Source organism: Vulpes vulpes, chromosome 1 (genome assembly GCF_048418805.1).
Source record: "Vulpes vulpes isolate BD-2025 chromosome 1, VulVul3, whole genome shotgun sequence".
NCBI lineage: Eukaryota > Metazoa > Chordata > Mammalia > Carnivora > Canidae > Vulpes > Vulpes vulpes.
The window spans coordinates 200,842,602-201,124,429 of record NC_132780.1 but is presented as its reverse complement, the minus strand read 5'-3'; the positions used below and the strand labels follow the sequence as shown (position 1 = coordinate 201,124,429).

Below are 281,828 nucleotides of genomic sequence, written 5' to 3'. Positions count from 1 at the left end.
CCATTTATCCAACAGGAACCTTTTGCTTATAAAACCAACATGACATGTTACCGCAGACACTAGTTTTGTGAAAAGAAAAATGGGCTTTGGTATTGGGAAGAATCCTGGATCCTGGAATTAAACAATGAGCTTTGATGTCATTGTATCTGCAGTGTGAAAAAAATCAGAGGGTAGTTGTGAGCGTGAAGGGAGAATGTAGGCACATAGTAAGTGCTCAGCAAATGTTTCCTGTATTCATCTGTTTTTTTTTTTTTTTTTTTTTTTCTTTTCATCTCTGTTCTTCCATTAACATCATTCCCCTTAAAGACACTAAATCAGGGCAGCCCGGGGGCTCAGCAGTTTAGCACCACCTTCAGCCCAGGGCGTGATCCTGGAGACCCGGGATCGAGTCCTACGTCGGGCTCCCTGCATGGAACCTGCTTCTCCCTCTGCCTGTGTCTCTGCCCCCCCCCCCTCTCTGTGTCTCATGAATAAATAAATAAAGACCCTAAATCACTGCAGAAAGCTCAGCTAAACTTCTATAAAGCAGTCACTGGATCAAATAAATATCCCGAGCAAGAACGTTATAAGGATAGACATAAGCACTAAGCACTGAGAAGGTAGTTTTTAGCAATGTGTATGCTTTTAACAAAACACAGGAAAGCCATTCTGTCGATTAAGATCTTAACAATGACATTTATCTCTGTATTATTTATCTAAACTACTTGGCATTTGTATCTTTAAAATGTTTTTCAAAAAATTTGTGAGCGAGACTGTGCACAAGCAGGGGTGGGGGGGCAAAGGGAGAGAGAATCTTTCAATTTTTTAAAGGTTTTATTTGAGAGTATGCAAGAGAGCAAGCGAGCAGCACACCTGTGTGTGTGTGTGTGGGGGGGGGCGGCGGTGCGGGGAGAGAGGGACAAGCAGACCCTGTGCTGAGCGCGGCTCTGGCTCCATCTCACAGGCCTGAGATCATGACCTGAGCTGAAACCATTCAGGTGCCTAACCAGTGGAGCCATCCAGACGCCCCGTCCCTTTTAAAATCTTTTAACTGAGGTTCCTTTTATCTGATAGCACAGACTCTGGGCTGCATTCTGGATTCAGAAACTGGTAATGGAGAAACAGGATTATGTGGGACCCTACTCAGGATTCAGATTCTAACCATATTATCATCTATGAAATATGATTTTGGTATCCAGAGTCAGATAAGCTAAAATAACTGACTTGATGACATTTTATTAACAGTGCCAGGTCTGAGGTGGGGAATAGTAAAACTGTTTCAGATGAGTGCTCCATCAAGGTTCTCCAGATGATTATGCAATCACAGGCTACCACTGGCAATTTAGGTGACATGTTGGCGATCTGCACATGATCCTGGTTGATTTTAGGTTCTCAGATACGGCAGAGGGATTGCACCCATCTGGATCTCTGGTGAAAATATCCCTCAAGAAAAGGATATCCCACATTGTCCCTGTGGTGCCAAGAGGATATTTGAATTCCAGGTATGACTTCAAGAGTATTTTAACATATGATCACCCTAAGTTATCTTACTAAATGCTATAAAACTTTTCCAAAGTAACACATAACACACGGATCCTGTTGTTGCTACAGAAAGTGCCTTGTCTCACCTAAGAGCTTATTCCTTGGAGGGGATTAGGTTTGATGGTCTTATCTGATAGTTATTTCTCTCTCTAAATAACATGCTTTTTCTGGTAATTTGTCAGTTTACTAGTTTTTAGACATTATCCATTCACTGACATGTGCAGTAATGAGGATTTAAATGTAGTTTCTTTTTTTTTTTTTTTTTTTAAATTTTTTTTTTTAAATTTTTTATTTATTTATGATAGTCACAGAGAGAGAGAGAGAGGCAGAGACACAGGCAGAGGGAGAAGCAGGCTCCATGCACTGGGAGCCTGATGTGGGATTCGATCCCGGGTCTCCAGGATCGCGCCCTGGGCCAAAGGCAGGCGCCAAACCGCTGCGCCACCCAGGGATCCCTAAATGTAGTTTCTTATACCATCTGGACCATCCTCTCCCCTCCCAGTGCGGTTACAGCATCATTTTTGGTGTCTCCATTTTGTTACTTTTGTAATTTTAAATATTCCTTCTTGTTACAGCAATTAAGGTCTTTGTACTTTGTGACAGGAGTGTTTTATTAGAGGTGCTAAACTGTTTGGTGTTAGCTTGTGGATTTGTTAGGAAAACAAATGGACATAATCATTAAGACATATGGTTTTTCAAAAGGATCACAATCCATTTGGGTTGGGTAGAAGTGCTCTTCCACAGCCGATCTGCTAACCTTACACAGTGGTAGTAGGTACTATTTGTGGCTTAGGGGAAAAGAGGAATTGTGAAGACTGTATCCAACAGTAATTGGTTCTTGGTGTCAAAGCTAGAGAGACCAGCATCCCTGTAATCACCTTGGCACAGGCCTGTTGAAAGCAGTGTTCCCGGCCTCAACGCAAGGCTCTGATTGAGTCGTCCTCTTTGCAGGTCATGCCTCAGCTGCTCAACTACCTGAAGGCCGACAGACTGGGCAAGAGTGTCGATTGGGGTGTCCTGGCTATCTTTACCTGTGCTGAAAGCTGTAGACTGGGGACTGGCTACACAGAGGAATTTGTCTGGAAGCAAGATATAACAGATACACCCTAAAGACACTGTAAAGCCTCACAGATGCTCTTAATCTCTTAGACCTTGCAAGACCATTTCTACACTTTATCCTAAGAGACAAAAGTACAAAGATGTTGTTTTAGGCGAGTTTACAATGTGTAAATATTAATGAAACAATAATACCCAGTGACAGGTAATTAAATAAATGTTGGTGAATCCCTACAGAGGGTAATGCAGTCTTAATGACGTAGACTTGTATGTACAAGATACAGGTTTAAACTGACACAAGATCTTCATGGCATGTTCATATCTTTGTTAAAGTATTTATACATGTGTATGTCCACAGAAACCTGGAAAGATACACACTTGGTGGGAACTAGTTAACTAAGGATGGTGGGACTAAGTGAAATAATTGTTTTACCTACGTGTTTCTTTCTACAAAAATGGGTTAATTGCCTAATTAAGACAATCCATTACTCAGAACATTTTTCCTCCTGAAATAGGCAATGTTAAAACCAAGAGAAAACTATTTGGGTAAAACCCAAAGAGACTTGACTGGTAATCAGGTCACTGTCACCGGCTCTAGGATACACAGAAGCCCAGAACAATGGAAAAATACAGAACTCACAGGCTGGTGAGTGTTATGAATAACTGACTTTGGAGAGAAGCTCTACCTCAAAACTGACCTTGATCAGAGACTGCTGCAAGGCAAGAATGAGGTCCTCCCACCCCCATCTCCTAACCAGCGTACATGTGGGGAGTAAACCCAAGTAAGGAGGCAGGAATCAGCCACTGGGAAATGTGGCCCTGAGGTCCGCTAAACCTATTAACCGTGCTAAGGCTCCTTCTGGCCCATGGTGTTTCTCAGTTACGTTGTGACGGTTCCCGGTTCTATCAACACCCAGTAACGCCTGCCAAGCGCTACAGCAAGCCTAAAGGGACACTGCTGTTGACGGAGTGCTTGAAAACCAACAGCTAATCTAGGTTGGCCCATATTCTCCCATAAGTGTGTCTTTTTATTTTTTTTTTTTACTTTTTTTTTAATTTTTATTTATTTATTTATTTTTTTTAAGTGTGTCTTTTTAGATGTTACACCATACGTTAACGTCACTGACTACTTGGCTATCTCCCTACACTTTTATATGAGAAACTCGTGCCCATTAGCCCACATTCTATGTGTACCTATGTGTATGTAATTCATAGAAGGGTGTGTATAAAATACAGTGAAGCAAAGCGCCACATGGGAAACCACTAGGGTACTTTTAAATACCTGTCAGGAAGGAGGAAGGTATCACAGCTTTCAAGCTGAGAGAGCAAAGTCAGAATCACGCATGGCTTCTGGAAAACTGGACTAGTGGTGGGGGTGGGGGGGTCTTCACATTGCAAATTATAAATGATTCCTGAAGTCGGGAGATGTTAACAGTTTTCCAATGCAGATCAGCACCCTCACTGCCAAGGATTTTAAGCAAATCCATTAGGGTTTGGAAACCTCACCAAATGATTGTAGACATTCTCGCAGGTGTGCTGGGAATAACCAGCCGGGCTGTCCTTTACGTGTGCATCCCTGCCAATTTCTGGAAATCACAGTGAAGAGTTCACAGGGTCTTTGCACTTATAGACTAGTCCAAATTACCAGAAAGTGTCCATGTCAACTGGCATCCATCTTAAAAAGATAACCGTACAGAAAATGCCAAATAAAAATAACCTAAAACCAAAAATTTAAATAAAAACATGAAGCAACTCAGTTGTCTCTAGAAATAGCAAGATGCATTTAAAAACACCATACAATATTCACATCTCACCCAGTAACTTCCTGTGGAGGATGTCACTCACTACTGCTAATCCAAGTACTCCACTGTCCACCAAAACACGTTTGGCTCAGACGCTGCCTGACCCAACCGCTCATCCTACTACGACAGCAGTACATTCGTCCTGTTATTTCAGATACTGAATGTCGTTCTCATGATCCCTTGACAATCTGGATATCACAGCAAAATAAGTATGTTTAAGTGCTTTTGATAATCACGCTAGTGGTAATATTGTAAACTAAGATTGTTTGCAGGTATAATGTAAGGTAAAGTAGATTTATCTACTAAAAACTGGGATTTTCTAACTAATTTCATGTATTTTTAAAAATTAAGGATTCTCAGTGTAAAAAATATGTAAATGATCAAATGAAACCCCCATAGTCCCGAATTTGAATTCGATCTATCGATATGAACTCATGAGGTATTTTATCTCAAAAGCTTTCGAAGGGAAAGAAGCAAGCATTTATCCTGCTATATGACATGTATTGCTTTACAAAAGTATTCTAATGAATGACTGGAAAAGAAGTAACTGGAATTCATCATTTGCACCCCATAAACGCAATCATAGATCAATGAGAAGAGAGACAACTAGGCATTTGGTTCCTAACAACGAACATGCCACTTCCATAGTCTTTACAAAGGGACCAAGACTCTGGATGTAGGTGCTCGTTTGCATACAGGAAACAACACAGGAACATGCTGAGCAATACCATGTGTTTGAAAACAGCAAAACAAACTAGGAAACTACCAGCTGTAAATGTGGCCTGTAATGTTTTAAGGAAAAGAGAGGGAGGAGAATATAAGGCATAAGGAGACATAAAAACATTTTTTTTTTTTAATGGAAGACTAACCTATATTAGTAATTTAGGTAATGACTATACAAGACCATGGCTGTTGTGGGGGAGGGGGAGCGGGTGTTGTACAGGCTGGACTGGAACAGAAAGAGGGGCCCCCGGGACACGGACAAAGTTGTGAGTGCTGGTTACAGGGATGTCTACTGACTACCTCATGAGTTCATAGCGACTCATCCAATTCAAATTCAGAATTCAAAATTCAAAAACTACGGTTTTCTGTGTGTGCTGTATTCCACAGGGAAAAGCTTTTGAATTCAATAGTCATTGGGACTAAAAGACTTATGTCACCGAGAACTGAAATGTAATGAAATATTACATGAACAAAAGGGACCAGAGAATACTTAAGAATTAACTTTTATGAAACGCAGAAGCCCTATACGAAAACATTATAAACTACTAAAGAATCTAAGAGAAGATCTACACGTGGAAAAACACTTCTTGGATAGAGGAGAGAATATTAGACTGATGGACGGCAGGGCCTCCTCCGCTAGGCACGTCCCCTACACAAATACCGCCCTGAACCACAAGCAGGCGAGCAAGGGCCTCCTACGGCACAGTTTACGACGCTGCCAATGATCACGGAATGTGGGAGAGGAAGCCGTACGTCTGTGATGCTATCAGATTCCAGGACATACTGACTGAAAAAAAGCAAAGCTATAAAAATAATATAGGCTTTAGTATTTTCTAAATATGGGCTCAAACGCTGCCCCAAAGGGCAGAATCTGCACAGAAGGGGCCTGGGAGCCCCGGGGGAAGTCGGCAGAAGAGAGAGAGTTAGGATCCTGATAATGATTCTATGTGCCTCTGAACTGCCTGAAAATACACTTTGACACAGTAGCCCAAACAATAAACCCAAGAACTTACATATTTCCAGGTAACAGTCATAAGAAAAACCCCTCCCCCGGCTGTACACGAAGCCCAGCGAGGACACTGGAGGACACAAGCGCGCTGGCTCTGCGCCCTGGGGCAAATCCCACAGCTCAGGCCTGAGTCTCCGCACCAAACAGGGGAACAAACCTGATCACGGGTTTTGTGAGAATTGCAGGCAGCGTATCTGGGAACAGGAGGTACTCCAGATACGGAAGGTAGCAAGTTTGTGCTTCAGGAGCAACCTTCCATTTGCAGGTGGTTCATCTGCTGTCACCGTGACACACAATGAAACATTGATTGAAACAAACAGCAAGCAAGCACACACTGAAATGGTTTCAGGCAATTATATCTAAAATACAACTTTAACAGTTATGATCACATGAATCTTACAAGGTGTCATTTATAACATCAAGCTAACACTTTTATAAACAGCATTTATTGTACAGAGTACTCTGAGGAAGAAAAATATGTACAGCATTCGTTCCCATTAATACGGCCACTCTGTCCTGCAATACTGAAAAGGCGGAATGTGTCTGGCACAAAAATAACCCCTATGAGTCACGAATTAGAAAAACAACACTTTTAAAAAAGATTTTTACTTTTCTGGTAGAAATATAAAAACTGTGGTTTATGGGGAAGAAATTAAAAGAAAAAGTCCAATCAACTGTAGAGGTGGCTTTAACACTTGAAGTTTTGTACCTCAAACCAACTTGTTGACAGCAGTGTGTCTTTAAAACCTAAATATAAATAACTGGGCAGCGCTGCCCGAAGAGCAGCACAGTACAGGCGACTTACATAACACTGCGGTGTTCTCTACGCAGAAGGAAGACCACTTCCCGGCATCCCCATGGGGAACACATGCTGGAGAGCTTCACCAGGTGCTACAACCCACAGAACATTCATTTTCTCACCAAATTGGGGCCATCCACACCACCATCATTTAAATGTACCAAAACTGATTTGTTTTAAAAACAAGTGGGTGCAGAGGCAGGAGGATGCACAGCCATTACGTTGTCTTCCTGAAGCCCTTTAGAATAGGGTAGATGTTTTCAAATGCTTCATAAATTTCTGCTCTGACTTTAGCACCTATGAAGACAAGTCGGAGGAGAGAGTCAGAAATAGCTTTTCTTAATGTGTTAAAGAGGTAAAATTACTTTAAAACAAAACCATAGGGCAGCCCGGTGGCTCAATGGTTTAGTGCCGCCTTCAGCCCAGGGCGTGATCCTGGAGACCCGGGATTGAGTCCTGTGTCGGGCTCCCTGCACAGAGCCTGCTTCTCCCTCTGCCTGTGTCTCTGCCCGCCCCCATGTCTCTTATGAATAAATAAGTTAAAAATCTAAAAAAAAAAACCATAAGCACAGTTCTCTCCATTACCAGTTAGACTAATAGCTACAGGCATTGAAACATAATGAGGGAATCCCTTGTCACAAACCTGTTTTTGTTTTTATAGTATGTTCTCTTTTTTAAAAATTAAATTATTCATTCATTCATTCATTCATTCATTCATGAGAGGTAGAGACATAGGCAGAGGGAGAAGCAGGCTCCCTGCAGGGAGCCCAATGCAGGACTTGATCCCAGGACCCCGGGATCACAACCTGAGCTGAAAGCAGACGCTCAATCACTGAGCTACCCAGGTGCCCCCAGGAAAAAGTTCTTTAAATAGTTTTTTTTAACCACAAAAACAGTGCCCTTGGTGACTCCAGCTCCCTCTGCAGTTTGCCACAAGTGACCCATCTTGGTCCCTGCATCAGCTTCTGACCTGAGCAGTTTGTGACCTAAGCAGCGCAGAAGGAACAGCCACATCATATTCCCCCACTTGCCTTCAAGCAAGCTCTTCTGAACCTTCCCCACTTGTTTCCAAGTGGCACTGCTGACAAATCCCAAAGCTTTACAGGAGCATTTCCAACTCAAAATGCCACCTCTCAGCCAATGTCAAGGCCACCTTCCCTGCTCTCCCCACTGGGGGTCTTGCTGTGGTCTCATTTCCCTGCTCTCAACCCCCACCCCCGGATGGTATGTTTCTCACTAGTGCTACACAGTGGAGGAGAAAGGGGCAATGGCATCTACACCGCATACTATCCAACTGTCCCCACTCTGGGAAAATACTTCTCAGCACTGAGAAGAATCTGTTCGTGAAACTCTTTCAAACCTTTGAACACTACTTCCTGTTACAACTTACCTGTTAGTACAACTTTTCCAGAAACGAAAATAAGAAGAACAATTCTGGGTTTGATCATCCTGTAGATTAAACCAGGAAATAACTCTGGCTCGTAACTAGAAGGGAATGGCACAAACAGTTTAGAAATCAAAAGCTGCCCGTGCTTTAGGTAAAATACTACTAACCGAACCGCAGACTCACTGGGAGGTCAACCCAAAGGAGAGAAAACTAAAGGCCAGTGAGGGCGATCTATTGTCAGTACCTGAAGACCAACAAACTGTGTTTCTAATGAGACTGGATTTTCTCACATGAGAACAAGACCTTTAGATTTATGCTCTGCAGTGTCTGACCCTTATCAAGGGTCATGAGTGGCATGTCCGATTGGAATCCCAGCAGCCTCATTTTCCCAGTTCAGACAGACGGAAACCAGTTACAACATGTGTAATTACCCTAGTGGGAAATGCATGACAGGCTTCTCTGACAAAGGGACACTTGGGTGGATATCGGAAATGTGAGTGGAAGTTTCCTAGGTGAGAAGTGAACAAGAGGGATGTACAAAACCTGGTCCAAGAGGGGCAGGAGCAGAGAGGCTGGAGCGGTGGACAGTGGCCTTGTAAGTGGCAGGGAAAATAAGAAGAAAGAAGATTCATTTCACTCAAGTTTATACTTTGCTGGCAGAGCTCATATAATGTTCACTAGAAAAAAACAATTCAAACAACTAGGAACAAAAATTGATATAAGAGGTTGTGGATTTAATTCATGCATTTAAAATGCACTTATTGAGCAATAAAATAGGGCATCAATTTCATCCCAGTCAAGGGGAGTTATAGATGTCAATAAATGAAATGGGAAGTAGGAAAATGGTGAGAATACATTTTCCAAGACATTAGGAAGAAACTTCAACATTAAATACATCTGTTGCTACATCATTTGTGCTTACATACTGTTTTGCATATGTTATGAACTAGGTTTACACAGATTGTAAATGAACTGTTGCCACAGGTAATACATTTCAGACTCACCTGCTAAACTGTTGGTGGGTCAGCACAAGGCCTTCTAACCTTATAGGGAACTTCACATCACAGCTCCCCACCATGTTCTGAATCTTGAAATCCAAGAACTTAGCTGGAAAACCTAACTTCTGTACAACTCTGGCGTATTTCCTCGCTGCCAGTCTAGACTGTTCTTCACTAGGAAAAGGAAAAAGTGAGATAGTTACAGTCAAAGCCACCTAAAATAATTATTTAAATGAGTAACTTATAAGAAGTCCAAACTAGAAAAGTTATTTTTTTAAAAAAGGCAAAAATGTCACCCCCACTTCCAGTAAGAGAACAACAGACATTAACAATTTTATCATAAAGTACTCCTGTGTCCTTGAGAGAAAACTGCAGGCCTACACCAAATTACTAATACACCCAGGTTTTACAGATGTGGAGTATCTCATCAGCACTATCATTACTATTACTGTATTTTATAACCTATATATTCCTAAAATGAAAATTAACAACTTCATTTTGATAGGAAAATATTGATAGGATTTAGACTTGACTAATACATGCACTAATTCTACTCATTATCCATTCTTATAACTCATCTGCTGGCTAAACCTATGGCTTACTAATGTAGAACTTAGGAAAAGCAAAATAAAACCAATAATACCATCCTGAGCAAAAGACTCAAGTGTAGGGGTCAGGAATGACAAAAATTAAGCATACATACATGAGATGCTTTCTTTTCCTTGAGGAAAATAAATTTATTTCTAGTTCCCTATCTTAGTAAAATAATGATGCAACTAGATACAGACTACTCAGTGTGTAGCAAACAGATAAAGAAAGCTAAACAGTACACATGAAAAACATGTCTAGGAAAGATAAAACCAACCAGCATTTATCGATAAACCCCAAGTTTTTGATACTTATCCAGGAAAAACAAGCAAGTCCCCTACATGAAGACTTCTGCGAAAGCTGGGGATAAACCCATGTCTTGCCTTCTGAAAAAACTCAGAGACCACGAATCCCAATGTCCACACCAATAGCCTTCCCTTCATTAAATAAGCAAAAGCATCCACAGCCCCTTCTGTGAGTGAACAACTCCAAGTCTTATATTAAGTATCTTTTATTTTAAAGTTTAATTTACTTAATTTGTTCAAACTTTATGAAGCTGATGTAACTAATCCCCCCCCACACACACTTTTTTTTTAATTCATGAGAGACAGAGAGTCAGAGACACAGTCAGAGGGAGAAGCAGGCTCCCTTCAGGCGATGTGGGACTCGATCCCAGGACCCTGGGTTCACACCCTGAGCCAAAGGGAGGCCCTCAACCGCTGAGCCACCCAGGTGCCCCTGATGTAACTAATCTTTCCCAGACCTTTGCCTTCTACCAATTACACAGAGTCTATTAGACAAAGTTTACAGTCAAGGCCCCAAAACGTTAACCTTCATAAATAGGATCGCTCCAAACAGACACAGAATATAGACAAGAGCATTTTATGAAAAGGGTACACTCCTTAAGACCTGCATAACCCCAACCTTCATGAGGCAGACTATTTACAAGAGGCAGCAGTGATCTGTGACAACACACATGGTGCTGCCCCGCTGCAGATCTATATATACACTCTCACACCATTAGCTCTAAAATTTTGTGATTCCTGACCAATTCTTTGTTCACTCGGGGAGGAATCTGTGTTATATATAAAACTTTTTACATAAAGGGATCCTTAGTAATAGCTTGGATGTTACATTTTGTCAAATATATATAAAATGCAACTGAATATCATGGTACTGTATGACCTAGAGAATAAACTCTTTAAACCTACCTCTTGGCTCCCGTACACACCATCTTCCCAGAACTGAAAATCAGTGCAGTGGTTCGGGGCTCTCTTATTCTCATGATTACAGCAGCAAATCGCTAAAATGGTCAGAGACAATCATTAATAAGGTCATGCCAGACTGATTTCCTTTAGGAGAACAAGAAAATGACAAAGAACATCACAACTGATAAGAAGGACCTGCTACATACAGAGGTCTCATATCTGACAGACGCTCCTAGACAGGATTCACTTACATCACCATGCAGCACGCGTGCTTCTGCACAGGGAGCAAAATCAACAGTGACTACTGAGTAAGCTGAACCTAGATCTATGTATTCTTTCACAGACATTGCAACAAAAAATAATATTTACGGGGTGCCTGGGTGACTCAGTTAAGTGTCCAACTCTTGGTTTCAGCTCAGGTCACGATCTCGGGGTTGTGGGATAGAGCCCCACATCAAGCTTCGTGATGGGTGTGGAGCCTGCCTGGGGTTCTCTCTCTCCCTCTCCCTCTGCCTCTTCCTCTGCCCCTCCCTCTTAAAAAATAATAATAATATTTGCAAACTTTTTTACTTCAATTACATCCTTAATAAATACCAGTGTCTGTTTCTACTTATATTTGCTAGCTTCTAAAACTGTAACTGTTCTATTAATGATTTTTTTAGCAAATAGATTGATAAACCTTTTCTACCCCCAGCGGTAGTAAATCATATTACAACCATACCAACATGTAGTGAAACGGCCTTAGAACCAGTGTTAAAGTACATAAAATTGCAAATTAAGAAAAAAAATGAAAGTTTTTATCTTTAATTTCTACTTTTTAAGTTTTTTTTTTTTTTTTTTTTTTTAAGATTTTATATTTATTTGAGAGAGAGAGAGCAAGCAAGAGCAAGAGCCCAGGGCAGGAGGCAGGGGGAGAGGGAAAAGCAGACTCCCAACTGAGCAGGGAGCCAAACACAGGGCTCAATCCCAGGACCTGAGATCATGACCAGAGCTGAAGGCAGACATTTAACCCCCAACTGAACCCCCCAGGTGCCCCTCTACTTTTTAAGTTTTAAGAATGTTTTTATGGCTAACATTGTAACTGAAGGGGAACATATTTCAGCCATGGATTGAATTAATGGCCTCCGTTACTAGCTTACATGATAAGAGCAAAAATTTGCTTTCAAATAACTCTAAAAATTTTAGTATCTGTAATGACATAAGAAAAAAATTCATGTAGGGATCCCTGGGTGGCGCAGCGGTTTGGCGCCTGCCTTTGGCCCAGGGCGCGATCCTGGAGACCCGAGATCGAATCCCATGTCGGGCTCCCGGTGCATGGAGCCTGCTTCTCCCTCTGCCTGTGTCTCTGCCTCTCTCTCTCTCTGTGACTATCATAAATAAATAAAAAAATAAAAAAATATATAAAAATATTATATATATAAATATATATATAAAAATAAATAAATAAATATATAAAAAATATATATATAAAAATATATATATAAAAATATTATATATATAAATATATATATAAAAATATATAAATAAATAAATAAAAAAAATTTATTTATTTATCATAAATAAATAAAAAAAAAAAGAAAAAATTCATGTATTTCTAATCAAGATGACTCTAACAAATTAGACTGCTTTAACAATTTTAGTTTTAAAACTGCTCTATGGGGCAGCCCAGGTGGCTCAGCGGTTTAGCTCCACCTTCAGCCTGGGGCATGATCCTGGGGACCTAGGATCGAGTCCCACGTCGGGCTTCCCTGCATGGAGCCTGCTTCTCCCTCTGCCTGTCTCTCTGCTTCCCTCTCTTTCTCTGTCTCTCATGAATAAATAAACAAAATCTTAAAAGAAAATAAAATAAAACTGCTCTATGTCTTCCCTCAGATTTCACCATCGTGCAAAAATGCTAGCCCTATATTCCAGTTTACACAAGTACCAAGAAAAGCATTCCCTAAATTCCCTCTACTGGTTTTATTGATCAAATGGTATCATTTCACTGAGGATTATAAAATTGTAAAAGCATGTATTCAAAGCAAATAAAATGATAGATGAAAGATTAATTATTTCTAATGCTACACATTATACAGGCTTGCCAACGGATAAATGGTCACTTCCAGACCTTAGTTACCTTGGGATCTTAGACAAATACTTAAAAAAATTTTAATATATAGATAATTTCTTTTTTTTTTTTATATAGATAATTTCTTAAGAAAAAATAAAAACACTGGTCAAGAACAGTTTTTATTTGGCATTTACTTTCTTTTTAATATGCTGTGTAATAACTTTAATTTCTTGATGGAAGAATATTAACATATATGTTTTTTTACCACTTTAGACAATTATGGAGGGATATGTGTATCTGCACTGATGGAGAGACATATTTCTCAGTTATCTGCCTTCTAGTTTTCCTTGTGTCTGTACACAACCACATTGGATTGCTTTGGCTAAAGACAGTAACAAATATAAATGGTTGAGACTATACCAGGCACAACAGGTAATATATACAGTATCTTCTTATTAACAAAATTGTTATTTTATTATTACCACAAATTCAACATTATATATGTATCATTTTATTCAATATGCTGATATTACATTTCAAAGTCAAAGGTAAAATGCTTTGTATGATGAAAACAGTTAAACAGTTCTGACTTCTTTCTCTCTCTCTCTCTCTCTTTTTTAAAGATATTATTTAGTCATGAGAGAGAGAGAGAGAGAGAGAGAGGCAGAGACACACAGGCAGAGGGAGAAGCAGGCTCCATGCAGGGAGCCCGACACGGGCTCGATCCCAGGTCTCCAGGATCATGTCCTGGGCCAAAGGCAGGCGGTAAACCACTGAGCCACCCAGGCTGCCCCCTTTTTCTCTTTCTTAAACTCCAAAAAAGTAAGAACTGTTTTTACATAGAAGTGTCTTGGTAATTTCCCAAAAGGCCACTGGGTAACCATAAAGATTTATTCTCTTACCATAAAAAGGAGGGGTTCTAAAATAATTAGCCATATTTGATGTTCTCTATATTTTAATTAGCTCAAGCAAGCTGACCAAAAAGTCTTAGTAGCTAAATAAGCCATTTTTGTTCTTAGCCAGTTATTACAGCAATATTTTATTTTGGACAGTTCTGTATAGGCTACAGCTTCCTCGCCTGTATATAAAAGACAGGTTACGCTTTAGAGAGCTAGAAACTTGCTCCAAGACCATTACTTAACAATTTTCTCAATGCACAGCTAACATTTATTTATCCAACTTAGCTATCAGTTATAACTGCTAAACATACCCCTACACATCTATCATAGTACTTTGCTTCCTGTGTGACTGTTAAATACTGCTCCAATCTAAGCCCAACTACTTTACTGCTCCCCCTTAAAAAAAAACAATTTTAATAAACTATCAAAATACATCTGAACCTGCCTCATTCTGTATTGCTGATATATCCTAGAATGAGTCATTCAATAATGATTCATAAATTTAACATAATCAAGGTATACTTTATGTTGATATAACATCTAAATATTGTTTTAAGGTTTTATTTATATACTTAAAAGAGAGAAAGCAAGTGAGAGAGAGAGCACAAGTGGGGAGAAGGGGCAGATGGAGAGGGAGGAGCAGACTCCCTGCTGAACAGGGAACCCCAATGTGGGGCTTGATCCCAGGATCCCGGCCAGGATCACTACCCAAGCTGAAGGCAGATGATTAACTGACTGAACCACCTAGGTGCCCCACTTCTAAATATTGTTATAAAATATTATTACAACAGCTCATTATCTACTAAAATTGCTATCTTACTAGTAGAGGTTCATGAGTAAATATTAATAGTCAATAAGATTTGGGTTTATGTTACGAGGAAAATAAAAGAATTTTCTATCTTCTTTGGATATCTCCAAAACATTAAACATAGTGACTTATTAGAGAAATCATACTTGTGAAGAAAATATCAATTGTAAGACTACAGCCTACTCTAGGGAAAATGGCTTCACTAAATCACGTAAACAGCAGCTCTTACTAGGTTTAGGTGCCACTAACAATACAATGATATAGTTTTCAGGCTGAGGAGGAAGGAAGAAACTTAGTCATTGTCTTTCTCTTGGTTTTATTTAATATCTCAAAATGGCTTGGTGTCACTCAAAATCATCTTCAAATTTTAATACTCAGGCATGTGCATATACACGTTGAGTATAAACAAAAGGCCAGCAAAAAAAAAAAAAAAAAGAGAGAGAGAGAGACACACACACAAATATGTACATAGATTCAAACTTCACAAGAATATTGGTGAGGACAGAGGAAGACACAGACATGGCAAACAAGCACATGAGGAAATGCTCCACATCACTGGCCATCAGGGAAATACAAATCCAAACCACAATGAGATACCACCTCACCCCAGTGAGAATGGGGAACATTAACAAGGCAGGAAACCACAAATGTTGGAGAGGATGTGGAGGAAGGGGGACCCTCCTGCACTGTTGGTGGGAATGTGACCTGGTGCAGCCACTCTGGAAAACTGTGTGGAGGTTCCTTAAAGAGTTAAAAATAGAGCTACCCTATGACCCAGCAATTGCACTGCTAGGGATTTACCCCAAAGATACAGATGCAGTGAAACGCCGGGACACCTGCACCCCGATGTTTCTAGCAGGAATGTCCACAATAGCCAAATTGTGGAAGGAGCCTCAGTGTCCATCGAAAGATGATGGATCAAGAAGATGTGGTTTATGTGTACAATGGAATATTCCTCAGCTATTAGAAACGACAAATACCCACGATTTGCTTCGACGTGGATGGAACTGGAGGATATTATGCTGAGTGAAATAAGTCAATTGGAGAAGGACAAACATTATATGGTCTCATTCACTTGGGGAATATAAATAATAGTGAAAAGGAATAGAAGGGAAGGGAGAAGAAATGGGTAGGAAATATCAGAAAGGGGAACAGAACATAAAGACTCCTAACTCTGGGAAACGAACTAAGGGTGGTGGAAGGGGAGGAGGGCGGGGGGTGGGGGTGAATGGGTGACGGGCACTGAGGGGGGCACTTGACGGGGTGAGCACTGGGTGTTATTTTGTATGTTGGCAAACTGAACACCAATAAAAAATAAATTTTTTTTTTTTTTTTTTTTTTAAAAATAAATTATTAAAAAAAAAAGAAGCTGTGGTCTATGTATACAGTAGAATATTCCTCAGCCATTAGAAACAACAAATACCCACCATTTGCTTCAATGTGGATGGAACTGGAGGGTATGATGCTGAGTGAAATAAGTCAATCAGAGAAGGACAAACATTATATGGTCTCATTCATTTGGGGAATATAAAAATTAGTGAAAGGGAATAAAGGGGAAAGGGGAAAAAATGAGTGGGAAATATCAGAAAGGGAGACAGAACATGAGAGACTCCTAACTCTGGGAAACGAACTAGGGGTGGTGGAAGGGGAGGTGGGCGGGGGGTGGGGGTGACTGGATGACAGGCACTGAGGGGGGCACTTGATGGGATGAGCACTGGGTGTTATTCTATATGTCGGCAAATTGAACACCAATAAAAAAAAATTTATAAAAAAACAAAAGAAAAAAGAAAAAAAGAATATTGGTGAGAATATTTAACTTGAGAAGTTCAAAAGGCTACTTCATAAGCCAAGAAAAACTACAATAGAAGGCAGGACGCTGAATTCTTACTTAGATGTGATCTAGTAGTAGCCAAACCAAAATCTAGATGTGCTTAATAACAGCATATACGTAGTTCTGTTGATTAAGCTTTTCTTTGTTAAAAGGGCCAATGCTAAAACAGCCCAAGTTTCCAAAAAGAGATTCATTATTTATTATTAATTTATTATTAACTTCTGGCCAATCCTGTTTCACCCAAGTACCCTTCCCCAAATCTCCAACTGGGTTATTCTGAAGTAAAATCCAGATAGTATATCATTCCATTCTACATAGATTTAAAAACATAAACGGAATCATACCACATATTCTGTTCTTTAATGTCACAGGATCCCATCACAACAGGCAAATAAATTTTAGTTTATGGCATGCAGACCGCCCTGACTCTAGGGTCTCTCATATGGTAGCTACTCAATAAAAAAAAAATACAAATTTTGCTGGCATCAACAAACCTAAGCATGACGCAAACATTTTGTTCTAAGGACCTTTACCAGTAAATTCCTGTATTATTATAGTTTGAAATACATTATAATTGCTCTGACCTTGGGATTATATTCAGCATTTCGGGCACGAAGTGCAATGGTCTTTAGGTCAAGCTTACAGCCAAGATTCACTGTAGATACAATATTTCTGCAAAAAATTTGAAAAGAAAACATGATTATTTATTTAACTTTTACAGGTTGAGATGTTTGAAATTATCTAGAAATCTGATTCTTTTACTAGAAGAAATTTATTTACATTGGTTTAATTTAAACTAATTTAAATTTTAAATTTTTAAAAATTGTTGACATTTATTACATGTTTAGTACACACCCTTGTGAGCATTTCACATAGGTTATCCTACTTAATACTTACAATGCACTAGGAAGTAATAACTATTAATATTCACACTTTCAGATGAAGAGGCTGAGGCTTAAATGGGGCAGTTACCTTGCTCCAGGTAATCATGGTTCCAAAGTGGTAGTCAGTGTTTGCATCCATCTATCCCCATCTATCCCCAGAGCCATGCCTTAGCCCTTTGAATGAAACTGCCCATAAATCGTCATGCATGAGAATGGAACATCCCTGTCCTGTGAATACTGATTCCAAATTGCAAATACATCTCCAATTGTTTCTAGCTCACTGCTGCTTTTGGTTCTTTCCCATCCTGTCAAAATGCAATACTTTGAAAACTTGATGGCTCACAATTTGGTTGAATAAGAAAGAAGATAGCTGTATACTTTAATAATATACAATTGTAAGGCCAATTAGAATGATCAACCCAATGACTGTTTTCATTTCTACATCAACTGTTTCCTTCCAGGGATCCCTGGGTGGCTCAGCGGTTTAGCACCTGCCTTCCACCCAGGGCATGATCCTAGAGTCCCAGGATTGAGTCCCATGTCGGGCTCCCGGCATGGAGCCTGCTTCTCCCTCTGCCTGTGTCTCTGCCTCTCTCTCTCTCTCATGAATAAATAAAATCTTAAAACAAAACAAAACAAAAATACTGTTTCTTTTCAATCAATTTTATATACACACTTGCATTTAGCATTTCTTTACTTACAAACTGAATCAAGTTGTGGTGCATCTACCACAAATTTAGTCATAAAATTGCTATGCATACTCATTTTTCCTTTTTTTTTTTTAACAAACAGTACATAGAAAAAAAAAAAGTACATAGGGTTCAAACTTCTCTGTATCCCCAAAACTTGTTATATTCTGCTTTTGGCAGCTGTCCTAATGAGTATGAGGTGGTATCTCATTGTAGTTTTGATCTGCATTTACATGTGTAGTGATGTCGAGCATCCTTTCATGTGGTTATTGGCCATTCGCATATTTTCCCTGGAGAAATGTCTATTCAAGTCCTTTGTCCATTTTGGAATCAGCCTCTCTTTGTTTTTTGTTGTTGGGTTTTAGTAGTTCTCTAAATATCTAGATAATAATCCTTTATTGGATACATGACTTGCAACCATTTTCTTCCATCTTGTGGGTTGCATTTTTACTCTGTGAACAGTGTCTTGATAAAATTTTTCACATAGTTCAGGTTATCTGCATTTTCTGTTGTCACCTGTGTCTTTGGTCACATCCAAGAAAACATTGCCAAGTTCAATGTCGTGAAACTTTTGTCCTATATTTTCTTCACTGACTTTTCCTTTGGATCTTACACTTAAGTCTTTTATCTATCTTGAGTTAGGGTTTGTTTTCGTTTGTTGTTGTTGTTGTTGTTTTTTTTTATATCCAAAATCTGGTTTATTGGGATATTTTCCCACTCGCCTTGATTCATGGTGCTTTTAGTGCTGCTTCTGCCTAAAAGACCATCCTTCTGTTAGCCTTGCTTTTTCCTCCTGTGGGCTGGCTTCTCATTGACACATATGTGAGAATATTTGTATTTTTTCAAGAATTTTTCTCCTACCCCTATCCACTCTGCACCCATTTCATTATGTAGAAAAATCCATTTAGGACAAGAACAGACATCCTCAGCTTGTGGAAAGGACAGAGCTCTTCAAAGTTATATATAGCCCTCATAATAACCAATGAAGACAAACAAGAACCACCACGAACTAAAACTAAGTAACTAATCTTCCCTTCCCAAAGACTGAAAACATCACAAGGGAGGGAGACTACAAAATGCTTGGTTCAGCAAATCAGCTAGAGGGAAATGTCTATAAAAACAATTTGGTAGCTTGTGTTTATATATTTGGCCCAGGATTATAAACATGAGCTACCAGGTCTGAAGATGTTATGCGAGCCTTTTACTGAAGGGACCGACTCACTAAGGCAGCTTAGCATCCCTTTCTCATGAAAAAGTGAGAGAGAGAACATATATACTTGATATATGATGACTACTATCCTTAATAGTATCAAATCCTTAAATAAATCAATCCAGTTGAAAACAAAGAACAGCAGCACCCAGTCCAAAGGACACTTCCAGGGTGAGGGAGAAGACACAACACAAAGTACTCACTGTAGCTGCGGCACGATCCCAGAGCTCTCAGAGGCTGGTGTGGCAGGGGTAATAGGGGTCATGGGGGTCATGGGGGAGGGATAGAGGGGAGTGGTGCCCGGCAAGGGTGCAGTGGTAAGAGTCTGTGAGTGGAAGAGCTGTGGTGTCTGGCCCGAGGCCCCCTGGGTCGCCTGCTGGGATGTCGACTGCTGCACTGCTGTCACAGCCTGCTGCTGGGCCTGCTGCTGCTGCTGCTGCTGCTGGGCCTGCTGCTGCTGGGCCTGCTGCTGCTGCTGCTGTTGTCTCTGCTGCTCCTCCAGGAGAGAAAGGCTGTTGGTGTTCTGGATAGGCTGTGGAGTCAGTCCTGTGCCATAAGGCATCATTGGACTGAAGATAGGGATTCCAGGAGTCATGGCACCCTGCGGAAAGTCAGGAGAACAGTAAGTCAGGCCAGCTGGTATGGGGTGGTTCCTGCACCTGTGTGATAGAAGAGGCAGTGAGATGTATAAGGACAGATGCCTTCTGAATATAAATGGGGTTATGATGCCTTAACAGAAACGCATTTGCTGTTCTTTTTTTTTTTTTTTTTTGCATTTGCTGTTCTTATACATACCACTTTCTTCTTCACCATAGCATGGTAGGTAAGAGCTTAGTATTTGGGATTATACCTGGGTGTGCAATCCAACCCTGCTACTTACTACATGTGAAAACTCGAGGAAGTTGCTTAGCCCTAATAATAGTGTTAGTAATAATGTTCTAATACTGTTAGAAAGAATAAAGGAAATAACTGGAGTGACTGCCCATCGATGTTTAAACTACTACCCTAGCATACAGCCCATTCACTCTCAGTGACTATTATCTGTCCAAGGTTGGGTGATAAATCACATGCTTACCCTAGAGATGCCACTTAACTTATTCAACGCAATGACAAGCACATGGAAAACACTCCGTGTTAACAACAATGACAATTGTGATAATACTATTCACAAAGGTGGATCATTTGCTCTCCAAAAAGTTTAAATCAAGAAAATCCAATGCATCTATTAACTTTTCCAGACACTGTTACATTTACTAACTTACGAGTCTCAAAAACAGCCCTTTGGAAGAAGGAAAAATAGATGCTGTTCTTCGCACATTAAGGACAAGAAAACTGACACCAGGAGAAGCTAAATGACTTCCCTAAGACCACAGATCTCACTAGTAGAGAAGCCATGATCAACGGCTAAGTTTTCTGGACACCCAGTCCACTGCCCTCACTCAACAACAAAATCCATGGAGCTCGTGGAGTCTGCAGAGCTTGCAGTGGTTTTGTGAACCTCTTAAAATTATACCCAATATTTCTGCCTGAAGGAATTCACAGTGTCCAGTAGATCCTCAAATGGGTGCAAGATCCAAAAGAGAGCCACAATCCCTTCCCACTTCTACCACTTTATTTGACAGAAAGCATAAACCAAAACTGTCTAAGGAATTTCTGTTAAATTGTTTCACCAACATGATGGCAGGAAGAATGTGAGAGGACGAGGAGCAAATGTATACCGCAGCCCTAACTGTATAGGAGTTAGTCTACGGCATCTAACACTCTATAGACATTCAGGTCACATTACTTTGAAAAAGTAAGGTTTTGAAAGGTCTTACTTTCTTTATGTCACATAAACAGATGAACTCAAAATGGATCACAGACATACGTGTAAAAGATAAAACTATGTTGAGAAAATCCTTAAGACTTTGGGTAAGACAAGATTTCTTAAGATACCAAAGCACTAATCATGAAGTAAACTGATAAATGGACTTCAGAAAAAAGTAAGAGCTTCTACTCTTTGAAAGACACCATTAAGGAAATTATAAAGGAAGCCACACCACAGACTGAGAGAAAACATATATAATACCTACACCTGAGAAAGCACCTGTATCCACAATATATGAAAGCAACTATATAATAAAATAAAAGACAAATGAGCCAACAATCAAATGGGCAAACGATGCCAAGGACATTCTACAAATGAAGACAAGCAATTGGCCAAAAAGCACTTAACAAGATGCTCAAAATCATTAGTCATCAGGAAAATGCCAATTCAAATCACAAATACTATTAAGCAACAACTAGAATAGCTAAAAGTTAAAACCTCAAGTATCAGTGAGGATGTGGAACAACCAAAACTCTCACATGCTGCTGGCAGAACTAGAACATGGTTCAACAATTTCTCAGAGTGAAACGTATACTTAACCATATGGCCTAGCAATCCCTCTCCTAGGTATTCACCCAAGAGAGACAGAAACAGTAGACACACAGCCTGTTCACAAATGTTTACAGCAACTTTATTCATAACAGCCCTGACCTAGAAACTCCCCCTAATGTATGGATACACAAAACGTGATACAGCCACACAAAGGAGCATTACCTGACAATAAAAAGGCATCTGTGGACATACAAGTGTTAAATTGGGCAAAAAACACAGACACACACAAAAAAACACACACTGATATAATTCCATTTGTATGAAACTCTAGGCTAGGCAAAACTATCTTTAGCTAAGGATCAGCGGATCAATTGTATACCCAGGTATATACAATTGTCAACACACTTAAAAGGGGTGTTTTTATTTTATGGAAATTTTATCTAAAGGTTAAATATTTTCTTTTTTTTTTACATTTTTTAATTTAAATTCAATTAATTAACATACAGTGTATTATGTTTCAGAGATAGAGGCCAGTGATTCATCAGTTGCATTTATCACCCAGTGCTATTACATCAAGTGCCCTCCCCAATGCCCGTCCCCCAGTTATCCCATCCCTCACCCACCTCCCCTCCAGTGACCCTCAGTTTCCTAGAGTTAAGAGTCTCTTTTATTTGTCTTCCTGATTTTATGTTTCCCTCCCTTCCCCTATAACCTCCTGCTTTGTTTCTTAAATTTCATGAGTGAAATTATATAATTGTCTTTCTCTGATTGACTTATAGATTAAGAATTTTTAAAATTTATTCATTAAAGAGACAGAGAGTGCACGTGCACATACAAGTGGGAGAGGTGGAGGCAGAGGGAGAGGGAGAGAGAATCCCAAGCAGACTTCTAGCTGAGGGCAAAGGCTGACACAGGGCTTGATCCCACAACCAGTGAGATCATGACCTGAGCCGAAACCAAGAGTCAGACACCCAACCGACTAAGCCACCTAGGTGCCCTGCAAATAATATATCTACTTTTAAAAAAAAATTAACCTTTTGGGGAGCCTGGGGGAGTGAGTCAGTTGAGCATCCAATTCTTGGTTTGTAGGATCCAGCCCCATGTCGGCCTCTGCACTCAGTGCAAACTCTGTGGAAGATTCTCTTTCTCTTCCTCCTCTCAGTCTCTCCTCTATCTCTCTCTCTCAAAAAAATAAATTAAATCTTAAAAAATATAAGTAGAGGGAACCCTGGGTGGCGCAGCGGTTTGGCGCCTGCCTTTGGCCCAGGGCGCGATCCTGGAGACCCGGGATCGAATCCCACGTCGGGCTCCCGGTGCATGGAGCCTGCTTTTCCCTCTATGTCTCTGCCTCTCTCTCTCTCTGTGTGTGTGTGTGACTATCGTAAAAAAAAAGAAAGGATAAAACCAGAAAATAAGTGATGCCTGGGTGGCTCAGTGGTTGAGTACCTGCCTTCGGCCCAGGGCATGATCCTGGAGACCTGAGATCGAGTCCTGCATCGGGCTCCCTACATGGAGCCTGCTTCTCCCTCTGCCTCTCTCTGTGTGTCTCTCATGAATAAATAAATAAATAAAATATTAAAAAAATAATAATAATTTGGAGAGATTTACTCTCAGAATCAACGATCCGATAATCACCTGGAGCACTTTCATAAATGTTTATGGAAAGAGTAAGATTATAAACAAATACATATTTTAACTTCCAAATAAACTCCCTAAATTTAACACTATCATGCCTACCAAAGTGTAACAGAACTTCTCAACAAAATAGAAACTTAAAAACATATACATCCATTTTCAACAATACGTGGTTAAATCACCTTCCTTCCTTTTTACAACCTCTAGCAATGCAGATTCCCATCTATGCCCTCCCTCCAGCTGTATTACCTGAGGGGAGGCCAGGCCCTGAGCATAAGGCGGCAAGCTGTTGTTCTGATCCATGATGTTCACTCTCTTCTTGGTAAATCAAATACCTTTGGACGGGAACTTGCCTCGGCATTCAGTCTTTTCCTAGAGCATCCCCAGTACACGCTTCTTAGCGATTTCCTCAACTGCTTGTGTTATCCTCATGCACACCAAGAAACAGTAATCTGCTTTGAAAAAAATTTGAAGTTTAATGTAAAAATACAGGCAAGCTGTAGAGTTTTATAAACCAGTTTCATGATAACACACAAATTAGAAAAAAAAAACAATGAAACTATTTTGGAATATATTTCTTTTAACCTTATAATGCTGAAATGCTATTCTTTCCGTGTGTACTGTGACTGCATGTAAAACTGTCAATAGAACAAAAACTACTTTATTACATGTTTAACTTAAAAACTCTTAAGAATGTTCAAAATTAAGGTGTCATAATCAACATTAAAAACTTTTGGGGAGGGGCACCTGGGTGGCTCAGCGGTTGAGCATCTGCCTTCGGCTCAGGGCGTGACCCCGGGGTCCGGAAATCAAGCCCCAAATCAGGCTCCCTGCAGGGAGCCTGCTTCTCCCTCTGCCTGTGTCTCTGCCTTGCTCTCTCTGTGTCTCTCATGAATAAATAAAATCTTAAAAAAAAAAACTTTTGGGGAAAAACACTCAGAGAAAACAAATTCCTAAGCAAACTTATATCTGAGCAGAAATATTGATTGAGCACAGTATACACAGTGCTATTTGATATTTTGTATCCTCCACAACATCTTGGGTATAAGTTCAATAAATACTGAATTGAATCCAATACACTTTAGTGTGATCATTTACTGATCTTCTGATTTATTTTTTTAAAGATTTTATTTGGTTTGTATCCCAGTGGGGCCTACATAAATAAATAAATAATAAATAAATAAATAAATAAATATTTAGTTATGAGAGACAGAGAGAGAGAGAGAGAGGAGACACAGGCAGAGGGATAAGCAGGCTCCTTGCAAGGAGCCTGATGTGGAGGTCGATCCTGGATCCTGGGATCATGCCCTGAGCCTAATGCAGACACTCAACGGCTGAGCCACCCAGGTGTCCCTGATATTCTGATTTAATAGGACACAGAAGCTGTACAGACCCAAAAATAAATAGCACGTTTTTATACATGTAATAACTTGATTTCTTTAGAACACACAAACACGAACTGTACTCTATCCTGCTTTCCTTATTAGCTCATCGTCTCTTTACTGGCTACATATTTTTTTATTTCTTTTAGACAAAAGAACCAAGTGACTACTGAAAGACCGTTTGTTGAGTTTAGTTCCGATGGATCCTTAACTTGCTGCGGGTTCTGTGAGAACTGGATCAAACGGGACTGGCTGATTAACACATCAAGAACAAAATCTAGCTATCACCTAGTAAACACAGGACAAATGTTAGCTCCCGCTGGATTTCAGTTTAAACATTATCTACTAAGGTATGGCCACATGTAGAGCCTGCTGGTCCAGTGACCAGCTGTACGCAAAAGGCACGAGGACCTTCCAGCTTGTACAAAGCAGGCACTCAGACAGACGTTTGTGGACGAAGGAGAGAACCGGACAGTCGCTTTGGGGGGACAAGGGACCCAAAGACTACGCACCCTACATACTCGTCACGGAAAAAGGCCAAAAAAAGGAAGAAAGAACACTCTGCTTCAGAAAACGTCAGATATAAGAAAAGTGTATTTTTAAGTGTTTTCCTGTAATAATGGAAGTGCTGACACTATGAAATCGGTGAGAGCAAGGCCATTCGCACCCGAGTTCGCTGTGCCGGGGGCGCGGGATCCCGCAGCGCGGCGGCCCCGGGGAGCGGCGGCCCTGCCCGGCGGCCGGGGGAGGAGGACGGCGCAGCCCCCGCCGCGGCTGGCAGGGCAGCGGGGACTCACGGGGGCTCCGGTCCCGGAGGCGGGGAGCCGCGGAGCACGCCCTGCGGCCCGGGAGCGGCGACCGCGAGCGAGTAGGCAGGGGCCACCCCCGCCGCGGCGACAAGGAAGGGGGCGGGGTTGGGAGCGCTCAGCACCGGAGACTCCCCGGAAGCTGGGGGCTGCGCGGCCCGCCCCTCCCTCCCGCCCGGCCGGCCCGCCCCTCCCCGCCCCTCCCCGCGGGCCCCCTTAAGACCGCGGAGCCCACAGGCAGGCCGCGCCCACACGAGCCCCGCAGAGGGGGCTGCTCCACGTCGGGCGCCCAGGCAGGGACGGAGCCGTGAGCCCCGCGCGGCCCCCGCCCCCCCCCCCCGGCGCCCGCGGTAAACCGAGAGCGGAGGCTCCCGCGCCGCAGTCCCGCTCGGGGAACCCCAGGAGGACGCGGTGCGGCGGGCAGGGCAGCCGGAGGGGCCGGAGGGGCGGCCCCGCGCCCGGGCAGGGCAGCTCCCCAGCTCGGCCGACGCGGGCGGCGGGTACCGGCCCGAGCGGCGCTGCACGAGCGCAGGAGCCGCGTCCCCCCGCGGCCTGCGCGCCCCTCGGCGCCCCGCCGTCGCCCCACGGCCGCGCCACAGGCCTCGCCTCCGCGCCGGCGCTCGGACGACGGGAAGGCGACCGCGGCTGTTACCTGCGGTCCCCGCACGGTCCCCCGCGGGCTCGCGAAACCGAAGTTCGGCCGCAGGCGGCCCAGGCGCCCGCCACGGCGACCCTTTCCGACCCTACTGAACTCCGGGCGCGAGCTGATCATGTCACTTCCGCCAGGACCGCCCTCGGCTTCAGCAGGCTACGGACGCCGGAGCGGCGGCCATGGGAAGTGTTGGCGCCCGGGCACTTCCGCCTTTCGCCCGAGCGCCGGGCGGAAGGGCGAGGAGGCGCCGGCGGAGGCCCCCGGCCGGGGCTCTTCCTAATTGGTCCCTGCTGCGGGGAGGCAAGATCGGGGTGTTCAAACGTTAACTTTTTGAGCCGTCCAGCCGTGTGACCTTCGGCGAGCTCCCCGAGCTCCCCGCCTCCGCTAGGAGGATGGAACGCGAATGGCAGGAGCCCTCGGAGAAGCTGCGAGGTTGATGAGGAGCCCGGCACGTGGGACGCCCTCGGGGCCTGAGAGCCCCAGACACGGAGACAGGAGGAAAGCAGCCTGGCTTGGGACTGCGGTCCGCTGGGCTTGGGCCACGACCGTCTCACCCGTGCCGCAGACTAGGACGGAGCCCCAGGCTCGGCCGCCCCTCCCTGGGAAAGCCGATACTGCAGAGACAGTGGAAAGGAACGGGAGCTTCAGCAGGAGGCCGACTCCGGTCCGAAGGCCACCTCCAGGGTTGCCGCCTGGCCCCGGGCTCCCAAGGGAGTTTAGGGTAGCCAAAGAGTGGGAGTGCGGCGGTCCCTAACTCCTTGCTGCCTTGCGGACTCCTGGTGCCGCCTCCAGCGTCATCACAGTGCTCGGGATTGGACGGGTCTGGTTCCTTAGGGGCCAGACTTGTGCAAGAGAGTCCGGTTTCTGTTTCCTGCCGTCGGAGGTGCTCGGCTCCTCCCAGGAAAGCATGCACGGGGCACAGATACACGCAGAAAGGCTACTCATGTGGGCCAAGGCCGCTTGCCGAAGCGTAAGGGATACCAGGTGGGCCGGGGGAGCCAAGGTGGCTTCAAGGGTATCCGTAGTTTTTTCTTAGTCTGTTCACGTCCTCATGCGTGGGACCCCAGGGTATCTCCGTCTCCCCTACGGTCCATATAAGCACATTCATATATTGTGCAGTAATCCACTTCCTTTGTAGTGTTGGCCCTTGAACGATGCAGGGGTTAGAAACTCGAACCGCCCCAGAGATGAAAATCCACGTAGAACCTTTGATTCCTTCAGCCTTTTGTTGACTGGAAGCTTTGCTGATATATCAACAGTCGATTGACACATATTGTGTATGTTATTTGTATTATATGCTGTATTATCATTGAGGTGGAAAAAATTATAAGAGAAAATACATTTACAGTGCTGTATTTATTGGGGAAAAAATCTGCATGTAAGTGGACCTGTGCAGTTCAAACCTGTGTTCAAGGGTCAACTCTATTTTACATATCAGTAAGGTTGTGAACTCCTTAGGGATAAAGAATGTTTTATACCCATTTGTATTCAGGACAGAATCTGAATAATTATAATAATTTTCTGTCCATAGCCAATAAAGAAAATCCTGTTTTATCCTTTGTTTCCAGTAAAACATGGGGAAACTGTTAAAACAAGTACTTTTCAAAAATCTTTTCTGGTCCCCAAATCACACACACGTTAGCAGGTGGTCCATCCTATAGGAGCCAATTGCTTGTTTGCCTGTTATTTGAGATGATATTTTTAAGCTTCTAAAATTATAATATTTCTATAAGGAAGTGCATAAACACATATGGAGATTAAAAGATGGTGAAACATGAAGAAATCTCCCTCCCACAGTCCATCCAGGGTCCATCAGAGACCTTCAGGGTCCATCCACGGTCCACTTACGGCCCAGCCATGGTCCACTCAGGGTCGGGCGGCAGTCCATCCATGGTACGGCCAAGGTCCGCTCACGATCCATCATAGTCCATCCACGGTTGGTCACGGTCCATCCACGGCCCATCAGGGTCTATCTACAGTCCATTCACGGTCCGTTCGGATACATCATGGTCTATCCACGGTCCATCCAGGGTTTATCCACAATCCACTCATGGACCATCACGGTCCATCTCAGTCCATCCTGGCCCATCCCGGTGCATCCACGGTGCATCCAGGGTCCATCCAGAGTTTATCCACAATCCACTCATGGACCACACGGTCCATCTCGGTCCATCCTGGTCCATCCCGGTCCATGCAGGGTCCATCCAGGGTTTATCCACAGTTCATTCACGGTCCATCCACGGTCCATCCTGGTCCATCCTGGTCCATCCACGGTCAATTGTTTTGTGTGTGGTCAGACTTTAAATTCCTTGTCCATCCGGCGTGAGTGAATTCGAACGTTTCTTCAGGAAAGAAAACCCGTCCTTAGGAAAAACAATGAGTCGGCCTCCTCGGAATAGGGGGCGCCCGGCTACCCAGAGGAGCAACGACAGGCGCGAGATAGAGCGGCCGGAAGCCGGAAGCGCGAGGACTTCCGGCCGGCGCCATCTCGCCGTGAGACAGCAGCCGCCGACGCCGCGATGCTGTCGACCGCCGCGCGGGGCTGGGGACCCGGCCGAGACCTGGCGATGGAGCCCGACGGCGCCGCGGGCCCCCTGCAGCTGCGCTTCTCGCCCTACGCCTTCAACGGAGGGTGAGCCCCGGAGCGCCTGGGCCGCTCGGCGCGGGGGTCGGCGTGGGAGCCGGGGCTCTGCCGGGAGGGCGGCGGCGGGGGCGGCGGGGGCGGCGCCGGGGTTCGGGGAGGCCCAGCGGTCGGTGCCCCCGGCTCTCACGGTGTAGACGGGGAACCCGTAGGGACGCGTTCCCTACCTCATAAGCAGTTCTCTCTCTTTTTATTTTTACTTTTTTTATTTTCAGAACGACTGCTAGATGGCGTTCGCTCCGTTTTCACGGACGGGCCGGGGCTCTTAGAGGTTGGGCCGCTCCGGGCACGGCAGCTGGAGGCTGAGCCGGGGCGCGGGTTCTGACCCCGCTTCCCGGGCGGGCTGCTGGCCCATCGTGAGGCGGTTACAAAGCAGGAGGCTGCGGGGTGCTGGGGACTCCGTACCTGCCGCTCCAGCTCCTTGCGATCCAGCTTACGATCCTGTGATCGTCAAGTCACTTTTCTCCAGTCTTTTCTCCCTTTTCTCTAGCGCTTATTGCTGCCGGCCCTCGGGCAGCCTTTGTCTCCGCAAAACAAGGCTCGGTGCCCCATCTTCTACTCTGTCTCTTTTAAATGTAGCTAAACCCCATTAACATTCTCACGTCTATTCGGGGTAGGATGACTCCCGAATGTGTTTCTCCAGGTTTACCTCTCCCCAGTTCCTCTTTTCCAGCTTCTTAAATGAAACATTTCTACCTGGATTTTCTGCTGTCCCCGTAACTCGAGGTACTAGAACAAAAATCAAGCTGATCCTCAGTCATCTTTCCTTCTTGGCGCTCAGAATTATCCATCACACTACCCAACCGGGTGTGAAATCCTGGACATCACAGTTGGCTCTTCCTGCTTCTACCGCTTTTGGTAGTGACGAAGACTTGCACGATTCGTGCGTTCATGTTCCCCCAGTATCCCGGTTTCTTCCAGTTCACCCTGCTACCTCACTGCTGCATTAATCTTTTTGGAACAGTGCTTTGATGCCATTTCCCATATTGTGTGTTATTGTCACGGCAGTCTTCTTAAAACTACTGCGTGTGTATATGGAGCTGATCTCATTTCAGAGTCTTTAGTGTGGGATTTTCTGAGGTCAGACCCCTGCCCACTGCAAAAGCTTTATGTTCCTCCACTAGCTTACACACAAAGAAACACCCTAATAAGTTGTTTGTATTATTTTGATCATTACCTGATTCCCTTTACCCATTGTCCATATTTGGAATGCCATCCTTTTGTAGTTCACATCTTTAGTGCACGTCCCACCTTAGTAAAAATAATGGATAGAGTTTTCTTAGTGCTTATATTCTATTTCTTAGTACTTCTTTCTTAGTGCTGTACTAGGTACTTTTGTGGTTAGTGTCATTCCAACAGTCAGTCATCCTCTTAACACAGGAACTGGTATTACCAGCAATGAGAAGGCGGATTATTTGTGGTCACAGAGCTAGGAAGTGGCAAGGACAGGTCCAGTAACCCCCGAGCCCAGGTTCTCACATGTGAGCCACGTGATCATAGCTTACATTGCAGGATCAGTTATGTCCTTCGGCACAAGTAAAAGGGCTTTACAGTTATTAGTGCATTTAATTCTTGCAAAATCCTAGTGTGGGTAGTTACTGTTAGGATCTCTGATCTATATATGAAGACATTGAGGCCTGGAGAAATTAAACAGCTTACCCAGGGTCTCCTGTCTGGTGAGTGAGAGATCCAGAATTAGAACTGGATAAACTACTCTGGGAATTCATGCTTTAGAACTTTTCAGAACGCAGCATAAATTATACAGTCACAAAAGAAAAGGTTTGTTCTTTGTTCATTTCCAAGATACTTGGGTGTTTACTGAGTGGTAGATAAGGGCTTGGATATGAAGACATGAAAAACATTAAACCCTTCTTTGAGTACAGAAAACTTGATTTGTGGTGTCTATACCTGATCCCCTTGGCAGGGGTTATATCCCTGTTTTATGATATCAGTATCTTGCTCAAGGTTGGTATTTAATTTTGATAATGATATGATAATTCAGTGGTTTTTCTGGTTACCTTCTGCCTAGGGACCTTTGCTCTGATTTAGGCTTGTGTTTTTTAGGAAGTACTTACATTTTTCCCCCCAGACAACTTGTAGCCAGGAATCATTTCCCTTTGATTGTTCATCTGAGCCCTACTCTTGGTCAAAGCTATTGGGTTTTGTCTCAACATATGCTATGGACTGTTCTCTAGAGAGAGATGCTGTTGCCATCCACAAATATTCATTAATTTTTGTGTCTCCTTTATTTTCCCCTCAGTACTGTATTGGCAATCGCTGGAGAAGATTTTTCAATTGTTGCTTCTGACACTCGATTGAGTGAAGGGTTTTCAATTCACACCCGGGATAGCCCCAAGTGTTATAAATTGTAAGTAAATATTTCTAGGGTCACATTTCCTAGTGCCTTGTGATGATTTCGTGCTGTAAGAGATTCCACTTCTAAACAATTTGTTTAATGAGTTTTTAGATTGCATATTTGGAGCTTAGTTTGCATTTTTCTTAGAAAACTGTTTTCTGAATTAATATTTCCTAATAATTCAATATGCAGTCTTAATATTTGCTGTACTGGCAGGAAATATTTTTACCTTAATGTTTTATCATGAACATTTTCAAATACATAACAAAGGTAAAAGAATTTTGTAGTGAATACCTCTATGCAGTCACATGGCTCTTGTTGTTAGCGTTTACTGTAATTATTTTATCATACAGCTTTGTATTTTTTCTGTTAATCCATTGCATGTTTAATGTTAGGGTTAAAGCTCATAGGTATAGCTGCTTAGGTTATGGTTAAGTTAAATGTTTTGGGTAAAAAAAAAAAAGCCACAGTCATAATGGGCTAGCTATATTTTTTCTAAGACGTGAAAATGAAATCTGCACTGATGAGCAGTGGTTTGTAACTTAAGATTTTTGGAAACAGTTACAAAGGGTGGTTAATTCCTCAGTCCACAAAGAGCCTATTTAAGCCTGAATTGTAATAGGAATGAATTGACGAGGTTCAAGGGCCTTGTGTTGTAAGGAGAAGGGCTCCACCTTTCCTTGTCGAGCTGGCCCACACCCTACTCTAGAGAACAGCTGATGTTTGTCGTCGTCTTCCCAGTTCTCTTCATGTATTTTTTTAAAAAAAATCTAAGATCTTATTTATTTATTAGAGTACGTGTGCACACACACAGGAAGGGGAGAGGGAGAAGACTCCCCGCTGAGCAGGACGCCAGGTATGGGACTCAGTCCAGGGTCCTGGGATCATGACTTGAGCTGAAGGCAGACACTTCACTGACTGAGCCACCAGGCACTCCTCTTCATGTGCTTCTCCATCTTTCAGTATTCCTTTCTCCTCTCTAATTCTTAGTGCGTTGATACTACCTTTTTTCTTCTTCTAAGATGTTTTATAACTTGAAAGTAGTAAATGTCACAGATAAAATTGAGGACTATAACTACAAATAACCATTCTCCTACAAGGTTCTGCTCATCTTCATAATGTTCTACTTTAATGTATGTGTTGCTGAAGGGAATACCCATTCTTCTTTCTTCTTTTTTTCTTTTTTTTTTTTCTTTAAGATTTTTTTAATTTATTCATGAGAGACGCAGAGAGGGAGGGAGGCAGGCAGGCAGTCAGGCTCCAGGTCTCCAGGATCAGGCCTGGACTGAAGGCGGCGCTAAACCGCTGAGCCACCGGGCTGCCCCCCATTCTTCTTTCTTCTTATGAAATAACTGTAGGCATATAGATGGATAGATAGGACATTAACAACTTCCTATGTCCTTCTTATCCATCTTCAGCACTAAACCACACATAGGGTTGAAGCCGCCTATGTACACCAAGCCCTTTGGGGCTGACTTAGACCCAAACCTGCTTCTTCCCCACCTGTTTGAGACTCTACATTTAGTCTTTATTCTTTGCATGCATACTCCGTTTCCATTGATATATCTGAGTATTTGGTATAAAGCATCCTAAAGCTCCAACATTTTGTCTTATCCTATTGGTATTATTCACCCATCTTGGTAGTAAAGGCACTGCAGCCTTATGGGAGATTGGAGCTCTTTAACTCAGTGCAGTGAGATTGGTTATAGGGATAGTCGGGGAAATGCTGGGGATGCCCCCAGAGCTGTCTTAGTGGTCTCCCTACCTGGACAGGTATGGTTTGTGTAAATTTCTGAAAGGAAGGGTTTATCGTGTGACCTCTGCTACATTTCTTGATGAGATTGGTGTAGGTTTCCTTATAGATTGATATTGAAGTTTAGGAATCTTTGAGACCTGGTTAAATTTGTTTAACTCTACCGAAATTTAATCAGTTCCCTAATGGTGGGCATTTAAGTTACCTTTTTTTTTGCTTTGTTTTGAAGAGTCATTAACATAACATGTATACTTTCACAAGTAAGCCTGTAGTATATATCTTTGCAAACTTACTTGAATATATTTACAGGTAGAACTTCTAGCAGTGGAATTATTGAGTAAAAGTGATGTTCACTTAAACTTTTACTGGATACTGCCAAATGACCCTTCTAAAAAGTTAAACTGATGTATATTCTTGCCCAGTTATTTATTAAGAGTACCATTTTCCACAACCTCAGCAGCATTAGGTATTATTAACCAGTCTAATAGGTTGAAATAATCACCTGTGTAGATTTGGATTTGTGAACAACATGAAGGCACTTTTCATATGTTTATGGTGACTTATGTCTCTTTTTTATGTGACTCCTGTAACTATACCAATCTTTCTGTTTGAGGTTTTTGTTTTTTTTTATTTTATTTTTTTATTTTTTAGTTGAGATATAATTGACATGACTGGTTTCTGGTATACATAATGATTCTGTATGTATATTGCAAATGATCACAGTAAGGCCAGTTAACATCTGTCACCATACATAATTACACATTTTTGTTGTTGAGGACTTTTAAGATCTCTGGCAACTGAAATACTCAATACAGTGTTATTAACTGTCGTCCCCATGCTATACATTACATCCAGTGAGACGCTGTGTCGATGCCTTTGATATGTATAGGAGCCCTTTCAGACTAAGGAAATTAACATTAGACTTTGATCAAATCTATGATTTTTTTCTTTATCATATTTTTCTCCATATGTTTTAATTTGGGGGTTGCTTAGGGGCTCATTCAGTTGAGTGTCCAACTCTTGGTCTTGGCTCAGGTCATGATCTCGGGGTCATGAGAGCTAGCCCTGTGGAGGGCTCCATATAGTGGAGAGTCTGCTGGAGATTCTCTTTCCCACTCTTGCTCCTCCTGCTTGGGCACACGGACGCTCACTCGTGCATGTGTGTGTGTGTGTCTTTCTCTCTTTCTCTCAAGTAAATCTTTTTTAAAAAGTTTTAATTTGGTACATAGTCAAGTTTATGAAGCTATTCTGTGTAGATACTGAGTTGTATCATATTTAAATAGGTGGCTCTCAACCCAAGATTGTACCACCTGTGTTTTCTTTAGGCCATTCATTCTTTCATTTGTCTATAAGTCCTTGATCCACCCACAATTTATTTATTGTAGGGAATAAAATGATTACCCCACCCCTCCAACGGGTCTAACTGGTCGCATTACCATTTGGTGAATAATGGAAATAGGAATTTTAAATTTAAAATTGCCCAAAGTGTGTTTTATTTTACTGTCTAACCAGCTCAGTTTCCTGAAATATGCTTTTTACAGAACAGACAAAACAGTTATTGGATGCAGCGGTTTTCATGGAGACTGTCTCACCCTGACAAAGATTATTGAAGCAAGACTAAAGGTAGACACTTTTGTGTAAAGTTAATAACAATTTCTTTGATTGATTGAAGCATACGACAGGACTGTTGTTCAGAATAGTTGGAGAAGCTCTAGGTTAGCAGGTGAAACTACAGTCTATTCTAGAAATGAAAAGAAACTTAATATAGCCACGTGAAAGTAGCATAATGTGAAACTGCAGGATATTCCCTTTCTTAAAATCTCTGTACGATATAAAGATTCTCTACCCTTTCCAAGGTAGCCTGGGAAGGGTTTCTCCTGAAGATAATCTTCCTTCAAAAACAAAAATTCTGTGGTGGAGGCAAGCTTGTAGACGGGTGCTTGGTTTTGGATACCATCAGCTGACACGCTTTCCCTCCTTACAACGTTGAATTCTTAGTTGACAGGATGCATAAGCAGAAACAGGAGTAGATGTGGCAGGAGTTTGGATGAAAGATACCACCTAAGCTGTCATCACCTGATTCCTTGATTGGTTTTAGTTGACTGCCAGCTGAAGAAGTTGTGACACGTGATAGGTGGGGGTGAAACAGTAGGAAAGGGTGGTCCTAGGGGGAAGTGAGAGAATGAGCCATTCTAACCTGTTCTGCAGGTTTTAGAGAGGCTGACAGTGTCCCTGCCTGCATGTATTTTGTGTGTGATGGGTAGGAATGAAGAACAAAGGAATACTGACTTAATGAAAGCAAATGCATGTCTGGATTTTTATTAGGACCTGTGTATATTAAGCAGTATGTAACTTCAAATAATTTCAAGGAGAGTAGACCAGGAATAATTTAGACTGTACTAAAATGGGTTTTAGGGGCACCTGAGTAGGTCAGTTGGTTAAGTGTCTGACTCTTGGTTTCAGCTCAGGTCGTCATCTCAGGGTTGCGAAGTGGAGCCCCATGTCAGGCTCTGTGCTCAGCATGGCGTCTGCTGGAGTTTTTTCTCCCCGTACCTTCCCCCCCCAAGTGTGTGTCCATGCTCTCTCTTTTTCTCTAAAGTAAATCTTTAAATTAAAATGGATTTTATCTGTAATAGTAAATACTCTTCTTAGCTGGCAAACAAGATTTGGGCTGGAGTGGGATTTAATTTTGTAGGATATGTGTTGCAATTTTTATATAGTTGGTAAGGCCACCTGATGTGTGAAGAATTTAGCTATAATCACATCCTGTCTTTGTCTATTTGTGAATAACATTTGAGATCATATGCACTTATGAATGATGTCATAGGTACTGGAGTATGTAATAAGTTTAATATCTGGTTTTGAAAAATTTTGAAATAGCTCATTAGAATATAGAAATTATTTCATTCAATGTTTTATTGTTATTTGAAATTTTTACACTGAAAGCTTCATTGGCATACATTTATTGACATATTTATATGATTCCTGGTATACATGACTAGCAGAGTAGCATTGTGTTAATGAAATATAACAAGGAACAGTGAATTCAATTTAATCATACCATCCTTGAAATTTTTCTTTCATACATTATTACATAAATGGTGTGGTGATTAAAATGTTGATGCTTGGTTTTGAAATGAAATGAAGATTTTTTCCTAATCTGTTTTCAGTATTTTGACTTGTTGTTTTGCCCTATATTCTTAGGTAAATCTTTAGAGATGCTTGCTTTGTGGGTGATAAATTGGTGAACTTAAATTTATGTTTGTAATTTTTTTAGAATTTCTCAGATAATTTAGAATTCCCTAAGAGTGCAGTAAATCTAGGATTCAAAATCACAATGAGATTTGCTTTGGATACTTCAGTTCTCCACTATAGATGCTTTAAGGAGTAAGACCATTTCCCAGAGTAAGGGTTCTGCTCTCATACCCCTGTTCTCACACGTATCTACTTTGCAAAGAGAAGGGCTTATATGTGGGTCTGATCAAGGGTCAGCAAACTGACCAGAGAGTAATTATTTTCAGCTCTATGGGCCATTTACTCTGCTGTTGTAGTGCACCAGCAAATGTAGGTAGATAATATATAATGAACAAATAGGACTCCGATCTGATTCAGCTTTCTTTGCAGAAGTAGTTGGTGGGCTGGACTTGGTCCATGGGCTCTAGTTTGCTGCGGCCCTGGTCTAGAGGCAGAATAAAGGAGAGCTGGACTTAAATCATCCTCCCATGCACCACTCATGCCTGATGTGTGGCATTTGCTCTTGAATGAGCCGTTCCTGAGATAAGGGTGGCATGGAAAATAGAGTTGAGGACAAATTTAACTTCCTTTCCCTTAAAAATTTGTATAGCCCCCCGAATGGTGTGGTAGTATTGTGTGTGATGATGAAAGAACAGTAAGCACCCTTTCACCAAGATAAGTGTTCACCCTTTAACTTTACTTTGCTGGTTCTGGTCTGTATTATATTTTGCCTCTCCGTGCCTGTTTTGTTAATACTTGCAGATGTATAAGCATTCTAACAACAAAACCATGACTACAGGGGCGATTGCTGCGATGTTGTCTACAATCCTCTACTCAAGGCGCTTCTTTCCCTACTACGTTTACAACATCATTGGGGGACTGGATGAAGAAGGTAGAATTCTTTTTTCTGGAAAATGAAGGGAGGGGGTGGCATTTTTTAGATGTGTGTTTCCATCTAGATTTCAACCATAAACACCGTCTTGCCCAACAGTTTTATTTTCTGTTAGTTAAAGCAATACGAAACTGAAGCTAAAAGGGAAAGAGATGATCCGAAGGCACATCACAGGTTATATACTAAAGCTCTAATAAGGACTTTTGGGCAGGCTGTTATTTTACTATTTTCTGCAGATCTCGTATGAGTTCAGTAGTTAGATAATTAGCATTTCGGTCTTTCAGAAAGAGATCTGATTTGGAGAAGCTTGACTTAATTATGATTCTACATAACAAACATATTTGCTTAAGTTTTTAAAAAGTGATGCCTTCAAAGAAGTGTATGCATCCCCTGCAGTGTTTTCTGAAGCACCACTTTGATTTCCTGTCAGAGTCCGATGAGAAGGGCCTGAGAAAATGTCGTGTTACTAGATATGTCCTCTTGTTGTGTTTCTTTTTTAAAGATTTTGTTTATTTATTCATGAGAGACACAGAGAGAGGCAGAGACACAGGCAGAGGGAGAAGCAGGCTCCATGCAGGGAGCCTGAGGTGGGACTCGATCCCAGGACCCCGTGTCACCCCCTGGGCCGAAGGCGGTGCTCAACTGCTGAGCCACCCAGGGATCCCCTGTCCTCTTGTTTTTGTTTTTGTTTTTAATTATTTTTTAAGTTTATTTATTTATTTATTTATTTATTTATTATTGATTTGTGATAGTCACAGAGAGAGAGGCAGAGACATAGGCAGAGGGAGAAGCAGGCTCCATGCAGGGAGCCCGACGTGGGACTCGATCCCCGGTCTCCAGGATCGCGCCCTGGGCCAAAGGCAGGCGCCAAACCGCTGCGCCACCCAGGGATCCCTGTCCTCTTGTTTTGATCCAGAGCAGGGACACTGATGGTTTTCACTGGGTTTCATTTGGACTGACCTTTGGTTGCTTCCAAAAACCAGGTACTTTCTCTCAGGGCAGATCTGTGCCACCATTTACAGTAGTCCATTGAGTAAAGAAGTTACAGGAATGTCTGGCTGATAACAGTATGTTGAAATACATCTATCTCCTGAGAGGGAACATTTCTGGATAATGAGTTCGGCTCCTCTCATCCCCTCACTCTACTTTGTGTTCCTGTCTCTTCTAGTCCACTGGCTTTTCCTTTGTTTTCCTTCTATCTTACTAGCTTCCCCATATGTGGCCTCTGGGAGCCTTCTAGTCATAGTATCGACTGTGGTTTACATGTAGACAGGGTGTGTTAACACAGTGTATTTCGAGGCTTTCAACCTACTTGAAAACTAAGAAAGTAAGTGTAAAGCATAGAAATGGTCAGTAGAAACAAATGACCCTTAATAAGGTGGTTAAATCCTAGCCACAGATTAGCTTGCATACCCAGCATGCTCATGGGCACTTTTTCACTTAAATTACGTCTGACTTGAATGTCTGATAAATAAAGTCATGTTTTAGTCACATTGGTAATAGCTACCATTGAATTTAGCAGAACAAACGGTGTCCTTTGAGTTTTGCTAAGAGATAGGGAGACTGCTTTGGGGTGTGTTTTGAGTTCAGAGCCCTGTTCTTTAATGTTTTGGTGGTATTCTCAGGCATTTCTTTTCTCCTTTTTTTTTTTTTTTTTTTTTAAGATTTTTTTAAATTTGTATTTATTCATGAGAGACAGAGAGAGGCAGAGACAGAGGCAGGAGGAGAAGCAGGCTCCCTGTGGGGAAGCCCGATGTGGGACTTGATTCCGGAACTCCAGGATCATGCCCTGAGCCAAAGGCAGACGCTCAACCACTGAGCCACCCAGGCGTCCCTCTCAGGCATTTCCAACTGTCTTTTTTAATCTTCTCTGGTCTGCTTTGGTTATCCTTTAAATTTGTTTTTAATTCTTAGAGGAATTTATGTGTGTCATAAAGCAGTCCTGTCTGTTCCCAAGGTACTCCAGCTTTTACCTGTGCTTTCTTTCCTCTTCTTGGTTTATTTCCTTGCTTTCATGGTATAAGAAGCCAAGAGACCTTTTATGTGACTTAGGATCTAATCCTGGTGTTCTGAGATTATATAATGAGGCCCCTTCTACAGAGTGTCTTCTAGATTTCCCCCTGTTCCCTCCTCACTGTCTCCACAGCCACCTGCATTGTGATCTTACTTTTATAATGTTTCCCTTGCCATATTGCCCACTAGTCCTTTTCTTCCTCTCTGAAGATTTCCTCAGGTTTAGATTCTTACCTTTGGTACATTTTTTTTTTTTTTTTAAGATTTTATTTATTGATTCATGAGAGACAGAGAGAGGCAGAGACCCAGGCAGAGGGAGAAGCAGGCTCCATGCAGGGAGCCCGATGTAGGACCCGATCCCGGGACTCCAGGATTATGTCGTGGGCCAAAGGCATGCTAAACCGCTGAGCTGCTTGCCCCTTTGGCCACATTCTTATTTTTGCTGTCATTCACTTCCCAAGAACCTTTTCTTATTCTCTGGCTTCCTAAATTTTTTTTCTTAAAGTATTTTCTTGTTATATTTTTTGTACTTTCTTTGACATTTTCTTGTGTTCCTTGCAATTTTATCAGACTTTTTTTTTTCCCCGTTTGGTTTGTTTATTCTTGACTTCTATGTCAGAGGCTTCAAATTTCTGTTGATTTTTGACAGTTCATACTGAAGGTTGATATGCCAAAATCTGAGTAAAGGTGGCACGGTATGTCAGTTTTCCATTTGCTGCTTCTGTTTCATTCCCTTACACAGCCTGCATGTAAGCCTGGTGCCCCCAAGTCCAGAGTCTCCACTAAGGTCTCAAGAGACCTTGTTTCCTGTTTTGCTCTCTTGAGGAGAGGGAGACCTGGAGGGCAGTGCTCCTTCCTGAGACCTTCAGGGTAGTTGGGTCCCTGACTGTCCTTCAGGACACTGGGGTCAACAGCTGAACTTCGGACAGTGGGATCAGTGATTGTCTTTAGGATGCTTGGTCCACAGCTGCCCTTGAGGCTCACAGGTTCAGTAGCCGTCTGCTTTAACCTCTGCCTTTGACTCTACTTACAGTCATGCTTTAAAAAATCTCCACGAAATTAATAATGAATTTAGTTTTTCCTTAACAAAAACAATGGTACTGTAGAGGTTTCGAAGAGTACAAGAAGATACAGAGATAAAGTAGTCATCGCTCCCCAATCCTTACCTCAGAGATAATTAGTATTAAACTTCTGGTCAGCATGCTTCCAGGCACCTTGGTGGTCACATGTGCTGGTGCGATGAATAAGTGGAGTATATAATGTGAGTGTCTGTGGTGGGATGTACTGTCAAGGAGTTGTTCTGTGCTCCTGAGTAGAATCCTCAGGATTCAGGACTGACTTACATGGGGTGTAGCTACGCCATAGTTTGCCTGCCTGTCCTTTGAAGGTCATTACGCAGTTTCCTTAATATAAACAATATGCTGAACAGTCTTGTACAGTTTTGTATACTTCAACCATGTGTACCTCCCTGGAAAACATTCCCAGAAATTGAGTTGGCTGGGTCAGAGAATATATATTTTTGGCATTTCGATGCCACCACTGGCTTGCCCTTCAGAAAGGGTCACCAGTGCCCCTCCTACCTGGAGCACTGGGGTAGTTTTTTGCATCCTTACCACTATCAGAATTAACACATTTTGGAGATCTTTACCTAATAAATACTTTATGGTTTTGATTTATATAAGTGTACTCAAATTGGGCGTTTTTTGTGTTTATTTACCTTTTCATTTCTTTGAGACTGACCTATGTGCTGACCTTTGCTCATTTCCATGTCTGCACTGGTATGTCAGTTTTCCATTTTTCCATGAGTCTTTTTAAAAAATTATAAGAATGCCATCCAACTGTGTCAACTCTGTAATGTCAGCAGTGGATGCCTCCCAAGAATGTTTCTGTCTCACATCTTGAGGAGTGTCTGGGTATCCAGAGTTTTCAGAATTTCGTAGAGTCCAATCTGTTGGTGTTTCTTAACTGCTCTGAGTGTCCTCTTCTATTAGAAAGGAGGGTTTACCTTTATTTCTTTCTAGGACTTGTTTTTTTTTTTTTTTTTTTTTCTAGGACTTGTTTTGACTTTATTTTTACATCGAAGCCAGTTTGCTTTTTTTAAGGGTAAGAATTATTTTTGATGAGGAAAAGCAGTCTGTAGTCAAGATTCATGCCCTTCTCTGATGTTTTGCCTTTGCTAAGGGGCGGGGGGGGGGAAGGTCATTGAATCTCTGGTCTTCAATTTATCCCACTCTTCTCTTCCTCACATCTGTTAGTTTTCCTGAGATTAGTTCTGCCTTCGGTAAAAAATTTTGGGCCTCCTTGTACTTGTGTCCTGTTGGCCTCCTGAGAGATACATTGTTCTTTTCACTTTGTATTTCCTGTCCCTTTTTCCTGTGCTGTATATATAGTTCGTGAACTGCCCACTGGGATCTCGATCTTGTCCCACTCTTCCCACAAAAACACTTCCCTGGGCAGCCTCAGCACCTTAGATGCTGCCTTCTCAGAGAATTGTAAGTAATTCTGCATCAGGTAAAGCACACACAGCTGGGGGTAGCGGAGGTCCATGGATAGGGAGACAATTGTCCTTAATCTCCTATCTCCCAGGTTAATTACTGAGGTGTTTCAGTTCTGGGATGATGTGCTAGAAGGTCAGTTATATCACTTCTAAGTCCTAGCTCATAAATGACCCATGATTTCTCACACCCAAAACACAGTTGTTTTTAAAAAAATTACAGTGGCAGGTGTGCTTTGTAACAGATCCAGTATGGAAGCACACAAAGTGATTCCCTTCTTCTCTTCCCTCCAGTCCCACAAACATGACTAACTGCAGTTTGCAGTTTATCTTACATACTTTTTTGTGTGCCTTATACAAATACATGTTTTTCTTATGCTTTTAAACAAAATAGGACTGTGTTGTACATATTACAGAGCTCTTCATTTTACGTTGTCTTGTGGTTGTGGGCCTGGGGGCAGTTCCGTTTTTCTCTTCCATACCAGTTTGGGCTAACAGATTTTAGGGTGTTTGTATATTTTTGCTCTTTTAAGAGATGCAGAATAAGCCTTCTCGTAGGTAGATCTGATTTATAAGTGAGATTATTACTAGGTCATAGGGTGTGTACTTTTACACTTTGATAGATTCTACTACCAGATTGTTCTTTAACAAGGCCTAGCAGTTTGTGCCTGCTTCAGGTGAGCCTCAGAGCCCCATTTATCCTTCTGCTCTTAGTGCTCTGTGACTTGTTAAGAATTCAGGGGCTCCTGGAGGGCTCAGTTGGTGAAGTGTCTGCCTTCAGCTCAGGTTGTGGTGAGTCTGCTGCTCCCTCTGCCCGTCCTCCTGCTTATGTGTGGGCGCATTCGCACGTGCGTGCTCGCTCACTCTTTCTCTCTCAAATAAGTAAATATAAACTTTTTTTTTTTAATTTTTATTTATTTACGATAGTCACAGAGAGAGAGAGAGAGGAGAAGCAGGCTCCACGCGCCGGGAGCCCGACGTGGGATTTGATCCCGGGTCTCCAGGATTGCGCCCTGGGTCAAAGGCAGGCGCTAAACCGCTGCGCCACCCAGGGATCCAATAAATATAATCTTAAAAAAGAATAGGTACATTCAGATTCTGGTTTAGTGTTGCTGTTTTTTATGTTTTGTTTTTGCAAAAGTGATTCTTAAATCTGGTAGCACAAAACAAGTGATTACATCTTAGGCACAACTAACCTTTTGCATGTGACATTTGTGTTTTTCCAAAATTTCCTCTTTATTAAAACAGTTTTTTATGGTGTTGACGCTTACTATTAAGTTTAAAAGCACAGTAAATCTTCCTTGCGACTATTCACATTCTGCAGTAGGAGAATTTTAAACTCAAGTCTATGCTAGAACTACACTCGTTTTTGAGGAACATTGTGAAGAGCTTAGTGCAGAACTCAGCCCAGGACATGTGACTGCTGACCAGCAGTATATGTGACTGCTTCCTGTCCACATATGTATCGGAGCCACTGGGCGGTGATGGCTGATGTCAGCTTGATGAGAGCGTGGAGCTGAGTTCCGGGTGGCAAAAACACCATGAGATGGGAGTGGGCAGGTGTGCCTCTGATCATGTTCTGAGGGTAGGTGAGCAGACTGCTGAGGATAACGGAACATGCTTCTTACTGAAATTTGGCTAAAATTTTAGCTAAGTTCATAGTTCACTTTCTGTCACATTTGGACTAGATTTAGTTTTACTGTGGCTTGGGGTTATGGTCAGGATGCACCCTTATGGCGACTGTATTATTCTTTCAGGGAAGGGAGCTGTGTACAGCTTCGACCCAGTAGGGTCCTACCAGAGAGACTCCTTCAAGGCTGGAGGCTCAGCAAGTGCCATGCTCCAGCCGCTGCTTGACAACCAGGTAATGACACTGCATCCAGGCTGGTCATGATGTTAACACAGAGTGCTTCCCTCTGAGTTCCGTTCACCAGCTGAGGAGAGTGGAGAAATCGAGGCTTGCTTGTATGTCCCTGCTGAGTTTGTGTGGCTGATTTTCCCTACCCCAGTCTACAGTCTCTGTGTTCTGCTGGCTCTCTTGTGGCCTCTCACCTTCTCCCAGGGCTTTAGTGTCTTCTGTGCTCTCGTGACTTCCAGGCCTCTTGTATCTATAATATTCAGTCTGTGTTTTCAATTCTCTTGCCACCTTTACCTGAACATCTTGAAAATGCTTTTCTCCACATATTCACCATTTTTGTGTCCCCTTATTTTGTATTCTAACTTCCAAGTACATTTTTGATTTACCTCCTTTTCTGTTACTGTTGCCTAAATTCAGGTCTGCATTTCCCAGCATCCTTTCTGCCTCCAAACTTACTTCCTTGTGTTTCTGAAATACATCATAAACGTGTAGTCACTTGTGTGTATTGCTTACCTGCCTCCTCTCCCATCCATGTGGTGTGCTTCTCCTGCACAGCACACCCTCGGTCTGCGGTGTCACTGCCGTCTGACTCCGCTATATCCTTCGTGCCCCCATAACTCAAGTGTGTCTTCTGCCAAAGGAGATTTAGTTATAGCGGCTGGGGCTCTCCTGGCTCTTTTCTCTTAATGGTAGCATATTGTATAATGGTATGTGTGCTTCTCAGGAGCAGGAGCTTTGTCTCAGTGAATATTTGTCAGGCTTTAGGAATGTTGTGAAGAGCTTGGTGCAGAACTCAGCAGGACCTGGGACTGCTAACCAGTCTGCCTGTGAGACCTTCAGTCAGCTCTGGAAGCTTCTCAGTTGAGAGACATTTTAAATTTGTGTGTGATCTATTCATTATGAGTCCCCAGACTTGTGAAGCCATTGGGGAGGCTGGAGCCACCTTTGTACTGTCACATGATGCCTCAACCATGTTTCCTGTCCCACCAGGTTGGTTTTAAGAACATGCAGAATGTGGAGCATGTCCCGCTGTCCTTGGACAGAGCCATGCGGCTTGTGAAAGACGTCTTCATTTCTGCAGCGGAGAGGGATGTGTACACTGGGGATGCACTCAGAATCTGCATTGTGACTAAGGAGGGCATCAGGGAGGAGACTGTTCCCCTGAGGAAGGATTGATTGGTGTGCTGTTGTTATTAATCACTTCAGAACTGGTTAATTTTGTATCTTGGAACTATTGGTCTGTTATGTTTCATTAAAAAATAAAAGCTGAAGTAATCATTTTGTTGTAATTTGTGTTCTTTAAGCAGGATGAACCTAGAAAGTAGAATTTCATTTTCCTTTCATTTTCTATTTTTCTGTCTTTCAGAGCTATTTTTGCATTTTAATTTTTTTTTAGCTCTACGTCCAACATGCAGCTCAAACTCAAGACCTCAAGATCAGGAGTCACATGCTCCACTGGCTGATCCAGCCAGGTGCCTGTTTTTGTATTTTAAAAATGAAAAAAAAAAAAAAAAAAAAAACAGGTTGTGTCATTTTTTGCTTGTATTTATGAGCAAGAAATTTATCTGGAAAAGATGACCTTTGGTCAGCTCATTCCATGATGACCAACCCATCTTACGAAGAGGGTTTTTAGAATTTATTTAGTCCACCCAGCTTGCCTTACAGGGTGGGTTACCTTTAAATCACCACTTTTAACTTTAAACCATCTCAGTCTTGTTAACAAATGTGAATGGAATATCTTATAATTTCTCATCTTTGCTAAGCAGTTGGTAATGGCTGTTTTGGAAAAATGTTTAAAATAAAATTACAAAAGCAAATAACCCTTTAAATGGGCTTTGTCCAGAAGTCAGCGGGAAGAATCTTTATAAACTCTTTGAGTATTAAATCTGAGGGGCGGGGGATCCCTGGGTGGCGCAGCGGTTTGGCGCCTGCCTTTGGCCCAGGACGCGATCCTGGAGACCCGGGATGGAATCCCACGTCGGGCTCCCGGTGCATGGAGCCTGCTTCTCCCTCTGCCTGTGTCTCTGGCTCTGTCTCTCCTATCTCTCAAGAATAAATAAATAAAATCTTTAAAAAAAATAAATAAATAAATCTGAGGGGCCCCTGGGTGGCTCAGCGGTTGAGTGTCTGCCTTCATCCCAGGGCCTGATCCTGGAGTCCAGGGATTGAGTCCCACGTCGGGTTCCCCGCATGGAGCCTGCTTCTCCCTCTGCCTGTGTCTCTGCCTCTCTCCCTCCCTCTCTCTCATGAATGAATAAAGTCCTAAAAAAAGTCCCAACTCTTGATCTCAGCTCAGGTATTGACCTCAGAGTTGTGAGATGAGCCCTGTGTTGGGCTCCCTAGTGGGCATGGATCCTACTTTAAAAAGAAACTCAAGACCTAAATTTTGATAGAGCTAAAGTAGTTTCTGTTTTAGAACTATTGAATACATTTTATCTCCCTGTAATGTTGGAGGGGTTTTCTTGGTAGGGAACAAGTCAGATACAGCGTAGCCTAGGGGGTGTTACTGGTTTTGTGGCCTATTAACAACAGTGGGGTTTTCCTCTTGGCCTGTTAATTTAAATAAAATTATCAACACCCTAAGAGATACATACTTTAAAATTTGCTGAGGAGTCCATTGATCTGTCACCTGCGAGCCTGCGAGCCGGAGGCCCAGGAGAGGTGATGTGTGAGGCCCTATCTCCAGGGACAGGAGATTTCTGTCCCAGCTCAGCATGCTCCCAGCAAATTAGACATGCCCACACTTGGGGGGGGGGGGGGCGACAAGGGGGTGGGCGCAACCTGCTTTACTCAGTGCACCAATTCAAATGCTAATCTCACCCAGAAGTCCCCTCAAAGCCCAAAAATAATATTTAGCTGGGCATCCTTTGGTCAGGTTGACATAAAATTGATCATCACAATTTTATAAACTTTTTTAATTAAAGATTTTATTTATTCATGAGAGAGAGGCAGAGATACAGGCAGAGGGAGAAGCAGGCTCCATGCAGGGAGCCCGACTTGGGACTCAATCCCTGGTCTCCAGGGTCAGGCCCTGGGCTGAAGGTGGCGCTAAACTGCTGAGCTACCTGGCTGCCCAGTATTTTTTTTTTTTTTTAAGATTTTATTTATTTATTCATTAGAGACAGGCAGAAGGAGAAACAGGCTCCATGCAGGGAGGCCGATGTGAGACTTGATCCCAGGACTCCAGGATCACGCCCTGGGCCCAAGGCAGGCATTAAACCGCTGAGACACCTGGGGAATCCCTAAATTTGGTATTTTTAAATTTTTGTTTCAAAGGATGTTCCATTGATTTGGGGATTCAACTTTTCCACAATTTTAAATTATCTAAATTTGTCTCGAATTTTCTATTGGGTCCCCACCTCCAAAGATATCTAGGGAAGTTTCACAAATTCATGATGTCTTCTTTTCAGCCTCAGGTATGGATTATAGTAACCTAGTATTTCTCCAGACCTTGAGTGTGGTCTCATTTGAAGGCCTGTGTTTGCAGGAGGCTGGAGTCAGTTCGGCCTTGTCCAGGACACACTAGCTGTGGGTCCTTTCAGTGCTAACTCTGACTCTACTTGGGGTGGCTTTTATAGATTATTTAACCACAATTCCTCTCCTGAAAAAGGGAGCCTTTTAGCACTTTGGTAGATTAGAGGTTTAATTTCTAGTTAGCCTTTAAGTTTCTGGTGGAGAAGCCGCTATTACATCAAGACTTCCTTTCCTATGAATGTCAGATCTACATTTCTGCCTGCTGCACAGAGTGAAAGGGATTGAGAATCTGGTAACACTAGAGATTGTTGTGGGAAAACGGTGCTTACTCTCTGGATGTGTTAATGTAACTTGATTTACACACCCTGAATTGGAACGCGGTGCCTATGTTTGTCTTTGCCTTAATAACCAGAGCAGAAATAGGCTTCTGAAGTCTGCTCCATGGAACTCCCCTGTGGGGTTGTGCTGGCTCAGAGCTGAGCCTGTGACTGGCAGGTGCCACTCAGGCCTCCGTGTGTCATACACACACGTTTTCTGCTTGAATTGCAGAAAGAAAAAACAGGCTCTGGGACCAACTGCAAGACAACTTGAGATAAGGAGGTAGGTAAGACAGTGTCCTTATGACCAAATGTCTTGACTATCACCCTGATAGTTTTTCCCCTTCCTTTCTGTACCTAATACTAGAAGCGCCCTTCCTCGGACCAAGAGCACTTATTAACTTGCTTTCTGACTCGAGGTCTGCATTCCCTCTACTTGTGACTTTCGGAGTATGACGGATGGGATCGCCTGTATCAGAATTATGTAGACACTGGATCCAAAAAAAAAGAAAAATTATGTAGACACTGACTGGTTAAAAACTAATTCCTGGGCACATCTCAGACGTATTGTCCTAGTCTCTGAGCTGGGCCCTGAAAATCTCATACCCAGGTGATGCATACACAATTTTTAAAAACTCCCTTAATTCTTCCTCAGGTTCAATCAGAGAAACAACTCATAGAAGACACATTATTGTAAGGTTTGGCCTGGTGTGATTAAGAGGAGCTGGATCTGGTCTGTGGGTGGTGCTGGAGCCTAAGGTCCGCAGTGTGGGCTGTTGGGAAGGGATAATGGGTGTGAAGTGGGGCACAGGGGGGCAGCCTGGGCCCTGTGAATGGGGGCCAGGAGAACACTTGTGCCAGCCTCACTACCTCCAGATAGCCCATGTCAGTGACTGGGACAAGGGACTGGGCCAAACCCTCACTGGGCCTGGAGGAAGGCAGGCAGGAGGTGAAGGTGCTCGAACCCAGGCACCGCCCATAATCCTCAGGTGGGCATGAAAGCAAGATGGCTGGTGCCTCCTCCCCTTACCTGCCAGCCCCCGCCCCCCAGACTTCCCAGCAGCTGGCCACCCCTAGACTTGGGAAGGAGCTTCAGCTTCCTTCCCACATTGTTGCTTCTACAGGGGAGGTACTGCTGGGGGAGCCTGAAGGCAAAGTGAGTTGGAGGTTCAGGAACCTTGTTCCTCCTTCCTGCTAGTTAGCTCGTTTTCCACCAGGAGAGGATATGAAAATGGTTTGAAGGGGGGATGCCTGGGTGGCTCAGTGGTTGGGTGCATCTGCCTTTGGCTCAGGGCGTGATCCAGGGTCCTGGGATCGAGTCCCGCATCGGGCTCCCTGCATGGAGCCTGCTTCTCCCTCTGCCTGTGTCTCTGCTTCTCTTTCTATGGGTCTCAGGAATAAATAAATAAAATCTTTTTTTAAAAAAGGTTTGAAGGGAAGTTTTCACCCATGGGGTCACTAGAGTTTGTCTGTTAATATCCTGGGGCTGTTTTCTGGCTCCCAGCATGTGTGCATGTCGGCGGTGGCAGGTGTGGGTATGTCCAGGGAGGGGAGAGGCCCCGCCTGCCCAGGCCATGGTCACCGTCTGTGAGTGGGTGCTTCACGAGCACACGTTGTCCTCTATCCTTCAGCACGAGGTTAGCTGGCCATGTGGTTCTTGGGTCGGCCTCTGGGAGCTCAGAACACAACATGGTGGGGCGCCCCGGTGGTGCAGGCAGGTGAGCGCCCGACTCTTGGTTTCGGCTCAGGTCGGATCTCAGAGTCTGGAGATCGAGCCCCGAGTTGGGCTCTGCACTGAGTGGGGCATCGCTTAAGACTATCCCTAACCCTTCCCACCCCTGCCCCGTGTTCTCTCTCTCTCTCTGTCTCTCTGTCTCTGTCTCTCTGTCTCTGTCTCTCTCTCTCATGACTAAATAAATCTTCAAAACAGCCCCGGCTGTGGATTGCACGGCTGCCCCGGGACCATTCGGTCTCCCATCACTGGCCTGAGTTCGGGGCGGTGCCTAGAGCCCCTTCCCCTCCGCTGCCTAGTGTGGGGACGGAAGAGACTGTCCCCACCCCCAGGCCCTGCGCCTCTGGGCCTTTTCCCCAACAGGCAGGCTGCCTCTAGGCAGGACCAGGGGGTCGGGCACCCATGAGAGGGGCAGACGGCACCCCATTGGGGTTGGGGTGAGGTGGGGGGCGATCTCCTACCGCTCGGCCCTCCGCAGACCTGCAGCGGGAGCTGCCGGGACAGCACTGCGGGAAGCCCCGGGAGAGGGGCCTGTGGCCCCGGGAAGGGCCCGACCCGGTGCCTCGCGGAGGGCGCGCCCTCGGGGCCGCCAGGTGGCGGCGTTGGCCTCCGGTCCAGCCACCGGCGGGAAGGCCTGGTCCCGGAGGAGACGCAGGCGGGGGGCGCCCGGCCCTGCCCCGGCCCTGCACCGGCTGCCCTGGCCCTCGCTGTAAATCCCCTCTCCCACCGGGAAGAACGCGCGCTGTTTGGCGCTCCGAATCCCAGATCGTCCTCATATCAAAGTGGACAGGAAGGGACAGACCCAGCAAAGCTGGTAGTAATCTGTACCAAAAGTTAGCCGACAGCGATCTGTGCTGGAGACTCTGGGTGTGTGTATGGGGTGGGGGTAACGAGGCGGGGGAGAAAGAGAAAGTGGGGAGGACGGTCGTGGTTTGGAGAGAGAAAAATCTCAACACAGAATTTCTTTGGAAACAGAAACTTATGAGGTTTTTCCGGACGACTGACTGGCGGCAGAAATGAGATTCAGCCCCGCACGCGTTTATTCTACTGGGTCTCCCTCTGGGTTTTCTTTTGTCTTCTGCTACCAACAAGTCCTCTTGTTTCTTGTACTTCGGTAAATTCCTCTCAAATTAACCTAAGGACTCAAGTCTATAAATGCCACTGAGATTCTTCGTTGAGGATTTTGTGGAGATGCTGACGAATGTGTCCACGAATCATGAAGCTTAATCTCTGATTGATGAAGTCGAGGCCAGCGGGCACACTGCTCGCTTCCCGTGGCCTTCAGCTCAGCCCTAAGAACATGCGGGAGGAGACTTGCTTTTTCTCTTTTTAATTTAAATTCAAGTTAGTTAGCAGACTGCAGCAGAGGCTTCGGGAGCAGGATCCAGTGGTGATGCACTGCCCCCCCCCCCCCCCCCCCCGAGTCCTCTTGGGGCTTTGCCTCCCCAGAGACTTGCTTTTCTCGCACACAGCTCGATGCCTTTGGCTCAGAAGGGGACGGCCCAGGCTGCTTTCATTCCATGCCGGCCGGTAAATGTACTTGTGTCGTGTCTCACGGGTCATTCTGCCTTTTTCCGTTTTTGCTCAAAATAGAAATCAAATAAATCCAAGGCAAACCTACCCTACTTGGAGATGAAAGTTCAGTGTGTAATTACAGCGACCGAATTTCCACGCCGAAGTTTGACCCGTGCCTAATACAGGGTGTGACCAAACATCTGAATTTAAGGCTCTCTCTGAAATATTAGCAGTTAGGAGCCCCTATTTAATTTTTCTTTCTAAATATTTATTTTTAATGATTTCAAGAGCTATAACTGGACTCCGATTTCATTTACGTTCTTGACTTGGTCAATTTGGCGGTTTTCCTTCGTTGTCGGAACCGATTGTTGAGAAGCACGGGAGGGGCCGGGAAGGTGAGGACACCGCCGGCCCATCCGCGTCGCTGTCGCTGCCCTTCCTTTCGTTCACAATTTTGAGAAGAGCCATCTGGAACCATGGTGTTGCTTAGCTTCTCCGGAACCAACCGTCTGGACGGACCCGGCTCCGCTCTCCTGCCTCCTGGGAGCGCTGCTGCCCGTGCGTTCCTGGAGTCCGGCCAGGCGGCGGCGCTTCTGGACTCTGGGCCTGGGGCCTGACGCGTCACGAAGTATTCCTCGGTGGTGGTTTCCCTGAGAAACTCCTCAGAAAGAACGTCTCCTGAAAGCCGTCCACGACTCTAGCAAGGCCAGCGTCTGAGGGAAGACGCTAGAAAGGCGCAGAGACAAGAAGGCGCCAGGGATGAGCTGCGTAGAGCTGAGGAGTCGGCGTATCTGCGACAGTCCCTTCTGTGGGGTCTCCAAGGAGTACAGATCGGCGTGGGGGCCAGTCTGACATGTTATGAGAGCACAGACACTAAAGTATCATTTTCCCGAGAAATCCGAATTTGCCTATTTATGTTGTGTATTTAGAGGTGGTGTCGGCCTATTTGTTCAGACATGCCCTGGGCTCCATCTACCCAGTATTTTGACAGTGTTTTCCCAGTTCCTCCCATGTCCCAGGCACTTTCCTGTCCTGGGGATATCGCTGTAAATAGAGACACGAAGTCCCTGCTCTCTTGGGGTAGTTAGCAAATAGCCAGCACACCTCAGTTGTCTACACCACAGAAGTGTGAGGCAATGGAGTGGGCTCACGGAGGCCTTATAATGGGGGCTACGGAGGTGCTGGCGTGCGAGCTGAGACTTGATAACAAGAACACACCAGGGATTTGGGGGTCCTAGGGCTGAGCTTACAACACACATCTGTTCCCTAAATAGCAGCTGAGCACCATCTCTGTGCCCGGCCCTGGGGTCCAGCCCTCGGCAGAACGGACCCCAATCCTCCTCTCAAGAAGCGCGTGTTACCATGGGGAGAGTGAGACGACCACAACCAACACAAGACGAAGTGGATCTTCCCGAGTCACGGTGATGAGCGAGGGGGAGAAAGACAGAGGCAAGGGGCGACTTGTGGGGTGGGGCCGGGTAGTTCAGGTGTCTGGGAAAGGACCCTCCTTCCTCCAGCTGAACAGAAGTGGGACTATGCTTCTGGTTCTTTCTGGGAAGGAAATGTGGCCTAGTGATCCTTGCATCGTCCCTCAGAAGGGGACTGAAGTCCTGACGCTGAAACCCACCCTTCCATCGACCTCTTGCTTCCCTTTAAGGAAGGGCCATGAGCACAGCCCGTCTGGGCTCCTCGACTAGCAGCGGTCTTGCTGGTGGGGACATGCGGCGCATCTGGGTAGGAAACCTTGTTACAAGAGGGAGGATCTTTTAGTTTCAATCCTTTCGATAACCAACGATTGGGAAATGGTTAGGCCGCTTAGGAGCGACTCAGGACATGGGATACTAACCTGCCATTAAAAGTGCTTCCCACGAAGTCCTTGTGAGTAACTTGGCAAAACATTAGGGCGGAAAACTAACCGAAAAGAGCAGAATACAGCATCGTGCGCCACACGACGGGTCTGTGAGAAAATGAATATCCTAACACAGAAGACAAGGCATCCCAATCAGTACAGCAAGGTGGCCGGGTGTGTGGTTTCCTTTTGTAGACCTCCTTAATGGACTTCTATTATCTATTTATTTTTAATTTTAGGAGAAAGCTTTGTAATTTAGAATTCTGGTTTAATAATCCCTCTTCCCCTGATTCTTTTTGTAAAGGAATCTCTGTGCTGAACGTGGGGCTCAATCTCAAGACCTCAGGATTGAGAGTCACATGTTCCATGGACTGAGCCAGCCAGGCGCCCCGTTCCTCTTCCCTTTCTGCCAAAATTCTCAAGATATTTTATTGTAATTTTAGATGCAATACAGTAAACAACTTAATAGAAAAAAAATCTAAGTGGCAACCTAGAGTTAGAAAAAAGTCAGTTTGACAGAGTATTTCACTTTTAACCAGCCATGAAAACAAACCTGATTGTCTCCTAATCAGTAAAAAATAAAGACTATGTTTCCGTGAGTACTGTCTCCACAAGCCACAAATATTTTTAGGCAGCATATGGGACGAGGTTGGGAAAGTGGCTGAGCCCAGCTCAGCTGTGTACGTGTGTGAACACTGCTGGACAGCTAGGTGGTGGACCGGCCGGAAGAACAGTCTGATTTATCTGTCAGATGATGAAACTGAAACTTTAGGGTTTTTATTGTATTTTTTAAAGATTTTATTTATTTATTTATTCATTCATTCATTCATTCATTCAGAGAGGGAGCGACAAGGCACACGTGCCTATGAAGAGGGGCAGAGGGAGAGGGAGAGAGAATGAATCCAGGTGGACTCTGTGGGTCTTGACTCCATGACCCGGGATCATGACCTGCGGGGAGCCCGATGCAGGACTCGATCTTGGGACCTCGGGATCCCGGCCTGAGCTGAAGGTGGACGCTCAACCACTGAGCCACCCGGGCGCCCCAAAACCCCGGCTTTTTAGAGAGATGTGAACAAAGTCTCAGTTGTCTGGAGAAAAACCACAGAAAATTATGACTTCCCTTGGGCTTCATGAAGGTCAAAGGAATTTTCACCTTTATGCACATTACAAAATTCTAATAAGGCAAATAAATGATACTGAAGGGTATAGAATTTCCCTCAAAAAAAGATTGCGGCCAGGTAAAGTGACCAGTGCTTTTTTTACTCCTTGGAAACTCGTTGTAGTGTCACATATTCCTTCTTACAGTTTTCACAGCTTGCAGGGAGACATTTATCAGTCAAAACTTATCAGGAAGTTTGGTGTAGGTTTAGAGACACTTCTACATTCTCTTATCCCTTTAATAAATTTAAATTGCCCCATGTCCCTCATAATTTCTTATAAGAAAAATAATTTTCAAATTTTACAGTAGAGAACACCTAAGTAGCTGTTCAGTGTCTCAAAATTCATAGAGTTAGGCCATCCTGACACTCAGCCCCTCTTCTTCTGAACGTGCCATGGCTGTGGGCATGGGTGCTTGTGTCTGTCCTGAGTTAAGAAATTTCCTAGAGGGCAATATCTTATATTTGTTCATCATCTGAAGTGACTGCATGCTTTGGTTTATTATGAAGTACAAGCTATTTTTTTCCCTTGAATTCCTCTGCTGCTTCATCCATTCATCCATGAATTTTATTATGGAACATTTCAAGTGCACACAAAAGAAGTTGAGAGACCAGCGCCGTGAACCCTAGGTGCCCCTCACCTACTTCCAAAGCTCGGCATGGCCAGCCTATGTCATCCCTCCCACCCCCCGATTACTCTGAAGCAAATCTCAGAAACTCTATAAACTTCATCTGTAAATATTTCAGCCGTGGAAGATAATGACTATATATTAAAACATAGTTACAGTATCACAATCAAACCTTTGAAAATTAACCATGATTCTTCAATCAAATATCCACTGTAGGGATCCCTGGGTGGCGCAGCGGTTTGGCGCCTGCCTTTGGCCCAGGGCAGGATCCTGGAGACCCGGGATCGAATCCCACGTCAGGCTCCCGGTGCATGGAGCCTGCTTCTCCCTCTGCCTATGTCTCTGCCTCTCTCTCTGTGTGTGTGTGACTATCATAAATAAAAAATATCCACTGTATTCAAATTTCCTCAATTATCTCATAAATGTCTTTTTACAGTTCATGCAAGTCTGGAGTAAAATAAATCTCTCTTTCTCATCCCCTTGAAATTTAATCGTCAAAAAGGCCAGGTGGTTTGTTCTGTAGACTTCCCTGCTTATTGCACGTTACTGATTGAATTTCTGAAGTTTCTATAAATGTCTTTTCTTGTAAATTGGTAGATTTAGAAACTTGGTCTGATTCAGTTCACTTTTCCACTAACAGAGCAATAGACACTTGTATGAGTCTTACAATTGCTTAGATGAGCAAATTGGATCTGTTTCTTTTTTTTTTTTTTTTTTTTATTTATTTATGATAGTCACACAGAGAGAGAGAGAGAGAGGCAGAGACACAGGCAGAGGGAGAAGCAGGCTCCATGCACCGGGAGCCCGACGTGGGATTCGATCCCGGATCTCCAGGATCGCGCCCTGGGCCAAAGGCAGGCGCCAAACCACTGCGCCACCCAGGGATCCCTTGGATCTGTTTCTATTAAACTATTGCACAAGAGCACCTGGGCCTCTAGTCGCTTTTCCAGGCAATTTTGGCAGAAATGGGTCAGCAAGGTTCCAGGACGACTCAGGAGACCTGGTCTCTTAGTAGGGTCTGGGCTCAGCAGAGGAAGGGGAGCACTCAAAAGCCCAGGGCCAAAGGGGCCTTCACAGAAACAAGATGAGTGTACGTGCTCCCAATATCGGACCGGAAGACCTGCTCTCTGCAGCTGCTGATTCTACTTGGCTTTCTGGAAGCGCCGTGGTGAACGGACACCCGGCTTTTATAACAAGCCTGGTTCTTTTGTGATATGACACATACCTCAAAGTATTACTGATTTTTTAGTTTATGCCATTATAAGGTAGACTTCCGTTTTTACAAAAGCCAAAAGCCGTCTTTAGATCATAGGTTCCAGGCTCAGATGGCCTCCCCCTCAGGCAGGGCGAAAGCCCCTTTGCACGTGGGGGGGGAGACCCCTTTGCATGTGGGGGAGGGGAGGGGAAGGCCCCTTTGCTCCTGGGAGAGGGTGGGGGGAGGTCCCGTTGCGCGTGGGGAGGGTGGGGGGAGGCTCCTTTGCACGTGGGGGAGGGTGGGGGGAGGCTCCTTTGCACGTGGGGGAGGGTGGGGGGAGGCCCTGTTATGCATGGGGAGGGTGGGGGGAGGGTCCTTTGCACGTGGGGGAGGGTGGGGGAGGCCCCTCTGCACGTGGGGTGCTGTGGGGAGGCCCCTTTGCAGGGATGGGGACCCTCGGCCCGCCAGTCCCTCGGGCTGCGCACGAAGAGCCTCACAAGGTCTCGGCTCCTTCTTCCCAGCACTGCCTTTCCTTCCACGGTGTTTGCTTTTTGTCCTTAACCGTGGATTGTCCTGTCTTGTTACACTGCGCGTGTTAATAATGACGTGTCACCTGCCTTCTCAGCACAGCCTCTAGCCGATGTGACCAACCTGCTCCTGTCAGTTCGGCCTTTGCTTCTGGGTGACTCCGGGCTCTTTGTGTTGGCCCCTAAGGCGTAATAGTAATAAGGGCCTGCTGGTCTCTTCTCTGCCATTATCTTCGTTATCCCTGTGTTGGGACTATTTTGGGAGGGTGCCTCAGGGACAGCTGTGGGACACATTTAACCTGCCAGCTGGAATGTCTTGCCAAATGCCCCGCATGTTCCAGCTTCTGTACGTGGCTCTGCCTGGGCACGAAGGGCGACAGGGTGAGTGTGACCGGCCCGTCTGCGGGGAGGCTCAGGTGGTCCCCATTCCCTTTTAGAAACTTCGGAGGCAAAGCTATTCGTAGTGAGGGCTCCTCACCCTCCAGTGCCACGCCCGCTCCTGGCGGCCTTAAAAGGAGAGGACTTGGGAGCTGCTGGCCCGAGTCAGACCGCGGGCACTTGTCTCCGAGAGCGGTGCCAGGGGAAGGGCTGCTGGGGGCCGCAGGTGTCCTCCTGGAGCCCGGCCTCAAAATAGCCTGGCTGGCCTGAGCTTCCCGGAATAGCTCGCTGCGAATCAATCACCCCCAATCGACGCGAAGCCGCTGAAAACCTATTTATATTTTATGTCTGTGCCGCCCTGAGGAGCAGCTGAATTTAAACTATCGTTCCGGAGGCATTTTGTTCTTCGGCCTCGGTTTCCTGAAACTAAAGCTGTGTCTAACGGTTAGGGCCCTGGGACGATGCGGAATGTCCCGAGTCACATCAACTCATGGATGTGCCGCGGAGGGTCGGGCTGACTGTCACCGACACCTCCCGGTGCAGGGGCCCGCACCCATGAGGCAGCAGGGTCTGGGCACAAACTAAGCATCTTGCCTTTAGGACTAGATTCCATCTCAAAGAATTGTCCGGAAAAGGAAAAGCCTGTTTATCCCGATTTCCTTCACGACTACAGTCCAAAATCAGCTTCTGTAGGGAGGACATTCCGTGCAAATGTGGCCAAAGGCCTGGGCTGGGCCACGGGACCTCTCTGTCCACCACACTACGGCTGTGACAGATGCATGTGGCAGGAGGCCAAATGAGGGAGGATGCAGGGAAAGGCACAGGCTGCAAGGGATCTGATGTGAACGTCCAGCCAGAAGGCCACAGCTCGGTGCACTCCGCAGCCTGCGCGGCTTGGACGCCAAGGGGAGCTCAGGGAGCCTCTGAGCTCGCGGGCAAGAGTGGGGTGCAGGCAGTGGTTTGTGACATCTAACAGATCCTGGACACTCACATGAAATAGGGGCCAAGGGCTGGGGAGAGCAGCGGAGCTAGGCCCTTGGGGACCCCTCAGCTTGGCGCTGAGCTCGGCCCCTCACACGCCAGCCCCTCACACGCTAGCCAGAGTGACCCCGGGACCCGCTGGGCTGGCCAAGCCCACGCTGGCTGCCGCGTCCCCCTTTTCCGGCAGCACCGTGCTGCGCCTCGTGCCCCAGAGACGCCCGCGGGGTTGCCGTCAAAGGCTCTGGAGTCCAGGCCCATCGCGTCCCAGCTCTACAGGCGAAGTATTGGCCGTGGGCGAACTGTTGTCCCCACCTGTGAAATGGGCGCCCCCCGAGCCTGAGTCCTTCCTCAGAGCCTGGCCGCAGCCCACACCCACCCGCAGGTCTGCAGCCGCCGGAGCAGGGCTTCGCTGCCAGCCCTGCGCCCACCCCACCCCAACCTGCCCCGACTCTTCTACGGACCCTTCCAGCTGGTGGGTCCTGGCTCAGGAGCACTTGGGGAAGCCACCCCTGGCCTCCCCCTTCCCTCCCCGCCCCCACCTCACTTCGCTCTCTCGTCCTGCGCAGATGCTCTGTAGCCAGTGACTGCGCGGTGGGCCTCTGGCAGCCCAGAGGGCCGGGACCTCACCCTCTTTGCACTCCTGCCCTAGATCCATGGCTACCATTATTGCTTCATAAATATAGTTAATCACGTCGATCTAGCGGGGTTTTCTGGATAGTCTTGTTTTTTGCTTATTATTTATTTATTTATTCACGAGAGACACAGAGAGAGAGAGACGCAGAGACACAGGCAGAGGGAGAAGCAGGCTCCCTGCTGGAGCCCGACGCAGGACTCGATCCCGGGACCCACGATCACGCTCTGAGCCAAAGCCAGACGCTCAACGCTGAGCCCCCCGGGCGTCCCTGGATAAAGCTTCGGCTGGTAACTATAAATGTCTTCGACTCTTGAAGAATTCATTGTTACTAAATCCAGTTCTGTAGGAAAACCTTACCCAACACAGGGCGGATCAGTGGGGGCGGGGTGGGAGAGATAAAAAGAATTCTTGATGGTAGAAGGTTTGAGGAACCACTGAGCTAGCATCTCCTCCCATCCCAGCGGGAGCTTGATCTCCAAATTAAGCATTTGCTTCTGAGCTTGGGGGCAGCAGCTGCCACAGAGGTTAGGGTACGGGCCTCGCAGCTGACCAGTGCCCTTCCTGAATCAGCAGCCCCTCTGCCAGCCGAGGGCCCCTGCTGGCTTTCTCTGAGCTGGCCGGCAGCCCCTGGCCGCTCCCTAAGGTCTCTTGGGGTCACGTTGCTGCCTACGGCCTTGAGATCTGGGAACAGCTCTTCTCACCTTCTGCCTCTGTTTAGCAGTTAAAATCCCCTACGTGCAAAATGGAGTAAATGACCCAGTAAGATATGGTAACTATTCTCAGACCCCAAAACTTTATTTTATAGTTGGTATTTAATAACTTTGTATTTGAACTAAAATTATAAAATCCAGGCATCCCCTTTGGGGAGTTTTATATTATGAATTCAATATTAAGAGTTATAGGGCTATTCAAATGGTTGATTCCATTAAATGAGTTGTGAGAGGTTGTATTTTCCAAGAATTGGTCTATTTCATCTAAATTGTCAAATTTATGTGTGTGGAGTCGTCCATAGTGTTCCCCTGTGACCCATTTGATGTCTAATATCTTTAGTGATTATTTCATTTCATTCCTGATATTGATCGTTTGTGTCTTCTCTCTTCCTCTCTGTTTTGCTAAAGATCTGGCAATTTTATTGATCGTTTCAAAGAATAACTTTCTGGTTTAACGGTTTTTTCCTAGTGTTTTAAACTTCATTGATTTCTGCTCTTTATTATTTTCTTCTTTCTGCTTGCTTTGTGTTTATTTTACTCTTTTCTAGGTTCTGAAAATGGGAGCTTAGATTATTGATTTGAGACATACAGAAGGTGTTCTCCAACCATATTAGACTCAAACTAGAAATCAATAACAGAAAAAAGAAAAAAAAAAACAGGGAAATCTCAAAGATGAAGCCTCAAGGAGAATAAAACAAATACATTGATCTAAATAGAAATGATGTACAGCATATCGTATTTATGTGCATGTTTCTAATTCTTCTAAATTTGTTGAGGTTTCTTTCTTTCTTCTTCCTTCCTTCCTTCCTTCCTTCCTTCCTTCCTTTCTTCTTTCTTTCTTTTTTTCTTTCTTCCTTCCTTCCTTCCTTCCTTCCTTCCTTCTTTCTTTCTTTCTTTCTTTCTTTCTTTCTTTCTTTCTTTCTTTCTTCTTTCTTTCTTTCTTTCTTTCTTCTTTCTTTCTTCTTTCCTTTTTCCTCTAAGATATCTTGGTACATCTTACATGGGCACTTGAAAAGAACATTTATTCTCTTGTTGGTATAAATATTGATGAAAACGTATTGGTTGGTTTACAGTCATTGAGGGAGGGATGTTCTGGGTGGACTAACCCTTTTATCACTATATAATGACTTATTTGGGCTCTGGTAATTTTCTTTGCTCTGAAGTCTACTTTGATAGTAATAAAACCACTTCTGCTTTCCTTTGATTAATATTTGCACAATATAATATATATGTATTTCAACCTTTATACTTTCTGCCTACTTCATTATATTTGAAGTACTTGTAAACAGCATAATGTGGGGTCACGCTTTTTAATCCTCTCTACTAATCTTTCTTCTAACTGGAGTGTTTAGACTATTTACAAGTAATTAAATTGTTGATGTTAGGGTTTAAGTTGCCAGTTTATTTTTTATTTTCCACTTGTTCTGTCTTTTGTCTCTTTCTTTTCTTTTTCTTACCTTTGTGTCGATTACCATTTTTTTTAGAATTCCATTTTGATTAATCTATATTGTTTTTTAAATTAAGTGTGTCTCTTTGTATAGTTTCTCTATTTGTTACATTATTTATATAATGATCCAAGATTCCTTTTTTTCTTCATTCCTATCTGTTTAGAGAACTTCCCTTAGCCATTATTTTAGGGTAGGTCAGCTGGCAACAATTTCTCCTAATGGTGCTTAATCTGAGCTTGTCTTTATTTTCCCTTTATATTTTCTCTGGATATATGATTCTTCACTGACAGTCCTTTTCTTTCAGAACTTGAAAAATGTGCTGCTTCCTTGAGTTATGGTGAGAAATCTACTGTCATTTGAACTGTTTTCCCCTCGAGATAAGGTGTCATTTCTATTCCTGCTTTTAACATTTTTCCCTTGCCTTTAATTTTCAGAAGTTGAATTATGATGTGTCTTGATGTGGATTTCTTTGGGGTTATCCTGTCTGGGGTTCACTTAACTTTTTGAATCTATAAATTTATATATCTCTTGCTAAATTTGGGAAATAGCCATCATCATCGTCATCATCATCTTAATCATTATTTAGTATTTTATGTCGCACTCTCTTTCTTGTCTCTCTTTGACACTCTAATAATTTGAATATTAGATCTTTGGGTATGGTCCTACAGGTCCCTGAGGGCTTTTCAAAAAAACTTTATTTTCTTTCTGTTGTTCAGATTGGATAATTTCTATTTTTCTATCTTCTTGTTCAATGATTCTTTCCTCTATTCCCTCCATTCTGCTCTTGGGTCCATCCATTGAATTTTTTATTTCTTTAGTGTATTTTTTTTAGTTCTAAAATTTCCATTTGATTCTTCTTATATCTTCTATTTTTTCCCTGAAATTATGTATTTTTTCCATTTTTTTCAGTGCATTTATATTACTTGCTGAAGTATTTTTATGATTTAAAAATAACTTTCAGATGACTATAACATCTCTGTCAGTGCTAGAAACAAATCTATGTTGTTTCATTATCTCACCAACATGTGATATTGTCACACTTTAAAAAAAAAAAAGCCATTCTGCTAAGTGTGTAGTGGTAACACACTGTGGTTTTATTTTATTATTATTTTTTTAAAGATTTTATTTATTTATTCATAAGAGACACAGAGAGAGAGAGGCAGAGATGCAGGCAGAGGGAGAAGCAGGCTCCATGCAGGGAGCCTGATGCGGGACTAGATCCCCACCCAGGATCACGCCCCGGGGCCGAAGGCAGACGCTAAACCACTGAGCCACCCAGGGATCCCCTACACTATGGTTTTAATTTGCATTTTACTAATGACTAATAATGTTGAAAATCTTTTGCTTATTTTTTATAATAAGTTGTTTATTTTCTTCTCATTGCATTTTCATTCATATTTTAAAATCTCCCTAGCATCTAGAACAATCCTTGGCGTGGCATATGGGGTCCTGTATAACTTCATCTTCCAGTTGAATATTGCCTTGATGGCTTCACTCATATTTGAAAAAGTATTATAACATCACAGTAGATCTCCTTCATATTCCCACTCCCAAATCTATAACCCTATTTACACCTGTCACTCTATTCCATCCTAATATAACTGGAGAAGGGTCTCTCCTAACAAAGGTCAATTCTTTTACAGGAGCTCTTGATCCCATTCCTCCCGCATTGTCTAGGACTTCTTTCCTTCCACTAAGAACTACTGATCTTTCATTAGCACTTGACCAGTCTTACCAGGAAACTAATGTGCTTTCGTATCTCCCATCACAAGGCAACAAGAGAACTTCTCTTGCCCCCTAATTCCCTTCCAGCTACCGTTTCCTTACTCTGATCCTCTTTATACTCAAATTTCCCAAAAACATTTTCTATAAATGCTGCTCTCATGTCTTCCTTTTCTGTCCCTTCTTTCCTGCCCTCTGAGCCACTGAAGTGCTCTTGTCAAGGCATCACTGATTTACTTGGGCAAAATCTAATGAAGAATTCTCTTGCTTGACCACGGCCTTCTGTTTGGAGGCAGCCTCTTGTCTTAGCTTTGGTGATGCCATATTCCTTTGTGTTTTTCCTGTTTCACTGGCTGCTCCTGTGTACCTTCTCCTTTTCTCTCCGACTTCTAGTTGTAGATGTTTCTCGGGGCCATAAGGCTACTCGAAGGAAGTTGGAAATACTTGGTTTTTGTGATATAATTTCTAAGATTATATTACACTGCATGAAGATATCTTTTCATTGAAAAGAAGTCCATGATTATGTGATGTATTAAAATTCTATTAACCATTCACATGCAGCACGATTCTCCCCAGAACTCACTGTGTGCTGTGAGCCTATAGCTCCGCTGGCCTCTGCAGCCACCCCATGTCTCCAGGCCCCTGGCTGCCCAGCCTTGTCTCTGTCCCCAGATGAAACGTATTCGTGCTGTTAGAAAAGCTTCCCTCAGCTCTGCAGGCATCAGCTTCTATCTCTCTCAGCTACCCTGTCCGAGTATTCTTTTTCACAGCAAACTGATTATTGTGTTCCTAGTCATTAGCACCATCTGCAATTATTTCTTCATCCCACTTGAGGATAATCAGCCTCTGCCATTAGATGAAACCCTTTGGAGGCAGCAACTCTGTCCCAGTGTTTGGAACAAACAGAGCACACAAGAGCAGGGCAGTAACAGCTCTGTGAAGCCAGCATTTATGAACAAAGTCATATGTACACACACAGAGGCTTCGTGGATACATACTCATGAATACAGGCAATTCTCACTTCCCATTGATGCTGCATTTGTGCATTTGCCTGCTTGCTAAAATTTACTTGTGAGCCCATGGTGACAATTGGCCCCGGGCGGAGGTGGGGAGAGTGAGTCACCGTGTGCGTGCTCCCAGCTGACATTCTGTCTTCCTGATTTAGCTCTCACTCTTAAGAGGGACCCTTTGGGCCACCTAGATAGTGCCACATTTTCGTGCTTTTTATTTCTGATTTTCCCATTTAAAGTGGCCCTCAGCCTAGTGCTGAAGTGCCATCGAGGGGTCCTAAGTACAAAGAGGCTGTAATGTGCCTCATGGAGAAAATATGTGTGTAGATGGTTCATCCAGGCCTGAGTCAGAGGTCTGCTGGCCATGAGCTCAACGTTCACAAGTCAACGATAAATATTAAATAAGCTGTCTTGAACAGCAATGCACCTAAAACGGGGTGATAGATCGATGGGTTGTTGAAAATACTGCGGCCACAGGATCACAGGAAACTAGACCCGGTATTTCTCCTGGGAACAATGATTTACTCTTCACTAATTCAGTGTTTGTGGTGACTTTATAGAACATAATTACTGCAAACAAGCCTTGATGGTAAAAACATGTATATATTTCTCTAGTTTGCTTCCCTCGATTATCGGTTGAGAGAGAAGATGGAAAAAAATATATATATATAGGGGTACCTGGGACGCTCAATCGGTTAAGTCTGCCTTCGGTTCAGGCCATGGTCTCAGGGTCCTGGGATCGAGTCCCATATCAGGCTCTCTGCTCAGTGAGGAGTCTGCTTCTCCCTCTCCCTCCGCCTGCTGTTCCGCCTGCTTGTGCTCTCTCTCTCTCAAATAAATAAATAAAATCTTAAAAAATATATATATATATACATACACACATGTGTGTATGTTTGTATTTTGTCTGTCTTCTATGAATCGACTGGTTTTTTGTTCATTTTTCTATTAATTGTCTTTTTCCTACCAATATAAATAATTTATCTATTATGCATATTGATTATTTCTTACATACTTTGCACACGCTTTATTTTAGTTGCCACTCTTTAAACTTATGTGGTCTTTTCACACAAAGAAGCCTCAAATGTTTAAATGTTCAAATCTGCCAGTCTCTTCCTTTGTGGCTTCTGGGTTTGTTTTTTCATAGGATGACCCTCTTCAACCTGTATTAATAAAATAGACTCCTCTACCTTCTCCTGTTTTTGAAGGAAGGGAGCCTTCCTCGCCGTGGCGCAGGGGCCTCAGCACGGCCCGCCCCGGCCCCCCCGCTGGACAGTCAGCCCTCCGGCCACGCCCACCAGGAGCTCTGCGATCGCCAGTCGGCGGCCTCACCTGTAAGCGTCTGGATCTGGGCTCACACGATGGCTGCACCTGCCGCAGACACACCTGGAGGTGAGGCCCCCTGGGTGGGCTAGGAGACCGCTTCGGACAGAGTGGTGCATGTGGGGACGTGGGGGCAAGGGCCCTCTCGGGAGCCTCCTCGGAAGTGCCCCTGAGGCCTCTCCAGGTTGGCAACTGGGTGTGAGCAGCGTGGCAGGTGGACACGGACGAGCTCCCAGGAGGGCCCGGGCCCCAACGGGCGGCGGGAGGCAGGGCTGCGGAGGCAAGGCCAGCGGCCTGTAGGCCGAACCCCCCCAAACACATGGGCTGTCCAACCCCGACGGCGCCCCGTTCTGTCTCGTGAAGCAGGAACCCGGCGCTCAGCGCCCTGAGGTTCCTCCCCGAAGTCACACGAGCCGGAGGGCAGACGAGGCTGGGTCAGACCCCGAAGCCCGAGGTTACAGACCATTTCACTCCTGCAGCCCCACCTCTGACGTCAGGTGCCGGTGTCACTGCCGCTGTGCTGCCTCAGTTAACCCACCCGTGCCTCAGTTTCCACATCTGTAAAATAATCGGGATAAAACTGTTGTCTGTCCCATAGGGACGAGTGAATAGTAAACATGCTTAAAACTATACCTGACGGGCACTAAGCACCCACTGTCACCAGCCGTGATTGTTACTGTATTTCAAGGGTTGAGGGTTAACTCTACCTTTCTGGGTTTATCAGCTGTTGCTTATTGATGGTTTAGGATAACTTGTGGTTTCCAGGATTTTTTTCACCTCAGCATCTTTATTCACATTATGTATTAGGAAGTTTTATTTATTTAATTACTATTACTTTAAATATTTTACTTATCTATCCATGAGAGACACAGAGAGGCAGAGACACAGGCAGAGGGAGAAGCAGGCTTTACGCCGGGAGCCCGATTCGGGACTCGATCCCAGGACCCTGGGGTCACGTCCTGAGCTGAAGGCAGATGCTCAACTGCTGAGCCACCCGGGCGTCCCTATTAGGACATTTTAGATTACAGGGTATAGAGAAACCCAGCTTAAACAACAGAGGGACATCCAGCAAGGCTTGATCCAGCCTCGGTTTCCTATCGCCTCCGTTTTGCCCTCTGTATGCGGCCCACGGCCCCACCTGGCTTGCAGGCTGCCCCGGGACGCGTCACTGTGCCCAGGACGACGGCATAGAGCGGCTGCCTTCAGCTGAGGTGGGCCCCGGCCGAGGTGGGGTCAGTTTTATCCAAGTGCGTGGCCCGGGAAGGAGCAGTTGTCGACAGGAGAGCCAGGGCGCTGTGGCCAGCGGGTGGGGACAGTCGGTGCCGGGTTTGTTCTGCTCCTGGTCACCCCACCGGGCAGCCCCTCTCCATGCCTCCGTGCCAAGCTTCTCCCCTCGACCCCCACCCGGCCAAAACCTGCTCATCACTTTAGGTCCGTCCCAGACCGCGGCGCGCTTGGCCCTCCGCACGGCTTCAGCGCACGTGTCCTGGAGGCTGAGATTCCTGCCTCCGAAAACTTCTCATACTGCCAGTAAAACACATTTTCTGCCTTCAGAACCTGTTGGCACTTCCCTCATGGGCCTTGCCTCCTGCCTCCCTTCTGTGCTTGTCCTGATCTCATTAGGCCGGACGATGCCCCACGTGAGGCCGGGGTTTTTCTCCCTTTTCTTTCCTGGTGTGAGGGGACCAGATGCATGTTTGGTGACTTACCGAACGAATGAATGAAGGACTGAATGAAAAATGAACAGAATGAGAACAGCCCTGCAGGTCCTGCATGGGTTTAAAGTGCAGGAAAAGAGGTGAGAGATGCAACACCCTGGGGCCCGGAAGAGGCCGCTGAAGGCACCGCCACGGAGCAGCCGGCCGCGAGCGCGTGGCTGCCGAGCCGAGGCTGCGGGAGCTGTCAAGGCGCATCAGGGACAGTGGGTGCGGGGCCCAGGCTCCATTTTCAAGAAGCTGGGCCTCGTTCTGAAGGCTTTGTGAGGCTGAGCACCCAACTTCCACAGGAGAATGAGGAGTGCCATTCGTGAATTTGGCCAATCCCCCAGCAGCTGGCAGGGGCCTGGGGGCAGGGTGGGCTCCTACAAACGGTGGTGGTGGGGAGGGGTGGGTGGCATGGAGGGGCTCAGACAGCAGAGCAGAAACCGTGGCCGTGGGCAGGGTGTGGAAGGGGGGGGGGGTCCCATCTCCCGGAGGTCCAGGATGCCTGGACCCCAAGCACTCACGCTCCGCTGCTTCTCCTCTGTGCCCCCGCCCACCCCCTGCACTCTGGACGGACGCACCCAAGGTGGAGCCTGGAGCCCCAGGCAGGCAGTGGGTGGGCCCCCGCAAGTCCCACTGCCAGCCGCGTCTACCGAGGCTTGGGGTCTCCAGGGACGCGAGCTTTGGGAGGCCTCCTCCCCTCAGGAGCCATCTGTGGGTAGAGCAGAGACTAGGGGAGGGCAGCTGTCCTGTCACAGGCTGAGGGGCAGAGGTGCCTCCGTAGCTGGCCGCCAGACAGGAGCGCGGGGGGCAGGCCTGGCAGGTGAGCCAAGGACACCTGGCACGGTGGTGCCCTGCCTGGGAGGCCGTCCACGGCCCATAGGACCCAGGCCTCCCAGGGCCCCGGGGGGGGGCCAGCAGCGCCCCCTTTACAGATGAGGACACTGAGGCACGAAGCAGGTAACCCACTCATGTCCACCTGGAGCCTTCCCTGCAGGTTAGAGACCAGGGCATGGCGACCACGGTGAGCCTGCACGCACACGTGGCGTGTTCCCCCGTGACGGGGGACGGAGAATCCGAGCGGACGCCTCGCGGGCCTGATTGGGACCAGGAGACAGATGGCCCCGGGAGGGAGCTCTGCGTGTCCTCGCCTCTGACCTGGCGTCGAGGCGTCACCGAAAAATGAACGTGTCCTTGGGCTGGGGACAGAATAAACAGGCAGCCTGGCGGGTCCCTCAGCTTGCACGCAGCGGCCGGCCGGGCTCGGAGCAGGCCTGGATACAGGGTGCGGGGAGGACGCAGGAGCCACCCCAGGTGGCTGCACGTCATTAGAGCACAGCGGAGTGGGCCGTGGGCCGAACCAGCGGGGTGCTGACTCCCACGGAGGACGCCGTGATGGCTCGGCCACAGGAGACACGCGTCCTGAGGTCGGAGCAACTCCACGGGGGAGGGGCGTCCTCGTCCACGCAGGGTCACAGTAGGTCACGCGGCCCAGTCCCCGCTCCACACACTCGTTCGGGCGCCCGAGCGGACGGGGGCCCTGACCTTCGGCACAGGATGACCGACATCATCCGCGTCTCGGTGCCCAGCAGGCAGATAGGACGTGAGGTCGTGGAAGACGCCCCCCGGCAAGCCCGGCCTGCGCCACTAGGCGGCAGGGGAGCCCACGGAGATCCGCGTTTCCCCAGTGGTCACGGCTGAGGGCCGCCGTCGGCGTAGAGGGGGCTGCTCGCCAGTGTGGACGCCCTGGGCGTGAGGGACACCTGCTTGTCCTCGGGCGCACACACTGCGCAGGGCCGTTTTTGGCCCTCGTGGGCCCGGCTGCCCGGCCTCCAGGGACCGCGGGGACCTGCCAGGAAGGGGCCCCTGTCCGAGCCCCGGCGCAGGGCCAGAGCTCCCAACGAGGTCCAAGGACCATGCCTCTGTCCACCATGGGAAGCCACATGCTCAGGGTCTGAGAGCTGGTGACAGCTGGTGACACCGTCACTTGCACCTGCCTGGCCCTGCTCACGGCTGTCGCGCAGCCCTAACCGCGAGGGAGCACACACCTGTGAGCAGAGGTCACTGAGTCTCCCCGTCGTGCCGCCGGGAAGAGCGGGCGTCTGGGCTCATCTCCAGCAGCCGCGGCACCTGGACACATGCAGGTGCGTCAGGCATGTGCCTCCGGGCCGGTCAGCCCGCGCAGTGGCTCCACACGGCAAGCACGTCACTGTCATGGCTGCGTGCGTGGCTTCCTGCGCGGCCCAGGCTCCGGGTGGCCCGGGATGCGGCAGCCAAGCTGGTAGCCAAAGGCCTCCCTGGGGCAGGAGGCAGGCTGGCGTCTGGGATCCTGTGCTGAGTGGGGGCGAGACGCAGATCCTCACGCGTGGGCTGCTCCTCCGTCCGCGTGGGGCCCTCAGGCACAGGCTCCTGGGGGAGGAGGACGGCAACACCGAGGGGACAGGGCTGCTCGTCCGAGTCATGAACGGGTCACACAGTGCGTCTCCTTCCGGGAGAGGGATGGCCTCGGCCCTCACAGCGGGGAGGCGAGGAGCCTGTGCACCTGCACCACTGCCACGATGTGCGTGGAAGCTCGTGACTGAGCCCCTGGCGCAAGGCCTCCCGGCAACGGCCTCGGGCCTCCTTCCCCGCGCGCTGCTGTGGAGCCCACACAGTGAGGACGAGCAGCCCGCTGGCAGCCGTGTGTGCTGTGGGGGGTCTGAGAGGCAGGGTGGGCGGCCACCCGGCCGTAGGGACTCGGGCCAACTACTGTGACCGCGTGGTGTCAGCCGTGGAATCAGGGCCCCGGCCTGGCCCGTGGGTGGCGGGACCCGGGGCAGAGTCAGCATCTGGCCCGGGCCCCGTGGGGCCTCCGAGGTATGTCCACGCAGCGGAGCACCCCCCTGGATGGAGGCGGGGAGTCAAGTGTGACCAACTGCACCATCAGGTCCTCAGGGTCAGTGGTCACCACTTGCAAAGCCAAGTGTTCTGTGGACATGACCCCTCAGCGCGCACGTGGCAGGCGGTGACATCCCGACGGCGAGGACCCACCTGAATTTCCCGCTTACACGCGGGGCCCTGGCGGCAGCGCGCCCTCCCGGGGCGCCGTGTGTGGGGAAGGAGGCCAGCAGCCTGGGTGTCACCCGCTGGGCCTCGGGACAAACTGCAGCGAATATAATCCCTCGCTTTGTTCTGCTCGGTGGCTGTTTGCCTGACAGATGTCCAGCCTGTGTCGGCCCCGCCGGCTCCTCTTACCGGGAGAGACCTGCTCGGCTGATTGATCTCTGCACGTCCGCATGGCCTGAGCGCCGGGCCCGGGCCCCCCGGGAGCCCCCACCCTGGGCCAGGGACCCGGACAGGGGCGTGGGGAGCTCAGTGGAAACCAGCCGCGGTGTCCACTCTTTCCCCAGGATTTTAGCAAGTGTAACAGAACCGGGGAGACAGTGTATCCCTATTTCTGATCAGAAGATACTGTCGCCCCTCTAAGCGGCGAAGGCTCTTTCTCTGGTTCTCGGATTGTTCACAATAATAAAATTTAGGCATAAAATCTGAGGCTAACGCAACATATAAAACCTGGAAGCAGAGTCTGGCTTCTCGTGCGTGTGCTCAGACAAGCGCCCGGGAGTCGGGGCGGCTTCCATGCACCCACACTCCGAGCAAACAGACTTGGAAACTGAAAGTACTGCCCCGACCTGCTGAGGCCAAAGTACAGCCAGTGTGTGTCTCGTTAAACTTTTTTTTTTTTTTAAGTCTTTTTTTTTGGACATTGAATTGCAAATAATCTTTTTTTTTTTAATTTTTTAAAAATTTATTTATAATAGTCACATAGAGAGAGAGAGAGAGAGAGAAGCAGAGACACAGGCAGAGGGAGAAGCAGGCTCCATGCACCGGGAGCCCGATGTGGGATTCGATCCCGGGTCTCCAGGATCGCGCCCTGGGCCAAAGGCAGGCGCCAAACCGCTGCGCCACCCAGGGATCCCCTAAACTTTTGATATATTGATGTCAATATTGATATCTGCCCAGTGATATTTTTTGAGAAAAAAAATATGACCTGGAAAATACAAGTTTATCTAGAAAGGTTAGAAAATACATGTAGGGGGATCCCTGGGGGGCTCAGCGGTTGAGCACCTGCCTTCAGGCCAGGGCGTGACCCCAGGGTCCCGGGATTGAGTCTCCATCGGGCTCCCTGCATGGAGCCTGCTCCTCCCTCTGCCTGTGTCTCTGCCTCTCTCTCTCTCTCTCTCTGTGTCTCTCATGAATAAATAATAAAAAAATAAAATCTTTAAAAAGAAAAAAAGAAAATACATGTAGTAAGAAGAAAAGCCATGCAATATACTAACCAAAGAGAACCACTTTTAACCTTTTCTTATAGGTTCCTCTCGACATTTTCTACACACACGCACGTGCACATACACACACGCACACACGTGCGTGTGCACACACGGCTTCTGGCAACACACATCGCCATCTCCGGAGGGTGCAGTGCCTTTCCAGCCGTGTACGGATGAACCTCCTGCTCCCCCAGCCGGAACTGGTTCTTGGAGGGATGAAGCCAGATGCCAGTTGGAAGACGTTGAAGTGGGTTGGAAGGGACGATACCGTGTTTATACGACTGAATATTTTTAAATATACTTAGAAAACCAAAGTGGGATCAAGCCCTACACACCATTTGAGATTCTTTTGATTCCAAGTGACCAAAATCCTAATTCAATTGGACCCAAGCAGTAATAGGATTTATTAGCCTAACATCCAGAGGTTGGGGTCCCTTCACCGAGTGGTTGGAATGAATTGGCTCCTAGACATTTCTCCACGCTGCCTCCTGGACGGCAGCCCCCACTGCCCACCTCCTCCCCCGAGGGTGCCAGCAAAGTGGCCACATCAGCACAGGTACCATCTGGGGTACTAGACAGATCTGAATCAGGGGTCCTTCTGAGGAGGTAGGAAGGCCCTTTCACAGACGTTGGGACACTTTCTTATTTCCTGTGACTGGGTGTGGTGCCCACCCTTGTGGCCGGTTGGCAGGACTGTGCCTCCTGGTTCAAGGGGCCAGTCCAGATGATGAGTGAAGCCATCCAAACACAGCTCAAATGGAAAAGGGATGGTTCTCAAAGCAAATTTGGATGATATTCCTGGAAAAAAAAGAAGAATAAATCACGGACAGCAAACATTTTCTTTTATACTTTCTTTTAAATTTCTAAATTTTATTGAATGCTACATCATGAACCACTCACTTTGTGTGAACAAGTAAACTTCCAGAATATTTTTTAAAGGATTTTATTTATTTGTCTTAGAGAGAGCGTGACTGGGGAGGAGCAGGGGGAGGGAGTCTCCAGCAGGATCCCCCCTCGCCGCACCCCCGAGCACGGAGCCGGACGGAGGCTGGGGCGCCTAAGCCCGAGATCACAACCTGAGCCCGAATCGAGTCAGCCGCTTGGCCGACTGAGCCACCGAGGCTCAGAGCTTTGTGTCCTATGGGTGCGCGGCGGCTCCGCCTGTTACCAAGGCCGTTCAGCGAACCGCGTCAGATCATTCCCGTCAGATCATTCCCGTTGTTACACCCGTTGGTGTAAGACGCTGCAGTGAGCCTCTGGGCGCTCCTGCTGGGAGCTTCCATTTACTGATTTTATAAAGTTTTGTTCTGCACCTACCACGGGTCAGTCTCTCTTCTGGGTGCTGGGATTCACTAGTGAGTGACAGAGGCAAGATTGTCCCTTCATACGCTTTATGTTTTACCTGGTGGTGACAAGCGATGAGGTGGGTGTGTCAGGGCGCCACATGCCAGGAGAGCATGGACGAGGCAGGGAAAGCAAGTCCAAGAGCAGAGGTTCTCCTAGTCCTCCTCCCCCTGGTGCACCCCTGGGGTGTCCCCCCCGGGCCACACCGGGCCCACGCTGGGGGGCCTGTGAACGTGTCCACTGTCCCGGGGCCGGGAGGGCACTGCCAAGGGGCCTTTGGCGCTGACTGAGGTCAGGACATCAGACGCCGGTGTTAGCCACCCGCCAGGACCCACCTGTGTCGCGGCCAGGCCGACCTGTGCCCCAGGGTCCCTGAATCCCCAGGTGACTCAAACACGGAACTGGGATGACCTGACGGTGCAGGTGTCTGGGAGCTGGAGGAGGCACCTGCCGCTGGTGGCGGGGGGGCAGCGGCACAGGGCCCGGAGGCCCCGGGAGGCCCGGCCGCACCGACTGCCTGTCACCTTGAGGGGCTCCCGTCCACGGAGCTGGGCCAGCTGCCAGGGCGCGGCGGGCGGAGCTCCGGCCACAGCATTGCAGAGCAGAACGGCCCAGAATGAGTTTCGAATCACAGGTCAGCTCTCCACAAGCTTCCACCCACTCCCTGGGCGAGGACTGCAACACCTGTACCAAGACCGCTGTCCTCAGCCTCTTCCCGGGAAGGTGGACAAAGTGTTCCATTAGTCACTCGCCCGTCGGAGCGACGCTGAGTCTCAATGAGTGCGAGCAAAATCCCATCCAAATAGTCTGCAACCTGAGAAAAACTTTTATTTATTTTTATTTTTTTTTGAGAAAAACTTTTAAAATAACTAGAGGGGAAGAGAAGGGGAAAAAAATAATACGTGCAAGCATATGTATAAACCAGAAGGAAGAAAATGCAAAGCTTTGATAGTTCTTCTTCTTCTGTGATTTATCTTTAGGACACACTTAACTTTAGTGATTTCTTTTTTTAAGAGGAATTGAATAATTGATGGAAAACATGTCTCATGAAGTATTGTGTATCCATGAAAAAGCTGACAATGAAGGATGTCCACCGGGTACTACTGAGCGAGCAAAGCAGGGTTCAGGAGAGAGATAAAATGGTTGTGCACACAACAGGCCACGCCTAGAGCCGTTCTCATATTTGTGTGAGATCATAGGAGCGTGGAAACACGCAGGAGAATAAGGGGTTCACAGGTTTCACACACGCACGTCCCCTGCTGATGAATTCTTTCATCATTTATAGGTCTAAAAATGTATTTATTTTGCCTTTGCTTTTGAAAAATGTTCTCATGAGGCAAAGGATTCCAGGTCGACAATGTTTTATTTTAAATTTTTAAAATTATTTTTAAGGTTTTATCTATTCATTTGAGAGAGAGACGTAGAGAGAGAACGTGCATTCGCAGGGGGAGGGGTAGAGGCCGAAGGAGAAGCAGGCTCCCCATTGAGCAGGGAGCCCGATGCAGGACTCGATCCCAGGACCCCGGGAAAGCCGACACTCAACCACGGAGCCCCCCAAGTACCCCGACGTTGACAATGATATTGCAAAACTTTAAAGACGTTGGCCAGCCGTCTTCTGGCTCACGTTGTTCCTGATAGGAAGCCGCCTGCCATTCTTTTTCCTCTGTACATGATGGGTCATTCTTGACCGTCTTTAAGATTACCTCTTTAAAAAATAAATAAGGGATCCCTGGGTGGTGCAGCGGTTTGGTGCCTGCCTTTGGCCCAGGGCACGATCCTGGAGACCCGGGATCGAATCCCACATCGGGCTCCTGGTGCATGGAGCCTGCTTCTCCCTCTGCCTATGTCTCTGCCTCTCTCTCTCTCTCTCTCTCTCTCTCTCTCTGTGACTATCATAAATAAATAAAAAAATTTAAAAAAAAAATATAAAAAAAGATTACCTCTTTATAATCGGTTTTAAGCAATTTATGATGCAGCCGTGGTGCAGTTCACACTTCTGGTCTGGGATTTGTCGAGTTGCATGCATTTGTGGTCTATAGTTTTCATCAGATTTGGAAAGGTTTTCTATAGCTCATCAATACACTACTCATTTAAAAAATTAACAGACTTTATTTTTTAGAACAATATTAGATTTGCAGAAAAACTGAGCAGATAGTACCGAAAGCTCCCGCATTACTTCCCCTCCCCCTGCCACCACCACCCACTCAGTTTCCCCTATTATTAACATCTGGAATCAGTGTGCATATTTGTTACAGTTAATGAGCAATACTGATATATTATCATTAACTAAAGTCCATAATTTACATTAAAGTTAACTCTTTGTGTTGCACATTCTGTTTTTTTTTTTTAAGATTTTATTTATTTATTTATGAGAGACACAAAGAGAGGCAGAGACCCAGGCAGAGGGAGAAGCAGGCTCCCTGTGGGGAGCCCGACGCGGGACTCGATCCCGGCTCCCCAGGGTCACAGCCTGGGCTGAAGGCGGCGCTAAACCGCCGAGTCCCCTGGACTGGGGTTTTGACAAGTTCGTAACGGTCACGTGTCTTCCATTCCGAGATCATGCAGAGTAGCTTCGACGCCCTGAAATCCTGCGCTCCGGGCCCTGCCTGGTGTCTCCGTCCCCTGGGAGTGTGGCAACCACATCGTTTCAGGGTCTCTGGTTTCACATTTCCCAGAATATCCCGTGGCTGGCATCACAGGGCACACGGGCTTCAGTTTGGCTTCTTTCACTTAGTTAATGCTTCTCCGTGTCTTTTTGTCCCGTGACAGCTCATTTCTTGTCAGCACCAAGCACTATTCCGGGCCTGGGTGTGTCCCAGCGGGTTCACCATCCGCCGACTGAAGGGCATCCTGGGTGCCTCCAGTTTAAGGTAATACGGATAAGGGGCCATAAAGATTTGTGTGCAGGTGTTTGTATGGACGTAGTTTTCAACTCAATTGGGTAAATACCCAGGAGTTCATATGTGAGAGTATATGGGAAGACTCTGTTTGGCTTTGTAAGAAACTCCCAAAGTGGCTAATCCATTTTGCACTCCCACCGCCAAAAATGACAGTTCTTGTTCTATACCCTCACCAGCATTTGGTATTGTCAAAAAATTTTTTTTAGCCACTCTCATAGGTGTGTACTGTCATTTTAGGATTGCAATCCCCCAAAATGTATGATGTTGAACATCTTCTCATATACTTAGTTGACATCTATATATATCTACTTTGGTAAAGTGTGTTTTCCAAAATTTTGCCTATTTTTAAATCATTCTTTGAATATTTCAGATACAAGCCCTTTATCAGATGTGTGTTTTGCAAACACTTTTTTCCAATCCATAACCCGATTTTTTATTCTTTTGATAGTGTTTTTCAAAGAGTAGGAGTTTTTATTTTTAATAAGGTCTTACTCATCCATTTTTTTCTTTCATTGGCCTGACTTTGAAATTGGTCACACTTTCAGTGAAATATCTAAAAACCCACTGCTAACCTCAAAGCCACTTGGATTTCCTCCTGCATCATCTTCTAGAAGCTATATAGTTCAATGTTTTACATTTATTCTTCAACTCATTTTGAGTTAATTTTGTGAAAGTCTAAGGTCTGTGTCCAGATTTATTTTTTCAGAATAATTTTCTTTTTCTATATTTTTCTTTTTTTTTTAATTAATTAATTTATTTATTTACGATAGTCACAGAGAGAGAGAGAGAGAAGAGGCAGAGACACAGGCAGAGGGAGAAGCAGGCTCCATGCACCGGGAGCCCGACGTGGGATTCGATTCCCGGTCTCCAGGATCGCGCCCTGGGCCAAAGGCAGGCGCTAAACCGCTGCGCCACCCAGGGATCCCCTTTTTCTATATTTTTTCATGTTCCATTTGCCCTCAACTCTTGATGGGTTTCTTTCCACGATGAGGTGACCCGAACATTCATTTCCAAGGAGTCCAGATCTCTGGTGAGTCTGTTTTCCTTGCATTACTTGGTTTTCCACTAACCTTTGGGTCCAGACATCACCTCTGCAGCTCCACAGCAGCAGTCGGGTTTCCCTCTTGTAGCTGGAGTCTCACCAGGCCACGCCCTGCCCCTTTCTCTGCCTAGTGATTCAATGGCAGGAGGAGCACAAAAGGACCAGGTGGCAGCTTCAATTTCCAATTCATTACAATTAATATATCTTCTCTTGAGAACTAGAACATTTAAACCAGCACAGAACAAAATTATGGGGACACAAAGCAGAAGGACTCACATGAGTCATTAGGATATTGGTGACAGAGACCATGGTTCCCGTCGATCTTTTGATTCCTGGACTCTGGTTATGGCAGGGAGAGTATTGGCTGCTTGTTCAAAGGATGTGCTGTATCCTGTAGGAGACTACTCAGATTAAAACACTTAGTGGGATCGGGCTCCCGGTGCATGGAGCCTGCTTCTCCCTCTGCCTGTGTCTCTGCCTCTCTCTCTCTCTCTCTCTCTCTGTGACTATCATAAATTAAAAAAAAAAAAACAAAAACAAAAACAAAAAAAAAAAAACACTTAGTGGGTGTTTTTTTTTAAGATTTTATTTATTTATCCATGAGAGACACAGAGAGAGAGAAAGAGGCAGAGACAAAGGCAGAGGGAGAAGCAGGCTCCCTGCGGGGAGGCCGACGTGGAACTCGATCCCAGGACCCCAGGATCATGCCCTGGGCTGAGGGTGGCACTAAACCACTGAGCCACCCAGGGATCCCCATTAGTGGGTGTTTTCAACTGAATAGGGTTGTAAGTGAGTCAGGCCATCATCTAACACAGCAGGTGCTTCTGCGCGCTGGGTGCCGTGGGCGACACGAGCGTGGTACCTGGGCTCCCCCTGTGTGTCCATGCCTCACAAGTAAAGAGACCACGTCCTGGCCGGATTCCAGCCAGCTCCAGCTGCCCTGGGTGCTCCGAGGCTCCTGGCCCTGGGCCACCTTCGAGACTGCTTGGAGGTCTTTCCCGAACAAAGAGCTCCTCAGTTTTAAGGTGATGACGGGTTTGGCAGTGGCAGGCAGCGCAGGAGGAGATGCTCAAAGCTTCACCAGGTGTCTTCTGTGACTCCTCTAGCCAACAGCCCTGCCTGGAGGGTCTGCCGGGAGAGCAGGCACTGGCCGGCTGGCCGATGGCTGGGTTCCGTTCCCCGAGCCACCTCCGGGACGCTGTGCTGAAGCCATAGACTCATTTTACATCGGAGACGTTTCCTCCAGGTCTCACTCTGTCCCCCCTTTTGCCTCAAGCCTGAAGGCCTCTTCCTGTCGGTTTGCCGAGAGATTTCTCAACTAGAAAACAATCAATCGATGCAGCTACAAAAACTCTCGGTAGTTTTGCAGTTGGAGTATTATTTTTTTTAAAGATCTTATTTATTTATTCATGAGAGAGACACAGAGAGAGGCAGACACAGGCGGAGAGAGAAGCAGGCTCCACACAGGGAGCCGATGCGGGACTCGATCTCGGGACTCCAGGGTCACGCCCTGGGTCGAAGGCAGTTGCCCAACTGCTGAGCCCCCCAGGCGTCCCTGCAGGTAGATTATTAATTTGCTTGCAGGCTGTACTGTGTCTACGGCTCCTGGCCACGTGTGTGAATAGTCATATGAGGACGCACATGCACACAACACACAAACACATGTGCTCGTGCACACGTGCAGCACGCACACTCAGGCACAGCTGCTCACACACAAGCACACGCACAAGCATGTACGCATATGTGCACACACACACACACAGAGGTCATGTTCCTTGCTCCCGGCCACCTTGCCCTGCTGTGTCCTGCCCCTGCACCTCATAGGACGGAGAGGGAGCTGGTGGAAAAGGGATGACCAAATGTGCTTTCATTCCCAAGCCCAGTCAGGATTCAACTTCTCCAGTTTCTTCTCTAATCTTACAACTTCTCAGAAAGAGAGATTGGTTTTAACTTTATAGGGTGCCTCCTAGTTAAAGCTCTGGCCCTACGGGTGCCCATCCTCGTTGAAGGATGTGGAGAGCACCGCAGAAGAGGAGCCCAGACAACTTTCACCAATGATACGAGACCTCCCCAGGCCAGCCCAGGCAAAAGTCCTGAGCACGTGGCCTTTGACTGCGGCAAACAGCAGGGGAGACGACGGCTGGAGACCGCGCTCAGGCGGCTGGTGGCTGCGGGCGCCACTGAGCGTAGGCCAGCAGCACCTCGCCCGGCGGTGCTGTCAGCGAACACCCTTCTCAAGCCTCGTGGAAATGAGGCTGATAAACAACACGCAACCCTGACCAAGAAGGGCGGGGAACGGGGGATGGGATTCTGTTCTTTAGTTTGTGAACAAAGAAACCAGTTCTGGCAATTTACACCAAGATATATCGTTAGGCTGCGAGGAGCTCCAGGAATTCATGGGAGGTTTTGAAAATAGGCAAGAAGCAAGACTGTCGTGTGGGAAGCCGGGGGCCTCAGGCACAGGCAGCAGCAGGAGGGGCAGGATCGGGGCATTTGCGCAGGGGCCCTTCTAGCATTCCGGTAAGTCATGGACCAAGGGACAGAGAGAGCTGAAGGACGCCTGCTTAGCCACTGTCCCCCTCTGACGCTGGAGGGCTCTCATGGCCGCGTCCTCCCGCTGAGGGCGGGCCGGCTGGCCAGAGATGATTAATTTACTGTGTTAGTGAAAGACAACTACCCGATGCCACCTCCTAGCAAAGGACGGACAATTCCTAGCAGTGCATGTCCACTTGGGGACCCTCCACTTAGAAAGACGGTGACCTCGGGAAGGTGTTGGAGGTGCCATGATTACGTTCCCCTTGCTGTCGGGGTCAGAGGGGCTTCTCGATACCGTCTCTAATTCTGCTCCAGAGGAGAAGTCGCGAGGAGGAAGTGCTCTGACGGTGGGTCCCACGAATCAGTGCTGTGGCCCTCACGTTTCTGAGGTCTCCACGCACGAGCCTCTGAGGGCAGGAGAAAGGGCAAACCATCTAGTCCAGCCTCCCTCACCGCCTCTCAGCGGCATCTCCTTTCTTCCGAGTTTTGCCGTCTTTCTTCCAGCTGATGTGTGGCTGCTTCGGAGGACAGTCACTCCGGGGAGACCCAAGTGTCGGGGAGCGGGTCGCAGACCAACATGAGGCCGGACCCCCGAATGCCTGGTGGGAGAGAAAATACAGCGGGATGGTGTCCCCTGCACCGCCGGGGTCATGCGGGTCACAGGCAAAGAGGCAGCCTTCAGGTGTGCGGGTCCCGGGGAAGCAGGACGACCGTCGCCCGGGAGCGGGAGGGGTCGGCCTCAGCCCGGCAGCCAGGTGACCCTCGGGGGGAGGTGGTGGCCCAGAAGCCTCAGCAGCAGCTCCCGTGCTGCGTCCTGTGCCCTTCCCGCTTCCAGCAACCTGTCCTCTCTGTTGTCTTTTGCTTCCCTTCCTGTTCTCGGCGGCCAGCTCCGTGTGCCACACGGTCCAGCCCACGTGGGCAACTGGCTGTCGCCGGCCTCTGGCCAGCCCCGGCCTCTGGCTCTCAGGCTCAAGGGCCTGCGGGGGCCGGAGATGGGAGAGCATCGGACCCTGCAGGGGCTCCTCTGCGTGGTCTTCGGGGTGTCCAGACGGTAGCACGGGGAGCGGGGAGCTAGGGCGTGACTGCCAGGGCTGGGGAGAGACACAGAGACCGACACAGAGAGACACAGAGACAGACACAGAGAGACAGAGAAACAGACACAGAGACAAAGACAGAGAGACAGACACAGAGACAGAGACAGAGACACAGAGACACAGAGACAGACACAGAGAGACAGACACAGAGACAGATAGAGACACAGAGAGACAGAGAGACAGACACAGAGACAGAGACAGAGACAGAGACACAGAGAGACAGAGACAGACGCCCATCTCGGGAGAGGTGGAGGCAGAGGGGTGCAGGGAGGAAGGCAAAGGAAGAGGAGAGGCGACAATGTTTGCTGAAGAGCAACCTTCCCCCTTTCACCGCCTCTGAGAGTCGGTCTGCACAGTCCTGCTGAAGCGGACGTATGACTTCTCTCATTTTATGGATGAGGATGCGGACGCTCAGGGGGGTTCAGGGGCTTGTCTGGCTCCAAACCTCTAAGTCCTTATTCTTGGAGAAGTTGCAGGAGAAACTTAAAAGGAGGAGAGTGAGAGGCAAAGACCTACGACACAGTTTTCCAAAGACGGATGCAGCCGTGCAGACGGTGCAGAGAGGCTGTGTCCCTAAATTAACTAGAACAAGTCGACGGGCACGTGTGACTTAGGCCACGGGGGCAAGTATATTGACTTCCCTGGGAGGGACGGGAGAAGGCGGCTTGGGTGCGGTGGAAAGAGCGCCGTGTCTGTGTGTATCGGGTCGCGCAGTAAGGTCTGGAGGGGGACGGAGGGCACAGCAGGGCTCGCTGGGGTGGAAGAGAGTCCCCCAGAGTGCGTCATGGAGGCCTGGCCAGGACCCCACCCCGAGTAGCGCAGGCAGCTGGGCAGGCCGAGCTCCGCGAGCACACAGGGAACCGAAATGGGCGACAAGGGCCCGGGGAGGAGGCATCCCCACCTCGGGGAAGCTGGGAGGGTGGAGGGGGCGACAGGGGCTCCACAGGGCTGTGGGCAGGGCTCGGGCCCATCAGCACCAGGACTGGCCACCCCATCAGGGCAAGAGACATGCCGGTGGGCTTGGGGTGTCGCCCCCGAGTGAGGCCTCGGAGGAGCTGCTGAGCCATGGGTGTGCCCGCTGGTCGGGGGTCAGAGGAGGACGGAGGCAGGAGAGCCGCACAGGGGGTCCCGCCGTCAGATGCCGCCTCCTGGTCTGACACCATAAGGGAAGAGGGGGGCGCAGGCCAGCAGTTCCGTGGCGGAGACCGTAGCAGCGCTACGTGGCTTCCAGTAGCAGCGCTGAGGCCTTGCCCTGTGGCGCAGGGAGGGCGCGCTGTGGGCTCTCCTGGTTTGCTCTGCAAACAGCCCTCGGAGCGCTCACCAGCCTGCTACAGTAACGCCGCGTAACAAGTCGCCCCCGTGCTTGCTGCCTCGCAGCGATCGCGTCGTCCCACCGGGTCTGTGGTTCCCTAGGCCAGCCCTGGTTCGGGCCGTGGCTAGACTGCATCTCTTCTGGGGATGAAGCAAGCGCTTCCGATGGGGTGAGGGCAGCAGCGGGGGAGCTCAGAGCAGAGACACGCGGTGCTTTCCTGGCTGCCCCCTGCCACTGCACGCCTGTTGGCAGCCAACCCAACATTAGCGGACATGCAGTGTGCCCCTCCCACCACGGGAGCCCTGGGCGTGAGCGTTCACTGAGCACCTCGTCTTACAGGTAAGAAAACATGGGGCTCAGGGTGGATTCGTTCATCAGCAGCTCTCTTGCCCCCGTGGCGCGTCACCTCCAGTAGGAGCACCGTAGGCCCAATGGCGGGCGGGGGGCAAATATAGGATTTCTTGGTCTGTTCAGTTGCAGATACCTGTCACATGACCCTGAGCCAGTTTAAGCAGAAGTTGCACACAGGGCAGGGGCACTTCCGGAAGTACTGACTCAGAGCTCAGCACCTTGTCTCCAGCCTGCGCCTCCAAGATCGCCTGGCGTCGCCCACAATCTGCACCAGCAAAACAGACGTCTGGGCTCCACTTTCCACCCCTGGAGCCACGGGGGGAACACCAGGTGCCTTTAGTGAAGACTAACAGGTGGAAGGAAGAGACATTTGCTACATCCTTGGGTATTTAATGTCTAAATACAAACCTTTCAGAGAAAAGTTGGCTTCCTACTCTTCCATCAAATTGAAGGGGGTTCGAGCTGATGCTGACGGACACAGCATCACAATTTTTGATGATCCATTATCAGGTGGTTTTTGACACATGACTCTGGAGGAGCCCGAACCGTTGAGTACTGTTGCTATAGAAACACTCTGTATATGAACAGTTTCCTCAAAAATTCTATCTCTAAAAATGAGAGCTAGGAAGAGAACTGATGCTGGGAACCCCCTATCGCTTTAGAAAGAAGTATCAGGCCCCCAAGGACAAACCAGCTGGAAAACCCCAGCCTCAAGCACGGTACTAAGAGAGGCATTTTAATAGAAGTTCTCTTTGATGGTAGTTATTTATCAAAATGTACGACATTTATGCTATTTGGATCAATTATGTAGTACTAGTAAATACGACGATGATTTCATCCAGAGTGAATTCACTTTTTAAGCTGAAGTATGGTTTACACACAAGGTCGTATTAGTTTCGGGTGTACAACGCGGGGACCTGACGGATCTGTGCGCCACTCCGCGCTCGCCACCTGCTACAGCGTTACTGACTATATCCCCTACACTGTGCTTTCATCTTCCACCTGGAAGTTTGTGCTTCTTTTTTTTTTTTTAAATATTTTATTTATTTATTTATGATAGACATAGAGACGGGGGGGCGGGCAGAGACACAGGCAGAGGGAGAAGCAGGCTCCATGCCGGGAGCCCGACGCGGGACTCGATCCCGGGTCTCCAGGATCGCTCCCTGGGCCAAAGGCAGGTGCTAAACCGCTGAGCCACCCAGGGGTCCCTGAAGTTTGTGCTTCTTGATCCCTTCCCTGCTTCACCCCTTCCCCTGTCTCTGGCAGCATTTTGCACATCTACACTGTTGTGCAACCGCCAGTTCCATTTCCAAAATGTTCTCGTCACCTCCCAAAAGTCCCTGGATAACATCGACTTTTCTCAAATATCGACTTTTATTTTATACTTTTTTTTTCATCACAGAAAATAGGAGGCGGTGATCAGTAAAACAAATAAACAAACTTGTAAGCCTTAAAAGTATATTACTTTAGGATAAAAGTGTGTAAGGGAGGGATTGAGAATATGAATTCAAGCACAGAGAAAAGCAATGGGACATTCTCCTGGGTTTCAAATATTTTCTTTAGAATCCATTAGATCCGTTTAAAATAGTGGTACAGCAGTTTTACTTCTAAATGTAAATTTTTACCATAGACCAGAAACCATTCTTTGCAAATATTTCAACACATGATAAAAATTTTAAGTGTAAACTTTGTTTTAAAAGGAATTTATTTAAGTGGGGAGTCTGATGAGGACTCGATCCCAGGACCCTGAGGTCATGACCTGAGCTGAAGTCAGATGCTTCACCGACTGAGCACCCAGGTGTCCCACAATTTAAAATTGTGAAGGGGTTCACAATCTTAAAAAATCTTTTAAAAACTTTTACACAAAAAGCTTTGTTTCATGCTGTTCTGGAGGATTTAGGAAGGCTCACGGCCTGGGAGCACCCTCCCTGCCCTCAGCTGAATCCTCGCACGTGACACCCATTCATTCTCTAGCTACCCCCCCCCCCCCCCAGCACCTGTGGCCCATGCCCCTGCTGTGGTTGCTCCTATAGGAAAGGGACACTGGAAATTAGATGTAAAAACTCCACTGAGACTGAAAAGGATGTTGCCACATTCGATGGCGAGAGGAGGGGACCTGGGGCTGGGCAGCCAGCAGGGGAGCCAGTGCCCTCGCCCTCGTCTGCCTTGGAGCTGCCGCCTGGTGTGGGGGAGGGGTGCAGGGGAAGAAGCAGCTGCAGGTGACCGTGACTCCTGGACCCAGCACTGAGGGTGCAGACAAGGCCGCTAGCGGAGAGGAGGGGAGTGTGGCTTTAATCAAGTTCGAAAAGGCCTGCTAAGCTTTGCGGAAGCTCTGGGACGGAGGGAGCCCCCCAGGCTAGCAAGGACGAGCTCCGGGACACGGTGGGACCTGAAGTGGGGTCTCAGAAAACTGGATCCCTGGATGGAGAAGCAGGTGCAACCCTGGGTATCACCCGCTAGCCTGGCAGGAAGCAGAGCAGGGGAGGTGAATGGCCCTGCAGGGGGAAGTCACAAGGTCACCCACACTTACAACGTTTGGGGGGCGCGTTACGTAAGATTTTTCTATGAGTTTTACTTCTTAAAATGACTTTGTGGAAAGGAGTTCGCTGCATTGCAATTATTTCCAGAGGTTCCAGGAAAAGGAGAGAAAGAGTATACTTTGGGCAATCTCACAGAAGTTACCAGAGCCTTCCTGTCCCTGCAGGTACCCTTGGGCCGGATGGGCACCCAGCAGGCCGTGGGGTTCGACAGGGGGGCGTTGCCCCCTCAGCTGGCCCGGGCAAGGCACAGCACTAGGTGGGTGGCCTGGTCTGCGGGTATAGACGTCGTGCGGGCAAGCAGCCCCGGAGCCAGCCTCCCAGGACTCTCTGCGCGGGCCCCGGCGCTTGTTCAGCCACGAGGGGGATCTTAGAGGACTTACGAGCTCCTCTGCATGTAGCGGCCAGAAGCGGAGCATCTGCCCGGCCCAACGGTGAGCAAAGTCTGGAAACGGAGACTCTCGGGGCGGCTGTGCCACGTGTGATGCTCTGTGGGGCCGTCCAGAGTCTTTGGCAGTGACGTCGTCTGTGTGGGCCGTGCTGTGCCCGAGTGAGCACACGCGTGTGTCCACATTCGGACAGTGAAAGAGCAGACTTGGGGTCAGACAGACGCGGGTGTGAACTGTGGCTTGGAACCCTAGACTCACTTCTCGTTAGCTGCATCGTTTGGGGCCAAGTGGCAGCTTCTCAAACCCGTGGAAGGGTTTGCAAGCTCGCCCTGCTCAGGCCCACTGCACGCAGATCTGAGGCGCTCCGTGGACGCGGGAAGACGCTCGGGAGCCTCCCAGGGGCCCCCGTAAGCAGCACCCTCCTCCCTGCTGGGACCTTCAAGGAGATGAGACCCCGCCTGGTCCCTGGGCCACCGCGTGCAACGTCTCTGGGCACCTCCTCCTCGTGCAGGAGGACACGAGCCCCCGTGTTTCCGCGGCTTCCCCTGCAGCCTGCCGAACCCGGGTCTGAACCGACACCCTCATTCGAGGGGCTTGTTGCGAAGAACAAACGACATAACAGTAGGAAGGTGCCAAGCGCACGTGGCTTTCCCAGCGCCCCTCGGGAGGGTCGCTAACCGTGGAGGAGGGGACGACCATGTCGGGTCGCATCCACCCCTAGTTCTTTTTTCTGTGGGAGACACGTGGGCCCCCTCAGCCCCCCGCGGGGTTTCCAAGAACGACGAGGGGCGCTGGGCCGGTGCTGCGGCTGGGGAAGGGGGGGCCTTCACGCGGGCACCCGCCCCCCAGACGAGGGAACCGGCTCCCCTGGGGCTGCCCTGCCCTCCTGTCGCTGCAGATCGCAGAATTCACTCAGACATGGTCATGACGGAGGAGAAAAACCAAACAGAGGAGGCAAACACGGGGAGGTGACGGAGACGCCAGGGCCGAGTATCTGCTGTTCTTCCTCCCAAGTTGTCAGACGAAGCTCTTTCCCCGACCGTCTTTTGAAAAACCAGGAGAAGGACTTCCCTGAATTACAAGGATTTGGGGCAAAATCCCTATTTGATGCGTGAAGTCCGCCGTGACTCCGAGGCCCAGCGTGGGCACCGAGCTCACCGCGGCGAGGGCTCCTACGCACGACTCGCTCGGCTCCCCGGAAGCCGCGGCCAGCAGGCTGGGGACGCACCCGCGCCGCTTGCCACCGAGGGCACTTGCAGGGCCTTGTCTGGGGCCAGGCTTCGGAGCCCCGAGCACGGCAGCAGGCCCCGCAGTGGCCACAGGGCGGGACGCAAACAGGCCCGTCCGGCGACGACCTCAAAACGGCCATAAGCTCCGGGCGTCCGAGCGCGGGCACCACAGGAGGCGACTTCCAGCCCACCCGGACCGGCTGGCGGAGGTCGGACCAGCCCCGCAGCCCAGGAACAAATCCACCCGGTCGGGGGGACAATCCTCTCCAGGTGCCGTTGGGTCCTGGTGGCTGGTCCCCTGGTGAGAACGTTCGCATCCCTGTTCATCAGGGCGACTGGTCTGCCACCCTCCCCTCTGGCGGGGCCCTGGCCCGGCTGGGGAGAAGGTGGCGCTGGCCTCCGAGAACTCGTCTCCAAGTTTTCCTTCCATTTCTGTTTTTTGAAACAGCTTCAGCGAAACAGGTGTCACCTCCTCTGCGTTTGCTAGAGCTCCCCTGCGAAGCCGTCCAGCCCTGGACTCTTGTTTGTCGGGAGTTTTTTATTTTATTTTATTTTTATTTTTATTTTTTTAATTCCTGCTTCAATCTCCTTGCTGGTTGTGGGTCTGTTCGCATTTTCTACTTCTTCCGGTTCCAGTTTTGGTAGTTTATGCGTCTCCTGGAAGACGTCCAGTGCTTCCGGGCGGCATAACCTGTTGTCAGGTGGTTACTCGTAGTGTGTTCTTGGAACTGCTTTTATTTCTTCTATGTTGGTTGTGATTACTCCTCTTTCATTCATGATTTTATTTGGGTCCTTCCTCTTTTCTTTTTGGTAAGTCTGGGCCAGGAGTTTATCGACGTTTTTAATTCTTTCACAGAACCAGCATCTAGTCTCATGGATCTGTTCTACTGTTGTTCTGGTTTCCGTTTCATTGATTTCTGCTTGAATCTTTATTATTTCTCTCCTCCCGCTGGGCTTAAGCTTTATTTGATGTTCTTTCCCCAGCTCCTTTAGGGGTGAGTTTAGCTCGTGTATTTGAGACTTTTCTTGTTTCTTGAGAAAGGCTTGTACTGCTGTGTACTTCCAAGGTCTGTCTTTTTGTGTCCTGAAGGTTTTGAACAGTTGTGTTTCCATTTTCATTTGTTTCCATGAATTCTTAAAATTCTTCTTTAATTTCCTGGTTGACCCACTCATTCTTTAGTAGGATGCTCTTTAGCTTCCATGTATTTGAGTTCTTTCCAAATTTCCTCATGTAACTGAGCTCCAGTTTCAAAGCCTGCGGTCTGAAAATACGCAGGGGATGATCCCAATCTTTTGGTGTCAGTTGAGACCCAATTTGTGACCAAGTATGTGGTCTCTTCTGGAGAATGTTCCGTGTGCCCTAGAGAAGAACATGTATCCTGTCGCTTTAGGATGGAATGTCCTGTGTGTATCTGTGAAGTCCGTGTGGTCCAGGGTGGCATCCGGAGCCTTGTTTCTCCTTGTTGACCTTCGGTTTAGGTGACCTGTCCTTTGCTGTGGGCCTCTACTGCTATTATGTTATTACTGATGCATTTCTTTAATTTTGTTATTAATTGGCTTATATATTTGGCTGCTCCCATGTTAGGGGCATAAATATGTATAATTGTTAGGTCTTCTTGTTGGATAGACCCTTTAGTATGATATAGTGTCTCTCGTCATCTCTTTGGTTTAAAACCTAATTTTCCTGGTGTAAGGGTTGCCACCCCAGCTTTCTTTTGATGTCCGTTAGCATGATTTTTGCTTTTGCACCCTCTCACTTTCAATCTGGAGGTGTCTTTGCATCTAAAATGAGTCTCTTGCAGACAGCATATCGACGGGTCTTGCTTTTTTTTTTTTTAAATCTAATCTGATACCCTGTGTGTTTTGGTTGGAGCATTTAGCCCATTAACATTCAGAGTACTGATTAAAAGATGGGAACTCAGCACCACTGCATCCCCTGTAGAGTCACTGTTTCTGTGCATCGTCCCTGTCCCTGTCTGGTCTTACTTTTGGGCTCTCTGTTCGCTTAAAGGATCCTTCTTAACACTTCTTGTAGGGCTGGTTTGGTGATCACAAATTCTTTTAGTTTCTGTCCGTCCTGGAAACTTTTTATCTCTCCTCCTATTCTGAAAGGCATCCTAGTTGGATAAAGTATGCTTGGCTGTGTATTTCCTCGTGTAGCAGCCGGAATATACCACGTCAGCCTTTTCTGACCTGCCTGGTCTCTGTGGATGGGTCTGCTGCCAGTCTAAGGTTTCTATCCCTGTAGGTTATGGACCTCTTGTCCCGAGCTGCTTTTAGGATTTTCTCTTTGCCTCTGAGATTAGCAAGTTTCACTATTATATGTTGGGGTGTTGACCTATTTTTATTGATTTTGAGGGAGGTTCTCTGAGCCTCCTGGACTTGGAGGAGTCTGGGCACTTCCTTCCCCAGATTCGGCAAATTCTCAGCTGTAATTTACTCCAATATATCTTCTGCCCCCTTCTTCTTGGATCCCCATTATTCTAATATTGTTTTGTGTTTGGTATCACTTACCTCACAAATCCTCGCCTGGTGATCCAGTGGCTGTTTATCTCTCTTTTTCTCAGCTTTTTATTACCCATCATTCTGTCTTCCATAGCACTAATTCTCTCTTCTGTCTCATTTATCCTATAGCAGTTAGAGCCTCCACTTTTTATTGCATGTCAGTAACAGCCTTTTAAATCTCAGCTTGATTAATTTTAGTTCTATTATTTCTCCAGAAAGGGATTCTCTAATGTCTCCTATGCTTTTTCAAGCTCAGCTACTATCTTTATACTTATTGTTCTGAACTCTAGTTCTGATATCTTACTTAGACCCATACTAAGTTCCTGGTAGTCAGTATTACCCCAAGTTCTTTTTTTTTTTGAGGTCAATTTTTCTGTCTTGTCATTCTGTGCATAGGAGGATAGATGAACAAGGGAATAAAATGCTAAAATGGCAACAGCCACCTCAGAGAAATATGCAAAATAAAGCAATCAGAAGAGACCCAACACTGGGAGAAAAAAATATAATCAGACAGGTTAACAGAATAGAGCAATACACTGGGTCCTGTGTGGATTTTGATCTGTTTGTTAGAAAAGATCCCAACATTACAAAGAAAGAAAAACTTATATATGTACAAAAATAAAATTAAACACAGTAAAAGGATAAAATGTAAATGTAAAAATGAAGATTAAAAAAGAGTACAAACAGGTGCATAGAACAGAGCGATACACTCTGTCTTGAGCGTAGTTTGGTCAGTTTGTTAGAAGAAACCACATCTGGAAATTGTAAAGGAAGAACAATTTATGTATATACAAACATGGAAGTGATACAGTGGAAGGATGGAATGTAACCATAAAAATAAAACCTAAAAAAGATTCTAAAAAAAAGTTGGGGGCACGGGCCCTTGGGTCACGGCCCAGGGCGCTCCCTGAAGGGCCCCGCGGAGGGAGGGGTGGGAGGAGCGGGGGTGGGATGGGGGAGGAGGAGGGCGCGCTCCCGGCTGGAGGCTTGAATCTGCTCCCCACCCCCCGCCCCCTGCGATGCGCGGGGCCCCTGCGCCCGCCCGCGTCGCCCCCGCAGCCCTGCGGGTCGGAGCTGGGGGTGACCCGAGGCTGGGCCCAGGGTGGGGCCTGAGGCCGGGGCTGACTTTCCACGGCGACCGCAGCCAGGGGGGAGGGGGGCAGCGCAGACACGCAGTGGCTCCCGCCCACGGCTACTCCCGCCCACAGATACTCCCTAACAGCTACTCCCGCGCACAGCTACTCCTGCCCAGCTACTCCTGCACCCAGCTACTCCCACACACGGCTACTCCCGCGCACAGCTACTCCCATGCACAGCTACTCCTGCCCAGCTACTCCTGCCCAGCTACTCCCACACCCAGCTACTCCCACGCCCAGCTACTCCCGTGCCCAGCTACTCCCGTGCCCAGCTACTCCCGTGCCCAGCTACTCCTGCACCCAGCTACTCCCATGCACAGCTACTCCCACGCCCAGCTACTCCCACACCCAGCTACTCCCGCGCCCAGCTACTCCCGCGCCCAGCTACTCCCGCACCCAGCTACTCCCACACCGAGCTACTCCCATACCGAGCTACTCCCGCACCCAGCAACTCCTGCACACAGCTGCTCCTGTGCCCAGCTGCTCCTGCACCCAACTACTCCCACTCACAGCTACTCCCTGCGCTACTTCCACAAGCAGTGACTGGAATGAGCAGGGACACCGAGTAAGACCTCCTTTCAAGACTTTCCCATGAGTCATTGTTCCTTGAAGAGGCCAAACTGCAAGAACCACGTCAAACATCAAATCGTCCATGAACCATCTCCCTGGCACCGGTGTGCAGGCCGTCGTGCAGGCTGTCGTGCCCCGTGGCCACGGGCACCCTATGGCGGCTCCGAGCGCTGCTGACCTTGCTGCCCGCACGGCCGCTGTGCCCGCCTCGGCCGTGGAGCCCGACAACGTGCAAGGCCCTGAGGCACCTGCAGCCGCAGGGGGAGGGCCCGGCCGGACTCTAGGGAAGCCGCATCCCAGCTGGAAAGGCTCCTGGACAGTTACCTGGGGCCACACTCGCCGTGGGGCCGCTCAGGAGCACTCCTGCCCCAGGGCCGTGGGACCTACGGGTGCAGGGAGGCACAGGCTGCTCGGGCCGCGGGGCTGCAGGCGGGAGTCCTCAGTCCCTGGTGGTGGCTCCTCCCGGGCGAGCAGGCGGCGGCTGCAGGCACCGAGCCCATGGGGCGTCGGGGAGCCACCGGGGCCCAGCTCTCACATCTGACACGTCCACGTTCACACTGGTTTGGTGTGGAAACCTGACACTACAGCTTTGGTTTTTAAGCTCCCGTGAGCACCCCTGAAAGGCTTCAGGGATTGAGGGAAGGGGCCTCAAAAGCTCATTGGATGCAGCTCCCTGCTTACTGGCTGGCCACACCTAGAAGGTTCCAAGAGCCCTGACCTGCGAGGCCCCCGGGTACCCAGTGGCTGTGGACGGGAGCACGGTGACACAGGTTTACCTGCAGCCGCCGGGCCGACCAGCGCATCCTCCGCATGTTCCCTGCCTGGCGTGGAGCGTGGGCCAGGAGCCACCACTTGTGCTGCGCGGGTGGATGAGGCCCGGTGCTGCCCTGCACGCAGGCCGTGCGTGTGCTGCCAGGCCGCGGGCACCAGGTGAGCATGCACACACATGTGCCCACAGGTTGGCCCGTGTGTGACCCACTCCCCTCCCACCCGTGCGCCACCTGTGGATCCCGACGCTTGTGCCAATGACATGACGTGAGGGTCCCTTAAACTCCCTTACGTTCCTTTGCTCACTTACATTTTTCCGCTTCGGTTAAAAAAAAGTGACGACCGTTCTGGGTGCTGGGGGGAGTATCGGCATTTCAGGGGAGATGATGTGGCACACGCGTGTGACGGTCCCAGCCGGCCGCGTTCACCACCGGGCGATTGACCACGACCGACAGCACTTACACAGGACGCAGAGTCACCCCCAAAACAAAGCCAAGGGCCTATGTTATTCTAAAAGCACACCGCCGTGACGTCTGTCCCCGTGGCGTGCTCCTCGGCTCACGGCCTCTCAGCAGGGCGGCGGGCGAGCTCATTACCGGCTGCGTCGAGCTCTGTCGTCAGAATTCTCTGTGACACGTAAATGGCCTTACTTTGGAGTTCACCTTTTTGTTTCTTTTTTCTTGCAGAATTTCTGAGGGCTGTGCTGTGCCAGGCACCAAGGGGGCTCCCTGGGGGTGGTGGCCCACAGAGCGGCGGGCCCAGGGGAGAGGACGCCCATGAGGATGCCACCATGCAGGCCACGCTGACCTGGCCCCCGCCTCCCGGTGCCCCAGCCTGCTGTGGCTCCCGCCCCTGGGACAGTCCTGCGTCACCCTGGCCCTGGCCCATGGCACCCACATCCCCAGTCCCAGCTCCCTGCAGGCCTCGTGCTGCGGGCAGGCCTGAGAGACCAGCTACCCAGCGAGGCCCTCGCCGCCCAGTGCCGGGTTCCCCGGGACAGGGTCAGGGACAGGCCCTGGGCTCGGGAGGGGGCGGCGTGAGCTTGAGCCGGGAGCCTGGTGGGTCGCTCTGCAGATGACCCGGGATGAATGACGGCCTTGGGCCCCCGCCCTTCCATTGGGCCAGGGGACGGCTCCGCCGTCCTCCAAACTTCCCAAGGGGCCGAGGCTGCTTCTCTCAGGGTGCTAGGCCTCCCCTCGGCCTGGAGCCCCCTTCCGCTCCCACCTCCGGGGCTCCTCCTGTGCCACCTGTGTCCCCCTGGCTCACCCCCAGTCCCGTGCTCCTTGGCCACATCTGCTTACTGGGCTCTTTGCTTTGCAGATGCACTGTTGCTGCAAAGCTCTTCTTCCTCGGAGACCCCGGGACAGTTCCTGGTTCCCCCCCGGGTCACAAGCCAGGCCTGGAGACGTCCACTGCGGTCGCCCACACAGCTCGCCTCCCGCCAGCACGGGCACGACGAAGGGACACGAAGCTCAGGGAGAAGGCGGACTGGCTCCTCGTGGGCCCGAGGCGGGCGCTGAGCTGCGGACAGCGGCGGGGGAGGGGCACGTGTGCCGCGGCCCACCGGGTGGGTGGGAGCCGGGTGCTTCAGCACCGCGAGGACCCCTCTCCCACCTCTGCATCTCGCAGCCACCGCAGGGGAGAGGGGGACGGCCGCCGTGGCCACTGCAGGAACGTGGCGAGAGTGGCTGCAACGGGTACACCGGAGGGTCAGGCCCTGGGGAGGCCGTGGGCCTCGTGGCTGGGCGGCCGTGGCTGTGTATTTTGGATTTGTCTGATTATTCAGTGATGAATATGCCAATGCCCCGTCCTCCTTCCAGGCCCCCCGTGGACATTTGTCGAGCACCCACTACGTGTTAGGTGTTTCACGTTGTCGTTTTAGAAAACACTTGAGCATTTCTTAGGCCGCCCGACCATCCGGTTCGTCACCTCCCAGGCCTCCCGGGGTCTTTGCTTTAGGCCTTAGCATTTGGCCACACGCCCCAGGGCCCCTCAGCTGTGGGGGCTCGGACACGCGCACCCCCGGGTTGTGGTTAGGGCAGCGGGCGCAGCGCCTACTGCCTGAGGACGCCACGCGCCATCGTGCAGGGACACGCCAGCTTCTCCTCGTTGCCTGCCTCTTGGTATGAGGGACCCGACGGCTTCGTATAAATAGCTCTGCGTGTGAGAGCTCGGCACGACGACGCGTCGCCAGCTCTGTGCTCCCTCCTTACTCTCCTCGGATTTGCAGCCTCTCGACACCCCCAGTCTCCATCCAGCCCGGGCCCTGAGTCCCCGGGAGGCTCCCAGGAGCCTGGGAGGCAGTTGGGACTCAGTGTTTCCACGCCAACTCTTTCTTTCCCCAGACGCAGGTGGGAGAAAGGACACCAGCTTCAACACCCGACTGGCACCAGTTTGGAGCCGGGTGAAGTCAGCGTTTCCCTGGGGCTCCACAAACCACGCATAGTGAGGGCCCGGGAATAGGACGTCCTCAGGCCCCTGGGCACGCAGGTCCTCGGCCCTGAGCTCAGGAAAAGACGGGGTGACGTCTCCACGACTGTTTCTCCCTTTTATCGTGTGGGGTGTGTATGAAACCAGAACCGTCTTCCTCCATCTCCGTCCAGAGGCTGACAGTTGGGAGAAAATTAGCCTCCAGCCGCTCCCCATTTCTTCCCCTGTGCACGAGGAATCCCAAGCAGCCCCGGAGAGCTCCACTCTCCTGGGACACGGTGTCTCCAAATATATTCTCATTGGTGGGAGGGTTTCAGGGCAAGGGTAGCGTGGAGAGAGCCACACCCCCCTCTGCAATGATGGGACAAATAGAGGATTAGGTTCTGGCACGTTCTGTGGCTCCGGGCTCAGGGCCACGGTGCCCAACATGTTACAGGAGTGAGAGGGAAGGCCCAGACTCCTGGGGAGCGGGACAGGTGAGTAGGAACACCCAGGACCCTCCGATGATGGCAATGCTCAGTGCTGTCACCAGAACAGGGACCTTGGGGGCTATTCAGACTGTGCCTGGTGCTTCCATGGCCCCTGGCGCATGACAGGTGCGCGTGACAGGTGCCCCCGGGAGCGGCCTTTGTTTCACGCGCGTCCCGACTTCAGCACTGGCTTCCCCCCTCTGGGACGCCTGCTTCCAGCTCCGCTCTGTCTGTTGAAGCCGAGGCCCAGAGGCAGAACTCAGAGGCGTCCCCTCTGCGAGCCGAGGGCATCGGTCCTCACGGCTCTGCCTGCTGCCCCAGTGCCGCCACTACCGCTCCACACAGGGGTCTGCGAGGTAAAACCACCTCAAATCCCGGTCAGGAAGCCCCTGGATGCCCCAGGGACACGTCCCGCACAGACTTCCCGCGGGCCCCCAGCCGCGGACTGTTGCCTGGCGCCTCCCCTGCGTGTCCCACCTGGATTCCTGCCTTGTCGGGGATGCTGGGAGCCCTGCACGCTCCTGCAGCGGCTGCGGGCGACTGTCCTCGAGGGAGAGGGGGAGCGGGCGAGCGCCAGGGCCCCGAGGCAGGAGAGCGGCGGGGCTGCCGGGTGGGGCCTCCAGGTGGGCCAGGGACCCCCTCCTCTGCTCCTTGGACGGTGGGCACAGACCCTGCGGCTCTGCTGGCCGTGAACTCACTCACCCGCCTGAGGCTGTTCGACTCTGCCTGAGCCTGAGGGGTCCTTCCGGGCAGTGTCCGCGTCCCACAGGCGCTGCCGGCAGGGCTACCCCGCGAGAGCAGCCTCACCGTGTCCCTCTCGCGCGTCCACAGCCGTGTGGGTCTCACTGTCCCCGGAGGCGCAGAGCCCTGGGTGGAGCGGTTCCCTGACTGGGTGCTTCTGGCGCGTCCAGGCATCGCAGACCGTGCCGGCTTCCCCGGCCCCAGGGCCCGCCCCGGTCTGAGCAGGACCCCCAGCCCCGAGGGGCTCAGGCCCCCAGCACCTCGCCTGTCGGACGCTCACGACAGTGTCCGACCCAAGCAGGTGCCCTTGCAGCTCCCAGCGTCCAGGGGCTGCTCCCAGGGTAGGTCAGGGACCCCGCAGGCTCCCGGGCTCCCCTAAGGCTGCTGCCCTGGCCCAGGCCTCTCCACTCTGCTTCTCGACCCCACGCGAATTTGTGGACACGTTTGCGTCCCCAGCTCCTGGGTGGCGCGACCTGCTCTGACGTCATCTTCTGTGTCTGGCTCACGGTCGGGCTCCACGTCCCTCGTGCCCCGTGACTGGCTGTGACGGAGTGACTCTGCCCAGAGCTCCGGGGACGCTGCCACGGAGGCCCCGGCTCCTGCAGGACCCACCTGAACCCCCACCTGACCCCCCGCCAGGAGCCCCTGCGGTCTCCACTCCTGCGGCCGGTGACCCCGCTCAGCCCCAGGCGGACGCCGTAGCAGTTGGGTCGCTCGCGCTCCAGCCGCGGTTCACCCCGGGTTCCCGCGTCGCTGCTACCACACGGCCCCAGTCCGGGTGCGGCCCTCGCGTGGCTCCTGGGCGGCGGGGTGGGGCCAGGCGCCAGGCGGAGGCTCACAGCTGTGGGCAGTTCCTGCTCCGGAGGCCGGGGACCGGGTCGTGCACGCGTTCACCTGGCCTCAGGAAGGAGGCAGGCGGCCCTCACCCCAGAACGGCCACGGGGAGAAGGGCTGGGAGGCCGTGCGCGGCCTGGCCCCAGGCAGTGAGGAGCGTCGCCTCTGACCCCCTCCCACGGAGTCCGGATGCTTCCCGACCCCTGCCGCCGGGAGCACAGAGCCATCTCCTCCGCTCCATGGGGACTCGGGGGTGCCCGGGGACACAGGCCAGAGAACCTGGCCCAGCAGAGGGCCCCCCTGCACCTCGAGGAAGCCTGGGCGGCCACTGCCCACCCGGCCAGGCCTCCAAGGCGCCGGCGCCCGCACAGACCTCTGTGCGGGGCTCCAGGTGGGCCGGGCCGTGCTGGACCCCCTGACTCGCACATGCTCCCTTGGAACTGGGCGTGGGGCTCCGCGTGGGCAGCCGAGGCGTCGCCCTGACTGGCGGCCTCGTGAGTGGACGGGGTCCCGGCAGTGGGGACAGAGACCGGGCAGGTGCCTCGGTCCCCCTGGGCTGAGGCCTGGTGCGGCCGACACGCAGAGGGAGCCCAGACTGGCATCCGAGGCCCAGAGCAGCCGCCCTGGAAGGTCCCGGGGCCCCCGGGCTGGTACCCAGAGATGACACAGGGCCACCGCTGCTCCCGCACCGACCCCACAAGCGACGGGGCTACAGCGGCGTGTATGCGGCCCCGCTCTGTGGTCCCCGTCCCACTCCGACGCCCGCGGCTGCCCACTGCCTCCCCGTCCACAGGAGCTCCTGTGGACGGGGAAGTGCCCGCTGCCTCCCCACCAAGCCCCGCCAGGCCCCAGGCCGCAGCCCCAGCCCTGGGAGCTGCCTGGAGCCCAGAGCCGGGCCAGGGCGGAGGCCCCATGCGACGGGGAGCCGCACGCGCTTCGCCTTCCCAGGGGGCCGACTGCACCCCCGAGCTCCCGGGGAGCAGGGGGCCGGGTGCAGCCTCCTACCTGAGGGTCTCTGGGTCTGGCCCCGTGAGCCCAGCAAAAGGCCGGAGGGACTCCGGGTCCTGGGGGTCAGACCCTGGCTGGGGTTGGGGGCCTGTTCCTCCGCAGCTTCCCAGCAAGCCGAGCAGCTTCGCGGAGGTTCCTCAGGGAACAGGCCGGGCCCCCGGGACACCCCCGGTTTGGTCTTGAGCCTGCTGACCCGGCCCGGCCACGGCTGCCCTTTCCCAGCCCCGAAGGCCGCCAGGCCCCAGGCCGCCAGCTGCCCTCTGGGCTATGCGCCCCCGGACTCCCGCAGCAACACAGGCCCTTTCCTTTGAAGGGGCCCCACGTGGTCCGTGGACAATTGAGGAAAGGTGTGACTCGCAGCCACTCCCACCTGTGCGGCTCCCAGAGGCCAGGCCGGGCGCTTCCAAGCCGAGGGCCCGCAGTGGGGGCAGCACCCCGACGCCTCTGCCGTGCGGCCCGGCCTCCCCGAGTGGCGAGTCCCGGGGTGCGGCCATTTGCAGGCGCCTCTGCTGCCAGGCCGTGGCCTCACGGCCCGTCTGGTTATTCGGCCTGAGAGCCCGGGGTCTCTGCTCCGTGGCCGGGGGCGCCCGCCGGCTGCACCGGCGGGGGGGGGGGGTCCATAGCTCATGCTGCAGCCTCATCCCGGAGGCGCCGGGGCCCCCAGGTCGGAGCTGGCGGCGCTGGGGGGCGGGAGGGACCACGTGCTCTGGGGCCAGGGGCCTGCTGTGTCCGAGGCCACAGTCGGTGCAAATTGCCCGTGGAGACGCCCAAAGAGAAGAGCCAGCAGGTGGGCTGGGTTTTCTGTGTGACCCATCACCACCGCCTGGGGGTCCTGGGCCCCCCATGCACGTGAACGCCCACGTCGCTGCTGTGACTGCCGGCCTGGCAGGGGGAGGCGGGGAGGAGTGGACACGGGCACTGGAGACGCCCGGGCTGCGGAGGTGGGGATGGAGGGAACCCCGTCTGCCCAAGGCCCCCAGACCTGGAGACAGGCGCCCCTCGGCGGGGGCACTGCCCTGTGGCGGCTGGGGGCTGGCCTGGGGCTCCGCGGCCACACAGGTGTGCAGGGCCCGGTGCCCAGAGGAGGCCGGCCAGCCGGGGCAAGTTCACGACTGTGCGCCCGGCCTGTCCTGTCTCGTCCACTTGCCCATCGGCCGCTGAGAGCCGCGAGGACAGAGACCTCAAGCCTTTTCAGTTTCTCCCAGAGGCCGGCGGGACGGGCAAGGGGCCAGACTCCCCTAGAGCGGGCCTCGTGGGGCGGGGGGCGGCATGGGGAACGGGGCAGGCATGAGGGAGGGCGGGACCCCGAGACATCCCGCTGCGCTGGGGGCGCGGCGCCAGCAGGACCCAACCTCCCCAGTGGGGTCCGCAGCTGCAGATGCGGGGGCCGGTACTGGTCTCCCCGGTGCCGTGCGTCGTCCTGGCCTGGGGTTTGCACCACACCTTTCACGAGCCCAGGGGGAAAGCTGCCGCCACTGCACATCGTCTGGGGTTCTCAGATGGGGCCCCTGGGCACAGCACCTGCAGGTTCTAGAGCTGGTTAGAAATGCAGCTTCCCGGGCCCACCTGGTCCTGTGCACGGTCCGAGATCCCCCAGCGGGGTCTCGGCGTCTTACCCGCCCCTCTCGGAAGGAAAGGAAACGTGGCCGAAGGAGGGCTGAGGTCAGCAATCACCGAAACACAGGTTCTGGTCACAGTCCCCTTGCTCCGAGCTGAAGGCACCAGCCAGGTCTTGTCAGAAAGCAAGTGGCCCAGGCGGCCAGGGGCCCGGCGCTCACGTTCTCCGTCACCCCCCTCTGCTGAGAGCCTGACCCCCCGCCCGAGGCCCGAAGCCCCCCGGCTTGGCCTGAGGAGCCTCGGGGGCGCCTCACTTCCCAGAGTGGGGGGGGCTGTTTGTGGTGCCCAGAGGACCCAGAGGTGGGCAGTGAGGACGTCACCTGGGGAAGGACGTTGGAGCCCCTGGCGGGAGGTGACGAGGACACTGGGCCCTGCCCTGCTCCGTCTTCCCTCAGGGCAAGCAGGGCTGGGGGTGGTGCCCGCAGGAGGGGCACCCGCTCTGTGCAGAGCCCCGTGTCCTCTCTGCCTCCTCCAGGCCCCCCACCCCCGCCCCCTCTGGAAGAGGGGGGGACCCCGCGTCCCCTAAAGTAACGGGGTCTCCTGCAGCGGACGGGGATCACGGTGGTTCCGAGGGGCTGGGCTCAGCCTGAGCTGAGCAGAGGAGGGGAGGCGGGCGATGCGGTGGCCGCTGGGCAGCCCCCGGGCCTCCTGCACAAGCCCCGAACGCACACGGCGTCAGCAGCAGCTGTCCAGAGGTGCCGTTAGCGCACGCGTAGGGCACACAGCCACGGGCGCACAGGCACAGGTTCACACGCACATGGCCCTGCACTTGGGTTAGTGCCCTCAAGTGGCGCTAAGCTCACTGAATTGGCACTTTATCAGCCTAATGCATTCTCACAGTTCCTGAGTTTGAGGATCTGCCAGGAGGGTCGGAGGCGAGCAGAGAACACCGAGGCCCCGTCGAGGGGCCGCCCCGCCCTCATCCCGAGATTGCGGCGACACCCCGAACCTCTGGTGCAATACGGCGCCTCGGGCACGAGAGCAGTAGCCGCGCCTCTGCCGGAGTCAGCGGGGCGACCGAGGTGGACGCGGGGCCGGCTCCCGGGGCCCCCGGCTGTGTCTGCACCCCGAGCGGCCGCGGCCTGCAGAGGGCCCTGCGCCTGTCCTCGGGGCAGGAGCTCTGCTGACAAAGCAAGGACTGCGACTCGCCTGTGGTTCCCGGTGCCACCGAGCTGTGCTCCTACGCTGGGGGCTCCACGCGGGGCTCCCTGGGGAAGGAAGAGCCTCGTGCTGCTTGAGGGACTGTTAACCCGCTGCACGGACGTCCTCGCACGGGCCTCCCGTGGCTTGGGTCCTCCTTCCGAGCCGAGGAGACAGGCCCAGGGAGGACAAGTTCCTGGTGGACGGTCACACAGCCAGTCTGCAAGCCGGCCTGCGCAGCGGCCCTGTCGCCGGCCTTCCACGTCCTGACACCGCACTCGTCCCGGCGGGTCAGCACCAGGCTGCTCCCCCGCCGGGGCCCTGGGGGGAAGACTGCTCAGAAAGCCGCAGTGTCTGGGGCTCGGGGAGGGGGCAGTGCAGCCCTGGGGCCTGGGCCATCTGAGGGAACCCCGCTGCCCTGGGAGGCGTCCCTGCAGTGGCCTTGGCCCGGCACCAAGAACACAGGGAGGACGTGGGTGAGAGGAGTGGCGGGAGGGCGCCCGGCCAGGAAGGACCCAGCACGTGGCCAGCAGGGCTAATGGGGCCACAGCCAGGCCGGTGGGACGAGGCTGCGGAGCGTGTATGCAGGGCCACCAGGCCGTGGCTCCTGTGCCCAAGGCCAGCCCTGCCACCCGCCCTGCGCAGTCCGGCCGAGTCGCCCGCCCCCTTCAGGTGGCACCTCCCGGCGGGAGCTGGGGTCTGTGGGCCATTCCTCCTGGTTGGTCCCATTCTTCGCTCTCCTGAGTCTCTTCCAGATGCCCGGTTTGTGTCTCCCTGCACCTCGGGGCTGGCCGCACCCGTCAGCATGTGGGGCCGGGTGGAGGGCACGGGGTCCTGCGGGCGAGGCAGGTGGTCCCCAGCACGCACTGTAACATCGCAGTGTGTTTGCCCCCCGTGGGGGCCGACCTGCTTCCCAGCACGCGTGTGAACAGCTGTGCCTGCCCGCGGCCAGCAGTCGAGTCCATCGCCCTGGATGGAGCACGGCCGGGGGGTCGTGCAAGGCGGCAAGGCCTTGTCTCCCCGGGGACCGTGACGCGGCACAAGCAGGCTGCCTGCCGGCAACTGAACACAGAAATGGGCGGGGGCATGGGGCACGGGGCACAGGCGTGCAAGGTCTGGGGGCCCGGACACAGCGCCCGGCGCTAGATGGCCAGCGGGTCTGTGCTTGGAAGGCAGCAGGGCCCACCGCCGGGGCTGGGGCCATGGAGCCTGCTGGTGCAGCGACCAGGTGGCTGGGGGGCTCCCGGCAGGGCTCGGTGGGGAGGACACGTGGGGGAGGACATGCGGGGGAGGGAACCAGCGCGGCATCCCCACCCCTCAGCCTCAGCTCCAGGAAGCCACAGGAGGGAAGGGCTGGAGCCTGTCCCGGGAGGCTGCCCGGCTGTGGGCACCTGTGCGGCTGCTTGACGCGTGTGCACGTGTGTGCATCTCTGTGCACACCTGTGCGTGCTGCAGGGGCACGGAGGATGCCCAGGTCACGCCGTGGGGTTCCGGGCTCCCCCGCGAAGGCACAGAGGCCATCGGCCTTGGCACAGGTCAAGGCTGGGATGGGTGGCCTGGGCTGCTCCCCGCCCCGCCCCTTACTTCCCCCTCCCCCTCTCTCCCTCTCTCCCCCTCCCTCCCCCCCAACCCCCCAAGCCCTCAGATCCCAGCACCAGGGGGCCTGTCCTGCTCCAGGTCCTAGGCCCAGTCGGACCCCGATGCCACCTGCGAGAGCTCAGTGGCGCTGAACAGCTGAGCAGCAGGTGCACCGAGGCCCGAGGTGGTTTACGTTGTAAGGAGGAGGGACCCGAGGCTGGGGTTCCGAGCGGTGTCTCCCCGGGAACTGACCCGCAGGGAGACAAAGCACCCTCAGGCACGGAGCCACCTCCAGGGTGCAGCCCCCGCCCAGTGTCCCCCACGCAGGGCGGCCGGGCAACAGGTCCGCGGGGAGGAGCCACTGCACAGGCCCAGGAAGCCGCCCACGGTTCGGTCCAATCTCCAATGAACCTACCAGGCCCGGCCCGCAGGTCCTGCCCTGGGGCCGCGTGGGGGGCGCAGGAGGGGCTGCCCCAGGGCACAAGCAAGCAGGGCTCTGCGGTCCGGGGCCTTCGGGTGTGATTCTGCGAAGGACAAAGCGGGGCTTGTGTGGCGGGCAAGGGGCCGTCTGTGTCGCCCCCCCAGGGCCAGGAGCATCCAGTGCCCAGGGGCGGGGGGTCCCCTCGCGGGCCCACAGGACGCCGGGGTCTGGGCGCCCCTCACCCTCTGCAGGGACCCCGGGGACCACGTGTTAGGGCCGCAGGGTGTGGAAGGAGGGGAAGCCCGGGGCTCAGGCCGCGGAGGGCGAGGGTTCCCCCAGGGACACTGCCCACCTTTCTTGCAGCGGAGCACCCCGTTCCCTCCCGGCACACTGGTGGCTGTTGGGTCCTGATGAATGGAGTCTCTCCTTCCAGGGGATTCCTAGCGGGTCTTATTTCTGATTTTATACAGCCCCCCAAATTCTCTTACATGTTTGCACATTTCCTTCAGCTGCGTCCCTAGGGGTTTCGTGTGGTTCTGACACCGACACCAAGTCAGCTCCGGGGCCTCAACCCCCGGGAGGCAGTGGCACCGCGTGGCTTTCAGGTTGGGACACACGGTCGTGCGGTTAAGGACGTGTTCATCAATCACTATTTCATCAGGAGCATTTTAAAAAGAGAATGAACGTTGATCCATCCAGTGTTTTGTCGGCATCTATGGAGGTGATCGCGTTCTTCCTTTTGTTCTGTTAAACGGTGGTTTACCTCAGTAGGTCTAATATGGGGCTAGTCCTGCTACACTGGAGAAAACGCCTGGTCACGGTATACGCTCCCTCCGCACACTGCCAGGTTAGATTCCAACCATCACCTGTATATTAGATCAATCGATGCTCTTCTATGTACTGACTTCTTTGTTGTCAAAGTTCTGCTTGCTTCGCCGACACACACTGGAAGTTGAATCAGTATGTTGCACACCTGACACGCGGGACACGGAGTGTCAGTCACACCCCAAAAATAACCGAGGGGAGCTTTCCGCCTCCGCGCTTGGAGCAGACGGGGAAGCGGCGCAGCCAGAACCGTACCCACGTGAGCTGGAAATGGGTCTTTGATGTGCGTCTGTTGGAAATGAGAAGATAAAGGATACTGAGGGAGAAATTTATATTTTAATCTCAGTTGAGATAATACAGACTAATAGCAGGAGTCGTGTTTTTGGTAAAATTCCAAGTTTGATTGGCTCCCGGCACATGTTTGTTGGTTAATTTGGAAGTTGTCTGGAGACCAGATTTTAATTCTTATTTAAAAAGCATTGTTTTATGCTCGTAAGCTGCAATAATGGATGACATAGTAAAATGTAATTTAATAAACAACAGAGAGTTTGCTGTATGGAGCTCAGGTTCCTACAAGACAAGGAAGGACTCCCTGCTGGACAAGCACCAGGAGGGCACTGCACACGGACACACACGCGTGCATGTGGACGCCCACAGGGACACGCAGGTGCACAGGGAACGCAGGCGGACACACACGTGCACGTGTCCATGCCCAGATGGACACGCAGGTGCATATGAATGGGGCCTCAGAGAAGCTGGTGCGATTGGAGTTTGCAGGAGGGTTTGGGAGGACGGACCCCAGGTCACCCCAGGTGGACCTGTGGCTGTGGGGAGGGGTGAGGGCCACTGCAGAGCTCAGGGTAGAGTGACCATATGGGGGGGGGACACTGAGACCACGGCAGTGACACTGGCCTCCGTGACTGAAGGGACTTTCTAAAATTAGCCACAAATGAGCCCTTAGGACCCTTAAAGGGGACTCCGTGAAGTCGGGGGGCGCGGGGAGCAGTGGTGGTGCGGGGCCTTCTTGCTTCCAGGCAGGAAGGGCCGTGGGAGGGTGTGGTGAGCCGCTCACTGTGACCCAAGGGGCAGCTCCCCCTCAGCCACGAGATCCCCAGGGACCCCGGGAATCCGCGCCTGAGGCCCGGAGGGCAGAGGGCTCCAGAGCCTGCGGGGCCTTGGGGTGCAGCAGTGCCCCCAGACACACGCGCCGCCCTGGCCCAGAGGGAAGGCCCCGAGTCACAGCCCCACGGAAGCTGCTGCCGGGCCCAGGGGACAAGTGGGCTGCCCCTGCGCGGGGTCCAGTTCCCAGGACGCGACAAAGGTTTTGTCTTGCCCCAGACCTCTCACCCCTCGCGGGTGCCTGATGCCTCAGCAGAGGGGACACCTGCCTGCTTTGGGGACAGTCACCCAGGCAGGAAGTGGAGGACTCAGAATGGGCGCCCCCCCCCCCCCCCCCGCCCCCCGGGAGCCTCCAGGTGCAGGGAAAGCCCAACAACAGCCCGACAGCCCGACTGGCCCTGCCTGGTCAGCTCAGCTCCCTGGGGCACCTGCTCACAGGACAGGAGGCCGGGCGGGGGGTGGGGTGAGGGGGGAACGAGAAGGGGCAGGAAGGGGCGAGGGGGGGCGGGAAGCGGCAGGAGAGCAGGAGAAGGGAAGAGGGAACCTGCCCCTCAGTCCCGCCCCCGCCCTGCCCGCCCCCCTCCTCTCCAGCCCCGGCCCGCCCCTTCCCAGGCCCCCTCCCCTCCCCTCCCCCAGGCCCCCCTCCCCCACCACCATTCCGGAGCACAGATAAAAGAGAAACCTGAGCAGGGAATGTTTGTGGTGCCACCGCCAATCAAGGACTCTGTTGCCACGGTAACGGGGACACTTCATCAGCTCGGGAGCAGATGGTCAGTGAGCAACAGGCAGCATATGCTCCGTAAGCCCTGACACGGGCACAGATGGAGGGTGGGCAGGGCTCTCGGCGACGTGTCCCCTCTGCCTCTCGCTGGCTCTGTGCAGGCCGCCAGCGGTGGTGGGGCGCGGGGCCTGGCTCAGGGCTGCACCCGGGGGGCCCACAGGCCGCTGCTCCTCGGGGGCCCCCACCCGGGGGGTGGACAGGCCGTTGCTCCTCGGGGTCCGCCCGGGTGGGAGGGGCACGGGCTGCTGCTCCTCGGGGCCCCCAGTGAGCAGCCCTGCTGCCATCGGGCTGTCTGCAGCTCCCACCTCGTTTCCGTGGCTTTTCCAGAAGAAATCCAACATGTGGAGCATTTTCCGGGCGGGGGCAGAGACGGGCCCAGGGAGGTGCGGCGAGGGCTGAAATGCGACCCACACCAGGGCCACCGGCTCGCACAGGGCTCAGTGATGCTCCTCCCGCGCCCACAAGCCCATTTTAGTCCCTGCATCTGGCTTGGCCCCGTGAAGTGAGGTCGGATCTCAGGCTCCGCCGAGGCGCACAGACCAGCCCACGCTGGTGCACAGTCCGCAGCCGCTCAACTGAAGGTCCCAGAGACACCCCGGGTTCCCGGCCGGCCACGGGGTCGAGGGCTGGGGTCGCACGGTCACTGGGCACAGGGAGGCACCGTGTGTGGCCTGGGCGGGGAGCCCCACCACCAGGCAGGCGGGCACACTTCCCCCCGTGGACAGGCGCGGAGCCGGGCCCATGGCTCATCTCTGCGGGTCTGCAGGCCGGGCACGTGCCTCACCCACCGCAAGTGTGCGCAGGGCAGCGGCCACTGGCCCGGCCGCCCGGCTGCTGGGTGTGCCCGATGGTCCAGGGCTCGCTAACTCACTGTTCGCTGGTGCGTGGCTCTCAGGGCCTGTCCCTGGAGGGGACGTCCTGAGCAGCTTCCTCCCGAGTGGCCTGGGGAGGCCCCGGCGATGCCCCCAAGCTGCTTCCAGGTCAGACACCGCCAGCGACCTGCCAGCAGGAAGTGATCAGAAAGGTCGCGGTAGTTGTCCTTTCCGGGGCAAATCGGGAGACAACCTCAGTCTGTTTAAAAACAAAAGCCGATGGGCAGCCCCGGTGGCCCAGCGGTTTAGCGCCGCCTTCGTCCCGGGTGCAATCCTGGAGCCCCGCGATCGAGTCCCACTTCGGGCTCCCGGCCTGGAGCCTGCTTCTCCCTCTGCCTGGGTCTCAGCCTCTCTCTCTCTCTGTCTCTCTCATGGATAAATAAATAAAATCTTACAAAACAAAGCAAAAACAGAGGCCGGCCTCCTCCGGAGGCTGCCCCGGGCCACCTGCCAGGTGTGCACAAGGTGCTGGGGGCAGAGGCCACGTCTGTCCTCCCCTGGATTTACCAGCGCGGAACAGCTCACAGGAGCCGACAGTCCCTCCGGGTGTTGTCCCGGAGGCTACTTATGTTATAACGTCCGCGTCTGCATCCCTCCTGGTTAAGCCAGAACCAGAGGAACAGTCCAGGGGACAGGCCTCGTCTCTCCGCGGGTCTGCAGGGGTCTTCGAGGAAGCGGGTGTGCCCCAGGAAATCGTCCGGATGAAAGCAGCGGCTGTGGCATTCGGTGGGTGGTGGCGAGCGGGCTGGGACGCCCCGTGACTCCCTGGCCCTACACGTGCCAAGCGAGTCAACTGTGTCCCGGGCTGCCGGGCCTTCTGAGACCCTACAGGAAGAGCTACGGGTTCCAGGTGTGTGTGGAGGACGTTTGTATTTCTGCTCGTCTCCACTGCTCTCGGTCTTGAGGGCCAGGCAGGGTGGGCCTGGGGCGATGGCCTCTGAGGAGCCCTTCTGTCACTTACGAGCTGCGTATCCCAGACACCCCCCCCCCCCACCCTCCAAGCTGCGCCGCCACCTCCTGGGAGCCCTCCAGGGAAGCAGGACCCAGGCGTGAGGCCCGGAACTCGGCGGTCACAGAGGCTGCTGGGACAGGGCACCCTGAGCACCCCCCCACCGTCCAAGTCGTCTGGATGACCGTGCGGACAGACAGAAGGCTGCTGTGCCCGGGGTCTGTGGAGGCGCCGGGGCTTCCGCTCCCAGGTCTCGGGACGGCACCTGGCTGGCTCACCGTCCTCCCGCGGCTCAGAACACCTTTATCTCGTAATCTTTCTTCTCTCTTTTGGGCTTTGGAATTTTCGGGGACTATTATAGGTCTGGGGTGAGTCAGGCGCATACAGTAGGCGCTCAGGAAACAATGACCAAATCCCGTCCTTGGCGCTGAAGACCAGAAGGTCACGTGGGGGCCTTTCTTTGCGCCAGAGCAACCACGCATTTTTTCTTTGGTTTCCTAGCAAACGCCGCAACCCTGACCGCAGGTGCCCGAGCCGGTTGCTGTGGCTGTAACGAGCCAGGGGCCGCCCCACGAGGCCACCACGCGGCCCCCACGCGGCACGCAGTTGTTGCTCAATCAGCGCGAGTGAGCGGAGCCACGACTCAGGGGCCCCAGGAGCCCCGGGAAGACGGCCCGACTGCTGGGGGCCCTGGCATTGGAAAGGCTAAGCTCGAGGGGGGTCAGACCACACAACACGGGCACAGATTCGTGCGTATCGGCATCGCAGCTGGGGTGCTAGGGCTCCCCCACGGCCTCCAGGCTGCTGGGGGCCCCAGGCCACACAGAGCCCCCCGCCTCCCCTGTCGCCCCTGCAGCTAGTCCTGATGGACAAGGGGCCCAGTGGCCAGTGAGCGTCCCTGCGCCCAATTCCTGAGGGCCCAGGGCTGTTAGCTGAGCACCACGGGGTGACCTCTCCCGCAGCGCTCCACGGTGCAGACACGCGGCCACCCCCTCCCTGCCCTCAGCAAGGGATCTGGGGGTGTTCCCGGGATGGCAAGTGTTGCTGGGATCGGGGGTGTTCCTGGGATGGCAGGTGCTCCTGGGATCGAGGGTGTTCCTGGGGGGGGGGGTGTTCCCAGGATCTGGGGGTGTCCCCAAGACCGGGAGTGTTCCTGGGACAGGGGGTGCTCCCAGGATGGCAGGTGTTCCAGGGATCAGGGGTGTTCCCAGGATCTGGGGGTGTTCCTGGGATCAGGGATGTTCCCGGGATCGGGGTGCAGTGCGCTGGGGCTCGTCACCTGCTCCGCGAGGGCGGGTGGAGCTTATTTCCGTGGCTGACTCTCCTAACGTCCCCTCAACAAGCGCCGGGCTTTCCCGATGTGGGTACGCGGAGGGCTGTGGCTTGAAGCACTCGGTCCAATAAACAGATCGGCAGCTTAATGTACTACAATTATTTGCTTTTCCCATATTTTAAAGCTACAGGCACCGAGACAAGGGAGCGTGTGTCTCAAGCCATTTTGCAGGAACTTGGGGATTGAAGGCTAAACGGACACGGGACACCGGATGCCAGGGGCCGCCTGGGCACCAGGAGCAGAGCTCAGGTCCGTGTCATGCAGAATGGGGCAAGAAGACAAGGTGCACCAACGGCCAGCGAGAAAACAGAGTCCTCACGTGTCCCCAGAAGACATTCCTGGTCCCTGTTGGGTTCTATTAAAAGCTTGTAGGGTTGTTGCCCCCCACACGGACCCTCCACTGGAGGACGAAGGGCACTGAGGGCACAGAGGCGTATGTGCCTGAACGTGAAGCTGCGGCCAGTGTGCCCTTGGGGGTCCCGCGGGGTCGTGGGGACCGAGATGGTCAGGACGCGTCAGGTGCCACAGGGCCTCTGACCTCTGCCTCTCCAGGCCTCCGGAAGGGGCTCCTGGGGACACCACACGCAAGTGAAGACCAACCTGTTTCCCGCGGCCGTGTCTGGTCTCCAGTGGGGTGCCCAGGGAGCCACACCCGATGCGCCGCAGGGTCAGGGACAGGGCACGCCCTCGGGGCTGCCATGGGCCCGTGGTGACGGGCACGGGGAGGGTGTCCGCCTGCCCGGCTCGTGGGGAGCCCCGTCCCCGGGCACTGGGCCGGCCAGCCCACCGGGAGCTGCTGGGGACAGTGGAAACACCACTACCTGCTTCATCATCTACTTCCATTTTATTTACAGGACATCGGGGGATAAAAGCTGCACTGAGGAGCCTGATGCACATGCGGGCAGCTATGGAGCCGTGCAGGAGCAGCGGTGGCAACTCGGGTTCCCGGGGGACTCAGTGAGGCCCCTACGTGGAGACCCTGGTGCCGGGCCCAGGGAGCGGGGTCTGGCCTTCGCGGGCCGCCGGAGGCCTCTCCCGGGGCAGGACGCTGACGGAGGTGCAAGTGGAGGGCAGGACAAAGGAGCGGGTCTCCACAGTCGCGGCCACAGCAGACGAGCCACTGATACGTGGCAGAGGCCACAAGCGCGAGTCACAGGTCAGCATCAACACAAAAGGAGAGCAGTGCCGAGGACACTGTCCCCACGGTGGCCACCTCCATCGTGCGCAGAAGCGAGCACGGGAGACGGGGCCGCGCGTCCCAGTCCTGCACGAGCCACCGGGCCCGCGCCACTTGCTCCAGATCTCGCTCCGTCCCTGGCACAAAGAGTACGCCACCCGTCGTGCCCGTTCCCCAGGCGGCACTTCGGAGCCACCTGAACGAGGAACAGGCCCGTGTTGCGCCCCGAGAGCCCCGAGAACTTTCCCAAGGGCCTGCCTGGACCACCCAGAAAATAACTTGCTAAAACTCGCGCAAGGGACACAAGGGCAGCAGCTCAAAGACATGGGGTCTGAGGGCAGGCGCAAGCCCACGCCAGGCTGCGGCCCCCGGGAGCTGCCACGGCCCGGCTGACACTGGGCCATCGTTTCTCGCTCTCTGCGCAGGTGTCCACGTTGGCTGACGGTCAGAGGTGGGATGGTCCGCACAGCCGTGCGTCTGGGCAGGGCAGGCGCTGTCTTGCTCGCCCTGGGCTCCGCCTGGCGGCCTGCTTTCCGGGGCCGTCCCTGCCCTGCTGCTGTGCCCACGGCCCCGCGGAGGCCCGTGCAGACCCACCACGCCCGTGCCGAGCGCCCGTTAGTGTAAGGTACGGCGCTCTCTGATTCGGAGTCTTGGTTGTAGGTAAGCAAGGTCACTGGCTCGATGCTCAGCGTCCAAGCTTCGGAAGGGTCTCTCTCCCGCCCGAGCGTCTGTCCTCCTCCGCAGGCGGGCGTCAGTTGGACCACCTGCAACACAAGTGTCGTGTGAGCGTCCCCGCCAAGCGCCTCGGCACGCCAGCCCACGGCGGGGGATGGGGGGGAACCGGTCCCCCGTCCCCAGGAGGGCAGGCCTGGCTGGAGCGGCCGGGGTGTGCGTGCCTGTGCGCGTGTGCAGCCCATTTGTGGGAGAGGAGACTGTGTCCCATGGGTGTCCCCCGCCTGATTCCACAATGAGCCGAGGGCACACCCTGAACTGAATGGAGGATGGTGGGTCGCTGCTGATCATTAAAGCCAAAGGTCACAAGTGCAGCCACGAAGCCCTGTCCTGACGCCACCGACCGACCACGTGCCCCCCCCCACGCACTCACTCACGTGGCCCCGAGTGCTGGCGTCCTCCGCATTCTGGGGTCGTTCCCGCCCCCAGGACCCAGGGCACCGTGCTCCTGGCCTCTCCAGGCCCCCTGCGTGCTCTTGCCGAGATCACCCCTTCCCACGAGTGGTGTGCGGGGCCCGGCGCGGCAGCACGTGCTCCCTGCGGGCCTGCACGGTGCAGGATGCTGCATGTGCACCCCTCCCTGACCCGGGGGGAATGACGCAACCCTTGGGGGTGCCGTCCCACAGGCTGTGGGGCAGGAGCAGAGCCACGACCAGCCCTGGCTCCATGACGTCACACCCCAAGGTGAAGCCCGTCTATACCTGTTCTCCTACGCACGTTAACGGCACTGACACCTGAGGTCCAGCAGGTCACACCCGAGGATCCCTCCAGGGCCTGGGCTACTGCCTCCCTCACCCGTTACAGTGGCTCAGGGCTTCCTGGAGTTTCCTAACCACGTCACTCCCCCGGGGCCCCAAGGGCAGGAAGACGCTTCCATGGCCGGAAGCGCGAGCCACGGTTTCCAGCATCAGCACCTCCCACAGACCCCATGGCTCAAGGTCCCGGGGGCCCAGGCTTCCAGCGGCCTGACTGTTCACACAACCGTGTCAGAAAACTCACCCAGAACAAAGTCAGAGACTAAAACACACAGAGGGGGGATCCCTGGGTGGCGCAGTGGTTTAGCGCCTGCCTTCGGCCCAGGGCGTGATCCTTGAGTCCCAGGATCAAGTCCCATGTCTGGCTCCCTGCATGGAGCCTGCTTCTCTCTCTGCCCGCCCCCCCCCCCCCCGGGTCTCTCATGAATAAATAAAATCTTAAAAAAAAAAAAAAAAACACAGAGAGATGTGGAAGGAGTCTGTGACGGGAAAAGAAGAAAACAAAGTAAAGCAGAAGGATCGGAGTGGTGAATTTCCTTAGATGCAGAAGAAACGTGGCCACGACACAGAGGACACCCGAGCCCTGCGAACCCAGGGCCGGCAGGGTGAAAGACCAGGAGCCCGGGACGGAGCTGGCGAGATCTCTCACGGAGTGGAGCGAAGGGACAGAAGGTCACTAGGAGAGCAAGTGCACTTAGCAGGGTGTGGCCCCGAGCCAAGCAACGGGGAGCAGAGAAAACGGGGACAGACGGCAGCCTGGGTCGCCGGCGGCGGTGCAGACACAGGCAGGCGGGGGCCTGGGTGGGCCCCCCACCCCCGTCCCTCGGGTCGCGGCCATCCCTGCCGCGGACACTGGCCTTGGCCCCTCGCTGGCCAGGCCCCTGCCCCCTTCTCCGGGCGTACTCCTCCGAGCGAGGAGCTGGGTCGCCGTGCCCCTCGGGAGCCCTCGGGGGCGGCTCCACCCCCCACGCTGTCTTATTTCATTTACCATAATACCCCTGGGTCCCCCCCTGCTGCTGCCAGGGGAGACCCTTCGTGTCATGGTGGAGCATCCTCCTCACCGTTCATCTGTGGCGGGCGGCACTTGGGTTCTTTCCAGAACTCGGCTACTGCGGTGACTGGGGATGCTCACGTCTTCCTCAAACAGTGTTCTTGTTTTGTGTAAGCTCCCAGGAAGAGAACTACTGGATCGTAGGACACTCCTACTTTTATTTTTTGGGGGACCTCCATACTGCTTCCCACAGCGGCTGCACCAAGTCACATCCCCCAACACCGCACGAGGGTTCCTTCTAATTCCCATCCGTGCCTTCCCTTGTTCTCTTGCCTTCTGGATTTTGCCCATTCTAAGAGATACAAGGTGATACCTCATCGTGGTTCTGATTGTATTTCCAGATGATTGGTGATGCTGAGCATCTGTTCATGTATCTGTTGGCCATTTGTATGTCTTCTTTGGGAACGTGTCTAATTCAGGTCCTCTGCTCAGTTTTAAATTAGATTATTTGGAGGTTTTTTTGGTGTTGAGTTGTGTAAGTTGTTTATACATTTTGGATATGAGTATCAGATAGATCATTTGCAAATATCTTCTACTCAATAGGTTGTCTATGTCTTGTTGATGGTTTCCTTCACTGCACAAAACTTCTTTTGGTGTAGTCTCAATTGTTTATTTTTGCTTTTATTTCCCTTGCCTGAGGAGACCTATTTAGAAAAATGTTTCTATGGCTGATATTGAAGAGATTACTGCCTAGGTTTTCTTCTATAAATTTGATGGTTTCAGGTCTCACAGGTCTTTAGTCCATTTTCAGTTTATTTTTGTGTATGATGTAAGAGAGTGGTCCAGTTTCATCCTTTTACAAGTGACTGTTCAGTTTTCCTAACGCCATTTATTGAAAAGACTTTTTCTCATTGTATTTTTCCCTTTGTTATAGATTAACTGGCCATATAACTGTGCGTTTATTTCTGGGCTATTTTGTTCCATCGATCCATCTGTCTATTTTTGTGCCACTATCATACTATTCTGATTATTATATCTTTGTAGTATATCTGGAAATCTGGGGTTGTGATACCTCCAACATTGCACCTCTTTCTCAAGATTGCTTTGGCTATTCAGGGTCTTTTGTGGTTCTGTATAAATTTTAATACTATTTATTCTAGTTGTGTAAAAAAAATGCTACTGGTATTTTAATAGGGAAAATTGAACTTGTAGACCTTAAAGCAGTATTAATTCTTCCACTCCATGAGCACAGCATATCATTCCATTTGTTTGTATCTTCTTCAATTTCTTTCATTAGTGTTTTATAGTTTTCAGAGTGTAGGTCTTTCAACCCCTTCATTAAAACCATTTATTCCTAGACATTTTATTCTTTTGGATGCAATTGTAAATAGAACTTTTTTCTTGATTTCTCTTTTTTTCTATTTCATTATTACTGTATGCAACAGACATGCAACAGAATTTTGTACGTTCATTTTGTGTCCTGCAACTTTACTGAATTTACTTACTAGGTCAGAAAGTTTTTGGTGGAATCTTTAGGTTTTCTATTATAGAACACGTGGTCTGCAAATAGTGACAGTTTTACTACTTCCTTACCAAAGTGTATGCCTTTTATTTCTTTCTGTTGTCTAATTGTTGTGGCTAGGACTTCTAGTACTTTGTTGAATAAAAGTTGCAAAACCAGACATCCTTGTCTTGATGTTAGGAGAAAAGCTCTGTTTTTCACCACTGAGTATGACGCTAGCAGTGGTTTTGTCACATACGAACTTTATTATGGTGATGTTCCCTAAAGACTCACTTTGTTGAGTTTTTATCATGAAGAGATGTTGAATGTTGTCAAAAGTTTTTTTCTGCATCTAGTGAGAAGATCATATGATTTTTGTTTTGTTAATGTGATACATTGTGTGTTTACTGATTTGTGGATATTGAACCATCTTTGCATCCCTGAAATAAATCCCATTTGACTGTGCTGATACTTTTTTTAAAAGATTTTATTTATTTATTCATGAGACACACACACACACACACACACACACACGGGGGGCGGGGGGCAGAGACACAGGCATCAGGCTCCCTGCAGGCTCCATGCAGGGAGCCCAATGCAGGACTCGATCCCAGGACCCCGGGAGCATGCCCTGGGTCGAGGGCGGAAGCTCAACCGCTGAGCCCCCCAGCTGTCCCTGAATGATCCTTTTAACATATTGTTAAGTTCAGTTTGGTAATATCTTGTTGAGAATTTTTTCATCTAGGAAAACTGGCCTACAGTTTACAGTTTATCAGGAATACTGGCCTACAGTTTTCTTTTTTTGTAATGTTTTTGTCTGGTTTTGGTATAAGGATAATGGTATAAGGATAATGCTGGACTCATAAAAATGTATTTGAAACCTTTCTTTTATTCTATTTTTTTTTCGAATAGTTTGAGAAAAATAGTCATTAACTCTTCTTTAAATGAGTGATAGAATGCATCTCTGGATTCTGTCAATTCACCTGGTCCTGCACTTTGGTTTAAAGGGGATTTTTTGATTACTAATTCAATTTTGTTACTAGTAACTGGTCTATTCAGATTTTCTTTCTTACTGATTCAATTTGGAAGATTTATGTTTCTAGGAATGTAACCATTTCTTGTAGGTTGTTCAATTTGTTGGCATAAAAATTTTAATACTATTCTCTTATAACTCGTATTTTTGTGGTGTCAGTTATTACTTCTACTTCATTTCTGATTTTATTTGGATCCTCTCCTTTTCTTGATAAATCTGGCCAAAGGTCATCTCTTAAGAACCAGCTCTCAGTTTCACTGATCTTTTCTGGGGTTTATTTTTAGTCTCTATTTATTTTCACTCTGATCTTTATTATTTCTTTCCTTCTCCTAAGTCCAGAATTTGTTCTTTTTCTAGTTCCTTTAGGTGTTAGATTAGCCTGATTTTCCTTGTTTCTTGATGTGGGCCTGTATTGCTAGAAGTTCCCCTCTCAGAATTGCTTGTGCAACATCCCAAAAACTTAGGACCATTATGTTTTCATTTTCATTTGTCTCCATGTATTTTTTTATTTCCTTTTTGATTTTTTGTTGACCCATTGGTTGCTTAGTATCATACTGTTTAACCTCCACATGTTTGTTTTTTTCCAGTTTTTTCCCCTGGTCATCGACATCTAGTTTCATACCACTGTGGGTGGAAAAGATGCTTGACATGATTTTTAATCTTTTAAAATTTATTGAGACTTGTTCTATGGCCTAACATGCGATTTATCCTGGAGAATGTTCCATTTGCACTTGAAAATAATGTGTATTTTGCTTTTGGATGAAATGTTCTGTTTTATCTGTGAAGTCCATCTGGTCTAATGTGCCATTCAAAGAAATGTTTCCTTATTGATTTTCTGCCTGGATGATCTATCCATGATGTGAGTGGGGTGTTAAAGCCCCCTACCATTATTGTAGTACTGTCCACTTCTCCTCTCACGTGTTAGTATGTGGTTTACGTATTTAGGTGCTCTAATGTTCGACGTATAACTATTTACAATTGTTATACCCTCTTGTTGAATTGATCCCTTTATCGTTATGTAATGCCCTTCTTTTTTTTGTTACAGTCCTTGTTTTAAAGTTAATTTTTCCCAAGTACTGCTACCTCAATTTTTTTTCACTTCCATTCTCATGGAATATCTTTATCCATCTCTTCACTTCCAGTCTGCATGTGTCTTTAGATGGAAGTGAGTCCTTGTAGGCAGCGTATAGATGGGTCTTGTTTTTATCCATTCCATCACTTTGTTTCTTTTAATAGGAGAATTTAGACCATTTACATTAAAAGCTTATTGATACATTATGTACTCATTGCCATTTTGTTCATTGTTTTCAGGTTGTTTTTGCAGTGTTTTCCTGATTCCTCTATTGCTCTCTCTACTTGTGATTGATGACTTTCTTTACTGTTAGTCTTGTTTTTATCTTCAATTTTTGTATATCTATTATAAATTTTTGGTTTGTAGTTACCACAAAGTTCACATATAGCACCCTCAGTATATAGGAGTTTATATTACATTGGTTACGTAAATCTAAATACATTCTAAAAGAACTTTATTTTTACTCCTCCTCCAGGCTTTATGTGTATGTTGTCATATTTTATATCTCTTTGTGAGTCCCCTTCCTTTCATAATTTTCTCACTTCTAATCAGAACTGTTTCTTTTCCACTTAAAGAAGTCCCTTTAACATTTCCTGTAAGGCTAGTTTAGTAGTGATGGACTCCTTTAACTTGTTGTCTGGGAAACTCTCTCTCTTCTTCTATTCTGGATGACAGTCTTGTTGGATAAAGTATTTTTGGTTGCAGTTTTTTTTTTTTTTTTTAACTTTTAACACTTTGACTATATCATGCCACTCCCTTCTGGTTTGCAAAGTTTCTACTGAATATCAGCCAACAGTCTTATGGGGTTTCCCTAGTATGTAACTAGTTGCTTCTATTGCTGCTTTTAAAACTCTCCTTATTTTTAACCTTTAACATATTATTTATTGTGTGTTGTAGTGGGCCTCTTTGGATACATTCTATTTGGAACTCTGTGATTCCTGAACCTTGATGTCTGCTTCCTTCCCCAGGTTAGGGCATTTTTCAATTATTTCTTTAACTTCTCTGACCTTTTTTTTTATAAATTTATTTTTTATTGGTGTTCAATTTGCCAACGTATAAAATAACACCCAGTGCTCATCCCATCAAGTGCCCCCCTCAGTGCCCGTCACCCAGTCACCCCCACCCCCCGCCCACCTCTCTACCACCCCTAGTTCGTTTCCCAGAGTTAGGAGTCTCTCATGTTCCATCTCCCTTTCTGATATTTCCCACTCATTTTTTTCTCCTTTCCCTTTTATTCCCTTTCACTATTTTTTATATTCCCCAAATGAATGAGACCATAAAATGTCCTTCTCCGATTGACTTATTTCACTCAGCATAATACCCTCCAGTTCCATCCATGTGGAAGCAAATGGTGGGGATTTGTCGTTTCTAATGACTAATATTCCATTGTACACACAGACCACAGCTTCTTTATCCATTCGTCTTTCGATGGACACTGAGGCTCCTTCCAATAGTTTGGCTATTTTTCTCTGACCCTTTCTTACTGTCTTTCCTTCTAGACTCCTATAATGAAAATATTTGTTTGATGTTGTCCAAAAGATCTTTTAAGCTATCCTCATTTAAAAATTTTCTTTCTGTTCAACTTGGGTGCTTTCCATTTCCCTTATCTTCCAGATTGCTGATCTGTTCTGCATCTTCCAATCTGCAGCCAATTCCCACTAGTATGTTTTTCATTTCAGTTACTGTATTCTTCAACTGTATTTTTTTTTCTATCTCTTGTTGAAGTTCTCACTGAGTTCATCCACTCTTTTGTACAGTCCAGTGAGCATCTTTAAGCCATTACTCTGAACTCTTTATTAGGTATATTGCTTATCTCTTTACATGTGCAACCTACTTATGTCTGTGAATCTAAAATGAATCTCTCATAGAGAACCTATGTCAGATTTTTAAAAAATCTCTTCTGCCAAACTCTTTTGACTAGAGAGTTTAATAAATTTAAAATTCAATAGCATACAGAAACTCTGCTCTGAGGTTTCTCAAAAAATTTAAAATAAAGCTACCTTATGACCCAGCACTACACCACTAGGTGTTTATCCAAAGGATATAAACATAGTGATTTGAAGGGGCACTTGCACCACAATGTTCATAGCAGCAGTGTTCATAATAACCAAACTGTGGAGAAGCCCAGATGTCCATTGACAAACTGAAGGTCCCTGGAGGGGAGAGGGGGGATGGTGGATGGGTTAACTGGGTGATGGGCATTAAGGAGGGCACTTGATGTAATGAGCACTGGGTGTTATATGTAACTGTTGAATCTGAATTTTACCTCTGAAACTAATAATACATTCTATGTTAATTAAATTGAATTTAAATAAAAAAATTTAAAAAGTCCCCAAACTCTGCTCTTAAAAGTCTTCAGCTCCATGCTGACCTGTTACTGAAGTCACAATTTGCATTTTTTATACACTGTATGCCCAATAACATATAATAAAAATGGAATTTTTATGTGTTTGTCTTTCAAATCATGTGGAAAATAAAAGGTGTAATAATAGACCAAAATTGCAATATTGGCTTTGTAAGTACACATGCATTTATCTTGTGTGTCCTTTCATTTCATCCTGAAGGTTACCCTTTAGTACCTCTTGCATGGCAGGTCTTATGGTAATGACTTCCTTTACTTTATGTTTATCAGAGAATGTCCTTATTTCCCCTTCATTTTTTTCATCCACAAGTTTTTATTTTTATTCAACTACAGCAAACAGCAAAACTAACACAACATTCAATTTCAGATTGGCTTTTCTTACACAGATGAAGAGTGACCAAGTTAAGAGGCACAGACTTCAGGATTTCTGACTCCTTCTCACCCAGCCCTGCAGCTCATCTAGAAGGCCAACCTTACCCACAAAGTGACTCCCTATTGCTTTTACCAGTACTGCTTTTTTAAAGGAGGCAGAGCAGGGCACTGACAACGAGACACCCCCCTCTCCTTGCCTGCCTGTAACCAGTCTGAGAGGTACCAGCTCTCTACAGTGGTCTCGGGAAGAGACATAGCCATGAAAACACGATGCACAAGTGCTGTCACATGCACAATTCTGGTCTCAAGCTCACAAGGGCAGAGGCAATTAATCTTTTTTTTTTTTTAAACGGCCCTTAAAGATCCTTTGATGTTCTGCTCTATTACTGCAGATCTAGTCTTTTTACCTGAATTTTTTCTTTAAATTCTTGGTCGCTATTCTTATGTTAACAATTTGATGACCACATCCTAGTACCAAAATATACCCTCAAATGGAGTTCAAATTTGATCAAAACATAAACTGGGGTGTGACCATCTAGGGTTGTAAAGAACAGGCATAAGGAAAAGTCTTATCTCATTATCTCAATAATGCTCAGGCCTCGCCTGTGAGAATGGGTATCAGTTGAGGACACTGCTTGAGACTTCTGGGACAGTCTCTGTCTCCTGGCATTCCCCTTCTGCCCAGATAGCTGCTCAGAGTTTGGGCACAGTCGTCCCATTCAGCCTGATAACACATGCCAGTCACCAGGGACCTGAGCTTGTACTTTTTGCAGAAAGAAGCCATTTTGAATTTGCCATGGTGGTCTCCAGGTCAGTTGCTGAGAATGCACTCTCACGCTTCAGTGACCCATTCTGCTCATAAAGCAACCGTGGGAGGCCCAGGGCCGACATAACTGGAGAGAACTGTGCTGCTGCTGCTATCGTTGACCTTCATGTTGACCACCAGGAAATGAGGCCATTCTCTGTATTTGGGGTCCTGCCTGCTGGGAGCATCCAGATCTGCCGTGACCTGGATCAAGGCCATCCCATGCAACACTGGTGGGCTGGTTCTTAACCTGGGTGGGCAGCAGCACTTTGCCCAGTTCATTGACCTCTGCCCCAGTGTATTTGCTCTGCAGCAGACGCTGTGACTGCTTGTCCATTTCCTGCAGGCTCAAAGGCCCGACCACTTGCTGAGGTCCACCAGCATCGTGGGGCTGAGTTGGGCATTCCCCAGGGCAGTCACAGGAGGCAAGGTACAGGGCTGTAGCACCAACTCTGAGTGATCCACAAACTGTCTCCCTCATTTTTGAAGGACAGTTTGGCCAGATATTGAACTTTCAGTAGGAAGTTTTTTTCTTTCAGCACTTTGAGTGTATCGACCCACTGCCTTCTGGCCTCTGAGGTTTTGGATAATAAGTTTATTGAAGATCTGTTGTATCTCGAGTAACTTCTCTCTTGCTGCTTTCAAGATTCTGTCTTTATCTCTGGCCCTTGATAGTTTGATTATGATGTATTTTGGTGTGGGTTGAATTTATTCTATTTAGTTTGTTGAGCTTCCTGGATTTGTAGGTTCATGTCTCTCATCAAATTTGGCAAGTATTCGGCCATCATTTCCTCATATATTCTTTTTACCTCTATCTTCTCATTCTGAGACTCACAATGCATATGTTGGTTTGCTTGCTGGTACCATGCAAGTCCCTAAAACTCTGTTCACTTTTCTTCATTCACCATTCTTTTTGTTTCTCAGGCTTAATAACTTCAATTGCCCCATCTTCTAGTTCACAGATTCTTTCTCTGCCCACTCAAAGCTGCTTTTGAACCCCTCTAGAAAATATTTCATTTCAGTCATTTTACCTTTCAGCTCCAGAAACCTTTTCAATTTTTATAATCTTTGTATCTCTTGATTTTCTCAGTTTGTTCCTTGTTTTCTTCTGTTTATGTCTTTTTTCAGGTCTCTGAGCATCTTTAAGTCTTATCTATTAAATATGACATCTGGGCTTCCTCAGGGAGTTTCTGTCCTCTTACTTTGTCCCTCTGAATGGGCCATGCTTACATATTTCTTTGTATGCCTTATGATTTTTGTTGTTGCTGCAAACTGGGCATTATAAAAATTGAATCATACTGTTCTACCTCTGGAAATCAGATTCTCCGCATCTCCTAGTGTTTGCTGTTTATTGTTGTCTCTGCTGGAGATCAGCCTGAGGGGAAAGCCTCAGGTCTTCTCACATCTTTTCTGAGCCTCCATCATTCCCTGGCCAAGGATGGTGCTTTATTAAAGTCCCCTGCATATGCAGTTGTTTTTGAAAGTCCTGATTCTTAAGTGTCTGGCTCCCAAAAAAGCAAGAAGTTGGGGGGAGGATGCCCATTCACATGTGCTGCCCCATTCAATGCTATGAAAGACATGTCAACCAGTGGAGGTTGGAACAATAGTGGCCAGACTCTCTGCTTGCATCTCAGCAATCAAAAACAGCAACCACTACACAGAAGCCTGATATTTGGACAAGGTCCTCATTGTTTACCCTGGCTCCAGCAAGGTACCCTCGGAATGTGTGCATGGCTGTCTGCCATGGGGCTGGAGGATGGGCAGCCAAAAATGATGGAAATTAACCACAATTTACCAGCCACACTATCCCCAGGGAACTGCAAGCCTTCAGGCTCCAGACTGTTCCAAAAAGGCTCCTTTAGACAGCTTCTGGCAGTACAATTGTTGTGCAGGTGGAGAGATGGATTTCTAGTGCTTACTATGCCCTATCTACACTGATGACTGCCCTCTCGTTAATTTTTTAATGTAGTACTGTTATTATGCTTTCTAGAAGTGATTTTGATTACCTTAATAAATATTTAGAATAGTGGATTAAATTCCAAGTGGAAATATTTTTGCTTTTTATTTTTCTGTTGTTGATTTCTGGTTATTTTCTTGTGTATAGAAAATATAGCATTGTGATTTCTACTTTTCACTAAATTGGTTGAGGTTTACTTTGGAGCCAAATACATGGTTAGATTTTTGAACTGTCCATTTGTGGAAAATAAGGTAAACAAAATTACATATGCTGCTCTGTATATTTCTATCAGAATAAGCTTGTTAATGGACTTGTTCAAGTATATGTCACTATTTCTGGTCTATTTGATCTGCTCATTTCTGAACAGTCACTATCCCTGGGTCTATTTCTCCTTGCATTTTGCCTAATGACATCAGTGCACAAAGAGTATGACAGATGTTTACATATCTATCATTTATTCATCCAACCATCCACCCACCCATCCATCATCAAATCTACCTTCATCCAGCATATATCCCTATATTTTACACACATATAAACTTATTACTCTAAAAACATCAAGATTTATTTCAATTCTTTCCCCTCTTTATAACAAGATACAAAAACATTTACTTTTTCTTTTTATCTTATTTTAAGCAAAGTTTGCCTTTTCTCTTCTTTTTAACTTATTCCCCAGAACCACTCCTCACTTTCCTTGTGATGATCTGGGATTTTAGTCAATCGTGTTTGCATATTTGCTTTCTTACAGTTAATAACTGTTTAGCAATAACCACATTTTATTAATTTCTTTGTTCAATACTGTTTCTTATAGCCCATGAATTCATGTTTGATGAAGTGCTCCTTTTGCTACAGTATACCTATTTTCTTTTGTAAAGGATCTGCGAGTCAGAATTTTCTGATTCGTGAAAATGTGTTAATTTTTCCTCTTATGCTAGAATGCTAATTTGGCTGACTATAGGTTTCTGGACTCAAAATTATTTTTCTACAAAGGAATGATGTGATTTCTGGAGAGGGTTCTGTGAGGTGGGAGAATGTAGCTGATGCTCAACAGTAAGGGGGGGCTGTTTCTTGGAGCAGTGATGGGGAACTGAGTACAGCTGTGCCTTGTCTCGGGCTGAGAGCATGGCCAGTCTGTCCATATGAGTAGGTGAGAAAATAGATACTACCTCTGTTATTATGGATTTGTCCACTTCTCCTGGTATTTGGTTATGAATCTAGATGGTGCATAGATGCTTGGGGGGAGAACAAATGTGGCTACAGGAATGTACAGAAAGCAAAGCTGTCAGCTGTGAGTATGACGAAGAGGAAGTGCTGGAAGGCTAGTGATAGTGGGGGTATGCAGCACCTGGACAGCAGGAAAGAATGGAAGATGACTAAGCACTTACCGAGGTCAGGGAGCATGAATTTAAGTTGGAACTAGTAAGCTTAACTGTGGGTCTTTCTCTAGCCATATCCCAAATGCATAGGATTGAGTTTAACTTGGGCTTGTGGTTTTACCTCATAAACACAGTAAAATGAGAAAGGCAGAGCAGTCAAGAGTATATACAATGAAGTCACTTTGATAGTGAACATGGAAGATAGTTAAGGGAGGACAAGAAGGGGTATGGGGTCCAATGAAGGACGTTGGACCAATGGACTGGGGGTTCCTGATCAGACCAAAGGATCACCTGGACCTGTACTGAGCTGTGTGGTTGGAGTGTTTGAAACTGAAGTTGTGGAGTGGTTGAGCCACTGGGAATGATAAGGTCAAGGTGGAAGACCACATTGCTGGGACGGCAAGTCAAGGATTTGATATCAGGGAAGGACTATCTACAATCTATTAAAATCACCAAAATTACAAGATTCATGGTGGGAAGAGTGCTAGGGAGCCAGGAGCCAAAATCTTGAAGAATCTGAAGGACAATGGCAGGGTAGGTGGTGGTAGTGTCAGATGACAGGAGATTTAAAGTTTGTAGTTTTAGTATTTTCCCAAAACAGCCAGAGCAATACATTTAGTCTCCTATGCTCTTGTGGAGGCCCCCTCCTTCATGTTCACCTGAATTTGGACAGGCCTTTTTGGCTGCCTTGATGAACAGAATAGGGCAGCAGAGCTCATGAATGACTCATGAAGCTAGGTTACAAAAGGTGACATGGCCTCTGCCTGGGTCTTTAGCTCTTAGGTATCCAATTACCACACCGGAAAGAAGCCCAAACTAGTCCCTGGGGACCAATGGAGAGGCTCACGTGGAGAGAAACTGAGGCCCCAGGCTAAGGCCCCCTCTAGCATAAGCCAGAGATGTGAATGAATAGGACTTTGTAGGACTTCAGGTTTCCCAGCTGGGGCCCAGGCACAGTGGAGCAGAGCCAAGCTTTGAGCATACAAGATGGATGTTTCATTCCACCAAGGCTTGTGATGGTTCACCAGGTAGTGCTGCTTACTACTAGAACAGTCTGGAAGCACAAATGAGGAACACGAAGGTACAGGAGTAACAGCTACATTAAGGGACTGCCAGGTCTGCCAGAGCAAAGTAAACAGCCAGACAAGAGGCTGTTGAAGGCAGAGGGGGCTTCACTGTCCATACATATGCAGCTTCAGAAGTCGCAGTGAGAGGGAGACTATGATGGCAGCAGTGGCCATATTAGGAAGAGTGTGAATTCCAGATATTTTTGTGTGTTTTTTTGTGGTTCCATACATCGTTGTTCCCAACAGACTGTGTCAGGACTTGGGGAAATGGAGAAATCAAGGATGATGCCTAGGTTTCTTTTCTTTTCTTTTCTTTTTTTTAATATTCTATTTCTTTATTCATGAGAGACAGAGAGAGAGGCAGAGACACAGGCAGAGGGAGAAGCAGGCTCCATGCAGGGAGCCCGACGTGGGACTTGATCCCGGGACTCCAGGATCACACCCTGGGCTGAAGGCAGATGCTCAACCACTGAGTCACCCAGGGGTCCCAATGCCTAGGTTTCTATGTGAATAATGATTTCCAAAATGAGGAAGCCAGGAAGAAGGAAATGGTAAAAATACCTGCCATGTATATGAACATCAAAGATTTAATACCCACAAAATGAAAAAAAGGCCAAATCAATATAAAAAATCATCAAAGAAAAATTTGGCCAAGAATATAAATAAGTAGTTATTAACAAAGAGAATTACAAATGGCCAATAAGTATATGAAAAAAAATAAGCTTCACTGATACTCAGAAATGCATACTAAATTTGTATTGTGGTTTTTCTGACCACAGACAGCAAAAATTAAAAGGACCAAAAACCTGCATACACTGAGGAAGTGGATTGGCCGGCTCTCTTGTGCGCAGTGGGAGCTGACCAGTGAGAGGAGCAGAGGAGATGGCGACTCCAGGTTAGAAGGTGACGTGACAACACCCAGCAACTGCACAGCTCTGTCTGCACAAGCAGGCAGTTCCAATCCTATACGTTGTCTATGGAGCCCATCAGGACTTCTGGTTAAAAGAATTCTGGATAAAAAAATTTTCTGAATCTTTGGACCCCTCTCAAATTATTTTTTCCCTTGATTATAAAAACATCTTTTCTAACAAAACAGAAATGCAGGAAATGACCAGTCTTTTTAAATTTCTTCCCCACCTCAAAGATAACCAGTTACTCAGTCTGATGCTTACATATCTGTTTCATACACATCTCAATTCTAGGCTCGCTTTTGTTCCTGTTATTGTTGTTCTTTGACCAGCTTTATTGAGGTATGATTGACAAATAAAAACCTGAATATACTTATATATTTCTTTAAGTTCAACTGCTTTAGATTTCACATACAAGTGGTATCATTCAATATTTGTCTGCATCTGGCTTGTTTCACTTAGCATAGTGTCCTCCAAGACCATCCACATAGTCACAAATGGCAGGACTTCCTTCTTTTTTATGGCTACAATCTGTGTATATGTACCACAATTTATCTGTTCATCTGTTCATGACACTTAGGTTGTTTCCATATTGGCTACTGTGAATAATGCTGCAGTGAACAGCAGCATTTCTTTGAGATACCGATTTCCTTGCCTTTGGATACACATATCAGAAGTAGGCCTGCTGGACCATACAATAGTTCATTTTTAATTTTTTGAGGAACCACTGTTTTCGACAGTGGCTCTATCCATTTACATTCCATCCATGGTGCAGAGAGTGCCCTGTTCTCCACATCTTTACCAATGCTCCTTGTCTCTTGTCTCTTTGATGATGGCCATTCTAACAGGTATGAAGTAATATCTCACTGTGGTTTTGATTTGCATTTCCCTGATGATGAGTAACGTTGAGCATCTTTTCATGCACCTGTTGGCTATCTGTATGCCTTCTTTGGAGAAATGTGTATTCAGTTCCTTTGCCTCTGTTTCAATTGGGTTAAGATTTTTTTTTTTTTTTACTATTGAGTAATAGTTATAATAGTTGAGTTATAATAGTTATAATTGAGTTATAAGTTGAGTTATAATAGCTCCTTATATATTTTAGATATTAACCTCTTATCAGATATATGGTTTACAAATATTTTCTCCTGTTCTATAGATTGCCTTTTCATTTTGTTCAGTGTTTCTCTTCCTATGCAGAAGCTTTTTAAGTTTGATGTAGTCCCACTTATATATTGGTTTTTCTTGCCTATGCTTTTGATGTCATCCAAAAAATTATTTACAAGACCGATGTCAAGGAGGTTATTCCCTATATTTTCTTCCAGGAGTTTTACAATCTTAGGTATTATGTTTATATCTTTAATCCATTTTTGTGTAAGGTAAGGGTCCAATTTCATTCTTATGCATGTGGATGTTCAGTTTCCCAACATCATTTATTGAAGAGACTGTTCCTTTCTCCATTGTGTATTCTTGGAATTCCCGTCGAAGATTAGTTGACCATACATATGAGATTTTATTTCTGGGCTCTCTATTCTGTTCCATTGATCTATGAGTCTATTTTGAGGCAAATGTCACATTATTGTGATTACCTGAGCTTTATAATACAGTTTGAAATCAAGAAATGTGACGCCTTTAGCTTTGTTGTTCTTTCTCAAGATTGTCTTGGCTTTTTGGTGGGATATTCTGTGGTTCTATACAAATCTTAGGATTGTTTGTTTCATTTCTGTGAAAAATGCCATTAAAATTTTAATAGGGATCGTACTGAGTCTGTGGACTGCTTTGGGTAATATGGACATTTTAACAATATTAATTCTTCCAATCTATGAACACAAAATATCTTTCCATTCATTTGTATCTTCAGCTTCTTTCATCAGTTTCGTAGTTTTCATTAGATGGCTCTTTCACCTCTTTGGTTAAATTTATTTCTAAAAATTTTATTTGTTTTAAGGCTACTATAATTCTTTTCTTAATTTCTCTTTTGAAAAAAAATAATTTCTCTTTTGGATAGTCTGTTGTTAGTGTATAGAAATGCAACAGATTTTTTTATATCAATCTTGTATCTTACAACTTTACTGAATTAATTTAATAGTCTCAACAATTTTTTGATGGAGTCTAGGATTTTCTATATAGATGACATCATCAAACAGATCTAACTGCCTCCTTTTCAATTTGGATGCCTTTTATTTCTTTTTCTTGCCTAATTGTTCTGGATAGAATTTCCAGTACTAGGCTGCACAGAAGCAGTGAGAGTGGACATCTTTTTATTTTGGCGTTGTTTTTAAGATTTGTTTATCTAATCATGAGAGACATAGGGAGAGAGGTGCAGAGACACAGGCAGAGGGAGAAGCAGGCTTCTCCTGCAGGGAGCCCAATGTGGGACTCGATCCCAGGACCCCGGGATCATGCCCTGGGCCAAAGGCAGACACTCAACCACTGACCCATCCAGGCGTCCTGAGAATGGACATCTTGCTCTTGTCCCTGATCTTAGAGAAAGAGCTTTCAACATTTCACCACTGTATACGATGCTAGTTATGGGTTGGTCATATGCAGCCTTTGTTGAGATACACTCTCTTTACACTTACTTTGTTGAGAGCTTTTACATGAAAGGATGAAAAAGTTTGTAAACCTATAAAGAAAACAATACAGCTGAAGGCAGAAGTAGACAGCAGTATGACAATAGCCCATTAGAGGAATCTAATACCCCACTTTCAACAATGGGTGTATCAACCAAACAGCAAATTAATAAAAACAGATTGAACTTGAATTGCACTTTAGACCAGATGGACCTGACACACATCTGTAACAAGAGAAAAATACACACTCTTCTCAAGCATACAAGAATATTCCTCAGGATAGATCATACATTAGTCTATAAAAACAAGTCTTAAAAATTTAACAAGATTGAGAGTTAGAGTGAACCCTGGGTGGTTCAGTTGGTTAAGTGTCCAACTCTTGATTTTGACCCAGGTCATGATCTCAGGGTTGACATGGAGCCCCACGTTGGGCTCTGCACTGGGTGTGGAACCTGCTTAAGATTCACTCTCTCTCTTTCCCTCTGACCATCCCCCCTCCAATTTAACAAGATTGAAATCATGTCAGGTATAGTTTCTGATCACAATGGTGTGAAACCAGAAACCAGTAAGAGGGAGACAAGTGGAAAATTCACAAATCTATAGAAATTGAACAACACATTTGTGAACAACCAAGAGGTCAAGGAAGAAATCAAAAGATACCTTGATACAGACAAAAACAGAATACAACCTACAAAAACTAATGGGATGCAAAAATAATATGTTGCAACCAAAGCAGTTCTAAGAGAGATGTTTATAACAGTAAATGCCTATGTTAGAAAAAAGAAACATCTCAAATAAACAACCTAACTTTACACCTCAAAGAACTAGAAAAAGAACATACTAAGCCCAAAGATAGCAGAAAGAAGGAAATAACAAAGCTTAAAAGAAAAATAAAAAATGAGACAAGAATGACAATAAAAAAAGATAAATGAAACTAAACTGATTTTTGAAAAGATATACAAAATTGACAAACCTTTAGAGACTGCCCAAAAGAAAAAGACAGATGGCTCAAATCAAACAAAGCAGAAGAAATTAAAACTGATACTACAGAAGCGACTCCTATAGACACTTACATGCCAACAACTGGACAACCTAAGAGAAATGGACAAATTCCCAGAGAAGTACAACCTACCAAGACTGAATAAATATGAGACAGATAATCTGAACAGATCAATCAATGAGAAAGGAGATTGAATCAGTAATGAAAAACCTTCCAACAAATGAAAATCCAGGACCAGATGGTTTCACTAGAGAATTCTACCAAACATTTAAAAAAGAATTAATGCCAATCCTCAAACTCTTCCAAAAAAACCGAACTAGAAGGAACACTTCCAAACTCATTTTATGAGGCCAGCATACGCTGACATCAAAACCAGTCAAGGACACTCTAAGAAAACTACAGGCCAAACACCCTGATGAACAATGATGCAAAAACGACAAAATACTACCAAACCAAATTCAACAGAACATTAAAAGGATCATACAGCACAATCAGTGGTATTATCCCTCGGAAGCAAGGATGGTTCAGCGTATGCAAGTCAATCAACATGACACACATGTTAACAGAATGAAAGATAAAAAAAATCACACGACCATATCAATCGATGCAGAAATGGCATTTGACAAAATTCAACATCCTTTTTCTTCCCAAAGATCCCACCATATTACATCGTGAAGTGTCCTCCAAATAAAGAAATGTGAAATTATATTTAATTATGAGTGTTAAATATAGTTTTATTTTCATTTTTAAATTAATTCATGGACATTTTATCATAAGACTAGGCTGCAGGGTAACTAAGTCACATGACAACAAGATCACAGGAACTTCCTGCACTGGCCTTCTCCAAACATGAGAGAGACCGTACAAACCCAATGACGTGCTGAAGCTTGCTAATGACCACAAACACTTTACTGACAACTTAGAGTTCAGATATTATAAAGGGGGAACACAGTTTTCATGGGGGTCTACTCTTTTAGTCTAAGGGATGAGAAATTTATTTCAAAGTTATAAAAATAAGCAGTAAAGAAATGAAATTTCTAGAAGCAACCGTGGTCTCAAATGACCAGAAACGAAAGGAAGAAAATGTTGATATTCAGACAGGAAACTCCGTAAGTGGAATGAGACAAATGTATTTCTAACGATGGGAAATCAGGTTGAGGTCCTACAAGACTCACAGGGGGAAGGAACGAGATACGCAAATGTCCTTCAGAAGGACTCGTAGGAAGTGGTGAGGATGTTTCACACGTAAAACCTGCAAGCAGAGCAGCTGGAGACCGTATCCCTGTTTTGGCAAATACTAGATGGGATTCTAAGGTCAGACAAAGCCAGGCGCTCTGCACACTCGAGCTGTCAGGGTACTTCATCAAACGTGGTGTACGCCCTGGACTGCGAATACGCTCAGGGCTCGTTTGGTTTTTACAGACAGCAACAACGGGCGTGTCTTCCGGGCACACGTGCGAGCCTCTGAGCGTGCGCGGAGCCTCCAGAGCCAGGGCGTGTGGTGCGAACAGGCCGCTAACGCAGGGTCTGCCTTCTACCCTCTAAATATAGATTTCTTTCCACGGTCAATACCCCAGAAGTTGAGCTCAGTACAATTACAATTCTTGAAATTTCAATTGTCTAAGAATTCTTCCAAGAGCTTGGATGTATCCAGAACATTTTTTAAAGACAAGAGCCGTTCAGTGCTCAGAGCAACAAAGGAACCGCCCGTTAGTGGCATCATAAACTGAGCTTCCTGCCACTGAGCTACGGCCTCTGCCCTGCACGCCCCTGCAGGCCGGCCTGAGGCTGTCTGTGGGCTGGGACCCAGACCTGCCTCTCACGCTCTGTTGTCAGGAGCTCGGAGCGGGAGCTCGGCGAAAGTAAAACGGAAAGGAAGGTCGGGCAGGAGCAGCCTGTGGGCCACACGCCTCGAGGACTCCCAGGCAGGGCCAGGCCCCCACGCAGAGCTGGCTCTCCCGCCAGGAAGGCCACAAGAAGGCTGTTACCTCTTTTTCTGTTTGTAACTAGAAACAATTCTTGGACTATCATACAGCCACGGGGCACCACGTCTGCAATCCTTACAGTCTTTGCAATCCAGTGTTAAGTTTTTTTCAAAAGCAGGAGGTAGTAAGATTCCAACTCACAGAAGAAAAACCAACCGTCCCTCATAAACACAGATGAAGAGATTAGGGGGAAGATGCTTACAAGCGTTCGGGGCACAGAATCAAGGACAACCTCTGAAAATAAGTCAACAGAGCGTTCTATATGGTATGAGGGAGAAGTCACCAGAAAGGATGTTCTTCTTTTTCACGAGAGGCGAGGTCTGGACCTCACAGGGACGAGGCTGCAATGCTGCTCTGGGTGCCTCGCTCCTAAGGGGCGTACGGGGCGGTCAGGCTGGACTGCGCACCTCCTGCTCTCCACGCTTGCTCTGAAGGAGGCAAACTCGCCTGCACACCAAGTGAGCCGGGCCCCGTGCCAGGAGTCAACATCTGAATTCTTTTAAAGTTTAGCAACTGATATGAAAGGTTTATGTTATAAAGACAGATGCTCTACTTCCATGTTCGATAAAGCCGATTTATTCTGAGGACAGAGGTGTGCACTTACCCAGAGGAGGAGGAGTATCTTCTCCAGGGGTCAGGCTCATACTGTCTACTTCCTGCACCAAACACATGAAAACCAAAACTAAGTTAATCATGTTTCTTTAACACTCGAACAGAAAACACTGCACTTTCTCGTGTAAAACGACACGCTGAGTTGTATTTGGGGGCAGTGCTGTATTTTCTTTTCCGCTGTGGCCACTGCCACAGAGTCTGTTGCACAATTATTTCCATTAGAGTAGGAAGCAATTAATTATGAGGTGGCTCTTCCGGTACGAGGAAGCAGCGTCCAAACTGCTGCTCCGACGCCAGTGCAACCCCACCAGGTGCCCAGTGTCTGCTGCCAGTGCAGACGGCTCCCGAGGGCGCCCCCCACCCCACTCCGTGTGGCTCCTCCACAGCTCAGGGCAGAGCGCCCGTCCCAGGGCCCTGGCCACACGTCACCTTCCGCCACCAGGAGTGTCGGGAAGAGCCCGAAGGGAGCCAGCCCGCCAGGAAACAAGGAAACAAGGCGGTGGTGGCTTCACATTCCCAGGGTAACACTTTTCCTACAAGGCTTCCCAGGCCCTGCGGGAGGTGGGAGGCGGGAGGCAGGAGGAGGGCAGGGGCTCTGGCCAGCGCTGGGAGGAGGAGCCGGTCACAGCAAGGCCACCATGGGGTTTGCAGCCCCACCGTGTTATCACAGATGATCAGAGACACTTTTACAACAGCCCGGCCTCATCAGGGTTACACCAACAGTGGAAATCTGAAGAAATCACAAGCAAATGCGATTTGCTACTGCCTGTGGAATTTAACACATCACTTCTCACCAACAGCGAGGAAGAGGTTAAAGTGCTCTCACTTCAGCTGCTTTGAAGTCCCCGCCCTCCCCGCCACTGCCGGGAGGCCAGGAGGTCTCACCTCTGCTCCAGGGGTCCCCTCCCAACTCCCAGGCCAGGAAGCAAATGCTTCACAGAGTGGGGGCCTCGGGCTCTCCCAGCCAGCCGGGCCCCTGCTCCCCCGTCCCCCTCCTCCCCTCACAGGGTTCAGCACACTCATTCTGAGGCAGTTGTAGTTTTACTTAAGAGTCTTGTCTGCCCAACAGGATCAGAATATCACACGAGCTCAGCTGATAAAGCAGCAGAAGCAGCAGGGTGCGAGAGGGTGGACTTCATTTTAAAAGAAGTTTTACTGTGGGTAAAATGCTACCAAATAGCATCACATGCTGCAGAGAAATTGCCCTGAAAGAGGAGTCAATGGACGCGGCAAACGTCATTGTTGCCTTATTTTAAGAAATTGTCACAGTCATCACAGCCTCTGGCGTCGAGGCGAGACCCTCCACCAGCAAGACAGTTACAACTCGCTGAAAGCTCATATGCTGCTTAGCACTTGTTTAAGCAATAAAAATATTACAACTAAGGTAAAAAAAAAAAAAAGAAAGAAAGAAAGAAAGAAAGAAAGAAAAGAGTCTTGTCTGTCAACTGCGCCCAGGAAGTCCTGACAACGTTCTCTCCAGACGACTTATGTGTCTCTAAAAAGTACCAAAAGGCAGGTCAAAGGCAGACACCCCCCCAGCAAACAGTCCGTGGCTGAGTAGAGACGCCGTCGTTCTCTCAGTGCTGAGACCGAGGAAGTGACCACCTGACCTAACCAGTGCCCCGTCCAATAAAGGACGTTTTATGTGTGTGAACACGCATCTACCCAGAACCATCTGGAATCGCAAACACCCTGGTACCACCAGTGCAATTCCTGTGGACGTTTCTCCACGTGAGCTAAGACACGCTGTCCTCGCTCAACTACCTTCCTGCCAGAGACCCGATCTCTCACACCTCATGCCCGGACTCTTCTTTTTTTAGTTTTTGAGCACAGGAGGGGACGTTACGTCAGCTCAGGTGGGCGACACAGTGGCTCAGCAGGCTGGCGTGTTCTGCTGTGCCCGCCGCGGCGCCCCGGGGCCCCAGTGACTGTGCTCCCGAAGCATCCCCGTCCCCAGGTTCTCCAGTCTGCTACTGGCTCAGGCCTCACTCGACCACCTCACCTTCGACCTGAGGCCTCCCAGGGCACGGTTTCAGCCCCAGCCCACCACCATCCCCTGGCTTCCGTGTGACCACCTGGTCCCAGCCCTGAGCAGGGATTCCCTGCAAACCCCGGCCCCCGCGAAGCAGCCTCAGGCTCTGGCTGCTGCGTCTGGTTCCCTGGTTTCTACAGAACCAGAACAGAAGCGGTACAACGTGCTCGTCTGGGCCTAGCACCCGGTCGGACAAACATCCCTGAGCCTTCCAAACGTTCCCTGAAGTTCAGGAGGGTCACCTGCGTGGGGGATGCCGGGAGGGGGGAGCCCCATCTGCGTGGCGTTCACGTCGGCACCCCGGAGGCCGTGGGATCTGCTCGGGTCCTAAGGGGGGGAACCCGGGGCAGCAGGCTCCCTCCCTCCCTCCCTCCCTCCGTCCAGGGAAGAGGACAATCGTGAAGACGCCCTCCAACAACTACTGCTCTGAGCGGCTTGACTTCAGGGGCCCAGGAGGGCCACTCACCCGGCTTCCTGCAACCACACGCCTTGCTGCCCGGGCTGGATGCTGAGGACACGGCAGGGAGCACCGCGCAAGGAGCGTCTGCACGGACGCCGCTCATCGGAGGGCAGCCTGGGAGCGCGCACACGTGGGGGCTGCATGTCATATGGCACACGTCACTGCCACGGGCCGGGGGTGAGTGTGCTCACGTCGCCGCAGACACACGGTCACTCTGCACCTGTGCCCAGCCTTTGCCTGCAGCCCCGTTGCCCTGACTTGGTGCTGTTGCATCTTCCCTGACTTCCTGGAGACAAGCCAGGACGGAGGCCACGTGGGGGGGACATGGAGCAGGGACAGGTGGCTCTGGGGACGCCTGGCAGCCCAAGCCGCCCGAACATGCCCAGCACACCTCCGTTCGCCCCGCTCTCCCACGATAGGAGGGGCCGGGCCGGCTCCGTGAGCCTGCCTGGGACAGGACGGACCAACAGGGCCGCGCCCCCAGTCTGCTCCAAACCCGCCAGGCACTTACGCTCATGCTCCACGCAGTCTTGTGCCTGAATTCAAACCCTGTCACTATTGCAGAGAGGAGCCTAGCGCTAAGGAGGGCAGGCTCGGGCCCCGGGGGGCAGTCTGGTGACCAAGGGACGTCTGTCCAGGAAGGACCTGGAGCCAACCCCAGGGCTCTGAGCAGTGCTGCGCGACCCTGGAGCGCCTGCCCTCCGCCGCCTGCCCAACTCCCTTCCTGTGAGCCTCCCTCCTCAGGCCTCGGCCTACATGCCCCGTTTCAGAAAGACCCTCTGGATCCCTCTGTGAAGACTGCAGGGTGTGTGGGAGCGGGGTAGGGGTGGGGGGATGCTCAGGCTCCGTGCGGGAGGAAGGCTCCTGCCCCTCCCCACACAGCTCTACGCAGAGGTGCACAGTCCCCACAGGCAGGACCCCACAGCGCGGAGCCCCCAGGCCAGAGCTGTACCCGCTGCACGGACGGACCCCCAGGGCTCAGCGGGCTGCTGTCCACGAGGGTCAGCACCAAGCAGGCCGAACGCCAAGGCAGCCCGAGCACCCCCCATGTGGACGCGAGCCCATGGCAGTGGCGTCACGGTCGGAGTCTAGGCAACCTGACGAGCCCTCGTGTTCCCGGGGGCCCCTGTCTGCAGGTCAGCTCAATCGACTGCAGCACCTTCTAAACTAAAAGCAACCTCAAACATGCCTGACACAGAGACAGCATCCCCGAGGGCACTCACGCTGCGCTGGCAGCCACACCCGGTAGTCTGGGTGGGGTCCCGCACGGCTGTCCCGGAGGAGGTGGGGGGAGCGTGGGGCGCTGCTGCCCTCACTGGGCCGACTATCTCAGAGCCCCAGGTGTCAGTGGGCGGCAGGACGGGCGAGGTGGACTCTGCAGGTCCCACCAGGGCAAAAGCACAGCAGCTGTGACCCTTACTCGACTTCTCTGTCCCCAGGCATGAGCGTTTCAGGGGTGCCCAGCATGAGCTTTGGTCTACCCTGAGCTAACGGCAGACCCCCGAATTCTGCCAGAAGAAGAGGCACCCCCGGAGACAGTCTCCGATTCCCCTGAGCGGCCTCGCGAGGGCAGAGGTGCAGGGCCCGCTGCACAGCAGGCGGGAGACGCGCAGACGAGGACGGGAGGGTCCACTTTGGAGCTCGCGAGAAGCCACCTTCAGTGAAGTCTGTTGCAAGGATACAACCGTACGCCTCAGGTAATACAGAAGTCCCCACAGCTACGCTTTGAACACCCTAAGGAACTCTGAACCTAAATACCAGTGAGGTGTTCCTGTGTATTTAAAATGTAAATCGCTGCGTATGAAACTCCGCCTCACACACGGAAACCAGACACCTGTGCTACCCAGGCAGCAAGCCAAGGACGCGTTTTACTTCCTCGATCACCCAGGAGAGTCTCATTTATAAACCAGAACGTAGAAGACGTCACAATGCGCTGGAAAGACGCGTGTGCCCGAAAGGTCACAAGAGCCCTGCTCTGAGATGATAAAGAACAGAGTCCTGACGCATAAACCAGGCGGCAGGAGCAGAGGGACAGCAGCACCGGGCTTGGAGATTGCTGGTCTCCTTCACGAAGCAACCACGTGGGAGTATCAGGATGTTCAGTGTTTGTTTACGTGTCAAGGTGACCCGCCGCCCCAGCAGCAGCCCACCGCCAGCCCCCCAGGAGCACCCCGCAGCCTCTTACCTGGTCCCGAGTCCCTCCAGTGCTGTCCTGGGTCTGCCCGGCTGCAGCCAGAGCTTGTCCTGTGGGAGCCAGATCCCTGCCTCCCCCAGCGGCCTGTGGGGACACGTCGGCATGTTAGGAGGCGACCACAGGCCTCGCCCCAGGTGACATGTGATCTCTCAGAGCAGCGAGGTGGCACCAGGTCCGCGCTTCTCAAAATTCTGGTCCTTAAAGCACAGGGGAAACCCTTGAAAAATGTGGACTGAGGGGCCCCAGCTGGGATGGGGGAGGTGGCCGTGTGCATTTGAGCATGTCCTCCAGGAGACCCCGTCCCCCAGGACACCCCATGTAGGCGACAGACCAGCAGACTGGCCGACACTGGGCCAGAGCTAAGGCGCTTTAGGAGATCACCCCAAAGCAGGGCCCTTGGCTGGTCGTCGGTTCATCACCAGCAGTGCTCAGGCTCTGGGCAGGCAGGGGGTCCCAGGGGCCCAGGGGGTCAGGTAGGGGTCCCAGGGGCTCAGGGGGCAGGGGGTGCAAGGGGCTCTGGGCAGGCAGGGTGTCCCAGGGGCTCAGGGGGCAGGGGGTCCCAGGGGCTCCAGGTAGGTGGCGGGTCCCGGGGCTCGGCCTCCCCGCACTGTCCACACACCCGACCACCCAGCGTTCCCGAGCTCCGACACCTCCTACCACAGGCCGCGAGCAGAACGCTGCACATCTGAGCTGCAAGGTCCCCAGTCCTGACCCTGCACAGCTGGCAGGACAAAGGGAACGGGCTGACAAGTGGGCAGGACAAGGGGGGTCTGTGACTCCCGGGAAACGGAAGGAAGCCCCTCTCTGACCCCACAGTCTCCTTCCAGCACCTGGTGGTGACCTCGTGACCCGGCAGCCCTCAGAACGAGCCCCCGCAGGCGGCCCAGGGCAGGAACCAGGAGGGTTCTCTCTCTCCCAGGGAGGAGGGGCTGCGGGTGACGGGCACAGGCCCTAAGGGAGGGGGACGTGAAAGAACGTGAAAGAACTGGACTCCTCAGCATGCGGACGGACCCTGCCAGCTTCTCTGCCGCTGGTGGGTGAGACATGCTGCTGCCCACACAGGCCGGCGGCGCAGCCGAGGGAGCTGGCAGCACAGCTCCCCGTCCCTGCTGCGGGGGCTCAGGTGACCCGTCGGGGACACTTCTCTGGAGGTGACCGCAGCTGCCTGAAGCCCCCACGCTGGCTGCTCTACCTTAAGGAGCAACGTGCGTGAAATGAGAACAGAAGCACTTCCGAGCTCAACTACTAGGCTCCCGCACACGGCGGTGGGGCAGGCCTGGGCCACCAGGGTACACGGCCCACGGGAGCCCCGCCCCACGGGAGACGGTCACCTGGGAGCCCCGGCCCATGGGAGTCCCGGCCCACGGCGGCCCCTTCCCGAGGATGAAAGCCCAGAAACACCGGGAGCGCCCCTCCTGCCCACGCCTGCGGCGTCTGTGGCCTCCGTGGCCCAAGGCCGGTCCCAGCGGCCTCCACCGGCTTCCATGGGGCTACGCGCATCCGGGACAGGGCAGCTCCCTGCGGCCGCAGTGGCTCATGGTGCAGGGCCCGGCCCGCTCAGCCCTCTGCGGCCTCTCCCACGGTCGGGGTCGGGGACGGGGACCGCACCTCCACCTACCGCCCACCTGCGGGCCGAGCGCCTCCTGCCCCCGCGCCTGCGCCCCGCGGTGCCCACCTGGCTGGTGCGAGCGCCAGTGCTGCCGGCTCACAATGCGCCTGTTCTCCTTTGCGCACGCCTTGCACACGACCGACTTGAGTGCGTGGAACCTGGTGAGCCGGGACCTCTGCAAGCAGAGCGGACACATGAGCAGCGCGGGCCGCGGGGACCATGGAGCCCCAGCCACACACGGCCTCTGCGTCCCGCCCCGGCCCTTCCCTGGGTTCAGCGCTCGCCCCAAAAGGGCACGGTTCCCTGGTGACGCCCGGGCCACCACAGCCCTTCCTGGGCGTGACCCCTCGGGAGAAGCAGCGGCGGGCGAGGGACGGCCTGCCTCGGTGCAAGCTCACGGCTGACACGTGGCCCCACCGGCCTCACCCCTTTCAAGCCACACCTGCGAACCCGCGGTTACCTTGCACGTGGCCGTGACTGAGACATGGGACCACCGCATGGGGTGTGCGCCGCTGACCCTTTACCATTCCATGCCCGGGCACGAGCGCCACCTGAGCACCACCCTCCCTCGTGACCCTGCAGCCACCTGCACACGGCACCAGCCGCTCCTGAACCCCCGGGACACCCCGGGATGTGCTGGGCCAAGGAGCAGGGATCGCGGCACGCCTCCCAAGGTTTGCATCCGATGTGACGCTCCTGTGCTCTGCCCCCACCTGGTGGGTACCCTCGGGCCACAGGGTCTCCCGCACACCTGCAGCTGTCCCCACACGCTCCCAGAGCCGGGCGCAAGCCCCCGGAGACCTCCCAGGGTCACGACAGCAGCCACGGCCCCTGCAGACCGGAGCCTGCAGGGAGTATTGTCAAGTAAAACCGGCCGTGACTCCTACTGAGTTGGCCTGACGTCTGCCAAGGCAGCTCTGGGGCCGCAGTCCCCTCGGTTCGAGAACGGTGGAGAGGGCCGGGGGGACCGGATGGCGCTCCTCGCCATCGCTCAGCAGCTGGGCACTCGAGCCGGGTGGCAGGACTTGGGGGACGCTAGGAGATATGCTAGGCCTCCCCGTCCGTGCCTCTGCCTCCCTGCAGGTACTGCAGCCCTCCCTCGGAACTGCGGTGACCTCAGCCACGTCGCCAGCCGTCAGCGTTAACTGTGCTAAATTCCAAAGCCTGGGGACACGTGCGCCCTGCGCTGCGACAGCCAGCCCCACGCGTGGCCGCGGGCTCTGGGCACCTCAAACCCCTGGTTCCCGAGCAGGAAAATGCTGTGCACTCACGTTGTGCTCCACGAGAGCCTCTGCCGCGTACCCCTTCTCCGACTGCAGGTACTTCTGATGAAAGAGCTTCCCGTCGAATACGTTCCAGGGCATGAAGTCACTCGTCCTCCAGGGGAAGCCGCACGCGCTGTTGACCAGGACCAGGGTGGTGAGGCCGCGCACCAGCAGGGAGCCCAGCTGCACCGCTCGGGAGTCAATGTAGTCGAGCTGCGGGGCGCAGACGGAGAACGGGGAGTCACACACGTGGAGACGTGCACCCTGCGCCTCGGCGCTGTGCCCAGCAGCCCCTGGGAGCCCCGCGGGTCACGGGAGCAGCACGTGCACACCCCGACACCCGCCAGGCCTGTGGACACACACGGCCCCCGAGCCACTGTCACAGCAGGTCAGCGCGGCACGGCCAGGGCAAGCCGCAAGGGCACGTGCTGCGGGTGTGTGCACCTCCGAAAACCTAACAGCGCAGCAGAGGAAGAGGATCCAAGGTGCCATCGGAGACCCTGGTGGGTCACACTGCGTTCTACAAAACCACGCTCAGCCGTTCAATTACAAGCACTAATCCCTCGGAGGGCTGCTGAACGGATGATTTTCTATGAATTAAGGTCGTACGGATGTAGAATAGTTCTTGTCAAACACACACTCCCGCTGTGCCGTGGTGAGTGCCGGCGGCCGCTCGCGCTCCCAGGGTCCTCGCCGCCGACGGCACACGCGGACTCGTACCCAGCAAGGGGCCACAGGCCTGGGTCAACGAGGTCAGCCGCCGTGCGTCCGTGTCTGGCTGACCCGGGCTGCTCAGATACACCGTGGCTACCCGGACGTCACTGTGCGTCCAGTACAGGTCACAGCCAACCTAAACCGTGACCAAAGTCACGGACGTCCTACCCCCTCACAGGTCACCGAAGGGAAACTGATCATTGTCTGAAGAAAGTTTCCATGAACTGCGATTACCCCAGAGTTAACCTAAGGTTTAACCAAAGTGTAAAACCACAACTTTTTAAACTGTCCTAAAAAGAGTGAGCACGGAGGGGTCTGGTCACGGCGGACGTGCCAGGCCCTGTGCTCAGCAGGCGCCTCCAGCGGGGGCAGCGACGGGGGACAGGCTGCCGCCCCGCGTCCAGGGCACACGCCATGGGGCCGTCGAGGACCACGCTGCCCCTGCCAGGAGCCAGGAGCTGTGAGTGGCAGCAGAGTTTAACTGAACCGCAATCAAACACTCAGTTTGTCAGATGCCCTGGGCACACGGCACCGAGCAGCCCCCTCTCCTGCCCCACTGTGGGCCGGCGCCCTGGCTCCCGGGCCCAGGGACGGCTCAGTCAGACCAGCCAGTGGGACAGGGGCCCTGACACGGAAGGGGCGGCTTTCCTCCCCGCGCCCGGGCGTCCGATGGCGTCAGCTCTTGCTCGTGTCGGTGTTCGTCCTCCTGGACCTGCCTTACAGTAAGTCATGAACGAGGTGCCAGGGCCCCACGTGCCAACTATGCAACCAGCGGCCCCCGCCGGCCTCCCTCGGAAGGCAAGCACCACCCAGGCCCCCACACTCTCCAGGCCGGGGAGCCCCCCAGGACACCGCCGGCTCTGGCTCCTGCGGGTGACGCCGCGGGTGAGGCTGCTCGTGCCCCGAGCGCTGCCCGTCCCCAGGGCCGCCGTGCAGGCTGCGCAGGCAATGCTGGGATCCCGTGCACGGCTTGGGGGACTCCGGGCACCTTTACACGGGGAGTCTGCTCAAGTTAGGTCCTTTCAGAGATCTTCTGCCTGTCAATGTGGAGATTTTGTACGACTTATTTTTCGCTATTTCATGCCTTTTCTTTGACGTTAGCATAAACATAAAAAATCAGGGGTTACTTTTACTTGCTACCGTTTTATCGACTATGTGTGGGTTGTGTGTACTGACGTGTGTAGCACCCGCTGAGTTTGGTCACCAGTGCTAAGGCCTGCTCCGTAGAGACGACCTTCCGTCCACAGTCACGCCCTCCGTCAGCGATGATAAAGTTCATGGATTTCTTCCAGACCCTGTACCTTCTACTTTCTTCCTCGGCCTGCCCTTCTGGCCAGAGCTCCCAGCCTCACCAGGGTGCTGGACGGAGGTACCCCGACTCACTCCCTCGAGAGGCAAAGCTCTCAGGACCTCGCCGTTACGGACGCTCTCTGCTGCAGATCTTAACCTTTCCGACGTGAAGGAAGCACCTTCCAGCCTGAGTTTACTGAGTTTTCATCATGAGCAGGTAGTGAATTAAACCACGTACTTTTTCTGCATCCATTAACAAAAACATACGCTTTTTCTTATTGTTATGGGGAATCACACTGGTTTTCAGAGGCTAAATCGGCTTTGTACCAGGTTTATGTATTGCCACATTCAATCTGCTAATATTTCGTCTGGAAGTTCTGAATTTATTCTCACGCAACAGCATGGCCTGTAACTTTCACGGGGCCTCAGTCTTTGGTACCAGGCTCTGCTGGATCGACAGCCCTGACGCTGCCTCTTCCCCGGGTTTGCGGGTGCTCGCCGGGAGCCATCGGGGTCTGTGGCTTCCCTCAGAGGCGACGTCTTCAGTAGATTCAGAACCATTTAGATTCTCTACCCTCTCAGTTCAGTCATGTTATGTTATAGTTTTCAAGGAATATATTTATTTTACCTAATATCTTAAATTTATTGGTATAGTGTGTTCCTAATATCCTCTCATATCTCTTTTTTTTTTTTTGAAGATTTTTATGGATTTGCAAGAGAGAGAACGGGGGTGGGGAGGGCACAGAATCCCAAGCGGACTCCACGGGGAGCGCAGGGCGCGACTGGGGCTCGATCCCACCACCCTGAGATCAGGACCTGGGCCAAAACCAAGAGTAGCTGCTCCACTGGCGGGCGCCCCACTGACGGCCCCTTTAGTGCCCACATGACTACAAGGACGCCCCCTTTCATTCCTCATAGGGGCCACTTGTGTTTTCTCCTCCCCTTTATTGATTCTTGCTCGTCTATTATCGAACCCCCTTTGGGTCTGATCTGCTCATTTCAGGTTCAGAGACATCCGCTCACAGGCTCTCGACGTCTCTTCCTTTCAAACACATTCATTTAATGCTATAAATTTTCTTCTAAGAATGACCTTTGGCTTCATCTGTTAATTTCAATATTACTATTTTCACTGTCATTTGAATTGTTTCATAGTGTCGACTGTGACTTTTTTGCACCCATGAGTCACAAATATACTATTTAACTTTCAAGTAATTGGGAGAGTTGGTTTCTGTTGTTGCTGGTTTCCAGCTCGTTTGTACTGTGGTCCGAAGGCAGAGGGACGGCCTGAGCGTGCGGCTGGGACACCACGAGCACCCAGGGTGCAGGCCAGCCATCCGCGTGCGCACGCCGTCCGGCAACTCTGGGAGCAGCTCTCTGCCCACAAGGTCGGGCGCTCGCGGTGCCCCCAGACGCTGGCCCTTAGGACGCCCCTCCGCTTGCTCCACGCTCTGCAGCGCCCGGATGGGTCGCAGCAGGACTCAACACGGTCTCCGTAAAGGGCCAAGACGGGATCGCTCTAGGCTCTGCTGGCCTCGTACTATCTCTGTTGAACGTTCTTCTGTTAGAAACACTTTAAAGATGTAAGAACCGTTCTTGGCCGCAGGCCGAGCCGGCCCACGGGGCCAGGGTGCTGAGCCCTGTTTTCAGGTCTGCCTCCGAGGTGTTTCTCTTCGTGGTCCCGCGAGTCTTCGTCTCGAGTGGTTTTGGAGCTGCCCGTGCTGGGTCACGACGCGCTCCTGGTACCGAGCAGCTAAGTCCCCGCTCACCACACCAGTCTCTCCGGCTGACAGCACAGCTCACCGGTGCCCTCACCTGCCAGTGTCTGGGTGTCCGTCCCTCCATCTCAGCTGTCTGTCTGCTGGGCGCTACACGGCTGGTTTGGGATTTTTGCTTTGCAGTGAGGACAGGTCACAGGAAGCTGCCGAGATGGTATGGAAGGTCCCACGGACGCAGCGTCGTTCCCCGTAGTGCTAACCCCCTCCCTTCCACAGGATGGCACAGGACGGGCGACAGGCCCTTCCGCAGGGGCGGACGTGTGTGGGGTGTGTGGTCGTGGGCAGCACCGTCCCATACAGAGCTGCTCCCGCCGCAAAGCCTTCCCTCGAGCTGACTGGAGTCACCTGCCCCGCCCCAGCCCCCACCCTCCAGCCGTGGCATTCCAAGTGCAAGGCCGCGGGGGGCGCGGCTTCCTCCCTCCGCACAACCCCGAGGTGCGCTCACGCGGCTGCGTGTGTCAAGCCCCCCCACCCCGCAGCGTGGATGGGCCAGCTGGGTGGAGCGTTTGTTTGCCTGTTTAAGGACATTTTTCTTGTCTCCGGCTCTTGCCGTCACACGTGCAGCTGCTGAGAATGCTCACGTCCGGGTTCGGGGGGAGCAGGTCTTCGTTTCTGTGGGACGAACGCCAAGAGGGGGCTGGGGTGCCGGGGTGCCGGGGCACGGGGTAAGCATGCGCTCAGCCACTCAAGACCTGCGCACCCGCCCGGAGCGGTCCCCCTCGCGAAGGAGACAGGCCGCGAGGACGCCGTGCGCCGTCTGGCTGCTCTGACACCCGCACGCTGGCCCCTCGCGGCGGCGCCGGTGAACGCCGCAGGGCTGCCCACCTGCTTCCGGGCCAACACCTTTCCCAGTGAAATGTCTGTCTGTCGCCCACGTTCTGAGCGGACAGTTTGGTTTTCGCTACTGAGTTTTGAGGCTCCTCGTGTTTTCTCCTCACAGGACGTCGTCAGACGTGTGTTGACAAGTATTTCCTCCCATCCTGTGCTTGTCATTCCTTATTTTTACAGACCAAAGGTTTTTAATTTTGATGAAGTCCAACTTAATAATTTTTTTATGGATCATGCTTTTGATGTGAAACCTAAGAATTCTTTACCCAGGCCCAGATTCCTAAGTTTTCTGTGTTTTGCCCAAGTTCTGTGTGGCACATTCTGCATGTAGCTCAGGCTTCTACTCGACTTAATCTTTTGCACGAGTGGGGAGGTGAAGGTCATGACTCCTGTTTTGTCCGTGGTCGTGCAACTGCTCCAGCACCACCTGTTCACAAGACGTCTGTGCTTCGCCAACGCCGGGCGGGCGGCAGGGCCTGTGTGGCCCGCTTGGGTCTCTGACGCGCGGCCACTCCGGGTCTTGACGGGTGTAGTCCCGGAGCAAGCTCTGCTACCAGCTATGCTCCTCCCGCGTTATTATTCCTTTTCAGAACCGTTTTGGCTGCACCTGAGTTCTTTTGCTCTTCCTAGAATTCTTAGAATAATCTTGTCGTATCAATATCAACAAAAGCCTTGCTGGGATTTTGCTAGGAACTGTCCACCAGCTCGGGGAGAAGGGACGCTCCGTGGGGCCGACGTCCGTGAGGACGGCGTGTCCGCCTGGCTGGGAACGTAAGCCGCCCCTGCCTGCTTCCGCCAGCTTTTCGTGCTTCTCAGCACACAGACACTGTCCACGTCTGTGAGGAACAAGCTAAGCGCTGTTACCCCTTACACTTTAGTATACAGAGACGCAACCGTGGTCCGTTCTGTGCCGATCTTCAGCCTGAGACCTTGCTGAACTCACCAAGTGTTCTGATAGATTCCTTGGGATTCTGTGTGCAGTCGTGCCGTCTGCAAAGTGGGACCGTTCCGTCCCAGGTGATCTGGATGCCTCTTATCCCTTTCCCGCCTCAGGGCACAGGCCACACACGCGGGCTCCGTGCTTATACTCCGCGGGCGGCGCGAGGGCACGTCGGGCCTTAGTCGCCGAGACGGGACACACCCGGGGGGCCGCCCGCGGTGCTGACTGGCGAGCGTCATGTCGGCTGCAGGGAACTGTAGATATTCTCTGTCGAGCTGGAAAGGGTCCCCTCCCCTCTTCCTACTCTGCTGGGGTTTTATCACAAATGGCTCTTGAATTCTGTGAAATGGCTTTTCTGAGTACTTGATATGATCGTGTGATTTTCCTCAGTAGCCGAGGACAGAATTACACAGATATTTGAACTCTGAATCAGCCATGCATCCGGCAATAAACCACCCCACTTGCTCATGGTAGATACTTCTTTTACACATTGCTTGGTACAACCTGCTAACGTTCTGTGAAGGATTTCTGTGTGTTCATGAGGGACACTGGCCTGACATGTTTTTGGTTTTTTTTAGATTCATTTATCTGGTTTTGGAATCAGGGTAGTACTGGCCTCGCTGGGAAGTATTCCATCTTCTCATGCTTTCTGGAAGACACTGCATAGAACTGATATTAATTCTTTGAATGCTAAAAATAATTAAAAATAATCTAAAAAAATTCTTTGAATGCTGATAGGTGGATCCAGTGAAACCAACTGGGCTACAGATGTATTTTGGAGAGAGTCTTAAAAACTATGACCGGGATCCCCTGAGCGGTCATCTGGCCGTGTAGACTATTAGATAATGGGTGGACTGCAGCCGTTGTGCTCTGGGGGCTCTGGTCCACTAAGGCTCCCCTGCTCGATCTGTGCGCAAGGCTGCCTGGAGCATTCCACTAACCCTTCTGCTCGCGACGGCCTGTGTGACACCTGGGCTACTCCTGACCGTGGCCAGTTATGTTTTCTCCTTTCTTTTTTTTTTTTTTTTTTTTAATTTATTTATGATAGAGAGAGAGAGAGAGAGAGAGAGGCAGGCAGAGACATAGGCAGAGGGAGAAGCAGGCTCCATGCACCGGGAGCCCGATGTGGGATTCGATCCCGGGTCTCCAGGATCGCGCCCTGGGCCAAAGGCAGGCGCCAAACCGCTGCGCCACCCAGGGATCCCTGTTTTCTCCTTTCTTACCAGGCAGAGTCTGGAGCAAAGGTGGCTCCCAATGCTCGGCTGATCTTCCTGGGCTTGTTTTCTGTAATCTTGACTTAGTAGTTCTTTATGACTCTTTCAGCCATCTGATACTTTAAGATTTATTTAAAAAAATTTTTTTTAGGTCTTCTATTTGTCTTTAGCAGGAAAAAATGCATCCAGACTACCTCCGTCTCCCACTCTGGAAGACAGCTCTAGCGCTTGGTCTCTACCAGGATTCTCAATACTTTCATTATCATGAACAATTTCGGCAGCCTGGGGAAAAAAAAACCCCTACAGATCTGTCCCAGAGTAACATTAGATACAAACAATAAAATAATAATCTTATAAGACAATTAATCATAAAGAACTATAGTTTTAAAAATAACATAAATTTACAATGTAAGAATTTACCCATTTCTTTGTATATCTTTTTATTTATTTATTAAGATTTTATCCAATCACTTGGAGGGAGACAGTGAGCGAGTGCACACAAGCAGTGGGGGCAGAGGGAGAGGGAGAAGCAGACTCCCTGGCGGAGCAGGGAGCCCCTCGTGGAACTCAATCCCAGGACCCTGGCTGGGATCACGACCTGAGCTGAAGGCAGATGCTTCACCAAGGAGCCCCCCGGCGCCCCTCTGTGTATCTCTAGGTAATAAGAGAGAGCAGCGGGTATAGTGACTAATCTGGGCACAAGGATGATGGCAAAGGACACACACTGGTCTCTACAACTATAACGAGACATGGGATCCTCCAAGATTCCTACGGGTGACACCGATGCAGCTGCTGCTATTATTACTGTGATTTGTTGACTCTGTCTTAAAGGAAATGAGGAATTTCAGTTAGAAGTTGGTGAAAATAAAGATGTATTTTTTTCCTGTTATCCCATGCACAACAGCAATTCTGGGCATGACGAAAATAAACACGCGGCGCCAGGTGAGCACTTTAAATAGATGGGCCACGAGTCCTTATGTTAACGCCGGCTTTGCCGGAAGGCTTGCAAAGCGTGCTGAGGATAATTCCGACAGACGTGGGCATTTTTGGAACCTCTACTACATTTTCATTATCAGGCACTAAAAATAAATTCTAAACCAAGAAAAACACATTAAATCAGAAATAAAGTCACAGTCCTGAAGGGCTGGGAGTGCTGATCATTTCATTTCTCAATCACTTCCCTTTGGACCCCCACTTTGCGGGGCTCCATTCTTGGGGCTTCTCCGCAGCCCTTGGGGGCGTGCAGGGTCAGGGAAGGCCACATGAGCCCCGAGAGATGCGCACCCCGTGGGCCATACTTCAGGGGGACACATCCTTGTCCCCCCCTCGGGTGTCCGAGCACCCATGCCTGCACCCGGCCGGCCCTCAGCTCAGGGGCAGCCTTCCCCCCTCGCCACCCCCAGGCCCCACCGCGAGGAGGCCCCACTCTCCAGAACCTGCTCCAGTGCAGTCCAGCACGCACGTCCTCATCCTTGTCCTCCTGCCTGCCCCCCGCCCGGGCGCCCTGCCCCTGGGGCCGTGTTCCTGGCTAGCTCCCTGCCGTCCTGAGGGGGCTGTTCTCAGGGGCCCCCATGGACAGCCTGACGCTAACGTCCTCCTCCCAACGTGGGCACGTCTGCCACATCCATCTCCAGCGCCAACACTCCCCATGCTCAGACGTGCAGGCCCCATGACCCACATACACCTCACATGTGACCGTGTGCCGACCAAGGCCCTCGTGTCTCCCTGGGACCCCCGACCGGGACACGGCATGCTCGCGCCTGGGTCCTCCCCTGGGCCCTGCCCAGCCCGCCTCCCGGACGCTTCTCACGGTCCTGTCCACCCGCACCCCATGCTTGGCCCCTCGCCTCTACCTGTTGAGACCGCACATGAGGACCCAGGGCTTCCTGTCCCTTTGCTGCCCGAAGCCCCGACCACACCCCCGGGGAGCCCCAGCTGTGAGCAGAGCCACCTCTTCAGTCTCTAAGCTGCACAATGAACCCAACCAATTTCTTTGCTCCCCGCAAGGCCTTCCTGTCCTGCCCTACTCTCCCCTCCGATCCATCAAATTCCAGCCTGGAGGCACAGGCCCTCCCGCCCCAGGAGGCCGCTGCTCACCTGTCCCGTGCCTGCTGGACCCACCCTCCCGGGAAGGCCGCCTTCCTCTCCTGCATGCCCAGGCCCGGTCTGGCAGTGAGTGAGTGAGTTTGCTGTTCCAATATGAGAATGTGCTAGATGCTGCTTCTGCCCTGCAGATGGATGGGTGGAGGGCTCTGTATTAGGAAACGGCTTGACTCCACTCCAGGACACGGTGCTTATGGACAAGGACAGGATCACTGCCCTCCCGTGCGCGTGCCTGTGACACGGGCGAGCTGTGACCCCACGCGGGCCAGAGGCCACGGCAGCCCGGCCTGAGCACAACCCCGGCCCGGGGTGCTCGCTGGTCCAAGCCGGGATGCAGGCCCCAGCACGGCTAACGCTGCAGGAGGGCCCTAGGGCACAGCCACTGCAGGAGAGCCAGAGCGGGGTGTCCCCGTGCCAGCCGAGGGTCGGGGGGAGATCACCCACCTCCTGAGGCCTCCATGGTCTAGTCTGGGCCCAGGGAGTCAGGGCAGTGGATGAGCTGCCCGAGCGGGGCTATTGTGAGGGCCCCGCCGTCCAGGAGCTCCAGCCTAACAGGAGGAAGGCATCTTCTCCGCCCCAACATGACAGACTGCGGTCCCCCCAAAGCCCTCCTCTATCAGCCTAGATGCCGCGTCGCCCTGTGCCACGCCAGGGGCAGAGGAAGGATAGTAACACGGCAGCGTCCGCACGTCCCTGGGCACCGCGTGGGGAACCAGAGTCTGCTCCTGGGAAATAACCAACCTCAGGTGACAGCGTTCGCTCCAGAGATTAGAACGTGCTGAACTGAGTCGGGCATCTCCTTACGCTGGGTCACATCTGTATCCAGGCCACAGTGCACAGACTTGTACACACGGGGCTCCGGGCACGGGCCCTGACTGCGCCAGCGCCCCGCAAACAGCACTGAAGGCCCACGCCGGACGTCCCCGCAGACAAACACAACGGCCACCCGGCCGCATGGACGTGCTACCCCAGGGGAGTCGGCGTCAGCGGGCCTGGGGCTCCGGCTTCTTGTTTGCAGCCGTCCCGACACCCACTCACACTAACAAGAAGACAATTTCTCTATTTCTCCTGACGTCTCACATGAAGGCCCCACAGCAGAGCAGAGAAGCACAGCTGACTGAAGGCCAGGCCAGCCTGCTGGGAACTCCGGAGCCTGAGGAACCAGGACGGGAAGAGCACGGCCTGCGAGGGTCCCCAGGGCACGGCTCCCTGCACCCATCCCAGGGACCCCTGCAGACCCCCCACATCCTCATCCCCCACTGAGCCATGGGGCACCCACCCCAGGGACCCCTGCAACCCCCCACGTCCTCACCCCCCACTGAGCCACGGGGCACCCACCCCAGGGACCCCTGCAACCCCCCACGTCCTCACCCCCCACTGAGCCACGGGGCACCCACCCCAGGGACCCCTGCAACCCCCCACGTCCTCACCCCCCACTGAGCCACGGGGCACCCACCCCAGGGACCCCTGCAGACCCCCCACGTCCTCACCCCCCGCACTGAGCCCCTGGGCACCCACCCCAGGGAACTGCTCCCCCGCCTCCACTCCTACATCATTGCACATCAGGGTGGCATATCCACCTCTGCAGCGACACTGTCAGACCTGCAGCCACCTGAGAGGATACAATCTACTCACAACTGTACAATTACTGAAAGAACCAGGTTCACAAGAACCATAACAGACTAGTGTTTGCAAGAAACAGGAGGAGGCAACACTGGAGGATCAGCTGTACTTCCACTGCTCTCCTTCACCGCCTGCACCTCTGCTCACCCGGGACATCCCCCATCAGCACACGCCAGCAACAGGGGATACAGTCGGTTCTGGGTTCTGACTTCCCGACATCCTGCCCCTGGGAGAACTTCAGGCTCAGATGTGCCACAGGCAGGACGTGTCGGAGCAAGAGCGAGGGGCAGGCCCTGGGTCAGGAGGGAGAAGGCACAGACCGCCCGACCCGGGCAGCGTGAGCTGTAGCTGCGGGCGCGCCACGGCCCGGGGGACACACTGCGGGGCACCCCTGTCCTGTGGGGGCAGCAGGGGACAGGCAACAGGACAAGCACATCTCAGGGACCCCATCCCTCCACCCTGGCACACTGCTGCCAACCTGTGCAATGCGGTTTGGAAAAGGAAGGTTAAGATGCAAAGTATGTTGGGCCCCTGGTGGCTCAGGGGTTGAGCATCTGCTTTCAGCTCAGGGCGTGACCCCGGGGTCCTGAGATCGAGTCCTGAGTTGGGCTCCCTGCAGGGAGCCTGCTTCTCCCTCTGCCTGTGTCTCTGCCTCTCAGGAATAAATAAAATTTAAAAAAAGGACACAAAGTATATCCTAAGATTTGTTTCCACTGTAGAAAAATACATTTTATTTGAAGACTGATTCATGAAGACAAAGCACTCCTACGAGCACTGTAGCAGACACAGAAGTACAGCGACAGGTGAAAGTACTAAGCAAATCAGCACCCAAATACCGTCAACGCACAGATTCCATAAAAGTCATAAAAAACTCAGCTTCCACCCCAAATAAGTGAGAAGATATTTCAATTCATGGAAACAAAACTCACTGAGCACCCGCTGAACTGAGAACAGAGAAGACCCGGGTGGAGTGAAGCCGAGTGTGCAGTCCCAAGGGGCTGCAGCCCAGGGGTGCGAGGACAGCACGAACCCCAGGACCAGGACAGGGACCCTCAGGCAGAAGGAAGGGACAGGCCCTGCAGATCTGGTGACATTGGTGAGGCGTCACTGGGCACACAGCCGCCCCGCGCAGGTATCGCAGGTGAGCACAGGTCCTTCCAGCAGGAAAGGAATCCCTCGGCGCAGGGTGTGCAGGAGGCCGGGAGGCCAGGTCTGGGCAGCACCAGCCTGTCGGGGGGCTTCGGGAGGGACGGAGGACACGGAAGGCCAGGCCATGGCCCAGCGTGACACCCCTGAGCATCCGTCCTGGGCCGCTGCCCCAGGTGCAAGCAACCTGCAGAGGGGAGGCCAGAGGCCAGTCTCAACATCCCGGGGCAGCGTGGCCGGGGGCAAGGGGACAGCGAGGACAGCAGAGTGGGGCGCCTGTCTGCCAACAGCTTCAGTTCTGAAGCTCCAGCACCGTGCGGGGCACCGGGACACACACACGGAGCCTCCACACTGAGGCCGTCCCACCTGTGGCTGCTGCAGCTGCCAGGGTCCTGCGGCGCCAACAGACGCTGCGAGGGGGACACGCGAGGCTGTGCAGCAAGCAGCGTCTCTGCAGGGGACTCCTGCATCCACCCCCTCAGGGGCAGCTTAGCTGTGGGGCATCCATGCAGCCAGGTGGATCGTCTGGGCCCTTCTGCACCGTGACACCGGGAGCCAGAGATGTCCCGAACGACGCACATGTCCTCACTCGAACGACGCCTGGAAGGACGGCTGTGGCCACTGAGGATCTGTGCTTCCCTCGGGGCTCCACAGACCAGAGAAACGGCTCATTTCCGGCCGGGACGGCAGCACAGGAAAGGCACGGGGTCGGCCAGCATCACGAGAGCCCTCTCCTGCTCCTCCACAAACGTGCCTGCATCCTGGAGCTCACAGCCTCCAAAGTGTGCCCGGGGGACATGCAGTGTGACCGCAGGGCCAAGGGGCCAGGGCCCAGGAGGTGACAGGTCAGCTCCCCGTGACCGGCTGCTGGAGCTGGGAGGGCACCTCCCCCCAGCCCCCAAGACCTAGTCAGCCGACCCTCGGAGGAGCCCGTCTGGGTCCTGTGGGCACGAGGGTACCTGCTTGCCGCCACGTATCTAATCTGTCCAGGGAGTCTTCACCTTCTGTACTTGTGTCAACTTTAAAAGTTCCAATAGGGATCCCTGGGTGGCGCAGCGGTTTGGCGCCTGCCTTTGGCCCAGGGCGCGATCCTGGAGACCCGGGATCGAGTCCCACGTCGGGCTCCCGGTGCATGGAGCCTGCTTCTCCCTCCGCCTGTGTCTCTGCCTCTCTCTCTCTCTCTCTGTGACTATCATAAATAAATAAAAAATTAAAAAAAAAAAATTAAAAAAAAAAAAAAAGTTCCAATAGATTTGGGCGGCCCAAGTGGCTTAGCACCACCTTGGCCCAGGACATGACCCCAGGGTTCCAGGATCGAGTCCCACATCGGGCTCCCTGCATGGAGCCTGCTTCTCCCTCTGCCTGTGTCTCTGCCTCTCTCTCTCTCCGTGTCTCTCATGAATAAATAAATACAATCTTAAAAAAAATAAATAAAAAGTAAAAGCTTTAATAGATTCTACTTTTTTCCTTAAGATTGTATTTATTTATTTATTCATGAGAGACACGGAGAGAGAGAGAGGCAGAGACACAGGCAGAGGGAGAAGCAGGCTCCATGCAGGGAGCCCGATGTGGGACTCGATCCTGGAACCCTGGGGTCATGTCCTGGGCCGAGGGTGGACGCTCAACCGCTGAGCCCTGCAGGGACCCCTGACTAAAGATCTTTTAATGGAAGATTTCTACAGTTGCTTTTACCCAGGAGGTTGTTTGGGGAGACGACAGGAAGCATGACCACGCAGCGGCGTCCCAGCCCAGGCCAACTCCCCGAGCACAGCCTGAGCCCGCAGCCTGCCTGCACCGCCTCCAAGGTCCCGCTCGTCCTGCCTCCAGCAGACGACAGTGTCTTCAGACCTCAAACGTACCGAGCACCTGACACTTGTACAGCATCCAGCAGGTGACGCGGAGGACGAACAATGAACAAGCCAACATCGATGACCCCCCAGCTCCCAAACCCCAAACCCAGACTTCAGCAGAGGTGGGCTGGACTCCAGAGCAGAATGTACCCTCACCAACCCCGTCAGGGGGCCTCAGCCACGACACCCACCTTCATCTCTCTCACAATGTAACAAGATAGAACTTTTCTTTCTCTCTAAAGAATGGTATAAAAATTACTGCAGGGATGCCCAGGGGGCTCAGTGGCTGAGCATCTGCCTTCAGCCCAGGGCGTGACCCCGGGGTCCCGGGACCGAGTCCCGCATCGGGCTTCCCGCAGGGAACCTGCTTCTCCCTCTGCCCATGTCTCTGCCTCTCTGTGTCTCTCATGAATAAATACTATCTTTAAAAAAATTACTGTAAAATATTTATAACTTTTCTAAAAAAACCAACAGCCTACTTTGCAAGGTATAGTGCCGTCCTCATGCCTGAGTGTGTTCTGGGCCCAGCACAGAGACCAGCGGCATGCTCTCAGTCCTCAAGAAACGCCGTGCAGTGACCTTCCTCCTCAAAGGAAAGTTGCAGAAGCACTAGATGAGTCCTGGAGGTGAAGGGTGGCTGTTCCAGCTGACACCACCAAGGCCCCAGCAGGGGAGGGACGCAGAGCGTGGTGAGGAGCAGCAACGACAGGACATCAGGAGAACATTGTGCTTAGTGCAGGTGCCCAGGGGGCTGAGTGTCCAGAACAAGCGAGGTCGTCCTAAAGTCAGGTCCTGCCCGAGGCCCCCGGGGGATATGTCACCCAGGAGCTGCTGCCGGCATGGGCGCCGTGGCCCGGAGCACACATGCAGTTCACCCATCTGAGACGCCGCGTCCACAAGGACCCAGCCATGCCCTGTGTGTGTGCGGTGCCGCTGGCGCTGGGACGAGGGGCACGGCGCGCCGACACCAGCACAGCAGGTGCGCCCACAGCAGATCTCGAGAAGTCCTCCCTGTGGCACTGGAAGAGACACTGACAACACAGCACCCTCTGCTGAGACCCCAAGAACCCACCCCAAGCTGCTGAGCGAGGGGCTTCCCAGGTCGCTTGCTCGGCGAGACTGCCTACTGCCTAGCGGAGTGTCCCTCCTCACTCTGCGGACACCCCAACCTCGTCCTGTCCACATCCTTAACCCCGGGTGCCCACAGGGCTGCACAAGCCAAGTGTGTACAGTACAGTGCACACGCCGGGTCCCCGAGCACCGGCAGGGGACGGTCACGGCAGGTCCCGGTGGGCCTGCCCTCTGTGCGTGGGCACAGCAAGCGCCCCTGCACCTTCCTAATTACAGGTGATACCACTTCCCTTCTTCCCTTCTTCTCTCCCATGACTGCCGCAGGTTCAGTTCCCGTACTCCTCACCCCGAGAGCAGCCTCGTGTCTGAATGAACGCGTGTGTGCACGTAACGCCAGCTGCCGTCTCCACGCGGAAAATCCCATCACGCGGATTATTAATGAATGTCACTCTGTACACCATTTTAAAGTTCTATTTGACCTGCTGGGACAAGAAAAATAACGCTGGGTGCGAACCTAACAGGGCATTTGAAGATTCCCATGAGCACCAGTGGGCAGGGGCACTAGGCCCTGCAGCCGTGTAGGTCCACAGCTTGTGGTGAAGACAAGGGTGGGGGACCAAAGGCACAGCTAAGCCCCTGACGACTGCCCCTGGGCAGTGGGAGCGGAGTGAGACCTGGGGGGCCATGCCCGCCACCTCACGGCAGCTCCACAACCAACCCAATCCCAGAGCGGCCACGAGGCCTCTGAAATCCGTGTTTCCAGGCTCACCGCTGGTAAAACAAACCTGACCCACCCTTCCTCCTGGGACACTCGCCGCAGGGGCCCTCTGGGGGTCCCTGGAGCTGCCCAGTTACAGTGCCTCCAGGGAACCCATGTCAGTCACAGCTGCCGCAGATCTCGCTTCTGCTGGAGAAGCTCAAACAACGGGGAAGGTTCCGGCCAGCCTGGCAAGCACAGGGCCTGGGGGAGAGGACCCCACGCAGCGGGCACTCTCCCGCAGGTGCCCCCGCCCAGAAAAGACCCCTGGTGGGTGTCGAGAGCCGACTCCACCTCGGCTCTGCCCAAGAACAAGGCAGCGGTGGGACCACGCACGCGAGTCCAACCGAGAGTACCCACGCGGTATTTACAAGGGGGAAGTCAGGCTCTGCCGTTTGTTCCTAAGAACTTGTTCAAGGTCATGCAACTAGCAGGGAAGGAGCCAGAATCAGCATCGACTCCAGTTCGTCCTACCGCCCACATGCACCAGGCAGATGGCACGACCTCCAACTCCCCTTCCCTTCTGCCTGCTTGGCTGCCTGTTTAATTCTACCAGGAGGGGAGATGAGAGCAGCAGGCCAGTGGCAGCAGGACAGCCGTCTGGGAGGAAGGCCACACAGCTGGGGCTACAATCTAGTGTTAAGAATTGTATTAACCTACTAATAACTGAAAGTTCACTTTTTAAAATTGTGTTTTGCCAAAAGGAGGGACAGCCATCAGCTAACATCATCCCCAGTGGTGAAAAGCTGAGAGCTGGAAACAAGATGAGGATGTCCACTCTCGCCGCCTTTCTTCAACACAGGACTGCAAGTCCCAGCCACAGCAACCAGCTCAGGGGAAGCAACACAAGCGTCCACATGGAAAGGAACGAGTAAAACTCACTATCTTCAAATAACAAGATACTATACATAGGAAATCCTTAAGACGCCACCAAAAGATGGTTAGAACTAATCAATGTATTCAATAAAGCTGCAGGATACGACGTCAATACACGAAATCTGTGCCATTTCTATGCAGTAATAAGGAGCTATCAGAAAGAGAAATTAGGAGAATAGTCCCATTTACAACCGCATCAAAAAGAAGAAGATCCCCGGGAATAAATACAACCAGGGAGGTGAAAACCTGCTCTCTGAAAACTATAAACCACTGATCAAAGAACATGAAGATGACGTGAGCAAATGGAAAGACAGTCGTGCCCATGGGCTGGAAGAACAAGTACTGATAAAATGTCCATACTATCCAACAAAACACCCCACGAGCAGGTGCGCTACGATCACAGAGCTGGAGGTGTCACGTCCCCGATTCCACGCCGTATTACAGGGCTACGGCCACCAAAGCAGTAGGTACTGGCATAACAACAGACACAAATCAACGGCACGGAGTAGAGAGGTCAAAAGTCAGCCTATGCATACGTGGCCAGTTACCTCCCACACTTACTACGAAGGGCCATCGCTAAAAAGACAAAAGGTAAGTGCCGGCGAGGACGCGGAGAAAGGGGAACCCACGTGCGCTGCTGGTGGCAATGCAGGCTGGTGCAGCCTCCCTGGGGAACAGCGTGGAGGCTCCTCAAAAACCCAACATGGAACTTCCCCACATTCCAGCACGCAACTTCCCGGGATAAGTCACTGTCGTGAGGAGGCTGTGCAGCCCACGCTCACTGCAGCATCACTCACAGCAGACGACAGGCTATGCAGACAACCCGATGTCGGTCACCTGGTGAGTGCACTAAGGCGGTGTGGCGTATATTCCCGACGCGGCATTATTCAGCTATAAAAAAAGTGAAATCTTAAAAAAAAAAAAAAAAGGGAAATCTTGCCATTAGTGGGAACGTGGATGGACCTTGAGGACATTATGCTAAGTAAAATAAGTCCGAGAAAGACAAATACTGTGATTTCACGTCTCTGTGCAATCTTCTACACAGAGAACGGTGGTCACTGGGGGCAGGGACGGCTAAAGTGGGTGAAGGTCAGAAGGGACGTCCAGTGACGGCACTAGTAAGCGGCGGGCATCACGTCCAGCGTGCGGACCACGGTTAGCAATACTGTGCTGCGTATCTGAACGTTGCTGAGAGCATAAATATAAAAAGTTCTCATCACAAGAAAAAAATTCTGTAACTCCGTGCTGACGTATACTAACCGGACTTGCTGCGTGATCACTGCACAACGTACACAAACACCGCGGCACATAACGTGTCAATTACAGCTCAGAGACAAAGAATTCATTAAACTTCTAATAACCCAAAATTCACTTGTTAAAATTGTGTCTGGCCAAAAGGAGGAAAAAATATCCACTTTTAAAAATAACTTTCTTGAATACAATGTAACAAAACTGCTAACACACAAAACCTGGCACCGTCCCTTTAGTTGGACAGCTGGGAGGAGCAGTTTATGGGGTAAACCTGGCAAGCAGGAGTTGGGACATTAAGTCAGAAGTTATTTGTAAATGAAATGTAATAGTTTTTTTCCCCTGGAAAGACAAGTGAAAACTAATTCAATTAACTAGAATCTATGGATAAAACTCCTTATCGTTACCCAATGGCATTTATAAAGCAAAGTCTTAAGTTTCCACCAACGACTGACCTGACCTTGGGTTTTCCCCTAAGAAACAGCTGCTGGATCTCACAGGGTGTGGCCGCAGAAGAGCAGCTGGGTTGGCCGCGGCCAGGTTGGGAAATGAAAGGAATACCGCCCCCCGCCCCCCGCCCCGAGGGGCAACACGCGAATAAAAGCAGCACAGGTGCGTGACCTGCACTACGCAACACTCCACAGCAGCGCCGGGAGAGGACACAGGCGGGCGCGGTGACTGGAGTCTGGGGGACCGGGCCTACAGACGGCAGACAGGACAGGGCGCGTACGGGCCAGACACTAACACCAGAGAAAGGCGTCCTAGTTTCCTACCGTCAGCAAGGTACTAAGGGATCAAACCAACGACGGCCTTCATGTTGCCACAATACTGACACGGGATTAACAACGACACGTTTCTCAGCGCTGGAATGAGGTGACTCTTGTGAGCACGTGACCCAGTGTGACTGAGGTCTAGAGGCTGCCTCCAAGGACGCGGGACGCCGTCTGCTCACAGCTCTGCTTGAACGTCACTAACCCCGCAGGACTCGGCATCATAAAAGCAGCGTGATTAAATACGCCTTTTGATCTCGTCTGTGGAACACCAACCAAAACTTTAGAAAACACAACAGAAGAAACGGCGGGCAAGAGTGCGGACCCTCTGGTCAGGCAGGAGGTCTCCAGAACGGACAATCAGGCCCGTACCTGTAGGTCGACGAGCTGCACCGTGGACTTTCCTTGGAGGCACAAGGCCTGAGCAATGAAAGCATGCAGATCCTCCAGGCAAAGAGTGTCCACCTGAGAGGGAGAGAGAAGGAGAGGCAGTGTTAGCTCCGGGGAGAACGGACACTGCACGAGGCCCCGCAGCGGGCAGACGCCGGGGTCGGCAGGACTCTTCACGCACAGCCCGCGGTGCACAACGCCCGGGGCCACGGTGCACAACGCCCGGGGCCACGCTGCACAGGGCCCTGGTCACTCCGCAGCAAGGCGGAAGCTCTGCAACGCCTCGGAGGGGCCACGAGCCACCGCCAAGCTGGAGTCTTAGAGCAACACAGGGGATGGTTCCAGCCACCAGGTCCCAGAGCTGGCGACGTAGCGGTTTGCAGCGTGAGCTGGGGTGACCAAGGCTGGGATCAACTACCCCGCCAGCCCTGGCAACGCCTGCATACTCAGATCCCAGTTTAATGGAAACAGGACCCTACATACGAACCCCTCCAATCTTCCATGAAGTCAAGGGGTCCCACCAAACTGTTAGCAAGAACGAGGAGGGTGGGGATTGGGAGACAGATGGGGAACTCTGGTCTCAAGAATCGACGGCAATGAGGGCAGGGCCTGGGCACCACCTGCCCCCGGGTTCTGGGGCGGTGACCTCGCCAGCTCAGCCACCACATTCTCAACCAGAGGGAAGCAGCGCAGCACTCCTGCTCACGGGCCCACCGCCAAAGTAACAATGCGAGAACTTCTTTCCAGACAGGAATGTGTTCTGCGGCAAGTAAAGGCTTGAAGGGAGCAAATCAGGACGACGACCACAGACCCACTGGTGAGAATGTCAATTCTTCCTCGTGATAAAAAGGCTAGTGTTTATTCCTGATAGAAATGACCCCACCATAAACCAGAAAGACAGTTCCCTCGGGACTCCTGCTCTCCCACTGGCCTCTCCTGGAGAAGCCAATACTCCGGGCGTCGCTCACCTCGGCCCCACGGAAGGCACTGGCCCCATCACTACCCTGCCCTGCTCCATCCTCCAGGACCTGTTGCCTCTGTGTAAACGACAGCTGTGGCTAACAAAAAATCCACAGACGTGTAGTGCTCGGGACCAAGAAGAAAGCTCCCAGTCTACGGGAGCAAGACCAAGCAGAGAACACAGGTTTTTACTCCATAAACCCCCATCGCTCTCCACTGAGAATGGGCTGGAATATAATTCTGCTTCTCCCCATGAGCAACTTTTCAAGAAGGCTGATCTTAAAACACCAACTTAGAAAAGAGAAGTACGCCGTGTGCCGCAGCTTTCCCAGGTAACCAAGGTAGTAAACAGATCTCGACCACCAGAGTCTTGGTAACGCCAGACGTTTTAGGATTTCACATAATGCATATGACCACTTAAAGCACTTGCTCTACTACAGGTTATGGAGACCACGTACCCTTGCTACGATGTACTCACCCTTCCAGAGAGGCTCTCAGGTAAGCCTTTAAATACAAAGCGGTCGTGCTGTCGCTGACTTGGAGGGTATGAGAGCATTTCGTTTCTCTACGGGTTCTGGATCCCATGTCACACAAACATCTTATCCATGGGAAGACAATATTTTTATAAATTTATCTTTTAAGCCTTATGAAACCCTACGAGATTAACCCAGTGAATAATGCTACAGTTCCATCTTAATCTCAGAGCTGCCACTGATGTGGCGATTCGTTATTTTTTGGTTTCAAGAAGCTCCAATTTAAATATGCTCTTTAAGTCAAAGTAACATCGTATGTCTGCCTCACGCTGACCCACACTAGAGAGATCTGTATTTAAATGTCATCATTAGTGCTTTCAGAAAGAAGGTAAAGGTGGAAATTTCCCTCCTGACGCGTCTCTGCTTCAGGGTCACAGAGATACAGGAGATGTGAAGCTCCTGTTCTGCGTGGTGGACTTTTCCTGCTGGACACGGATTTCCATGACGGTCACCTGCACGAGTGTGAACAGGTTCAACCACCCGCGTCTCTTACGGGTAAGAGGAAGTCAAATGTGTGTCCACGGAGTGACCGTCCACAAGCACACAGATGGAATCAACAAGCAAAGACACTTATGTTTCTGGATGAGAGCTCAGCTCCCCACAGCCCCACTTCGGCTGTGGACTAAGACATGCCGGACAGAAAACATTAATTCATATGTGCTTGCATTATTTAGCAAATAAGATTTTTTGAAAAGCGGTTTTACACTTAAAAATCCACCCTCTACTCATTTATATTGCTAAGTCTGGTACCAAAACCTCCTCAAAACAGTAAAGCAAAAACTAAAGTTTACATTGGTGCATGTGACACCAATAATGAAGCAGTGAAATCTCGGAGTTGTTGAACCATACCACATCGTCACAGAAAGCAAAATCCACAACTAGCAAGAGCCACACTGGCAGAGCCAAAAGAAAACAACAATTTAGGAAAGAAAAAGGAAAATCAGTATTGAGCTCCCTTGAAGTGGACTCCGGAACAAGAGTGAGATTCTTTTTTCTTTTTTAGGATTTTATTTATTTATTCATGAGAGACACATGGCAGAGGGAGAAGCAGGCTCCATGCAGGGAGCCCGATGTGGGACTTGATCCCAGGACTCCAGGATCACACCCTGGGCTAAAGGCAGGAGCTTAACCGCTAAGCCACCTAGGGATCCTCCGAGAGTGAGATTCTTAAAGACAATCAATAATTCATAAAGTAAATTTGGGTCTGAGAAACAGTCACATAAGTCTCTCTAATCCAGGCGAATGAAAATGTGATGTTTGTGTCAGAGGAGACCCAGGTCAAGCATGTGTGGAGGCCAGAGTAGAAGCCAAGACAGCTCAACAGCATCGAGGACAAGAGGTCTAAGGGGATAAAGAAAGCCGTGATTGCAAAGGACTTTGTTTTCATTGTGGTTGTGACAAATTGTGAGACAAAATCATTTCAAAATAATACAGCCAGGGACGCCAGGGTGGCTCAGGGGTTGAGCATCTGCCTCTGGCTCAGGGCCTGACCCCGGGGTCCTGGGATCGAGTCCTACATCAGGCCCCCCTGCAGGGAGCCTGCTTCTCTGGATAAATTCATAAATATAAGATTAATGACTTCAGGGCAGCCCAGTGGCTCAGCGGTTTAGCGCTGCCTTCAGCCCAGGGCTGCCTGCCTTCTCGCCACGACACGGGGCCGCCGACAGGCCCAGTCTCCCTCACGGTGACAGCTGCAAGGAGAGGCACGCTGCGCCCAGGTGCTGGGAAGCAAGAGCAAAGGGAGCGCAGGCTCCCCTACCTGCAGGGCCTCCCACGCCTTGACCCTTGTGTGCATCACCAGCCTCTGCCAGGGCCTCGGGCACGTGCACCCATAGGGAAGCCGTGTTCTCGTGAGATGACAGCAAGGGACGAGGTGACACGGGGACGCACTGCGGCCAGCCCAGAGCCTTGCAGCCCACAGAATCACGGGAGGCAGGTGGGAGTGAGGGCCGGGGTTACCTGCACGAACAGGTAGGTCAGCAGGCAGCACAGCGCCCTAAAGGGGTTCTCAACCGCCTGCAGCTCTTCTCTGGACGATGAAAGGTCGAAACAGCCGAGCAGGGCCTCCACGCGCCGGGCTTGTGTCCCTGGCTCTTGGTTCAGCCACAGTAATTTCAAATTAGGTGTTCCTCCTAAACAAAAACACACACAGCCCATTTACCATGATCCCTTGCAGCAGCGACGTCAAACATGCTTCTTGGAGGAATATGGTAAAAGGATGAAAGACACTGCTGTCTTTTCTTCCCAACACCCCTGGGCTTTAAGGGTAAAAGGATGGAGAGTTCACAGGAACAGCCCTTCTGGTGAACAGAAACACACCTCCCAAGGCCAGCGTATGTCCTTTCTTGAAGGGCTGTGTTTTGAGGGAAACTGGGACTTTTCTCCTACGGGTACAGCATCCTGCGGTGTTAACAACACTCTTCAGAGCACGTGTACAAGGTCCTGTGTGACTGTGGGAAAGCACTCAGCCACCAGGGAACACTGGTGCACACACCAACGTACCCTCTTTGCTTGCCCCCTTCTTCCCCGCGACCAGCAGGTTCACACCTTGGTGCAGAGACTGTGAAAAAGGCATTTTCCCGGGTTCTGCAAGCAAAGTCTGCTGTGCCAGGTGTGATGCCAGTGGTCTGCACTCAACAGCCCAGCGGCTTGGATGCAGGCCATCTGTGCACCCATGCTTTGGAAAGCACGTCCAGAAGACTGTTAAAAGAAATTCCTAAAATACGATTTCTAGTGTTTCATTTCTGTCTTCTATATATATATGCTAAAATTATTAAAGTTTAAAAAACACACAAAGCAAACCTTACTCATTTACTTAAAATCACAACACATGCCCCGTGAGTCTGGAGGAGGAACAACAGAGGCCCTGCTGGTCCCTGCAGAGATGGGCACAGGTCCCGGGCCGAGCCGGGTCCTGCTCCGGGCAGCAGGGTCACGAACATTCAACACCAGCCTCGAGAGCCGGAATGGCTGAGGCCTAAATGTCCCACAGGTCTACTACAGAATCAAACCCATAACCAAATGGTGTCAGAACTAAAGGACTCAAAGAAGCGGCTCTCCTCGTTTCCCTTACATTTCTCACAGTGCCATGTAATATTCTCGGCCAGGTATCTCTCACCACCGAAGATGAAACAACCCAGCAAAAGTCACCTGCTTTCTGAAACGTCTGAAGTGTTTCCTTCATCAAAAAACTTCTTCATTATTTATTTTGGAGAGAAATAAACATCACTTTTCTCTTGAAAGAAAGAATATAGTGAAGACAACCGGCAAAAAACAATCTATGGCCCCAGTTCATAAGACAGAGATTTCATTCCAATATAATCACAAGGGTCAGCCATGACTTCTTCAAAACATACTTTTCAGAAAAATAATCATCTTGCAGGGTCAGCAAACTATAGCCCATGGGCCAAGTCCAGCTCACTGCCTGCTCTTCTGGCCCATACACTAAGAATGGTTTCTATATGTTTAAATGATTGAAAAAAAAAATCTAAAGAAAAATAGTATTTCACAACATGGGAAAATTATGTGAAAGGCCAATTTCAATGTCCCTAAATAGAGTGTCCCCACAATGGCACAACACTCATCCGTGTTTCGTCTGTGGCTGCCCGCGCAGTCTGAGCACAGGGCTGAGCCGCTGCAGCAGAGACCACGCTGCCCCCAAAGCCAAAAACAGAGAAGTCGGCCAAGACCTGATCAAAGGTAAGTGATGAATGTCACATTATCACAGTTATTTCCATACTCAAGTAGTTGAAAAACATTTTTTCTGATTCTAAAAGTCAGTCACCGTAAAACAAACAAACAAAAACCCCAGGAAAAGAAAGCGTAAGAAAAGAAAAACATTCCTAAGCCCACCACCCAGATACAGCCGTATTTTAAAGTACAGCTTCCAGTCCTTTTCTCAATGCATATAAAACATTTGTGCACACAGCTGAGGGGCCAAGTCCCCACGAGAGTGGGGGATGGACAGTGAAGCTGCACCTTGCATTTCATTCACTCACACACAGAGGCTAATACGAAAAGAACAAGACCCAAGAGGTGTACTGAAGGCCAAGTGCAGCAAGAAGCACGAGAGGTCCTGACCGGTGACTCTCTGGTGGACATTACTCCCAGTCTTGGTGTCATCTGGGGATTTGTTAGAATTGCACATTCTAGGAGGACCTGGGTGGTTCAGACCCAGTGGGCTGGGCGTCCCACTCTTGGTTTTAGCTCAGGTCATGGCTTCATGGGTTGTGGGACCGAGCTCTGCATGGAGCCCCACGCTGGGCTCTGCACTCAGCGTGGAGTCTGCTCCAACATCCTCTCCCTCTGCCCTACCTGCCCCCAGTGCTCACGCTCAGGTGTGTGTGTGTACATGCACCCTCCCTCTCTCTCAAATAAATAAACAAATAAATAATAAACAAATAAATAAACAAATTAAAAAAAAAAAAGAATTGCAAATTCCTGGTCCAGGCTTACTACTCTAATTGCAGGGGTCAGGAAGCAGCACCTGTGGGAACCCCCTCCAGGTGGTCTGGATACAGGTCTGAATACCACTCAGTATCCTTCTGCAAAACAGCTAGGAATCATTTACACAGACAAGAATAATTCAGCAAAAACAAATTGGTTCTTGAGATCTAATGATAAAATAAATTACAGAAAACCACCAGTTTGAAAAACCATGTCCTCATAAATCTACTATCAGAGAATTTTAATCCTAAATTCAATCAAGAATTTATTTACTCGAGAACTAGGTACTGAACACCCGTTTGCATATTAACATAGGAGACAAGACCCCTCTGCAGCCCTTCTCCAGAGACCGAGGATCCTGGTCTTCAGTGCAAGCCAAGAGACTCTGGGGTGTTGGGGTGTTTGACTCATTTTATGTCACATGCAGGACTCGCTGGCTGCACAGGGACCTCTGAGGATCCCACCTAATGGCCTTCCTAAGTACCGTCCACAGAGATCCACTTCTCAGTTGGCAGATTTCATCATCTTAAGCCACAAGGTGTGAATTTGTTTGAAGGATCATTTAGATTAGTTCTCTTCTCCAGCCTCCGCTTTAGCTCAAAACCATTTGGCGTTTTCCTCGTGGATCAGAAGGGTTTTTATTAAGTCACACTCTTGGCATTTTTGCATCACGATGCGTGTAAGCACACACGGAGTGAGCCACTCGTGTAAGGGGTCTGTAACCAAAGCAGTGCCAAGGACAACGCCTGCCGGAGCCCAGAACCCGTCTCTGCGATCGCTGCGTGCTTCCAGAGCTTATTAGAGCATTTTAGGGAGCGGCCTTTAAAACCAACTAAAATGATGATGGATAGTCACATGTTCTCTTAATTCAAACCATGAAGAAAACTGGAATAATCCCTCTTCATATTATTTTTGGAAAGATACAATAAGATGGAAATTATATACATAATAAAACATTTCTGAAAAATTATTCCGGGTATCCTTTAAAAATAGCTCTTGCTCTAAAAACAGATGTCAATTTATCTTTGTTTTTTTTCTTTTTTGATAAATACCTTTTTAGGTTTGAATATGTTATTGGCTGAGGAAATATTCCCTATAGTAACTCTCCTCACCTTCCCTCCCAATACAATTCCATTTTTAAGAAAATTATTTAGCAGCGCTCATGCCCTTATTAGGAAAACTACAGGCCTGCATGATGGGAACGGCAGTGGCACAAGAGCATCTGACACAAAAATGGAGTATCAAAGTTTTGGAAAAACACTTGTTCTGTGAAACAATGGCAGGGAACCCTAAAAATAAACCCTCAGCACGGTCACCTTCTTTAACCTGCCTGCCTGTAGGACGCTACCCCCCACCCATGGATTCTCGACTTTCCTCTGGTACTAAGAGCTCGCAGGAAGAAAGGACTTCAGCTGGTGTTCAGGTGAGCCTTGTTTTTCTTTCCCTCCCATTACAGGTTTTAAGGGAACACTCATGAAGAGACACCTTATTTTTCCAGCTGAAATAACCTTCCTTTATCTTTATCTTCCTTTCCATCAAAACATACTTCCCGTAGTAGGAGGAAGGCAAGAGCTGATTTCAAGCAGAATATCGAGCATCCAACCCTGTTAATGTGGCAGATACTTGCTGAGCGCGCCCGGGTACTGGGACCTGGGGATCAGGCCGCAAGCACTCAGCCCCCCGCAGCCCCAGGGCTGGGCCGCTCTGGGTGTCCTGCTGTCAGACCCCGACCAGGAGACCAGTCCATCCATGCGACGCCCATCCCTCTGCCGCTTTAGAACGTCATCACACAAATACCCCCCTGTGGGCCCAGGGATGAAATGAAGGTTAGCATATGTGCAATTCTGGAAAAATGTTTCCACAGAGGCCCCATTATTGGGCTTGCGTCGCATGCTGCACAAATCAGTGACTTATTTAAACCAAAGCTGTCTGTACCTGGAATGTTCATCTGCAGAGGCCTGACGAGGTCCGGGTGCCTCAGTGGGTTCCCGGAGTACACGAACCACTCCTTGACGGTGGGGCAGGTGCCGGTGCCATCTGAGTAAAGACAGCTGGATCAGTGGATGCGCGCGAGTACCAACATTCGTCACCAGGATAACAGGATAACATCCAAGGCCACCAAGAGGGACCTCGGGCATCCGGGAGTGGGCCCCCTACCCTCCGGTCTCACTTCAACAAGAGCAATGACCTCTGGGGTGGGGGAGCCGGCAGGATGACCTGGGAAATACACCTGGGGCGGAGATCACCACCCAGATGGCCCCTACGACGTCCTCCCCTCCTGGGGCCCCACACTGCTCCACACAGCAGCTAGGGAGAAGGACAGCCCTTTCTCGTCTTCAATCCACTCCTCTGTGTGACTCTCGAGACTATTATTACATTAGGTAATTCAAAAAGCTAGTAGCAATCATCTACAACAAAGCCACTTCTGTAGGTTGGATTAACTGCTATTGAAAATTCAGTCTGTCTTCCGTTCTCCCATGAGCGAAGGTGGAAGGTGGCTTTCCTGCACGACGTGCTCACCTAGCTCGGGGCCACCATGCTGTTGTCTCTGCAGGACCCCAACCCCTGCCTCCCCTCCCCCAGGGCCCTCAAGGCTGTCCCCTGGCCCCTGGGGACCTGGCTTCCTACCTCACCTGGGCCCAGCCCTGCTCAGACCATCTTCACTCACCCCATCCCACGCCTCTCCGTGTCAATGCAGGCTGTGTAGTTTTTGCTTTTTGACAATGAAAATTTGACCAGGCTGCTGGTCCTAATTGAGATCCCGCAAGAGCAGCCCATGGCACCAGCATGTGAGTTCAGACTGGGAGCCCACGGAGCTCCCCAGGCCCCACCGCCGCACACCATTTGCCCCAGGACTCTCCCCGAGACCTGCGCAGGGACTTGGAGGGCTCCTGAGTCTGTGGCCGGGCCCCCCGGGAACCTGGCTTGTGGCTCACGTCCTGCTCCTCAGCAGGAATTCCGTGCATCCTGAAACTCCCCGTGCCTTCTCTCACCTCCTTGGCCCAGACCTGCTTCCCTCCACCCACCCTGGCCCGCGCCCCCCACGCCCAGACGTCTGTGCCATCAACCGTGGCTCTCTGGCCGACACCGCACCTGCCTACTTGCTCCCCTCACTGGCCCCCCGACTGAGCTCCTGGTCCAGAACGGAGACCTCTTCACGGCCTCAGTCCCCAGCACGAGGCCGGCTAACTCTAAGCTCAACAAATACATTCAAATTACCCAAATTTCACACATACAAAAAGAAAAAGGAAAAAAAGAAAATTCTGAGCAGTATTCTTATAGCTGTTCACCCCCCCCTCCCCCGGATGTAATCCTCTTGGCCTAGGTATTCATTATACTAAAAAAGTCAACGGAGTGAATGGTATTTTAAGTTGCTCGTTCTGAAAGGAGAGAACTCTCTCACCCGAAGTCAGACCTCGTGAGGTTCAGTACCTCACTCCAGTCAGCCCGCCATCTCCTTGGGAGATTACTGAAACGTTTATACAACCACACTTTATCCCATCTTTCATCTGGAACTGTTCTAAACCTCCAAACACTGGAGCTTAGGGCTGGCTTCTCAGAGCTTTACTTCTCAGTCCTGTAAGAAGGTGGCAGCGTCATGATGGGCACCGGTACCATTTATTAGACAGCAGGTGGATCTCCAATAAGACCTAGAGAGCGGACGCCTGGGGGTCAGCGGTGCGGCACCTGCCTCGGGCCCAGGGCGTGACCCCGGGGTCCTGGGATGGAGTCCCCACTGGGCCCCCAGCATGGGGCCTGCTTCTCCCTCTGCCTGTGTCTCTGCCTCTCTCTGTGTCTCTCATGAGAAAATAAATAAAATTAAAAAAAAAAAAAAAAAAGAAAGAAAGAATATGAAGAGAAAACACGTAAGAAAAAGAAAAAAATTATTTAAACAGTATCTGGTCGCAAAGTTTATTCCATAGGTCCTTTTGTTTCTGCTTTTCAATTAGTGTAAACATCTTCCTCCTGTCTTCCTCGGGGCACGTATGCCTCTGGGCTGACAGCACAGGCGGGAAAGGCAGGACGAGCGAGCGGGCAGGTGGGGATGTGTCAACATCTACAAAGATTAATAAGCTTTACAGTCTGGATAATGACTTTTCCAAACGTAACTATTCAGATGATAGCATTTTCACTTTTAATCCAAATTACTGCTCCTACAGACACAGTTAAACTCCCCAGTCCTTCCAAAATCCAGGGCTAGACGCAACGTGTTACCTGAGATCCTCTTAAACAGGTATTACTGAAAAATCCTAGAGTTCGGCCTACATAATTTCAAAGGTTTTTCTATAAACCTCCTTAAAGAAAACAGAGGCAATAAACTCTTTAGACATTGGTCTGAGCAATATTTTTTTGGATTTGTCTCCTGAGGCAACAAAAGCAAAAATGAACCACTGGGACTTCATCAAACTAAAAAGCCTCTCCCCAGTGAAGGCAACAGTCAACAAAGCCAAAAGGCAACCTACTGAATGAAAGAAAATATTTATAAGTGATGTATCCAACAAGGCATCAGTATCCAAAATATATAAAGAATTTATGCAACTCAACACTAAAAAACCAAACAATCTGATTTAAAAGTGGGCAGAGGAACTGAATGGAGATGTTTTCCAAAGAAGACTTACACATGTTCAACAGACACGTGAAAATATGCTCCACATCAGTCATCACCAGGGAAATGCAAACCAAGCCACCATGAGAGGTCACCTCACACCGGTCAGAATGCCTAAGATCAACACAGGACAACTGGATGCAGAGAAAAGGGAGCCCTGTGCACTGCTGGTGGGAACGCAAGCTGGTGCAGCCACTCTGCAAAACAGTATGGAGGTTCCTCAAGAAGTTAAAAATACAACTACCATGTGATACAGTAATTTCATTTCTGGGCATTTACCCAAAGAAAATGAAAACACGAATTTGAAAAGACATACGCACCCTTAGGTTTGTTGCAGCTCTACCTACAATAGCCACGATGTGGAAGCAGCCCGTGTCCATCGACTGATGAACGGATAGAGCTGGATACACACACATAACACACACACATACACACACGGCCATAAAAAGGACAAAATTTTGCAACAACGTGGATGGACCTAGAGGGCCCCATGCTAAGTAAAATAATCAAGACAAAGACAAATACCTTATAATTTCACTTATATGTAGAATCTAAAAACAAAACAAGTGAACAAAGAGAAACAGACTCATAAATACAGAGAAGAAAGTGGTGGTTGCCAGAGACAGGGGGATGGGGTGATGGATGAAATCAGGGGAAGGGGATTAAGAGGAAACGGGGATGAATGTACAGCATACAGAACACAGTAATACTGGACTAATTTTGTATGATGATAGACAGTGACCACACTTAATAGGTGAGTATTTTGTAATTCATACAAATGTTGAGTCACCATGTTGTACACCTAAAATGAATATAATCTTGCATGTCAAGCATAATTCAATTAAAAACTTAAAAAATTAAAAATAAAACTGCCTAAATAAGAAAAACAAAATTTCAGAGGTCTTAATCTGGCATGCACTTTGAAACTATAGCAGAAATGGTTGCAACAATTTGGTCTGACTGAATTAGAATGAAATAATCTTCTTAAATGCCTAAAAATCAAGAAAAAGAGAAGAGGAAAACTGAGTTTGGCAATGCCTAAAAGGAAAGGCTGATTTTCTCACTCAAACTTTCAGTTTGTTAGGCTCTATGTTCAAAGGGGTAAAGAAGTTAAGAAAAGTGCTTTGCTAGTTTAACTCCCTTCAAGCGGTGACATTTTATACAGAAAATGGAAAACGGACATAATCAAACGTGGTCTTCTGCTATTCCCAGAGGACACACACAGACACACCGACCCACTCTGTACAGTCCTCTACGTGTAACGAGGACACTTTCCCGGCGAGCAGAGCTGTGAAATGTGCACACATGCAGGCCCCTGCCCACGGAGACGCCACGTAGCTTATGCTGACCACTGTCACCTGGCCTGCAGGGGCGGCAGCAGGCAAGGGGGACTGACGAGAAGCAATCACCACCTCTCAATTACTGGGATTTTCAAGGTGAACAACCAACCCTCAGGCTTTTCTAGAAAAATATCTGTCCTTACAGGTCTGTAATATTTTTATGGTGCTGGTATAATTTATATGTGGCCTTAGTCCTGAAAAAAATTTAAAAATTCCCCACACATACTTTTTTACACATACCTAGGATCTTCATGAGCTGATGGCCCATCGGTGCTTTGTGAAGGCGCCATCCACCCGGACCGCCCCATGCTACCCACCAGCCTCCTGCAGCCGCGTGTTCCCACAGTGTCACTGGGGCAGCAGGAGGACAGCACGCCCTGGCCCAGCCGCGGACAGCCGCCTGTGTGCACGGCCCTTCCCCTGCCCTGCTGACTGCACAGACGTAAAGGAGAACAGGGCAGGCTTTGCCTTTGGCATCCTCCTAGTTTCTTTTCTATTTCCTGAAATTTACAAGGCTTCACAGTGACGTAAGCTAAGACTTTCACTAGGACACAAAGTTAGAATCTGAAGTAAATTAATCGTCATGAAGGCAGAGTGGGCTGCGAGTGGCACGACTGCAGGGTCTCTCCCCATTTCAGGGCCTTCCATATAGCACACATTCAACTAGACAAAGTACGTGTAGGGGTGCTGCCGGCCAACCCGCCAACATCGCCGGCCAGACCAGCTCTCCACTGCACCCATCATCAGGGACTGAAGCACCAGCGTTCAAGTCAGTGCTTATGCCTTCTGCCTCAGACCTCCAGTGTCTGAGTCCTGAAGGGCAGGGGCGCAGCCGCTACAGTTAAAGGCCCCATGGACGCAGCCTAATGAAGCTTGAGGCAAGCCCTGAAGGGATCAGGTATGTTGACTGCCTGACGGAACACAAGGCAAGGCCCTTCAGAAGTCCACCAGCAGCCCCAGGCCCAGCAGTGATGAGCTGATGGACTGAGTGGACTAGGACTGTGCTGTGCAGAAGTTCAAGGACCTAAAGGCAAGCATGAAGACATGGGGCTGGGGGAGAAAGACAAAAAAAAAAAAAACAAAAAAAAACAGCTGAAAAACACAGTATGTGAAATGGACATTTCATTTAGTAGCAGATTAGATGGGTTAGTAGCAGATTAGATGCTGCGGAAGAAAGGCTCAGTAAACTTGAAATAAGAGCAACAGGAACTACCCAAATTGCAGCAGAGAAAAGAGGCGGAAAAGCAAGACTTGGAGTGTAATGGGCATCGTGAACAACAAATCAAGCCTGCAGCTGGGGGTCCAGAGTGAGAGCAGAAGCAAGAGACCCAGGAGACAGCGCTTGGTGAAATCACATTCTTTGTTTTCCCCAAATTTGAGAGGAAATGTAAACCCACTGATCCAAGAAGCTCAAGAATCTCAAGCAGAATAAACGCAGTGTATCACTCCCAAGCTTGGCTTCAACAAACTGCTGAAAACCAGCGCTTCACAAAACCTGATGGCCAGCCAGCCAGAGGGTAGCATGCTTGCTGTAGGCAGGGAACGACAGTCAGAGGGGCCACGACACCAGGGACAAGTAACAGCATCTTCACAGCACCTGAGATTCCATATATAGCAGAATTACACATCTGAATAAAGATATTGTCAGGAAATAAAATAAGCACCGTAAGAGATGTAAAAGCAAGTTCTCTTAAAGAAAGATGATACTAAAGGACACGTGGATCTCCACAAAGGGATGGAGAGCGCCGTCTCTTCAAATCGATGCACTTGAAAGACTTCTCATCTGTAACCTCCTCTAAAAGCCACTGACTGTTTAGGATAAGGGTTGGACAATGGTAAGATAGCCAGTGGGCCACATCTGACTTGGGTTCTTTCAGTCCGAAAGCTGTAATGCTTTTCACATTATTTTAAATGACTGGAAAATTATCAAACAAAGAATATTGTGACACAGGAAGAATATATAAAATTCAAATTTTGTGACATAGGACAAGTAGATTAATCTTTATTGAAACACAGCTGTACTCCTCAGGGGACAGACGGTCACGTCTGCACACAGCAGCAAAGCTGTGTCTGTTACAGGACTAGAGGGGGCTCTCAAAGCCTAAAATATTTATCACACCTGGCCCTTCACAGAACACGTTTGCCGGCCACTGGTTTAAAGCAAACACAAGAATCATATTATGGGTTTTTTTTTTTTAAATTTATTTATTTATGATAGTTACAGAGAGAGAGAGAGGCAGAGACACAGGCAGAAGGAGAAGCAAGCTCCATGCACTGGGAGCCTGATGTGGGATTCGATCCCGGGTCTCCAGGATCGCGCCCTGGGCCAAAGGCAGGCGCCAAACCGCTGCGCCACCCAGGGATCCCATATTATGGGGTTTTAAAGGTATGCATAATCTCAAAAGACTGCACACTACGTGTAACGACCGAACATTTATGTAACATTCCTGCAAAAACCAAGATTCAAGGGGATCCCTGGGTGGCGCAGCAGTTTGGTGCCTACCTTTGGCCCAGGGCGTGATCCTGGAGACCCAGGATTGAATCCCACATCAGGCTCCCGGTGCATGGAGCCTGCTTCTCCCTCTGCCTGTGTCTCTGCCTCTCTCTCTCTCTCTGTGACTATCATAAATTAAAAAAAAAACAAAAAACAAAAAAACAAGATTCAAGAGACCAAGGACAAACTAGTGTGAACAGGAGATGGGGCCAGAGGGCAGCAGAAAGGGGCCGCATGAGAGAGCGCCTTCTGGGGATGGACCACTTCTGCATCTGGACACAGAACAGAACGCACACAACTCAAGACCTGCAGTCTAGTTAATAAGGCTGCAGCAATGTTAATCTCCTGGCTCTGATACCATCTGTGAGGGAACCTGGGACAAGGGTACATCAAAGTCTGTTACTATTTTTGCCAACCCCCTTGAGTGTATGATTATTTCAAAATAAGTTTAAAAATATACAAGAGACATAAAGCAACAATAGCAAAAATGATGGGAAGACAAAAGTTGACAGCTGTGAGGTTTTTACATCACACACAATGTGGTTGTAAGAGAAGGCAAACTGTGAAGCTTAAATGTACGTTATTAACCGTCAAGTAACCACTAAGAAAACCACAGCAAAACAGGTATATCTAATAATCCAAAAGAGGACATAAAACAAAATACTAAAAATTATTTGATTAGTCCAGAAGTCAGAAAGGGAGAAAATAAGGGAAAAAGACAGCAAAGGGCAAAATGCAAGACTTAAACCCAATCATGTCAATAATTACACTGAATGTAAATGATGTAAAGACTCTCATTAAAAAGAAAAATTACCAGAGGCCCTGGGTGGCTCAGCCAGTTAAGTGTCTGACTCTGGCTGTCAGCTCCAGTCTTGATCTCAAGGTTGTGAGTTCAAGCCCCACAGTGGAGGCTTGAGGGGGAGAAAAATTAAATAAATAAATAAATAAATGAAAGAAAGAAAGAAAGAAAAGAAAGACTGTCAAACCAGATACGCTACTTAAAAGAGATGTACATGAAGTATAAAGAAACAGTTTAAAAGCTAAAGGACGGAAAAGATATGCCATGCACACCATGATCCTAAGAAAACCAGAGTGCGGACAGCCCGGGTGGCCCAGTGGTTTAGCGCCACCTTCGGCCCAAGGCCTGATCCTGGAGACCCGGGGTCGAGTCCCAAGTTGGGCTCCCTGCATGGAGCCTGCTTCTCCCTCTGCTTCTCCCTCTGCCTCTCTCTCTCTCTGAGTAAATAAATAAAATCTTAAAAAAAAAAAAAAAAAAAAAAGAAAGAAAGAAAACCAGAGCGCATATATTAATGCCAAACTTCTAGATGAGGACTATCATCAGCTTTCTCTTTAAAGAGAAATTTCATCACACGAAAAGGGTCAATTCATTACGAGACAAAACCACCTCACTGTGTACGCACCTAACGGTGGAACTTCAGACACACGTGCAGCAAAGCTCACAGAGCTGAGGGAATAAATGAAAGCGTCCAGCACAACGCCTGCAGATTCCCACATTCCTCTCTCAGGAACTCAGGCTGCGTCAAATGGAAATCGGGGGAAAACCTGACAGCCCTATGCACCCTGCCGCCGCGCTGGTGTCAGCAGCAGCTGTAAACGTCCATCAGATTCAGGGACATGCGGGATCACGAGCTGAGGCACGCAAGCAGCGCGGAGTATGCCTCCTCACCACCACAAGCAAACCTGCGACAGCAGCATTTTCTCTTCTTACACCCTAAGAATGTAAACGTCACACAGAAAGCCAAAAAACTGAAAAAGATCAATCGTGAAGACAAGTTCAATTTCAGTAATTTTTCCTGTTACGGTGGTTAAGTAATCAGGTTACCAACGGGGCTGCAGATAAATTGCATTAACAAAGTATGCAATTTAAGATAGTAAAGTTTATATATTTCAATCTCCTTTAATAAAGTACTCTAAAAACAATTCCAGGCAAATATTCTACAACGTGAAAATGTTTTCATGAGTAAGAGATCTTTTTTTGATCATTAGAATCAATGTGAAATCACTTATGCTGGGACGCCTGGGGGGCTCAGTGGTTGAGCGTCTGCCTTCAGCCCAGCAAGTGACCAGGGGCCCCGGGATCCAGTCTCCATTGGGCTCCCCGCAGGGAGCCTGCTTCTCCCTCTGCCTGTGTCTCTGCCTCTCTGTCTCTCATGAGAAAATAAATAAAATCTTAAAAAAAAAAAAAATAAAACACTCATGTTAAGAAAGAATATGAAGAGAAAACACACAAGAAAAAGAAATAGAAAAAAAATTAAACAATATCTGGTTGCAAAGTTTACTCCATAAGTCCTTTGGTTTCTGCTTTTCATTTAGTGTAAACACCTTCCTCCTGTCTTCCTCGGGGCACGTACACCCCTGGGCTGACAGCACACGCGGGAAAGGCAGGACGAGCGGGCAGGCGGGGATCTCACAGAACCTGGGTTCCAAGAACCCTGCCAGCACAGAGTAAGGGCAGCACGGCAACCCGACGATCCCTCAGCCCCCGCAGGGCTACGGACGTGCCCACTCTCCGGACTAATGCAGTCACAGGGATGGAGTTTAGGCCGAAGGACCACACACCCCCTCTCCCCAGGACCTTACTGCTTCCGTCTCCAGTGAGACCAGTGTCTCGGGTGAGCAGGACCTCAGAGGAGGGAACTACCCAGGTGACACGTCACTAGTCCCTACTATGAAGTGCTCCTCCCCATGCCCAATGCCCCCAAAGCCTCTGAAAGGAAGCAGTAGGGGCCTAATGTCTACCTGGCACCAAGGCCGCCACAACTGTCCTGCTCTCACCACTGACAGTCCTCTTGTGTTTCCCCCTACACTCTTGCTACTACTGTACCAGGAAAACAGAGATGGGAAAAACCTAAATACTCCAAAGGAAAACTGTTTATACTTTAAAATACGATGTACTAGATTTTATGGAATTATTTTATGAAAATCACATTTTGAAGAATAAGTAGACATTGTCTTCTAATAATAAACATGCCCTACACCCCTGCAGGAGGAAAGCATTTTCACATATTTTTAAAAAACACAAATCCTTTTAGGGAATAAAATATAACATTTTATAAAAACAATGCACTCTTCTTGTAATGAATACTGATCAACTGTTTGCTAATTAGAGATGTCCCACGGCGTTTACCCTTAACGTCCTACAGATGTGAGTGGTCTTCTCAATTACAGATTTTACGGAGAAACACAACCCTTTTTAATTGTATCCATGTCCTAAAAGAATGCATTCTCCTTCCTTTGGCCTGTTTCTCAGAATCCCAGTCCAAACAGCACTGCTGCTGAGAGCAGCCCGCTCACCTCCGCCGTCCCCCAGCAGGAGGGAGTAAACGCGCTGCCGCACCGGGCGGTAGACGAAAGCCTGGCTGGGCAGGGCTTGGTCGAGGGCGTCCTCCAGCGTGTTACTGCATTCAATCTCCCCGCTGCTCATGATGTTGTACACCAGGTAGCTCTCGGCCTGGACGTGATGTGCTCGAGCAACCTGTTCAAAATTCAAACACAGATGCTTTCTCCGTGACGACAAAGCAGTTACCTTCAAAGAGAAAAAATCAACACCTTTCTCTCCCAAGCCAGTGTTTCCAGGCTCTCAGAAATGGGGTGCCTGCCCCTCAGACTCCCGACACTGGGCTGGCATCTGCCGCCTCTCCTCGCTTCCAGGCGCCACCCGTCCGTTCCTCCGCCGCCGCCTCGCCCAGACTTACCGTGTGGACCTCCACGGCAGCTCAGCCTCTTGCCAACGGACGACAAGCACCACTAGCAAAGGCTCTAACTAAATCTAGCCCGAGTCTGCCCTCTCCAGCCCCCCTCCGCGGCACCAACCTCCCGTCCAGTCACTACCCTCCTCAGAGCATCTGAATGACGACCCTAACATTCAAGGCTCCAGTGGCCTCCTCCCATTACACCAGTCCACGTCCTAGAAACCAGTCACAGTGGAGCACCTTCGTGCTTTCTCAAGAACACCTGACTCCTCCATCCTCACTTGGGCTCCACTTCAAGTGTCACCCTGTCTTCTGCTCCCAATCCCACTCACCTCCCCCTGCCTATGGGGCTCATCCCTCATCTACCCTATAGCAGTTCCCTTGTCTCATCTCCCCCAGTAAGCCAAACTCCCTGGGATCAGAAACTGTGTCACAGTCACCACTCACCTGTTTAGTAATTCCTTACGGACCAAAACCGTGTGCTGCACAGCCCCGATGAGACTCGGCTGCATCCCACTTTCTCATTAAAAAAGGAGCTAAGATCAGAAGGCCTGTAACAGCCTACATACAGGTCTTTTCGAACATTCTTATTACTGCAGGAATCGATTTACCTAGATCACCACTCAAAATTCAAACCCAAACAGTCTGCACAAAAGGCATAAATTAAAATGTGGTGTTAGGACAACCTGGAATGCCGAAAACTCTGAGAACCGTTGTTCTATTTGTGTTTACTTTTAAGTAGTTCTAGTTACTTTGACTCATTTTTGTAGAATTGAGTCTTCCTGTCTCCATTCCTCCCTCTCTCCAGATATACACCAGGTCTACCCTCACAGAACTACCCTGAGGACTACATGGGTCGATGCAAATGGTTAACGAGAGCTCGGCACGTGATCCAGGGTCACCACTGTCACGAGGCTACACACATATAAGTTGTCTATCTCCTTGCTGAAATTTCTTGAAATCAAGATGGCAGACAAGTCGGCAACTTTAAGGTCAGGAAGGTTAAAAAATACTTGTAAAAAGATCTTAAAGGGTTGTCATTTGATACTCTAATGGAAGACCACTGGCAACGACCTACTTCTCCATGTGCCCCTTTTGATACTAAATCTATCAGAAACACTATAGTTACAACTTCTATGATCCTTTTGAGGCAAAATAGCTTCTGACTTATTTTCCTATTCCCTCTTCCATTTCTGAGTCTTTTTTTCATTTTAAGAGAGATGGTATTTTAACAAATATATCTAGGAAGTTGTAATAAATTATATTCACCCTACCAAGAAAACTTCAGTTCTGGCAACTGTACAGAATTTAAGATGTAACATTCCTTCCTGGGTGTATATGGGGTTTTTCAGATAAGTTTTCTACAATTACAATTTTAATTCACTAATTAGATCAGAATCATCTAATAAGTACCTTCTACCCCTGCCCTTAACTGCAGATCCATACAGCACTCCACACTTGGAAAACCTTAACACAGTCACCTCATCCAAACATTCTAATGTAATAATTCTGCTTATTCAACATTATGGAAACCATATAGAATTTACTCTCAAAATGTAACTGCTTTTCTAAAATATTCTGCTATGGACAAAACATAGAAATCTGGCTGTGGTATGTGCCCAGGATAACTGCTGTGCACTACAGCCTTCTACCTAAGGGTTTCTGGGACTGTGTGGGGTTGAAATACATGTTGGAATTGGGGTTACCCATCTGATAGGACTAGAAGACTTAACTGCAAACAAATTTTAAGGAAAAATGGAAAGGGAACCGAAGACACTTCACAATTGTTTTCTTTCTTTCTTTCTTTTTTTTTTAATTTTTATTTATGATAGTCACAGAGAGAGAGAGAGAGAGGCAGAGACACAGGCAGAGGGAGAAGCAGGCTCCATGCACTGGGAGCCTGATGTGGGATTCGATCCCGGGTCTCCAGGATCGCGCCCTGGGCCAAAGGCAGGCGCCAAACCGCTGCGCCACCCAGGGATCCCTCACAATTGTTTTCAAAGCCATCATCAACTCTAGTCAACGGGAGAACTGTCGTGTAGACGACATGCGATCCACCCTTCCAGATGGCCGACCTCCCCTGCAGACAGGCCTCCCACCACACTCCTCCCTCTTCCTCACCCATGGCTCTTCCACTGCCAAACTCCCTGAAGGAGCAATCACTCCCCACTCCGGCCTTTGCCCCTGAGGTACTCCTCAAACCCTGGCCATCTGACTTCCCCAGGCCCCTGTGGACAATGGCTCTCTCAGGAACCAAACCCTACTAAGTGCCTCCTAGCCCCAATTCTACTTTACTCTGCAGCACCTGACACTCCTGGCGATTACTCTCCTCATTCTTGAAACCTGCCTCCTTGGGTTTCTGCGGGGGGTCACAGTGCCTCATTCCCCTCCTTCTCAGTGCATTTTTCCTAAACCTCCCTCCTACACAGTCTTCTCCTTGGAGGGTTTCCATCACCACGTACAGTAGGATGACTTCCAGAGGACGGTTTCCTGCCCAGTAATGGAAACCAAGGCTCATTTTCTAAGCATCACACGGGTCTTCCCTAGCTATCTGCTGTCAAACCATTCCCCGCCCATCCTTAGGTCAAGGCAACATCCACCCCAGATAGCAGGAGGACCTTTACCTCCGTAGCAAGACTTACTTTTGAACGTTTCTTCCTCCCCACTTGCACTGCCACTGTCCTAATTCTAGCTCTTTTGTCCCCCCACCTTGGCTCCTGCAACAGCCACATGAGTCCATTCTCTGCAGGATAACCAATGTTCAAGACACAAATACCTGATCACATCCCACCCCTGCTTAAAGATATCCAATACCTCCTCACTGTGTATAAAAACCAAGTCCTGGCCGCCTGGGGGGCTCAATTGGTTGGGCATCTGCCTCTGGTTCAGGCCATGGTCTCAGGGTCCAGGGACTGAGTCCCACATCAGGCTCCCTGCTCAGAGAGGAGTCTGCTTCTCCCTCTCCCTCTGCCTACAACTCTGTTTTCTTGTGCCCTCTCTCTGTCAAATAAATAAATAACTTTTTTAAAAATTTAAAAATTAAAAATCAATAATAAAAACTAAGTCCTAAATTCTTTCATGATACACACGCTGCTGCCCTCTGTGACCTGACCCAATCTGTCAGAACCTCTGCAGGAAACTGGAGGAGATGGTTAGGGTGTCCAGCACAGGAGGGAAGGCCAAGGATGGGCCCTGTTGGTGTGGCGAATGCAAGTCAGGGTTGTGAAGGGCCCAAGCCCAGAGGGCAGAGGCCACACACAGCCGGGAAATGGGTGTGAGCTGGGAACCGGCAGGGGCCAGGTCACGACAGAAAAAGCAGAGGGCCCAGAGTGGTGCTGTGCATGTTGGTGGCTGATGCTGCTTGGTGCTTATCAGCAGTCCTGGGCGGCTGAAAGCAGAACACCCCCCCCCGCCCCCACCGAGGCAGTGAGGCACCCTGCATGCTCCACTTTTGCTCTGTGTGCCTTTCCCCGTCCTGTCCCTCAGCAAGCTGTTACGGGGCCTCCAGGGTCCACATCACGCACCACCTCTGAAGCCAGGCACACGGTCTGGGAGTGGGGCGGCTCCTGACAAATTCCTCCAAGCTCATGTTCTTTTTCTTCAATGAAGCACTTAAAGATGCTTCCAGGTAGGATAATTTTAACCCCTTAATATTTTTTCACCTATAACTCTCTTAACCTACATATCTCATCCTACTTTTAACTGTGATTTCTTATGTTAGTAAATTAGCTTATCTGTTATCATGTATGCAATAGAGAAAGAGGTGAAAGACTTTTCAAGACAGGAGAACCCATGTCGTCGTGCAGGAGGGAGGAAGAAGTCGCTAAAGAAGAGGCCCCAAAGATACACGAGAAAGGGAATACCGCCTTCAAGATTCAGTGAGCAACTACTGTGAGACACAGTGTGACAGGAAAAGGGGCTCAGCAGTGACCAAAACAAACAAGATCATGTCCTCACAGCACCGTCCCCAGCAGGACATCCCCGTGAGACGTGCGCCACCACAGGCGCCACACCGTGGATGGTCAGGGGCCATCTCTGAGCGGGTGACCAGCCAACTGTGACAGAAAAGACTCGCACAGGGGCAGGGGAGGCTTCCAGGGGGCAGGAGAGTACCTCTGGGGCCATGACAGACAAGGACTGGCCACCTGGAGAGGCGGCAGTGGTGAGGGCATGGCAGGCCACAGCCTGTCTAAGGCGACTGTCTCTATTCCTGGGAGAGCTATGGAACACAAACAAAGGGCATTAGTTCTGCACACAACATGACAAGCGGATTGGAAGGGGCAAAAAGTCTATGCAGAAGAGTGGTCAGAGATTCCTGAGTAATCCAGAAAAGAGCTTACACTAGGGCGGTGGGACTAACTGAACAGGTACAAGTAATAAGACAAAGAGAGGACAGTCATAAAACACGGAGAGAGAATTCCCAGGTTTGTACCTTGTGTGACTGGATGGAAGATGGGGACACTGTCAGGAGCACCTGAGCTGTGTGGGGACCCATCCAGCACAGAACCTCACACGTAACGGGGCTTATAAACAGGAGCCTTCCATAAAAACCTCCCAAGGCTCTGTATCTCTTTCAGGATGAAGGCCCCCCTGCTGCCGGGGCACAGAAATCTTCGCAGTCTGCCTCACTCCACGTTTTCCAACCTCTCTCCCAGGTCTCCCCTCAGACCCCATGCTTCAGCCTCCTGCTCTACCACAAGCCCCAAGCAACAAATATTTGCCTGTTACAAACCGCAGCTCCCGTGAAGGTCTGGCGGACTTTAGCTCTCCAGGAACTCCTCCCTGTGTGTAACCCGCACTGCTCACTCTCTTCCAATTCCGAGAGCTCTCTTCTACAACAGGCATGCGGAGTATCAAACACACTTTATAATGTGAACTCCCAGGGCACTCGGTCATACTTCCTAACACACTGCCAGGGTCCTATTGTGTCCCCACGGTGCCTTAACTGCGACAAGCAGTCAATAAATATTCACTGGCAAATCCATAATGGGTAGATTTTCAATCATGACACCCAGGTTGGGGTGGGCACATCTACATACCTTTAGTATGTCAGGGTCTGAAACCAGGGTTACTTGTTTGACTTCAGGCTCCATATTCACCAGGTCTTCTTTAATTGCAGGGTTTGTACACATGGGTGCTTCTAGCTTAAATTCAGGGTCTGCCCCTGGAGGTAATTTTTGCTTGATTTCAGGGTCTGTGCACATGGGAACTCCTTGCCTGGATTCAGGATCTATATAAATGGGAATTCCTTGCTTGGATTTAGAATCTGTACACATGGGGACTCCTTGCTTAAATTCAGGATCTGTATACATGGGGATTCCTTGCTTAAATTCAGGGTCTGTATACATGGGGACTCCTTGCTTGGATTCAGGGTCTGTGCACATGGAGACTCCTTGCTTGGATTCAGGGTCTGTGCACACAGGAACTCCTTGCCTGGATTCAGGGTCTGTGCACACAGGAACTTCTTGCCTGGATTCAGGGTCTGTGCACACAGGAACTCCTTGCCTGGATTCAGGGTCTGTGCACATAGGAACTCCTTGCCTGGATTCAGGAGGTGTACACATGGGGACTTCTTGCTTGGATTCAGGGTCTGTGCACATGGGAACTCCTTGCTTGGATTCAGGGTCTGTGCACATGGGAACTCCTTGCTTGGATTCAGGGTCTGTGCACATGGGAACTGCTTGCTTGGATTCAGGAGGGGTACACATGGGAAATCCCTGGTTGGATTCAGGATCTGTACACATGGGAAATCCCTGGTTGGATTCAGGATCTGTACACATGGGAAGTCCTTGCTTGGATCCATAGTCTATACACATTGGAACTCCTTGCTTGGATTCAGGGTCTGAACTCATTGATACCACCTGCTTGTCCAAAGATATTAAACTCTTGGGTTTTTGGAAAAACCACGGAGATTTCTGTCCTGGCAAAAGATAGGATGCCACACCCTTATAAAAAAGAGCTTTGTTTGGTCCCAAAGGTAACATGTCTTCTAGCTTTTTCTCACCTTGATGCAAGTGAAGAACTTTAGATATATGGTCTGCAACAGCTAAGATAACGTTACCTTTTTTGTCAAAATTCTCCTTTACAGAGGTATAGGAAGACAAGCACTTGTACCGAAAGCTCTCAAACATGCCCTCTGGGATTATGTCATTGCCAAGTAAGCAGGCGAGAAGAGGAAGGTCTGCCACGTTGATATTCAGACTCTCACAGAGCTTCTTTCTACAGAGCATGACAGTACTGAGACTCTCCAGGCAGAGATCACCAATTGAAAAGTAGGGACAAGTATCATAAATCAAGTAGTCAGTGTCTTCTCCAAGAATCCCAAGACAGTTATTCTGGAAGCCGTAAGATGCCACCTCATAGTCAGCCTCCTGTAAGGAACACAGAGTTTCCTGACCCAGGGCCTTCAAAGCAAATCGTGTAAAGATGGCCAGCCCCGATGGGATAAAGAACATGTTTCTGCCCGGTTGCTCCTTGTGCGATTTGATATAATGGAAAATCCTGGAAATTTCCCTATTGTTCTTGAGTCTTCGTTTTACCCATTCATCTCTCTTCTCCTGCTCCACCATGCCATCAAAGAAGAATATCAACTTGATGCCAACAGTGGTAAAAGTCTTAACAAAATCCCGCAAAGAAGAAAAATATTCCCGCCACTGGCCACCGCAGATCCAAGATTCGGGAGTATACCAGTATCTGAGACAACACATGGCATCAACCACTATGGTCGGCGTACAGCCGGGGTGCTGGTTTCGGTGGTGCTCCGCCAATTCTTTGAAGTTCACTACTGTACATATATGTGGGCAGGTGCTGCCCACGAACCCCTGCAAACCTCTCACGCCCATAACTGAACTCCTGGAAAGGATCTGGAAAGAAAAATAAATTAGTAATTATGGCATGACCGCTAGATGTACAACACAAGACAAGATTCAACATTCACTCTCTACTTTGAAAACACTCCGGTAACTAAGATACGGAGCATGGCCTACTGGTTAGGAGCCTGAACAGTGTTGAAGACGAAGAGGTACTTTACCGGTGCGAGTCACCGGAGCCCGCCTTCACGAGGGCCGCTCAGTGTAGTAATCTGCTAAGATTTGTATTTAGACAATTATTCAAGGATTTCTCAACCAAATCAAAAAACAAGGCTAATAGTTTTCAAAGAAGTAATATTTCCCATCTAGGAACTCAGGTAGGATTAATTTTGAAAACCTAAAACCCATATAGATACATGCAATGTCTATGTTCCTCAAAATAATTTTGCTGAGTGAAAGAAGCCAGACCAAACAGGCACACACACCACAGAGCCCATTTGTATGAAATTCTGGTTCACGGAGGAGGGCTAATCTGTAGCAGCAGAGAGTGGGCAGTGCGATCTGGTGCGGGGCAGGCAGCAGGAGGGACTTACACAATGGAAACTTCTGGGGTGATGTATATGTTTACCACTTAAATTGTGATAATGATTTTGATGGAGGAAACAAAAGCAGAAGAGAAATTATTAAACGTCCTTACCACCTACAGCCCACGGACACGTCCTTGAAACAGGCAGAGGGACCTTCCTCTCCGAGCTCAGCTGCCTGGATGTTAATACTCTGCTGAGGGCAACTGGCAATCTAGCCCGACCCCCAGGACCCTGGTGAGTCTACTCTAACATATAAAAATTCCTCTAGAAACTTCTCTAAACCCCCCAAGATTTGAAGGGTCTCAGGACTCAGGTTTTATTAGGTGGTAATAAATGACCTCTTCCCAACAATAGCTAGCCCCTCAAGGTCCTGGAAACCTTGCTTCCAAAACTGAGGGACTTAGGCTCTCCCTAACCGCCTCCCAACTATAATGGGCCACCTCTCATGGCCCCACTACAGCTCTTTCTGCCCATGGTCCTGTCCCTGCGCTTTAATAAAACCACCTTTTTGTACCAACGATGTCTCAAGAATTCTTTCTTGGCTGTTAGCTTCAAACCCTAATGTTCTTAGCTACATCTATATGGCGCCCAAGGTGGGGCTTTGAGTCCAGAGTCACATCCGGACTCTGCGCCATGGTGCAAACTGGGTACTTCCTCTCCCCTTCCTTTACTCTCATACCAGGGGCCCGAGGAGGAGTATGGTCTTACTGGAACACTTTCACGTTAATGGTGCGGCGATCCTCTAGCCATGGCTCCTCTATGGGGACAAAGCCTGCCTTTGGGCTAGAAGTTAGTTCCCAGCCGGGATGGTAATAAGATCCAAAAACTTGATGCTCTCTCTGTACTCCTGTCCTTCTACAGAGTAGTCTGTCTTGGGCACGGGACAGCCACCAAGCCAGCAGGATGGTGTGAGGTTCCCTCCTGACAGATCTAATGCGACCCCTCCACAAGGTTTAGCTCCTTCAGGCCGCGGGACCTCCACTGGGAGCCAGCCGAAACCAGTACCCGATGGAATTAAAACCCAGCCAGGGACCAATTCTTAGGGAAGTTGGCTATAAAGACTACATGTGTTGGAATGTCGCTTAGACCATGACGGATTTCTCTCTACCGTTTTCTGTTGATGTCCTCTGTTAACTACGTAAGCTAGAAAATTGGGTAATTTCCCCTCTTAAAACTTCCCTAGTGTTTTCCATGGGTTAAAACGGGCAATAACGCAGCCTTCAGGGCATGGGACAACACAGCAGTGTGTCAGTCCATCCCCCAGGCACCATGGCAGCCTAGGATGCGACAGGGAGGGGGAGGGATGCCGACATCCTCCTTCATGGTAGGCAGGATGGTGATCGTTGGGATTCTCTGAGGGATGCTCCAGTCACCCGGGACACATGGAAACTCTGACATATCCTGCAAGGGACGCCACCTGGCAGTCGAGGGATTGTGGTGATAGACCCCCTCTCCTTCTCTGGGGGCTAGGCCTCAGCAGGACTCTTCCTTGGAATGCCTTTTAACCACTGGAAACAATTAGGATTGCCGAGTTTAGGAAAGGACCGATGACCTGTAACATGACTCGGCCTCGGGAGGATCTGTCGTCAGATCTCTGTGGGCAACAGGGCAGAATGGGTTTGCCCAAACGTGTCTGGCTAAACTCCCTCCAGACACACTGGATAATTATCTCAGGAGGCCTCCTCCCAGTAAACTCCTGGAGGAAACAGGCCATCCTGTTTCCATCCCAGATGAAGGGGACTCCCACACTGTCTCTCCTCCTGACAGATGTGGGGGCTGCTCCCTCATTCACATCCCAGGTTCAGGGCTGTAACTGGAGCCAACTGTGGTTGGTCTACCTTGGGATGGGGGCTGTAAGGAATATTCCGGCAGCTGCCCAAACTCCCGGTCTTCTCTGGCCTGGCATGGACTGCCTATTCCCCCTTATCGGCAGGAAAGTACGGAGCTGAGGAGCTCTAGAACCAGGAACCCTTTCTCTGCCTTCTGGCAGCACCGGGCCTCCTCTGCCTCCCCCTCGCCCCCCGTTCCCGCAGCGCCCCGGGTGTGGCCTGCATAGCTGGCTTCTAGTCCATCCTCGGTCCTTCGCCCCTCACTGTCCAGCAGCAAGAAGAGCACCCCCCGGACTTAACACTGCCCATGTCAGAATTCCCCACCAGTGTCTCAGGTAAAAACTGACAATAGGGAGGATTCAGGTGGAAATAATTTGGTCTTTAAACTAAATTTGTTGGTTTAATCAAGATAGACGTGTCTTTAAAGTTATCAGCACTAAATGTGAAACTTTTATTCTACTGAGGTTTGCTGAAGATCAAATAAGCTCATGTGATCTCTGTTGCATTTTGTTAGTAAAAAGATGACTAAAATGATGGTTAATTGTCTGTCTCAAAGTCTTCATGGGTAATTATTAAGATACCTTTCAAAGTCTTTGGTAACCTGAAACCTTAAAGTTTTGCTTAGATGGTAAGTGGGATTAAAGTCTTTGGACATCTAGGTCTTTTCCAAATAGGATAAGGTGCTGGAGCATTGATTACTGGATGTCAGTTTGTGCTTTTGACGTCTTATTGCAAAGGAACTAAGGATGCTGGAATCTGCTGGTAAACATGCTTTGTGCTTAACCTGTTCATAAAATTTGCCGCCTGAGAGTTCTGGTGTGACGGTTCACAACAGGTCACAACTGGTTACTATTTATTTTCACTGGAGACCAAGGTTTCTTTTTGTTTTTGTTTTTTTTTTAAGATTTTATTTATTTATTCATGAGAGACACAAAGAGAAAAAGAGAGAGGGGGGCAGAGACACAGGCAGAGGGAGAAGCAGGCTCTATGCAGGGAGCCCGATTTGCGTCTCGATCCCAGGACCCCAGGATCAGGCCCTGGGCCCAAGACAGGCACTAAACTGCTGAGCCACCCAGGGAACCCCTAGACCAAAGTTTCTAAGAGTTAAAATTCTGCTAAATGTAATTAAGACTGATGGGAATAAGGGAAGCAGCTCTGTGTATAAGATATAAGAAATGGGAATGTATTTTTGTTGAAGTAAAAGAAAGCAATTTTGTCCTAAATGAGACTGACTGGAAAGAAATGGGTGTGGGATAAATTCTGAATGCAAAGGAAAGTTGAGGAAGGTTTGTGAAGGGAAATGCATGGAAAGGAATTTTAGGTGTGGTCAGGATGGGCTAAGGCTGAAGTGAATGGATTTTAAAGTACAAGGGTTAGAAGACTGAAAGTCTGCTTTCTCTCTGCTCAAAAAGACAAGTTCTCTTGAATTGTTGGTCTATTCTTGATAAGAAAACATAGTAAATAGTTGTTTTCTCTTTGCCTGCCCAGAAAAACCAGTTTCTACGTTTTGCCTTTATCGGGTCTTTAACATCCCTAACCCTATTTAGGCATGTGCTTTAAAACTTTCCAAGGTTTTAACAGACTTCTCCAAGATTTAAATCGTAAACAAAGTCTCAGTTTACTAATCAGGCTTGTGTGTTTGGTATGCTACCTTCAGGTATAAGGTGATCACTTGATAGGCTGGCTATTGAAGTGTTAGGGGTCACAGAAATAACTGTTTCCTAGTCAGCCGCATCATAATGAGCTCAGATCATTAACAAGGCCCATTTCTGGGTTTTTGTCATTTCTAATTGTTCTTATTCTCTTGCAAAATGAGTTTCATCTTCAAGGAGATCCACTAAAAGGATTTTTAGGACAAATTACAGGTATTCAATATCTTTAAGATCATAAAACTGAAATGGGTAAGAATTTCCAGAACTAAGTAAAGCTGCATTCAAACTGAACAACAGGGACTCCCGGGTGGCTCAGTGGCTGAGCATCTGCCTTTGGCTCAGGGCGTGACCCTAGGGTCCTGGGATCGAGTCCATAGGGCTCCCCGCAGGGAGCCTGCTTCTCCCTCTGCCTGTGTCTCTGCCTCTGTGTCTTTCATGAATAAATAAATAAAATATTAAAACAAAACAAAAGCCTGAACAAGAATCAATAACATGGGACTAAATGACCTAAAAGATGATTAAGAGTTATGACTCTTATTTGAAACACTGCTGGTTTTCTCATGTTTGCTCTCCAGGGTTAAGGAAACCTTCTCTTAAGATTACCATGACTATAGAAATGTGATAAAGCATGCATCTGTGAACAAATTGAAGCATTTAACTTTTCTCTCTACCTGGACCCCCTGAAATTCAACAGGTCTCAGTGAGCATTCCTTCTTCCATGGCGACCATGGTCAGCTGCGTAACTTTACTAAGAACCTGTTCTCCTTGTAACAGGACACCCTCGGAAACCCTGGTTATTTTACCAAGGCTTTGACTGGAATGTCATATCTGAGAGAGACAAGCGTAGACTCGGATATGACCAGACGGCCGTTAGGAACTGAGGTGGACTTTATGAAACCGGGAGCCATAAAGCCGCATTAAACTACTGGCCTGATACCTGGTTACAGAGTTCCCTGAAGCCTCATCAGGTGAGTAGAGAATGTCACTTCCCGGCAGGTACAGGAACCCCAGGATACCTTGGGGACCTCGTGAAGAGCAATCTGCTCACGTCTACAGGTACTGCAGGGTCTGGTGGCAAGTACTGGGCTTGGCTTCTGGCCTGGAGAAGCTACTAAAAGTTCAGCCTACAGATTCCTTATGAAAGTTCCAGCAAAGCAGATTCTAAAGGATCTATATGATCAATCATTATTCTTGCTGAGCTTTATGTAAATAATTAGGCCAAATTTGGCTATCTCTGGAAATTAGGGTTATTTTAGAGAGAAAAATTATGTTTCAATAGCCCATCTTTGTGGATATCAAATCCTAGTTCTGGTTGTCTTTGAATGATGTTTGCCTGAGCCACACAACTGGAGGTAAACTTCAGAAAAACTGCTACAATAGCTCATATAGACAATCTCCCTGCTTGTTTTTCTGTTGGGATCCTAAGAGGACCCCACGGGCATATGCTTATTTGAACAGCTGAAAAGTGGGATTGATTCCCCCACAATTCTATAACCCAGCTAGCATCCCGACCGATTCCGTGTGGCTGGGGTGACACCATCACTCCTAAAAAGCCAGGGAGTACTTCAGTCTATGGGGTAAACTATGGGCTTGTGGAGATAGCAGATGGTCCCACTTTCTTTATGATTGGACTGGATGATGCACTTGGGACAAGTGTCCTTATCTCCTGAGTCAAGTCATCTCAGTCATCCCTCACTTGCCAGCGATTCCTTATAATTAGGACATTGTTATGGCTGGACCTCAAACAAAGAGGGCTTCCTGATGGTTTCAACCCTCAAAGTGATACTTATCCCAGAAGCCACCTCTATGTACAATGTACAATTCCAGGCAAAGGATTTAGCAAAGCACACAGCAGCTTTTTTCCGGGTAAAAAGAGCCTCAAAGCTCACTCTGGAACAATCCCTGACTGTAATGACTTCACATCAGGTCCAGAGTGTTGTGTCTTAGAGACCAAAGACCACCAACAGATGACGGGAGGCCGACTTATTAAATAACAGGCTATACTTATAGATATGCCTGAAATATACTTAAAATCTGTCAAACTTTAGGGACTCCTGGGTGGCTCAGCAGTTGAGCATCTGCCTTTGGCCCAGGGCGTGATCCTGGAGTCCCGGGATGGGGTCCCACATCGGGCTCCCAGCAGGGAGCCTATTTCTCCTTCTGCCTGTGTCTCTGCCTCTCTCTGTGTGTGTCAGTCATGACTCAATAAATAAAATCTTAAAAAAAAAAAAAAAAAAACTGTCAAACTTTAACCCAGCTATCCCTCTGCGTGGACCTGAGCATCATACTTCCATAGAACACAACTGTTCAGTGTGCTCTATTAATCTTGTATATTCTAGTCGACCAGATGTAAAAGCTTCACCTATCAAAACTGCAGATGACAGCTGGTTTACTGACGGCAACAGTGTTGTCATGGAAAAGGGAGCGAGAAAAGCTCGGCATGCTGTAGAGCTCACTCGTGCTTTGCAATTGCCAAAGCCTTAAAAATTAATATTTGTACTGACTCCAAATATGCTTTCGTAGTCCTACATGCCCACAGAGCAATTTGGAAGAAAGGGAATTATCATCAAGCCATAGCTCTCCAATCAAATATGAGCCAGAGTACTACTCTTCTTGAGGCCCAACACCTATCTAAGGAGGTAGCTGTAATTCAAAGGACATCAGAGAAGACCTTAGAACCTAAAGGAAACCATTCAGTAGACTGTGCAGCCAAGCAGTCAGAGCAAAATAAACAAATATTAAGTATTTTATCAGTCTTAACTCCAGTGAAGTCCCTAAGTCCAGTTTAGTCGAACCAAGAAATGCACAAGACTGGCTTGTTAGTAATGAGAAAAAAACTTTGTACCCAATGGAAGGTAATACAGGGTTTATACCAGGGTACTGATTTGGGTAAAAAGGCCACAGGAGGTGACAAAAAACTTTGCTAAGAGAAATTGTCCCTAGATTTGGACTCTCTTGGTCCCTACAAAGTGACAACAGACCATCTTTTATTACATAAATTCAAAAGGTGGCCCTCCAAAGCCAAATTGTCCTTAATACCTTGACTGCAGTTCAAGGAGGCCATGGTCAAGGCCCTAAGGGATCCTCTACAAAACAGCACGGCATTAGATGTGTTAACTGCTACACACGGTGGAGTGTGTGCTGGCCAACAACAGAGCGCTGTATATACGGTCCAGATTACCACAAAAGATTTCTGGGTTTCTGACATGAATTCTCAAATTCGTGCTTTAAACAATCTCTTTCTTTCCTTTAATGATTGGTTAAACTCCTGGACTGGTAAAGGATTTTTGTCAACTATCAAAGGACTCTTATTTGGGCTTCTTTTTCTCTTTGTTATTCTAATCACGTTTTGCTCTTTTCTCCATGTCTCCACTTGGTGCCAAGACACCTTCGCTGCCCTAACTTCAAGCCAAAAGATGATCCTTTCCACTGGGGAAGATCCACACGTGCGGTCTCCCGTGGACTCAGCTGCCTCTGCTGTCCTAACTCCTATGTAGGTAAGCCCCAACTGACCCAAGGTGACCCACAGGCAGGGACACCTCTACACCCCTACTCAGCAGGAGGAGGTTACAAAAGATGAGAACTTCCACCCTTCAGCAACCTTAAAGATTTAAGGGTCAAAATTGTTCACAGGGGAATGATGAGGGAAACAAAGGTAGAAGAGAAATTATTAAACGTCCTTACCACCTACAGCCCACTGACACGTCCTTGAAACAGGCAGAGGGACCTTCCTCTAGGAGCTCAGCTGCCCGGATGTTAGTACTCTGCTGAGGGCAACTGGCAATCTTAGCCCGATCCCCAGGATCCTGTGAGTCTACTCTAACATACAAAGATTCCTTTAGAAGGGGATCCCTGGGTGGTGCAGTGGTTTAGCGCCTGCCTTTGGCCCAGGGCATGATCCTGGAGACCAGGGATCAAGTCCCACATCGGGCTCCTTGCATGGAGCCTGCTTTTCCCTCTGCCTATGTCTCTGCCTCTCTCTCTCTCTCTCTCTGTGTCTATCATGAATAAATAAATAAAATCTTTAAAAAAAATAAAATAAATAAAAAATAAATTCCTTTAGAAACTTCTTTTATCTCTAAACCCCCCTCCCCAAGCATATGACCCACTGATGGACATCTGAAGGGTCTTGTGACTCAGGTTTTATTAGACGGTAGCCCCCATGGTCCTGGAAACCTTGCTTCCAAATTCCTTAGAGATTCACGCTCTCCCTAACCCCCTCCCAACTTGTAAGTATATAAATAATGGGCCACCCCTCACGACCCCAGTGCAGTTCTTTCTGCCCACAGTCCTGTCCCCCGTGCCTTAATAAAACTACCTTTTTGCACCAAAGACGTCTCAAGAATTCTTTCTTGGTCCTTGGCTTTGAACCGTAATGCTCTTCCCTACAGCAGTCTGACGGGTGAACATACGCAAAACCTTGTCAAACGGTACACTGTAAAAACTGCAGTTTACTGTATATCAAGTACACCTGAATAAAGGTGTCAAGAAGAAAAATACACAAACATTCACAATGCCATGTTTTTATGACATGTGAGTTGGTAACTGACTTTGAATGGATAACTGCCCACTCTGAAATGCAAATACAAAATAGTTGAAAGAGTTAGAACTCAAAATCTGGGGGAAACCTAAGCAAAGTACTTTATACGATAAGTAAGATGTCCTGTACATAATAAAAGGTGTAACACAAGACATTTTTCTAGTCGCTGATAACATCTGTCGTCGGTCAGAAAAAATTCCATGATGACATCTTTGATCTTAACGGCCTATGATTTTCCCTTTGGTTTTCTGTAAGACTCATCAGGCTTGGGACGGCTGGGTGGCTCAGTGGTTGAGTGTCTGCCTTTGGCCGGGGGCGTGACCCCGGGTCCTGGGATCGAGTCTCCACATCGGGCTCCCTGCAGGGAGCCTGCCTCTCTCTGTCTCGAATGAATGAATGAATGAATGAATGAATGAATGAATGAATGAATGAATAATCAGAAAGACTCATGAGGCTTCACGTCCAGTGATAAAACAAACAAAAAAGCCCCTCTTACACAGACAGCTACAGGAGAACCCAGGATGCCTCTCCCAGCTCGGGACGGGGACGCATCCGTCAATGAGGGCTCCTGCTTCGCGGTGCGCTCGCTTCCTACGAGACAGCACTGAACACCTGGTCTCCAGCCTTTAAAACAACTTTGACAGGCAAAAGCTAAGCTCCACCTCGCAGATGCAGAACTGCTGAGGAAGGGAAGGGTGCCCTTCCACGGGGCTGTCTGTAACGGACAACTGGCCCCTGCGACCCCGAAGTTCTCTGTTTAACGGCCGTTAATATTGAAAAGTACATAAACATGGAGCGGACATAAGCTTCACACATTTATGTTGAACTTTAGAGAACTCCTGCTCGGTAAGTCACTAAGTACAAGGGAACACACGATCCGAATTCCCCAAAGCAGCGGAGAGCGTCCCTGCAGAGCGTCTAGCCTGGGACGGCCACCAACGAGGAGTCCTGAAGCAGAAACTGGACTTCGTCACACGACCGTCCCGACCGCATCGCGGCCTTACAGCCCGGGCCTTGGCGTGGACCCTGCGTTACTGGGTGTTGGAGGCCGGGTGGGCCTTCCGTGGCCCCGGCCGGGAAACAGGACGCGGGGGCGCAAACGAGGCTGGGTCCAGCCCAGGGCAGCCCGGCTCAGGCTTCACAACCGCTTCGCAGCCCCAGGCCGCCACCCCCGCCGGCCCCGAGGCCAACCTTACAGCCGGGGCTCTTGCTCTCTGGGGAGGAGGCCCCGCGGCTCTCGTGGGGTGCCCCGTGGGTGCCGGCGCCTGGCCAGCGCGGCCTCCTGGTGAGTCACACGCGAAGACAAAGCTGGAGCGAGGCAGAACCTGCCTCCAGCCGCAGCTCCCACCGACGCGGGCTCCATTTGTGCGGCGGCTCCACCACATTCGGGTTGGCTGCCTTCCCTCACCGACAGAAAGGGAGTTTTGTTTCAAGCATTTTTCTCCTAAAACCGCAAGTGACAACACTGAGTTGCTCAAACACTCTCCTCTTTATTTTGGGAGAAGTCAGGCTCAGCCTCCGCTTTGATTTTATTCAAATGTTTTCCTCCTTTCCCACCCCGCAGTGAAAAGCTCACTATTGTGATTAAACATGTACTGGTTTTTCCTCTTTCTCGCTGCCAATTTCTCACATTTTGAATCACAAATTACCTCAGGAATGTTACGTTACAATGTGCTCTTCTATGGCGTTTACAAAGAAAAATTTGGATAAGCAAAGACCTGGGAACTTGTGACACCGGGGACGCCTTCCTGCCCCTTCCGGCGCTCCCGGCGCGGCACCCTCCCCTCAATGCACCCAGTGTGGTGTGAAAGGAAACGCCTCAGAAAATAAGTTCTGTGGACGTTACCTTTTTGAATCACTTTAAGGTCTCTGAAACACTGCTAAGAACATACAGTTACCCCGCAAACAAGATGGTCTGAACCCTGGGCCCCCTCCACAGCGCGCAGGACCGTCAGCGGATCATCCCCTCCTTGTGAGGTGGCAGCGTCCTCCTCCCCCGCTGACTACCGTGGGAACACGGCGCACAGGACACGTAACACGCGGACCGACCCGACTGTTACCAGGAATGCTTTCTGTCAACAGGAGGCTAGGAGGCCGGAAGTGCTTGAGGGGTCAGAAGTTACTAGTGGATTTCTGGCTGCGTCTCCTGACTGTGCTGTTGAAGGGTCAACCTCACTGAGGTCTTTCATTCTTTAAAGGTCGTTTCAAAGATGACTGCAAATACGTACATACACGTAAAAGCATATATGCAATTTTCATCATTTAGATACTTGTTGCTTATAGAAAGAAAACAGATGCCCATTAGGGAGGAGTGTGGGAATGGCTTCCATTAGTGTGGGCCTCCTCGGGGCAAATGGCACCATCCGTCACATCCCCAATACCCAGCACTCTGCAGGGCACGCCAGGGGCCCAGCAAGTACTTGTGAATGAATGAATGAATGAATGAATGAATGAATGAATGAATACACGAAGGCATTGATGGGCAGGGGTATAAGGAAAAATCAGGAACCAACAAGTTTACAGACTCTGATTGCAGCAAAGAAAGAGTAGGAAGGAGGGTCACTGCCCTCAGGTAGCTGACAGACTGGTTTGGGAAACAAGCATCCAGGGCCCTGACTCCTGGAACAGCTTCCTCTGCACAGCTGGACCAACCCCAACATACTGGGCTACCAGAAAAGGAGAAAGTAGAGAAAAGAGGAAGAGAAGTCCAGAAGTTCCTTGGTTCACAACCTTTCACCTGATGAACACTCAGAGATGAAGAGTGCTGTGCCTCAGCACAGACATTTCAACCTGTCTGCCACCTAGGGAAGGGGCCACAGTCCCTCTGGAGACAGGGACAGATGGACTCACAGACAGCCCACGGATGGCGAGGGGAGGGCAGTTCCCAGGCAGAGAGCAGTGTTCGCAGGACAATCAGGAGCAACAGCACTGGCCCCTGAAAGCACGCCCAGCACGCAACAGTGTCAGAGCCTCGTTTCCAAAGGCTAACAGACAACCCACGCAATGTAAATGAACGCGGGCGCCCCCAGGATGGGAAGCGGGCAAAGGGCACCAAGAGCTGGAGCTGACTCACATAAGCTATTTTCAGTTGCAGACAAATCAGATTAAAGTCCTACAGAGCAAGGGCCCCTGTGGCTGTAGGGCTCAGTGGTTGACTGACTGCCTTCAGCTCAGGGTGTGATCCTGGGGTCCCGGGATCGAGTCCCACTTCGGGCTCCCTGCAGGGAGCCTGCTTCTCCCTCTGCCTGTGTGTCTGCCTCTCTCTGCCTCATGAATAAATAAAATCTTAAAAAAAAAAAGTCCTACAGAGCAATGAAATCAAAACCTTTGGGTTTATTTTCATCAGACAAATAATTTGTATCTCTACCATACAAAAACCTACAAATTAACATGTACCATCAGCATCTGGGCTCTCATCGAGAGCAACCAGCAAAGGCAGTGAGCTAACTTGGTGAGAAGACTGAACAGCTGGTGGTGACTCTGTTGAACAATGGCCCATGTGACAGCGACAAAACAAAAACATGCAGTCCTCTTTTTCCCTGGCTTCATGTCCAAATCTTAATGTCTCTTCCACTGGAACATGCTGGCGGGGCCTGGGCCCTAAGCGAGGTCCTCCCGTGGCCTCCTCCACGGCATCTCTGCCTCCCCACGCACCTTCCTACAAAACACAAACATACGGGAACCCCTTCAACACAGCAAGCCCCACGAAATGAATACGGACCCCAGCCCAGCACACAGGACAGGGTTGGCCCAGTGTGTACTGAGTATGGATGCACACACCAGGTGAACATGTGAAGCAGGCGTGGCTGCTCCCGGCTCGCTCTCCAGGCTTCAGAGAACCTCCACCCGCGATGTTCTCCTGGGCCCTCCTCTCGCCTAGGCCCAACCTTGGGCTTCCATATACGTCCTGGCTGAGTCTGTTTGGAGAAAACCCCAACTCTTGATGGAAGTTCCCCCCCCTTCAAGATCTGATCAAATGCCTCGTCCCCTGGTTTCTCATGGACCCCTCGCTTCTGCTGGCAGGCTACACGTGCAGCGTCTGCTGTGTTCAGAGCTGAGCCCTGGTGCTCTCCCCTCGTGCCACAGGCTTCAGTCTCCTTACTGTTTCAGCAAGCGCGGGAACACTTCTTCTTCAACACTGCGGCTCTAGGCTTATTCAAGTGAGAAACGGAAAGCCTATAGCTGTGGTGATGGCTGTTGTCTGTGTAGGTACGGATGCCCCGACTCGGGATGTCCTGGAGGGCCCCCCAGCAGTCAGGCCGTGACATTGGCACCGAGATTCAGAAAACTGGTGCCTGGCTGGTGCAGACACACTGTAGTTGGTAGGGGGACATCTCTTAGCTGTGTCCTAGGGAGAAGGGACACAATGCTAGGCAGTACAACACTGTTAATAAAAGGAAAGGCTCGAGGGAGGTCAAATTCTAATCTCCACTTAATAGCAGTAAAATAGTGAGCAAGTTATTCTATAAACTTCATTTTTTGTACCCGTAAAATGAGGTTTATAAGACCTACTTCATAAATTGTGATACAATTTCATTTACATTACAAATTTATTCATAAAACATACCATCGGTTGCCTGGAGTTTAGTAAAATCAGTCCAGGACCTATCAAAATTCTTAGATTACCTCAAAATCTAAAACAAAGCCATATAAGTTTTAGTGAGGTTTTACGGAAATTACGATTTTTACAAGCTAGTTTGCTTTAGTATAAGGAATATATTTATTTGTAAAAATTTGTTTCTGATTTTAAAAGTAGCCATATTCTGCAGAAAATTCAGAGACAACACAAATGAAAAAAAAAAAAAAAAAAAAACCAGCCATAGTCTCATCTTCCAAATAAAACATCTACAATTTTAGAGTATAAAATAAAACATCTACAATTTTAGAGTATATATTTCTAGCCTTTACTATGATTCAGCGCTTTATAAAATTAGGATACTTTTTTGAAATATACTTTTGTATCTTAATTTACGTGTGTTAATCCTCTCTTGTGGTGTTATTTGTCATGGATGCATAAGGCCATAAACGTGTGTCATAGCTGGGTACATAAATCTCTAAGTACGTCCTGAGCTCTTCCTTGGGACAAATCTCAGAGAGAAAGCTGCCGAGTCAGAGCAAAAGCACGCAGCGGTCCTTTTTCCTTCGAAAGGACGTGTGTGGCCTGTAGCTGCCATCCCCGAGTGCTGCGGTCTCCTCCCGCAGGGGCCCAGCTCAGAACCCAGCCCACGGGACCCCTCGGGCGGAGCGTAGCCGAGGCAAGGCCGCGGGGCGCAGCCAGATCCAGGGGCCGGCGGGCGTCCCGAGTGGGCACAGCAGAGGGCAGAGAGACGGCGGCCACGAGGGGGCACAGGGCTCGCGGGGAAGGAAGGCTCCATCAGGCCCGGAGGTGCCGACGTCGTCAGTAAACGGATGTTTCAAAGGCGCTTGACACCTGTTCCGGGAAGGCCTTTAACCTGCAGCGTATTTACGTCCAGAGTGGGCTCCTCGCGCCCGCAAGCTGGGACAGAGCAACCGCCCAGCTCCCAGTCCGGCCAGGAAGGCGGCCGCAGGGAAGAGGGGTGAGGAGAGGAAGCTGCAGCAGGGCCAGGAGCGAAGGGCTGGGCCACGCACATGCGATGCACCTCACCCCGGGGAAGTGTGTCGGGCCCAGGCCCCACGCAGGGCCGTCTCTGAAGGGTGCCCTGACTGTGCGTGGAGGGTGGATGGAGTCAGGACTGGAGGGGGCAGCGGCTCGGGGGGGGGGGGGGGTGCAGCTTGGGGGGCCTGGCTCGTCTGGCTGCCCCACACTACTCTGGAAAACCCCAGGGGGGTGGAGGCCTAATCCCATAGCAAAGACAAAGGAGGCAGGGACCCTCTTGTGGCCACCACACGCCCACCCAAGGGGAGAGTTCAAAACACCTATATTTGCTCTGTAAATACTCTTCTAGCATCTTCCATGCTCCAGGCCCTGTGCTGGCAGCTGTGGACACAGCCACCACCAAGACCAAGTCCTGCTGAGACATGCGCCTGAGAGCGGGCGTGAAAGGCACGGAGTGTGCCAGGGAGGAAAGCCTGGCTGTGTGTACACGTGTCAAAACGCACCATGCTGCACACACCCCGCGGCAGCCTCTCCGGGCCCACAGGCCACGAGCGCTTGCTCAGACTCATGGAAGGCATGCCTGCTGCGCCAGCAAGGGAGGCCAGAGAGCTGGCGCCGGGCGGCACCTGCGTGTGTGCTACCCTCGGCACCTGCGTGAGGTCACATAGGGACAGCAAAGCCGGGACTGGACCCCACCTGCCTCTCTTTCACTAGGGCCACACCCCCACCTAACGGCTGCATCTGAGTGATCCGCCTGCCGGCTCCAGTGCCAGGAAGACTGGCCTTCCTGAAGGTTCTTCTGGTCCCAAAAGTACAGCCAGAATCGTGAGGATTGAAGGGTCACCCCGGGACCCACGGCAGAACCCTTCAAGGACAAGTGCACAAAGTTGAAAACCAGTGTCACCCACCGGAGACAACGATGCAGGTGTGCCTGCAAAAATGTATGCTTCGTTTATCCCGAATCCAACATACGTTCATGAGTTAAGCTACCACAGATCACTCATAAGAGGCTTCTTCGGGCTTTTACTTATCATCTATGGACTATTTTTTATTCAGTACTAACAACGAGCTCCTATATCTACGATAGAGAAAAATATGGGAAGGCCATCTGAGGCCAGCACACGTATGCCCACAGCAGTAGGAACTGCCCAGGGCTGACCAGGAGAAAGCAAAAGACACGAAATCTCTAAACGGATAATAGGGCAACAGCTGTCCAGGCCTCAACAAGTCCTATGGTTTACACCACAACATGACAAACTATATTTAAAATGTTTACCTGAGATCGTTAAAGAACGTGTACACTACATCCTGCACGTTCTATTAAGCGTGGAAAGAATATGTTGTAGAAAGACTAACGTCAAGGAGGGAGATTTTGGTGCTTAACGGGCAAAAACCCAAAACTAAACTATCCAGAAAACTCCGCTGTTTCAAAAAACACTTACTTCCTCTAATTTGGCGGGCAGTGGTTTTATTACAAATGACTGTCCGATCACTTACTACCATGTGCTAAAGCACGATGGGAACCTCGCGTGCACACGTAGCCACTGCAGCCAGGCAGGCCGAAGGGTGTGGTAACTTAGTCCACACTAAGTCCTACGTGCTACGGTAAAGGTAGTGGGTTCCCACTTACTGAGTAATAACTGTTTATAAGGAAAAGGGTGCTCAGGGGCTAGTTTTTTTGGTTGGCAACGGCTCTGATATACTGTCTGAAAACAAATCATTTCATCCCTTTGTATATCATTGATCCCCTTTCTGGCAAAATGTACATAATGATTTACCTCTCGGTTTGGTAGATTTTAAACTGCTACTATGAAATCCTCAAAAATATTTTATCTAAATAATTTAGACCTTAAATAACATGTTTTTAGTCTCTGAAAATTTTTCCAAAAGAACATCTTATAAAGAAACATCTGAGAGCAAATTAAAATAAAAAGTTATTCATACTTCTAAAGAGTCATAAAAGTAATTGGCAGCATCACGGTTGCCGCGTTCTCTAATAAAGCAAGCAAGCTCTTCCCACGCACAGCTCTAGCTTCTGTGGAGACAGGAGTTGCTTTCAGGACCTCAGTTAAGTAGGCTTTCCTTCTCACCGTTAGCTTTTTCCAGCCCAGCAGTGGGGTAAGTCAATACACGCCTGTGGCAAAGGTCCCCCCAAATGCTCTCAGAGGGCGCAGTAAAGCCAGGCTAAGCGGGAACGGGGCCGGCCCCACTCACGCCGGCTTTCTCTCCGAGCCTCGACCACGAGCACACACACAAAGGATGCGCGCGAGTCAAGACGGAAGGGTGGTCCGAGCTGGGGGGCCTCCAACCCACGCCCTTAGGAAGAATACAAAATCCTCTGCGTCAGACCTGAGGTCTCTCCCGGGGCCCTGCAAGGGGCCTGAGAGGGAGGGACCCCGACGCCTGATCTTCATTAGCCTTATGGTCAATCTACCCCATAAATGATGCTCGGAGTGAAGTTCAGGGACGGGGTAGGAGCTCAGGTGTCACCTACTGCAGTCCTGTCAGTCTGCAGAGGAGAAAACAGGGGGCAGGACGATTAGAGCTCCGCGTGTCTGGAGGCTACACAGAGGAAATGAGGCGTCAGGCGGTCCAGAAAGTCTGTAGGGAGAGGCCTCGCGAGGAGCCTGGATGGGCTTGGCCAGCTGCCGTGGTGTCGGCGCATCTCGCCAGCACTGGCCCGGCACAGGTGGAGTTGTGACAGCGCAGGAATGACAAAGTCGGGGAGCCTGGAGTGGCGGGGGTGCCAGGGGACAGGTCACGGATCAGAGGCGGGCAGAGAGCAAGGACCAAACAGCAGGCTGCCCCGTGGGATGCAGCTGCAGGCGAGGCCATTTCCCAAGCCTCTCCCACCCTCCCAATTCCAGACCCCTGTGTCTTTCCCATCAAACTCCCCCCAAGGTCTCTCCACTACCATTTCCAGGTATTCAGCTCCAAAACCTCTTTCCCACGCGACTGCAAAAGCCCCACTATCCTGACCCACAGCTTCAGCGCTCGTCATCCCCCCAGAGGGGCCCTAACCCTGAGATCCAACCACATCACCCTGTTCCCAAATTCCCCATGGTTCCTGCCACGTCCTATCTCCAAGCAATGTCCTCTCTCAACTCCCCCCCACACCCCACAGGAACGAGGGGCCTCTCTACAACTGCACTCAAGCCCCGGCCTGCACACCAAGTTCCCCCCTCCCCGCCTCTCCCCTCCCCCCACCTCCAGCCTTCACCTCTCACCTCTACAATTCCGCTCAGGCCCCTCCTGCATGCCCAGGCCCCTCCTGCATGCCGACTCCCCCCTCCCCACCTCCAGCCTTCACCTCTCACCTCTACAATTCTGCTCAGGCCCCTCCTGCACACCCACTCCCCCCTCCCCTGCCTCTCCCCTCCCCCACCTCCAGCCTTCACCTCCCACCTCTACAATTCCGCTCAGGCCCCTCCTGCATGCCCACTCCCCCCTCCCCTGCCTCTCCCCTCCCCCACCTCCAGCCTTCACCTCCCACCTCTACAATTCCGCTCAGGCCCCTCCTGCACGCTCAGGCCCCTCCTGCACGCTCAGGCCCCTCCTGCGCTCAGGCCCCTCCTGCACGCAGACTCCCCCCTCCCCTGCCTCTCCCCTCCCCCACCTCCAGCCTTCACCTCCCACCTCTACAATTCCGTTCAGGCCCCTCCTGCACGCAGACTCCCCCCTCCCCTTCCTCTCCCCTCCCCCACCTCCAGCCTTCACCTCCCACCTCTACAATTCCGCTCAGGCCCCTCCTGCACACCCACTCCCCCCTCCCCTGCCTCTCCCCTCCCCCACCTCCAGCCTTCACCTCCCACCTCTACAATTCCGCTCAGGCCCCTCCTGCACGCCCACTCCCCCCTCCCCTGCCTCTCCCCTCCCCCACCTCCAGCCTTCACCTCCCACCTCTACAATTCCGCTCAGGCCCCTCCTGCACGCAGACTCCCCCCTCCCCACCGTCGCCTGGTCCAAGCTCATGGCCGCCAGCGAACCCGTCCTCTCTCTCTGCACGGGCGCTGGACCCCGCTCAGGAAAGCCCAGGGGTGGCTGGCGGGAGGCGCCCAAGCCGGAGCCGCGGGCGCAGGGGTCAGAGGTCAGCCGCGGGGGGGCAGCCCGGGGCGCGGCCCCGGAGGGGGGGAAGGGAGGGGAGGGGAGGGCGCCGCCGCGGGGGGCCGGGCGGCCGGGGAGCGAGGCGAGGACAGGGGCGGAAGGGGCGCGAGGGGCGCGAGGGGCAGCGCGGCGCGCCCCGGGGTCGCGGAGCCGGGCGGGCGGCGCAGGCCTACCTAGAGATGCGCCAGCACAGCCACGGACGCGCCGCTCCGCCCTCGGCCCGCCGCAGCCCGCCGCGCACTTCCGCTTCCGCTCGGCAGCTTCCGCTCGCGGGACCGCCCCCGCGGGGGCGGGGCCTGCGCGGGGGCGGGGCAGCGGGCTGCGCAGGCGCCGCGCCCGTTGCCTCGGCAACAGCGCGTGCTTCCGAGGTCGGGGTCGCGCGGGCCCGGGCCTCCCGCGGGCGTCGGCGGGGCAGCGCTGCCTGCTGGCGGGCGGCTGGAGGCCGGCTGCCCGGGCCCGCCCCCGGAGCCCCCGGAGCCCCCGGCGCCCGCGGCTCTTCTGGTGCGAGCCCCCCCCCCCCCCCCCCGCCGCCTCCCCTGGGCCTGCTCCCCGGCCGGGCGTGTCGCCTTCCGCCTCCCGGGCTGCCCCGCCGAGCGCTCGGCTGCAGCCCCGCGGACGCAGGGGGCGCGGAGGGGGGCCCGGCCGGTGCCCTGCAGCCCCGAGTGCCCGGCGAGCGGGTCACCTGCCTGCACGCGCCGCCATGACCTCTGCGACCACCTTAGGACCAGCAACGGGGCGCCCGGGGGCTCAGGGCGTGACCCCGGGTCAGCATCGGGCTCCCTGCATGGGGCCTGCTTCTCCCTCGGCCTGTGTCTCTGCCTCTCTCTCTCTCTGTGTCTCATGAATAAATAAATAAAATCTTAAAAAACAATAATAAGACCAGGAAGGCTCACACTCGGGACGCGCACCCTTAGGCCCCGATGTCAGCAGCCCCTCCCCGAGCTGGGGGCCACCCTTTGCTCTACCTACAGTGGAGACACTGTCTTGGTAGTCAGGTGTAATGGCAGGAGAATAGCCTTTAAACCAATCTAACTTATTTTTTTAATTAATTAATTTATTTATGATAGTCACACACAGAGAGAGAGGCAGAGGGAGAAGCAGGCTCCATGCAGGGAGCCCGATGTGGGATTCGATCCCGGGTCTCCAGGATCGCGCCCTGGGCCAAAGGCAGGCGCCAACCCGCTGCGCCACCCAGGGATCCCTAATCTAACTTATTTTTAAGTAAATCACTGACAAACTAAAATTATTAATGATGCCAATTTATCTAAGCTGCATCTCAGGACCTGCCCTAGGTAGCCTATCTCAGCAGAGCTGCTGCAAGCCCCGGGAACCCAGAGGCTTCCGTTGAAGTGAACCAACCCAATGCTGTTCCCGTCAGAATCCCTTGCAGAACACGGACAGATCAAGCCGTCAAGATCCATTACCCAGCCGAAGTGACAGCACGTCCGCGTATGAAGTTTGGGAAGGAGTCTCTCCACTCAGCCTACAAGGCTTTCCTCTCCTGTTGATCTTTTCTTAAAAAAGGTAAAATGAACAGTGCTCAGCACCCACTACTGGCTGGGTGCCACACCAAGAAGGAGGTACAGTCTCTAGTCAAGGAGCACACATTGCGGCAGGGAAGGAAAACCAACATACATTTAATACTAGGAAACAAGTGAGACAGTGAAGGTCTGTAATGTGGCAGCTAGGAGCTAGGAGCTAACGTGTAAACAGCTGGAAGGAAGTGGGATCTCAGAACTGGAAGAGGAAGGTCTTGCAGGCAGAGGTGCACCCCAGAAAGGGACGGGGTCGGATTTGAGGGGGTGCAGAGGGCGAGCAGGGACTCCTCTCCATGTGCAGAGCCAGACAGAACGCAGGGGGCAGCGGCCAACAAAAGCCCTCACTGAGCGCTCCCGCAAAGCCCACCACTTGGCAGTCTTATCCACCTCATAGAGCTTCCAATAAGCTTCTCTGCCTCCTTCCTAAATGTACACATATGACCAAGGGTCAACAGGCATCTGAGGAAGACAGACAGAAAAAACAGGAGAAAACAAAGTAGGAAGAAGAAAAATACAAGAAACATTATTGTCTGCAGCCTCTGAAGATAATAGATCCACGAAAGAGACACAGAGGAGTATATGAAAGAACATCCCAAACAGAAGAGCCCTTGAAAATTATACAAGAAATTATAAATTTACAATGTTTAAAGTTAGAATATAAATCTGATATCTCTCATATATTAGAACAAAAAGAATAAGAAATGGAGAAAGAAAAAACATAAGAAAATTAGAAGATTAAAGTTTGACATGGGGACACCTGAGGGGCTCAGCGGTTTAGCGCTGTCTTCAGCCCAGGGCGTGACCCCGGGGGGTCTCGGGATCAAGTCCCACATGGGGCTCCCTGCATGGAGCCTGCTTCTCCCTCTGCCTGTGTCTCTGCCTCTCCCTCTGTGTGTCTCTCATGAATAAATAAATAAAATCTTTGAAAAAATAAAATCTAGGGAAAAAATTTGACATGTGAAAAATGGCAATTACAAGAAAAGGAACAGAGAAAATGAAGAGGAAATTCCTCAAGAGGTAATTCAAGAAAACTTCCTGGACCTAAGAGACATGTTCTCCCAGAACAACGAACCTGCAATGATCTACACCAAGGCACATCACGAAATTTCAAGACAGCAGGGACAAAGAAAAGATCTTTAAACATTTCCATAGAGAAAAATGAAAAGGTCACAAGTAAAGTTTAGGAAATCAGAAGGGCATAGGAATCCTCAAGGAATTTAGGAAGCTGAAATTCAATGGAGATTTAACTTCAAAATTCTGAAGAAAATAATTCTAACATGGAATTCTAGTCTCAATCAAAATATTAGTTAAGTGTGAGGATAGAATAAAGATAGATTGAGGTATGTGACTCAAAAATATTATCTCCCAAATACTTTATTCAGAAACCTGCTGAGGGATACCCTTCAAAATCAAGAAGTCAAGAAAGAGTAACATTTAGGACTTGGGTAGCGGAGAATCCACATGAAGAGAGGAGCAGAGTCCTAGCTAGAGACCGTGTATGTTGGAGCAGACGGCCGGCCTCCCAGAGATGCAGTGCCAGGAAGGTGAGCCCTTGGAACACCTGATATGTCTGAATATTTTAAAAGATCTTTGGAGTTCGGTGATGGTAAGCAATAGGTACACAGAAAAGTCAATAAGCAAATAAATTAGGCAATTATTGAATCCAGTAAAGACAAAAAAAACTGTACAAAAAAGAAAATGTAATCGCAGCATATGCCTCAGCAATGAATAATTACATATTTTAATAAGGTAAATAAGGAATGGTAATTTAATATAAAGGGATGCCATAATTACTTTTTGGAAAAAAAGTGGGCTGGGCGGTGAACTTCTACAAGTTCATAGAAATCCAGTGAAAGAGCTAAATCTTCATCTGCTAGATCTGGGACGTCCATAGACAATTTACACAAGTGAAAAAGAGACATAGCATTAGAGACTTTTTAAAGAAATAGACGAGTAAGGACGTCTGGGTGGCTCAGTCAGTTAAGCATCCACCTTCAGCTCAGGGCCTAATCCCATGGTCCTGGGATTGGGCTCCCTGCTCAGTGGGGAGTTGGCTTCTCCATCTCCCCCGACCTGTCCCCACCCCACTGGTGCTTTCTCCTGCCATCTCTCTCTCTCTCTCTCTCTGTCAAATAAATAAAATCTTTAAAAAGAAATATGAGAGTAAATTTCAAAAAAAATAGCTAAGAGTTAAGTTAGAGGAAGGAATTAAAAGTGGGAATGTTTGGTGTGGGCAATTTTTTTTTTCTTTTTACAAATCTAGAAATACCATTTGAATTTTAAAATCTGTATTCCTTTGATAAAAGGGAAAAAAATTTAACTTCAAGTTTTAAAAAGTTAAGTAACTTGTACAAGTGGTAGTAAGTGGCACAAGTATTGCTCAAATTCACACCTGTCTAAATTCTATAAGCCTCTAAAAAATTTTTTTACAACTATAACGCACAAAGTGAAGGGAAGGAGAAGTCAAAGATTCCTCTGCAGGCCTCTTTCCCAGGACACTAGAAGAGAAGGCGCGCGGGGATACCAGCGGAGTACAGAGAAGGAGCTGTGTGGGACTATTCACGGCCTTTCCCCACCTTCTGCTTGACACCACACTTAAATGGTTTCCTAGGCCCTATTGCCCTATTGTGCACATCACACGTCAGCTTCAGGGATGCCTGGGGGCGCAGTCAGTAAGCGCCCAACTCTTGGTTTAGGCTCAGGTCCTGCTCTCAGGGTCCTGTGAGATGGAGCCGCGTAGGGCTTGGTGCTGAGCGCCCAGATTCTCTCTCCCTCCTGCCCCTCTCCGTAATGGAAGAAGGAAAGAAAGAGGAGGGAGAAGAAAGAAAGAAAGAAAGAAAGAAAGAAAGAAAGAAAGAAAGAAAGAAGAAAGAGAAAGAAAGAAGAAAGAAAGAAAGAAAGAAAAGAAAAAAGAAAAAGAAAAGAAAGAGAAAGAATGAAGGGAGGAAGGGAAAAAGGGAAAGAAGAAAACAGTTTGGGGGAGAATCTAAAACTGGGAGGGCGGATTTATGTAAAAAGAAAAACAGGAAGGGAAGGAAGAAAAAACTGAACGTACAGAGAAGGGAGTGAAGGGGGGAGAGTAAAACGTTGAAGAGAAAGTCTTCATTCACATCAACTGTGAGAAAGAGAAGAAACATGGAGCATGAGAAGAGTTTGGGAAGGATGGGATTAGGGCCACTTGGTCTTGATAACAAACAGCCTTCGGAATTTATTTGGAGTTACTTTTAATTCTATTTGCAATTTCTTCGAATGCAACGACCACATGGGTTGATGCAGTTCCATTTGAATAAGAGTTCACCACCCAAAACTTGGGAAAGAAAAAAGCCACAACCCTAAGGACACGCTGACCTCCGCGTGGTTGATCGCCCTAAATACTACCCGAGGGTTTACTGCAGACACCAAATGGCCACAGGAAGAGAACGTGCCTCTTCCGGCACTGGCCGCCGTGGGGTTAGGGGCGACTCCGGGCCCGGCAGCCCCCATGCCATCGTGGAAGGGCGCTAGCCCAACGTCTCAGCCAGTGTGGGGACAGTGGAGCAGAAGGACGGGGCACCTGGTGCCCGGACAACGTGGTTGAGCCAGAACCTACTAACGGGGCTGCTCCACCTCCCGACTCGGATGACGTCCCTGCCTTGTGGGCAAGAGGGCTGAATTCGGATTTCCTGTTACTTGCTGCTGGAAGTATCCTGTTTCAGCTCCTGCCCATGAAGGGGTAATTCCTACAGAACTTGTCCTTCCACTTTAAACAACTAGAAAACTAGACAAAATACATGCAATGACTATTTTCAGACAGTGGACAGCAGGAAGTGGAGGATGGAGGTTCCTGAAGGAAGGAAAACAAGCCCAGTGACTGCCCTGATTTTCTGCCGAGATCAGCAAAGAAAATCAGTGAGACAAAAGATCAAAGAAGCTGATGAGCCTGTAGCCATATTGACCACAATAAAGGCAGAGATCACCCAGCCTGGACGGAAGGTGCCACCACAGATTTACTTACGCTTGAGGGTTACCCGGAGACTATCCGAGCAACGAGCAACGGTAGAGGACGTGGACAGATTCCTTGAGCCAAAGAAGTGACCGAGGCTGCCCGGAGAAGACATAGAAAACCTGAGTAACCCTATTTATTAAGTCATATATTTATTTGTTAAATTGAATGTCCAAGTAAAAACCTTCCAACAAAGAAAACTCCAGACCCACGTAGCCTCACCGGTGAATTCTGTCAAACATTCAGGGAAGACCTATGAGTCCCATACAAACCCTTTCTGAAAATAATAGACTTCTCTGCTCACCGAGGCCGGTCTAACTTGACTTTGGACCTCCAGCCCCAAAGACAGGTGAGTGCGTGAATGAATCAGGGAGTAAACGCCCGCCGTGTGCTTCGGGCAAGTGGGTCTGATGGTGGCCCCAGCTGTGAACAGGGATTTCCATAAGCCAGTCACGGTTTTCCCATTTGCCTTGACTGTGGCTGGCTCAGTGGTGACCCTATCACCTCGCTGGAGCCACCGAGAAGTGAAGGTGGTGGTGGGTCATTCCCAACACACTCACACCGGGCCCTGCGACCAGCCGTATTTCTTGCCTCAAGGAACCCACTAACATAAACAGGAACGGTTCCAACTACCATTAAAAGGAAGCACCAGGTTTTGACTGTTCCTAAAAAAATCCAGACTCACCAACACGCCCCTACATCCCTTCCAGCAGTGACCAGCGTACATTTTGAAAACACTCCAGCCATTAGGTATTAGTGACAATAACTGATAAACACAGCCGCAGCCCTGTTCCCATTTGCCTAAACGAAGACTGTATTTTTCAGGCGAACCTTGATGGCCTGCCAGTGCCGTCCCCGTTCTGTGCCCTGGGAAGGTGGCACAGGAGAACGACTAATGATTTAATGGTGTGCAGGGGGGAAAGCGTTGAAAAGCAAGGAATGCTCTCAAGAAAGCATGCCTTACATTTTGAATTAAGAAATGTGCTGATTTGAAGGTGAAAAGACATTTGCCTAAATTTGTCCCCTCTTTTTTTTCCTCCAATACTTAGGCTGTTTATTGGGGTCCCTTTCTCTCCAGCCCATTTGCTGGAGTAGGGCTTTGCAAAGCCGGTCTCCTAGCAGCCGAGTGCAGAAGGCCCATTCGTATTACAATGGACGGGAAGGAAAGAAAGAGCCTGGTCTGTTTAAACTGCCTCTGTCTTCATTCACAGCCTGATGTCCGCCTGCATTGTGACACCCACAATGGCACTAAAGGACTCATTGTGGCCGAAAACAAATCAAAACAGAATAAGGGACGCTAAGATAAAAGAGTCATGCAGCAAAATTGCTTAAAAAATCTAAGTCTTACATCTGAGATTTATGTTACCTTTTGGCTGTGTGGCCTATTGACCGGTGTTTATAATAACCACTAGAGTTTAATAAACAAAAAGATAAATGGGGACTTCATGTACATTTTTAAGGGCGCTTCCACGGAAAGGGTGGGTTTGCCGGGTTGGGTTGGACGCTGTTTAATAATTATCGTTCTTTGTTTGCACAACATTTGGGGAGCCACACTCCGCACTCTGTGTTTATTTTCCTCCTGATCAACATGCCCGAGCTATGCCCATGTGGCCCAACAGCGTCCCCCACACGGTGGCTCCCACCCACCCCCCACCCCCTGCCCGAACCAACATCAGATGTTGCGAGAACCCACGCCCAGTTCAGCAGGCAACAGGTGGAAGGTTGAATAGCTTCACACGTTTTTCGGGAGAGGGGGTGGGGAGAAAGAGAGAAAAAAAAGGGAGGGCGGGAGGGCAGGCTTTTGGGAGCCGATTTAAGGATTAGATCAGATGTTATTGCTAGTGAAAAATTAAACAGCCCGGTGCTCTGGGGAGTGCAGATTAATATATTTAGTGACTGTGCGCACAAAGGCTGCTCATTGTGGCCACGTCTGAATGCCTGTGAATAGGATGGAACATATGCGGCCTGTCACCGCAGGTGCCCACATCTGTTCTTCCCCGGGCAGATGCTCACAGAAAAGGGGAGGTGGGAGGCCGGGGAAGGACAGCGGCCTCGAAGGCCTCGCCTGGCCCAGGGCTGCGCGGTCCGGCGGGGACTCCGTGGGGCGGGCGCGGCCGCGGTTCCGGGGGACTCGGTTTGGGGGGGGGGGGGGGTAGCCCAAAGCCCCCGGGCCCCGCCCCCGCCGGCCGCGTGATTGACGGGCCGCCCCGGGGACGCGGCGACAGGTGCCCGAGACCTCCCGGGCGGGGCGCGTCCCGGAGAGCAGTGCCGGGCCCGGCCGGCCGAGGGGCGCCCCGCGACGCCTCTTCCCTCCTCATTGTCTGCGAAGCCCCGGGCCGCGGCGTCCAGGTGCGGGCGCTCGTGCAGGTGACGGAGCCGCGCGGGTGCGAGGGCGCGCAGGCCCCCCAGCCCCCGGCGCGTCCCCGCCGCACCTGCCCGCCCCGCCAGGTCCCGCCCGCGCGCGCGCCGCCGCCGCCTCCGGGAAGCCCTCGGGCGCTGCGCCCCGCCCGGTCCCGCGCGCCCAGCCGCGGCCGAGCTCCGAGGGGCGGCTGGGGCGGGCGCGCGGCGGCGGAGCAGCTGCGCGGTCATCCGATCCCGGACAAAGGCGCGCCCGCCGGTGCCGCGCCAGGTAAACACGCGCTTTGTCATGGAGATGAGCGCGGGGCGGCCGAGCAGATGATCCGCGGGTCCGGGCGCGGCGGCCGCGGGGCCGGGGGAGGGGCGCGCGCGGGGGGTGGGGACCCGTCATCTGCGCCGGGGCCGCCAGCTGAGCACGCGACTCGCCCTTTCTCATGCAAATCAGCACATGCCTTTGCAACTCGCTGCGGACCTGCGGCCTCCGCCGCCGCCCCCGCGGGGCTGGGGTGTCCCCGGGCGCCGCACCCCGACAACCAGCCACGTGGGGCGCGGGCAGCCCTCGCTTCCGCGCCGCGGCCGCAGCCCCGTTAGGACACAAAGGTCACGCGACACGCCGTGACCCTGCCCCGCGGGAAGGCCGGGCCCGTCCGGCTAGTGCGCTCTGAGCGGCCGGGCCTGGGCCTGCGCCTGCGCCTGCAGGGGAGGCCTCGGGAAGGTGCCGGAGCGCGCCCCCCGCGACCCCCGCGACCCCCGCGCCCCCTGCGCCCCCCGCGCCCCCTGCGCCCCCCTGAGCCCCCCGCGCCCCCTGCGCCCCCCGCAGCCCCCCACAGTCCCCCGCGCCCCCCAGCGCCCCCCTCGCCCCCTGCGCCCCCCCCCCCGAGCCCCCCTGAGCCCCCTGCACCCCCCGCGCCCCCTGCGCCCCCCCTGCGCCCCCCGAGCCCCCTGCACCCCCGCACCCCCCGCGCCCCCCTGCGCCCCCCCCGCGCCCCGGGCCGTCCGGGGCCAGCTCCAATGAGGGCGCCCCGCGGCCAAGGAGGTGGGAAGAGGCCGCGGGGGGCCTCCCTGGGTCGCTTCCCTGCGGCCACAGGCCAGCGCCCCGGATCTGGGTGTGGGCTCTGCCCGCTTGCCCGAGGCGCGGAGGCTGGCTCGGGTCACAGGTGTCTCCCCCTAGACACCCACGGTGGCTGCGTCAGGTCTCCAAGGTCTTCAGCAGTCTGCAGAGCCGGGGCGGCCTGCGGGTGCCTCCGGGGTGCGGTCACCCAAGACGGGAACATCTGTGGAAGCCACCCCGGGCACAGAGGTTCCACCCGAGGGGCCTCGGGGACTCCCAGCCAGCTGCTCCAGCCCCCCCCCCCCCCCCATCTTAGCCACTTCAGGATTCCAGAACTGCCCGGGGAGGTGCGGGCTTCCACTCGCGCAGGGGACCGGGGCCAGGGGCGCAGTGAGCGGTGCCCTCATCGCCCTGCTGGGCACGGAGAATAAGCTTCCCAAGTGAGGCTTATGGAGCAGGGGTGCTAGGTAGGATGTGCAGGTGAGGGCGTGGTACTGACTAGGCCCCCTGGTTTCGGCTTCCACCCCTTGTTCTTTAGGTAACCTGGCATGTTTGATCAACGCCAGATTTGCCGCCTGGAAGTTTTTTTTTAATTTTTTATTTTGTTGTTCAGAACAAGGACAACAATTCTTCTCGGCAATAAGGGAACCTCTCTGTTGGGTATACAGTATTCAGTGGGTCTAAGAAAACACAAACACCACTCCAGCCTCCAGACTTGTTTACACAGAAAACTGAACCCGTGGCTAGCTGGGCGTCTGGAGCCTATTCTGGGCATTGTGTTTTGCAATCTGCCCAGACCCTCCTCCCTCGACCCACCGCCACCGGCACACTCACACCTTGGGCACAGAACATTTCTCTGGGCGAAAGGGGATTGAAACAGGCTTGGGTGACCGCAGTATTTGGTCACACCACCACTGAGGACTGGGGTGTTTAATTTTATAAACTGATGGCTGTGAGCTTTAACTCCCAAGTGGCCTAATGAAATGGCGGGGAAGGTAAGCAGGGTCCCCAGTAAACAGCGCTCAGCTGTGGCTGTGGTGGCCCTGGTCCCGATCACACAACCTGAGCCTACCTTGGCCACTGACGTTCTTCAGGCTACGAGCCGAGCGTGCCTGGCAAAAACAAGCCACCACCACCAGGCGGCAAATCTCTCTGTCCTCTCCTGCGCCTGATGGATTGGGCGCCTTCTAAGCCCTAATGAGCCTCACTTTGTACAGTAAATTTGCTGAGAAATCAAAAAGTATTTAAAAGAAAGTTTCCTCCTTTTTCCTAATGAGCAAGGTGAGGATTTATGGTGTGCAGGGAGGAGGGAATCTGGCTGCTAGGGCCAACGTGGAGGCAAGCCTTTTAACATACTCTAGCTTAAGCTCCCTCCTGCATTTAGGGGGTTCAGAGCGCTTGGTTGCGGGAGTATAGAGACATGCAGTTAGGGAGTGAAAAAACGCCATTTGGTTCGGAGCAGATGGCTGGCTAGGGGGCTGATGGCGTCTAAAGGCGTGTCATCCCCCTTCAGCCTGAATCCCTAAGGGCTCCCCTTGTCTTCCCAATCAATGAAAATTAAAGTGCAAAGAAAGGATGAATAGTTGGACCTCGAGTCTCGCCTTTGTTCATCTCAGCTACTGGTGTGCAGGAGTTAAACTACAACAGGCCCCCACAGAAACACAGAAGTTAAACAGTCTCCCGTTAGCTCAGCTTTGAAAGGGAGAGGGGGAGAGGGACCAGCGTGAGGTGGGGGAGAGGGAGAGAGGGAGAGAGGGAAGGAGGAGGAGGAGAGGAGGAGGAAGGTGAGGAGGAGGAGAAGGGAGGAGGAGGAGGAGGAGAGAGGAGGAAGAAGAAAAAAGAGGAAAGAACAGGAGGAGGAGGAAGGAGAAGAAAAGGGCTTTCTGCTTGATTTCCCCAATACAGAATCGCGTGGCATAAATTAAGTTGGAAAAGAATGAACGCTTTGGGCAGGATTCTGATGGATTTTACGATGCCTTTCAGTTCCGCTTTGCCGCTGTAATCGAGAAATCTGTGCCACGTCAATTTAACAAATACTTGATACTGAGGGGGGTTTGTTAAAGATTTGGGGCAAGTCTTTTCCCCCCAAGGTTTAAGCCCTTGCGCGTGGAACTTTTTATTTCCAGTTTTCTAAACAGGCATTCAAATGAGACTGTTTCACACTTCCATTTTCTAATTAAAAGGTTCCTGAAATTTCATTTCTTACTGAAATCTACTCTCGTCTCTGAGGCACAGAGGATTTAGAGCTCACATTCCTTTCTTCTTTTGTGGCTCCCCGGCTCCTGGCACCCTCTCACCTCCCCCCACCCCCTCTCTCCCCCCACCTCTCTCTCTCACTCTCTCTCTCTCTCTCTCACACACACACACACACACCAGCTTCTATGCTGTAGTGAGCAAAGTTCTCAGAAATTAGCTTTCAGAGGAAACATGGATGTAGTGAAAAAAGGATGCTGACACTAGGTGGCAAGATTAAATTAGGATTCACGCTGACCCGGCCCTGTGGGGATGCAGCCCGTCCTAAAGGGCGGCCACACGGGATCGCCACCGTCCCGGGGGTGCAGTATCTTTGAAGTCTCCATTTGTTCTCAGCCAAGCAGTAGGGGTTCTGGTGGAGTCCGAGCCTGCCTTTCTCACCTCACCCTTCCGTGCGTGCTACTTCCCACCAATCCCTTGCTTCCCTACGAGGCAGGCGGCGGTGGAGAACCTAACGTGCACAGATCTGTCAGCCCGGAAACTTTACAGGTATTTGAAAGCCCAAGAAGCAAGGTTCTTGCCGCCTAACAGCCAGAGGGATGGCCACGGTTGACCGCACCAAGCGGTTTTTCGATTGCTGCCGACACTTGGTAGTCTCCCTCTTCCGGGCATCGCTCCATAGATGCCCTGACCTCCACACCCGCCGCAGTGCAAGTCACATCTGCCGGGACAGTGCGGTGCCCACCAAGGAGGTGGCCGTGGCACACCTGCAGCGAGGCCGCTGTGGCCAGGCACCTGCGGCCGTGCCCCAAGCAGCCACACTGGCTCCAACATTCACACCTCCCAGCAGAATGGAGCTGCTGCCCTAGGTGCCGCGGAGGCTGAGCAGGAGCACCCGGGGCCGGGTCGGAGACCGTGGAGTGAGCCCGGCACAGGCACAGGCACAGGCACAGGCACAGGCACAGGCACAGGCACGGAGCGCGATGCCGGAGTAGGGCTCTGCGCCCCAGCTCACTCCTGCGCGGAGCTCGGAAGCATGAGAGCAATTTGGATAACTCATTGTGTGATACGTGTGTCCTCGGCCCTCCCAATAAACTCATTTCCCTTTAAAAAAATGAAAACAAAAGTTCTAGTGTCTGACGGACGTGTAAAAACCTAATAAGGTGATGGTTGTGTAAAGATTTCGGGCCGGGGGGGCCGGGCCGGAGGGCCTTGGGAACATGTGCCGGACATTGTTGCAGAGGCCGCGGCGCGCGCGGAGGGGAGCTCTTTCTCTCGGCATTGTGCGGGGAGCAGGTGCGGTCCGCATTACCATACAGCTGAGCGCACAAAGAGCCACTGATTCAGGCCTGCACAATAACAGGGTGCCTTAATGACAGCCACGCGAGCGACACACACCAAACTCACTTTTTACCCGGCGGAGGGGGGAATGCCCAGGAGAGCGGGCTGGGCGCCCGGGAGAGGTGGCGGTGGCCCAGACCTGCTCCGGGAAGGGCGCGCGCGGGGTGGGGCGCCAGGCTCTCCCCGCCGGCGGTGGGGGCGCCCCGCGGCCTCGGCCGGCGCAGGGACCCGCGGGCGCGCGGGCGCGGGGGTCCCGGGGGCGCCGCGCCCCTCCCCGGCCCGCCCCGCCCCGCCCCGCCGCGGCTCTGCGCTCCCGGGCGCACGGGCGCCGGCCCCGGCCCGACCTGCCCAAACTTCCCGAAACTGCCGCGGCGCGCGCCCCCCGCCCGCCCCCGCGGCACGGCCGCCCCGAGAGGGCGCGACCCCGCGGCCCCCCGCCCCGGGACGCGGGCGCGCGGGGTCCGGCGGGGCCGGCGCGGCCCGGACACGTCCCCAGCGCTCCCGGCGCGCGGCCCCCGGCGGGGCGGGAGGAGCCGCTCCGCCCCCGCGCGCCCCCGCGCGCCCCCGCGCGCCCCCGCGCGCCCCCGCGTGTCCCCGCGCGCCTCGGCGAGCCCGCCCGGCGGCACGGCCAGGGCCAGGGCCAGGGCCGGCGGCGACCCCGCCTCGGAGGGAGCCGGTGCTCGCGGCGAGCGTTCGCAGGAATGTAAATGAGCGCGCCTGTGTGGTGCGGGGCGGGGGCGGGGCGGGGCGGGGCGGGGCGGGGGCCGGGGAGCGGTGGGGGCGGGGAGGAGGTTGCACATTTTACAGCTCACTGACCATTTGGCGAGCCATTGAGAGGAGGGCTTGGAAAAGTGGCTCCTTTGTGACAGCGCTCGCCAGATTGGGGGGCTGCGCATTTGCATCTCATTAGCCATGCGGGCGGCCGGCGGCATATAAGGGCGGCGGGCGCCGGGAGCGCAGACCTCGGCGCGCACCCGCGGACGCGGCCGGCCCAGCGCGCACCGAGCGCCGCCGTGGCGCAGCGCCTCCCGCTCGGACCCGCGCTCGGACCCCGCGCCGCGGGCGTGGATGGCACCGGCTGGGCTCCCCGGGGAGACGCGCGCGTCCGCGGGGGCGCAGGGGACCCGAGTGCGGGGCGCAGCGGGCGCCGCCGAGTGAGCCGGGCCGGGCCGCAGGGCGCGCTCCGCGGGGCCCCGGGGCCGCCGCCTCGCCCGCGGGACCTCGGCCGCCGCCCGCCCCGGGCCCGGAGGCAGCCTCGGCGGCGCGCGGGGAGTCTCGCGCCCCGACCGTGGGGCCGCCCCTCCGCGCCGCCTTTTCGTTTTCGTCCCGAGAAGCTTGAGTCCGAACCAGGAAGCGGAGGACCCTCGCCCACCGGCGGGGCGCGAGGAGAGCAGGAGGAGACCGAAAGTTGCCCGCAGCGCCCCGCCGCCTCCCCGCGCGGCCCGGAGAGCGCGGCCCCCGCGGCACGGGAGCCCCCGGGGGTCGGCGCGCCCGGCCCCGGCCCCGGCCCCGGCCCGCCCGACCCAGCCCGCGCGGGGCGCACGGCCGCCATGGGTCGCTGCGCCCTGGCCCTGGCCGTGCTGTCGGCCCTGCTGTGCCAGGTGAGCGCGGGCGCGGGGCGGGCGGGGGCGCGGGGCGGGGGCGCGGGGGCGCAGGGCGCGGGGCGGGGGGCGCGGGGGCGCAGGGCGCGGGGCGGGGGGCGCGGGGCGGGGGCGCGGGCCGGGGCGGGGGGCGCGGGGCGGGGGCGCGGCTGTCAGGCCCCCGCGCCCCCGCGCGCCCTCACGCCCCCCCCCGCCCCCGCCCGCAGGCCTGCAGCTCCGGGGTGTTCGAGCTCAAGCTGCAGGAGTTCGTCAACAAGAAGGGGCTGCTGGGGAACCGCAACTGCTGCCGCGGGGGCGCGGGGCCGCCGCCGTGCGCCTGCAGGACCTTCTTCCGCGTGTGCCTCAAGCACTACCAGGCCAGCGTGTCCCCCGAGCCGCCCTGCACCTACGGCAGCGCCGTCACGCCCGTGCTGGGCGTCGACTCCTTCAGCCTGCCCGACGGCGCGGGCGCCGACCCCGCCTTCACCAACCCCATCCGCTTCCCCTTCGGCTTCACCTGGCCGGTGAGCGCGGCCCCTGCGGCCCGGGCGGGGCGGGGCGGGGCGGGGCGGGCGGGGAGGAGCCCTCCGCGGGACAGCTCCCGGCCCCGGCCCCTGCCCCTGCCCCCGCCGCGCCCGCCGGTGTAGGCCCGGCCCCCTGGGTGTAGGCCCTGACCCCTCGGTGTAGCCTCCCCCCTCCGGCCCCCTGCGTGTAGGCCCCCGGGCCCCCTGGGTGGAGCAACCCCAGCACCCCTAAGTGTAGCCCCCCAGCCCCTTGGGTGTAGTCCCTGCCCCCTGGGTGTAACCCCGGGCCCCTGGGTGTAGCCTCCCTACACCTGGCCCCCTGGGTGTAGGCCCTGACCCCCTGGATGTAGCCTCCCTCCATCTGGCCCCCTCGGTGTAGGCCCTGACCCCTGGGTGTACCCTCCCCCCCTCCAACCCCCTGCAGTGTAGGCCCCCGGCCCCCTGGGTGTAGGCCCTGACCCCTGGGTGTACCCTCCCCCCCTCCGGCCCCCTGCAGTGTAGGCCCTGACCCCTGGGTGTAGCCTCCCCCCCCTGCCCCCTGGGTGTAGCAACTCCGGCACCCTGGGTATAACCCCCAGCCCCCTGGATGTAGCTCCCCAGCCCCTGTGTGTAGCCCCCCTGGCCCCCCCCGGTGTAGCCCCCCAGCCCCCTGGGTGCAGCCCGGCGGCCCACCCCAGAGTGATGACAACCCCCTAGCCACTGACTCCCGTACGACCTTCTGTCCTTTCCTTTCCTTTTCTTTCTTTTCTTTTTCTTTCTTTCTTTTCTTTCTTTCAACATGATATCCTGTGCTAACAGGCTGAAAAAACAGTCAGGAAACCACTCTTTGAAAACCTTTTCCATTTCCTTAAGGAAAGTGAAAACAGGCCCTTGCCCGCCGCCCTGCGCAGGCAGATCTGCAGGGAGGCCGTCACTCCCTTGGTCATCAGTCCCCAGTGGCTCATTTTAGGTTTTTAACATTTCTGCTTACTCTTGTGTCTCCTCTTTCTTCCAGGGCACCTTTTCTCTGATCATTGAAGCTCTCCACACAGATTCTCCCGATGACCTCACAACAGGTAAAAACAAACCCCAAATTCCCAAACCGAGTAAAGTGCATCCCTGTTGGTACGTATTTGATTTCATAAGTCCCCCAGAAACGAGCTCCGACGCCTTTCATTCTGCAAACTCCCACGTGAGGCTCTTTGGCCTCCTCCCCTCGTATGACGCATCGGTTCCAGCCCCCCACCTCGCGCCCCAGGCCTCTGGGTTCTTGCTCAGGACCCACGGGAGCATCCTCTTCCCACAGAAAACCCAGAAAGACTCATCAGCCGCCTGGCCACGCAGAGGCACCTGACCGTGGGTGAGGAGTGGTCTCAGGACCTGCACAGCAGCGGCCGAACCGACCTCAAGTATTCCTACCGCTTCGTGTGTGATGAGCATTACTACGGGGAGGGCTGCTCCGTCTTCTGTCGCCCCCGAGACGACGCCTTTGGCCACTTCACCTGCGGGGAGAGAGGGGAGAAGGTCTGCAACCCTGGCTGGAAAGGCCAGTATTGCACTGAACGTGAGTTCTGCTTCCCCCTCCATCGTCCAGGCCGGAGCTCCCAGGCCCTGGGGGTGTGCTGAGCCGGTGGCATCCTGGGGCTCGAGCACCGGGGTGAAGCCCTGGTGGGGAGACTGAGGCCAGAGAGCCGGAGAAGCTTGCCAGGACCTCACAGCTAGCCGGTGGCAGGGCTGGGGTCAATGCAGAGGTTGTAACTTCCGCTATGGGAAGCTGCCTTTCTTAATCAGGGAGGATTTGGGAGACAGGGCCAGGGGTCAGGAAGTGAGCCTGAGGGAGAGGGAGGGGAGGAAGGAAGGGAGGATCACAGGGAAGAGTGTGGGGGGGTGGCCATGCTTTCAACCGGTTCTTGCTGTCAAGTGTCATTGGAAAAGAGCTTAGTTTTCTCTGGGGTTGGGGTGCTTGGCCTGTTTGCAGAGCGAGGATTTGCACACGTTCTGCGTGCTGCACACACGTTAAGGACACGTTTGGTCGTGGGGCCTGTGGACAGGAGAGACTGTGTCTGCAAGGGCTGCGTGGGGAGGTGCTCGCGCAGCGCCTCGCCTGGGGCAGAAATGCCTTCACAAGAACCGAGTAGGCCCACCTGCCCCTGCTTCGGGGGGCTCCAGGCAGGCCCGGTGGCCGCGGGGGTTGCAGGAAGCCAGGCTGTGGGCAGCGGGAGGCCCGTGAGGTCTCCACCGGGTCCTGGGCCTGGTTCTGGTTTGCAGGCCTCTCTCACCCAGGTGTCGGGTTTCCCTGTTGTCAGGGGTGGAGCGGTCCGGAGCTCCCCGGAAACCTCCAGCTTGTTCCCTGCCCTGCCCTGGGGCAGGTGAACCTCCAGGCCCTCTGCGGAGGCCCCTCTTGGCCTGGGGGTGCGGTGCCTCGGTGTGGATGGCGCCTGGGGCCAGGCGGGTCCTCACAGCCAGCCTCATTGTTTTGAGCCCCGCCTGGGCCTGAGCTGGCTCCGGGTCGGATGGACTCCCCTAACCCGGGAAGGAAGCCGGCCCTCCCTCCCCGCGCCCGGACCGGCGGCCTCGCAGCCTTGCAGCCCCGCTTCCCTCCTTCCTCGGCTTCGCCGCGGGGTAGCCATAAACTTAAACTTTTTTCTTCTTATTCAAACACTGGAGTCTCTCCCCGCCCCCAGCCAGCGCGTGCCGTCGATTAGATCTCTCCGGGGATAGGCGGCAGGAACGCACGCCGGCTCCCATTGGTGGAAGGGCGCGCGCACTCGCGTGTGTGTGTGTGTGTGTGTGTGTGTGTGCGCGCACGCGCGCGCGTGTGCGTGCATGTGTGTGTGTACACGCCGGGTGGGGGGCGAGGGGCGGGGGAGGCGGTATTGTTGCACTGGGGCAGCTGCCGGGGGAGCGGAGACAATAGAGCAGCTGTCTTGCCCTGGTACTCTGCATACCAGCTGTCCACCCTTATCTACACACACACTTTCTGGGTATTAAGAGGTGGAGCTTTGTGCATAGAATTGGGAAGTGGGGGAGGAGGAGGGGGAAGGACTTCTGACCCTCTCAGAAGAAAAGGGGATGGGGTGGGGGTGGGGGCTTCCGTGCTCTTTTGTCCTGGAGCCACTGTGTTAAGCAGAATGCTCGTCCCGGGGCCGCGTGAGGTCCGCAGCCGCTGGGCAGGAGCTCGGGCTCCCCCCGGATGGAGACGCCCTCAGGCGGGCCTGCCCGTGGAGCTCGGCTTCCGTCCCCAGCGCGTGTGGCCGCGTTGGGGAGGCACGGGGTGGGGCGTGACGCGGTGTGTCCTCTCTCCTTGCAGCAATCTGCCTGCCGGGGTGCGACGAGCAGCACGGGTTTTGTGACAAGCCAGGGGAGTGCAAGTAAGTGTGCAGAAGTGCCTGTTCCCTCTGCTGGTCGTCCTTTCCGCTCGCTCTACCTGTAAAGTGGCTCTAGGTGATTGTTCGAAACACCCTGGCATGGTGACGGACCGGAGGGGCCGGAGGTGGCCTGCGGGCGGTTCTCGTCCTTGGTAAACACCGAGGAACGGTAGCGTCCCGGGCTGTCAGGCATCCGAGCTCCTCCACGGTCACGGGAACGTAGAGACAGCAGTTTGCAAGGAGGTGACACAGGGAGTGAGTCCAGTCCAGCGACTCTGTGGCTCCTCGGCCTGTTAGGACCACCGGGGAGTCTGGAAATGCTGTCCTGGCGGCCCTCGTAGCGGAGGGTAGGCCTGAGGCTGGGGCAGTTGCAGAGCCCCCGCGGAGAGTCCCGTGGTCCCCCCCCCCCCGGCCCCCCGAGAGCCAGCGGTGCTGATGCTGCGGGAAGGCGGCGTCTCCAGGGTGGCCGCTGTGTGACCGTGAGCCCGGGGACGCCGGCGCCCGCCTGACCGTCCTGCTGTCCTCCTAGGTGCAGGGTGGGTTGGCAGAGCCGGTACTGTGACCAGTGTATCCGCTACCCCGGCTGTCTCCACGGCACCTGCCAGCAGCCCTGGCAGTGCAACTGCCAGGAGGGCTGGGGGGGCCTCTTCTGCAACCAGGGTGAGCCCCCATCGCCTTCCAGAGCCCCGGGCTTCCCTGGCTCTCCCGTGGGGAAGGTGTGGGCTCTCTGAGCCTGACCCGGGCCTCCCCGGGCCCCCTCCTGTCTCCGCCCCTCGCAGACCTGAACTACTGCACCCACCACAGGCCCTGCAGGAACGGGGCCACCTGTACCAACACCGGGCAGGGAAGCTACACCTGCTCCTGCCGGCCCGGGTACTCGGGGGCCAACTGCGAGACGGAGATCGACGAGTGTGGCACCAGCCCCTGCAGGAACGGAGGCAGCTGCACGGTGAGTCCGGCCGCGGTGGGTGCTCCCTCGAGCGGGGCTGTGCATCGGGCCGGAGCGCGCGGGGCCCTCGGGGCGGCGTGTGACAGCTCTCTCTCCTCCGTGACACAGGATCTGGAGAACGGCTACTCTTGCACCTGCCCACCCGGCTTCTACGGCCGAATCTGCGAGCTAAGTGCCATGGCATGTGCGGACGGCCCCTGCTTCAACGGGGGACGGTGCTCGGACAACCCCGAGGGAGGGTACACCTGCCGCTGCCCTGTGGGCTTCTCCGGCTTTAACTGTGAGAAGAAGGTGGATTCCTGCCGGTCTTCACCCTGTTCTAATGGTAGGAGGGCAGCCCCAGCCGCTCTGAGACTTTGTCAAGCGGTCAACACTGATGATAACGCATTAGAAAGCACGTGCGTTTAATTTCAAAGCAAGCGCATCATTTTGCAAGCTACCCTCCGTTATGGAGCCTTTCAACTAAGCAGTCAGAAACTCTCCACAGTTACCTTGAGTCTGGAAATGCTCAGGGAGCAAGGAAGGCAGGCAGGAGTGTGGATTCTCACGTTCTGCGGGGAAAGCCTGAGGCCGAGAGGTGAGATGACTTGTCAAGGTCATGCAGCACCTCGGGTGCCTGAGTCGCGGCCGTGACTCCGTCCGTCGGGCCCGTGGCAGCCCGGCCGCTGGCTGCGGAGGGAAGCCCGGCTCGCCGCTCGCTCAGCAAGGCCGTGTCTGCGTGCGGAGCCGGCCCGGGTGGGTGGGGGCGGAGGGCGGGTGGGCCTGGGGGCGCGGGCACGTCGCTGTCGCCCTGCCCTCCACGCATGCGGCCAGGGGTGGCCCCCCGGGGGCTTCTGTGCGTGGAGCCCAGGAACCTGGGCGGTTGGCTTCTAGAGGCAGAGTAGCTGGGGGGTTAGCGACTGGGCTCTGGAAGGGCGAGGCCTGTCCCACGCCGCCGCCCGCCATGGCCCGCCGAGCCCGCTCTTGTCACTGACCGTGGAGCCGCCGTCCGCCTCAGGCTCCACTGCCTCACCTGCACACGGGGGCCTGGTGGGATGTTGTGGAGGTGGGTGCAGCCACGCAGCCGAGGCATCGACCCACTGCCCGAGGACGCCGGCTGGCTCGGGGTTCGTCGAGCGGGACCAGACCCTCCTGCCGCCTCGCGCCTCCGGGCTGGGACGTGGGGGCACACGCACGGCAGACCCTTCAGCCTGTGTCCTGTGTTCCAGGTGCCCAGTGCGTGGCCCTCGGTGACGCTTACCTGTGCCGCTGCCCGGCCGGCTTCTCGGGGAGGCAGTGCGAGGACAACGTGGACGACTGCGCCTCCTCCCCGTGTGCCAACGGGGGCACCTGCCGCGACGGCGTGAATGAATACTCCTGCACCTGCCCCCCGGGCTACACGGGCAGGAACTGCAGCGCCCCGGTCAGCCGGTGTGAGCACGCGCCCTGCCACAACGGGGCCACCTGCCACGAGAGGGACCGGCGCTACCTGTGCGAGTGCGCCCGGGGCTACGGGGGCCCCAACTGCCAGTTCCTGCTGCCCGAGCCGCCGCCGGGCCCGGTGGTGGTGGATCTCACCGAGAAGTTCGTGGAGGGCCAGGCCGGGCCCTTCCCCTGGGTGGCCGTCTGCGCGGGCGTGGTGCTCGTCCTCATGCTGCTGCTGGGCTGTGCCGCCGTCGTGGTCTGCGTGCGGCTCAGGCTGCAGAAGGACCGGCCCCCGGCCGAGGCCTGCCGGGGGGAGACAGAGACCATGAACAACTTGGCCAACTGCCAGCGCGAGAAGGACATCTCGGTCAGCGTGATCGGGGCCACGCAGATCAAGAACACCAACAAGAAGGTGGACTTCCACGGGGACCACGGGGCCGACAAGAACGGCCTCAAGGCCCGCTACCCCGCTGTGGACTATAACCTGGTGCAGGACCTCAAGGGCGATGCCGCCGCCGCCGCTGCCGCCGCCGCCGCCACCAGGGACGCTCACAGCAAGCCTGACACCAAGTGCCAGCCCCAAGGCCCCGCCGGGGAGGAGAAGAGCGCCCCGCCGCTCAGGGGGTGCGTGCCGGGCCGGGAGGGGTGCTGCGGGCGGGCAGCCGGGCCCCGCGCGGAGCTGGTTTCACGCGCTCTCTCTCGTGCTTCCCTTGTAGCGGAGACGCCTCCGATAGGAAAAGGCCAGACTCGGTGTATTCCACTTCGAAAGACACCAAGTACCAGTCGGTGTACGTCATATCGGAGGAGAAAGACGAGTGTGTCATAGCCACTGAGGTCGGTGCGGCGGGGGCTCGGGCCTGGGCGCGGGCGGGACCTGCGGGGCCGCGGGACTAACCTCCTCTGTCTTGTGGGCCCTGCAGGTGTGAAATGGAAGTGATATGGCAAAAATCCCGTTTCTCTTAAAAATAAATAAAATTCCAAGGATATATGCCCCAGTGGATGCTGCTTGAAAGAGGAAGGGAGACCCACGGACTGCTGCTGAGAACCGACTGGACGGAGCGGGTTCTCCCCGGAGGTCGGCCGGGGGCGCGGGCTCAGCTCGGCGGCGTCCGGGGGGCCTGTTGCACTGCCTTCTGGGACGTTCCATTGCACTATGGACAGTTGCTTTTTAAAAAAATATATATTTAAATGAATGGACTTAATTACTACATAAGAAGCATGCACTGCCTGAAGTGTATATTTTGGATTCTTATGAGCCAGTCTTTTCTTGAATTAGAATCACAAACACTGCCTTTATCGTCCTTTTTGATACTAAAATGTGTTTTTTCTAGGTGGAAAAAAAAATGTGTGTTATTTTTTGGACTTGTAAAAATATTTTTCATGATATCTGTAAAGCTTGAGTATTTTGTGATGTTCATTTTTTATAATTTAAATTTTGGTAAATATGTACAAAGGCACTTCGGGTCTATGTGACTATATTTTTTTGTATATAAATGTATTTATGGAATATTGTGCAAATGTTATTTGAGTTTTTTACTGTTTTGTTAATGAAGAAAATCCTTTTTAAAATATTTTTCCAAAATAAATATTATGAATGACAGCGAGAGGTGTATTTACTCCGCGCTCCCTGGAGCAGACCCGAGCTCGCTCCCCGAGGACAGAAATGGCCTCTGATTGTCTATTTTTAACATCTTTGCCCGGTTTCCCCGGGTGGATGGGAAGCAGCTCTGCTGGCTCCCCTGCCGGCCCGGGAGCACCGGCTGGGTCCTCGCCGGGCAGCCCACGGGGGCCAGGGTGGCTGTCCTGGGCTCCCTGGGCTACCGCAGGGCACGCAGCTCGGCGTCCGTGGGGAGCCTGGGGGCCTCAGAGCCGGCCACCTCCTTTCTGGGCCTTATTTTCTTAAAGGACTGGAGCAAAGCCTCATTTGGGATCGAGGACCCCGGAGGCCCTTTGCACCGCCTGGCAGCGCCCTTCGTCTTAGGGTAGCACTTACTCATCCGCTTGTTTGCGGGCTACGTCCCATCAGCTTGGAAGAGTCCTTCGCCTTTGGACTCAACAGTTGCGGGGGGACAGAGAGCGGGATGATGGCAGCTTACTGCTTACTGGGGCGGGTCTCGGAGGCTTAATAGATGCCCCCACTGGTGCGGCTCCCAAGGCCCGGTGCCCACGGCTGCTCCCGGAGACAAGTCCAAGGGGGCCGGGGCCCAGGTGCCCGGGGGAGACCCACGCTGACCCGCCCCTGCCTTGTGGGGCCTTCCGGGCAGGGGAGGAAGGCCCGCGAGCGACCCCGTCCACACCCCCATGCCGACGGGTACAGTGCGGGGACCCCTGCCTGGTGCTTCTGGATCCTGCATGACCCCGTCTTTCCTGACCCCTCGGGCCCCCGACAGGCCAGGGCCCCCGTGGAGGGATTTCTCTGCGGCAGGCCCAGCGTGTGACGGGCCCACCCAGCCTCTGAACCTCCGGGCACAGCACCACCCCCTGGCCCCCGCCAGCTCCGGGGCAGAGCCGCGCGCTGCTCTCTACACTCAAGACACGCACCGGAGCGCGGAGGCCTGTGGCCGTCTACACTGGCTCCCCCGTACCCTCCGGGCAGCTCAGGGAAGCTCCCCACCAAACCAGGGTGACAGGAGGGGGTGGGGTTCTGAGCGACGGCTCCCTGGGCCCCGTGGCTCTCACACAGGTGACCCCAACGGCTCGTCGCCCCGACACTCACAGCACACGGGGGGGGGGGGGGGGGGGGGGCGGCGGCGAGGCTGTCGTCGGTGTCGCCCGCGGTCGGGAACTAGGGCGGTGCCGGAGCAGAGAGCACGGCCGTGGGCATGGGGGGTCCGCAAGCCTGGCGGGGGGCACCCTTCCTCTGTGAGGGTGGGCATCAGGGTGACGGGTGCAGGCCCCAACCCCGAGGAGGAGGAGGCCAGGCCCTCCCGGTGCAAACGCGCAGGAGCGACCACCCGTGACCATCCTCAGCGCTTCTGCGAGTCCACACCCAGGCCCACACCAGAGCCGGAGGGGGGAGCCTCACCGAGTCCCTGGGACACTGGAGGGCGGGGCCCAGGCACCCTCCTCGCCGGAGGCCACGCTGCACAGGCCTCCCCAGGACCGGGAAGCACGAGTCCCACGGGGAGGGCGGCCCTCATTGTTCTGCGAAACCTCCTGCCCCTTCCTTCCTGTTCGCGCCGGGCACTCGTGGACCCAGGCTGAGGCGCCGGCTCCGTCCCCACAGGGCTGCCGGGACCTGTGTCCCGATCTGCTGCAGGTGACGCCAGCCCTGAGCGCTCGGGCGTCGGCAAGTGTCAAATTAGAGGCTTTCTTGTTAGAGATTTCATTCATTTATTTGAGAGAGAGAGAGAGGAGAGAGAGAGAAAGAATGAGCAGAGGGCGGGGCGGAGGGAGGAGCAGACCCCCCTGAACCCGGAGCCGGACCCAGGACCCGGGATCACGACCCGGGCTGAACCGACAGTGCCCCCAGGCACCCCATGAATGTCAAATTAACACCCGAGTCTCAGAAGGGACTGGGGAGCCTCACCCAGCAGAGCCCTGGGGCCCCACAGCCTCCAGCTCAAGGTCTCCAGCCTGCGGTGTAGACATTTCACCTGCCGCCCGCCGGCCAGCGCTCCCCAAGTCAGGAGGAAGGAGGCCGAGGTGCTCTGGGCTGACGCCGGTGGCCCCGGAGGAGCAGGCCCTGGTGTGCACAGCCCTGAGCCCGCAGGACGGAGAGGGGCGGGGGCACCCGCGGAGCAGGACGGGGCCGGGGGCGGCGGGGATGCCCAGGGCACACGGCGGGCGGGTCCCGCGGGCCCGTCTGCTCACTCCTGCGGGGCTCGGGCTGCCAGGACCCTGCCCGCGGCAGGAGGGGCCTGTGATCTGAGTCGGGGCGGCCGGGGGTTTCCCAGACACCCTGGGGGCCCCCACCCGGGGGACCCGCTGCGCCTCGTCCAAGGACCTGAACGTTTGCAGCTCAGACCGACCAGCCAATAACGAACTCCCCGACGAGCACCACGCGGAGTCCCCGCTGCAGAAGGCCCGCTGTGTCCCGCGCCCCCTGCCCGCGTTTGACCCACTTGGAGTGTTTCCGCCGGTGGCCGTGTGGATGCTGTGCTCCCAGACGCCCGCACGGAATCACCGATCGTGTCTCGTTTTCCTCCCTTACGGTTGATGTTTAGAAGTGGAACCGTATCCCCCACGGAACAAGCTTGTAAGGCCGCGTATCGTCTATTTATAAATTCCCACTGGAAGAATGTGTGATCCCAGCAGCTGCTCTTCGGAAACACACGCATTGGGGTTTTAGAAGCCCTCGACCAACGTGATGCCCCGTGCATGCGGGTTATCTCCGCCTTGGGTTGGTAAGACGGCGCCCAGTAGGCTCACAGCTGGGCCCGCAAGGAGAGCCCGTGCCCCAGCCCGTCCCTTCTCGCGCCCGGCCGCCGGGTGGGCTGGCGTCAGCAGCCGCACGTCCCACAAGCTCCCGACGGACGTGTCCTCACCGCGGCCGAGCTTCGGCTCTGCTCTCGCCGCTGCTGCTGCTGCTCAGAACCTCGTGGGTGGGCCGAGGGCCTCCCCCGGGGACAGGGCTGTCGGCCCCGGGGCTCACTCAGGCTCCGTCGCTCTCAGTTCAGAGAAGCCGCCCCCAGGTGCCCACGGCCTCCCGGCGTCCGCGCCCGGCTCCCCAGGGGCTGCACAGGACCTCGCCTCCTGCGCCCACCCCCCCCCCCCCCCCCCGCCACCGCCTCTTGGATTCTCTCCTGCGCGGGGGCCGCTCCGTGGGATCCACGGGGCCGGGGGGTCCGGAGCACAGGTCCGAGCCGTGGAGGACAGAGGACGTGCCCCGTGGGGACTCTCCAGTGGGATCCAGGAGAGCCGCGCGTCCCCTGCTGCCCCCCGTGTCTGGGGGTGATGGGCGGGACCCTCTGGGGACACCTGGGGCAGCAGGTGTGGGCGGATCACCCGACGTCTGACCAACGGCAGCAACCGTGAGGGTCACGAGGACTGGCCTCCTCACCCGCTCCCCTGCAGCCGACCTGGTTGTCAGAGGCGAACTCTGAGCAAGGACGTGCAGCTTCTGACGTGCCTACAAACCAGAAGTGCGTCCCGGTGACGACTCTGTTGCTTTTGTCCTCGAGTGGCTGCCTGGCCTTGGCGGCCAGCTCCCCGCCCCCCGTCGAGGTGTCCATACACCTGCCTGCAGAGACCATCTGGCGCGGGGAGAGGTATTCTCCCCGAATCCTTTTCACTTTAACTCAATTTACACCCGAGCACATGTGCTCACGGGTCCCGGGGGCACGGCTGGCGGCAGCTGTGCAAGTTCTGAACACCTGACCTGGGGCGCCGTGTTCACAGGCTGCGTGGTGGTGCGGCTGGTGCCCCCGCGTCCGGGTTTCCCGGGCTTCCCGGGCTCCCCGCCAGTGGGCTGACAGGTCACGGCCTCACCTTTGCCCTGTGCTGCTCGGGGTCTGCTGGTGCCGCAGGAAGCCCCGCAGCCGGCCACCCCGTGGGCCTGCACGGTGCCAAGCCCTGTCTCCTCCAGACGGAGGGCGGGGACCCGGCGGCGTGGGGTCTGCTCAGTGGAGGGCCGGGCCAGGGCTGGCGGTGGCCGGCAACCCGGTGATGGAGACTCCAGCACGCGGCCGGGCAGGCCGGACAAGGCCCGCCGGCTCCCCACGTCCTCCTGAAGCCCAGCGGGGCTGGGGGGCACAGAGGTCGCCCCCGAGGCTGCCCACAGCTCATGTGCACCTGCAGGACCCGCCGCACCACTGGCCCCAGGGTGTGCGACACGGGGGAGGCCTCGCCCACGTCCTGAGCGCTTCGCCCAGACCGAACACCTGCACTCACGCTGCGTCCCTCCGACACGAATGCGGGCAGGTGTGCGCGACCACCCAGCTCACTAGGAGACACTCTACAGCCTGGCGCCCGGGCGACTCCTCAGGGGCGCCTCTGACTCTTGGTGGCGGCTCGGGTCCTGCTCTCAGGTCTGGGACGAGCCCGTGGGGCTCCCCGCTCATCGGGGCCTCGGCCTCTCCCTCTGCCCCCGCCCCATGCAGCTCGAGCTCGCTCGCTCGCTCTCTGAGACATAAAAAGATAAAAATAAATCAGAAGCTGAAGTCCACCTTATGGTTCCAATGGTCAGATGACACTGACCCAATTAACCTGTGAGGACCGACGGCCTTCAGGTGTCGTGCTCCAGACGCTCCACGAGAGGAAAAGCATCGTTACCGGGAGGGAGCAGGAGCAGGTGCTCTGCCCGCGAGCACTCGGGGTCCACAGCCTGGGCCCCACCGTTGGCCTCTCCTGTCGCGCGGCGTCGGGGGTGGGCCCCGCGGGGACGGGGTCCCTGGAGCAGCCCCCGGGGCCCAGCCCAGCCCTTCTGCAGAGCCTCTGTACCTGCAGTCTCACATCTCCGTGGGGACGGGATTCCCTTCCGTCAAGGGGGACTGAGGGATGTGCCTGCCTTGCGCCCTGCACCCCGTGCCCCATCCCGATGGCTCTCCCCCTGCTGTCTGGGGGCCCCCGTGTGCTGTCGCAGCCCTTCTGGAGTCACCTGAAGCACTCAGGCAAGCCCGGGCCGGAGGAGGCTGCAGACCGCGTCCTCCACATCGAGTCCTCAAGTCTTGCTGGCCCAGGCGGGCGCGCTCTGCAGGTGAGCTTCTGGGCCGGGCCGGCGCTAGGCCCTGACTCAGGAGCAGGGGAGTGAGCCGGAAGGTGAGGCCGGAGCTGTGGGGTCGCAGGGACGTTCTGGAGCTTCTCCGAGGCTCGGTTGGAAGGCAGGGGCCGCTGCCAGCCTCGGTTGCCGCTGCAGGCGTGCGCAGCGGGGCGCGACCTTTCCGGGGCATCTCCCTGCGTGCACCAGGGCACCTCGGGCCGGGCCTCCTGGAGGTGGAGGCTTGCCCGTGACCCAACCTCACATGCAGGCCCGGCGGGTGCAGAGCTGCCTGGATGGACAGACCGCGGCGAGCCCCGGCCCGAGACCCCCGAGGCCCACCGAGCCCCCCGGTGCAACTGCAGGCCCGCTCCGCCCTCCGCGGCGTCGGGGGCCCCGGGGACACGTGACCTCCCACACCCTCACCGGCTCACTTGCGTCTACTGCGGCGTCTACTGCGGGGGTGAAGCTGCCAAATCAGCCGGAGACACATTCAGAGCAAGGTGGGTGGTGCGGCTTGTGTACGTCCCCGCCCGGGGGGCCCCCAGCAGCGAGGGGGACGCAGGGAGCCTCTGTGGCCCCGGGTCGGCCTCTGGACCAGGACAGTGGGGAGGGAAAGCTAGTCTGAGTCTCCTGATGGCTGCTCGGGGCGTCCGTCCCCTTCCCTGGCCGGACCCTGGGCCGCCCGGTGCCGTGTGGCCTCCGCGTGTCCCCGTCACCCCGAGCGCAGGGTCTTCACGTGGTGGCTGAGCCGGATGTCGCCCGACAGGGGCCGTTCTCCCGTACGCCCGGGTCCTCGGGAGAGTCCTCGTCCAGCCTAACGGTGGGGCGAAGGGCGTCATGGGGCGGACAACAGACCCTGCTGCACTCCAGGACGTTACCTGCGGGTGACCCCGGGTGGGGGTCCGGCTGACGGGGGGCGGCCCGCTTGACGGTGGGCCTCGTGGGGCCTTTGTCTCCAGCAACAGTTGGGGGTAGTCAACTGTGTGCTCCAGAACCCAGAGCGTTTCTGCAGGAAAAATGCTCAGTTCTTTCCAAAATGCCATGAGAACTTTAATGATGGGAATAAATAACAGGTGCTGGGAGCAGCTGCTACTGATTCATGAATCTTCTTCTTTTAAATGTTTTCTGTGGGGGAACCAAGGGCTTTCAGAAGCATTTTGCTCTGAAATATTCAAGGAATGTTCCTGCTTTTTCTTATTACGGCAGCAGTTTCAGGATGTTCAAGCTGAATCATGAGGCCTGCGGCGGTGGGAAGTCAGGGAAGCATCGGACGGAGGCCCTGACCTCGCAGTTGCTTTGAGTCTTTGAGTCGGCGATCGGTTCCCCGCCGGCATCGCCTCCGGGGATGGAGCCTTCTCTTCCACACACTGAGGCCAGCGGCCCCCGGGGAGCGGTCCTGGCGCCGGGCCTTGCGGGGGGCACCTGCCGCCCGGTGTGCGCGGGGCGACCGTCGTGGCCCACGTCCCGGAGTGTCCTGGGCCCACGCTGGCCTCGGGCTCGCGCCAGGGGATGAGCAGCGCCCACCTGAGCCGGGCCCTGGGGCGTCGTGCTGCCTGGACGGGAGCCGCGGGAAGGCTCGTGTCGCCGGGCTGGGACCTCGTGACCCGAGGGCCCCGCGGCCCCAGCCGCTCAGACTAGGAGCTGCCCCAGCCCGGCCTGTGCCCTGGGTCCCCCCGGGTGGGCTCCGCACGAGCCCCGGGACTGACGTGACGAGCCTGTTTGCTCGGCGCCTCGCGCTCTGTCTCCGCGGCAGGACCGCGGCAAGGACCCCACTTGGCGCCGCGAGGTCCCCTGGAGGCAACACCCGGGTGGGGGCCGAAGGGTCCAGGGTGGCTCCCGCGGGGGGGTCCCTGCTCCTTCCCTCCCGGCCAGGGGCCTTGGCAGCCTCCCCGCCCCGCAGGAGCACAGCTTGGCCTCCGTGCTGCATAGACCACAACTCCCGGCCAGTTCGACTTTGGACCCGAGCTCGTGAGAGTCGGTCCCTGGCAGCGAAAGGGAAGCTCCGGTTCCCTGGGGCTGGGCAGCTGTGAGGACCCCGTGTCGGGGCGGGTCGCACAGCCTTGGCTCTGGGGACTTGCTCAGGCCCTGACGTCCCTGCAGGGCAACCCCTCGGGTGGGGCGGGGGCACCTGTCCTGTGGCTCCGGGGCTCAGAGCCGCCAGCCCTGGGGTGGCTGGTGCCGCAGGCTCCTGCAGGGCGCGGTTTGCAGGTTCTTATCTTGGGTGCGGCTGCTTCCCTCAGAACTAAGTGGAAGTCCCTCTGCTGCTCGGGACCGCGTGGGGATGGCATGGGGATGGCATGGGGATGGCATGGGGACGGCATGGGGGCTGCATGGGGACCGCAGGGGACGGCATAGGGGCTGCATGGGGACCGCAGGGGATGGCATGGGGGCTGCATGGGGACTGCATGGGGGCGGCATGGGGATGACATGGGGGTGGCATGGGGGCGGCATGGGTGTACTAGAGCTGCCAAAGCAAGTGACCTCAAACTGCGTGGGTCTGAACAACCGAAACATGCTCTCATCACGCTGGGGCCGCAGGCCCAAGAAGCCTGCCCTACCGCAGGGGCTCTGAGGGCCCCTTGGCTCCCCCCAGCTCCGCCCGGCGGCCACGGTCCTGGGTGTCCCTGGGTCCTGGGTGTCCCACCATCTCCGCGGCCCCTTCTCACACGGTCTCTCTGGTCACCAGGACCCGGGTCGCGGGACACGGGGACTGTCCGGTCTCAATCATCTGCAAGGATCCTCCTTCCAAGCAAGGCCCGCCTGGATTGTGGGGTTGGCAGGACACCTCCAGCCTCCCACGGGCGCGTGCCTTGCTCTCAGCCGCTGGACTCCGAGCCGCGCAGCTGCCGCTCGTTTCTCTGCGGCGGGTATTTTCCGAGAACCCACTTGTCCCGAGTGCGCAGGGGGTGCAAGCGAGGTGGAAGCAGCGCGTCTGTAAAGGGAAGCCCGGCAGACACTCCAGGACCGTCGCGTGAGTGCATGTGGGAGAGAATGTTCTGGACGGGACGCCAGGGGCTGTAGGAGCTGCGGGAACCCCTGGAGGTTCCACAATGCAAGAGAATTAGAATCATGTCAGCGAAAAAGGCCGAATGGACGCGCCACTGGTCCCCGTTTCCCGGGCGGTCTGCTGAGCGCCTCTGGGAGCCACGGCCCTGCTGCCCTCGCCCTGCCCCCCTCAGGACCGGGGCGGAAAGAAAGTTACTTTTCCTTTGGTCTAGAAAAGTCCATCCCACAGTTTCACCATCCCTTCCTGACAAATAGGATTTTAAATCCCTTTATCTGGAGACAAACAGAAAGTGTGTTTGTGGTGAATAATTTGAGCTGATATTCTTGCCAGCTGTTAAGGGACACATGCAAAAAAAAAAAAAAAAAAAAAAGCCAGTGACATCTGGTCAGCATTGACGTTTTGTGACAGAAGTATTTTTTCCTGGGGGATGTTTTCCAAGAAACCACATCTCAGAGCCGCTGCGGCCCCCAGCCCCCAACCTTTGACCTCCTTGAAAAACAGAGAAAGTGACTGTATCGACCGAAGCAACCGTAGAGCACGCTGCAGGCCGGGCGACGGCCCAGGTGGGGATTGGGGGGTGGGGCGCACCCCGGCTTCTCGCCCCCACTGCCGGAGGCCAGGCCGGGCTGCGGACACCCCTCCTCTGGGAGCCGGGCCGCGGGAGCGTCCCTCCTGCCCTCGCTGCCCAGAGGCCTCTCCCGGCGGCGTCAACCCGCTGTGGGTGCTCGTGCACCCGCTTCGGGCCCAGCCCCGGGTGGCGCTCGGGGACCCCGGGGAGGGCCCAGGGTACGGCCCAGCGCGAGCCCTGAGGTACGGCCGGAGGAGCCGAGGCCAAGCCTGCTTCCCCGGGCTCCCCATGCACCCAGCTCCTTCGCCGGCCTCCGCTGTGGGTCCCTGCGAGGTCACCCCCGGATGCGCCGGTTGCACCTCTGGAGCTGCGGGGCTGGGGGCTCTGTCCACGGTGGCCCCAGGACGCCTCCTGCCGCTCCCCCGGGGTCCTTGCATGCCACTCGCACGCCTGTTGGGTGGATGGTACCAGGCTCGGACGGAAACGTGTGCACAAAAGCTCTTTGCAGGGGTCAGCACGGGGCGGGAAAACCGCCGGCCGACCCTGGGATCCCCGGAGTGCGGAGAAACACCAATCTCTGCACAAACTGCTTCCAAAGTCCTGATGTTGGGGGGGGGGTGATGGTTCAGCAAAACAGCCCCACACTTTGAACCCTCGTAACCTGCGCTTTGCTCAGAGGATGAGAACAGCCACGCTGCTCCGGTTTTGATGGTCCGGGGTGTCCTGGCGGGGGTGGGGGGGCTCCCCGGGGCTGGGTGGGCCCGTGACCCTCGCTCCCCCGGTGCCCCAGCTGCCACCCTGCGAAGCCTGCAGCGGCTCGTCCCCTCTGTCCACGGTGAAGCACGTTGTCTTCTCCTTCCAGGGGTGGGTCCCCCTACATCGGCCCCAGTCAGCCTCAAGGAGTACAGGTCGTCCCCTGGGGGTGGGACGGGGGTTGCACGATGTGGTTCAGGTGATGAGAAAACCCCAGTCCTTCCTCACGACGAGTTAAGGGGAGAGAATAGACTAGAAACTGGAGTTTCAGGGCAGGAGGAGCCGACCCGGCGTGAGGGCGGAGGCCCGGGGACGTTAGTGACCAGCTGGGCCCAGAGGAGGCCGGGCTGCTCCGAGCCCGCACGCAGGGTTGATGACCGTCCACCCCCGTGTGTGCTTCTGCTTTTAAAAGATTTATTTGTTCTAGAGAGCGAGCGAGAGCGAGGGGGAGAGCGCGAGCACGGGGAGGGCAGAGGGAAGAGCAGAGGCCCCGCTGAGCAGGGCGCCGCCCGCGGACTCGATCCCAGGACCGGGATCAAGACGCAGACGCCCCTCTGCCTGGCCGCCCTGGTTTTTGACAGACACCGACGGGGTGCTGAGGGTCACGTGCCGGGCGCCAGCCGAGCACTTGGCACCTGAGTCCCTTGGTCCTCCAGCAGGTCCGCGAGGTTCAGGGCTCGAGGTGTGAACGCTGTCGGCCCAAAGCTCCTGGGGCGTCCGGTGGCTCCGGGGGCAGCCGTGGACCCTTCGTTCGGGTCCAGGCCACGGTCCGGGGTCGTGAGGTCCGGCCCCGTGGGGCTCCCCGCTCACTCGCCCTGCCCCTCCCCCTGCTCATGGGTGCGCCCTCTTTAACGCAGACAAAACACATAAATAGAAGTTTATTTCTATTTTTTATGCCCCCTCGCAGCCCATCCGTGGGAACGCCCCGTGGGTGCGGGGCCGGGGCAGGGTCCCCCCTCCTGAGAAGCCGCGTGACCGTGGGGCCTCAGAGCCCCCGCGTGGCCGGCAGCGGGCAGGAGGCTCGGCGTGGGGGCCCGGCGGTCCCGCGGGCCTGGGGCTGCCTGGGTGGGCGCCGCCTGCGCACCTCGCGCTGAGGGAACCTGCTGGGAGCCCCTCGTCACGCAAGCCCCACGCTCTTCCTTCCTTGGCCCGGTTGGAGAGACGCACGGACCGGGCGCCTTCCCGAGCCGGCTGACCTCGTACCTGCTGCTGCATGCGGACCCCGCCCGGGCTCGCCCAGGCCGACCCGGCAGCTGGGGCGGGACCCCCGGCACCAGGGACAAAGGCACACGTCACCGAAGCGGCAGCTGTCGCCCGCCTGGTTTTTCCGTGGAAACCCCACACGCGCGTCTTCTCTCCGTCTCGGCAAAGCCGGGGTACTCACGTCCACAAAGCCTTGGGGCGGGGGCAGACGGAGGTGGAACACCGGAAAAATGTTTTTCAGGATGCATTTTCAAGATCTGAGTTAGGGAATGTCTAGAAAAGGGTACGGAACAAGTTTTTGCACGTTTCTGGGTCATTTCATGGAATGACTTCGCTTTGAAAACGGTGAAGCAGAGCGATACGGGTCAACGTGCGGCTGCCGCGGGCCCGGCGGTCGGCCCACCACGGAGCCCGGGCGTACGCGGCACGTCCAGAACGGGTCCCGGCGAATCCGGGTTGTCACAGCCTGAGCCCCGTATCCCGGGTGTCACGAAGCCTCTGTTTCTGTTCTTGAAAGTCTTGGTTACGCTCAGCCCTGGACCAGAGGAGCTCTCCTAGCGGGGGTGCGGGTGCCTCTCGGCGTCGGGGGCCGGCGTCCTCCGCTGGGACGGGCGCGAGCTCCCTCGCCCTCCAGGTAAATACAGAAGATCTTAAAAAAAGACCATCACTGCTTAATACTCCGAGTAGCGTTTCATTGGTTTGGAAAAGTCTCACCGGTGTGGCGACGGCACAGCCAAAGCCCTCGCTCCCTCCCGCCCACGCGGTCACGGAGTCCGAGCGTGAGCGCGGTTTTGCCCTGGACACACGTTGCCAGATGCCACGTCTCTGCCCCGACAAACCGAAGCAACGGGATCCCGGGGAGAGCGAGAATGTCCGTCTTAGCGCCGCGACGGCGGTTCTGTGATCCCTGTGACTGTGCCGTCCGCCCTCGGGCACACGTGGCCCCGTCCACGGGAGTCGCGACTTTCCTCTCACCTTTGCCTGGCGCACCGGGTGCTTTGCTGCGAGCGTGTGGTGTCGAACACAACGAGCCGCCCCTTAGCCGTGCGAGGCCCCTCGACCATGTGATGCTCCAGCTTTTCCTCTCCGAGGGCCCCTCCTACTTTCTGCACGGAGCCTGTGTGCACTTCCACTTTGATCGGTTTTACTGTCGCGCGGATCAAAGGCAGACGCCAGTGCCCAGGAGAGCAGCTGTCGAGTGTTGGGTGACCAGCGCGTCGGCTGATCCGGCCGGTCCCAGCCCAGTCAGGATTCGGCCGATCCGTGCAGGCGCGGAGGCCTCGGGTCCCAGGGGCCCCTCCTGAGTGACCGGGGCGTGGCTCGCAGGTGCTGGCGGCCCGTCGGGGCCTCGGCTGGTCGAGGCCACAAGTAGACGGTCTTTCTTCCGTCCTGCCCCCGGGGGCCCCAGGAAGGGGAGGAGGGGGAGCCTCGGGCACCCAGAGCTCACACCAGGCCGCTGGAGGACGCGGAGCTCTGGGGAACCTCCTACCCCTGGAGCATCGAGAGCTGCGTCGATGGACACCCCGCGGCGATGGGACGCGGCCTGCCAGGCCCTGCTGCGTCTCCGCTCTGTGCTCACCGGGGTTCGGCCCAGACTCCAGGGACCCGAGTGTCCCTTCCAGGGTGACAGGACACGTCCTGTATGCTCGGGGGCGGGAGGGGGGAGCACACCCCCCAGGGGTTCATTGTCTTGTTCCTGAAGCTTCAAAGGCCAAGTCAGGACTTTGCATGGCTCAGACAAATCGTCTAGGGATTTAATTTCATTTTTGTGCCGAGTAACTGAAATATTTCCAGCAATAGCTGCGTGTGAAGAAGACACTAAACACGAACCAGGTGACTGGCTTACAAAGGCAGTTTTCGATGCAGGGCTTCAGAGGAAGAAAAGGGGGTTTTCCCCTAAGATTTTCCGGTCTTTTTGCAAGCGGCGAACGGAGCCAGCCCTAGTGACGCGCCGGGTGGAACCATGGGTCACTTCCTGGGTGGTGGCCGGCTTCCCCCCGGCGGGTACGCGGACTCGGGAGCACGGGCGCTCCTTGGTCTCGTGACATTCCTGCCGGGCCTGGCCCCAGGTTGGAGCTTATGTCCCTCAGGTCTCGGCCGCAGCTCAAGGGCCCGGGAGCTCGCGGGCAGGGCCCGATGGAGGCCTGGGGGCGGCCCAGGGGCGGGCACACCTGCCTGCCTGCCGCGACCTCGTCGGCCGGGTCACCTGGGTCAGGTCGTGCCACGTCTCCGGGCCCGATTCCCCGCCCCGTGCGCACGTCCCCAGGCAGACCGGAAGCTGGCGTCCGACCCTCCTGGGCAATTGCACATCGACCGAGTCCACCTTTACCGTCGTTCAGGCCTCAGAGCGAGTCCCGAGCGCTAAGCAGCTTCCAGGCAGGTGTGGGGACACCAGGCACGGACGCACCCGGCGGCTGCCGGTGGTCACCCCACGGCTTCCACCACCGCGGGCGCACTCGGCTCGGTGGTCCCGGTTCGTCCCGCAGGACACGGGGGTGCTGACGGGTCCACGTGAGCCCGGGCCGCGGCGGCTCCAGAGCAGGTGCGGGCGGGCAGGTGGGTCGTCCCCCTGCTGGCCGCCGCCCGCGGCCCCTGCCCTCGTCCCCGAGCGGCTCGGGCTGGATGGGCCGGACTCAGGAGCCGCTCCGCGCACTTGTCTCCGCCGATTCTGAAGATAGATCTTCGGGGCAGCAACGGACCAAAAAGGAAAGGCTATTTTGATTTGGTCACTTCTTGGCGTGAGGTTTTATTTTTGCCGCATTGTGGTGAACCGGGCCTAGCGGCGTGTGTGCTCACTGGGCCCCCGAGGCCCAACTGTGCCCTGGACACGCGGACGGATGGGAGCAGCTGAGTGCGCAGCCCAGGGGGCTGAATCACCACCAGCAAGCACACCGCGGTCAGTTGTTGGAAGCCAAGATGTGCAAAGGTGACTAAAGAGGGACTGTGGCTCCAGCGAGGGACCCGGGGGAGGGCGGGGGACACATCACACACGTGTGTAGGTGCAGAGAGGTGGAAGGGAGGGGGGAGGGGGGAGGGGAGGGGGGAGGGGAGGGAAGGGGGAAGGGGGAGGGGAGGGGGAAGGGGGAGGGGAGGGGGAGGGGGTAGGACAGGAAGGGTGACAACTGCTTCCACCCTCTCCTCCTTGCGCCACGTGGGCGGCAGCTCCAGAGCACCGTGGTCGGCAGTCGGGCTCACAGCGTCGTCCCTCACGTGGTCCCCATGGTGGTCGGGGACGTCATCCGTCCCGGCTCTGTCACTCTGTCACTCTCCCCCGCGGCATGGGCGGCTGTTCCACCAGGACCCTTGACCCCAGAGCACAGGCCTCCCCCCTGCCCGGGGTGGGAACAGCGTGTGGGCACTGAGGGGGTCGTCTGCAGTCTGTGCCATGGAGGGACCTCGCTGGCGCTCCGGGTGGGCTGGCGCATCTTCTCCAGGTGGAGGGCCCGTGGATGTCCCTCTGCCGTCCACCTCATCGCATCCGTGGCCCCTGCCCTGCCATGGAGCCCCCCACCCCACGCCTAGGACCTGGGATCAAGCCCCAGGGGATAGAGCACAGAAGACGCGGCTCAGGAAGGATGTGGAGCGAGTGCCAGCCGTCGGGGGATCCTCCGCGGAGCCGTGTGGCCTTCGGAGAGCCATGGCCGTCCTGCTTCAAGTGTCGCCTCCCCTAGTGATCGCAGAGGAGGCCGGGGGACGTGGCGGGCGTGTGCAGGAGCCCAGGCGGCTTCTGGATATTATGATGCTGCACAGGCCGTTCCTCGTGGAGACGGGAGAGGAGGGCAGAGGCCGGGCGGGCTGGGGCACGGGCCGGTGGTTGGTGGGGTCCGCTGGGCGCCGGCGCTGGGGAGGCACGAGCACCTTCGTGTCGCGTGTGACATGTAGGAACAAGGGCCCCAGAGACCCCCGTCTCCCGTGCACGGGGTGAACCTGCCACAGGCCTGCTCTGCAGCCCCCTCACCCGGGCCCATCCCCCAGGAGGGGACAGATCCCAGCTGCCGCCGCCCTTGGCAGCTGTGTGCCCGCCTGGGTCGCTGGGACACGGTGTGGCCTGGACACGGCAGGCTGGTGACATTTGGTCACTGGGAGGGAAGCGGGCGGCAGGAGGCCGGGTGGGGGACACGGGCGGGGGACACGGTGGGGGACACGATGGGGGATGCGGGTGGGGACACCAGCGGGCCAGGGCACCTGCGCACTCCCAGAAGAAGCCGCGGTGTCCAGGCCTCAGGACAGACTCATGTGGAGAGTGCACCGCGCCCATCCTCTGGTCACTCGGTGTCGCCGAGCGGGTCGGCCCTGGACCAAAGCCGCTGTGGCTGGAGGGCGGCCTGTGTGGAGCCCCGGGCGCCCCCGGGGCCAGGACGGGTCCCTCCCGGTGCCCTGGGGGTGTCAGCGCCCCTCAGAGCCTGACCTGTGTCCACTCCCTCGTGGCAGGTGCGCGACCCCGGTCCCGGCCAGCACGTGGGAGCTCGAATCCGGATGCTTCGCAGAGAACCTTCCGCTACAGCTTGTGCCCGACACTTCCTGGGACGAACTGAGGCCGAGACCTCTCGTGTTTACCTTGATCCGACGTCACCGATGCCCCCCGGGGCGGCTCGCGGTGGCCGGCGTGGTGGGGGGCGGCCCTCGCAGGGAGCAGCGGCTCCACAGCCCCCGACGGCAGAGATCCGGGCCTCTGACCCGGCACTTGAGCCTCAGGGGCTGTCCCTCAGCAGCGCGTCTGCCTCCAGGGAGCGGCGTCCCCGTCCTGAGTGCACGTGCTCGCCGGGCCGCGCTGCAGACCCAGGGTGACCGCGCTCGGGGCCGCCCGCCTCCTGCCCCCCCAACATCCCTGCCCAGGACCCTCGCCCTGGAACCTGGGAGACCTCGGCTGTCACGCCGCGTGTGACCGTCAGCGCGTGTCCCGTTTGTTGCCCGAGGCTCTGCAAACACGGTAATGACCCGTCGCCAGGGCAGAGCCACGGGACCCTAGGGGCTTAGGGCGCACGTGGAGCAGCGCTGAAGAGACGACCTGAGGCCGCACAGGGGGGCGGAGGGGGGGGCTCGGCCAGGCCTCTGGAAGCCGCACGCCGGCCGCCGGCGCTCCGTGGGGACGAGTCCGAGGGGTCCGCACGCCCGCGGGGGAGGCCGCCCGGTGCGACAGGAGGGGCTCGGCTGCCGTGGGCCTGGTGCCCCTCGGGCCCCGGTGGGGCCCTCCTCACGGAGACGCTCACGGAGGGAAGGCCGCTCCTGCCCGGGCGCCCGAGCGCCGACGGCCAGGCCTGCACCTTGAACCCCCGGTGGCGCTGCGCGTGGGGACGGCCCCCAGTTGGCGACGGCTGTGCCCCAGCACCGCGCGGTAGCCGAAGCTTCCCTGGTGGCGCGTCCCCGGGCACGAGGGCGACCAGGAGCCCCTGCGCACGGCCCCGCGGCCCAGGCGGGCGCCCTCGGGTCCATCCCCCCCTCTGGCTCTAGGGGATCGCTTGGCCTGCGGGGCCGCGGGGCGCGGGGCACTGGGCTGGGCTGGAAGCGGCGAGCACGTCCCCAGAGCGGCGGAGCCTACGGTCCCCGCGACCCGGAAGGCCAGCGACGGGAGAGCCGGGACCACATGGTGCCGCGCTGGCTTGTCGTGTGGTCAGCCCAGTCCCCACGTCACAGAAGTCACCAGGGGTGGCCCCGTGCGCGCCTGAGACCCCGCTTCCTCCGATGAGCCCGCCGGCCCGCGCCACCGTGGGGGCAGGTGCACGACGTACGCGTGACTCGTTGTGTTTGGAACCAAAGGGCGAGCGTTGATGGCGCCTGGACACGCACCCCCCACTGCGGCCGAGGGCCACGCGGCTGGGGCGAGGGTGCGGGTGGAGTCCGCGGGGGACCACGGCCCCCAGCTCCCGGGGCCGCTTCTCTTCCCTGAGCTCTCAGGCTGCCGGGCCCACTCGCGGACTGGACGGCGCTTTGGGAGACGTGGCCTCGGATCGTGGGTGTCGGAGCACAGGGCCCGTGGTCCTGGGAGGAGCCGGGAGCACTTTTAATGAACAAAAAGTCATAGAAATGCAAGCACCGGGGGCTCGGGGACGCCAAAGTCTTTCTTCCCGTGAAGCAAAGGCCGCGTGCTCTTGAGAAATTAACTCTGTGCCTCAGTTTCTCATTTCAGCATTTGTTCACAAAGCGGGCTCCTTCCCGACCCGGGAAGGCACCGCGGGGGGTGAGGCTTCCCGCAGCGCAGGCCGGGGCGGGGGGGGGGGGGGCGCGCACGGCGAGGGGGCCCTGGCGCTGCTGACCTTGGAAGATTCCTTGTCCTTAGATGACTTGTACGACCGTAAGGGGACGCGGGCTCCGGGCGCACAGGCCGGCGGTGGCGGGTGGTCGGGTGGCCCGGGGACCCGCACGGGCTGAGCCGCCTTGTCCCCGGGCTGGAGCGTCCCTCGGCGGCCGGGCGGGCTCCCGCGTGGACGGCTCGGGGCGCAGAGGCCGCTGCTCCCCTCGGGGCGAAACAAGGATTCAGAGTGTCCCTTAGGAATCCGTCACGGCGACTCGTCCCGGGCGGGAAGGGAAGGCCGAGGGAGGCGGTGCTCCCGCCGCGGGGCCCGAGCCTCGGCCCGAGCCGGCCTCGCCCAGGTGGCCCCGTGAGCGTGGCACTGGGGGCTCCCGGGGACCCTGCGCTAAGTCCCTCCCAATTTGGATGTAAAATTCTGTGTTCGCCGCGAGGGGTGCGGGGTGCGGGGTGCGGGGTGCGGGGTGCGGGGTGGGGGCCTTCCTCCTGGTCCCCAGCACGGGCAGGCAGCGGCACGACCGCGTCCGGGCCACGCCACGGCCCCTGACCTGTTGGCCTGACAGGGAGCGCCCGGCCAGGGCAGCGAGGGCCCCTGAGGCTGTCCCGTGGGCTCGGGCGTCCCCCCACCCCACTCCCGCCAGGCCGCAGGCCCAGCCACAGGCCGACTCGCCCGGGGGCACGGCGGGGGTGGGCCCCCCTGAGGCGCTGGAGCGTCCCCGACGGCAGGTGGCGAGCCGGTGGGGGGGCAGTGGCCTAGGACAGACCCGTCCCCGCCTGCACCTCTGACCCGCCTGCGGCTCCCGGAGAGGAGAGTGGAGGCCGGTGTGAGGAGGCCCAGGGGGCTGGGGGAGGTTCTGCGAGGGGAGGACCGTGCGGGCTGAGGGGGACTCACGTGAGCTCCCACCACACGCAGGACGGGGCGCGGGGCTGTGGGTCAGGGGTGGGAGGCTCCTGGGAGCTGGGAGAGCTGGGCTGCTTCCTGTGAAGCCCCAGGGGCTAAGACCTGCCCCTCAGGCTCCAGGTGAGGCCCCCTCAGGCTCCGGGTGAGGCCCCCTTAGGCTCCAGGTGAGGCCCCCTCAGGCTCCGGGTGAGGCCCCCTTAGGCTCCGGGTGAGGCCCCCTCAGGCTCCAGGTGAGGCCCCCTCAGGCTCCAGGTGAGGCCCCCTCAGGCTCCGGGTGAGGCCCCCTCAGGCTCCAGGTGAGGCCCCCTCAGGCTCCGGGTGAGGCCCCCTTAGGCTCCGGGTGAGGCCCCCTCAGGCTCCAGGTGAGGCTCCCTCAGGCTCCGGGTGAGGCCCCCTCAGGCTCCGGGTGAGGCCCCCTCAGGCTCCAGGTGAGGCCCCCTCAGGCTCCGGGTGAGGCCCCCTCAGGCTCCAGGTGAGGCTCCCTCAGGCTCCGGGTGAGGCCCCCTCAGGCTCCAGGTGAGGCTCCCTCAGGCTCCAGGTGAGGCCCCCTCAGGCTCCAGGTGAGGCCCCCTCAGGCTCCGGGTGAGGCCCCCTCAGGCTCCGGGTGAGGCCCCCTCAGGCTCCGGGTGAGGCCCCCTCAGGCTCCAGGTGAGGCTCCCTCAGGCTCCCGGTGAGGCCCCCTCAGGCTCCAGGTGAGGCCCCCTCAGGCTCCAGGTGAGGCCCCCTCAGGCTCCGGGTGAGGCCCCCTCAGGCTCCCGGCGAGGCCCCCTCAGGCTCCGGGTGAGGCCCCCTCAGGCTCCCGGCGAGGCCCCCTCAGGCTCCAGGTGAGGCCCCCTCAGGCTCCCGGCGAGGCCCCCTCAGGCTCCAGGTGAGGCCTCCTCCCGGCTCTCCACGCTAGCTGCCTCCCCGCCGCTGACTGGGGGGAGCTCTGCTCTGATCGGCCCCGGAGTCCGGCCGTGTCCACGGGAGACCAGGACGTCAGCCTGCCCTTGAATTTGGGTCTCAGTGGCTGTGACCCCAAAGGAACCAGCAGCTGCGCTTCCCTGTACGGCCCTGTGACCCCACGCGGCCCCGTGGGCCCTGTGTGACCTTGTGTGACCCTGCACAGCTGTGGACCCTGTGGACCCCGTGTGGCCCCGTGTGACCCTCTGGACCCCACACGGCACCGTGGGCCCTGTGGACCCCGCACGGCCCTGTGTGACCCTGTGGACCCCACACAACCCTGTTGACCCCGCGCAGCTGTGACCTTGTGTGACCCTGCACAGCTGTGGACCCCGTGGACCCCGCAGGGCCCCACACCCACGTCCAGGCCCGGGAGGGGCTCCCCGGCGTGGTCTCAGTGGCTGTCAGGCCCGAGTGAGCGGCTGTGCTTCCGGCCCGCGTGGGGCAGGGTGATGCGGCCCGCGGGCCGGCTGCTCCGGGGCGGGAGGTGGCCCGGCGCAGCTGTGGGTGCCCGTCTGTGGCTCGGCCGCCAGGGCTGCCCCCTCCGGGGAGCCCCGCGCCGACCCGCTAGCGTGTGCGTGAACGCTCCGGCAGGGCGGGGGCAGCGGCCGCAGGGGACCCGCGGGCCGAGCCCCGACACGCGCCTGCCCTTGGCTTCGCATCCTCGTGAGGCCCCGCCCCGGCCTCTCCCGTGGCCGTGGCCGTGGCCGCAGCCGCCCCGTCCTTCGCTGCTTCGGCCTGAAGCTGCAGAGCCACGTACAAAGTCCCGACGTCACCCTGTGGGCCCCGCGGCCCCGAGACGCGGCGGAGCAGAGGTCGGGCCCGGGCTCGTCTGTGCCGTGCCCCGTGCTTGGGGACGCGGCGGTGTGGGGACCACAGGGCGGCCACCGACGGCGGGGTGACAGGGTCCACGCCCCAGCCCTGTCCTGACCCCGCCCCTTTGTGCCACCGCCGAGGGCTGCGCGGTGGGGCGCGAGGTGAGGCTGGCGCGGTCACGGCCCCGGGGCCCTGCACCACACGCGGCGGCCGGTCGCGGATCGGGGGCGGCCACGGGGCGTCGGTGCCAGCGCCCAGACACCGTCACTGGGTTCTGCTCCCCGTGCACCCAGCGAGCCCCGAAGCGCCCGGTGGGTGACCTCACGTGCGGGCTGCACCCCCAGGGAGCAGGTGGCCTCCACCCGCGGGAAAGCTGTCCCGTCGGCGACCCTCTGTGTCCGCAGACGCGGGCTCACGCGGGCCGGGCAGCGCGGGCGTGCAGGGAGCTCGGGCGAGCGCCTGCGGGACCAGAAGCCTCCGGGCGGGCGGCAGCGTGAGTGTCGGGGGCCTGGCGCTGACGCTCGTTCCGCGTGGCCGTGACAGGCTGAGGCGCTGGCCACCTCCTGGTGAACAGGAGACCCTGTATGGTGCCACGCGGGGGCTATCGCCGAGGGGGTCGCAGGCCCGCCACCACGCAGGCGGCTTTCTCCCACTGGTGCCGGGCTCCGGGGGGCGGGACCCCGGGGGACACACTGCCCCTGGGAGTGGCTCCCCAGGACGGGGCCGCACGGGCTCAGCCCACGCCACAGGACACCAGGGTCTGTGTCAGGCTCCTGCACTTTGCCCATGTCACCGGCTGTGAATTCCCGGTGTCGTGTGCGTTTCTGTTGTGTGACCCCAAAGGCTTCGGGGAACACGCCAGGCCGGGTGCGGTCAGGGCCCCTCCTGCCGTCTGGGGCGCCCATGCAGGGCGCGTCGGGAGCTCCTCCAGAGGCACCCGCCATCACAAAGGGGGTGACCGCGGCATCTCCGTGGGTTCAGCACGAGCGTAAAGGAATGAGTTGTTCATGTCCTGCCAGGGACACACTGGGCCTTCGACCAGCATCCCCCCCTTTTTACAAATTGCCAGTTATTTGCCAACAGGAACACCCGGAATTCCTGGAGGGGCCTCCGGACGGCATAGTGAGGGCCGCAAGGATGTTCTCACCGGTTCAGATTTGGGGGTGCTCAGGATGCGATGGCGAAGGGAGCCCGTGGGCTTTCGGCCCTCGGCCCCGAACCAAAACGGCCACGGAGGCGGGGGCCGAGCGTCTCTGCTGCAGGTGCCCTGGAGGGGGCTTGGGGTGGGGGCCGCGAGCTCGGCCCACCCACCCGCGCACGATGGGGGGGAGTCGGGGGGGCTGGCGCTCGGCCGACCCTCGAGGCGGGGCTCCCGGGGTCTGACTGCAGGCAGGGCCACAAGGGCAGCGGCACACGCTGGGACCCAGGACCCGGCACCCAAGGACCCAGGGCTGTGCGTTGCCTCCCCAAGTCCCCGCCGAGGCCCCGCCCGGGCAGCTGCGACAGAAGGGCGAGGGGAGGTGACAGCTTGGGGCGCTCCGAGCACCGGCCGCCGGGCCGCACCCCATCGGCAGAGGCGCTCACAGATCAGACACATAAATAACGGGCCCACGCACACATTTATCGCCGCGCGTCGCGGCGGCCCCGAGACCCGAGGGAGACAATGCGGCCTTTGAAGCGTCGTAGGGGGAGGCCCGTGAGCACGGGATGCTGCCCCGTGCGCAGCGTCGCCCTCGGAGCCCACGATGCCCGTGATGCCCATGGTGCCCGGGCGGCCGGCCGCGGCCGCGAGCCCCCCGGCTTCCTCCGGCGCGGGCCTCCCCAGCAGACGGCCCTCCCTCCCAATCTGCTTCCCCTGCCGGGCTTAATTGAATGTCCTGATGCGCAGGAAAGGGGTTAATGGCATCGCCCAGCGACACAATATCTTGGATCACAGACAGCCAGGCAGCAAAGGCCGGCAGCATGGTAACGAGGCCGGCGCCGTGGGAACAGGCGGGGCGGACAATGACGGATTGACAGCGAGCGCGGCGGCCCACCTTGGGGAGAAACCGTACCCCGCAGCATGCGGGTAAGTGAGAAATAGTAGCAGATGCTGCAGGAGAAGCAGCAACAGATGCCTTCTGGCCGCGGCCCGCCGGCCAACCAGCGCCGCGGGAGCAGGAGCATCCCGGCCCGCCCCCGCCTTTGTCGGGCGAGGCAGCAAATACAAATATTGCGGAGGAATTAAACACAGCAGATGGTGGCAGCGGGATTTGATGAGATCAGGGTCAGGTAGAGGCGCATTTGGTGGCAGCATTCATCACACGTTCCTTTGGGGGATCGGCGCGGGCCGCGCGCTGACCACCTCGGCCTCCCTTTCAGCGGCCTCGCCCCTCGCGGCGGCGCGGGCGGATTTGCAGACTCCGGAGGCAGCATATGCTGAATATTTTGTTAATTCAATTTGTGTTTAAATAATCGACGTCGGTCAATCCCAAACGTGCGGTTTTTTAAAGCCTCCGACGCTCGGGCTGACACGTGGCCCGTCGCCCTGTTGTGTGAAGCTGGTTGTTCTCACCACAGGCAGGGGCAGGGGCTCGCCTCTCGTCCCCGCGCTGGGGCCACCTCCTCCGACCCGCTGCCGTGGCGGGGGCGCGGCGCGGGCCGGGGGTGTGAGGAGCCTCCGTGGCCTGTCACCAATGGGCCCGCTGGAAGGAGCCCGGGCCGGACGTGCCTCTGGAAGGGGGAGAGGCCCGCAGCTGGGGGGACCCTCCGCAGCCGCTCGTCCCCGCGGAGCTGCTTCCCTGCCGCAGGCTCCTCCCTCCGTCCCCTGCGCACGGCCGCGGGCTCGCGTCCGATCTCCGACAGGAGGGTCCCCTCCTTGAGGAACAATCATCTAGGCATGAGTTTCCCTGTGAAAACACAATGTCCCACCTCCAAGCAGCAGCCGGTGCTGCCGACGCCCGGGGAGGCCTGGCCGCGCACCTGCCGGCTCCGCACACGCGTGTCGTCTGCTTGAGGCCGCGGATCACATGCGGGGCTGCATCCCGTGGCCTCGGCTCGGCGCGTCTCCGCCCTCGCAGCACTACCTGCCCCGCGCGACCTGCCTTTAACTCACATGGCTTTTCAAACGTTTTTGTCCTTTTAATGTTTATTTGAATGTTTGAAACGGCGAAACTGCTTTCTGGATAAAGCCGGCACGAACTTGTTTTGAAAATATTTTCTTTGCTAGCGCTCGGCTTACTTCCCGAGGCTGATTTTCCAGGGCTAGAAAGTGGGATACATGTAGGAGCGTGCAAACAATGGTCCGCCTTTATTTCTGCTCATCAAGGCGACACACACGCACGGCGGATGCTTTGGACGGGTTCCAGAGCGCTCTGGAGACCTGGGCCCGCGGGCTGGGCGCCCGAGGAGCGCGTCTCGGGGCCGGCGGCCACGGGAGCTGGCCCTGTCTGGACCCCCCCACGCGGACGCAGGGCCAGGCCTCCCTCGGCTCCGCGGCTCCCAGCAGAGGGACCCGGGGGCCTCGCGCCTGCGCTCCCTCCCCTCGCCGCCCTCTGCCCCGGCGCCAGGCCGCCCTCAGGGTGGGAACTCGTGGGGCCTGCATGGGCCCCGGGGCCGCCAGCGTGGGCTCTCGGCCCGGGCCAGGCTCTGGGCGCCGCTGGCCTCTCCTCGGAGATCCCGCCTCCTGGCCACCACCCCCCCCCCCGTTTGGCCTGAGGGAACCGCGCAGGGAGGTGGAGGCACCTGGAGCCAAGACAGGCGCCTGAGTGTGGATAGTGCAGCCGTGGCCGTGGTGTCCCAGGTCCTCTGCGCGGGTCGGCGGTGCTTCCCCGTGTGTCTGTGGCAACGTCAGACGTAGATGCCGTGGTCCTTGCCGGGGTTGCTCCACGCAGCCCTGTGACCAGAGTGCAACCCCGTTTCCCGGGGCTTCAGCAGGGCGCGGGGCTCCGCGTGGCCCGAACCGACCTCAGAAAGGAGCGCAGCCCCCAAGGCCTCACCCCGGCGTCGGGCAGCTCTGGGGGGACGCGCAGCGCCGTCGGGCTCACCGGGAGCACTGACCTCCGCTGTCGTCGTTGGAACTTGCTCAGGGACGCAGTCCCTGGTTTCCTCTGCCGCCGTCTCGGGTCCTGCGGAAGCTGCCGAAGGCCTCTGGTGCCGGGGAGCTCCGTGGGGAGCCGCTCCCAGGTGGGGCCACGCAGCGTCTACCCACGGTCAGCACCAGGAGGCTGCGTGGGCCCGGGGGCTCGGGGCCCGGTGGACGCGACCACCCCTCTTGCAGCCAGGTCCTGGTGGTTCCTGTGCCCGGAAGGCGGGAGCTGGCTGCAAGCCTGGTGGGGTCATGGGTGGACGTGGACCCGAGCCCCTGGGAGCAGAGCAGAAGACACGCCGGTTTCCGAGAGACTCTCCTTTCTTAGGAGAAGCGAGAGTTTTCGGTTTGAATTCCCAACTGTGCAGGGGCCCCTGTGTGGCTCAGGGGCTGGGCATCTGCCCTCGGCTTAGGGCGAGACCCCGGGGTCCCGGGATCGAGTCCCCCATCAGGATCCCTGCATGGAGCCTGCTTCTCCCTCTGCCTGTGTCTCTGCCTCTCTCTGTGTCTCTCATGAATAAAAAAAATCTTAAAAAATAAGATAAAATTCCCAAATGTGCAATTCATTTAATCTTAGCAGGACAGACATCGTACACTAAGGAAACGTCGGCTGTCTGGAGAGGAGGGCACGGTGCTGAGCGCGATGGCTGTGCTGCCGATGCTGTAGGTGATCCGTGGACACATTTTGAACCGTCAGCCACCAGCTGCGAGCCACTGTGCCCTCCTGTCCCCTGGGCCTCCTGTCTGCGCCGCAGCCCAGCGGCCTCCCCCATCTGTTGGCGCTTCCTGACGCGGTGCTGGGCCTGGGCCGTGTCACCCCGCAGGTCTGGACGCCTGGACTGTCCCCACAGCCAGCGCCAGCGCCCACGGCCTCCAGGACGCCTCAGCCTCGTGGGCGTTGGGGCAGGTGTGCTCCTTCCTGCCCTGCGGCGGCCTGAGAGGTGCTGTGGGGGCCGCGGGGACCCAGGCGGGGAGGCCCCAAGACGGGAGTGCGGGCCTGTGGGGCGGGGAGGGCGGTCATCCTCCTCCTCTCCTCCTCCTCCCTCCTCCTCCCCTCCTCCTCCCCCTCCCCTCCTCCTCCTCCCCTCCTCCTCCCCCTCCTCCCCTCCCCTCCTCCTCCTCCTCTACCTCCTCCTCCTCCTCCCCTCCCCTCCTCCTCTCCCCCTCTTCCTCTCCCCCTCCCCCTCCTCCCCCTCCCCCTCCTCCCCCTCCCCCTCCTCCCCTCCTTCCCCCTCCTCCCCCTCCTTCTCTCTCCCCCTCCCCTTCCTCTCCTCTACCTCCTCCTCATCCCCTCCTCCTCCTCCATTGTCCCCTCTTCCTCCTCCTCCTCCTCTCTTCCTACTCCTCCTCCTCCACCTCCTCCTCCACCTCCTCCTCCTCCTCTCCTCCTCCTCCTCTCCTCCTCCTCCTCCTCCCTTTCCTCCTCCTCCTCCTCTCCTCCTCCTCCTCTCCTCCTCCTCCTCCTCCCTTTCCTCCTCCTCCTCTTCCATCTCCTCCTCCTCCTCTCCTCCTCCTCCTCTCCTCCTCCTCCTCCTCCCTTTCCTCCTCCTCCTCCTCTCCTCCTCCTCCTCTCCTCCTCCTCCTCCTCCCTTTCCTCCTCCTCCTCCTCTCCTCCTCCTCCTCTCCTCCTCCTCCTCCTCCTCCATCTCCTCCTCCTCCTCTTCCATCTCCTCCTCCTCCTCCACCTCCTCCTCCACCTCCTCCTTCTCCTCCTCCTCCTCCTCATCCCAGCTCTGCCCAGCTGGGGTGGCTCAGGTTTGCCTCTGGGCGTGCACGTCTTGGGTTTGCAGAGATGCTCGGAGAGGAAGTCCCCGTCCCCTGTTTCTCAGAAACTTCACCGCGCGACGTGGTGACTTTTCTGAGGTTGTTGGCGTTGGAGGTAGACGCCCGCAGCTCATCAGGTTTCATTTCTCTGCATCTGACGGGAAGGCCTTTGTTTTAATTTCCCCGTCGAGGGGCCAGTTAATCCGAGTCCCCCGGCGCGGGCCCAGCTGTCAGCGGCCCTGAGGCTGAAAGGCCCCTGGCGGCCCTGGCGGCTGTGAATGGGCCGCTAATCAGCCTGGGAGAGGCCGCGCACTCCGAGGCCCGGCCTTTCTTCCCTGCGCTCTGTGATTTCACACCTTTTATGGCAAGCGGCTTCGGAGCCTTTACCTATCTGAGGAATGTTTCAATTAACATTTCTTCTCCTCAAGAGAGACCAGGGCCTTTGGTTTCCCACAAAAGGTCGGCTTCACTTTCCCGATAACAAACGTGCTCGGTCCAGGCCTTTAGCTGAAGGGCTATTATTTGGCATTGACGACTGAGGCCAGCCACCCTCCCCTAATCAATAGCTGATCGGGGCCCCGCGGGGGGAGTCTCTGCTCTAAATCCCCCGCTCTTCAAAATAAAACGGTCCCCTCTCATTAAAAAAAATGCCTTGGTTGGATTTTAAATCCATCTAATGGGCAGTGTTTAAAAAGAGGAGGAAAGAAAAGATAAATACGGAAAACAGCGGAGACAAAACTCCGGATGGGGTCGGGAGCTGCTGCGTTCCGCGGATCTCGTTGCTTCCAAGTGCACGTTTTTACTGCCCCACGCTTGGGTCGAATGTTTTATCAATTGATTAAATATTTTAATGGAGTTGTTGTCACTTCGAATAAAGCCGCACATTATTATATCGTTCACAGATTTCAAACCTCCTCTGAGACTCTTGTGAAAGCGGGGATTTAATCACAGCATCTAGTCGGGACCGGTGAGATTTAGCAAAAGGTTTGACGAGCTCTGCTGGAAAATTAGCCGAATTAACGTTAGTGGGATTTTTATGTTCAGTGTGGAGGGTTTTGGGCCAGTCATGTGACCCCAAACCACAGTGAGAGCCAGCCGGGGGGACAGGGGTCGCACCCGGACAAGCGGCCTGTGGGGAAGCAGGAGGTCCTGGAGGACCTGAGCCCTCCACGTGGCTGCACCCCCCAGGGCTGCGCCCGCTGCCCAGACCTGAGGGCGGGGGGCCCAGGGCACGACCCCCGCTGCCCAGACCAGAGGGCAGGCCCCCCAGGCCGGGTGGCTGCAGGGATGGGGGTGGCTGCTGAGGCCTGGTGGCTGCGGCCGTGGACCCCTTGGGTGGGAGCTGCGTCTCTGTCGGGAAGACCCGCTCCCGCGGCACCTGCCAGCCCCGAGGTGTCCGCCCTCGTCCCGGCGCCCCCGAGCCCCCGGCCGCACTCAACACACCAGGCGGGCGGCTGTGCCCCGCGGGGGGGGCCCGATGTGCAGCCGACCGGATTCCCCCCCGACAGTGTCCCCTCAGCCCAAGTCTGCCGGGCGCTGCTTCCCCGGGAAGGCCCGGCCCAGGCCGCCCGCCGCCCTCCGGGAGCACCTCGAGCCTCACCTCCAGCTCCCGCGCCTCTGGGCCCGGCCCCCCCTCGGCCACGGGACCCACGGAGAGGAGGCCCCGCGCCACGGGGGCGGCCGACTGCGGGCCCAGCCCCCCAGGCCTGAAGCCCGGGTCAGCACGGCCCTTGGAGACGCGGGCAGCAGCAGGGCCACTGGCTCCCAGCCAGAGCACGGCCACCTCCTGTGGTGTGGACCCCGAGAGGCCCTGTCCTGTGGTGTAGACCCTGGGAGGCCATGTCCTGTGGTGTGGACCCCGAGAGGCCCTCTCCTGTGGTGTAGACCCTGAGAGGCCATGTCCTATGGTGTAGACCCTGAGAGGCCATGTCCTGTGGTGTAGACCCTGAGAGGCCCTCTCCTGTGGTGTAGACCCTGAGAGGCCCTGTCCTGTGGTATAGACCCTGAGAGGCCATGTCCTGTGGTGTGGACCCCAAGAGGCCCTCTCCTGTGGTGTAGACCCTGGGAGGCCCTGTCCTGTGGTGTGGACCCTGAGAGGCCATGTCCTGTGGTGTAGACCCTGAGAGGCCCTCTCCTGTGGTGTGGACCCTGACAGGCCCTCCCCTGTGGTGTGGACCCCGGGAGGCCCTCTCTGTGGTGTAGACCCAGCGGCACTCTGCAGGGTGCTGTGACACAGGCTTCCCTTGCCTGGTGTGGACGCTGCACAGGAGCGTTCTGGAGTGGCGAGGCCGGGGCGGGAAGGCGGCTGGTGTTGTTCCCCGTCTCCACCTACCTACGGTCTGGATATGCCCGACCCAGGTGTGCTTACCTCCCTCCTGTGAACGTGGGTCATCGTGAGCCTGTTGTTGCTCCTCCCGTGTGGCAGCGTTTCCGGGGTGGGACGCCTGGTGGTTCCTGCACCAGCCGGCACATGGGTGCAGCGAGCGCACACCTGGGACCCGTTTCCACACCTCGGTGTCGGGTGAGTGGTGGATGGGAGCAGCCGCGTCCCCAGAGCAGCTGCGTCCCCGGGGCTCAGCTCTCCGCTGCTCTGGACAAGCCCATGTCCCCGGCGTGTTTTCCTCCTCCTGGTTCCGCGCGTGCGGCATCCTGGACTGCGAGTGTCGGTGATCACAGGAGGCCGACGCGTGCTTGGGGCACCCGTGCGTGTGCTGGGGCTGTGCGTGCAGGGCTGGCCAGAAGATCGGGCACACCAGAGGCGCCGGTGCTGGTCCAGAGCTGGAGCTCCCCACCCCCCCCGGACCGCTCCCTCCTCCCGGGTCCTGTCGTCCCGTGTGACCAGGTCCCCACCTGCCTGTGTCCCATCTTCTGCACATGCTGCCTCGGCCTCCCCTTCGAAGCTCTTCCTCCCGAGCTGTGCTCCGCCTCTTACCCTGAACTTGCTGTGACCGCTGCGTGCCCCGCTTTGAATTTTTCCAGCGCCCTGCACACGTGTTGCCCGTGCATGTGCGTGCCCATAAACACCTTGGCTGCACACGCATGCACACGTATGCACACGCGTGCACGTCTCCCCACAGTCCCTTCTGCTCCCTGAAATCAGAGCACAGTGGACACGCGTCCACGCCGGCCCTCCGGGACTGTGCCCAGGCTGCAGCGCGTGCGCAGTCGGACGGAGGAAGGGGCTGCTGGCTGCCTGCTGACCGTGGCCGGAAGGCCGTGCTCCCGCAAGGAGCACCCTGCGTCTCCTCGGGCCTCCTGGAGCGCAAGCGGCCCAGCACCACCCGGAGACTCAGGCCACGGGAGGGGCCTGTCCGGCTGCTGCGGGCCGGGGCTGTGCTGTGCGGCGGCAGGGGCGGCAGAAGCCGAGGCAGCTGCTCCGCGGAGCCCACCTGTGGCGCCGCCAGAGAAAGCTTCTAACGCGTTGGAAGAAAATGAAGCATCTTTGGGAATCTTCCTGAGGACCCGACTGCGCCGTGGGCTGGACACCGTGGAGGGCCCGGAGCGGGCCGTGCGCTGGTGCCAGGGGCACTCGGCGGGACAGACGTGACGGCGGTCCCTCGGGGCCCAACGCGGCAGGCCCGTCCTTCAGAATTTACCAATCGCGTCTTACGTCTATTTGTATTTTAACCCGTGCCCATGAGAGCCGCATGTCTGGTGCCAAGCGTCACGAGAACCACAGGCCACCTTGGGAAGGACCCCCTCGCGGGCCCCGGTCGGCGCAGCAGGCACACAGCTGGCTCGTGTGGGGCCGGGGGCAGGGACGCCCGACGGCAGGCAGAAGCTCGCCCGGGTCTGGCGAGCGGCCCGGAGGTGGAGGGCCCGTGTTCACACCGCGACTCACGGCCCTGGTACTGGGGTCTGCCGACGGGACGGGCCGAGGCCCCGCGGCCCAGGAGCCCCGCAGCGGACCAGATGGGAGCCAGGCGCCGTCCTACCTTCCAGCCGCGACCCTGTGACCCGGGCAGGTGGCACCGCGCTTCCTGCCCTCCTCACGTGCCAAGCCGGGCCCAGGTGGGCCCCACCCGCGGGGCAAGGAGCCACTCGTCCATGCTGGAACCGGGTGCATCGCTCGCAGGCCTGACTTTCTGGTAGACGGTGGCGGATGGGGAGACACGGGTTGGGAGACTCAAGCTCCACCTCAAAAATTTGATAAAAGACCCAATTCAGAAAAAAACCGTATGTTCAGGGTCCATTCATTTAAGGAGACAGAGAACTATGTAGATGGCGTAGCCCAGTGGGGTCCCAGCGGGGTGAGCACAGGCCCCTCGGGCTGCCCGTCCGCCCCCCGGGCTGCCTTCCCATGCCCCCTAGGTGTCCCTGGCTGCTCCCCCGACCCTGTGCCCCCGAGGTGCCCAGGTGCAGCGCCGGGACAGGAGGCTCTCGGGGCAGGAGGCTCCCAGGGCAGGAGGCTGGGGCAAGGCCTCTGCGGAGGGAGCGGCCGGGGCTCCAAGAGGCCGTTTGGCAGCCTCTCTCCTCGCCGCCGATTCCTCCTGAAGGTGTTGATTTTGGAGGCCGCGCTTCTGCAGCCTGGAGCTTCGCTAATCTCGGCCCTTCCCCGCAGAGAACATTCCTGCGGGCTGACGGCATTCCGCGGGACGGTGGCAGCTGGGGGCGCACCTGGAGGCGGGGGCACCCAGACGGGCCTCCGCGGGGGCCTCCTCCGCAGCAGCGCCCGAACCCAGCTCCCCGTCCGTGGCCGTCGGGGGTCGGTGCCTGCGGCCGCGGGCTGGGGGCTCCCGGTGCGGAGCCAGGGGCTTCGTGCCTGCTCCTGAGTCACAGCCCCGGAGCGTCGGCGGAGGCCGTGGTGCGGCGCCCCCGGGCCAGCGCTCAGGCCGGGACAGGCCAGGCGAGGGCGAGTGCCGGAGCTGTGTACCTGCCTCCGGCGCGGCAGGAATTCAGGGCTGCGGGCCAGGGCCCGGAATGCAGGGCAGAGGGGAGGGGGCGCCCGAGCAGCCCGCGCCACCCAGGAGCGTGCGGGGACCTGCGCCGAGCCTGCGCCCGGAGCCCGAGGGCAGGGCCGGCGAGCGCGGGCGCCAGAACTTCCAGTGACCCGAGAGACAGGCGGCGGCCTGCCCGTCCACGCGCCACGGCGCTGGCTCCTCCCGAGCGCGCAGACAGGGGACCCGGAAAGGAGACCCCGTGCCCACCCCGCCTCCCCCAGGAGCTCGCTTCGACCTCTCCCTTCGGTCCCCAAGGCAAGGTGGCCTCTGGGTCTGCCTGGAACCCGGCAGGCTGGGGCTGGGCGCGGCGGAGACCGAGTGTGGGGCCACCTGGGGCCCGGGGACGGCGCAGGACGGTCGCCAACAGGCCCGCACGCATGTGCTCTGGAGGCGCAGGTCTGCGCGTCCGTGGGCTGGGCGCCCTGGGGGGCAGGCTGGCGGGCCCTTGCTGGGTCGCGCTGCCCACTGACTGGACGCCGTGTGTCCCTGAGACCCCTGGGGAGCGGCCCCGAGGGTGTCCCCCGAGTGGAGTCACGGTCACTGAAGAACATGCAGAGTGAACTGGAGAGGGCTCGAGAGGCGCCCGAGGTTCCCACGGAGCCAGCGAGGTCCACGGGGCGAGAGCGGCAGGAATCCTGGGGGCAAGGACAGGGGTCGAGGCTGGGCCTCGGGTGGGGCTCAGGGGGCGCAGGGGTGCGACCGGCGCGCGTCCTGAGCATCCTCAGCCCGAGGGCAGGTGAGGAACAGGTGCGGGTCCTGGGGCCTCTCTGGCGTTCAGCAATGTGGCTGGACCAGGAGCCCTGGCGAGGGCAGTGCGGCGACCCGTGCGGTGACCACGGCGGCCCCGGCGGCCTCCTGGGGCTGGGACCTGGCCATGGACCCTCCTCTTGTCGTTGTTCATGGAGCTCAGCCCTCCCGGGGTCACGAAGCCACTCAGACAGGCGGTGCCCGGGGAGCAGGGCCGGCCGCAGGGTCGGGCACGTGGGAGGGGAGCCCTGGCCTCCGTGTGGGCGAGGTGACGTGCTGGAGGGCGCAGGACGCCCCACCGAGCCTCAGGAGGTGCTGGAGGCTCACCTGCGTCAGGTGAGCACTGGGCCTCGCCAGGGGACCTGTTCATCCCCCTCATCTTAGGATTCCGGCCTCATAGGAGCCCCCGGGCTGGGCGTAGACCATCTCCTCCCCGACAGGCCGAGCTTTACATCTGAGGTGTTTCTGTCCCACCCGGGGCAGGGAGGAGCGTGCGTCACTCATGTCGCCCCCGAACAGCCCGAGGTGTGGGCTGTCTTGATAGCAGGTCCCTGCCTTCGGGTGTCCCTCCCTGGGTGCCCCGTCGTTTCCAACGGGCCCGTCAGAGAAGCCCCTGGGACCCCTTCCCTTTGGAACCTGCATATCTCACAAGCGAGAGCCCGGTGGAGCCGACTGTCCTGGCTGTGCCGTCGGGGCTCTGCAGGAGCCCGAGGACGGAGGGACGCGCCGCCCTCCCTGGGCCTCCGCGGCGGGACGTGCGGGAAGGAGCTTGCTCCTGCCCACGGACAGGGAGGGAGACCCTCCCGCAGAACAGGACCTGTGAGCCCTGGGTCGGGGCGGACGGAGAGGCCGGGGACAGGGGGCAGGGACCCGGCAGGCCCAGACTCAGGGTCCCCCCGCCCGGTTGGGCCCGAGGGTCAGCTGCTCTTCCTGCTGAAGTCGTTAACCTGTTGAAATCGGGAGGTGAGGCTGCAGCTGCCGCGGGCGTTAGTGGGGCCGCGTGGGGCTGGTTACATGGCTCGGGACGCCCAGGCCGGGGATGCGTTAGGGCCGCGGCCCAGCCCGACTGCTCCGGGGCGCTGCAGCTCGGCTCAGGCCTCCCGGACGGCGGCCCCCGCCTGGCCCTGCGCACGCTTTCCCGCCGCTGCGTCCCCGGGACACGGGCACCGGCCCGCTCTCACCCCGCACTCACCCCACACTCACCCCACACTCACCCCACACTCATGGGGCAGCTCTGGGCGCCCGCGGGCCCCGCCCACTCCTCCGGGCACGTGGCGGGTACAGGCTCCTCACGACGACCTTGCAGGGAGACGCTGTTCGTATCCATCTTGAGGGAGGGCGGCCAAGGCCCAAAGACGTCAGCTCCATCTCTCAGGTCACCCCGCTGGCGCGTGTGGAGATCCGGGACTCACATCCAGATGGCCCGAGCCGCCAGCCACCGCGATGCTCCCGGGGCTCCCTGCCTAAGACCATCGGCTGGGACATCTGGTGGGGCGAGGACATCGCGGGGAACGCCACTTCCTAGCGTGGAGCCTTCTGGTGGAATGAGGGTAATGACGAGCACGGCGGCCGTCACGTGGGCCGGGGCTCCGGTGCAGCTGCGCCCCGCGGTCCCGCAGCCCGGCCGCCCTGAGCGCCAGCAAAGCCCGTGGAGCGCCCAGGACCCCCGCGCCCTTGCAGAGGCCGAGGTCACGGACTTGGCCCGTTTCCCAGCCGGGCCTCTGCTCTCAGCACAGCTCTGGCCCTGCGTCCCCAGGGCCGACGGTCAAAGTAGGCAGGTGTGCCCTCGACACGGACACGCACGGCGCCCACAGGGGGTGACGCTCAAGCCCCGAGTGAGGCCCGCGCCCGTGGGATGACTGTGCCGAGCGCCCACCATGGCACGTAGGGCACCACTGCAGCCACCCCGGCGGGGGCCCTGCACCACCCCGCGGCCCCTGAGGCCTGTGCGGGGCCGGCGGCCAGGAGCCACCGCCAGGGAGCTGCACGCTTGGAGATGGTGTCGCTGTCCTGTCGCCCGGGCTGCTGCATGTTCAGCCTCAGTTTGCCCCAAACATTAAACAAATCCCACGTCTCCGAGGGAGAGACTGGGGTTCAATGTTTCCACCTTCCCACCAAGAACAAAAGCCAGAGGAACCCCAAATGGAGGCTATGCCCCACGGGGCGGGCCGGGCCCGGGTGCATTTCACTGTGTCTTCAGTGTGGCCCAGGATTCCGCGGAAGAAGTGATGTGTTTGATTCCGACGCCAGCAGCAGCTGAGCTCCTGTTACAGGAGGAGGAGGAGGGACCTGTCACCAGGGACCAGCCTGTGGGTCGGGAGCCGCTGGGGAGCGGAATGCGCCTGCCCGCTCCCCTGCCTCGGCCACTGGGCGGAGGCTGCGGGGCCTGCGGCCTGGGAGGAAGGCGGTGGCGCCTTGGTTGCTCCCAGGCCAGGCTGGGGCGCCCCTGACGACCCAGAAGGGGAGGCCTGGGGCGAGGGGTGTGGCGCCCGGAGAGGAGCCCTCACGTGGGGGGGCCTCCCTCACCCACTGGCCCAGCCGCAGAGAGCTGGGCCACAGAGACCCAGGACCTGGGCAACAGCCTGTATGGGTGGCTCTCGTGTCCCTCCCCATCCCCCATGTTCCCCCCTGTGTCCCCCATCCCTCCTGTGTCTCCTGTCCCCCCATATCTCCCCATGTCCCCCCTGTGTCCCCATCCACCCATGTCCCCTCATGTCCCCCGTGCCCCCCCAGTGTCCCCCCATGTCCCCCGTGCCCCTGTCTCCTGTCCCTCCCTGTGCCCCCACCCCCATCAGCGGGTCTGAACCACTTCCCAGCACGGTCCTGCGGCCTCCACAGGGCCTCCTGCATCCCGCACAGGTGCCCCCCGCGCCAGGGCCTGGGCCGCTGAACCCGCTGAGCCCGCTGAGCCCCGCAGAGGTCCCAACCCCGACAGCGCTCCCGAGCACCTGCGGAGGGTGGGCCGTGCTGCGGGGCCTGGTGCACTGGTCTCGTCCTTGCACAGTGCGAGCAGTGTCCTCGCAGCTCCTCTCCCTCAAGGCTGGGCCGCAGCAGCGCCACGGGGCAGGGGTCAACCCGGGTCACGATGGCGGAGAACGGCGTCTGCCCAGGAAGGAGCGGCCAAGGGTGCGGGTTGGCCTCCGGGTCGGCCTCCGGGCAGGCGGCAGGTGCACGTGGCCACCCACCTGCTCTCCCCCCATGCGCTGCACCCGCCCACCTGCGGCTCGGTCCTCACGGCCTCCTTGGGCGAGGACAGCGACCATGAGCCTTCCGGGGTCACCCGGGCACGGCAGGCTGCCGGTGTAGCCGCCCGGGGCTCTCTGTGCCTCGACTTGCGGCCTTGGCGTCTGCGCCCCGGGGTCCCCTCCCACGCCCACAGCAATGCCTCGTTTAGACACCCGTCGCCCCATCGGGGCCCCGGGAAGGCTGCTCCCCGCCTGCAGGGGTGGGGCTGTGCGGGGGGCGGGGGTGCGGCTCCCACGGCGCTCGCACCTTCCTTTCCTGTGGAGGCTGCAGGGCGGGGGCTTGGGTGCTGCTGGGGCGCCAGGTGGCCTTCGGGCCGGAGGCAGGGTGCGGCCTCGGCCTCCGCAGCAGGGGCACAGACCTGGCCTCGGTGCCCTGACGGCCTGTACGGCTCGGGGGCCCGCCCGGTGGGAACCGGCCCGAGGGCTGCTCTGTCCTCTGCGGACCCAGGCCGACAGAGGTGACCTCGAGCCCAGCGCCCTGGGCAGCCGGGGGCCCTGCAGTTGACGGCGGCCCGCGGAGGGAGTCCGCCGGTCCCGGGAGCCGATGGCCTTGGGAGGCGAGCCAGGAGGGGACCCCGACCTGGGCTTTGCCTGCGGGGCAACAGGTGCCCCAGGGCGAGGCCGGTCGGCCGTGGGCAGGCTTGGGGGGAGGGCACACCCGCTGCACAACAGCGGGACACCTCGCAGAGCACCTGTCACCCGCTCAGCTTCAGGTTAGGAACCTAATAGCCGAGGCCAGGGATGATCACGGTCAAGGAGAGGTCCGCTGAAGGTGGAGCTTTGACTGAATTTCTGTCTAGGTTTAACGGTTCCGTCTTCATCTAGTTTTCTATTGCATCTGGGTTTGATAACTGACGGTCCATGTTGATAAAAATGCTGTCGATTTTGAGGTTTTAAAGTTGGTCCATATATAGCTATTCCGAGTTTTCTCTTGGAATTTAAAAAACATATACCTGATGAGCCACAACAATAAAAATAGTTTTCTGAGGGCAGCCCGGGGGGCTCAGCGGTTTGGCACCGCCTTCGGCCCAGGGCGTGATCCTGGGGTCCCGGGATCGAGTCCCGCATTGGGCTCCCTGCGTGGAGCCTGCTTCTCCCTTGGCCTGGGTCTCTGCCTCTCTCTCTGGGTCTCTCATGAATTAATAAATAAAATCTTCAAAAAAAAATTTTCCGAGAGTGATAGGAGGTCATGGCCTCCACACAGCGCTGTGTCAGTGCAAGAATGTGTTGCCCCGTGCGCTGCACTTAACACCGTGGAAGAGCAGACGTAAAAGACGCCTCTAGGAACACTCGTTGTCCATATGGATGAGTGTCGTTCATTGAAAGGGTGCTTTCAGAGGGCTCTGGAAGGAGGGTGCAGGAGGGCAGGGAGCCTGTCTCCCCACCCGGATGGCGTGTACGCAGGCACAGGCTGCTTGGCCGAAGTCAGCGCCCAGCACGGGAGCAGCCCCTGCGGACGGCCGTGCCCGTGTCCTGGGGCAGCTCGCACACAGCCCGTGGGAGCTGCGGACACTGTCCTCAGGCAGTGGAGCTCCGTGCTCTGCTGCACAGGCGCGGACACCGAGGCGGGCAGCACCCCCGTTTGTTGGCAGCTCATCTCCCTTTGGCCGAAGCAGCAATGGGACGTCAGGCTCCAGCTCCCGTTTCCTCCCTGGACCTTTTGCCTTTTCCCCTTTTGGAAGCGGAGCATCAACGACTGAGACCTTAGGAAACAACTGCATGTGCGGGGACAAGTAGAAGTACCCACGCCTGCCCATGAGGAGACTCCGGAGGAGCAAGTCACAGTGTCACACGGAGACGTCGGGCTCGTCCTCAGGCTGGTCCTCAGCACAGACGCAGCCTGCAAAAACCCAAAGCAAAAGCAAACAACAAAAACAAAGGGCAAATTCTGGGGCGGGGGAGAATCTGATTTTCAGAGATAGAGCATTATTCAATTCAAATGTCTATGTTCAGAAAAAAATCAAAGAATATACAAAGAAACAGGAAAGTATGGCCCGTTCGAAGGAAAAAAGTAGAATGGAAACTCTCTCTGGGGACGCCCGGGTGGCTCAACGGTTGAATGCCTGCCTTTGGCCCAGACTGTGATCATGGAGACCCGGATCGAGTCCCCCGTCGGGCTCTCAGCATGGAGCCTGCTTCTCCCTCTGCCTGTGTCTCTGCCCCTCTCTCTCTCTTTGTGTCTTTCATGAATAAATAAATAAAATCTTAAAAAAAAAAACTGTCTCTGAAAAACGTTCTAATGACAGACACACTGACAAAGACGTTATTTATTTTTTCAGCATACGGTGTTTTATGGGCGTCAGGTGTACAGCACAGTGACCCAGCCCGGCCACACAGCACCTGCTGCTCGTCCAGACAGGTGCCTCCTTCATCCCTGCCCCCTCCCTCCCCCACCCCACCCCCACCCCCACCCGCCACACTCTGGTGACCAGCAGCGTGTTCTTTGTAGCTCGGAGTCCGTTTCTTGGTTGGTCTCTCCCTCTCCTCACCTGTGCTCACTTGTTTCTTAAATTCCACATGTGAGTGAAGTGGTACAGGGTCTGTCGTTCTCTGATGACTCGCGTGGATCAGCGTCGTACCCTCGGGCCCCCCCCCCTCCCTCCGTGTTACTGCAAACGGCAACAGTTCATTCCTTCTGATGGCTCAGGAGCATCATTGTGTGTACAGGCCACGTCTCCTCTACCCACCCGTCTGTCCGTGGACACACGGGCTGCTTCCCTGCCTGGGCCGCTGCGCATAGTGCTGCCCTGGACATCGGGGTACACGTGCCCCTTTGAATCGGTGTTTTGTATCCTTTTTTTTTTTTATAAATTTATTTTCTATTGGTGTTCAATTTGCCAACATACAGAATAACACCCAGTGCTCACCCCGTCAAGTGCCCCCCTCAGTGCCCGTCACCCAGTCACCCCCACCCCCCACCCACCTCCCCCTCCACCACCCCTAGTTGGTTTCCCAGAGTTAGGAGTCTCTCATGTCCTGTCTCCCTTTCTGATATTTCCTACACATTTCTTCTCCTTTCCCCTTTATTCCTTTTCACTATTTTTTATATTCCCCAAATGAATGAGACCATATAATGTTTGTCCTTCTCCGATGGACTTACTCACTCAGCGTCACACCCTCCAGTTCCGTATCCTTTGGGTAAACACCCAGCAGTGCAACTTCTGGATCAGAGGTCACAGAGTTGTTCTATGTCTGGCTTCGGAAGACGCCCACACCGTTTCCCAGAGAGGTAGCTTGTGTGTTGACCGCTCTGCATTCCTCCTAGCCGTCCCAGAGGGCCCCCTTCTCTGAGTACTCATCAGCACCTGTTGTTTCTTGGGTTTGTTTTAGTCATTCTGACAGGGGTGGAGCCTTCATCTCCCAGTTCCGATTTGCATTTCCTTGATGACGAGCGATGCTGAGCATCTCTCTGTGCATCTGTGGGTGTCTGCGTCTTCTTCGGAGAAATGTCTGTTTATATCTTCTGTCCATTTTTTAACTGGGTTATTTGGGTTTGGGGGCATTGAGTTGTATCAGTTCTTTATATATTTTGGGTAATGCCCCTTTGTTGGATGTTATAATTTGCTTGTATCTTCTCCCATTAGGTAGATTGCCTTTTAGTATCATTGATTATTTCCTTCACGGTGTGAAAGCTTTTTATGTAAATGTAGCCTGAATAGTAATTTTTGCTTCTGTTTCCCTCACCTCAGGAGACGTGTCTAGTGACAAGTTGCTACCGTAGATGTCAGAGAGGTTATAACTTCAAGGATTTTTATGGTTTCAGGTCTCACATTTAGGTCTTTAGCCCATTTTCAATTTATTATTATTTTTTTATTTTTTTAGGTAATTTATTTTTTCCCAAAATTTAATTTAAATTCCAGTTAGTTAACATATAACTGACTGTTTCAGGAGTAGAATTTAGTGATTTATCACTTACATATAACACTCAGCGCTCATCACAAGTGCCCTTCTAGCCATCACCCATTTAACCCATCTTTAATTTATTTTTGTGTATGGTGAAAGAGAATGGTCCGGTTTAGGTTTATTCCTAGGTATCTTATGCTTTTGGGTGCGATTGTAATGGGACTGATTCCTTCATTTCTCTTTCTTCAGTCTCATTGTTAGTGTATAGAAATGCTCCCGATTTCTGGGCATTGATTTTGTATCCTGCCACACTACCAAATTGCTGTATGAGTTCTAGCAATCTTGGGGTGGAGGCTTTTGGGTTTTCTATGTAGAGTATCATGTCATTGGTGAAGAGGGAGAGTTTGACTGCTTCTTTGCCAATTCGAATGCCTTTAATGTCTTTTTTGTTGTCTGATTGCTGAGGCGAGGACTTCCAGTACTGTGTTGAACAGCAGTGGTGAGAGTGGACATCCCTGTCTTGTTCCTGATCTTAGGGGAAAGGCTCCTAGTGCTTCCCCATTGAGAATGATATTTGCTGTGGGCTTTTCCTGGATGGCTTTTAAGATGCTGAGGAAAGTTCCCTCTATCCCTACACTCTGAAGAGTTTTGATCAGGAATGGATGCTGTATTTTGTCAAATGCTTTCTCTGCATCTATTGAGAGGATCCTATGATTTTTTTGTCTTTTCTTTTACTAACATGACATATCACATTGATTGATTTGCAGATATCGAACCGCCCTTGAAGCCCAGGAATAAATCCCACTCGGTCGTGGTGAATAATCCTCTTCATGTGCTGTTGGGTCCTGGTGGCTGGTATCTTGGTGAGAATGTTTGCATCCGTGTTCATCAGGGATATTGGTCTGTAATTCTCCTTTCTGGTGGGGTCTTCGCCTGGTTGGGGAGCGGGTGATGCTGGCCTCATAGAACTAATTTAGAAGTTTTCTTTCCATTTCTATTTTTTGAAACAGCTTCAGTAGAATAGGTATTACTTCTTCTGTAGATGTTTGATAGAATCCCCCTGGGAAGCCATCTGGCCCCGGACTCTTGTTTCTTAGGAGGTTTTTGATGACTGCTTCAATTTCCTCACTAGTTATTTGTCTGTTTAGGTTTTCTTTTCTTTCTTTTTTTTTTTTTTTTTTTGCTGTTCTAGTTTTGGTAATTTATAAGTTTCCAGGAATGCATCCGTTTCTTCCAGATTGCATAATTTGTTGGCATATAGTTGCTTATAATACAGTCTTAAAATTGTTTGTATTTCCTTGGTGTGGTTATAACCCTTCCTCTCTCATTCGTGATTTTATTAATTTGAGTCTTTTCTCATTTCTTTTTAGTAAGTCTGGCCAGGGGTTTATCTATCTTATTAATTCTTTCAAAGAACCAGCTCCTAGCTTTGTTGATCTGTTCTACTGTTGTTCTGGTTTCTGTTTCATTGATTTCTGCTCGAATCTTTATTATTTCTCTTCTGCTTGGTTTAGGCTTTATTTGCTGTTCTCTCTCCAGTTTCTTTAGGTGTAAGGTCAGCTTGTGTATTTGAGATTTTTCTAATTTTGGGGGGAGAGGCTTATATTGAAATGTACTTCCTCTTAGGACTCCCTTTGCTACAGCCTAAAGATTTTGAACAGTTGTGCTTTCATTTTCATTAGTTTGCATGAATCTTTTTAATTCTTCTCTAATTTCCTGGTTGACCCACTCATTTTTTTTTGTAGGATGCTCTTTAACCTCTAAGTGTTTGAGTTCATTCCAAATTTTTTGTGCTTGAGTTCTAGTTTCAAAGCATTATGGTCGGAAAATATGCAGGGAATAATCCCAATCTTTTGTTGTCAGTTGAGACCTGATTTGTGAGTTATTTTTAGTTCCTATATAATTTATTTCTGCTCTAATCTTTATTATTTTTTTTTTTTTTTGCTGGTTTTAGGTTTTGTTTCTTGTTCTTTTTTGTAGATTCTTTAGCTGTAAGGTTAGGTTGTCTATTTGAGACTTTTCTTACCTCTTGAGATACGCCTGTATTTCTAGAAACTTTCCTCTTAGAACCATGTTTGCTGCATCCCAAAGGTTTTGGACAATTGTGTTTTCATATTCACTTTTTCCATGTACTTTTAAATTTCTTTTTTGATCTCCTGGTTGACCCATTCATTGTTTAGTAACATGTTATTTAACTTCCATGTATTTGTGGTGTTTTCAGATTTTGTGTGTGTGGTTGACTTCAAGTTTCATAGTGTTGTGGTCAGAAAAGGTGCATGGTATGAATTTGGTCTTCTCAAATTTGTTGAGGCTTGTTTCATGGCCTAAGATGTGACCTATTCTGTAAAAAGTTCCCTGTGCACTTGAAAAGAATGTGCATTCTGCTGTTTTAGAATGGAATGTTCTGAATATATCTATTAAATCCATCTGGTCCAGTGTGTCATTCAAAACCCTTGTTTCCTTGTTAGATGATCTGTCTATTGATGCAAGTGGTATGTTAAAGTCCCCTATTATTATTGTAATCCTATCAATTATTTCCTTTATGTTTGTTGTTAACTGTTTTATGTCTTTGGGTGCTCCCAAGTTTGGTGCACAAATATTTACAATTGTTATATTTTCTTGTTTAATTGTCCTCTTTGTTATTAGATAGTGTCTTTTTTTTTTTTTTTTTTTTTTTTTTTGGTTCTTGTCCCAGTCTTTGCCTTAAAGTTTACTTTGCTGCTATGAACATTGGGTGCAGGTGTCCTGTCATTTCACTACATCTGTGTCTTTGGGGTAAATATGCAGAAGTGCATTTGCTGGGTCAGTAAAATATTTTTAAAATTCTATCCAACTCTACCAAAGTCTTGAAGACCCCTGCTGCAGACAAGGCATTAGGAAGGAAAGCCTTGGGACGCACAGGTGGTTCTGCGGTTTAGCGCCTGCCTTTGGTCCAAGGGTGTGATCCTGGAGACCGGGGGTTGAGTCCCGTGTCGGGCTCCCTGCATGGAGCCTGCTTCTCCCTCTGCCTGTGTCTCTGCCTCTCTCTCTCTCTCTCTCTCACTCTCTGTGTGTCCCTCATGAATAAACAAATAAAATCTTAAAAAAAAAAAAAAAAAGGAAGGAAAGCCTTCAGATACACTGCTGGTCTGGCAATGAGGTACCAGAGGTCAATGTCCTTATCTGAGCAGTTTACATGACATAGCAGCTTTGCCTCCGCAAATTGATTTTGTTGAAATAAAATCATCAGTGTGTAAAGAAAAAAAAATCTAGAAAAACCAGATATATGAATATCTACATATTATTGACAATGACATAAAATGAGAAACAACTTTTATGTCCATCAATAGAGGAATGAATGAACAGCTTGAAATATGTAAAGTCTATAAACTATTATGAAGCTGTACAAATAATTAAATTTATTCTATGAATCTAGAAAGATATTCATGATAAACTTATAACTTTAAAAATGACTTAATGTTCATAGTGAAATCCCATTTCTTTAGATCATCTCTCATTTCTTTCGTCAATATTTTGTAGTGTTCCACACACAAATCTTATGTGTTTTGTTAGGTTTATACCAAACAATTTCATATTTTTGAGCAATTTTAAATGTCATTATATTTAAAATTTGTGTCTATATGCTCATTACTATCAAAAAGGAAATACAATTGGCTTTGATATGTTTATTTTGTATCCTTGCTGAACTCACTTACAGTTCTAGAAGCTTGTTTATTTTTGTAGATTCCTTGGAATTTGCCACATTGACAATCATGTCGTCTGCAAATAGGGATGATTTCGTTTCTTCCTTATATCTGTATGCCTTTCATTTCTCTTTCCTACCTTATTGCATGGGTTAGACTTTCAGCCCTATGTTGAATAAGAGTGGTGAGACAAGACGTTCTTGCCTTGTTCCCAGTCTTAGGGGAAAGCATCAGCTTTTAATCATTAAGCATGATGTTAGCTGTAGGGTTTTATAAATGTACTTTATCTAGTTCAGGAAGTTCCACTCCTATTTCTATAAAATTTAAAAAAATCATAAGTGACCATTGAATTTTGTCAAATGCATTTTCTGCAACAATTTATATGGTCACGTGGTTTTAGTCTGCTCATGTGGTGGATTTACATGATTAATTTTTAAATATCGAACTGGCCTTGTATTTCAAGTATGAATAAATCACTCTCAGTTATCTTTTTTTATATGTTGTGGAAATCTGTAAGCTAATGCTTGTTAAGGATTTTTGCATTTATTGTCATGATAAATATTGGTTTGGAATTCCTTTTTCGATGCTCTCTTTGACTGGTTTTGACTGGTATCAGAGTAACACTGGTTTCATTAAATCAACTGGGAAGTGTTCTTTTCTATTTCCTAGAAGAGACTGTGTAGAATTGGTGTTAATTCTTCTTTAAACATTTGGTGGAGGGACGCCTGAGTGGCTCAGTGATTGAGCATCTGCCTTTCGCTCAGGCTGTGACCCCGAGGTCCTGGGATCGAGTCCCACATTGGGCTCTCCATGGGGAGCCTGCCTCTCCCTCTGCCTGTGTCTCTGCCTCTCTCTCCGAGTGTCTCTCATGAGTAAATAGATAAAATATTTTTAAAAGATAAACATTTGGTGGAATTTTTCAGTGAAACGATCTGGCCTGGAAATTGTTCTTTGGGGAGTTTTAAAATTACAAAGTCAACATCCTTAAGAGTTAAAGGTTATTCAAATGATCTCTTTTATATTGGGTGAATTATGGTAGCTTGCATTTTTGGAGGAACTGGCCCATTTTGTCTACATTGGTAAATTTATGTGTGTAGTGTTGTTCATGGTAGTCCCTTATCCTTTTGATAGCTGCAGGATTTGTAGTGATATCCTCTATTTTATTAAAGATATTGATAATTTGTGTCTTTTCAGTCTCGGTGGAAGTCTGTCAATTTCTTTGACCTTTTCTTTTGTTGTTGTCTGTTTGTTTTTAAAGATTTTATTTATTTATTCATGAGAGACACACACAGAGAGAGAGAGAGAGAGACAGAGAGACAGAGACACAGGCAGAGGGAGAAGCAGGCTCCATGCAGGGAGCCCGATGTGGGACTCGATCCTGGGTCCCCAGGATCAGGCCCTGGGCTGAAGGCGGCGCTAAACCGCTGAGCCACCCGGGCTGCCCTCTCCGACCTTTTCAAAGAAATAGTTTTTCATTTCATTGATTTTCTCTATTTTTTGTTTTCAGTTTTATTGATTTATGCATATTTCCTTCCTTCTGCTTACTTTGGGCTTATTTTGGTTTTCTTTTTTCTGTTTCTTGAGCTGGAGCTTAGATTATTGATTTGTGAACTTTTCTATTTTTGATAGACACATTTTGTGCTATAAATCTCCCTCTCAACATTGCTTTAGCTGTGCCCCACAGACTTTGACATACTGTATTTTCTTTCAGTTCATTGTATTTTTAAAATCTCCTCTTCGTTCATGATTTCTTCTCTCTGAGAGGATGAGACAGCAGAGAGCATTCTTACCAAAGGGCCATTCTGCGCAGATGTGCTCAGAGCTGACTACGGCCTGCGGTAAGTCACAACACCAGACTGGAATGGGTCCCAGCCTCTAACAGAGGGGCTTGGGGAGCCTTCTCATCTGAAGAGATTCTATGTCTATGATGACAAATATCAGGTGAAAATGATGAAATCATTTTTTTTTCAAGCCCAATACAGGGCTTGAACTTAGGACCCTTAGGTCAAGACCTGAGCTGAAACCAAGAGTCGGACGCTTAGCTGACGGAGCCACCAGGCGCCTTAGGACTAAATCACTCTATTGATAAATCACGTCCAATCACTGAGTACCTTAAGCATGGGTACGTGTGCATCACATGCATGCGAGGGACAGGTCCCGTGTGACTCTGTGTCAGCCCGATCTCACCAGGGCCTCAGTGTGGCCAGAGTGAATGTGTGGCCTGGGCTCACCCGGGTCACTCGGCTTTGCAGTGAGGCTCTTCCCCACAGTCCAGTTCACAGTCCCTAGTGGCCACTCACATCCAGCTGAAACCCCGGATCCTGCAGTATCTACAACTGCTGAGTCCAGAGAAATGCAGGGACTGCCCTGGAACCGTGGTTCTGCGGCTCCGGCGCTACGCTCACACTCTGACGCACAGATCTGCTGTGTGCCTGCCAGCACCAGCTGATCAGAACAGTTTCCGGGGTTTTGGGGTAGAAAATTTCTGAAGTTGGTGTCATTGGAAAAGATTCCACCTTTATTCTCATGGTTCTGTGGACACCCCCCCCCCGCCACCCCCCATGCCCCCGGGGTTAAGTGGCACAGAGGCCTGCCCCTCAGTCCATGCCAGTTGGCCAATCTCCCTACAGGTCCCTTTTTGAGTCGTGGGCTTGTGTGTTTGGAGCATCAGTGAGGAAGCTGGTTCACACGGGTGGGGGCACGTGAGGCACGGGGAGGTTGCCCTGCAGAAGCAGGATGATCTCAGGTAGGCCTGCAGCATTGCTGTATTTTCTATGCAAGAAGGACTATTAAGCCGTAAAGTGGCATTTTTTTCCTTTGCCTACGATAAAAAGGCAAGTTTGTAATGATTTGGGGAGGTGAGGGGAGGAGTAGGAATAAATAGAATGTGAGGTGATTAAGAACTAACAGATGACGGCGCTTTTCCTTCTCCCTCCGTGGGATTTAGCAAAAGGCCCCACGATAGTTTGTTGCACTGTATCCGATTGAAGCCTCCTAGAATTTGTGAGACATTCTTGTTGGTTGATTTTGTATCTTCCTCTCTCTTTTTAAAATAAAAAGCAACAAAGAGTAAATCTGTGTTAGGAAAGCGGAGAGCTGGAGGGGTCTGTACCATTGCTTCGGCCTCTGGCGGATGCAGTGCGTTTGGGAGAACGCGGGAGACCCAGAGGCCGGGGGTGCCGGGCACACACGGGGAGCCGGGACTCAGCCCCGACCTCGAGGCCACCTGGGGCCTGAGGTCTGCAGAGCTGCATCTGCAATTTTCGATTCAAAATGGGAAAGAACGGAGTAAAATGAAACTTTCTAAATCTTGGCAGGTTCCGGTCAGGGCTTCCCATCTTTGTTCCGGGGTCGGAATCGACTCCGACTGCTCCCCTCCAGGGACACACACTTTCCCTGGTCATCTGCTGCTTCGGGGTCTCTCCGCAGCCTCCGAGCTGCTCCCGGCGCGCGTGTGCCCTGGGCCAGCAGTAGGTAGAGGCCACGATCTGGGCGCAGGGGAGAAAGCCGTGCGGACCTTTGCGCCCCAAGTGGCCCAGGGTGCTGCAGTCCTAGGCCGATGTGTGGGCAGGGCTGCGGGGCTGAGGGGGACCCTTGGGGAGCCTTGGGGTTGGCTCTGACGCAGAGCAGCGGCTGAGGCTTGGACGGCCCGTGGCTGGGCCTACGTAGGGGGGAGCACGGCCACGGGCTGTGCAGGGCGCGGGAAGGACCCGGCGCTGCTCTGGGCCCGATGTGGGCAGGCGGCAGGTGTCCCACGTGGTTCTGTGACCCCTGAGCTTTCACTGAAAGTCAGCTCCTGGCTGCACTGCTCTCGCTCAGTATGGCTGAGGTCCTCCCTGGAATTATTTGGCACCGTGCCCGCAGGTTTTCTCCGTCCAGGCGGAGGGGCCCGTACATCTAACCCCGAAACACTGTTCTTTGAACCTGGCTGCAATTCATGCTGAGTTGTCGGGTCCACCAGTGGGGTCCTTGCGGGGTCCTTGCGGGGCCGGGTGAGTGCTGGGCCGGCTCGGGCAGGCCAGCCTTTCCACCTGGGCTCCTGCCGCCCCGCAGGTGCGCTGGGCTGGTGCCCACGACAGGCACACTGGCAGCTCCTCACAGCGCCTGAGCCCAGGAGCCGGCCGGGCAGCCTGGCCACCACAGAGCACCTTCAGGCACGGTCTCCTGCCCGGTGTCTGCTTCACCCCCAGGTCCCCACCAGAGTGGGGTCTGCCTGCAACAGAAGCTCCTCATGCGGCTGGACCTGCTCCCTGGGGTTCAAAGCTGTCCTCACGCCCGGGCACGGCCGGGGGTCCTGCTCGGCCGATGGGGCCCTCTGAGGGACAGCGCCCCCACCTGAGCCTGTAGCGGGGTGGCCGGCCCTCCGGGGCCCGGACCCGACTCGCCCCTGCCGCTACTCAAGAAAAAAACACCCAATGCTCAAGACAAGGCTGCTCCCACGAGGCGTGGCGTCCGAGCGGAGCGCACATGGGGCGGGGGTTAGCATGACTGGGCCTCCCGGGGGCCGGACGTGCAGCCTCCGAGGGCACGGGGTCCCTGGCCCGCCGGGATGGGATCTGAGCACACCTGTGGCTTTGATGCTTGAAGCCTCCGGCCAAGCCAAGGACAGTCGGCGTTTCCTTGCTTGGCTCAGGAGGAGGGGCTGCTTTGCCCTCACCGTGCACACGGAGGGTCAGCGTCCCCGGGGCCAGCGCACCCCGAGCCCGATGCCTCTGGCCCGTGTCTACCCGCGGCCGCTGTGTGGACGTGGGGCTCCCTGTGGGCGCCTGGTTTCCCCGCCCTGGGAAAAGCCTGTCCCCCAGCACTTGCCGGCTGTGGAGCCTGGACAAGTACCTCATCTCTTTAGGTCTCAGACTCCTCGTTGATAAAACAGGGTATCGGGCACCCCTGTGTTAAAGAGGTGACACCTCTGTGTGGGGTATGTTAGTCACTCGGCGAATCACGGCCAAGGAAGGAGCACCTCAGCCCCCGGGCGGTGCAGAGCTGGGGCCCTGGGTGCCAGTGTGGGGGGACCATCGTGTCCTGGTGCCGCCCCAGGTCTCTGAGGTCGGCGTGCAGGGATGTGGCTGGAGCACGGACCCCACAGGCAGGGGCGGGGACAGGTGCAGCTGGGGCGATGCAGGACGGAGGCTAGACGGCCGTGGAGGAGCAGGTGGGAGGCCAGGCCGGGGGCCCCTGCAAGACCCTGGGCAGGGGAGGGACACACAGACTCAAGGCCGGAGGGACAGAGAAAGCCCAGATGGCCTGGGCGAGGGTTCGTGTGGGAATCTGGCAGGCTCGGAGAGCAGCCCAGCTGTGCTTCCGTGTTGTCCTCCAGGCGAGCACCTGCCGGGTCACCCAGAATAGACCATCATGGATTCGGGGAACCCTGGATGCAAACTGTCACCAAGGTGTGGGGCAGCCCTGCGTCGTCCCGGGACCGTCCCTTGTGAGCTCCGCGAGCAGGCGAGAGCTGGACCAAGACGGTGGCCAGGACGGCCGTGTGGTCCTGGTCTCCACTGCCCGTCTGCCGGGAGCCCAGCCATGGCACCCGCGGGGGGCACACATGTCCATCCGTCGGGGTCCCTGCTCCTGGCCGTGTCCGCGGACGGCCTCCGGCTTACCTGTGCATGTCCTGCCTGCAAACTGGGCAAAGTCTGGAGGGCCGCACCTGCTGCTGTGACCGTCGGCACCTGGCGCCTGCTGGGACGTGGCCCCGCGCAAACCCGCCGGCGTCGAGGGGGCAACGGACGTGCGGCCTGGTCAGAGGCCAGGACCCCTGGCGGGCTCTCAGGGCGGGGCCGGGCGCTTCTCGAGGGCGCGGGTCCCCCTGTTACGGGTGTGGGTCCGGGAGGTGCTGGCTGGGGGGCCGCTTGGCCACTGCAGCCCCCACACCCGTGTGCCCCGTGTACAGCCGCCTGCCGCGGGGCACCGTGTGCCGAGCCGCCGGGCTCCCGGAGCAGCTGGTGTATCTCACCTCAGCGTTAAGGCAGGGGTTTCCCAGGGGTCGGCGGCCTGGTGGATAAGGCCTGGCCTTTCACACCTGGGCATGTGGCCGGGGTTCAGCTCGAGGTCCCCAGGGAATCGCACTGCGGGCTGGTGCCCCGGCAGGCCCAGCCCTGTGTGGCTCGCCCGTGCCAGGCCCTGGAAAGTCCTCCCCACAGCCCTCGCCCCCTCCCTGTGCGAGCTCGGCTCCCCTCCCCTCTGCCCGGCCGTGCCCGGGGTTCACAGGTAGGGCTCCCGGCCCCAGGGGTGGGGTGACCACGGTGGAGCGCGTCCCGGGCTGGCGAAGGCCCAGGCTGCCTCTCCGGGCAATGCAGGGTGGAGCCGCTCGTGTAGACACACGTGTTTGGTGAGGAGGGTGGCAGCGAGTCTGCCCAGACACCAGGCTTGACTCTGCCTGTGGCCACAGGTGTAGCTCAGAAACAGCTGCCCGGGGGGTGGGGGTGATGGGCAGAGGCTGTCGGGGCTCCACCCTGCGCGGCCCACGGTCCCCAACCGCAGCGGAGGCCGCCTCCCGGCGCTGAATGTCTCCACCTGGTGCCGTGTCCAGAGCCAACCCCAGCTGTTTGGGGCTCTGCGCGGAGGCCGCCTTAGGGCGGCAGGGAGGGGGTCTTGTGCATGCGGGCGGGGGAGGCGGTGCTGGTCCTCTGACGGAGGCTGCGGAGACCCGTGGAGGGCTGAGTAGGTGAGAGCCTACGAACAGGCGGTGGGGTGGGTACGGCGGGTCAGTGCGCCGTGGGGGCTACATGGCTGAGCCTACGGGGTGACACGGCAGCTGCACGTGTCCCCCTAATCCTCACTACTGCTGTCCGGGGAACGGACGTCCACCGTCACCCGTCCAGCGTGTCTCCTGGAAGACCGGCCGGACCGTTCTGGGCACGCGGGCTGGGTCGGTGCCTCCACGAGAACCGCGATGGCGCACCCTTCACCGCACGAGGCTGTGAAACCCCGGGGGCCGGGCCCCTGTGGGGACCTTCACCACGAAGGCGTTTGACATAGGGTCATTATGTGTCGATCCTAATACAAGGGTCATGTGTGGGGTCTCTGTCCGTCCCCTCCACTGTGTACCCACTAAACACCTGCAGTGTGCAAGGCTCGTGGAGGGAACCTAAGCTAAGTCACGTCCGGCTCTTGAGCTCAGGTGGCCCGCAGCCGAGGACATGAGACACGGACAACAGGACAACAGACACGGACAACCTCTGGGGGCCCAGAGGTCAGAGCGAGGCTTGGGGGAGGCGTGCTTCCTTCCTGTAGGGCCGGGTGGCCCACAGATGAGGCGGCCCTCCGCCCTCCGGGGGACGGGCTTGTCGGAGGGATGCCCCTCTTTGTGGGGGTCCGATCGGAGACCCGGATCCTGGGGCAAGTATCCTGCCCGGAAGGGAGGAGCCGGGTGGAGCCCCCACCCCTGGCCTTCCTCCCGGTCCCATGACGGAGGCTGAGTTCACCACATCCCCTGGGAGGCGAGGGCCATTTGGGTGACTAAGTTCTCATAGATGTCTCGGAGCAGTGTAGCCCGTCACCATGACTCGGGCCAAACCCCTGCGGTGTGGAGACTCAGAACGGCCTTCTACCCACACGCATCCCCTTGTCCCTGCCGCCCAACCCGGGGAGGGTTGGTTTGGGCTCCTGGCCTTGGGGCTCTGAGCAGGTCAGCGGCCAATGCACCGGAGAGTCCACCCCAACGTCTGGATGTGTCATATGTTGTTGCCTCCCGGGAGGGCAAACAGCCTGGAGGGTGTGTTTAGTGGGCGGTGTGGGCCGTGTCCGCGGCGCGCTAACACCGAGTCCTGGGGAAACCACTGTGCTCGGACATCAGCGTGAGACCAGCAGGCGGCTCTGGGCCTCCTGTTCAGAGCTTCCCCAACGTCTTGTTCCTCCAGAAGCCCAGGTTCCTGCTGCCGTCTTCCAGGAGAGGAGACGGCACGCAGAGGCGCGGGTGCATGAGGGCTGGTCCTAGAATCCCGCACTAGCGGGACAGGAGGAGGCCCAGAGCAGGGCGAGTGAAGTCCTCCAGCCTGGCGAAGAGCAACGGGTCCCTCTGGTCCCAGCGGCTAAGTCCCGCCTGCTGGTGACCAAGGACATGTTTAACAAGATCCTCTAGGCTTTATGGAGACCTCGTCTCACCTGAATTCTACAGAAGAGTTTCTGGGGGCACAAAGTTACTGGTGTAATTTGTTTTATGCAGAAGAGGGCTCAGAGAGGGGGGGTTAGAAATGTGACATCTTCTAGAAAATCCTCAATTTTGCCAACACTTACCAAGCACCTGTTGTGCTGTAGCACAAGGAGCAAAGCCGGGGGATGCTGAGCTGACCATGGGCGGTGAGGAGGTGGCCAAGAGCGCGCGTGATTAAGTGTGATCCCTACATAGTGTCCCCCCGAGGGTGGGGAAGCCCAGGGAGGGAGGAACGCAAATCGGCCGAGGCTTCCTGGAGGAGGTGCTCAGAGGACGGATGATGTCTCTTCTAAAAGGCTAAGCCACGTATTCGTCCTCATTTGCCGCCAACTGAGAATTCCCTTTCCCAAACTGCTGACAGTGCAGATACATCGTAATCACCCCTAGGTACTCCGTGAGTATTAGGGGAGAGGTTATTACTTATTTCACTTTTATTGGTTAGTATGTGAAGACAAAGACCTAAAAAAGGCGAGTAACTTGCCCGTTGTCCCAGCAGCAGTAAGTTCTGGAAATAAGTCTCCTCCTGCTCGCCACATGCTCCCGCTCTAGGTCGTTCCTCTGCCAGAGACAAAGGCAAACGCCAACTGCAGTTCACCCAGCGTCGCGAAAGCCGCCGCGTCTCAGGGAGGTGGTGGCCGCCCCACCCGCGTCCTGGCCCCCGCGGCCCGTCTCTGAGCCGCGGCGCCGCTGTCTGGCTCTGATTATTCTCTGTGTTTACTGCAGACAAAACCTGCCTCACGTCCCCGTGTGAATGAGCCCGCGCACAATGGAGCCTGTTGCTCTGTCGGGAAATGCTGGCAGGCGTGCGGCTCTGGGGGCTGTCACTCTGGGCTTGTCCTCTCCTTTCTTCCCCTGTTCTCTGGAAACCAAGTGGAAATGAGAGAGGCGTTCCTTGGCTGTTGGAGTGGGGCTGTGTCTGTCTGTTTGACAGAGGCATCCCCGGGCAAGGGTCTCGTGCGCCTCCAGAAAGGGGGTGAGAGGAGGAGCCGCGCCATCTAAGTCCTTTCCAGTCTTTGGTAGCCGCTCACAAATGGAGCTGGTTGGTAGTAGGAAGAGCACTGTGATTTCCAAAAGAGCGCCATCGTTCACTGTGCAGCACGTATATGGATTATAATTCAGAAGCCTAGCTGGGACCAGGAACATGACACAAAATAGCAATATTTTGGATTTTAATTATATCTTTCATCTAATAATTGAAACATTAATAAGTCATTTGTTTTTGTCACATGCTCTGAGATAAATAGCATCACCATCATGACCACCATCATCGTCATTACCTCCATCACCATCAACACCATCACCATCATCTCCATCACCATCATCACCATCATCATCACAATCACCATTGTCACCATCAACAGCATCACCATCATCTCCATCACCATCAACACCATCATCTCCATCACCATCATCACCACCATCATCATCATCACCATCATCACAATCACCATAGTCACCATCAACACCATCACCATCATCTCCATCATCACCATCATCACCATCACCATCATCTCCATCACCACCATCATCACAGTCACCATTGTCACCATCATCTCCATCACCATCAACACCATCATCACCACCATCATCATCATCACCATCAACACAATCACCATAGTCACCATCAACACCATCACTATCATCTCCATCACCACCATCATCACAATCACCATTGTCACCATCATCTCCATCAGCATCATCATCACCACCACCATCACCACTACCATCACCACCATCCCCATCACCATCACCACCATCATCACAATCACCATTGTCACCATCATCTCCATCACCACCATCATCACAATCACCATTGTCACCATCATCTCCATCACCATCATCTCCATCACCACCATCATCACCATCACCACCACCACCATCTCCATCACCACCACCACCATCTCCATCACCATCACCACCATCATTGCTTTTATCATTAAAAGATCTCCATGAAGATCCTGAGAGCACAATATCCTCTGACCTGAAAAATACAGAGCGAGCTGCACAGAGGCGCTTACCTGCTGTGATTGAACAGTAACGTGGATCAGGCATGCATGTGGCCCACACATTTTTAGGGCGTGAAGAGAACTATAGAAATGAAATAGGGATAGAGAAAGTGGAGTAAGTTTAAGAAAAAAAAGTCTTGTTTATAAAGAGCAAAGTACACAAATCCTAAGTGCATGACTCTGCAGCTCCACCCAAGGAGCACAGCAGGGTCCCCAGCACCCAGCTTCCGGGAGGCCGTCCTCTCTCCAGTTCTTCCCTCCATCCTTGAATAGCCTGACTTCTTACCTTTAGATTAATCTTTCCTGATTTTGATAAATTGTGACCATGAAATACAGGATTAGACTCAGTACTTATTTTGCGTGTGTGGTTTCTTTTCCTCCTCGTCACGTTTGTAAGGTTTCTGCTTGTTGGCACACGCTGTCCTGTGCTCCCGCTGCAGACACACCACGAGCCTCTGGGTGGTTTCCAGTTCCGCACCATTAAAGTAGCCCTCCGGGGAGCATTCCTGTGCATGCTGTTTGGTGAGCAGATGGGACGCGTCCATCAAGGTGGAGTCGCGAGATCATCCGGGAGACGCCTACTGCGTGCTCAGGGTTTGTGGATGCCGGCGTGGAGTCCCCACACGTGGTGCCGCCCAGTGTCCCACACGGGGATGAGGGTGGGGAGAGAGAGCTGCAGCTTCCCGACAGCCTCACCAACACGTGCTGCCGGAGGGGCCCTGGAAGATGCAGCAACGGTAGCGTGGGGTATCACCCTGACCCCGGAGGGCTTTTCTGCAAGGACGCAGCGGCAGATTCTTGGGTGCGTGAGCACCGCGAAGGGCAGCTCCTCGGGCAGGGACTGAGCATCTGGCGCGGTTGTGAGCACCTCGCACCCGGACCGTGTTGCCCAATCTAGAAAAAGCAAGAACTACTTCTCGGTGCCTCAGCGCGCCTCTTTGCTCTCCCAGCCTGACCGGGGGACCCAGGTCTGAGCCCCGGGAGGTCTCCTGCAGGACCCTCCATGCGGGGAGGCCGCATGCCTGTCTACGTTCGTGGGTATCGGCCGCCCATGCAGAATGGTCTGGAAGCCTCCGGCCTGAGCCTTTCTGTCTCTGTCCCTGATGAGGAAGACGTGCCCTGGAGGCCCCGGATGTGGCTGAGGAGTCGGCGCACCACCGGCCCGGGTGCCCGTGGACCGCAGGCACGCGCCTCCCGCGTGGGCCTGGAGCACCGTCAGCGAAGGCCGCCGACCGGGCCGGCGAGCAGACCGGCCGCCAGGAGTTCCGTGGCCGCCCCGTGAGCAGCGGTGACCCCCGCTGGGAGGCTGTGGCCCGGTGCCCTTGGCTCGGCCTGCGCCCCGCCGCCGGCTTCCTGCGCCCACTGGCCTCTGCCTTCCCTCCGAGCCGGCTCGGGTCAGCCTCCGGGGAGCCCGGCTTGTGGGACCCGGGGCCAGGGCGGTGCCCGGGGTCGCCCACAGGCACTCGGGTCTTGCCTGCAGTGTGCTGGGTGCTGGGTGCTCCTGCATTTCCCGGGTCGGCGTCCGCGGGGTCTGCTCATTGTCACCAGGGCCGGGGCGCGGAGGCCTGAGGACGTGGGGTCCGCAGCTTGGCCCGGGCCCCTCTGCGACCCCGCGGGCCACATGACCAAGTGTCTCACGTCCCCGGAGGGGCTCCTGCTGCTCGGGGCGTCGTGCTCCGTGGCCTCCCCGTGGGCGGCTGCGCATCAGCTCCTTGCTGCTCAGTCTGCCCGATCCGAGCTCTCTCCTCCTGACTCCCAGCTTCTCCGGTTGCTCTTGGGGTTCCTGGATCATCTGTGGACACCCCAACTGCGCCGGTGACCGGGAACGCGTCAGCAGCTTGTCCCGGCCACTAACTCCCGTGCCGTTTGCCCGGTGACGCAGCGGCCAACGGGCTGATGGAGCGGTGTCCGGGCGCTTCTCCCTCCGTGGGCTCAGGAGTAGTCGTTTTTGGGGCTTTTCACCTTAAACATCGGCATTGCCCGATAGCAGGTGCCCCGACGCCACTTAGGTAACCCTCGCCCTCTGTCCGCGGTCCCGTTCCTTTCCTTTCAGTGTTTGCCTTTTGCTTAGAGTTTGTTTGGAGCCGGAAGTGCGGGCAGGGACCCGGAGCAGCGCGCCCGCCGCCACCCGTGGGTGCCTCGCCACGCGCTCGGGGCCCGGAGCCCCGGCTCCTCCTCGGGGTTCTCCTCCCGAGCCCAGGCTGCAGCGGTGGCCCAGCCGCTGCCCTGGCCAGTGCTCCGGGGCCCGCCGGCTGCTTGCTTCCTCCTGAGGAAGAGCGTCTCTTAACTGGTGGGTGCTCCGCGCCGTGCATGGACTCCCGCGCCCTCCCCACTTGTCGTCTGCCGACCATGTTCTTCCTTTACGGTTTCCTTCCTTGGCTGCTCCTCCCTCTTTATTTCATAAATCGATCCAGTTTCTTTTTAGTCCTTTTCTTCTATGGCTCTTAGTCACTCAGTACATTTTTCCCCCCAGTTTTTACCTTTATATTATTAAAACAAATACACAATTTATTTCTTCCCAAAACTTCCTAAAAACAGCTAAGTATCTAAATTCTCCTGCAAGAGAAAACACATTAATGTAACCGTCATTCCGTCCCTGCCTGTTTGTCTGTCTGGTCCTTGCTTGTCTCACTGTCTGCAGTCATACTTCAGATCATGGTCTTAAAAATCTTATTTTGTTTTAAATTTATTTTAAAACCTTTTAGGGACGCCTGGGTGGCTCAGCGGTGGAGCATCTGCTTTGGGCTCAGGCCGTGACACCAGGGTCCTGGGATCGAGTCCCACATCGGGCTCCCTGCATGGAGCCTGCTTCTCCCTCTACCTGCGTCTCTGCCTCTGTCTGTCTTTCATGAATAAATAAATAAAATATTTTTTAAAAAAAGGAAAAAGAAAACTTTTAAAAGACAATACATGTTTTAGGCCACATTACATTTTATCGATTTATTTGTTAATGCTATTTTCCATATTTCACGCTTCCTGTTGGGTTCACTTTGCTCCTGGTTTGTGTGCATCGTCTGGTGCCCACGTGAGGAGAGCCCTGGGTGCTGGCCCTGGCCCCGGGGTGCCCGACCTCCCCCGGGTGACGGCAAGGCCGGACACCGCCTCCTGGATCCTGCACTCTCCTCCTTGGGCACTTTGGAAATACTACTCGTTCTTCCTCGCGCATTCAGGATGCAGATAATAATCTGGGTTTTTCTTCCTTTAGAAAACTGTTGGTTTTTTTTTTTTTTCCGTAGCTTTGAAGATTCCTTCTATCCGCGGTGTGTTTCCCTGATTGACGCTGCTCCGTATCTGATGGGCGCTGAGGGCCGACGTGTCCTCATTGTTGGGAGGTTCTCGGGACTTACTCCTTCACGTACCGACTTCCCTGCACCGTCTCCATCTTCGCCCTCGGAGCCTCAGTGAACATGTGTGTCTCATCTCCGTCTCGTGTGTTTTACTGTTTACACTGCCTCCCGGCCTATTTTTACAGCTCATTTATTCACTTCTGTTAGCTCCCATCTAAAATTCAAAATGTAAATGGATTTCTAAATTCCAACGATTACATTCTTAGTTTCCAATATTTCCATCTGGTTCCTGCTGCAGCTGCCCTCCTGCTCCGGGGGGGGGGGGGGGGGGGGTAGGCGGCGGCTGTGCTGGGCGCCCTGCCTGCTGGCTCAACCCGGGCTCGGGCCCTCCCTGGGCAGAACCCCCAGGACCCAGGACCCAGCGTGCTGGACGCCCAGCTCCTGCTCCCATCCACAGTCTGCCCCTCCCATGCCTCGCCTCTGAGACCCCTCCCGCCCCTCGCCTCCAGCCCCTCCTGCCCCTCACCTCCTGCCCTTTACCTCTGAGACCCCTCCTGCCCCTCACCTCCAGCCCTTCCCGCCCCTCCCCTCCCACCCTCCGCCCCTCGCCTCCGGGGGCCGGGCCTCTCCTCGTGCTGCTGCGTCCTGCTCCAGCACCTCTGGCCGAGGGACAGATGAGGCCGGCGCAGCCTACACCTGCCTGCGTACCTAAAACTGGAGGCATTTCTAGCCTTTGGGATAGAGCCAGCAAGCATAGCCTCTAAGCAGGGGAATGTCTTCTTTAAGAACCGCTCTCCTGACGGAAGTGCTCCCAGGAGCCCTGCCACGGACACTAACGGTCTGCTAGTTTACAGATCTCTTCCGGGTGTAAATTCATGTATTTATGTTTTATAAATTGCCTGTAAAATTCCCTGTTCTCAAATGACAGTCTTCCTTTGGAAGGAGGTGAGATCCACTGAGGAATGACGGACCCTCGATGCGTGTTTGTGGGGGATCCTGCCTCCGTTTTACGTGTCTTGATATTTTACTTTACTGTGTATCGTCCATTTTAACGTAATAATTCTGGCAGTTTCGTTTGCTTAATGGGCTTCACAGCAACAGGTCAAGGAACCATAGTGCGTGCCTCAGTGGAACCGCATGCGGTGCTTCCCCCGGGGCCAAGGGCTAATTTGTGCTCAGTGAAGGGGCGAGACGCCTGGGAGAGGCCGCGGACTCATGACCCCCGGGCGGCCGACCTCGCTCTGCAGCCTCAGCCGCGCCCCTACCCGAGTCTGCAGCTCCAGTACGCGCCCAACGAGAGCGTCCCGACAGCCCGCCCCAGGCCCGACCTGTGTCGTGCGCTGGCCGCCAGGGCCACCGTGTTCAGCAAGGCGGTCTCTGGACCCGTCCCCACCCTGCGCAGCACATCCCCGGGGTCACTCCTGGCCACAGGGCCCGAGCACCTCATGCCGCCGCGCTGGGGGCTTTGGAGGTCCATCCCTCTGGGTGCCCCCGACCCTCGGGGAGAAGGCGCAGACCCGGACGGCACCAGGGGCCCAGCGACCCGTGGGTGGGTGCAGGGTCTGCCGTCCTCGGGCCCGCCCACCGGCTTCCCGCTGCTGCTGCTGCAGACGGGGGCTCCCGAGCGCTGCTGGCGTGTGCGGGCCCCGGAGCCCGTCTAGGACACGTGGTCAGCATGAGGGCTGCGATGTGGAGGGCTGCCCGGGTGCGGGCCCCAGGGCACCCCGGCAGCCTCAAGCTGGGCGCGGCCAGCTGGACGAGCAACATCACAGAGGGCCCCACGTGCAAGGGCCCTCATCCTGATAGGAAGCAAATGGGGGTCCGACCGGTGGTCGGGGACACCTGGAGGCCGCACCCGTGGGCCTGGCGTCACCAGGACAGAGAGCCAGTCAGCGGGCTGGCCGAGCAGAGCGGGGGGGAGGGGGGCGGCGGGCGTGGAGGGAGGCAGCGCAGGTTCCGCGTCACTCACATCCGCGGCCACGGATTTGGTCCCCAGGGTGACTACTACTGGCCCCAAGGAGACCCAGTGGCCACGGCGAGAGCTGAGGCCGCTTGGAAGTGTCGCCCGCTCTCTGATGGCGAGGAACATGGGGAGGGCGGTGGTCCGGGGCACCTGCAGCTTGCCCCGACATCGTGACCCCACCTGTGCTGCGCCACACCGTCCGCGGCCCCCACCAGGGCACCTGCAAACCTCTGTGGACGCCGAGCGCCCACACGGGGCCAAGAAGCCTGCATGGCGAAGGGAGCTGTGACACCTGCCCCTTGGCAGAGCACAGCCCGGCACCTCCTCTGCTTCCCGGAGGGGACGTGCGGGACGAACAGATCCCCCCTCTCCCCTGGCCCGGCAATGCCCACCGCCCTGCCTGGGGAGGTGACCTAAGGTTCCAAGAATGGTCAGTGCACAGCGTCCACCAGGCCGGGCCACACTGCCCGGTGTTCACCCGGACGCTGGTCTAGATGTTGCCACCGAGCTATTACCTGGGTGAGATGAACGTTTGAGCCAGTCCGCTGTGAGTGAAGCAGATAAGCCTGCATAAAGTGGGTGGGCCGCATCCAAGCAGTTGAAGGCCTGCAAAGAGAAAGAATTTTCCTGGAAAAGAAGCAATTCTACTTCGAGACTGCGACACAGAAATCCCGCCTGGGCTTCCAGCCCGCTGGCCTGTTCTGCAAAATTCAGACGTGTCAGCCCCAACAACTGCCTGAGCCAATTCTTTACGATAATCTCTCTGTATGTACACACGTGGACTACGTCGCGCTGCCTCTCCAGAGACCCTGGGTGGTACAGCTCCACCCTCCGTACGGGTCGGGCCTCCGGCGCTCGATGCCAGCAGAAACCATGACCCTCTTTGCCCGATGCCAGGTCCCGTACAGCAAACAGGCACCGGTTCTGACTCCTCAACATGGTGCTGCATGGTCTGCACCGTGTGGATGGAACCGGGCAAGGGAAAAACAGTAGGATGTACGGAGGCACCCCGTCCTGCAGCGGGAGCTGGGCCCGTCCACCCCGTCCTGCAGCGGGAGCTGGGCCCGTCCACCCCGTCCTGCAGCGGGAGCTGGGCCCGTCCACCCCGTCCTGCAGCAGGAGCTGGGCCCGTCCACCCCGTCCTGCAGCGGGAGCTGGGCCTGTCCCCTCTGTCCCTGCAGTGGGAGCCGGGCCTGTCCCCCATCCCTGCAGGGGAGCCGGGCCCGTCCACCCCATCCCTGCAGCAGGAGTTGGGGCCCCTCCCCTCTGTCCCTGCAGCAGGAGCCGGGCCCCGTCCACCCGTCCCTGCAGCAAGAGCTGGGCCCCATGCCCCTCATCCCTGCAGTGGGAGCCTGGGCCTGTCCCCCCTGTCTGTGCAGCAGGAGCTGGGCCTTGTCCACCCCGTCCCTGCAGTGGGAGCCGGGCCCCGTCCACCCTGTCCCCCCTGTCCTTGCAGTGGGAGCCTGGCCCCATCTACCCCATCCCTGCAGCAGAACCTGGGCCCGTCCACCCCGTCCCCGAGCAGAGGCCTGCATGGCGGCCTCATGGCCTCTACCACGTTCAGTGAGGCTGTTCTGACCCTCAGCTCCTTGGCAATGGGCTAGGGGGACATGGGGTGACACTTGTGCTGCTGGCACCAGGCCATGTGGAGGAGGGCCTCCGTCGCCGCCGCCGCCTCCTTGCCCTTGTCCCCAGGGCTCCAGATGGCTCGCAAGGTCCACACGTAGCACCTGCATCACGGAAGCATCAGCCCTGGCTCTCAAGACGGATCCCGTAGGCAGACGCCACTGAGCCTCCGTTGTCCCCGTGTGGTCCTGCCCCACTGCCAAGGGGAGGGGGGGCGGAGACCGGAGGTGACCTTGGAAACTGCCCTGCAAGGCGGGTTGGGCTGGGACCTTAGCCCACGTCCTTCCCGTCACGGGCAAACATTCCCGCCTTCCCCGCCGCCGTAATTAGCCGCGGGGCCTGTGATCAGCGTAATGGCTGTTTACGGCCACGGCCCTGGCTCTCCCCGCCCCTGGGGCCCTGCAGCGTGGCAGCCCAGGCCCTTCCGGTGTCAGCGGGGAACCCTCAGGCTCCGTCCTTCCCGGGTCCCCAGGCCCGTGTGCTTCAGCACGTCGGGTTTGCCCCCGGGGACACCGGCCTCAACGGCGCCCCGACGGCTCAGCGCGTCCCAATCTTCGTCGCCAGGAGACACAGATCTCGCCGGGCGGGCTCCTTTAGAGCGAGGCCCGTAGCTTCTGGGCCACAGGCGCCTGCCACCCGGGCACCCATGGCCCGCCCGGGGCACCTGAGCCTCGGGACGTGGCAGGAGCACCCTAGGCCCCTGTGAGTGGAGGCTGGGCCCAGGCAGGGGGGCTGGAGCTGCGCCGAGGCGGGGGCCGTGCCCACTTGCCGGGGAGTCCCTCAGGCTCACCCTGCGGCCAGCTGCCCCGGCTAAGGCTGACTCAGAGCCCTCCTGCGCCGCGGCCAGGGTCCCTCGTGTCCAGCCCCGGGGACAGCTGAACTCTGGCCCTGGCCCGCATCCCTCCAGCCCGGTGGCAGCTGCCCCCACCCGCAGACACGTGCTGCAGACACCTGCTCCGCGTGTCTGGGGCCCTGCGGGGGATGACTCCAGCCCCGGAGCCAGAGCAGCCGGGCAGGACCACGAGCTGTGGCGCGGCCACGACTACGGCTGCGGGGCCCGGGCCCAGGGGCACGACCTGGACTCACGGGCCCTCCGTCCCCGGCCAGAAGGGGGTCCTGGGACTCCCCGGGCCGGTGGGCAGTGGGGGGATGGTCCTCGGGGTGCCAGCCCCTCTGCTGTGGGCCCCGGCGCCGCGCCCGGAGCAGCGGGGGCCCCTTTCTGCCTACGCGGAGCTGCCGTCCTGGGCTTCTTCAAATGTTGCGACAAATCGACATTTTTTTTTTTTTTTTTGTGACAAATTCTAATGTCTCTGTGTGACCTGGTATTTTGCAAACTGAGTGACGTGTCCGGGTGGGCAGCTCGGAAGCAGGTGGAGGTTTGGGCAGGGGGGCCCCTGGGTGGTGTCCAGACTCCCAGGGCGTGGAGGCCGCGTGGCCCCTCCAGGCCGCTCTGACCCTCAGCAGTCCCCCCTGCACCGACCAGCCGCAGAGGGGACCCCGAGACGTGGGCTGAGCAGGGCCTGGGCCCCAGCGTTCTGCGTGAGAGTCGGGGCCCTGCTCAAAGCTTTGCACCTTGTGAGAAGTAGCTGCGGGAGCAGCGGCCCCTCCAGCCTGGAGTCCGTGGGCTCGGGCGCGTGGGGGCCGAGATCTCCAGACCCCGAAGGCAGCTGGACTCGGCTGGGCCGCCGTCCGCCGGTCACCTGGGCTCAGCTCGCGTGTCGAGCCCGGGACGGAGGGTGGGGGTGGGTGAGGACCCGGCAGCTCTGGTCAGGATCCCACTTGGGGGGGGTCACGGGGTCACCGGCTGGGCGCGGGGTGGGGGGGGTGCGGGCGGGCTGCCACTGTGGCCTCTTCCGTCCAGGGAAACATTCACATAAACCGTGTCATCGCGGCTCTTGCTCCTCCTGGATGTTTGCTTTACCTTTTATCACTCTGTAGTTACTTTGCTGTCACGATTCCGTGCACGACGTTTGACGGTAGACACTTCCCGGCTGCCGCGGCCGGTTTCCCTCCGTGTTGGGCTGAGCACGGCCTCGTGGCGTGGAGGCGGGTGCTGGCCCCGCAGCCGGACATCAGAGGCCCACGGGGCGCCCCGAGGCTTCCAGCGATCCTCCGACAACCTGGGGCATCCAGGCCAAGAGGACGCCCGCTCCTGGGCAGCAGGGTCGAGAGCGTGCGGCACCTGCCGAGGCCCCTGCGCCCCGTGTTCAGGCCGGAGGAGTCGCCCAGGCACCGGGGCCCCTCGCTGGGTGTTTGGGCACGAGGGTCGGCCCTTCCCCCAGGACCTGCGCCCCAGAGGCAGACCCCCCAGACTTGGGCCAGATCGGCCTTCCTGCCCACACTTTCAGGCCACCAGGTAGGGTCTGGCCGGGCGACCCCTTCCGCCGGGCAAGGTGAGGGCACAGGCAGGGCTGGCGGCAAGCGGGCGGGAGGCAAGGCCGCGGTGGCAAGGGTCCCCCAACCGCCAGGCACCGACGTGTGTGTGCAAACGAGGCACGCGGAGAGCAGACGCGTCCTGGAGAGATGACCCGGGGGCGCCACCGGGTGGGCAAGAGCCTGGGACCCCCTACATCCAGACCCCGCCCTGCGGCTCTCCACCTGCCCTCCCTACAGTCAGACCCCAAGGCTCTCCCGCCCCGCCCCACCCCTACAGTGAGAGGCTCTCCTGCTCCCCCCACAGCCCCTCCTCAGTCCCCGCTGGGCCGCCCCCTCCTGCCCACACTCCTGCACCTGCCGTCAGCCCCCCACCCCATCCCACGAGGACCCACCTCACCCTTGGCTGCTCCTCAGAAGTCTCCGCCTCCTTATTCGGCTCAAGGCACCTGTTCAGAGACCGCCAAGCTCACCAGGTGCCCAGCTCCCGCCCGACGCCCACCCCAGCCCCAGTACCTAAACTCTGGGGTCTGAGGAACTGCCTGCTCGCCCGCCCTGAGCTTGTCCAAATCGGACTGTTGCTTCTAGAATCTTCCTCAAGCCCGCCGGTCAGCGCGGCTCAGATGGAAGCCTTGGGGCCGCCTCTGTGCATCTCCCTGGGCACGAGCCTGAGCCGGCCCGCAGGTGTGACCGCGAGGAGGGTCAGTGGACCTGACACCGCCCGTCCCGGGGCCGAACCCCCCCCACGTGCCCGCATCTGCCCGCCGCCCTGTCAGGCTCTCACATCGCCTGCCTCCTGCCCCGGCTCTGCTGCCTGCTGTCCCTGCCCTGTCTTGGGTCACGCTGCCCGTCGGCACACGAAGGACCCCTCCCCGGCCAGCCTCCCACTGTCTGTCCCTCATCCACAGCCCCACCCGTGCACCTGTGTACTGGCTGTCTCCCCAAGGGGCCCCGTGGTGCTCCCCACCTGGGTGGGAGCGGGGTGCGGGGCCAGGTGGACTGTGCCCCAACAGCTGCCTTCCCCCGCGTCCTGGGCCCAGGCCTCTGGTTCTCTGAGGACGCCGGGCGCAGCCCTGGGGAATGGCCAGTGAGCTGGGAAGCAAACCCTCGAGCTGCACGGAGGCCACGTCGGGGGTGGGGGGCTGCAGAGAACCGGCGGCCCGAGCGGGGCGGCAGGAGGCTGCACAGAA

At 53.8% G+C, this 281,828-nt stretch overlaps 6 protein-coding genes, 1 long non-coding RNA gene and 1 pseudogene across 26 annotated transcripts in view; 4 read left to right on the top strand and 4 right to left on the bottom strand.

Moving 5' to 3' along the window:
- PDCD2 (programmed cell death 2) overlaps positions 1-2,811 on the top strand; it is a 5,965-nt gene extending 3,154 nt beyond the window's left edge. Inside the window, exons 5-6 of the mRNA XM_072739659.1 lie at positions 1,368-1,481; positions 2,473-2,811. Of these exons, the coding sequence (XP_072595760.1) occupies positions 1,368-1,481; positions 2,473-2,631 (273 nt within the window). The 3' untranslated portion in view covers positions 2,632-2,811. The remainder of the gene's footprint in view (positions 1-1,367; positions 1,482-2,472) is intronic.
- A 3,640-nt stretch (positions 2,812-6,451) lies between these two features.
- Positions 6,452-27,089, bottom strand: TBP (TATA-box binding protein). Of its 4 annotated transcripts, none has more exons than XM_072739669.1 (9): positions 26,297-26,520; positions 23,706-23,911; positions 19,666-20,063; positions 17,264-17,351; positions 11,095-11,186; positions 9,302-9,469; positions 8,841-8,889; positions 8,301-8,395; positions 6,452-7,207 (listed from the first exon to the last, which is right to left on the bottom strand). In XM_072739669.1, the coding sequence occupies exons 2-9, from the start codon at positions 23,757-23,759 to the stop codon at positions 7,201-7,203; spliced, it is 951 nt and encodes a 316-aa protein (XP_072595770.1). In that variant the 5' UTR covers positions 23,760-23,911; positions 26,297-26,520; the 3' UTR covers positions 6,452-7,200. The 4 variants fall into 4 exon arrangements, with proteins under 4 accessions (XP_072595770.1, XP_072595772.1, XP_025861634.1 ...); XM_072739671.1 differs by having other exon boundaries at positions 23,706-23,908; XM_026005849.2 differs by lacking the exon at positions 8,841-8,889 and having other exon boundaries at positions 26,297-27,089.
- A 1,633-nt stretch (positions 27,090-28,722) lies between these two features.
- On the top strand, positions 28,723-44,815 carry PSMB1 (proteasome 20S subunit beta 1). The gene is made up of 6 exons (XM_072739675.1): positions 28,723-28,928; positions 31,198-31,305; positions 34,588-34,669; positions 37,043-37,172; positions 43,437-43,543; positions 44,528-44,815. The coding sequence occupies exons 1-6, from the start codon at positions 28,816-28,818 to the stop codon at positions 44,711-44,713; spliced, it is 726 nt and encodes a 241-aa protein (XP_072595776.1). The 5' UTR covers positions 28,723-28,815; the 3' UTR covers positions 44,714-44,815.
- A 13,238-nt stretch (positions 44,816-58,053) lies between these two features.
- On the top strand, positions 58,054-70,976 carry LOC140597734 (uncharacterized). The gene is made up of 3 exons (XR_011999621.1): positions 58,054-58,212; positions 64,021-64,204; positions 70,187-70,976. It is a non-coding gene; the product is annotated as an uncharacterized lncRNA (long non-coding RNA).
- A 21,943-nt stretch (positions 70,977-92,919) lies between these two features.
- On the bottom strand, positions 92,920-102,362 carry LOC112925202 (uncharacterized). Of its 2 annotated transcripts, XR_011997521.1 has the most exons (4): positions 100,449-102,362; positions 100,091-100,199; positions 93,460-98,931; positions 92,920-93,106 (listed from the first exon to the last, which is right to left on the bottom strand). XR_011997521.1 is itself a non-coding variant. In XM_072739648.1 (2 exons), exon 1 carries the CDS (start codon positions 99,403-99,405, stop codon positions 98,389-98,391), a length of 1,017 nt encoding a protein of 338 aa, XP_072595749.1. In that variant the 5' UTR covers positions 99,406-99,652; the 3' UTR covers positions 92,920-93,106; positions 93,460-98,388. The 2 variants fall into 2 exon arrangements, 1 of the variants encoding a protein (XP_072595749.1); XM_072739648.1 differs by lacking the exons at positions 100,091-100,199; positions 100,449-102,362 and having other exon boundaries at positions 93,460-99,652.
- A 4,438-nt stretch (positions 102,363-106,800) lies between these two features.
- Positions 106,801-197,898, bottom strand: FAM120B (family with sequence similarity 120 member B). Of its 16 annotated transcripts, XM_072739544.1 has the most exons (13): positions 197,770-197,828; positions 191,695-192,262; positions 191,311-191,572; positions 177,537-179,360; positions 172,100-172,280; positions 162,280-162,381; positions 157,858-158,030; positions 154,388-154,480; positions 135,817-136,023; positions 134,612-134,720; positions 132,928-133,020; positions 128,243-128,294; positions 106,801-107,916 (listed from the first exon to the last, which is right to left on the bottom strand). In XM_072739544.1, the coding sequence occupies exons 3-13, from the start codon at positions 191,461-191,463 to the stop codon at positions 107,904-107,906; spliced, it is 3,000 nt and encodes a 999-aa protein (XP_072595645.1). In that variant the 5' UTR covers positions 191,464-191,572; positions 191,695-192,262; positions 197,770-197,828; the 3' UTR covers positions 106,801-107,903. The 16 variants fall into 16 exon arrangements, with proteins under 16 accessions (XP_072595645.1, XP_072595714.1, XP_072595619.1 ...); XM_072739613.1 differs by lacking the exon at positions 191,695-192,262 and having other exon boundaries at positions 197,770-197,862; XM_072739518.1 differs by lacking the exon at positions 128,243-128,294.
- Positions 116,468-117,159, bottom strand: LOC112925201 (phosphatidylethanolamine-binding protein 1 pseudogene; annotated as a pseudogene).
- A 13,034-nt stretch (positions 197,899-210,932) lies between the features above and the next one.
- On the top strand, positions 210,933-219,463 carry DLL1 (delta like canonical Notch ligand 1). The gene is made up of 11 exons (XM_072739509.1): positions 210,933-211,660; positions 211,867-212,163; positions 213,158-213,218; positions 213,449-213,706; positions 215,453-215,513; positions 216,040-216,170; positions 216,290-216,459; positions 216,568-216,784; positions 217,668-218,487; positions 218,580-218,697; positions 218,784-219,463. The coding sequence occupies exons 1-11, from the start codon at positions 211,610-211,612 to the stop codon at positions 218,787-218,789; spliced, it is 2,190 nt and encodes a 729-aa protein (XP_072595610.1). The 5' UTR covers positions 210,933-211,609; the 3' UTR covers positions 218,790-219,463.
- The last annotated feature ends 62,365 nt before the right edge of the window (positions 219,464-281,828 follow it).

Coding starts and splice junctions, on each gene's coding strand:
- TBP (XM_026005849.2), bottom strand. CDS start 23,759: ATGGATCAGAACAACAGCTTGCCGCCTTATGCTCAGGGCCTGGCCTCC. Junction 20,064..23,705: donor AGGGCCTGGCCTCCCCTCAG/GTAATACAGCTG, acceptor GACTTTCCGCAG/GGTGCCATGACTCCTGGAAT. Junction 11,187..17,263: donor ATGCTGAATATAATCCCAAG/GTCAGAGCAATT, acceptor TGACCATTTTAG/CGATTTGCTGCTGTAATCAT.
- PSMB1 (XM_072739675.1), top strand. CDS start 28,816: ATGCTGTCGACCGCCGCGCGGGGCTGGGGACCCGGCCGAGACCTGGCG. Junction 31,306..34,587: donor AGCCCCAAGTGTTATAAATT/GTAAGTAAATAT, acceptor TGCTTTTTACAG/AACAGACAAAACAGTTATTG. Junction 34,670..37,042: donor TTATTGAAGCAAGACTAAAG/GTAGACACTTTT, acceptor TAATACTTGCAG/ATGTATAAGCATTCTAACAA.
- LOC112925202 (XM_072739648.1), bottom strand. CDS start 99,405: ATGCCGCGCTGGTTCCCTCCCCCGCATGTCCTCCCCCACGTGTCCTCC.
- FAM120B (XM_072739539.1), bottom strand. CDS start 191,463: ATGAAGCCAGGGAAAAAGAGGACTGCATGTTTTTGTTTTGTCGCTGTC. Junction 172,281..177,536: donor CAGACCCTGACATACTAAAG/GTATGTAGATGT, acceptor AATTTTGAACAG/GTTGCTCGAGCACATCACGT. Junction 158,031..162,279: donor TCTGCAGATGAACATTCCAG/GTACAGACAGCT, acceptor GTTTTTGTTTAG/GAGGAACACCTAATTTGAAA.
- DLL1 (XM_072739509.1), top strand. CDS start 211,610: ATGGGTCGCTGCGCCCTGGCCCTGGCCGTGCTGTCGGCCCTGCTGTGC. Junction 211,661..211,866: donor TGTCGGCCCTGCTGTGCCAG/GTGAGCGCGGGC, acceptor CCCCGCCCGCAG/GCCTGCAGCTCCGGGGTGTT. Junction 216,171..216,289: donor GGGCCTCTTCTGCAACCAGG/GTGAGCCCCCAT, acceptor CGCCCCTCGCAG/ACCTGAACTACTGCACCCAC.